Source organism: Xiphophorus couchianus, chromosome 6 (genome assembly GCF_001444195.1).
Source record: "Xiphophorus couchianus chromosome 6, X_couchianus-1.0, whole genome shotgun sequence".
Lineage (NCBI taxonomy): Eukaryota > Metazoa > Chordata > Actinopteri > Cyprinodontiformes > Poeciliidae > Xiphophorus > Xiphophorus couchianus.
Window position 1 is genome coordinate 29,214,237 of NC_040233.1, and position 243,195 is coordinate 29,457,431.

Below are 243,195 nucleotides of genomic sequence, written 5' to 3' on the forward strand. Positions count from 1 at the left end.
GGAAAACAACAAACATCCGTCCATTATCTTTCACTTGTCTGAGATCGGGTCACTGGGGTACGCAGGACCAGGGGGCAAAAGCAGTCAGCCCTCCAACCAGACACACTCAGGGCGACCCTGAGGCATTCCCAGACTCCAACGTTCTGGACTCTGGGGCTCAATATGACCAGAAAACCAGCAAACCGAGAAGACCAGGAGGCAACCTGGTCAAATATCAGAACCACACCGACTGACGCAGCGGCTCATCCCGTGTCTGAGGCCAGCGACGCTACACAGGAAGAAGTCGATTTCAGCCGCTCCCAATCCGGGATCTCGTTCTTTCCGCTATTAAAAACAGGTCAAGTTTAACACGAGGAATTTAACACAATTTGCTCTTGAAACGCCTCCGCTTGAGGCCAAAACAGACCTCGACCCGGAGCGAGCGGTCCACAACGGCAACAAACTGCCTCGTGGAATTTTAATATCTTCTTACCCACAAAGTGTCAAAAATAATATATGCAAACGTAAGATATTTGCATAAACCACCGCTTATATTTAGAGAAATGTTATTTTAGAGAGTTGCAGCTTGAGCACATGCTTTGCGGCGACCTTCAGCTGATTCCTGGTGTATTTGCAATCATTAATGACCTGGGAACATTCAAACTGCCTGGGATTAATAACACTCATTCAAAAGAATAGACTATTTCACACTTTCTTTACAACTTTTAACCATCTAGATGAATTAAAAAGTTGAGTTGTTTTGGGACTTTTTTAAACTTTGCTGTTGCTGTTCTTTAGTCTTCTTTTGAAATATCATCAGCTTTATCGCCACCTTCTGACCCGGCGTGGGATTGCAGCATATTTTCGGAAAGGAATCTCAGAGTTGGTTTCAATTTTTTAATAATATAATAATATTACAATATCTATTTAAAAACTCTACTCCCAGTAGGTCTAAACCAGAAGTTGTTGCAAAGAGCCAAAAATAACAAAAACCCTCTGACTTATTATTTGTGTCCATACACAACATGTCCAAAATATACTGGACAAATACGCATCTAATACTTAAAAGGACTGTCAGTTCTGTTCAGAAATGTGGACTTTATTAATAGTCTCGCCTGTTTTTGCAAGCCACACAAAGATTTTTAATAAAGAGTAACTACATTTGAAGGAGTGATTATTCTGAAAAACTCGCTCAACAGCTCTGAATAGCTCCTCAAATTAAGTCTGAGTTTATCTTTATCATGTTTTGTTCAAATAATAATCATTTAAAAAAAATCTCACTGACGGGAAACACGCAAGGAATTTGAAATCTTTCACAGACGTATTTTAAAGAATACTGGGGGGGGGGAAGAGAAAACTGCAGAGGTTTTTATTATTTTTTTTATTTGTCAAATATTTTACTCTACAAAAGAGATGAAAATGTTTCAGCTCCCTAATTTCCTCTCCTCCGTTCTTTACCACAGCCCTCGTTTCATCTCCAACTTAAGTGGATTGCAAAAAAAAAAAGAGAAAAGTCTCTTTTTCTCTCTCACTCTGTTACATCTTGCTGATGAATGTTGAAATCCCCACCAATCTTCATAACCACCACCTCCGTGAAAAGCGGCAGTTAAGCCGTCCCTCTAAAATTCAAATGAAGATTAAGCAGAGCCGCTAACAGGACGGCTCCAGAGAGCGAAAGGAAGAGAAATAAATGAAGGGGAAATACTAAGATTAAGAATGTCATGTCATGTCATGTCATGTCATGTCATGTCCTTGTGTTTGGATCCGTTCGGTGGCTGAAATATGCAGCTGTAAACCGATAATATCCATCTAGGTTTATGTGACTCGTAGATTTTGTTTGGAGGCATTTGGATCAAATCCTTAGAGAAATCCTGCTGGGAGCCGCAAGACAGTTGGGAATAGAAGAAATGACGAACAGAAAGCCAGACTCTGGCGTTAAATAGAGGAGTCATTTTTATGTCCATCAATCAAAAGTAAACAATTACTGGAAAGCATTCAAAAATGATCTAAGACTGAGGTTAAGGGGGGGAAGTCACAGTTTGAAAATTATGCAAAATCAGAACTAGTGGGGAAAAAAAACTAGTGGAGTCAAATTGTGGAATTGTTTGAATATTGAACTTAGAAAATATCCAAACATAAAACTGTTCAAATGATCATATAGATATTTGATTATTGCTGCATTTTTTTAGTCAATTAATGTACGTAAGTGTTTTTGCTAGTTTTGTTTTTTTGTGAAACTTTAAGAAAATAATGATTGTTCATCCACTGCAGTTACAATTAAATACATATTGATTGGTTACCTATTTAATATAAAATGAACTATACATGTAATAAATGTGGGTAAGAAGTCTAAATTTTGATCAATTCTGACTTCTACCCACTTCCTTCAATATATAAAAACAGACGTTTTGACATTTTACCTCATGATGTATTTTTTTTGTACATATTCAAAAAAAATACAAACAAACAAGCAAATCCGACTCATCGTCTCTTACTGAACTACAAGGGTACGGTGCAGTTGTGTTTCTTGACTTTTTGGAATTTTTACGCAGAAGTTAAAAAAAAATTAAACAAATATTTGTGAAGGTTCATCCAGAAAACGCAGATCATAACTCAAATTCAGCCCGACCCGCGGTGACCCGAACGGTGGTTTTAGCTCATTCTGGGAGCTTCACACTGAACCAGTCCGCGGTCAAGGTTTACCAACGTTAGCTGGGACTTTGATAGATAAGCAACAGACTTTGTAAGGGCAGAGAACGCCAAATATGAGCTCTTTAGGGATAAATTATGAATAGTGGAGGTGTCCACCCTTGTGGTGCTCCTTTGGTCCTTTTTTGTTGCAGACGCAATAAGTGGAAGGAAATGATTAACATTCTCGGACAGTTTTTGGTGAATAACACGTCGCAGGCAAAAACTGGGTTAGTTCAGGGGTTCTCTGGAGCTCGTCGACCCAAAAGGTGAAACTGCTGTTTTTAACTAAGAGGAAGAAGGGAAAACAACAACAACTTTGACCTCAAGCTTGTTGAAAATCCTTAACAAGAGTCAAAGTTAAACAAACTGGAACAATGAAAAGACAAACAGATGCAGTTTGGAGGAAAAACGCTAAAGTTAATCTCATGCAGCTACACTGGTCTCTAAAGTCTACAAAGGCTGTTTTGAATTTCTAAACTATTTATTCTCCCTGTTTCTTTTCTTTGTATTTTCTTAGACCAAAAGAAAAATAGTACAAAGCTGTGACCAGACTAAAAACTAGAAATTGTTTAAGTTGTTTTTACTGTTGCAGGCCTTTTATGTCATATTTGGACCAGAACTGCACACCTAGACACAGAATCTTTTGACCTTCTCCTTTAGCTAAAGTTTCGTCTGAGTGAAGAGGATCGTTTAGCCATTTTAAATCAGTGAAAGGGATTTTTCAAGTGATTTAGTTCTAAACTTTGACTGGGCCATCCTAACAAACTGATGTACTTTGATTCAAATATCCCTTAGTGGCTCTGCTTGTATGTTTAAGTCCACTGTGACTAGTTTCCCCCACAGTAAGGTGCCGTCACCACCATGTTTTACATTTGGAATGGCCACAGGAAATCTTTGTTTCTGCGTTTATTTTTTCATTTGATCAAAGCCTTTCCTTCCACACGTTTATCTTTTCTTAGGTAATCATCTATTCTATTTAGGGTTATCTGTAGGAAAATGGAGGCAGAATACTAATAAAAATGGCATTTATCAGAATTTACATGAGAAAACCTTCAAAAACAACGCATTATTTTCCTTTTGCTTCACATTTATGTACTACTATAGACATTCCTGTCGCATAAAGCCCAAATCAAACACACTGCCATATGCAAACACCCCGCTGTTTGACGAAACCGTCCTGTAACGGGTCTGACAGGAAAGCCGGCTCACTGTTAAAACAACCAGAATCGAACACAAACATAAGAGATGACCCGCCAAACGGATTCTGTAGCATGTCGGCGTCCAACAGCTGCTGGACTCATTTCTGTTCTGCTCGTTGCTCTGCACACAACCCTGGAATCCATGCAGCGCCGTTTAAATCAACAGCACATGCCTGGCTGCACACTGCTTTGTAGCTCCTCCCAAACCTGCTCGGTTAGCTCCTCCCAAACCTGCTCGGTTAGCTCCTCCCAAACCCCTTAGAAACGCCGGCTGACCTACATGGTGATGGGAAGCAAGGCACTACTCTGTTTTTTGAGCCAGAATTAGTGTTGGAAACATCCAATCCTAACGACTAATGGTTATTATTAGACTAAAAGAGAATTGTGAAGCCTTTCCAAGATGTAACGCACAAAGAGACGCAGATAATCTTTAGAAACAGACCTAAATACTTCTACTTTGCACACCTTAAGCTCCGACGCACACTCTGGCATCTTTCCAGGTGGCGTCTCGTCACAGTGGGACGTTTTTGGCGACGCAAACCCAGCAGTCTGTAAACTGTCATTTGTCCCGGCAGAAACGACGGGCCCCGATCAAACCGGTGACGATCCAAGACTCCCTGAAGTACACAGCCGCCGTCACATAAGCGCACTGCGACTCCCACAAAGAAGCATGCCGCATTTACACGCAGAGAGCATAAAGAACCGGGACCCTAAGAGGCTTAACGCCGCAGTAAAATAAAGAAAAATCAATTGTGCCACCATGGTTTAACCTCGTGCTAATTCAAAAGAGGCCAACGAGAGTGTTTCCCTTTAATGTGTGAATGCATTTACTGCCCATTTGGCAGGACTGCGCGGGACGGGCGGCCAAATGAAAAGCGGAGGAACGACATTAGGACACAGATGAGTAGATTGCGTACCATGAGAGGGTCACAGCTAACTGTTCTGTCTTTATCTCTGCAGAGTCACTGAACCTTCAGCCGGATCGGGGTCGGCTGCCAAACATGCTAACTCAGCAGCTTTGGTCGGCTGACTGTAAAGGGGGAAGCACACATCCTCACACAGGAGAACGGACAGACGCTCAATATACTAACAAGCAACAGCACTGTTTTCAGAGAACGGGGGGGATTTTAGAGGTTTTGCCACACTTTGATAATCAAACAACTTCTAATGAACAGGTAACAGGTTACAGTTACTTGATTGAGCCACAAAATGATACTGTGTGTCTGGAAAACACACAAGGCTTAAAAGTGAGCCATTATCAGAAAAAGTAGAACGTATGCAACACTGGTGAACGTTTCCCAGAACTAACCAACATATCAAAACGTAAGCCCATGTTACAAAACAACATTTGAAGACCTACAGGCTTCACTTGCCTCAGTTAAGGTCAAAGTTCATGATTCAACAATAAGAAAGAAAACGGGGCTGGGCAAGAATAGTATGAGTGGGAGAGCTCCAGTCGGCAAACGTACTGCTTACTTAAAAAACAATAAACACGCAGCAACATTTTGATGATCCAGACTGATGGACTCATTCAGTATTTTTTTCGTCATACTTTATTGTTGAAGATCATCAAACAACTTTGTTCAACAGACTGCTCTGTCCTTCAGGACCTTGACAACTTCTAATTGATGGGATCCTTAATTCTGTCCTCCAGCAGAAAACCCTTAAGGAGAATTCCTGGTCATCACTTTGCGACCTTAATCTCTCTGAAAGTCTAGTAAAACCTAGTCTAGTCAAAGTCTGGACTTAAATCTAACAGGGATGCAGTGGCAGGGCACCAAGTGGACCATTTGTGATCAAAAACTCATCCATTGTGGCTGCAACAAAACAACTCTGCCAATAAGAAGTGAGCCAGAATGTCAACAGCAAATGCTCAATGGTGGTAGTTCCAGCCAGGGGGGTCCAAAGCAGTTAATTACTCTAACCACACTAAGCCAGCTTGGTTTACATAACTCGTCTTCCCTGGAATTGTTGCCGTTTTAATCACAATTAATTATAAGCTACAACTAACAGGATTTCCTTTCTGCTTTTCTGCACCTATGCGTCGCCATCATTTCTCTTATTGCTTCACACTTCCCACGGGCTGATGCAGCGCTATCCACGAAGGGTCGCAACTAAATATTCTGACACAGCCAATCTGCTCCGTCAGTGTCAGAATTACAAAAGTGCCCCCTTGTGTACAAAGAACCATTGTATATATACATAATAAAATAAAATAAAAAAACAGTGCCTTGAAACACAGAGGCTCTTTAATGAAAAGCACAAGTGATGCAACACTGTACAATGTCGGTTTTCCCCCCGACTGTGGCAGATGGTGTTCGGTTTAATCACATTTAATGCACAAAGCCTGTCAATGTCCGTCACTGTCAGTCTGCTGAGTGAGATACATCGGCAGCCGGTTAAAAGCACATCAGAGCGGGGGACTTACTGCGAGACGCCATGGCAACAGAGTTTAAGCGCTGCGCTGAATGGCCTGAGACCCATTTCTTAAGAGCTTCCGAGGGTATCAAGGTGTGACGCATCAAGCTTTACAAGTTGAGCACTTGCTGAGTTTTTAGGGAAAACATGCATTATTGGCATGCCGGCTGCTCAGAAAACAGCCATATCAGCAATGTGCCAGACTCGTAATCCGTGCCGGTGCATCCCGCGTTCGTTAAAGAGGATAAAACTGTCAAGTTTGAGGTGCTGGTATCAAAAGGTCTGAGTCAACTTTAACTGGGCCCCGAACAAAAGAAACTTAAAAGTAAAGTGCTTTGGGGAGGCCCAACGCCGAGAGTCCTCACAGATCTCATTTCAGCATGAGCCAGAGATGTTGCCCCGATTTCGATTTTTAAGTTTTGTTTAAAGCAAAGGTGTTTGGACTAAACCAGACGTTTAGCTATCGTAAAAGGCACGTATTCATTTTTATTCCCTCGCTGTCTGTTTCAACTTCCTGTTTTCGATCAGTTACCAAAGTTATTTCTACTTGCTGAATGCTGGGATATTTTCAGAGAGGTCAAAGTCAGAAGTTTGCATTTCTTTAGTTGGTAGAATTATCTTTTCAATATGTACGACTTGGGTCGAGCGTTTTGGGTTTCCTTCCACAAACTTTTCACAGTAGTTCACTGGAGTTTTGACCCATTCCTCCACACAAATTCTCCAAAGGATTGGGATCAGAATTTTGTTATGGTCACTCCAGAACATTGACTTTGTTCTCCTGAAGCCACTTTGTAACCACTTAGAGTCAGTGTTCGATTGGAAAACCCATGTGAGCCACAGTCTTTAACTTCCTGGCAGACGTCTTTAGATGTTGCTTCAACATTTCGATTTAACATTCTTTCCTCACGATGAGATCTACTTTAGGAAGAGTCCCAGTTCCTCCTGTGGTAAAAGAGCCACACAACATGCTTGCCCAGAAGCATCCCTCTCTTTCCTCCTGATGTAGCAAAGGCCATTATTTCCAAACAGTTCCACTTTAGCTTCATTAGACCACAGGACATGTCTCTAAAAATGAAAGTCTTTGGCTCTGCATGTATTTGCAAACCACAATCCGACTTTTTACGATTCTTTTGGAATAATGGCTTCCTCCTCTCAGCCCATGTCGAAACATTTCGTACCAACAAGCGTACATTTTGTTCGCTCACTGCGGATAATGACGTCTTACCAGCTTCACAAGGTTTTTTAGCTTTTGTTCTGGTCTCAATTTGCACATTTCGGACAAAAACACATTCACCTCTGGGACACAGAGCCTGTCTCCTTCCTGCACGGTATGATGGTTGGACATTTCCATCACGTATATGCTCAGGTATAACTGCTCGAACAGATGAACGCGGCACCTTCATCCGTTCATTTAGCAAATAGAAATCATTTGAGTAACTAACTGAGCAGGAACAAGGAACGTTTGAGGGGAAAAAAGTGTTTTGTGTGCGCAAAACTTTTGGTTTCAACTGTAGGGGTTTTACCATTTAAACATTGTTTTCAACTGAACTGGAAAAGTATACTTTCCATGTTCATAGCAAGTAAATGAATCATCAAGTCTGTGACTTTCCATGCAGAGCTAATGCCTGTCTGAAGACAAGACGAATTCAGAGCGACACGCATCTACAGGCCTGTCGATTCGGTCACCGTGATGCTGTCAGCGGCGATGAGGAGACGCGTAGCGGATTTGATAGCAGCTCAACCCCAATCAGGGTTACGTGATGAGTAAGCAGTCATAGAAAAAGAAAGTCTCAGAAGTTTTTTAATCACGCTCTGATTGTGTGAAGCGGGGTATAAATATTTCCTTTGCTGAAAGCGAAAAGCTCCTACCTGGTCAGAGGTTAAATAGGTAGCATGTCAAAGATGGCGCGTTAAAAGTCTGCGCCGCTTTTGATTCCGGTGGAATGACAAAGGTTTAAAAATATCCTAAGAAATTTCAGAGGACAGATGAGATCTTTGTAAGGAAGAGTTCAATCAAAGGGCAATCTTTAAAAAGACATCAAATGTAATCAGGGAAATAACATTGTTCTGAGAAATCTGCTTTTTTTAATATATTATTATTCCCCAATAATTCCAAGTCAGTTTTGGTTTCCACATTTGCACCGAATGTTCAACGGTTGTTTTGTGCGACATTTAAATCAAACATAAGCCTCACAGGCAGCTTTCAGCAGCGGGTCTACAGAAACCACAATGCCTCCACAGTGACCATGACAATCTTCTCAGGCGCCATTAGCCGTGCCTGCAGCGTTCCATCACAGGGAGCGTGCAGGTGTTTGATTAACCTTCTTAGCTGCATGAGAAATCAAGATAAAAAATAAAGGAGGAGGGGGGGAAAAAAAGTTTATGCCTGTCAGCATACATGTAGATTCAGACAGGAGTGTGAAATTAATGACTCAAAGTGGGAGTAATTCAAAAGCAAATGGGGAAAAAGCTCAGTTTGAGATCAGGTGATGGAAAACCTTTTCATTAAACCATATGCCAATGTAGCCGTTGTTGATAATTTTTGCTAAAACATTATTATATTGAGATTATTGGATAAGCAGCCTGTCAATTTGCAACATAAAAATATGTTGCAACAGCTTTTCAGTCTGTTCGTTTCACTGTTTTCCTGCCTTTAAACAACGGGATGAGGCTAAGCTATCAGAGCTAACGAAAAGGATACGAATGTCCTGGGTCTCAGCAGTGAGACGTCCTGATATCACGTCCTCCAACATCCCAAGATATCTACAAGTTTGCTCCAGACATGTCCATTCTGATGAGTGTCTAAATTCGCTTTGTTGGTGTTGTGTCATAATGTTTTGCTGTGATTTTGTTCAGGTGACTCAGGTTCAGTTACATTGAGTTCATTTAAGTGGGTCAACCTTGTTCAGGTCGGGCAACTATTTTATATGTAGCATAGTCCAAGTTTTGTCAGCGGATATTTGGGTTATTACATTATTGCAAAGTAAACTATTTTACTAGTGTTATAAAATTTACAGTATTAATACCGATATGTGTTCTGATTTGTCCTCTTCAAGGCAAACCGACGTATGAAATGGATCTGCTCAATCCAGACCGAGTTCCAGCGCTAAATCTGGGTCACTGCGAGATAAACGCCACAACATCGGACCGACATGCACGTAAATTAAAGAGGCGATACAGCAAGACCGTGGTGGATCAACAAGCTACAGAGACTGTGTTTTCATGATTTACCCCAGAAGAGGAGCAAGTCGGAGACGCTGAGGAGGAAACCCCAGGAGAGAAGCTCAGCAAGGCTGCTCACTCTGAAGAGGAACATGAACCATTTGTGTTGAAATATGTGTTCAGTTGGAAGTGGCTGTTTTCTCTCATTTCATAATTTAATGTGGTAAACATTCATGAAACGTTTAATTGAAGCACTTCATGTTGCATGAAATTAATCACATTTCAAGTAAAAATGTGATATCTAAAATGTTTCAAGTAATAAATATATACAGTACAGACCAAACGTTTGGACACACCTTCTAATTCAATGGGTTTTCTTTATTTTCATGACTATTTATAAGGCAAGAAATCCCACTTATTAACCTGACAGGGCAGGTTGACCTATGAAGTGAAAACCATTTCAGGTGACGACCTGTTGAAGCTCATCAAGAAAATGCAGAGTGTGTGCAAAGCAGTAATCGCAGCAAAAGGTTGCTACTTTGAAGAAACTAGAATATAAGGGGTATTTTCACTTTTTTGTTTAGTGCATATTTCCACATGTGTTATTCATAGTTTTGATGCCTTCAGTGTGAATCTACAATGTCAATAGTCATGAAAATAAAGGAAACTCATTGAATTAAAAGGTGTGTCCAAACTTTTGGTCTGTACTGTATGTAATGAAAGATTATATTTTAAATAAACATTTTATGTGATTTAAGTAAACAATTATATTCAATTTTGCAGTAAATATTTAATATAACAAGCAAACCAGACGAAAGAGCCCATCTTTAAACAATTAATGTGTAATTAATTAGTTCAGAGTAAGCAATAAGGGGGACAAGTAAATCTTATGAACTAGATCACACTTTAAGGAAATATTTGTTGTATTTAACATATTTCAGGTAAGAAGTGAACAGGTAATGAAATAGATCCTGTCCTAGAATTGTATGTAATTGAACATTGCAGGTAACAAATGTGATGATCATCTGACGTAACACTTTTTTTGAACATTTTTAAAAATATTTTTTAAATGTAAAATTAGTTAAAAAATAAAAAAGGGGTCAAAATGGAATAAAAATATGCGCCCCATCTATTTCACATGGATTTTGAGTTAATAGGTCACATGACCTAGAAGCTATTGAAGAAAAATACAAAATTTTGACTACAGCAATAGCTAAAAAAATATAAAAAGTGTTGAAATGTAATAAAGATGAGTGTGCTTCATCTTTACAGTCTAGTAGAACAACTTCACTCTGATTTTGAGTTAATGGGGCACACGATTTGGAAGCTATTGAAGAAAACATATTATTTAATATTAAAATTATTTAAAATATTGAACATGACTTTTAATTTTAATAGAGGATAGTGTGCCTCGTGTAATAGCATGAATTACCACTTCTTTTGCATCAGCTGGTCACAAGGCAAGGCATTTATTTACAGGAGTGTGTGGTTGGAAATTGAACCTCCGAGCGCTAGAGAACAGCTGGCCAGAATTAGCGTTCATAAATCGGATCAACCTTGAGCTAAACACCCCTTACTCCGCAGAGCGCAGATATCCAATATCCAACTTGAAAACAACTTCGCTACACTCGGTAACACAATGACAACGCCGGAATAAAGTTTGTTTCAGTATGTGGCCTTTAAAGATGGCGCCAAGCGACCGCGCGAGACGTAAACGTCGTACGCAGTGACGTCGGTTCCAAAGCTCTATAGGTGGCTACAGGCTACCGACACGCCATCTGCTACTACGCTGGCGCACTGCTGGGTATTTCATCAAGCAGTTTAGGAAAAACCAGACAGAAGACAAAGATTTCAAATGTTTGAGGCGAAGCCAAAGGGAATCGTTTTAGTGACGAGCTTTGGACCCTGTCTCTTCCTTCATGTTGGATCATGAAGGCTGACCTCAACTTAGGCAAATGACTGTCACAAAGTCTCAGTAAAAGTTTTATACTGGTAAGCAGTGACGGGGATTATTCGCTTTTCTCACCTGTTCTTGAATTTCTACACGTCTTTTCGAGGTCCTTTCAGCCTACTTCATGTTGTAAGATGAAATATCTAACAGTCCAAATTTAGCTAAACTGCGGGTTTTCATTGGCAGTTGGAAAATGAAGAGAAAAAAAAAACTGGATTGAATTAGCGTCAGCTCGGCTAAATAGGGCAAAACCCTGTAATAGATGCACAGACACCCAGAATATTCAAACTGAAAAAAGCTTTAAGCCATAATATAAAATAAGATTAGAGGTTGATTATATTTGAAAATACATTATATATAACCAGTTTCTACATAGGTCATTTCTAATGAGTTTTTAATAATATTAAGCTACCTTAATATCTCAATTTCAGCCAATCAAACTGCTGTTTTATCAGTGGAGTAACTAAACCATTATCACCTAATAATAAGTTTTGAGAAATTGCAACCTCAGAGAAAAAAAATCCCCTTTTCAAACACAGTAATTATAGCCACATAATAACATAGGCTGACCTCCCTTTTTAACTGTTATTTACCGGTAGTATGTGTAGCGTTAGTATTTAATCATTATTATAACATAATAATGTTATAATTATTATAGCATAATTATAATAATTATGTAATTATAGGCATGCAGTCTATAATTTTGAATAACCACAAAAAAATTAGAACAAGAAAAAAAAATAAGAGAGAAATCCATCAATAAATCTAATTTTACATTTTTGTGAGTATCACAAAAAAAACCTGATGGTTTTTCTGGGGGTCATTCCTGAACCAGATCTTATTAAAAAAAAAATAAAGATTTTATATGAAGAGAAAACTTTTTTAACAAAGTAAATGCCAATAAATTGTTGCCAAGGCATAAATCAAACTGCTTCGTGTTATTTTGACGACACGCTACATGTGACTAAAGTGTTATTTTGTATTCATTTTATTCTGGAATCACCGGGAAATTGTAAAATTATGAAGCTCACCCAGATAATGTCGGATATCAAAAAGCATGCACGCAACTTACTGAAGGGAAATGTATTTTCATCCTTGATAAAAGATGGAAAAATGTATATATATATATATATATATATATATTTTAAAAAAATCAACAAAGTGTTCCACGTGAGCAGTCGGAAATGACTTCTCACCAGATTCCCAACATGTGTAAAGCACTTTGTTGATTTTTTTGTTTGTTTTGCTTGTGTATAGCATTGTATAGTTCATAGCAACAAAAAAAAAAGTATGTCTTTTGAAATGTTCGCATTTTGTTGCGTTGCAATCGCATATGTTGATGGATTTTGTTAGGATTGAAATATTTAGAAAGGGGAAGGACACATAAAATAAAGTCTGAAAATTATGACGTCCTGTTTTAAAATTTGTGTGCAAATTTAGAGACCAATGTGCTTCACTGTGGCCCAGTTAAGATAAAAAGTTACGTTTTGGACTCATGTGTCCTGCAAAACTGCAGCGATATCTCTTATTTAGCTTTTCTCTACAAACTCTATTCCTTGTAATATGTAAAATTTTCCACGATTTGAGTCTGAAAACTTCCTAAACCTAGCTTTAGTGTGTCTCCAGATTTCTGCCTTAGGGAAAGTGAAAAGCAGTAAAACGACTCACTGGGAGAGGTTGATTACAGCCGGAACATGTTGGCTTATAAACCTCTAAATCAGGGATTTAAATGCAGTACGCAAACTGTTTAAACAGTGAATGAAAACAAACGTATCAAATATGTAAAGGGGAAAAAAAAGAAGAAAGAAAGAAACCTAGAAGCCACTTCAGCCGTCGTCGAATCCGTCCGTGCTCGTGTGTGTGTGTGCGTTTTGGGAACTCACACGAACAAGCAGATACCTTCCTGCGACCATTGTTGGTTTTAATGTGTTTTTAATTTCCCATGAAGTGACTGGTGTCCTCGGTGACCGCCGCTCCATAATTGGTTGCCGGTGTGAACATCAGTCAGCTTAACGAGAGCAGGGGGCTGGGAGGAGGGGAGCCTTGGCTGCAACCTGCCACACACACACACTTTCTCACAGATGGGTAAGCAGTCACTGTCTTTGGAAAAAGGAAAAAAAAAAAAAAAAAACACTCCGCTGCACGTCTTCCACAAAAAATAAGCAACTGGTTTACCTGTTAGACGCCATGTCAACCGCCTTACCTGCTCATGTTTGCGCAAAGGCAAGCAAGCGGTTGTGGAGAAGTCCTGAACAAAAACAATTCAATGTTCTGCCATCGTCATCATCGTCATCGTCATCACCAAACAGAACCTACAGGAAAAGTTTTAACACCACACGAGCAAATAGTTCGTCTTATTGCAACCACAGCTTGCTGTATTGTTGGGATTTTACGCAACAGACAAACGCAAAGCAGTGCATCACGTCGGGCGTCTGCATTTCACTCACTTTATGAAAATACAGCAAACTAAAATCCAGTGTTCTTTGTATTTTACTGAGAAGAAATAAATAAATTGTTGACCTCTGACTTTTCATTGTGGTGAGAGAATATTTTCCGCCATTTTTTCATGGAAAAATTCTAATCAGAATTTTCCCATGCCAAGTTATTTCAAGAGTATCAAACTCGTTTTCATTTCGGGTCACATCGACATCATGAGTGTCGTCAAAGAGTCTGAATGTATTGATGAAACCCATTAAAAAAACTGCTAAAATATCAATAAGAAGCTACCAACGCATTCGATGAGCATTCCGTCATGTTAAATATGATCCAACATCTTTTCACATCGATGTACTTTGCCACTATGCAGACAAAAACTGCCTTGATTTGATAGATGAAATAATATTTAAGCAAGAGGGCCACATAAAAAAGTTACGGCGGGCTGGATTTGGCCCCAGGGAGTCGAGTTTGACACACGTTTTAAATAATTTAAGATTCAAAAGAAGTGGAGAACAGATGCTTACCATTAAAAGGTAAGAAATACAAAGAAGGATTACAAAATTATGTTTAAAATCCTGATATAAAATGGTTTAGAGGCCACAGAAGATGGAAAATTGTCTCTTTTTTTTAACTTAGAAAACATTTGCAAACTAAAGGAGAAAAGAAAAACTTAGGCTGCAAATCTAAGACATAAGTACAGTCTTAAGATGAATCAATATGAAAAACCTGTTTTGTGTTTCCCAACAAGAAGAAACTCATTTGCTCGCGCTTTTCCAGACTGCGTACAAAAAGTTGGAATACAAATGAACCCGAATAAAATAATCCCGATATAATACATTAAAGTTTGTGGCTGCAACGTGAAACTTCGAACCGGTACGAGAAGAGCGCACTTGCAGATCGCTTTAAATCAGGACAGCTGTGCGTGTTTCCTGGAGGCGAAGCGCCCTGAAGCGTCGTCCGACGAACCTGCAGCAGGACGCCACATATTCAGACAAATCATGCATTTCAACACAAGAGAAAAAAAATGCTTTTTTTTTTTTTTTGGTATTCCATATATAGGATTTATTTACACTTTCTATTTACAGATATTTGTTTCTGTACATGTATTGAAATTCAATTCAATAGACAGTACTGTCACTCACACGATCTGGCAAATATTAGCTTTCTTTCTCAGCTCTGTGGAGCAAAAGACACAGAAGAGAGGAGGCTTGTTTCTTCATTTTGGTTTTCACAAGTTTAGACTACCGGAAGAAAAGAAAAAAAAAACCAAGAAAGAAGGAAAGAAAGAAAAGCAGAAGTGTTGCTATTTTTCCCGAAAGCTGCCTGATGATGCTTGAAGTCTTCTCTGTGTGGGCTAATAGAAAGAGAGTCGGCCCCCAGCCAGATGCCACCGATCGCCATGGAGACGAGGGGCGACGCGCAAAGGAACCGGTGGCGGGCTAATTTGAGATTAGCAGCAAGTGATTTTGTTTGAGTTTGTTTATTAAATTGTCGCGCGTGCGTGGAGACGTCTGATTCGTGTCGAAAGGAAACGGCTGTGCCTTAAAAAAAAAAAAAAAAACTGACTGAGGGAAGGAGGGAAAAAAAACAAAAAAACAGAGAAGGGGAAGCTGTAATTCGCCCGCGGCTCGCAGACACGCACTGAAGACGACCAACTCCCCTCGACGCTTTTCATATCAACACAAATCTGTGCATTAAGGCAACTTAAGATGAATAAAAGCAGAACTTTGTGGAGAAAAACGTACAGTTTGCAAATCCCTGCCCCGCCTGTTAGTTAATGCCGCTTCGCCTGTCGAGCTAAAAGCAGCGGCGACTCCAACGTGTGCGACAAATCTTACAGGGAGCCGAGATGACCTGCGGGTTTTACCAGCTTTAATGTATTATTTCCATCAGTAGAAATAATACGCCTCTAGAAGAGGGTTTTTACATGAAATGAGTCTGTAATTCTGACACATCTATTGCTACCTCAGGTAAAAGTGTAAAAAGACCTTTTTGAGTCTGGGGAAGCTATTTTTCTTTTTAAGTGTCAGGGTATTTTTTTTAATTTTTTTTGAAGAATTAAATTAAAATAGAATCGAGGAGTTCATGATGCCGCGCTCTCTGACAGGATTTCCAGGGACTCTGGAAGAGAAACGGATGATTCACCAAATTCATTACATTTTTTTATGCTCCACATTCACTAAACCATAGTTTACATTTGTGATGGTGGGACAAAAGTATATCTGGATTAGTGTGTTTTGTTTTTGCTGTTGTTTCTGGACTTATAAATATCAAAACCTTATTCTTTACTCAAACGGAATGTGTTCCTGCCTTTTCTATTTTGAAGAATTGATGAAAAATGAATGGCCTTTTCTGTCAAATGAGGAAAAACATTTTTGTTTTGGGGTATTTCTGAAACGCTTCTTAACATTAAAGAGTTATTTTATAATGATTCTTATTAACTGTGTTGACTTTGTATGCTGCATTTCAAAGGCCTTTCACGCATCTTTACCACAGGTAACAACAACATATGGAGGAAGGTGTTAAAGCTCTCAAACTCCACCAATAGGAGTTTATGAAAACTTTACGAAAAGAAAAACGCTTTGACTTTTCAGCAGAGTAATAAAGTCTCCTAAAAAGATATTAAACACAGATATTCTCAAAGAATCGAGGAAAATACTCTCACTGATTTGTGTACCTTGGTGGGGTTTTTTGGGAGATGGCAACACTGCTGCGCCTTTTTAGCTCCTCAAATGCCGAGTGAAAGCCTCGGCCCTGCTCATGCGCACAAGTTCCAGCATCAGGGCTTGACGGGCCTGCAGAGGAACAGGGGCAGGTTCAGTAAACAAATGCCACACTTGTAGTAATAGTGCGTCAATAAGTGCCCAGGGAAGAATGAAGCAGCTCAGGTTGATGGTTTTACGACCAAACAATGTATAGACAAAGAAAAACAGGAAACTGTAAACCTCCAGGGTACATTTGCGTTAATCCGGATGGCTTAGAGTCAGGCACAACTTAACGTAAACATTAGTAGCTATAAAAAAAGAAAAAGAAAGAAAGAAAATAAAAAATTAACTGTCGTGGATGATTTTTGTTTTTTTTTCTTTAAATGCTGATTGAAAGAAGTGGATATACATCACAAAGAGAGAAAGCAGAAGGAGAGAGGAAGGAGCTGTGGACTTTTTAAATTAAGTGCAGTTTTTCTTGTCACACAGCACAGGAGATAAGGGGCTTGTGAAAAGAAAAAAAAAAAAAAGTCCCAGTGTGTGATCAAAGACTGACAGCTCTCAGAGAAAAAGCGCTGAAACTTCCAAAGGAACACAACACCCTCCCTCTCTCTCTCCCTCTCGCCCCGTCTCCCCTTCACACACACCTACGCTCGCCGTCTCTGCCGGCGCACGGTGACAATAATGGATCCTGGCGGAGGCGCTGCAGGAGGCTGCGGATGTTAACCGCTTTTTGAGTTATGTCATCCAGTGTCTTGATTATCAGACCGCCGCCGCCGCATCCCTGCGAAGAATTACGACGACGAGCCCCGCGACGTGACAACGGGAAATTAGCAGGAAAGAAATATTCTCTTCTTGATTTAGGCATTCTGCTGGACTGGAAAGGGATTATCTCATAAGTGTGTATGTCTACATGTGAAAGATGGAGCGGAAAGGTGTGTTAGTTTTGTTATCACACCAACTGCCAGGAAGCTCATCCGTTTATCCGTCCGTCGCACCAATTCCAGCATCCAACCAGCTCACAAACCGTTTTTTTTTCCCCTATCCAAAGAATATATCTACTAGATCATCAGCCATGTTAGTTTTGTCCTTTCCTTCTTGCCATATTTATTTATTTATTTACTTCCTGCCATGTTTAGATTTGAAGTCTGATCTATGGAAGAAGATCAGGGTCACTGAATTTAAAAAAAAAAAAAAAAAATCTGATATTTTTGCTCCAAATTCTGAGTTTAAACAAAAACTCTGAATTTAAGCTTAGAATCCTGATTTTGATCTTCTGATACAAGTCAGAATTCTGAGGAGAGAATTGAATTATTATATTAATATTTTCTATTATTTTGAGAAAAAAGTGAAATTTTTGAGAAAAATGTCAGAATTCTGAGTGTAAGGAAAATAAATTCTGATTTAAAAAAAAGTATATATATATTTTTTCTCCAGTGGCCATAATCTCCTCCCGTACTGACCTACATCGACATTTCTGCCATAAGTTTATAGCAAACAACTCTATCGATATTTTTAAAACTTGGATTAGAAGAACTGAAAACTCTGCACATTTCCATCTTGAGGACTGTGTATATTTTACATGATATGAACAGACAGACTGCAAATGACAGATCTGAACTCAGGACTCGACTATTTTCAATTACATTCCATCATAGCAAATATTCCTGATTTGATCCAAAAATATTTACACTCCAGCTCCAGTGCAAAATAGGAGCAATTATCTAACATTTCTTCTGCTTTAAAAAGTAAAAGACATGGCTAAAGACGGAGGCCTGGGCTCCCATTTTTAACTACATCACAGATTCTGAGGCGTTTAGATGGATAAACTGTTTATGCTAACCTCAGTTCAGACGCTTTATTCTAGAATTAGCAGGATTTCACTCTAGTAAATTAGAAAGACATCTTAGTGGAACTGAAAAACGAGAAAAATCCAAAACATCTTTTGTCCCCCCGTCGCTCTGAAATGACAAATTTAGTGAGATCTGAGGTAGCGAGCTGATGGCGAGACGTAGCCCTTTGTGAACAGGCGACCTAAGACAAAGTCGGCCCCTCTCCATCCTGACGGTGTTATCATTTTAAACGTGGGGTGAGCTTCTCCGGACGCCGTTTTTACCTTCCACTCTAATGTACGGGGAGTGTGAGAGGATGAGCGGGAGGAAGTGAGGAGGGGAGGATAAAAGGGAGAGCAATTTGCTGAGTGTTGGATTCTCGGAACCCGATCTGTGCCGTCGGAACCTGGGAAACCGACTGAATCAGTTTCCCCCTCATGTCGCAAAAAAAAAACTGCAGACGCCTTCAAGATTTGTAAATCCTCTATTAATAAAAAGAAGAAAAAAAAGTGTCCTTCTGCTGTCTTTCTTCATATTTATACACTAAATAAAGGGTTTTATTTTGCCAAGGGGAGCAAAATAAACTAAGTATTGCTATGGTAGTGTAAAATGATGCAGATTTTAACCCCAGGCGGTGTGGGGGAACTGTTCATGATCCTGCATCAAGCTGTGTGGTTGTTCGACGACAAAAAGGAAAACAACAAACTTGCAATCATCAGTATTAATGATCTGTTTCTGCATCAGACTGAGGATGAACGCACGTTTCAGTGCCGGTCATAGAGATAATTTAAAAAGAAAAGGCTCCGGATCATCGTGTCAAAATGCTACACCATCAAGTCACTGTTTGATTCGAATCTCTTAGTAGCGGAAAGGCCCACTGGAAATATGGGCAAAAAAAATAAAAAATAAAATAAAAAGAGGGGGGAGTGGTTAGGAAAATGGGAGGAGCCTGTGAGTCCAGCAGGCGGCGAAGGATGAGGAAGAGGACGAGGAGGTGGAGACGCTCTCATCATCTCTTGTAATGGTTGGGCGCGTCGGCGAAGGCGAACTTCAACCTGTAGGCTTCAGCCAGCAGCACGCTCACTTCCTCGTTGCCCCAGTGCATCGTGGGGAGGTTCTGCAGCAGGATCATCAGGCCCTGGTGAGACGGACGCAGCAGAAACAGAAACGATTTTTATTTGTTTATTGATTTAAATGGTAAAGAAACTACTGCGACAGACTGGCGACCTGTCCAGGGTGTACCCCGCCTCTCGCCCGGAACGTAGCTGGAGATGGGCACCAGCAACCCTCCCGACCCCATTAGGGACAAGGGTGAACAGAAAATGGATGGATGGATGGATGAAGAAACTACTGAAACAAAGACGCTGGCTGGCAAAGACAAATCCGCAGCTGATCGAGTTTAAATTAGGAAGGAAATGAATAACACTTCTCAGACTGTCGGGGCAGAAAATTAAAATGGGGCTTTGTTTACAAAAATTCACTATTAAAAAGCTTTGTAGATGAAAGTATTGTGGATGTGTTTGACCTGCCTAAACTTAGAAAGAAAACCTGTAAAGACACCGTGCAGCAACCCGAATGAAAAATCAAATTAGCTTTAACTCAATGCTAAAGGAGCTAATGCTAACTTGACTTCATGCCATCTGTTTTGAATTCATCCATTACAGTTCTTTTCATCTTAATCTTGCCCAACTGGAGCCTAATTGACATCCCAACAACTCTAGATCAGCTACTTTCATTCTTCCAGTCGTTCGCTAATAACAAGCGGTGACAGACGACACGTGATTTTTAAACTCTTGACAGTCCTGGTGTTTGTCTTGGACAGACAGCTGGAAAAAGCTGGCCTAGTTATTCCTCCTGCTCGGTCAAGCAAGCAAAAAAAGACGCTCTGATGACTCTTTCCATCTAAAAAAAAAAAAGAGAGAAAAAGAACAAAAGAAGGAAAGTCTGTGCAGCTGCATCACTTTTCCTGACCTGGTTCGTGGTAGAGTTGTTGAATGGAGCTGATTAGGGCCTATTTTGAGCAGTTTGAGCAAAAGTCAGATACTGTGATGTTTTATTCATTCTAAGGCTTGTTTACCGTGGAGGTCTACTCTGACCTCTGGACTGGATTTGGTCAAATTAAATTACATTTCAGTTTCGTGGTGGACTGAGAAAAAAACCCAAACTTTTTTCAACTGTTTACTAGGATGAACAACAACAAAAACCAACAAGATTCAAGTTGAGTGCATTTTAGGTGGATTCAACATTTGATTATCTGCCAAATTACTACCTTTTGAGGAAGACGATTGCTGATTTTGACAAACCTTCACTAACACGAAGGCCTTACAATGTGATTAGAATAGATCAGATTGGATGTATGAAAGTAATTTTAACTCTAAATCTGTCAGGGTCAAATATTTAGAGCTTAGCTATGGTTAAATTCTTTTTACCCCCTATTTGTGATTTAAAATATGGTAAAACATGCCGTAAAACACGTCCTAAAACTAGTTTTTAAATCAAATTCCTCCTTTGTTGTTTGGCTTATGACTTCTTCTAAGGTTTTTGTGTTGCTTCCTTCAGTAGATCTAGGCGCAGCGCCACCACAGGTGAGAGAGGGAACAGGTTTTTCAAAGGGGTTGACGGAATAGTGAACGGCACCGGCTGAAAATGGAACAAATGTTGCAATTTTGGTTCCCAATCGAACAGAGTCTGCCGGACTGCCAGAAAACAACCAGAAAATTTTCAACAGCATTACTGTCCATGGATAAGGTCATTGTTCTCGTCACCAAAGGGAAAGTGAAACACAGACAGTGTTGGTAACAGATGTGGTAAGGGCAGCGCTGAATTATTTTACACGCCATTTAGCTTGAGCAAGACTCATTCCAAAAACTTTGACGCTCAGAAAATCTTGGTGTTTTTGGACTAGTAACAATTAAAAACCTTTGTAGTCTCGATATCTGCAGCCTGTAAGGAGAGTAGAGCTCTTCCATGACGCATTTAAGCCTTTTAATACAATCGAAAGCTACTCTTTTAAAGACTAGACTCGATTAGATGCAACTCTGTGTAAGGCTGTCACATAGGTTTTTACTCAAAGTCTACAGCTGAGCTACTAACCTAAAAATAGAAAAAATGAAGGAAACAAAAAAAACAGAAAAGTGCCAGGTAAAATTCAGTGACACTTGACAATTTCCTGAGGTTTCAGCTCTGTACATTACTTGGTAAGTTAGGAGATAGACAACAACAACAACCCACATCGTCTCTCTCTCTCACACACACACACACACACACCCCAGCGAGAGTTCAATCTAGCCAACTAATGCCTCTCTCTCAAAGGGGAATGAGGCTGGTTAGCGGTAAGACAGAGTGAAAATGCGTGCGTGTGTGCAGGCATGCTGCGGATTGGTGTCCCAGAAGCTTTCATCATCAAGGCTGAAATCATTGCCGTGACAACAGGGTTTACAACCAATCACGGTGTTGATAATCACACGAAAAGACAAATCACGGTGGGGCTTCGGTGTCTGCACTCATCTGACTCCACACAGTTCGCGGCTTTCTGAAAGGATGAGACCCCGTTCCAAACGGCTTTTTTTCTTTTCTCCTTCCTCCCCTCCAACACAGGTTAAAATATTTAAACTCCTCTTTTCTGAGCACGTCAGAGGAACTCGAAGTTTCCACGCGCCTCTTACCAAAACTGCAGAGAAAGTCAAGCAAATCTTTAAGCAGATCAATTTTGGCTTTTCGCATTAGTTTACCTTTCTAAACCAAAAGGTGTTGAGCTCCTACTAATTCTTCTCCTCCGCGCTCGCTTTTAATGAGACGACCCGGTGACACCAACAGGAAGAATTTGTATTCTGCTTGAGGGTGAAAAAGAAACAAAAAAAAACCCCTACATGTCTTCTTTGACTAATTAATCTCAAAACTGCGATTGAAGCCAGAATTCACATGTCACACTTTGCTTCACTCTTTCTCCTCTGAATACATTAAAATTGAACCCAGCAAGAAAAGCTTTTCAATCCCCAAACTTAGCTCTGCTTTTCTTAACTAAGCAAGGAGAGTAGCTGGTAAGTAGCTTATTGAATGATTTCTTTATATGCCTCAGGCCTTTAAGATGTGCTAACACCATGTTGGAGTGCTTAAAATAATCTGGCTGCAAGACAGCGCTGATAAAATGAAGAAAACCCAGCAGATTTCAGCCTCTCAAGGTATTAAACATGAAACAGGATTTTTTTATTTATCCTACAGAAGACCCAACACCTCATTAAAAATTATTTGAAAAGAATGTTTATTTTAGACTAAAGCACTCATGGTTTGAGAGGCTTGAGTAAGATGTGCATTGTACTTTCCAAACGGAGAAGCTATTAGTTTTAATACGTTTTTGATTACTTTTGTTTATCTTTTGGATTTTTGATACATACATAGAGAATATACCGATGGAAGATGCTTTACAGACATGCTCGTAGCTAGGCAACTGCAGCTTTAAAACAATGTTACCTTACTAAAAAATGACAGCAGTGCTTGTTTTTTCTCTTCTTTATCAAAGCGCTGTTTGTCACAATCGCAATAATTTCAACATTTGTCTTTCTAGTTAGCTAAGCTAAAGCGGCTAACTAGCCTTGTTGACAAATAGGTGTAGGAGGACTATTGCTGTGTAACTCTATGTTACAAACAGCTGAAGAAACACTGGTAACTAAGGGAATATTCTTTGGCAATATATTGAAAAAACTTTAACTATTGAAAAAAATATGACAGCGCATATTAGGAGTTTGAAAACTTGGTGCTAGTAACCAGATTGTGTATTAATTCTGCACATTCTTCTTTTCTAAATTTCATACCTTTCCAAACTCGATCTAGATTTTGTTGGGATGTTTTAGTAAAAATGTAAACTTTTAAAGTTATTTAACCGTTCTTGGGTGTTATCCCAAAACAACAAAAATAGTTTGGGATTTTCAGAATGGGGTATTGACCAATTCATTCTGTTTTTGGTACATGGACGACATCGACTCACCTCTATTTCAGATTTTAACTCGTCAAAAATGGATGACAGGATTCTTTATATCAACGTTTGCAAACTTTGGTACTTTTATTATAGCTGTAAGGGAAAGAAACTGGCAGCTTTAGTGTTTTGTTTGCCTTTTTAATCAAACTAAGTTTAAGAAACATAGGTCCACAAAAACTTGCATTAAAAGATCAAAAGCATCACAAAAGAATCCTCTGCAAGCATCTTTTTATAAAATGATCATCAAATCTATACCAAAACACAAAAAAATTAAGTTTTAAAAACACGCGTGCCGTGGTAAATCAAGAATAAAGCATAATAAATCATAACCAAACACGGAGAAGCTCCATTCAGCGTCTATGCACCACAGATGTGGAACAAGCTTCCAGAAAACTGCAAAACAGCCGCAACACTGAGTTTCTTTAACTCAATGAGTTGCTCTTTAACCATAATAAATGGGACATATTTGATGTGTATTCATGATCTTTGTGGCATCCATCAAAATGTTTGTCTCTGGTTTCTCAATTGTTGACTTGACTCTGTGTGGCTTTTTCCTGTGTTTTTTTATGATGTAAAGCACTTTGAACTGCCTTGTTGCTGAAATGTGCTGTACAAATAAATGTGATAGATTGGAAAATAAAAGTCAAACTGCAGCGTTGTTCATTATTAGATGTCTGTCCTTTAGAAAAAACTAAAATAAAATACTTTCTAATCATCCAGGCCTTTCAAGACTGAGTTGGAACCTCTGCTAAATAGTATGGTCTTAAAAAAAACAGAGACGACCCCTTGAGTTTAAAAGATTGAACAGGTGAGGTCCCTCTCGGTTTAGAAAGCCAAAGGCCTCTGAAGACTTCTCGCTCTGGAGGGGAAGGAAGACGAAAACCCAGCCTGATCAGAATTCTGCCTCGCTCTCTCTCATCTGTATTCACCGGAGCGGCGGCATCAGCTCCTTGCTTTCATCCCTCGCCCTCTTTGGTACATTTGAAACCCACCGCATTTGCTGTCACAGAACTGTAGGCCGGAGTGGCTTTAGGTGTTTTGAGATTTGTGTTATATTGCATCTGGTACCTAGGGCAAGCAGTTCGATACCTTTAAAGGAATTAAGCATTGTTATTATACCCGAGTTGGAGAGACCATGCCTATTATCGCCCAGGTTTTTGATTGGCATGAATTATTAGTGTTAAGGTCATTCAGACTACTATATAAAGAGGAAAAAACATCTTCCGGACCATAATAATACACTTATAGCAACTTGACATGTTTGTATCATGTATAGTAAGTTTTCCGTACATCACCTCTGTGGTCCTGTTTGCCCGTAGCGAGACATCATGTAACATTACTGCAGTACTTCCCCGCCCCAGGGTCTTCCAGTGAAGAGAAGCTCCCCTGTGGAGAAGCATGACTGTATCCTGGTACAATCTGAGCCCCAGATCAGCGAGCTGCCATTTTCGTTTTCTTTGCATCAACGAAATCGTTTCCTAATAACGTTCGTCGGGCCGGTGAATTGCAACACGGTCTCAAAACGCAGGGCCTCACAATAAAAACCGGGTCGTAGCTCTAATGGGACGAGGAAGTCCATCATTGTGTCAGGGGAAGGTTGAGTGTTTTATTACCGCCGACGGAAATGAATTTATGACGGCTGATAGTAAATCACAGTTTAGCAACATCTTCGCAGCAGAAACAAATGACGGAGAAAGTCTGTCGGATACCTAGGAATTGCGGCTGTCACAAATGACAGGGTGAGGAAAAAAATACGCTTGTCAAACAAAAGGTATTAAAAACACTTCCGAGAGTCAGGCATAGCCTGTTGTTGATGATGTGAAAGAAACCCTTTATATAAAGCTATTTTTGTCTACAGAAAATGTGCGTTTGTCAGTCAGGTTATATTTCTATCACCATAAATGGTTTCACGTTGTGTTTTTTCAAAGAAAGGTAACCAATATCTTCAATAAACCAAAATGAAAAAGATATAAATGCATTTAGATAGAAAGGTAAAATAGAAATGACAACAATTTTAAGCAGAGACAGATTTTATAGGAGGATGTAATTATGATTTTTTTTTTAAAAGTTGTGATATACGTAATTTGGGATGAATACCTACATTTCTAACCGCGATCTTTCTTTTCTGTGCTTCCAACAGTCTGGACCAGATGTGGACAGAATTTAATATTTGGTTTGTTTGACATAATTACTCGATTTCAAACAGTCTCTTGTGATATTTACATGGCTTTAACAGACATTGCAATGAAATTATATTTACAATATTTTAAACATTTGTATTTAAGAAAATTTACTTTTCACAGAGATTTACAACACTGGTTTATTGAGAGTAAGGTAAGACTATCTTTTACCATTTTTATGAAAAATAAGAATTCCCTTTTAAAAAAAAGGGGGCTTCACAAACAAACTTATTAAAAAACAAATAAATTAGAAGTATTTGTTTGTTTGTACAGACCAAAAGTTTGGACACACCTTCTAATTCAATGGGTTTTCTTTATTTTCATGACTATTTATAAGAAATCCCACAAGAAATCCCACTTATTAACCTGACAGGGCAGGTTGACCTATGAAGTGAAAACCATTTCAGGTGACTACCTCTTGAAGCTCATCAAGAAAATGCAGAGTGTGTGCAAAGCAGTAATCGCAGCAAAAGGTTGCTACTTTGAAGAAACTAGAATATAAGGGCTATTTTCAGTTGTTTTACACTTTTTTGTTTAGTGCATATTTCCACATGTGTTATTCATAGTTTTGATGCCTTCAGTGTGAATCTACAATGTCAATAGTCATGAAAATAAAGGAACCTCATTGAATTAAAAGGTGTGTCCAAACTTTTGGTCTGTACTGTACATCTGCATAAAATGTAGTGTCCAGTGTTCATACTGGACCAAAGGTAGAGATTTTATATCAAGATATGTCACTTTTGCAGTAACGAATTGAGGATTTTTAAAATGACTGTAATGATTTCAGAGTTGTGTTAGAAGTTTTTGCCCTCTCCTTGATAGGGAAAAAGTTGAATATTTGACAGAACACATACAAGCGGACGTTTTTCAAACTACAAAACTTGAAACATACATACATACATATAGAAATCCCTGAAACGTGAAAACTTCAGCACTTTTAGCAAGTAACATATTACTGATTTAGCTCTAAAACACGTCATACTGAGTTCATTTCATCTCTGCATTTTTTTTCTTCTTGCTTTCTAAGGACTAATCACAAAGCCACTTAAGAACTGGCCCTCTGTCTTCAAGTGTTACTTTTAGCTTCACAGCCATAAAACAACATACAGCCAACACTCACTCACACACGTTTGCGCAGCCAAATTTGCAGGGACTTTCCATTGACTTCCATTCATTTCTACAGCCTAAACCTTACCCTTACCTTTTTTCTAACCCTATCCATTACATACCTAATCCTAACCCTAACCAAAACTCAATTCACACCTTAGTCCTAAATCTGACCCCTGACCCAAAAACAGTGTTTCCCCTTGTGGGGACCAGGCTTCGGTCCCCACAACGTAGTATATGGTCCCCACAAGGTACTAGAAACAAACACACACACGCACCCAACCAAATGCACTTCTGGGAGGCTCCTCCATACAAGCGCGGCGTGACAGAGGAGCTTCATCAGGAGCAGGTTTCTGCATCGTAACCATCTGCTGGCGCTCACGTCTGTTGGGCTAACGACTCTAATGTGGTTTAATTGCATACATTTCGCTGTCAGTGGGGGGGGGGGGGGGGGGGGGGGGGGTGGTGACTCATTTGCTCCACTTCACACAGGTGGCGCCGGTCGATACAGTGCTGCTGTGAATGACCCTGTGGTTCCACGAGAAAGGAAAAAACTAAACAAAAAAAATTTAAGCTGGTAGACTGCGGGCGTGAACGTGTATTTGTTGTATCCCATTTTAATCAGGAATTGAAAGGGAAAAAAAGTGTAAATTGGAAGCACGGGCGAGACAAAAATGGAGCGATTTGTCTGTTTTTACTGCCTGTGTGGGTGCTTGAAGCTATTCAAGCATTAATATCCATTTATCCTGCAAAACACCAACAAAGACAATGATTCATCGCCGCTGTGTACAGTACTACACAGGAGAAGGAAAAAAAAAGAAAAGGGGGGAGGCAATTAGCGCTCCATCTTACGTGCTTGGCAAGGCTTAAAGTTGTTAATGGCTATTGATATGGAGGGGAAAGCAGATCATCAATAGAGTGAGTGCCGCGGTTCGTTCTTTGATACTAAAATGGAGCAACATAATGGCTGAGCAGAGGGCGAGGCCACGGCGAGGTGAAATTTACTCAACGCGTTGATGGTTACTGTTTTAACCCGAGTCCGACAGAGGGGAGCTCATTCAACTGCGTCCATAACCCATCTGATGGACATAAAGTTGAGTGGGACTACATTATGTATTGGTTTGGTGAGAATTGGTTGGATCTCCATGGACAGTCGGAGAGAAATACAAACTCACACTGCTAAAGCAAAAACATATTACCAAGTATTTTTGGTCTAGTTTCTAGTGCAAATCTCTTAGCACACTTAAAATTGGAAAACTAACTTACGAGTAACTTTTTAGCAAAGTATAACAGCTTGTTTCAAGTCAATAATTCCTTAATATTGATGAAAAAGTACTAGTTTAAGTGAAATATCCTGCCAGTGGAATGAGAAATTTTTCACATATTATAAGTGTATTCATCAACACTAAGAAATTATTGACTGAAAACAAGTTCTTACATCTTGATGAAGATACTTGTAAGTGAGTTTTCTCTGATTTCAAGTGTGCTCAGATATTTACACTAGAAACAAGACTAAAAATACTTTGTCATTTTGAAATATAAAATATAAATGAGGAAAGATAGAGGTAGACCAAAAGAAATGGAGTTCAGACAAAATAAAAGGAGATGGACAAGGAAAGATAGATAATACAAGCATGGAGGAGACAAAAAGGAAGGAAGGCAATGAGAGAGGAATCAAGGACAAAAGGGGGGAAAAAGAAAGAATTAAGAAAAGATATGAAAGAAACAGAGTAAGGAAAGAAAGAGGAGGAGGTTTTGGAACTAAGAAGAATTTTAATCTTGAAATAAAAATATTTTTTCATGCATATTTTCTGACTGTGTAGGAACCTTGAATGAATTATATCAAATACTATTTTTGTAGTTACTGGATCCAAATGAGAGAATAGAAAAGAGGAAGAAAAAAACCCAAACAATTAGAGCGACTTTTTAAATAAACTGAATCCTCTCTTTGCCGTCAGGCCGAGATGATCCTCGGCAAAGTGCCCCAAGTTGTGCCGAGCATCCAGCTATTGTTTCTCCTGCGTCACCATGGCTTCCAGCAGGCGAGCGGCTAGAAACCCAGGAGAAATTAATGGCTGAGAGATGACAGGTGCAAAGCCCACATCAACAGGGCACACATTGGTTTCTAAAAATGGCAACTGTCTGCAGTAGCTGTTGAATTTCGGTGACATGCATCAATCCGGTCGTCGACCTCCTTTACAACCGACACATCTACATGAAAACACACACACACACACAGAGGGGTTCGGAAACACACAAGCTGGCAACCGGTTGTGCACAAACACTCCAGGCTGCCGCCGAGGCAGTTGGTGGTAATGGTGTTGTGCAGCGCCCCGGGCTGTAATGGGCCCAGACACTGCTCTGTTGGGGCCATTAGCTTGCTGTAGTTTATATAATTACACAAAATGGGCACTCTGGCAAAAAAACACTGGGTGCTAATGCGAGAGAGTGTGGCACTGGAGCACACGGAGGTAAAAGCTGACACTGCGTGGCACAGCCAAGTTGCCTTGTAGAAAGGTTGGCGGGTGAAAAAGCTTTGATTATTGCACAGCAGAAGGGACGCGGTCTTGGCGGATGATGTCATTTCGCAGCCGAGTTAATGAAATGAAACCGGGCGATCTTTTGTTACCCCTAATGAGCAAAATAGGTTTATGAGCTTGGAAGTCATGTGGACCGGTTCTCAAGACTCGCTTTTAGATAGGAGTATCTAAAAGGTCTTTTGTGGGCTCTAGTGTCCCTTATATGAAAGTAAAATGACAAGAAAGAAGAGAAGACATGCGGCAAATGTCGCCGGGTCCGGGAATCGAACCCGCGATGGCCGCGTCGAGGACTCAAGGCCTCCAAACGTGGGTCGCGCTATCCCCTACGCCACCACAGCATGCCCAGTATTTTTAAGTTATAATCTCACACAGTATCTATTACCAGTATTGTTGTTAATCTTAGTTCTTTTTTTCATTTTTTTAACACTTTTAAAACTTATTGTGTGAATCTGTACATCTGATGCTGCTGTTATACCTGAAGGTCCCCCGTGTGGGACAACAAAGGCTACTTCTATTCTATTCTATTATGACAGTGCTATGAAAAAGTAAACATTTTCAAATGTCATTAAAAAGTCTAAGTTTTTAATTTCTAAACATATCACTGTTTAAAATGAAAATACATCATAAGCAGAAGCAACCAAATGGCCTTTCTAAGTGTGCAAGAATTATTTAAGTAGCTTTTACAGAAGAAAAAAGCCACAAGAAGTTCAATTATAGGGGACTTTTTATGCAAAATTTAGTTTAGCATTTTTTTTAACTCACATTTGGATCTCAACTGCTTCTAAAAATATTCCAGGCGCTAAAAAAAACAACAACAAAAAAACACACCATCCAGATGACTTTTGGTAATGTTGGAAGTTTTTTGATGTCTGGAAAATCTGCCTTTTCAAAAATGTCTAGGCACTGTGATTTACTTAGCAACCCCAGCCTAGCCTCAGCTCTGTTACCTAGCAACCCAAGTGGAGCTCCAGCATAATTTGTTGGAAGGTTTCAACACTGTATGCACTGTACAATGGCTGTTAGACTTACCATCCAGAAACCACTTCCTGAATTCTTGTAGGTTGTGTATGAGGTGCCACTTGCGCTTTTCTAAGATGTACGGTTGTATAATTGTGTATCTGCTTGTAACCATTTTAATCTGTAAATGTGGAGTTGGGAAGTGTGGCCAGCAGCAGTTTGTTTGGATTTAAAGTGACAGAGCCCTGAAACAGCTCATTCTGAAAGGAGCTCAAACGACAGAACTGAGCAGACTGAAATCTCATTATCCAAGAATGATTTTGCTCAAAAAATGTAATGACCCCTTTTCATATAAACCGTAGACCTATTCTAATCTGTTCAAAGGAGCATGATAGGTCACCTTTAAATGTTTGGCACAAGCCAGGGATAGGACATAAACATGTGGAAGAAGGAGTTCTGGTCAGAAAAAAACAAGTTTAATCTTTCTCGCCAATATACAAAACAGTACATACCAGAAAACTCATTTAAAACATGGTGAAACATGACGGTGGTAGCACCATGGGGTGCTTTTTGTTAGTAGGGTTTATGAGAGATATGATGTGAGATATGTATCTTTGGTGCCGTGTATTTTCAGTGAGTAATTTGACAGTATCGTCAAAGGAATGCAGAATTTTTTTTTTTTTTTAAAAAGCATTCACACGGAAGCAGAGCATGTGGGTGGAGGATTTGGTTATTTAAGTCTTACAGGAGTGAGCATTACATTAATGCATAATACATAATTTAATCCATTAACTAAATGCATAAGAGACTGGTTGTCAAATTAGCTTAAAGGTTTTAGCGTACATTAAACCGAATCTGGGGGTGTAGAATCCCCCTATGGCTTTGCAAAGATTTGCTTTTATGATTTTAATAAGTCAAGTCATATCAAGAAAAAACAAAGCAGATTAGATATGTGTGTTTACTTCACAGTCTCAATCCGTGTTAGCTTGTAGCTTTTCTGCTTCATTCAATGCCAGCCTAATAAAAAAAGCCTAAAGCAGTTTTCTGAGCTTTCTGTTTACTGGAGCATTCGCAGCGGTTTTACACGCTGCTTGACCAGTTTTACTTTTCAGCTCATGCATCTTCAAAGTTCACCAGCAGTCGATATTTGGCCCTTTGCCCTCCCCATTCACCATCAACCATTACCGCCTAAAAAAAATCTGTAGGCTCTGACAACACTGATTGGAGCATGCCGAAATGTATGAACCCATTGACTGCAGAACCCTTCCTGCTACATATCTAAGCTCTCCGAGCATCGTGCTGACAGCCACGGAAGACCGAATATAGAAACTCATTTTAAAAGCACCTTAACATGTAGGAGCCCCTCTGTGTCTTCACTCTTTAACAAATCCAAAAAGAAAACATAAAAAACTAGCAGTTTAAGACTAACCATTGGCAAGTTCAGAAAGGCCAAAGCCCCCTTTAATCACAAGTTCAAGATTACTGAAAACTCCTGGAACACAATTGGGCTCAGTTCTCTTTGACTGCTTGAAAGAGTATTTTTGGGTGTGAAATTCAATATTTATGTCTTTGCTCCTGACCCAGCTCATTTGTTAAAACCAGTTTTTTTTGTTTCTTACTCTGAAAAAAAATTCCATCTCTGTCAGCTCTTGCCGCTACCGAAGTCTCTTAATTCCATACAAGTGAGTAGATATTGCTGTTTATTTGGTATTTTAGTGTCTTAACTGAGTCAGGAGACAAAGAAAGGGCACACAGCTGGCTTATGGGCTGACAGAGGAGCTTCTATTGTTCCATTATGTTAGAATAAAAGAACAGCAATAATACTCACTCTTTCTTTACTTATACCCCTGTCTTGAGCCACAGATAAACACTGGCTGGTTATTGGCCTTAAGGTACATTGATGGTTTTTAGTCGTCACAGTTAAAACAGTTGATCATCAAGCAAGGTTTCTTATCAAAGATAACCCAAGTAAACACAAAAACACTGTTTTCAAGTTATGATTTTCTTTTTTTAAGATGAAAAGAAGCTAAACAAGCTAACCTGGTTTTGTCAGAAACAAATTCAAACTTAAGCCCAATAACGGATTTAGACTCTTGATGGCTACAACTGCTATAGCAACAAGGCCTCCCCACCATCACTACTATCTCTAGCTCTTTGTAAGATACTCTTTTCCTGCTAGATGTAACGCACGCCTTCCAAAGAGTTCCACTTTCGTCTCAGCACTCCACCGAATGTCGGGGGACATCAAGATGCTTTGTAGTAAATAAAGTACGAACCGCTTTGTTATTTATGTCAGCAGTAGTTGTTTTTTTTTGCGGCCTTGGAAATCTCACAGGCCTGCCATATTTGCCCGACCAGTTCCTGAATACTAAACCATAAACTCTGGGTTTATCCTGGGGGAAATGAGGCCTGAAGTGCTTCAGATGTTGTTCTAGTATCTTTTGTGAGCTACTGGATGAGTCGTTGACGCCCCTAGGGTAACTTTAGTAGGCTGGCCAAGTCTTAAGAAGGTTCATCACTGTTCTAGGTTTCCTCTGTGCGTGGATAATGGCTGTCACTGAGGTTCACACCAGTCCAAAAGACGCAGAAATGGCTTTGTAACCCTCTGTAGACGGATAAATATCAATGATATTGTTTTCATTTCTTCATTAATTTCTTTATATTGGGGTTATGTACAGTAGCCACCTACTTCATGTTGTTAGAAAGGTCCTACTTAAGGGTTTTCTTACATTTTTAAAGTAATCAGAACTTGAGTGAAGTTGGACTTTGGTGCTGAATCGCAGGTCATTCATTAATTTACTGAGAGCAAATACTTTTTCACAAAGGGTCTGGTAGCTTGGAAAGATTTTGTCCCTGAATAGTTGATGTCACTAACTGACAGTAAAGTTGGGCAGGAGGAGGACATCATTACTTCCAGAATATGATGTTTTGTTTTATTCTCCGTTATCTCCTTTTATTTGGTCTAACATAATTCAAGTGGCACATTTGGGTGCACAAATCAATCAACCGGGTTATTATTAAGAGTTGTGTACTGAGGGTGGTCTTTGTAAAATTGACTCCAGTATTAATTATCAGAAAAAGTGCTGGAAGCCCCCAAGAGTGTATACTTGATGTGACCCAAGTTTTGGATGGTAAACTTCTGGGAATAAATAAAATGAGGACGTGTTATTGGCAAATTGTTTAAACGAGAACGTAAAAAAGTAGACAATTTTGCTAATACATGTAAAAATATCACAAAACCCCCCCATATATTACTTTGACAATAGAGATGTATTGTTCACAATGTTCTGCAGTCTTTATTTTGGCTGTGAAAAAGCATTTCAAAGGACCAGATGTCCAGATTAACTATGAGTTCCATTTTTTTTCAGAGCATTTGTCCTGGCATCTTGACAGAGCTGCACTTTGTTCTGATAATTACTCTGACAGGGTATTGAGTTCATATTCCAGACATAAATGTTCAGAGGACTGTGTTAACTTGTATAAAGTTAACTAATAACTGAAGGAAATAAAGTATTAGTAAGCTGAGTAAGAGTCGGGAAAAGTGTGCCCATATTTATTAACTCTTGTACAAAGAAAAGTATTAAAACAGGTTTATATTTTTTATTGTTGTTTGCACACTGATAAATAGAATATCCACAATAGAATAAGCAAATCTATTGAGTGAGGACAATATCTTATGTTAAAAAAAACTTTCAATGGCAACACAATGCAATTTCCCAGCAGACGCTGTCTAATGTGTTTTCATTTTTTGTTAGATTTCCAAAAATCAATGTTAGCATAATCAGGAATAAATAAATTCTCAAAATTAAAGTTCTGCTTTTTAACATGTTTTGAAAGCAATGAAAATAAAATGTGTATTTTAAGGCAGGCTTTATATCAGGCAGCATCAACAAAATAAACTCTTTGCCTACAGTGATATCAGATGCTACAACAACGAAATTAGGTTTAGCCATTCCTCTTTTAATAAACTTTCCCTTCACTTATCTAAAGCATTTAACCCTGTTGATAATATCTTCATAAATCAACTCTCAAATATTGAGCACCATGTCTCCAACTTCTGGGTCATTTTGTTTCCCCTTCCTGTTTTAAAGGGAGCATCTCAAGGCTCTTTACATAGATTTTCTTTCTTATAGGGGTTGGAACTGAAGTATTTGGATGCTACAAATATTTAGGTCTGACTCTCTGATCAGAATCCATCTTAAATCTCAAATTGACAAATTGGCTTCGAAGCTAAAACGTTAATTGGGTTTATTTTTCATAAACAAAAAACTGCTTCCCACACCAAATCGTAAGGCATCTGATCACTTCAATCATTCCCACTCTGATGGACGATGCAGATGTGCTATTCAAAAAAAAAAGAATTGGATGATATATATATATATATATATACATATATATCACTCTACTCTGCATTTTATGACTAATTGTAGCTATGGAGTACATTGTTGCATCTTGTAAGCTACAGCAAAATGTCTGTTTTTAACTGATTGCAGACTCTCTCAACGGCTGGTTTTTAATCTATAAATGCATTCTTGGGCTTGGCTTCTGCGGAGAAACTACAGCCATTATGAACTGTGGTTTTAGGATATTATTTTAATGAAGGTCCCAAAACTTCTAATTGAACTGGTTAAAAGGGCCTTTAAAAGTCTCCGCCCCAGCCAGATTGAGTAATGTGCAGATGGATTTTAAATTGTCGTCTCGTATACCTTTGGGGCAATTCAAGTCAACTTTAATGGACAGAGAAATCGGTTTACTTGGCTCCTGAAAGTGCCATGTGACGTCTCCGGTTTATGCGTTTGAGTATTTGGTCGTATTGTGGTCTTGGAATACAGCTTTTAATCTCAAGGAGTTTCCAGTGACGCTGAATTTCAAATGATCAGAATTAAAGGTATTATTTTCACGAGAGAATAAGAAGAGTGCATCTCTCTGCTCTGGCGGTATCCTGAAAACGACAAGCATTTCTTAAAACGTCTACCTTTTGTGTTCTTCTTCTTCTTTTTATGAATGTTCCTCCTTAATGCCCCATTTTCTCACTAATTGGACATTTTTGCTTTCCTTCGGTAAAACCCATTTCACTAACACAAAGGTGTGTAAAAACAAAGCCGTGTTCTAAATCTGTGATGAAAATTTTATAAATTTCTTTTTCTGAACTACTCTTCTTCTGTTCCCTGCCAAGGCTGCCTAACCCAAGGCATTCTGCACACGCAACTGATCCGAGGACACCCGCTGACATTTACAGAGGTCCACGGTTTTTCCACACGCCACTAATTGAAGTGCAAGCAGATCTTTTTTTTTTCTCTTCTGACTTTCACTCTTCCACTTCTGATTTTTCTTCCCTCAACGTCTCTGTCGAGCCTTTAGTCATTTATATAGGACTAATAGCCATGTAGTCACATAAATGCTTGGCCTCACATTGAGAGCATAATAGGTGCCTTTAAAAGCAGTCCTGAGGAGTCTTAAGTGATATAAAAGGCTGTAGTTACACACGGCTAAACTGTGATTTATCTCCATCATCGATGTATGGGCTTTAAAAAATGGAACCTTATCACTGGTAAAATGCTCTACGCTGTATATGTTTCAGGATGAATTGATGAGCACATGCATGCATTTAAACCGTTAACACCATCTACTGTAACCAGGTCAATGATGGGTCCTTTACTGCCAGAGTGTGTACAGTTGGAAAGCATAAAAAGCTACTCATCAATGTTTTTCTTCTCTGCCGTAGCGTTAGAGATTGGAAGATTAAGCTAAATCCCTCGCCACATTTAAGCTAAATAACCATTACTGTTCCATCTGATTCCCTGAAAACATTACAGATCTCTGGCTCAGTAGTTACAATGTCAGATCTATAAATAAGTGTTTCCAGACTGAGAAGATTATAAGACTTTTGTTTTGATAAAAGGTCATAATTCAGGAACAAGTTTAGTGGCTGTAATCAGAAGGGTTGTCTCTATCATATGGTAACTTTATCAATATACAAGATACTTGGAGAATTGAACAATTAAGTATAAAACTAAAGGAGGCCTGATGTTTTTTAAACAGGATTAGTTTGTTATAATCAGGAAGAAGCAAGTTATTGTGTATAACATTAGAAGTGGATAACCAGTCCCATTTGCGGTTCAGCATTTGCAAATTCACCTATTCGCAGCTTTTTCCTGTGGAACGCAACTCCAAATTATTTGCGGAAAATTTGCCAACTTGCAGATTTATTCATAGACCATTTATGGGGCATATATTCAAATGAAAATGCAGTGTGGGAAGTTAAAACACTTAGAAACAATGTTTTTGGCTGGCTTCGCAAAGCAGCCAATCCAGGAGCATCATTGAGTTTCATTGGCACTGACTGGCTGTATCCCAAATGTAGATGTTTGCTTCGGCTGTAGGACTATAATCTTTTCCAATGTGAGTATTAAGATATATTTGGTGTAAAAACTATTAAAATGGAGAGTTATAAAAGTTTTTAGACAATGGATGTGGTCAACAACCCCACCAAACGCAGGGGTCCTACTGTAATCATCAGTTGCTATGATAATTTGTAACTTTTTGGGCAACAATATATAGAAGCGTGACTTACTTAACACCTATTTTTGGATTTTATATTGGGGGCATCAAATAAAGGAAGCTGAGTGTATATTAAACAGTATTTGTTGACTATAACCTGAGGATTAATATTTACTGTGCGGAACACAATTAATAGAACATTTTACTGAATGGACAGTTTTGATGATTTTGTTTGGTAGTCAGTTTTAGTTCACTAAATTCAGAGAAGTTACATTCATTGGCTTCAAAGCAATCAATATAAACAGTATTTTTGACCATATTTAAAGGGGTCATATTTTTCAAAGGGCCTTATTTAATGTGTGCAGTAAAATAAGTTGGACTCACTGAATGCATGTGAATAAAAGACATGGAGTGCACCAGAATCTGTTTTTTGATAAGTCGGCATCTACTCCAAACGAATAATTATTAGTTTGGAGTACCATTTTTTGGCTTCTGACTAGTCATAGATGTGTGTAAACATGGCTTTTTCATGGAACCTGAAGAATAGGGGGAGTTGTTTAGTGGCATGCGGGCATCTGAAGGTTGTGCAGACTAATGGGGATGTTTCTGACTGTGCTGGTTCTACCTAAACCTCAGGGGAAAAAAAAGTTACATAAATCCATGCATGCTTACTGCTGTGTGTGGGGTTGAAAGTATGTCCTGTGGAGAGAGAACTGTTTACGTCCGTGTTTATGATGTTGTGTCTTTACAAATCTGGCAGAGTGGCGGGGAAAATGCATGAGCGTGCGCTTGCGGATATGCTAACTTATCCGCGCGGCGCAGGCCACAAAGTTACCGACGGTGTGCTAGCCGAGGTGTGACGGAGTAATGCAGATTGCTTTGGGGAGCGGCATACCCCGCGCCCGCCGCCGCCCCGTCCCCCTTCTTTTTCATTCTGCAGCTTAACAAATCCAATCCCACAACCAGGAGGGGAGATTCACAGTTACTTCCCTTACTGTGTTTGATAACAATGCATGAATTATCCCTTTCAAATTGCTTTCTGGATGCATTTTTTTAATTAAAACTGTTAAAGTGAATCAATCATTCGTGCACCCTCTTAGGACCCACAGAATGTAACTCACCACTAGTTTATCATACACCACTGCTCCCAACTCCCTACATTTTTTATTTATTTATACTAAAGTCAATTAACTTCTTTTTTTTTGTGACTGAGGGAAAACACTACACTGACTTAGCAGGTTTAGAACAGTCTGTGTATTAAACTTGTCCTAAACTGTCACATCTGGATTTAGAGACACCAAAAAGTACCACAAAGCAGAAAAGTTTTTTCTCAATATATGTCAAGAACATAAAAGTTCCACCCCACCAAGGCTCAACTAAACCACAACAATGATTCTCTGCTACAAAAGGAAACAAGCTGTTAATGTGGCACGGCGCTAACTAGCTACTACAAGTTTCCCTCAAGGCCCAGGCAAATTGGAGTTCGGCGTAATAATGAGCAGATTGATGGAGCTGGTTGAAAGCTTTTATTATGCAGCCAGGAGCGGCTGTGGCTTGTGTGCATGCATGCTCTTGAGTGAAACGGTTGAAGAAGTGCGTCGTCTGGCCAAATTTTCACTCGCGGCCCGATTGCTTTGGGATTTCCTTTCAGTGGGTTGTCTGGAGACGTAAACACGCGAGTGAAGAGACAGGAGAAGAACAACAAAAGGTCAAGAATTAAGGGAACGGCAACAGTCGAAGGAGGAGACGCAAAGAAAGAAAAGTATCGATTGCTAACGGAGCGGAATACAGACAGGAGAAGCAAGGCGGGTTTGAGATGACTAAGCAAAACGTGACGATGAGCTCCATCCAACAGGCCCTTAAGAAACTGGCAACAAAACATTCAAACCTTCCTTACTTGAAATTTGATTGATGAATGCGTGAAAATCATGAGCTGGGCGCTTTAAAGAAGCACACAGAAACACTGTCATGCAACAGGCTCACCCATGAAGACAGAAACGGACAATGAGAACTCATTTGCAGGATACCAGGCAAGAGAAAATGTCAGGAAGACATTCGGCTGCGTCTCTGAGTGTGCTGTCATGGTGTTTCACCGTGAGTGACTGGGGATTTCGAATAGGGAGGAAGAAGAATCATAACATGGTTTTGGTTTCTAGAATCTCGCCTAAATAATGTCACTAAACGGCGGCTAAAGTGGCCACCTTACTGGAGGAGAACTATGGAGGTAAAATATCTCCAAAGCTTTTACTTATTTATTCTTTTTAAAGAACTGAAGCCAAGAGCGGCATCTTGAAATCACCAAGTCTCCATAGCAACCAGAGAGCATTTACATCTCAACCAGTTGTGTGGGAAAGCACATCAAGAAGAGGATTTTTATTTTTTTATTTTTTTTTGGAGTTGTTAAGCTCTTTTACTGGAACTGTGTTTAGTTCGAATGAGGTAAAAACTCAACAAGTAATCAAGATCAGTTGGTGATTAAAGTAAAGGGTAAACTTTTGAATTTCAACAATAAAAACAACCAAAAACCAACAATGAAATCTTAGAAGTGGAGTCTGAAACGTAAGAAATTTTTACATTAAAATTGTGCAAACACCAATAGAAACGTTACCTCAACAAAAGATTAAAATGAGCATTTCAGATCGTGAAAAGCTAAAAACAAATTGCATCAGTCCCTTAAGGCGTTTAACTTGTGCATTAAAGTGAAAAAAAGTCTAAAATATTCAGAATATCCTACAAATAAAAACACATCTTCACCCTCTCAAAGTCTCCAGAGTTTCACACAGTGAGTAAATTATGTTTAATCAACCAAAGCCCAGGTTTTTAGATAGAAGCCAGTTCTACCCAGCTTGACTAGATTGTTTTTCAATAAGCCTCCCTCCTGTTTCCAATGAAAGGAGCTACAGTAATTCTCTGATGTGTAGTGCTAAGAGCAATTTCTTAATCAAGCAAGAAATACCAGAATTCTGCTGTGATTTCAATAAATAAAAGCCAGCATGAAACATTGGTGGGATCCAATTTCCATTCTGAAAGTATTTCAGTGGAAAACTGCGGTTTTCAGATTTGTTATGACATGCTTTAACATTTCAGGGTCCATTTTAAGCGGGGCTTTATTAACACGAGGTAGAGTGGGAGACAGTAATTTATGCATTATGTACTTTAGTGATTCTAAACTGTCGCTTGATGAAAGCTGAATCTGACTCGCCTATTTAAAAACATACTTGTAACACGCGCTCTCTGGGGACTTTTTTTTAATTTTATTTTTATTCACTGACAAACATTTCAAAGGGCTCCAAGTAAGTTTAAATGTTGAGATTACATGGGTTATTTTCCCCCCCGCAAACTCAAATTTACAGAGTTCTCTGTGCTTTTTAAAGTCAGCTTTTGAAGCGAAAACAAGAAACTTTAGGAAGGATTCTCAACAGGAGTCAGACTTTAAATATGGAATCTACAAAAACTGAATGGACATGGAAAGAAGGACGAGTAGACATGAAATCATGAATGACAGATGTGGACTTGGATTGAAGGATGGATGGATGAGCATGTAAACCACATTAGAAAGTTTGTAGTAAAAACTGATTGTGTTAAATAAATTTTAAAAAATCATTACTTTCATAACAGTGTGATTAAATTTAGTGTTTAAATTTGGATTAAAAGCTAACTTACTGCAACAAATACATGTTAAGACAGGATAAAAATGTCTGACAGTGTATCTTACACATTCACCCATTAGAATAAGTGGTGTCAGGTTACCTCAGCCAATCAGATTTGTTGTCCCGCATTTAGATTGCATTTTGGATGCGGTAGTTGGCACGGTGCACAGTAGCAGCTTCGCTGTGATGAGAGAGCAGCTTGCTAAATTTGTCCCTGAGGTAAGTCTTGTGCGTAGACTGAATACTGACGATGGTTTTTCAAACACTGTTACTTATCCTGAAGGCTCCAGACGTTCCCAAGATCTTCTGAAAATGGCCTAAATCGAAGGGAATATGTCCAATAGTTAAACACTACATTTAATTTTTGCTACCCGTATCGAAGTGATGCATTGCCGGGTTACAAGCATGTGGAATAATCGATGGAAAGTTGAGCAGACAACATCCGATGGACGGATTAAACTTTCATACAACAGGGCAACCCCTACTTTTCCAGACTGGGATATGGAATATTACGTGAACAGAACCTAAACTACAGAGTTCTGCTTTTATTCATTCATTTGAAATGTACTCTATATACATTACTTCCAAATCCCAACTGTATCAAAACTGTAGTTCAAAGCAATCGGTCTTAAACCGATCTGAATATCAGTAATTGTGTCTATTTGATAAAACATAACCAGTACTTACGGCAAGAGAAGCAAGTGCCCGTTAATCAAAGTTTGCCGTACATAAAAGTATTCTTTTGCTTATTCCGCTGCTACAAAGTTTAATCTGTTCTTGCTTTCATTGCCAAGCTGATCCTCTCCTCCCTCCACGCCTCATCTATATCAGGATGGATTATTTGCCCTTGGCACACCACTTGGTAGTCTGCATGGCAAGGCAGCCGGTAAGTGGATCTATAGGAAGCTGAAGGAGAAACGTATTCCTAAACTTATCCCTACTTGTATGTTTGTGTGCTTGCAAGGTAACCAAGTTATTAAAATGTTAGCAGGTACTATAAATAAAAGAAACAAAGGCCTCGGCTTATGCAGAAGGTAAAGAGTGCAGAGAGGTAAGGGGGGGAAAAACACAGGGCAATCGTAGAGTGAGCACTATCTGAGGGAGCTCAAAGGGGCCTTTATATCGCAGCAAAAATGGCATTTAGGCAACGAGGAGAACAAGAAGCTCGGCCCTAAACAGAAACTACAGCTGCATATAAACAAAACAACGTCTCATGTTTAATAAAGGAAGGAAGAAAAAAAGTGTTTAGTGAAGCAAGTTTTCTCATCGGCCTTCAGGAGCTGCACTGGCTGCCACGCATGAAATATACTGCTATATATTATTTGGATCACAACATTCTTCAAATGATGGAGGCAGAGAACGCTGCGCATATTACTCCATCTTCTCATTCGATTTCTATTTAAACAATATACAGACTTCCTTTCCAAGGGGTTTGTAATTACTGGATTATTCCAGTTGCGAAGGCTTCAAGGGGGTTTGTTAGGAGACATTAGTGGAGAAACGACTTGATGAAGACCAAGGAAACGATAATATTGTTGTTTGAGACTGTTTTTAAGGAATCTAAATGGCAATAATGGCGTCATAATAATGCAAGAACACATTCTCCAAGATCAATTAGCTTTAAATTCTAACATTTAACACTGGAAGTGGAAGGCATTTTAAATATCCATGATAAATAAACAAAACAACAGAAATAACAAATAAAATGAATAATGAAGTCTATAAAGAAAACTGTCCTTCAAAAAATAGGATAGTTGAGACCAAAGCACCAGACTGAAGATGTTTGTCATCCAGTTTTTGGTGGAAAAAGTGAAAAACGATAAATCATTCAAATAGAAATGATTGAGTTTGTTTAAATTTATCATGTGATTAATTGATTTATTGCTTATTGCGACAGGCCTACATCAGACCTGAGGCAATACCGTCCTGCTTAAAAAGTCAACCTGTTGAAAACGGCATTATTTTCCTCCTCCTTCGCAATTTCATTTTATTCTCTGTTGGTGCATAAAAGGAAAAAAGAACAGAGAAGTCTGTTTGCCAAACACTACCACTGAGCTGAAATGCTGGGGGAAAAAAGATGGAAGACAAATGAGGGAAAAGGTCAAAAAGTCAAATGAAGAAGTGGGTATGTTTGCAGGTGATATTAGATTTTTGTTTTAGATTTAGTGGTTGCTACGGTTAAGAATGCAGGTCTCCTACACAGAGCCGGCAACCAAAGTCACCTTCTGGCAGCTGGCTACTGTCATCTCCTAATGCACTCAGAACTTCTGACCAGCACGGGTAATGACCAAGGAGGTAATGAAGAAGGATGTAGGCCATGATCATTCACAGTCTGCCCCGACGTTATTAAAACATACGTGGACGATTCGCTTTCATTTGCTAGGAAGGACGTGTTCGCCATCTACATTTTCCATATGTTGCGGATTTATAACGCGCAAAGATGGTCGACTCCGACACAGAGTTTGACAGTGAGGGCGGATTACCTGAAAATCCCGCTCCTCCAGAATCTCTTTCCTCCACCTCACCAGGAAGGCAGCACACACGTACAGGTGGAAGTGAGAGAAGCCTTCAGGTTCAGCCTGTAAACACGAGGAAATAATAGAGCATAAGCAAAAAAGCTAGAATATTACCGCACAAATGACAAAAACAACAGGAAAGAGGGATTTAGAAGTTATTCTGCATATTTGTATGCAATATCTGCATACATTATCTACAACAGAATGACACCAGCAGCCCAAGGCTTTTTGAAGTCATATGTTATTTAGCTGCAAAACATGTTTTTTAGTTTTTAATGAGCAACCCTTACTTCTACATATTCCAATAATTATGTAAAAGACTCTTAGGATTTTCTTCCTTTGCAAAGGTTAGATGTTTTATTTTGTCCTTAAATCAACAAACTATTTTAAAAGTAACTTTCATGACATCCTGAAGCACCTAGTGTAGATCTTTATTTTCATAATACATTATTCGTAAATGCTCAGATTTGATCAAAACCACAAAAAAAACCGTATAGGTATGTGTGAGTAAATTTATATATGCGTTCTGATGAGGCAGATAAAAACAAAATAAGCAGGTAATAAGCATGCTTTACGGTAAGCCCACATTTCTGCTTTTATTAGCTACAGACAGAAAATCATAATTAACATAAACATCAGTATGTATGTAATTAACCTCTATAACGTGTTTCACTTTGTGAATTGAGTTAGTGAAATAATGAACTTTTCAATAATATTCCACCATCATCGAGATTCACCTTTGGTAGCTGTTTTTTTTCTCTATGCTTATCAGTTAGGAAAAAAAGGCCTGAAAGTGTATTTATTAAACTGAAAATATTTTCCCTAAGTGATTAAACTTTAATTTGCCATTATGGTAATCAATTATGGAGAACACCATTATCAAAATCCTAGAAATTAATGAATGAATTAACTAGATGCAACTAGGTGTCAAAACTAGATGAATGAATTAACATTTGTGGAAGGTTAGCTGGTCTACATTTATTTACAAGCGAATGAAAAATGCTCACGTGTACTTTGAGGTAGGGATACTTTCAACTGGTGCATTAAATAGAGCAGCTGTACTGCTAAATAATAACTTAAAAAAGGCATAATCAGACATATTTTGAAAGGTTAAAAGCTTTTATAGTTGTTATAACGAGATGAGTAATTCTTAATATGATAAAGAAGAATGATACAATTGCCCCAAATTACCTTCAAGCGTCATCTAATGTGTTCAATGGATGAACGTTAAGTTGGACGTATGCTATTGCTAAAGTCTACCCTGATTCTTGCATGTAAAAATGATCTAATGCTGTTAAAAGATTTCTGCAGGTTTCGCCAATTCAAATTTCACAATTTTTAAGATCTTTTTAAGACCACGGTGAATGGAATTTAAGACCTACGAACTTTGTCTAGTCAACTGGCAATAACTTTGCAAAAAGAAAAAAAAAAGCTAGCCCGCTAACCAGCTTCTTTTTTCGCTAGCTAGTTTCTTTGTATCTAGCTAGCAGGCTAGTAAGAGTAAGTTAGCAGTGAGTTAGCGGTAGCCTCAACCGTCATGATTCACAAAACGAAATAGAGATGTTTGAGTGCAACTCAAACTCTTGTCTGACAGAAAAGTCAAACAAAAAATACATACATTACACAGTCCTTCCAAGACTAAATTTAAGACTTGTAATTAACATCTTAGAGCCAACATTTTTATGAATTCAGGACATTTTGAGACTTTTTAAAGATGCGCAGACACCAAAGGCCTGAAAATCAGCCACTGTCCCTTTCTGCTGTGCCATGAGAGTGGACATACTGACAGCGCCGCCCACCAGGTTACATCTGCACCTGCATGGTTAACAATAGCAACTTTCTTGCTACGTTAAGTGACTCTTCAAACAAAAAAAAAAAAAAGTCGGTGTTGGTCAAAATCAGGTCAGGGTTTTTAAACAGACGAGAAAACTGCAATCGGTGCATCCCCAGAGGGCACCCTCAGTTTTTGTGTTTTAAATATAATAAACCTTTCAAACATTTGCAGATTTGCGATAGAAATCGAAGCAATACACAAATCCAGAATGTTTTCTTTTATTTTGCTGTGAAATGTGTATCAGTTAATGTAAATGTCATGACAGAAACATAGCTGGAGTAAAGAGCAGCATTCCAAAAAAGGAAATCCAGGCACTGTTGGACCAAAACTGAAACGGCACACAAAGGGGGGGGGGATAAATTATGGTAATAATTTGATGCAAAACTTTATATAACAATTCATTTTAGGCAGCACTGAGAGCCATTCTGGCATCTGTGCGTCGCTGAAACAGTGCGAGCCTTTCATCACATTTCCTGCTTACGTACACAAGGTATTTAGAGCTGAAAATAAAAAGGCAGACAAAGAGAAAACGTGAAATGGAGCCCATTTCTTTTTTCTGTCAGCAACCCAAAAATGTACATTTGCAGGGTGACAGAGACAAAGGAAGACACAAATCCCTCTTTCCACAGCGCCGCCTTTTATTTCAGGCCCTTGTTACGTTCGCCCGCTTACTTTTTTTTCCTTCCCTCTTTCTGACGCTGCAATGAGCAGGGGGAATTAAAGAGGAAGGAAGACAAAGGATGAGATGTTCCCTGTTCTATTCATTCCACTCCAGAGCCCCATCAGAGAGAGAATAATTACAGCCCTGTTGAATGGAAGTCACTTAGGAGCGTGCTCATCTAAAGGAAGAAGATCCCAGCATGGGAGTGTTTCTGGATGCAATCACTAAAGGTGTTTTAGTTGCATTTAAACAAACTAAAAGTATATTGTTGGTTACTTTACTTTCCGACTGGCTGAGCTGGGAGTGAATTAAATGTATGGGGAGAAAAGGTCAAATAAAAGAGTGACTTATCCCCTTTGGATAGACAGTTTCAGTAATATTTGCAGCCGAAACACAGTTTCCTCTGTTCCCGAGACTGACAGCAATCTGAGAAACGTCCATCTCCGTTTTTACAACATGTCAGGACTTTTTTCTTTTTCCTTTTCTTATTTTTAACGCCGTCCTTCCAGCTGTTTCACGGTGAAATTGCCTTGCAAGACGAGCAGAACGAGACTATTATATTTCCAGGAGATCAGAAGAACCCAGAAGCAAGATCAAAATCAGACTTTTTTTTTTCCTCCAGAGCGACGTTGGCTTAGTCACATTGAGAAAAAAACAAAAAAAACACAAGCTGACATGTTGTTTGCTTCATCAAATTTAATTTGGGTAATTGCGCCAGTGAATCCCATGGTGTTGTACCTCACATGCACCCAAAAAGTGGCGCGGAGGATAAAGTCGTACTCTTATTAAACACATCTCTTCATAAATTATTCTTCCGCTGTGCTCTCTGGAGTGTTGACGTTGATGGGATTTTAAAAAGTTCTGCTGCTGGAAAAGAGAGAAGAAGAAAAAAACCCGGTGAAAATCTGACTACCTTTGCATTATTTAGTTGAATAAAGTGACTCGCTCAAAGATTGTTATTGGATATTGTGACGTCTCTTCGATGCGAGACAGATGTCGGAAACTTGACACAGCGTGACAAAATAATGCAGCTCATACTTTAAAGGCATTTCCTTCAACAAAAGGATGTAGAACTTTTATCAATTTAGGGTTTTGTGTATAAGGACAAAAGGACCTGGTCTTAACTAGGTTCTAACACTAACGTAGAAATCAAAGTGTTCAACACACAGGGATTACACACTAGGACTAAGCCAAAACGGAAAAGTTGGATGTGAAATCTGAGCTGTGACATTCAGCAGAGCTTTTCAGTGGAGCTTTATCAATGTCTTGTATCTCTGGGGAGGAATTTACCACCGTATATTTTTATTTTCCATAAAGTTTCTTTAGTTCATTGAGGTTTTGTTGACATACGACCATCTGAAGGTCCCATTACTGTGTTTCAACCCCAGCAGCGTACAAGACTTTGATTGTACCATCATCGCCACAACTTGATTCTTTATCTTTTGTACAGACAGATATACTGAAAAGATCATGGTCAACTTGATTACTCCAAAGTTCCCAAAGTCCTGAGGAATGATGGTGCAGATACCTTGAGAAAGTCACTTAATTACTGATTACTCCCTGAAAATGTGACGGTTACTTTTCTGGTTATTTGATTTTAAAAATTGGATTAAAAAATTGTTTCAGCCCCCACCATCTCAACATATAAACCACGACTTGAGCAAGTCAACTATAACTGAGCCATTACCATATAACTGCACGAATTTGACATTTTGAAAATAGATGTGCTTGATGAAAACGCCAATTTCAGGAAGAAAAAAAAAAACACTTGCTTTTTTGATAAAGTTTTGGTGCTAAGTTATGGTGTTTTTTATGGCCATATCAAAATTTGTTTATTTCGCAAAACTTCAACGGAAACACTACCATGCTTTTCTTTACAGTTGCCATGAAATTTGTGCATTAATACATTGTTTTGTTGTTCAAACATCACTATTTATGTCAGACATATTGTGTTTTACCAGTTCTTTCCTGCCAGAGTTACGCTGTCATGTTCCATTCAGAAAGAAAAAGAGGTTTCTCCTTCAACCCCATCAACTTAGTCGTACTTTGAATTTCTTTTTCAACAAACACTAAAGAATTAAAGATGAAAAGTAATGAAAGACGGCAATGAAAGCGTGGATTTCCAAAGGTCCTTTAATGTGATGCAATATACCAAGCCATCAAAGAATGACCAGACTAACTTACAGCTGTGCTAATTGAAGAACGCCCCCTTCGGAAACCAAAGACAAAACCCTCCATTCGCAAATATGAGCAGGGACAGGTTATAAAAACAAGAGCTCTTGTTTTTATCGAATTACCTTTTTCCTTCCCCTCGCTTCCGAACGCATCTCCTGTTATTTCAGCTCGGCCTTCTGCGAGGTTGGACCAATTCTTTTTAATTTCAAGACAACAAAGAGCATTTGTGCGAGTCGGGGAGAAGTAGAGAATACAAATAAAAGGCTAAAAAAGAAAAAGAGGAGTTTGCAAAGCGTGATGTGAGCGGCTGGCCGGTAGGCGATTGGCCCACCGCCCTACCTTTGCGGCCTCAGTTCAAACAAGTGTATCAACGCGAACTGGCACATGCAAACACAGATGGACGAGAGCATTAGTGCTAATCAACCGCCTAAAGTGGAGCAAAGTTTAAATTTTTAGGGGGTTATTTAAGCGGCTGTGTGACTCGGTGGTTGAGAACTTTGAATTCTTCTCCAGTTCTCTCTCTCCATCCATCACACTGGCTGTCACCCCATCCTCTGTCTCTCTCTCTCTCTCCTTTATTAATATAACAGAACTACGTACTTCACAGATCAGGGATGAATTACTCCTCATCTAAAGCAAGTTCTGCTGGCCGCTAATCTTCAAATCTTGATTTGTTAGCCAATGATGAGGAATATTTCACAGCCACGGGCTGCGGCAGAAAAATGTTCGCTTTAGATTAGTACGGGGCCATCAGTCGTGCTGCGAGAGTTTAAATATGGAGGGTTTGATGAGTCCACATTACAACAGCGGAGCTGCTGGGATGTGATGGGACTCTTAAAAGAGGCCCCAATTAATCAGTCAATATGCATAATTGCATGTTTGTATCAAAGGGGGTATTTATTATGAAAATACTCAGATTATTCAAAACTCCATGGTTGACATCTGATTTGCTACACCACAGAATATTAATAGGATTTATTTTATTTAATGACTAAAAGAAAGAAAAACATGTTTTAGTTATTAGCATGAATACAAATTAGCAGAACAGTCTAAAATTAACACAGAATGCTAAAAAGATTAATACAGGAAGTATATAAGTAAATATATATGATAAGTTCCATTTTTAGCTAGCATTATTGGTCTGTGCTTGTTAGTTTGAGCTGAATGAAATCATGTACATAGATGTAGATTTTGTGAAACAGAAAACTACTACACAAACCTAAAAAGAAAAGTGCTGTATGCCTGTTGCAAAATGCAAAACACTGGGAAAAAATGATGAAGAAATCTAAAAAAGGTTGTGATTTTATACAAGTAGAAAATACCTTTAATAAGGACATGCAAACAAAGATTTCTATTGATTCAAGGAGGAGCTACGGAGGCTGTTACAGGAAATTAAAAACAAAAAAACAACGTTATTAACAGAACCAACTAAAACGTCTTGATTCCAACGATTCTTCTGAACTGCTGGCGTGGGACATTTTTAGTACATGTTATAATAATTCAATTATAGGGCTAAATGAACATAGCAGGCAGAAATGTTGAAATACGTTTGTAGTTTTTAACTAGGTGGCAGAGAAATTTAGAAAAAAAACACCACAAACTTTGGAAAATTAAATATTTTCTTCGTAAATGTGCATCCCTAAAAACTATGAATCAAAAATACAGATTTTTTTCACACCAAGCTGTGAAAAAACATCAGATTCAGGATACCTAACAAAACAAAATGAAACTTTTAGTCTATTTTAGTTTCTAATCGAGCACAAAACAGGGGAAAAAAATAATAGGAAAAGTGTCCTAAACAAGTACGGTATGTTTTTAATTTGTTTTCGAGTTTAAACCTCAATTTTCTTGTGCTTCGCAAGTTTAGTGGGGGGAGGGAAAAACCTGTGGAGAAAAAAAACATTCAAAGCTTTTGAATAAACCCACACAACTGATAGTATTTGGGAATGTTTACATACTGACTTCACATTTTGCCAAACTTCCATCAGTTGAATTTTGAACTCGTATTTGCACATTTTTATGATCAGAGGCGCGGTAACTGAGCGTTTGAGCCTGAAACATCAACATTCTACCTGCGGCTAGCCCAACTCCCCGTCCGCACTTTCTCCCGCCACGCACTGCTTCACCTTCTCCAGCTCGTGACGTTCCCATCATTATGATTTTCAAAATAAAGTTTGTCAGGCGAGTCAAGGTGACTCCGTCAAACTCGTCTCTCGCTGTCTTGCGTCGCTGTGCTCGGGGTCCTCATCCCTCCTCGTGTCAGGACGGCTATGCTGGCTAACACGCGGGGAAACTAGCTGGCAAGCTCGGCTGATTAAAGATGCGCGGGAGTTTGCGGCGAGACAGCGGGACGGGAGAGTTGATAGGGATAACGTAGGAGTGCGTGGAAGAAGGGTGAGCGGAGGAGCAGAGGAGAAGGAGGCGCCACAATGTCACAGCGTCTTTAAACTGCTGCGTTGGCTGTCTGACTGGTTTGATCCCTCCAAAACAAAACTGGCTTCATGTGGGACCGGCGCGATGCGCTGACGAACCGACTGAAGACAAGGTGAGAAGGTGGATGATAAACGAGCTGTGTAACAATCAAACTGAGATTATGTGGTTGGTAGATTTTTTATTTTTAACTTTTCCAGCTTTTATGTTTTATATTTTCACTTTGCCGTGACAAAATAATTACATCTTTTAGATTTACTCAGATACAGAGAAGTTCAGTAAACGAAAAAACCTTTAAAATTATGATTCCATTGTAAATAAAGTGGGGGGGAAAAGAGGCCAGACCACAGTATTTCAAAATCCAGACTTTAACTATGCCACAGGACAACCTTCAGAAAATTTAATTTTAATTGGACTTGCTGGTGTAGATCATACAGGTTCACACAGGACGAATTGCAAATTTAAGACTTTTAAAGACCTGTTTAAGACAAGTATGAATAAAATTGAAGGCTTGTATCACAACAGAGATGTACAAAAGAAATGCAGGAGACCAAAAATGTCAAATTTCTGGAGTCTTTCTGTGGCTGGTGGCATTATTTTTATGCTTCTCACATGGTGTATGGCTCTCTAGCTAACTAGCTAGCTAGCAATTATTAGCAGCAAGTTACTGTTAGCCTTAACCACCTTGAGTCACAGAACTCTGAGTGAAGATGTCTGCACAAAACTCAAACTTTAGCCTCAGAAAAATCCAGTGAGAAAAAAACCTAAATAGAATATATGAAATGAAATATTCTTGCCACGACAAAATGGAAGACCTGTAATTAACATATTTATAGCCAAAATACATTTTTTAAAGATTTTAAGTCATTTCAAGGCCTTCATTTTAGACATACCAATATAAGACTTTCTAAGGTTGCGCCGACACCCAGTTGATCATATAAATACATGGCAGTAATCAGGTCCGGGAGTGACTTTAAAAATGTAATTTTAGAGCTTTTTCACAATTGATTCATAATTTAACAAGGGGCCCAATTACTTTTTCACAAGGCCAAATTAATTTGGTTACATTTTCCCCTACAGCAAAAGAATAATGTGATTGAAAACTGCACTTTCTATTTACTCGAGTTATTTTTGTCTGATGATACATTTATTTTTGTCTGATGATACATTTGGCTACAAAGAGATAAAATAAAAAGCTAAAATAGGGAGAAAATACTTTTTCAATTAACATTGGTGCAATTCACTGACTCAGGCTTGGTGGCCAGCAAGAGGGTTTTGTTATAATAAAAGACAGTGTGATATCTAAAAGGGAATATAATGAAAAAGGAATAGAAGGAGTGTAGTCTTTCTAAATGATTTGTTTTCAACAAATTTTATGATAATTTAGAAGCGTTCCACTTCTGCGCACAGTACCCTCCTCCAATGTGTTGTCTTGCTTCAGGCCATATTTTACACCTCTGTGAACAGGAATTAATGAGAGGAGGGAAACAGGCAAATATTAGTCAACTACAATTCCCACACTGCCACAGATTTAATCCATTACAGCTGTTCGCTTTGTTATTACTCTGTATTAAAGCAAATAGTGAATCAGAAGAAGCTGAACTGGGATAAAACCAGAGTTGTTCTTAGTTGTTGCAGTAAACGATCGAGTAATAAAATATTCCCCTTCTGCAGTAGCTAAAGTTAGTAAAGGAAATCTAAGAGAAATTGCTAGTAAGTAAAAACTTTTCATTTTTATTAGAACATTTTATTCTTTACAAATATGATTCAAACATCACTTTTAGTCTCAAGTTTGAAGTATGTAAAAAAAAATGCTTTTAAAGAGTGAAGACATTTCACATTAACTTTTAAAAAGTAAAATCAAACTTAAATTGAGGCATTAAATTACAGTTTCAAGTTTGAATATTGAATAAGCTTTTTAATACTTATTTTCACATCATTACTCTTGATGAACAAGTACAACAAGCAAAACATAGAGCAGGAAGATATTTTTAAAAAGTAAAAAATAAATGGGGGAGGGGAGAGTTCAGCCTGCAGAGAGCTGCTAATAGCAATTAGCATTTGTCAACAGCTCATTGGCGGAACGCAGTGCGCTAAATAGTAGAACACAAACTAGCGAAGTTTCAAGGCAGATAATTTGCCTCAAGGAATTTAAATAATCGAGGCCCTGCAGTCATTCAATGACTTGTTACATGCTGAGCTGTTTTTAATGAAACTGAGGGCGAAAAAGACAATCTTCTGATGTTGAAGGCAAACCAGAAGTATTCCAATGCAACCTCAGGGAAAACACAGAATGTCCATTTCCTTGAGGTTGTGTCAAGGAGAGAAAGGATGAACAAACTGTTTACAGTCCTGTCAGTGTATAGGACCAGAACATGATGTGCTAGTGTGTGCTGTGAAAAAATTCAGACAGACTCTGTGTGTGCGCGTCTGTGTTTGTGTGAGACCAAGTGTCTGGTCTTTAGAGGCCACTCGCACTGCTGGCGGTGGCAATGTGACCAGCCATTACTACAGACTGGAGACAAGGAGGTAGAGAAAAAGGTAGGAGGGCCACGTCCCACTGGGATGTCTCCCCCTGTCCTCCTCACTGAAGTGGTACGGTAAACTTACATTCAAGAAGGGGTCACTTACAAAACTTCAAACTCTAGATGGTACTCTGAGATCCACAAATAAGTAAACGTAAAAACATTCAGCAAAAAAGGGCAACCTGAACGGTGACATGCCATTATTCATTCCCTTTCAACTTTCTTGTCACTGTATCCTACAATATACAGGGGTTGGACAATGAAACTGAAACACCTCTCATTTTAGTGTGGGAGGTTTCATGGCTAAATTGGACCAGCCTGGTGGCCAATCTTCATTAATTGCACATTGAACCAATAAGAGCAGAGTGTGAAGGTCCAATTAGCAGGGTAAGAGCCCAGTTTTGCTCAAAATATTGCATTGCACACAACATTATGGGTGACATACCAGAGTTCAAAAGAGGACAAATTGTTGGTGCAGGTCTTGCTGACGCATTTGTGACCAAGACAGCAAGTCTTTGTGATGTGTCCAGGGTAATGTCAGCATACCACCAAGAAGGACGAACCACATCCAACAGGATTAACTGTGGACGCAAGAGGAAGCTGTCTGAAAGGGATGTTCGGGTGCTAACCCGGATTGTATCCAAAAAACATAAAACCACGGCTGCCCAAATCACGGCAGAATTAAATGTGCACCTCAACTCTCCTGTTTCCACCAAAACTGTCCGTCGGGAGCTCCACAGGGTCAATATACACAGCCGGGCTGCTATAGCCAAACCTTTGGTCACTCGTGCCAATGCCAAACGTCGGTTTCAATGGTGCAAGGAGCGCAAATCTTGGACTGTGGACAATGTGAAACATGTATTGTTCTCTGATGAGTCCACCTTTACTGTTTTCCCCACATCCGGGAGAGTTACGGAGTGGAGAAGCTCCAAAGAAGCGTACCACCCAGACTGTTCCATGCCCAGAGTGAAGCATGGGGGTGGATCAGTGATGGTTTGGGCTGCCATATCATGGCATTCCCTTGGCCCCATACTTGTGCTAGATGGGCGCGTCACTGCCGAGGACTACCGAACCATTCTGGAGGACAAGGTGCATCCAATGGTTCAAACATTGTATCAGGATGACAATGCACCAATACACACAGCAAGACTGGTGAAAAACTGGTTTGATGAACATGAAAGTGAAGTTGAACATCTCCCATGGCCTGCACAGTCACCAGATCTAAATATTATTGAGCCACTTTGGGGTGTTTCGGAGGAGCCAGTCAGGAAACATTTTCCTCCACCAGCATCACGTCGTGACCTGCCACTATCCTGCAAGAAGAATGGCTTAAAATCCCTCTGACCACTGTGCAGGACTTGTACATGTCATTCCCAAGACGAATTGACGCTGTATTGGCCGCAAAAGGAGGCCCTACACCATACTAATAAGTTATTGTGGTCTAAAACCAGGTGTTTCAGTTTCATTGTCCAACCCCTGTACATTTGTATTCAGTTCTGTCAATACAAAAAACTACAGAAACGCTCACAGCTGATGTATTCATGAGAACTATAGTAAATATGCTCGTTATGTTATGAGATACAACTATGTCCTCAATTCATCCAAAGCACATACAGCTACACACAAGGCATAAACAGAGTAGCTATTAAAACTAGTCGAGCTTTGATTAAAAGACAGCATATAATTACGATTAACTGTCTAAAAGCACATAAGACGCAAGTCTTGAGGGTTTTTTTTGCTATATATGGAATTAAATAATCTAGTACTCCACAAGCTCGCTCCACAGTATAAAACATATGGTGTGATTCAGTCCAACCTTAATCCAAACTAATTTTCCAGGCCTATGTTTCAGTAAATTACTCCATTATTCCACCAGCAATCCAGGCATTTAATCACATTTAACCACCTGAATTTAAACATGGCCACTAACAATGCTACACAGCTTCCTGCTTGGTAAATTTCACTGTCCGCATAAAAGAAACCCATGCTTCAGAACCTGAAAATGTCACGGTATCCCCTTTAACAGCCATGCTAATGCTGTCACACTGAGCTACTTGCTAATTTCATGCTCCACGCAACAGGGATAATTTAGTCCCAGTCTGTCTGTCTTTCTGTCTGTGTTTCTGCTAAGGGAAGAGTGGCCAGTGTGTTTGTTTCGGTCTGAATCCTCCCTCCATGCATCTTCCTCTCTGCTCGTCCCCCTCAAACCCCCCGACTCTAAAAATCAATTGACGGGAGAGTTGAAAACAGCGCATGCAAGAAAGGAAAACAGAATGAGGGCAAAATCAGATAAAAATGAAAGGAGAGGATGTGGAGAGGAATCAGTAGGCAGAAAGTGAGAGAGATGACTGATAGAGAGAGGAATAGCTGTCTTGTGCTGGATCACACTCCTGAACAGATGGCCACACTACAGAGAGAAAACCACAGAGGAGACATTACAGTGCTCAGGTTAAAATCTCCCCTGAAAGATACAAACAGTTCAGCAAGGAAGGACAAGGTCTTTTTTATTTATCATCAGGATGATTCAAAGCTAAAAATTCTAGCTCTTTCTGTCCAAACAAGGCCGTCATCCTTGCACTGTATCCATGTTCTTTGCAAGAACACCCAGTGTGAAGACATGCAAAAAGTCCTAAAATTGAAGAAGCACAATCATATCTAAAATTAGAGAAATATAAGCTATAACAATTCAGTTTATAACTGGAATACTGTAAATAAAAAAGTGTAGAAACTTTGTTTGATTTGATCAGATCTGTACAGGAGAGTTGGAGTGAACCAAAGAATGAATATGCAGCAAGGGAAGCATGCTAACTCTTGGTGTATGGCAGGGGTCTCAAACTCCAGTCCTCGAGGGTCGCTGTCCTACAGTCTTTAGATGTGCCACAGGCACAAAACACTGGAATGAAATGGCTTAATTACCTCCTCCTTGTGTAGATCAGTTCTCCCAGCCTTGCTAATGACCTAATTATTCTATTCAGGTGTGGTGCAGCAGAGGAACATCTAAAAGTTGCAGGACTGCGGCCCTCGAGGACTGGAGTTTGAGACCCCTGGTGTATGGTAAAGGATCCGTCATGTTGTTGTTCTGCTTCTCTTCAAAAAGACATGGAAAACTTATTTGAGGAAACAGACATCATGAACTCTTAGAAAAATTACCCAAAACACATGTGGTCAAGATCCCTGGCCAAAAGCCTCAAAAGGCTTGTGGGATTTGCTGGAGGTAAGAGAGCGTAAGACGACCCAAAGCTCTGAATGATGTAGACAGACTGCGCAATGAGAAAGTCAAACATTTTCCTCTCTGTAAGCTCCAAGGCAATGAATGTTGAAGAGAAATAAGTGCTGTCCTAATAAAGCAAGTCTTTTTGCCTCTAATCCCTATTTTGCACCATATTGTACCTTTCTAGGAGTTGCCTACAATGGTGTGTTTTGCACCAACTATCCATCAATTTGTACTCTCCATGAAAACCCTTTGTACCTCCTATGGTACGTGATAATTTAATGTCATTTTGTAGATTCTACTCTCAAGCCCCTTTCACAAAACACTTCAAAGCAGCGTTGAGGTGCCTTTTTGCGACCTCTGTGTTTTGTGAAAGAGCAGTCTCCTACTCTTACAATGCGTCGGCTGCCAAGCTAAACATGACAGTTACAGGGCTGCATCGGGAGAGTTGTACAAGGCCAGGTGGTCTTTGTGGATTGAGGGAGTGATGTGTCGATTTAAGGTTTGTGCGACCACCCAGAAGCAGCATTTACAAGTGTAACAAGACTCAATCATTTCCGATGACAGGAGTAAGAAGGTGGCATATACAATTTAAATGTGATGCATTTGCTCTGCCAAAAACAACATCGCTACACTGAGCGTCTCTGTCAATATTGTTTTGAAGAGAAGGAAAGAAATCTGTCTAAGATTTTTTTAAAGTTATCGGAACCAAACGCAATGGAAATAGGACGCAATATAACATACTTAGAAAATTATGTATCGGTTTATAAGATTATTCAAGAAATTTAAGTATTTGAAAATCCAAAAACCACTAAAATATATAGCTACTAAGAAAAGTATAATTTTGTGTAATTTGTGAAATGTTCTATTTACAAGTGTAAAATGCAACTGGGAAAGGATGAAATGTGGGTACAAACTGGGACAGGAGTAAACTCAACAAAAAGCAAAGCAAAGGATGATCTGAACACATAAGCAAAGGCAACTCTGCTGGGAAAAGGGAAATGGTCAAATTTCCTCAGAAGGTTGAGAAAGGAGGTGAGGGTCTGTGACACAGCCTGCCAAAAATGTCTTTGAGGACAAGTGCAGGGGTGTGTGTGTGTGTGTGTGTGTGTGGGTGTGGGTGTGTGTGTGTGTGAAAGCTACAGTCTAAGCAACATTGTTAGACATCAAATATTTAGCGTTATGGATTACAAGTACAAAGTGAGTGTGTGTTGTTGTCAAGTCACGACAAAGAAACTACACTGTTTAATGATTCATTCCTGCACCCTTATTTTAGACTTGAGGTGAACTCGAGTCCACCTTACGTCTGCAGGTAAGAGAGCAGTCTCAGATTATGACTCAAACCACTGAAGAATGAAAGCAAAAATGAAAGACAATCCTCTCTCTTTGCATTTTACAGCCAGCTCATCCTCTTCTGCTAATCTAATGAGGTTTTATAAGGGAATTCTAGAACACATGACAGCATGCAAAGCAAATCTTGTCACACACTTCAAACCTGCGATATGGGGTTCCTCAGGGTTGTGACTTTGAGTCACTTTTACTTCGACAATATACTGTATATGCTTTCAATAACCGATTCCTAAACAGTCTAACATTTTATCATGTGTTTTATATGCAGATAATTCCAAACTAGTGACTTTCACTTGCAAGTGATGCCATATTAATAATATTAATAATAATATTAATAATAATAATAATAATAATAATAATAATGACTTTCCGTTAACTTCTTACACGAGAAGATCCGATCAATGCCGTGTCATATTTCCAAAAATTGTGCAATTAATTGGCAACTGTGAAAAAGTAATCCTTTGACAGATATGCATGAATAGTCACAATCTACTGTTTTTGTTTGTGTTTTTGTAAATTAACATATTGAAAAAAACATGGCCCGGTTACAGCAGTTACCTTCTTCCCAATGGAAATTTAGGCCTTCCAGAAAGTAAAAAAAAAAAAAAAAACTGTTTATCTCTGATTCCTTCCTTCATCAATTTATTCATTGATGGTGAATAAAATAAAACTGAAAGGAGGTTGGGGGTCTGCTACACTCTACTAAGAATCCATCTGAGACAAAAACAATGCATCACCTGATATGATGTTGTGAAACTTCTACCAACTTCTACTTCGATGGCAACTTTGACCGTTTCACAAACAACTCAAATGGCCCGCTCCAAATATGCAGAGACAAGTCCGGTCTAAACTCACCACCGAGCTAAAGGTGTTTTAAGCTAGGCTGGTGAAGAATATAGCTTCTGTCAGGTACCATCTGTCATGCCGCCCACAGTTGAGCTAGAGTTCATAAGCAGTTAGACATGATTCATTTGCTCTTTATTAATTCAAGATAAGGTTTGATGGGACTCAACTAAGCACTTCAGCTGTAAACCACAACATATCCATGATTAATTTATCAACATTTAATAGCTCCTTTGCATTTCAAGCTACAGCCTTTCCGTTGTAGGCTCTTATTGCTTCACCATTCCTTCTGGATCTAAAAAGCTCCCTCAGCAGCAATAAAATAGCTTCTAACACAGCACTTTCTGTTTTGATCAAAGTTCATGTATTTCTTTGAAAAGGAGGAAGCCTCAGTAAGCTTCGAATCTGATGCTGCAGCTTCGCAAGTTGTGAAGATGTTACAAGTGCCTCGCGCGGGCTAAATGGTGTGTAAGACAAGGAACATCTGTATTTTAATGGCAAGCAGGAATAAAATGTGAAGCGTGTGACAGTAGAGCAGTAGAGAGGAGCTACAGAGATGACAGCAGAAGAGGTTCAAGCATATGTTCAAGTATACACTTTGTACAGCTGGGTGTATCACCAAGGGAGAAGATCCACTTCAAACCCTAAAACAGCTCTTCATTCCTCTTCTGTCGATGCATCTCACCTGATCAATCACTCTGATGTGGTCAAATGCCTCACACTCAGCTTCTGGGTCAAATGGAGAGCTACATCATATGTACTCAACTCGAGTCCAAAATGCATTCCGGCAAATACACACCTACATACCTAAAAATCAATAGCAGGCAGTTGGTTGTATTGACAATGCCAAGCAAGGTTAACTATATGGACTTCCTGTTAAGCTTTCGGTAAGGTAAATATGAAAAAGCACTGGGGTCATAGAGGTCAGATTTGTTTGAATATCATAAAGATTCAGCTCCCCCTCTCTCATGCTTGCCTCTAAACATCTGGAGAATGTTTTTAAAAATGGCTTCCTATGAATAGCTTCTACAGAAAACCTCCAATCTTGAACTCAGCAGTCTGGTGAACTATATAATATATACACAAGACTTTTAGAAGTTAAAACAATTCTAGCTATCATACAGAATCTTGAGTTTTTGCAAGAATGAAAAAGCTCTACGATATTTCAACCAGTGTAATAATGTGACATTTGAAATTCGGAGCACGTTTAAAGGGCTCTTATTGTGAAAGGTTTGTTGTGTGCGCGCACCATTTGTCATCCAAAAAGGAAATCATTGTGCCTGCTAGCCGTGGTTTGCACAACATTTCAAAGGCTGCATTAGCTGAGTCATCCCCCGGCTGGCTGCTAAGGAGCGCACCCCGAGCTCAGCTCATCTGAAGAAGAGACACGTCTGACAAGACATAAATGTTTGCTGGACTGACCAAGGGCATTTTTGTTATTATTCTCGGCAAACCCGGTAACAAGGTAAACAAGCCAGAAAGTTTTGAAGATCAACATTTTACTGTTCCGTCTTGCAGCTTTTACACCCAGTGCAATAAAATGTCTTTGAATTGTTTGCTTTATTCATTAATGTTTGCTGGAATCATTACACTATCTGGCCAATATTAGATACTTTCACACCCTTAACAGAAAATATTTCTCATGTTTTTTTATATTTCAGGTTTTACTATCGACCTATTGCACAAATTCTGAAAGAATCCAAAGCTAAAGATGGTTTCTGATTCAAGTGTGGAAAATGTCACCACCTTTTCTGCCATCTATACCAATTCAGATCAGAATTCTAAATTATGATTAACGTCCTGTTTTATGCGTATTGTGAGGTTTTTTTTTGTAATATCGAGTTTTATGTATTATGTGTTTTTTTCCTTTTATGGTTTTGTCTGATATAAGTGTAAGTGTTCTGTAAGCTTGATTCCTGTAAAAAAGTTTGAGTTTTTGGAAATGCGCTACATGAATAAAATATATTATTACTACTACTACTTTAGGCAAATCTACAATAATTTGACTTGGCAAATTATTGTAGATAATTGTAGAACCAAATACTCTTGGCACAGTGTTTTTTAAAAAGGTTTTGTTGGCTCTAGAGGCCTTTATTTGAAAGTAGTTTGACAGGAAAGAGGGTAATGAGAGAGGGGGAAGACATGTGGCAAATGTCACCAGGCCGGGAATCGAACCTGCGACCGCCGCCACGAGGACTAAGTCCTCAATACGTGGGCCGTGCTTTGCCCCTGTGCCACCACAGCACCCCGAACTAGCTGATCCTTTAATATATAAAGATTCTTTTACACAATTTATGAGTTGTAATATCTTCACTCTGTAAAATTTTTAAACAGGAATGTCAGTGATTTGTTTCGCATCTTCCAAAATGCTGGTTTCAGAGGGTCAACAGAAAAGACAGATGTGAAAGTTATTTTTTTTAAATGAAAATAAATAAATAAATAAAAAATCCAATATATTTCTTTTGTACAAGAACCATCATCAACACAAAATACGTGTGTGTGAATGAGTCCGAGAGAAGTGGCAGAAAAGTGTAGCTGCAGGAAGTAAAAGCAGTGAAAATGGAGTGTAAGCACCTCGGGGTCAACTATCCAAAGCAACAGGAAGTGAATCAAAGAAGAGCAGAGAGCGCAGGCAGAATGGAGTCGAGAGCATATTAGGAAGGTTTACAAGTAGTGATGAGCGGCTTAGAAGCAGTGGCACTGATAAAGGGACGGGGCGTCCAGCTGAAAATGTGAGCATTTTCATTGGCGGTGACGAAAACGGACGGAATCAGAAATGAGTGCATAAGAGTTAAAGTCATGGAGGCCAGACTGTGGTGTTTAATGCGTTCGGAGGGGATGGAGGAAATATGGGACAAAGGATGCTGAATGTGAGTCTCCCAGGGAGGCAGAGAGCCTGCAGAGAGGGTGATAGGAGATACTAAGGGCAGAAAGAGAAGCAGATGACTTGCTGTGGCAACCTGCAGAGGATGCAGCCGGAAGAATAAAAAAGGGATTTGTACACGTCTTTTTTAAAAAAATTATTTTTTGTTGTGCTAAGCAGGTCTAAAAATGAGGGTTTGTACACTTTTCAAAATAGTGAAATTCAAGCATTTTTTCAAGGTAAGTCTTCAAACTCTCATTGAACAGTACTTTGGAGACAAAAACAATATAAATGACAATTCAATATTATAGAATTTATTACTGTAATTAATAATCTATTGTGCTAGCATTCTACATTCTACAGCATGGTGAAGGTAAACTAAAGTATAACAATTTTACTTTTATTATTTTGAAATGTCTCTCCAGAACTTAACTGTTTGTTTTCAGGTGTACAAGGTAACAAAAAAATCTCCCAATTTAAATAGCGTTAAACGCATAAAATATAAGCAAATATTTATTCCAACTACACAGATCAACAAGTCATTGAGACATTAGGAATAATAACTTTTTTAAAAGAGTTTGAGCAAAGGTTTGTGGCATTTAGCTAATAGAAATAATTTTGGATATTCTAAATGAGCTACAAGTGTAGTCCGATTTTTCTTCAGACAAAGTGTAAAAAATGTGTATGTATCTTTATTTGGGGTATGAAAATATCTGGTTTCAACTATAAATAGCGTTTTCCAAATTTAGGCTCAAACGTCCGATTGAACTTTATTACAAAAATCTGCAGTTTGAATATAAAGAAATTAGGAGAACTTTACATAGAAATCAAGCACTTTCCAAACCTTGACATCCTTGAAGAGGCTTAAATTTCACTTAGGTGTTTTTCAGCACCCACATGAATAATGTAAAAAATGCAGAACGATAAATGAAAACATAGTTGTTTTAATTGTAAGATGCAGAGAAATACCGCATTATTTCTTTCCTCTCCCTCCTCCCCTTCTTAAACTTTTCTCTGATGAAGGAAATGACAGAGGAAAAAAAGCCTCACACTCTGACGTGAAACTCCAAAGTTTTTGTCATCTCATCTGCATAAAACTGAAAACTCAGAACTACATGCCGCATCATATTGCCGTTTCGTCTTTGGGGGGGAAGAAAAAGAAAACGGATGTCGTCGTCAGGGAATAATTCCTAAACCCTAAAAATCTCCTGCAGAGCCAAAAAGAGGAAGGAAAAAAAAAAAAAAAAACACCGCGATAACGGCGGGCCCTGTGTGTGATCGCACCTGATACGTGTCCCACAGTCTGATTGTGCACCGCAGCGGCAGCTCCCTCATCAGGAGGTTGTTCATCCAGCGGAAGGCGAACTGCAGGTACTCCACCTCGTACTGCTGCATGTGGCGGTGCACAGACTCTGGCAGAAATTAGAACAAAATATCAACACAAAAACCCAAAAAACATGATATAAAAACCTCAAAAACAGCAACAAAAGAGAACAGATGCAAAACGCTTTTGTGGCAGAGGGTTGGGGGGGGGGAGAGAAACCTCAAAGCGACACTGTGGTGTGAGACTGTCTTCCTGAACTCCCTCTTCTCTATTACAAAACTGCTGTCATCGGTGTCACGCGCGCGACTGTTTCCTCATAATTGAAATGTAATTACAGAGCCATCCAAATTGTCTGGGAACGGCCTCAAACCGGGCGCGGGATGAGAAATGGAAGCGGAATTGTATTGTTAACCAACACTCCAGAGAAATTGCATGTCGCTCCGATGGAGACTGAAGTGCATATAAATTAGGTCAATGGCGTCCAGAGGTGAAGGCTGAATGACGGCTTACATGTAACGTATAGAGAGCATGTTAATTACTTCTTTGACATCGGCGCCCTCGGCAGAAGCTGATAAAAATTGTGTTGCGCCGACTTCTGACCCATCGCGGAAAGTCAAGAGTGTCGGAAACCAAAGATCGGGACCCTGTCACTTAAAGAAAGGAAAAAAAAAAAGGGAGAAAAAAGGATGGGGGGTGAAAACTCCAGAGTGAATATTAATGAGGCATCCCTCCTTTTCTCACATTCAGGTTCAACATTTCAGCTCTGTGGAAAAAAATGGTAATTATTTCTCTGCAGAAAAAGAATTCATTACAAAGGAGTTCACTTAATAGTATTTGCAGAGAAATTTTCCACTTTTGTCAAATTATAACCTCAAACATCAATGCTTTTATTATGGCTTTCATAAGACATACAAACAATAAAACACACAAATTAGTGCAGAATTGTGAACGGGAAGGAATAATTTGATGCAGCTGCAAATCTGTTGAGTCACATCTCTGCGTGATTTATGCCCTACCACAGATCCTCAATTGGATTTGTGTCTGGACTTTGACTAGCCCATTCTAAACTAAGGGCATGCATCTCCAATCCTCAAATCATGTGGTTCAACATATTTATATCTATTTAATTGGCTTTTTTCTCCAGGATTGATCTGTATTTAGCTCCTTCCATCTTTCCCATCAACTGAGCTTCTCTTTCCATTGTAAAAAAAGTAACGTCCCAACAGCATGATGCTGCCAGCACCATGTACTATAGTGGGGATTGTGAAAATTGTCTTCTCACAGTATTTTTCATCCCACTCCCCCATGAAGGCTATAAAATAATGGTAGCTTTGGAGTTGTGTCATTCTTGTGGGAAGATTAGAGTTTTGACTGTTTAATAACCAGGGTCATTAAATTTGTGTTGGTCTATCATTTAAATAAACCCTTTAATCCAACGAAACAGATTAAAGGTTATGGCTGTGTTGTGACATAAAATTAAAGGGAATGTATTACATTTGCAAGAAACTATACAATTTGGCAATTGAAATGGCAATTTCCAACAAATGGCACCGTAAGCCACTTTACAAGGCAGAAAGTTTCATTTTAAATCCAATTATAAAGAGATTTAGATCTACTTAATCTAATAACTTATAATTAAGGTTGCACTGATAAATGCAACAGTTGCCAACTTAACTACTTGTCAGACAGGAAAAAAAAAAAGGCCAAAATGGGAATCAGCAGGTCAGGCTTTTCAAAAGATTGAAGTTTTCAATCCAATCCCTAATCAGTGCACCGCCAATACAATTAGAGTGATAATTATTTGCTTTCAAACTTCATTTATGAATTTTGACATGCACTTTGACATGTCAGGCTCAACAGACACAAGTAGCAAATGAAACAAATAACAATCAGCCCAATTCAATTAGCCAAGGTCCGACCCAAACAGAAATATGACAAATTAAATAAAAACAGAAAAAAAAAATATGAAAAAACCATGATACTTATATTTAGTATGGTGCAACTGTCTTCAAGAAATTAAAGCAGTTAATAAATGGAAACTTGTATGTATTCCCTAGAGTGGTAATTTAAATGTTTTCTGAATTCACTGCAAGGTGAAATTATACAAAGACCTTAGTATAAGTAAACAGTTTTTGAACATTTTCATGATTGCTGAATTTATTGTGGAGCAGAAGAAAACAAAAATGTCTCCAAGATGCCAACATAAGTAAAGAAACCACGGATCTCCTTTTCACCATATTACAGAATGGATTGCTCTTTTCCGCCTGATCCACTGAACGCACAGAGAGAGGACCACATGTTACACGGCGAGCTTTCAATATGGCCCCGGTGCGGGGCTCAAACTTCAGTGTCAATGTCACGGCGTGCTGGCAGAACACTCGCGGAGAAGAATGGATGAGAGGCAAATACGTCGCCCGCGTACGGCGGCGCGACGCCGAGAGTGACTGCCTTTGTTCCCCGTCTTCGTTCTTGATAAATGTTTGTTTGACGCCGTCTCCGCCTAACAAAAGATTAAAAATACCACCCAGTATTCTGTGACTCCTCGTTTCATAGTCATCAAGCCCATGACACTCATTCTTCCTCACACACATACACACGCACGAACACGCACACACACACAACTCATAACAGAGCTGTAATCATGGAGCTGTCAGGGAATCTATAAGAAAAGCTAGTTAAAGGAGGAACTATCGCATCCTCTTCTCTCACACTCGCTTGCTCTTAATCAGAGCTGACTGACAGCATACACACACACACTGCTTCAACAACCCTTTTATTGGTAAAACATTACGCAGATACCTCTAACCAGGGCCACATGCGTTATTATTACCGTCGAACACACACCTGAACCACACCTATCTGCTCTCGAAGACACAGGCGGGGACGCGGGGGTAAACACAAAGCTATTATTTCGCACTCCTCTCCACAGTTTAATTATCACATGCTGCTGCAAAAGCATAAACAAGGAAAGCTCATTAACGGCGCATGCATCACGGTGACAGATCTGAGCTAGCTGCCAAGCAGAGGCGAAAGGGAGCGGAACTACTTTAGACAATGTTAAATTACACTAATGAACTTGCTCCTCCTAATATTAGCAACTTCTGCAAACAGCGAGGAGGGGGAAGGGAAGAGGGTGTGGCGGTGGCAGCGGCCGAGGGCAGGGTTATTCGTTATATCGCGACAGAGAGGGAGAAATATTGAACGTTATTAAATTTAAAAAGAAAAAAAAAGGAAAAGTTGAAAACGTATGAGGGGAAAGTTGTAGAAGTTGAACGTTATTACTCATTGGGCCGCTGGAACAGTGCTGAGCATGCTGAGTGGGGTTGTTATCAGGGCTGAGGATGACACGTCTCATAGGCTGATTGACTGATGAGTCTGGTCCTCCAGCCTGGTGTTGGGTATAGTGTTGGCTCTCCTTGTCCTCAACCTCCCCCAGCCCCCACCGCAGCCCCTCGGTGAGACTGCAGCCCTCGGCTGGTTGGACAGCAGGAGGTCAGAGGTTCTACAGTGAGCAGCTCTCAGGTTTCTGCTGATGAGGCCGATTCTGCCCGACTTGACACTCTCCTTGGTAAAACATGTAATTACAGTTTGAGTTTTCTCTCTCTTTTTTTCCCCTCTTTCTCATTTTATCTTTTTCTCTGGCCCATCATCCGGCACTCCTAGTATGTTGACACTTTATCTCACTGCAACCTTCGTCTGGTGTGCTTTTTTTTTAGCGACATTAAATATAAAAACCAGTGGACACATCCCTCCTTGTTGAGCGGTTTCCACCAATTGCTTACAATACCTTGGCCTGTCACAATAACAATAACTTTGCTGGATGATAAATTGTTCCGGAAGTTATCGCGATAAACAATAATATTGTCATTTATTGCGATAACTTCTGGATCAATTTATCATGATCAATAAACTTTAAATTCTAATGACTGGAAGACATTTTAAATATCCAAGATAAATAAACAACAGAAACAACAAATAAAATGAATTATGAAATCTCTAAATAAAATTGTTGCACAAGAAAAGGGCTAGATGGGAGCAAAGCACCAGACTGAACACTTTTTTCCATCCAGTTTTTGGTAGGAAATGGAAATTATTAAGCTAGTTAATGAGAGCTAGTCTCTCTACCATCATCACAGCTGCAGTTTGCAAACATATAATGAAAAATCCTATTTATCATCAGGACCATGACATGTCATTAAAGTGTCTGGAGAGCTGGTTTATTTTCGCGGGGCCAGTATTCTTCTGAATCTCATCTAAAGAACAGAAACTTCTTTGTGTCAATAGTTAACTTCTCATCGGTTCTGGTACAAGTCATGTGTGGGCATTTATCGGATGGTTTATTTGTTGGGAAAAAATTCTTATGGCAATTTTGATTTATTGTTGTGATAGATTTCTGGTTTTTTATATAAAAAAAAAAAAAACAAAACTGACAAAATGATCTGAGATGGGTTTTTTTTTTTTTTTTTACCATTTTCTTCCCTGTCTGAATCAGAATCAAACAAGGAGGAGCAGCATTCACTTTCTATGCACCACAAATCTGCAACAAACTTCCAGAAAACTGCAAAATTCTGAAACACTGAGGTTGAGGCTAAAACACCCATCTGTTTGGAGTTCTCTTTGATTGGAAGTGACTGGAACACCGATCAATATATTTGCTGGGTGATCAAAACACAATGCTTATTGCTAGTTAAATTGGTCACTATATTATGTTTAATGATGTAGAGCTCTTTGAACCTTTTTGGTGGGGAAATGGGCTTTACAAATAAGTTACAAATAAGATTCAATTGGACCGGTAAGATGATGCATGGCAAAAATGTTCCAAAACGTCTGAAAACTGGATCTAACCCAAGAAAATACTCATCTACTGTAGTTAGGAAGTGACTGACATGTTTGGTTGACATGTTTGACTGACGCTGATAAGAAGTTACCAGGTTTTATGACAAACGTATAAAAAGCCACAGTTGTTAACCAAAGCGTTCAGGGTAGACAAAGTAAACTTGCAACCCTCTACCTCTGAGCTTTTTCATTTCCATGGCAGCACCGTGTAATATTTATGGACATAAACTGGAAGAGTAAGACTTTATTTCAAAACCTTTGGTGTTCTGACAAGGCACCTACGGGAAAAGCACAGTGGGGCCTTCGTTTTCTATTACATATATCTTGAAAATAACCCCCTTTGTGGCATTTTGCAGTGACGGGCCCTGAAAAAAGGCTCAAAAACTAAAAGTTTTGTCTTATTATCAAGCTGAAACCAAACAAAACACGCAGCAAGTCAAGTTAAAGAACTTGGAAAAAGCTCCAGACTGAAAAGACTACCGATAAGAAGTCTTTAAATCTCTTGAAATACATCAGAGAACACGTACAACTCAGTGTGGTGAGCAGAGGGTGATCTCTGAAGACTGTGTGGGAAGAGAAGGAAAAATTGTGTAACTGACCTCAGGTCAGGTTACAAGCCACTGAAGCAGACCTCACTGTGAAGCTTTGAAAAGCAAGGGCCTGATTTCAAAAGAAAACCTTCTGCTGAAGCTACAAATAGAATATACACAGATTAAAAGTCAGGTACATAAACCACAAGGCCAATACTATCATCTCCTAATGCTACAGAAAGGGTAATTATCTCTTTCAAATTCATACACATATGGAAGGATTCCTTCTTTGCTACAGTCACTACAATCTCACAGCAGACCCAGGATCAGCGAGTATGCCGCAGATGCACGCTTTCATCAGCATGGACAGATTCACCTTGGGGCAATTTGCATGTAGATGAACTTGTACTAATGCACTAGCATGCTGCAAATACAGAGATAAAAGAGATAAAGAGATCAGAGGAACGTTACATGCCGACAAAGTGGTTGTTGTCTTTTGAGGCGGTACATTCGCCGGCGTCAAGCAAGGCTAATGGGAGTTAGAGTTATTAGCGCAAGACGATAATTACACAGAGGGGTAGTCTGACGGATGAGCGTGGAGACACACACAAATTTCAAATGTAAGATTTAAAGCGAAGAGGAAGCAATGATCAGACGTAGTGGTGCAATGATACCTCAAAAAACTATGGGTTCAAAGAAAAGAAGTGCTTTAAGTTTAGTTTGGCTACTAGGCATTGACCTTTTCCAGTATCCTTGGCAATTAAAATTTGTATTTCAACAATGCTAACTAGCATTAGCAGTGTAAAGGGTAAAGAGACATTGTCTTGAATGGCTCTTTTCCCTGAACTTCGTTAGAGGCGTTCTCTGTTTTTTAACTTGTTTATATTGACTTGCTTATAATGGTCTGCTCATGACAACAGCTATTATTCCTACACATTTTAAATTGTATTTATTTACTCTGCAGATAAATACAAGGGGTGAAAAGGTGTCATATTTAATGGTACATTAGAGGTTTTTTGTTTCTGCCAAAGCAACTCAAATCTTTTACTTTCCTCTTTTATCATGTTTCTATATTACAACTAGCCCTTAATATTTAAGAATCTTATATTTTATGAAAAATAAACATGTCTTTCTGCAAGAATATGTACAACTTTGTGAATGCATTTTTTACTAAATGAAGGTGATTCTACTTTCTTCTGTGAATTTCACTCATAAAAACAGGTTTCTCTAAATTAATATAAAAGTACACTAGGAATACAATGGCTTTATTTTCAAAAGTAATTTAAAAAAACCTGTTTTATGTGCCACACATTTTCCTGTCATTCAAAAAAAAAGGAAAAAACTATTTCTAGAAGAGGCATATGGAAAACACAAAGCTGAGGGAACGCCAAACATTACAACGTTGATTGAAAACTGATTAAATAGTAGGAATAATTGTTTTCAATAAAGAATATGTTAGAGATTTTTAAATTTTTGTTTTTAAAAAATCCTGATATTTTTTGTTAAGGGTATCAGAATGTGAGAATTTCATTCCAGTTAGTTATCTTGCTTTCTAGCTATTTATTTGCATATTTTTCACTGTTCAAAATGTTTCTTTTTAGGTTTTCTGTGAGCATACGGTTTACAGACGGATGTTTTTCACAGATAAGGAAACTCCTTCATGTTCATGAAGCAGCACCTGTCCAAGGAAGGTGTGTAATAAGCATAAAAAGTAGCCTTCTTTCATTTGTACAAGATCTAGTAACATTAAGGTAATAAAAACAGAAAACACCTGAAGTTCTTCATTTCTGTCAGCTGTATCTCCTCTGTAATTGACCTATAAATGTCCTACAGTTTTATCCATTAAATATCACCAGCCAGAGCGGTAAATTAACACATCTCAAAGATAAATCAATTTGTTACTCATGGATCAGCAAGACTGAGAAAAAAGACTCTTGATTATGGGAGAATTCAATTGTCAGAACTGCAGACAAAACCCGAGTAAACAATAAAGAAAATACAGTGAATTTGGAATTTGTATTAGCTGTAAGAAATGTACGGCTCCAGCAAATCATCCTCCCGCTGTTAGAAGACAGAACCCCACATTTTATCAAAAAAACAACAACAGCCTGGATAACCCCACATCTGATAAGTGCTGATAGGTAATTTTGGAGCAGATGAGAGGCTATTGTTCCCAGAACAGATGCTATGTCAACAGCGGGGCGAAAAACAATCCTGTAACACAAGATAAGAGGTATCTGTGATCTCATTAGAGCTGGTAATGTCAAGCTAGCGGGGTATAAAATGTCTCTGCCGCAGCTATGATGACAGGGCACTTATGGAAGAAATACAGTGAATGTGTTGTCATTTTTTAATGTTGATCTCTGCAAAGATGGAAGGACGACCATTAACTAAACAATAAGGCTGGTTTTGTGTTAATAGCGTCAGCAGTGCTTGGTGTTTGGTCACATTTGGTCATATTAAGGTTAAAGGTTTAAAAATAAAATTGATTTTTTTCATTCCCGCTTTGATTTTTATCGATTTTTAATTGATTCTGGCTTTGTATTCTAAAAAGAAATAAAAAAAGAATATTGAAAAGTGGCCTTTATTTCAATCATTCCTTCGATCAGTTGTACGGCCGAGAAGTTTTGCTCAGTTATGAGAATGTTGTCATGATCTAAGCAGAATAAGATTTAATTTTAATCTTAAAATTACAAGAAAATGTTGTTAGAAAAAAGCTTCAATAGTGCTATTAATTTGATGAGAACAGTTCAGCATGTTTCTTCAAAATGGTGATTTGCACGATCAGTTCTTTATCTGTAAAACTTGTACGAAATACAACTTCACAATATAATCAATATTCCTCATTTAACTTCTTTTTATGTTTTATGTCGGAGTTCACATAAAATTACAACGTCACCCGACGAATATTATGGTACGACTTTATTCTTGAAATATTATGTCCTGTTGCATATATTATATTCTTGTTGTAGAGTCGACCGGGATTCAAAGTACAAATAAATAGAAGCTAGAAAACGAGCTGGTCAAACAAGATGGCAGCCTTGTACGTGCCAACATCACTCTGAACTCAAAAAGTATACTGGTGCAAAAAATAAAATTAAATAAAATTTAAAAATTTTAAAAATTCCAGATTTTGCATAAAATCTCCAAGAACAAAAAAACGGATTAATCAATCTTCTGGGTTTCCTACATGGCCTTTGGCAGAGTGAAAGTCTTGCATCGTTCTTTAAACAGTGACGCCTTTCTTAAAATTTCCTAAAGTGAAAAATTAAATCACAGCACTGTAATTCCGACTATGATCAATAATAAGTAGATAAATGATGCCCTTGTTATAACAATACAAAGAAAATATTCTCAACTGCTTCTAAGTGACTGATATATACTAGAAGTTAATGACATTCTGGTATTTAAATCACAGAATTACTCATTGTGTTCATGCTTGCTCATCAAGGGAACAACTGGAGAGTAAAAGAATATATTATGTCATGTTTAACTGGAAAAATTCTCAGAAAAGAAATATACAAAGATAAATAAGCAGTAAAGCTCACAAACTCCCTGACTGACTCTCTGGAGGAAAACCTGCTCTGTTCTTGACGTCGACTCTGACTGATCTGATCATCCTGCTCCTGCAGGGGGGCCAGGGGGGGAGAATAATGGAAAAAAAAAATTTCCAGGGTTCCTTTTGCAAAAAAAAAAAAAGAAGAAAAAAAGTACCAACCTTTACCGACATTCACGCACCATTTAAATGCAGCGGGTGAGTCGTGCTCGCCCTCTGGCTGACGGTGCGAGCGACGGCAGAGCGGGACGGCGCCTCAAGTTTGCCAAGAACGTGAGAACTCAGCAGAAGCTTGCTGTGATAAGAGCGTGTTTCGCACAATGCATCATGTACGCCCATGCATGCCTCATGAGTGTTAGGTTGACTAAGTTATAAAGGGAAGCTTTTCTTTCCCCCCTGGGAGTAAAAGGGGGAAAAAAATGATAAGACGGAGAGGAAAAGGGCAACTTTGGTAATTAACACATAATTTTAACCATGTGTGGGGAAATGTCATTAAACTGTGGATGAGTCCACTCGGTTTGCATATATTATCTTCCTGAGCCCCCAGCCGGCCTCGTATTTCCCCCTGTACTGTATTCACGAGCATGCACGCGTTTCCACGCAGCCGAGCGGAATGCTAAGCAGCCGGACGCCATATTAGAGACGTGTAATTAAAAAGAGCTTAAAGTTATAAAACGTTCAAGCAAAAAAAAAAAAAAAAAAAAAATCGTTTACATGCACAATAAACTTAAAAAACACACAGCATTAGTTAAACCACAATATTTTTTTGATAAAACAAAAAAGATAAATTTTTAAAAACATTCTTACACTGATATATGTGGAAATGGAAGGCGATATGACTGAATAGGTGTGCATTAACTCAGTTTCAGCATTCTGCCTGCTTCGCTTCACAACAAGCAATAATTATAGTGACTCTGCTCAAGCTGAAATAAGCTTCTGCTACTGAGGTATAATTTTCCTGTGTTTGTTCTTGGCAGTTGCTTATTTGGGCCATATATAGAAGATGGGTTAGAAAAGATCGAAATGATCTTGCACAAAGGTATCAGTCAGGAGAGGGAGGGAAAACTGTGGGGAGAATGTGTCATGGTTCTTTGAAACTTAACACAGGCTACGGTGTATTTTGGACCCAGCTACAATGATGAGCATCACCAAAGGAACACCACATCAACAGTGAAATATGTAAAATATGGGGTTGTCACTATCAATTTTTATTTATTTATTTTATGTTTTGGGGTGGGGGTCAAGGTGGATAAGATTATGATAAAATTGCAAATACCCCACAGCAAAATAAGTCTCAGTTATGACTTAAGTCTAATAAAATAAATTAAAGAGGCACTTCAATCAAGCATTGTATTTTTTTATTTATTTTTTGGGGGGTAGGAGGAGCATTTATGTGGATGGCTTAGTGAACGTGTTTATATTTTGACCCTGAAAAGATTTTTTTGTCTTTTTACCCACTGAATTCCTCTCATATTGTGGTTTTTATATAGATTTGTGATTAAACCTTTTTGTTACCTCAGGTGATAAAAAAAAAAAACAAAGAAAAAAAATGGGCATTTACTGGAGTATAAATCCACTACAAATTTAACAATGAAATACAGTATAGTCAAGACTTACAATCAAATTTACCTAAGTTATTTTTTCAAAATTAAATTTTTTCTGTTCCTCTGTTTCAGCTTCTCTATGTGACATGGTTATAATTATATTCAAGAAAACCAAATTTAGTTGGAAACTACGTTAAAAAATAAAAGTGTAATTTCAATCGTGAATGTGAAATCGAACTCTGATGCGAACAAAAAAATTCACTCTCCTCTAAATATGTAGGTTTCTAATGGATGACAAGGTGATTGGAGACCGCTCTAAAAGCAGGAAGTGGACTACAGCACAGGGCATTCTGGGTAAATACAACCAAGAAATTGCTTGTGGTCTTTTCCCCAAAAGACAATAAAAAAAACCCACTAGAACTCTGACACCAATCCATTTTTGTTCACATTTCATAAAGACGGACGTTGCGCTCAGTGTCTTCTTCAGAAGTCTTTATGTTGCTCCCCTTTGCGGTTCTTGGTGCAGCGCCACCACAGGCAAGGGAGTGGACAGGTTTTTCAAAGTTTGGGTTCATCTGACAACGTAGTTTGAAAATGTAACAAATGTTGCAATTTTAGTCCCCAATGGAACAAAGTTTGCCCGGATACCCAAAAGCAGTTTGTGATCAAGTTAAATTTAAGGAATACACAGCAAGATTTAGCTGATCTCGAGCCATTGAGGGCATTTATGTCTTTTCTGTAAAAGACAGGAAAGAGGCGGGTGATAAAGCACCCAGGCAAAACAGAGGCATAAAGCAGCAAGTGGAAATCAAGTCAAAATGGATGCATTGTTAGCAAAAAGAACTTTATGGACGGGCGGAGAGAGGAAGGGAGGGCGGGATGGATGAAAGGAAGCAAAGCAGATGACTCACCATCAATCCTGCTGACCAGCTCCTCAAGGGCCTTGACTTTCCTCTGAATGCCTGGCTGAGCAAATGTATAGTTGTCCTGAGGAGAAGACAGAAATCAGACAGAGTCAACGTGGACCCGGGCGCCGTCTAGAACAGAGATATGACTTCACATAGCAGAGTTGTTTTATGTTCTTAGTGTTTAAGCCGTCTGCAAACTCTCCTGAGCGACCTCCATCTTCAATGAAAAAACGATGATCAAGAACCAGGTGGGAAACAAGATTGGGTTAAATGGATAAGAACAACAACAGCTAAAGCAAAACAAAAACAGTTTTTATTATATTATGAAATCATGTGTTTGGAATTTTGTCCGACCCGCTGTAAAAAACAAACAAAACAAACCTGCTGTTAGGAAAAAAGCAAACATGATTCGTTTTCAGAGTGATGTTCTGCAGACACGGGGCCCGAGGGGTCAGCGTTTCGCGGCGCACAACAAAAACAAATGCAGAATTTCACAATTTTCACTTTGACAACACATTCTCGCCAGAGTTCAGAGGCTATTACAGATATCAGACATGCTTTAAGGAGGCAATTTCTTCCGAGGCATCTTCTGAAACGGCAAATGAAGAATAAAGGCCAGCTAACTGAAATTGGCACGGCAACAGAAAAGAAAAAAAAACAATCAATCTGGCCTTCGATGATTATGAAGCTATGAGAAAGCAGGAGAAATTGTGTTTTTGTTTCGAGCAGCGGGGAGGCTCATTCCCGATCCACTTAGATCCCATCCAGCAGTCCGCCCCGAGGACCTACTTATGTCCAAAGAGAACTTGAGCGATTTATGGCAGTAGTTTAGATTTTGCTGCTCGTCACATAAAAAATGGAGAGAAAAGATACACACTCTTAAATGTCTAAACTCCATTTTGACACTCCTCTTTCTTTTAAAAAGAAAAAAATATATATGGGGGTAATAAGCCAGATCATAATCACAGGAGTCCGCAGAGTCAGACGGTCGAGCTTGCAGAATACAATCCGTGTGGGATCAGCGCGTAGGCATTTAAGTGTGTGAGTGTGCGCCCGAACACACGGACGCGGCGAGGATTACGTTTCCTTGAGGGGTCATTTCGGCGTGGCTGGAGAACAGCTGATGAGGCAAACGACCCCACAGATGGAGAATGGAGAGAGAGAGGTGGAGAGGGGAGACGAAGAGTAGGAGGAGGAAGACCATTTCAGCAGGAGCCATTTGCCAAAAATATAAAGGAAAAAAAAAGAAAAAAACTTGCATCTCTAGCCGTTTTTCAGGCCTACAAGATGCTAACAGATACTACATATTCGGTCGTGTTCTGGTTACACAGATAAGAACCTCGTTAGATGATGTCCGCTTGCCAAATAAGGCAGGTATCTCAGAATCAGGAAGTAACAAGGGCAATTTCAGTGATGATGCCGTTAGCAAAACGTTGCTTTGTTTAAGGAGAAACTATTTAAATAGGTTGTGATCAACCCAAACCACTCCATCCAGCAAGATGGAGTTGTTAAATTCACCTTTAAGTGAATGTGAATTTAACAACTTCAACAGTCCCTGTGATTTAGAGCAAAGTTGTTGCAACTGGAAACTGGAGCAACTGGAGTAAAAACAGGCTACAGCAGCAAGCAGCCCAACTAATTAAGCAGCTAATGTCAGCAAAATAAAATGTTTAGTGTTAGGATGTCTCCAATGTTCTCATGCATCTGTTGACTTGCATGTAAGTGTTTTGAGGGTGACAGGTAAAGAGTTTTAAAAAAAAGTAACTAGTTGTTTGTAGGGGGGGGGGTATTAGTTTTTAATTACATTACCACATTCAGAGAAAGTCAGTTAAATAAAGGAAAGCATTTCTCTTCGTAAAATCTCTGGTGTGTTTCTGAGCTCTCTTCTCACGTGTGTGATGTGGGTTTTCATGTCTTCCCATCTATTCCGAAGCAGGGCTGCTCATCTTGAACCGCAGAAAGGCGAGTAGCCATGACAACAGCAACTTCAGCTCTCACATTTACAATTAACCTGGAGCTGCTTTAATTGATCTTTTTCTTAAAATTCTCACAAAACAATAGTCTCACTCCGCATTTAACCACTAGCTTGATTTCTTGATTTGCCGTTTTTCCCGCCTCCTCCCTCATCATCTTTCCATAATCCCGCCTGAAAGTGATTGACTTTCACTATTCCTCGCTTTCCACCATCTGAAATACCTTTTAACTTCACTTTGTTTCTTGTTCATTTACTTTTGTTCGCCAGCCTCCATATTCTGCCCCTAAGCCTCCTTGCCTTTCTCTTTTTCCTAACACTCCACAGTAATGCAGTTAGGAGCTAAGCAAGTGAGAGGGCCAGAGCAAGTAATTACATTTGCATTATTGAAGCTGCTGCCTTTAATCAACTGCCTTTCTCTGCCTCTTACCACCTCTTCCTCTTCCTGCAGGCTTTTTCTCCCACTGCCTCTTGAACCGGGCCTGATACGCCTCCTTCGTGCATCAATGTAATAACACGGGAGAGCACGGAGGCAGAATAGGGCTTTGACATTGAGCTGTCTCTAAACAAGTGAATAAGGCACGACTATTTGGCTTTTTAAAAAAAGTGCCTAAACTCCTAAATCGTCAAAACTAAACTCTTTTGTTCATTTGGAGACATTTGGCAATTATCTATCCTTATGTTCCCAAAACGTTCCACTGCTATTGTTGCCTTCAAGGGACAGTTCAGCTTTTTGAAATAGGCTTGTGTGAATTTGTCATTAAGTTGTATTACTTGTGCTAGAAAGATGTCATATTGCAGTGAGATTTGTGGGAAAGTGAAGAAGAAAATGAAAACAGTCAGATGAGTATGCTTAAAGGTCATTTTATTCAAGTCAAACTGAAACTTTTTGTATCTATGGGACACAAAGGGCACCAGCAGATATTAAACATCTGGATTCTCACAAGAGAGCATTAAGTTTGCTATTTTATCAATGTTCACATTACTACAAGAAATTTTACTTCCTAAAAACTCCAACATATTAGGGCGTACTTCACTCCACTTGATGCAAACGTAAATCGGACTCTTAAGCACAAAGGTCAATGTTTGCGACCGCACACACAGTGCCGCACGTTAAATAGCTTGGCAGGGAACAATGTTCACATCACGCTATTTAGTATGCGACATCATGAGGAAGAAATCTGGTGACGATTTTTTATAAGTGTCTGACGAAAGAGATTGAAAAACATAGAAAATTGCACGATACATCAATGAAGGAATACATGGACTTTCAGGTACTTAAAAAAACGTGGGAGAGAAAGTTTAGATCTTGGGTAAGGATGAGGCACTGTGTCAAGACAAGTGGAAATACCGGAAACGTGTATGAATGACCATGAAATGCCAAACTTCTGTGAACAATACGCACAGTATGCTTCAGAATGTGGCCAACAGCTTTAGGACTTCACCTTATCAGCTCACCTTCAGCCTAGAGGGATCATTTTCCTACAACTTCAAGACCTGGAAGAGCATCGGAATGGACCACCTTCAATGTCTCGGATGACAGAAAAATCCCTCCAGTGCCTGTTTGAATATATTTTATATCTTTAAATAAAAACCAAACCGTTCCTCTTAAATCTGTGCCGAATCAGGCCCCTTTCTCAAAACTTGCTTTGAGAAATCTGAATATATTTCACATCTTTTAAGGCCTGAAATTGAAATGATTAAACTTTAACCTAGCAGAAATATAAAGCCTATCCGTTTTCCTCCTTATTTCTCCAGCTTTGCCATCTTTAAACTGACTGATCGTCATTCACGATTTTTTGCCAAGTAGAAACAGCCTGCTGCTGGCACAAACTTTAAGTGCTTTTAAATTTGACTCCTCATTTACCCAGACAAAAACCTTAAATAGTGACATTAAACTCGATTCTTTCAAGCTGAGAGGGTAAAACAAATGTTTCTCTACTTGCACCAGGCATCCTGATGGCCCTTGTGTCAGGCCCATCTGTGCCTCCCTCCCCACGGTGAGAGACAATGTGGTTCAGCCCATTCTCACCCCAAAGCACCACTCTCCCCTAACTCCCTACAGATGGATTAGTGTCTTCCTTCCTATTTAGAAAAGAGACTGATGAAAATCTCAATTTCAGCTTGAGCTGTCAAAGTTGTCACAACTGAACAGAAAAATCTTCAGTAAGGAATATTGTATCGTCAACAGGGTCAAGCTCCGTTGGTACACATGGGAAACAAAGGCTAGGCTTGACTGGTCGGACCCAACAGACAAGCTACTGAAGCTCAAATTGCTGAAGGAGAATATGTGGGTTCTGACAGAAAGTTGTTGCTTCAGCACCAGAAATGGACTGCAAAGCAAAAGAAGAAGGTTGAAGGTCCTGAACTGTGGAACTGGACACTGTGCTGACAATCCATAGGAGGAAGTACTTTGGGCAACAATTTGTTGTAAAACCATGGATTCTGCCACCCATGTAAAAGTTAACTTTGAAAAGTACCACCTACTTAAGTACAGAACCTCTCATGGGAACTGTCTTATCTAACGGTTATGACCTATTTTGCCACAAAGCAAAAACGGTTCAAGAATACTTTTAAGTTTCACCCAAAATGTTTGAGATGCTCCAAATACACCAGACCTCAATCCAACAGAGCATCTGTGGGATATAACAGACAAAGACGTCAGATCAGAGGAGTCACTACTGATCAAACATGCAGGGCTGAAAGAATCTGCTGCTAGCAACTCGGGGCCAGATACCATTGCAAACCTTTAGAAGTCTAGTGGAGAGTATGACTCAACGGGTCAGAGCAGTTTTGGCATTTAATGTAAGACTAGCACACTATTAGCAGGCGGTCATAATGCCAATTCTTCTTTGTGTCTCAACAGAGTCCAATGAACACACTGATCTGCTCACCTTTTATATGTAGACCTGCCATATTTTCTTCTTCTTTGTAGCCCTCTCCGTTTTCAAGTTCAACTTAAAGAATCCTGACAAAAAAATTTGATTGATGCATTTTCTCTTGTCTATATAGCTGACTACTGCCCACTGATATATTGCTGCAATGAGAATAAAATACCTTTTTCATATTGTCATATTTTTACCATTCACCATTACTTTGCAATTTCCTTTTTTCTCAGATTTCCACTAGATTTTATGTCCTGCCTACCTGTCTGTTACTCTTTCTTGCTTTCTCCTTTTTTGTCATGTTTTTTCATTTGCCTCCACTTTTACTCCCCATCTTCTTGTTCTCACTTCCTCTCCTTGTCATCTCCAACAAGTCCGATCTTTGATCAGCTGAGGCAACACAAGGAAATCGACACCAGCTCGTTTATTATTCATACATTTTCCCCTCTTCTCCCGCCATCTGTCCGTCAATTCACAAAAAGCGTAAGCGAAACTGCTTTGTGGACACGCGTCACATAAACAAGAACGCCTGTGTCTCTTTCAGAACAAGGTGTCAACAGCTTCCCGTTCTCTCCTCCTTTGTTCGTTCCCTTTTTTCATCCTCTCTTCTCTCCCAGTCAGCTGAATCAATAGCCGCTCTTCACCTCTAAGTCTATTCTATTAGGGACAACAATGGCGCCACATTGGACTGAGATTGCCTCCTTTTGTGGAACCGGATGTCTATCAGCAAGTTGGACAGAACCAACACAACAGAGCCGGAGGAGGGACGTCTACGTGTTTGAGAGAGGAAAAAGTGTGATAAGTCAAGGGAAGAACGGAAAAAGAAAGAGATGACAGGTCACGATAAAGACTAGACAATAATGACACGGCCGACTGAAGGACAGGGCAATCATCTGTCATTCACTACTACTGTAGGTGCTGGAGAGCAGAACAAGGAAGCAGAGTGATTACATGAGCGGGTTTGGATGTACAGACAAAGATGAAGTTAATTACACATGCAGAGGTGTAGCAAACTCTAAACATTTTGATCTTAGTCAAATTTATCTTCATTTGGTATTATAATGGACATGAAACGGATTCTTTCCTTAGTCACTCCTCAAAACGTAAAAGACAAGAGAACTTGCCACTCAAGTAAAGTCCAGAAATAGCTACTTTAAAACTCACCAAAATTTGCCAATATTCAAACTGCAGGAAATTATGCAAATTTTTCAATAGCTTGAACTATCCCAACAGCTGATGGAAGCAGTTTTAGCTGCTTGCTTCAGCTAAAACAATCAGTAACAATGCCAAAAAACAAAACACTTTTTCTTTAAAAACAATTTAAATTTAAATTTCAAACAAGCAAGGATGTGTATTTTGTACAACCTTGTATTTTGGCAAGGTTGTGCCACAATACATCAATCAATGGCTAATTATGATGGTAATATCAGTCAGAAAAATACATCACAGTAGTTTATTATTCGTAAATATTTCTGTGTAACATAAAGCCACATTATTACGGGAAACCTTTTGTGGGATTCTTTTCTTAGTGAATATTTAAAATATTCAAAAGAAAATGCAGATTGGGAAGCTAAGAATACCTAGGCACTAAACTACTTGATATGCTATTGGCTGGCATTTGCAGAGCAGCCAATCCAAGAGCGCCATAATTTTTCCTTAGCATTGATTGGCTGTGTTAGACTGTAGATATTAGCGTCTGCAGTTGCGCTAAGACGGTTTCCAGTGTTTATATTAATGCACATTAAGGTGTATCTGGTGTTAAAACTACTAAAATAGGAAGTTATAACAATTTTTAGAGGGGGTCTCAACTATTTGCGGATTGTGATTATCTAAAGAGGCTAGAACAAACTGAAATAGACTTCAGCTAGTTTAAGCTTATTTTTTTTATGTGATGTGTCTCATTGGCAGACCAACAAGATTACTCATTGGGCTGAAGTCAACGCAGTAAAAAAGAATACTGCTTTGGGTGTTACTATGTGAGTGTTACTTTGGATGCTCAGCTTGCACAAAACTAAAGTGCCAACGGCAAGCACACAGGGTTAAGCATTAGCTTAGCAATTTAAGCTAGCCATGCCACCTTGGAGATTGTAATACATACATGTGTATTACTTGGCTTGAAGGTGCTTCATTGTGCTTGATAAAGATGAAACCATTACCAGTTTTAAAGGTCACAATGCTAATGTATCACTAGCAACCACAAAGGGTTAGCGATAGCTTAGTAATTTAAGCTAGCCATGCCACCTTGTTTATTGATTATTATCATCAAGTTGATTGTTATATTTGTGTATTTCTTGACTTGATGCTCCTCAATACTGCTAGGCAAAAATAAAGCCATTACCAGTTTTAAAGGTGACGGTGGTACAATTTTCAACTGTGAATGTACCAGTTTTAATAAGAAAATTGTGAAAGAGACTCAAACAAAAGCAAAAGAGCACTGGCGATTCCTCAGTTTTCAAAGAACACTTTCAGTACAAAGATGAACATCTTCTGTTATCCAGCTATTACAGCTATGCTTTTCAATTATGAGTAAGTTGTACTAGCTAAGGTAGCCCAATCTAAAGTGTTTGACCAAGAAAATTTGCTCAGCCTCGCAGGACAAACTAGGACTCTCTAATTATGTAAACTGTGCTTCTAATATATTGGATATTAAAAAAAAAAAATCAGGTCACTGCTTTACTGCTGAGAATAGACAGTAACTTGGTGCCTTAACTGAATCAAAATGCATGACCCGTCTTCTACATCCTTTGCATCATTAAAGCAGGAGAAGCCTGAGCAAGACGTTTTAAACTTAAGAGGGAACCTAACGTGTTTTTTTTAGCCTCACTTGATTCTCATCACATCCTTCAAGCAGCTGTTGCCACTTCCATCTCGGATGACCTCTAGTTTAGCAGGTGAGCAAACATGCTGCAGATTGTGAAAGATGAGGGGGGTGAAGAAGGTAAAACTGTGAGCTAAATTTTTATCAGAAGGAAATCTAAGGGGTCCAATTAACTACTTTCTCATCATTCAAAATACAAAGATAAAGAAGACAAACGTACACAAACAGAGGCAAGCATACACATCAGACAGCTGATCGGTTGGTTCGTCTGTCTGTGTAGGTTAGCGTTTGGGAGGGGCGGATGAGTGACAGACCAAGGTGATGCTGCGGTACCCTTGGGAAAACAAGAACAAGACATGGCGTCTGGTTTGGTCCGGCTACCGTCTGCTAGATGTTGTCCCTCAGACCCCGGTTTCACTCCAGGGAAGCTCCATCTCTAGCCGCCACCCCAGGAACAGATGGTCACCTTGACAATGAGTGAGCATACTCAGAGTGGCTTGCGGCCCGAAACGAAAGTGATAAATGTTGTGCATAATGTCAGATTTGTGTATTTTGTATGTATTGAAGCATTTAGCATGGCTACAGACTGTCAATCAAAGTTAACTGAAGCAAGCATTTGAAAGATGGGAGATCAGGATCATATCATGCATGGACTTCAGAACATTTTTGGAAAGGAAGGAAAAACCTGAACATAAATTTTTAGGGCAAATCTAAAAAAAAAAAAAAAATTCAGAAAAAATAATATTAATTTCAATTGGGTAGAACAGACCTCCCAATGTACTTAATGTTTTATTTCATATCAAGGAAAATATAGGACAACTTTAAATTGTGTATCTTCAATCTGGAGGACATTGATGAAGTAACGTTTATTTTCATAATCAGGAGAAGAACAGAGATCAGGTGGGGAACTTGCCTGAGAATACGATATCTTGTTCAGCTATATATATATCTACTTGTCTGCATCTAAAGTCTCCATGGTAACCAGCTTCACCAGAAAGCAATGGGTGGTATTACTTTCCACAACTTCTACAGGTTTTAATTTAGATGTTCATCAGGATATTTGATGTTTGCAGCTGTATTTAATTCATGATGTAGTCTTTGGTTGCAGATTAACTCAAAACAGCCAAAATTAGTCATAACCCGAGCAAACTACGGTTAAAAGTTCTCTTCAACACGTTTCTTCCAACTAGAAGTAATTTTAACCCGTTTGAGTCAGCCTACCGGACAACAAAGCTTATGCTAATTTCCATTGCAAAACGACACGATGGCTGACTTTCAAACCTTTGCGTAGTTAGATAAGATAAGTTGGACATGTACATGTAAGTGTTGGCTAATTACCGATCTCCCAAAATTAAGGAAATTGGGGTGGATTCATTGGTGCATCCCTAATTTTCATGTGTTTAAAAAGTTCCAGTTAAAGTGCGTAAGTAAATTCAATTTAGAGTCTGTGGCAGGACTTCAATTTGAAAAAGCTGTAACAGGTAACAGGATGATAAAAAGGCTCAATTTCCCTGTAGCACGAGTAGTTGCTGTGGATGTCATTCTCAAGGTTATAGGTTAAAAAAAAAATGAACAAGTGGCTGAATGAAGCAATTGCTCATTTCTCTCTTCTCTCTAATAAACTTTTATATGTTATTGTACTTTATAGACTTGAGAGAGGGAATATAAAATGTATGCCATTCCCAAATTACAGCCTGATAGGAAAGCTTCCTTGTACTTTCAGAGCAATAACAGCATACTGAGAAGTAGTATCCCCAAACCGCTAGGGCTGTGACAAGAAAAAAAAAAGAAAATTAAGGTTCCACTTCCATTTGTCAGGATTACTGTTGAAATATAATAACTTTAGATCCCAGGGCGAGATTACGTTTCTCAAAGTTAGGGTCCAGGACTGCAAAAAATACATTTAAGAGCCCCCGTTGTAAAGGGCACATCTGCAGAATTAGCATAAAAGACAGGTTTTGCTGGCTTTTAAAAACAGAGATCCCCTTAGGGTACTCTGGGAGGAGGAAAAATGGACTTCTCAAAAGTTTTTGACTTCGTTTTCTAGTCCGAGAGAGGGACTAAAGCTCATTGGCTGCGTGTGAAAAGAACACATCAAGTGGATTAGTCAAAAAATTAGTCTAAAATGTGATATGAGGTGACTCTTTTCCTTTTTGCAAACGCATACAAAATTTAAATCTCCGATTAACTAAAGCAGATTTTAATCAACAACACACATTTATGACAGCTTCATTGAAATTTAATGGAACAATTTACGCGGAACCGCTTTGACAAGCTAAATTAGCGAAGTTAGCCGGAGGCGCCGTCCACGCTACCAGACTAATTGGCTGAAGAAAAGCCCGGGCCAGCGTGAGGGTCAGCTTAAAGATTCATTTGAAACAGGCAAATGCATTAAACAAAGAAAACTCATCTTCATGTCTCACTGCAGCATTTGAAGGCGGCTTACGACAGCTCCCGCCTTCCTTAAAAGCACTTTAACGGGTCACATGACTGGATGACATTAATAAACAATGCTCCATTTGAATGTTTGTAGTCAAAGCGCTGAGACTGTAGCGCAATACTTTACCGTAATGTTGCAAATGGTCTGTGCGCCATTTTTGTGCTGATGCACTCCCTTCGCTTGTCCGTTTAAAGGAGAAAAGTCCCGCAGTGTCAGAAAAACGTTCATCTTACCCATAAAACCCTCTCCCACTGTCCACTAGGCGGCGTGTGTGTGGAAGATCCAAGATAAACTCATCAATAACCTCACATTTAGAATCATTTTGCATCTCTATGAAAGCCGGCACATTTATCTCTTTATAAAGTCTCCAGTTAGTCTAATTTGTCAACACAGAAAACAGAACTGCTTGAATCTTTCAGTCTAGCATGCTCTTTAGACGAAATGGTGTTGGAGGGTGAGGTGAGGGAGAGGGGGTCGATGCTGCCAATTAAAGCGGCAGCTCATTAAAGAGGCTGCTTAAGTGAATTGACAGCCAAAACGCTCCCTTTTAGGTAAAAGACAAGCTTAGCAGCGAGGCACTAAAGCCAGTACTAATGGATAATTTACTGTAATGAAGAAAGGAGGAAAAAACTAAAGGCTAGCAAGTCGAGCCACTCGCACACTGTGGCTGGTGTGGAGACGTTTTAACCAGCTTTGTTCTGCAAGTAAATTCATTTTGGTAATGAGAACATTTAACTGCCTTGAAAAGCCCACACTATTTTTAAGCTGTTTTTTTCCCCGCAACGTTTTGTTACTGGGCAACCACAAATTGAACTGAGCTTTGTTGGGATTTTATGTGACAAATAGCAGCGCATTGGATGCAGTGGAAGGAGAACGATATGTGGTTTTCAAACATTTTAACATATCTGAAAAGTGTGGCGTGCACCCTGTTTTACTCTGATGACCCTAAATGTTAAAAAAATGGCAAAAACAAAACCATAAAAATGTATTCTTGGAAAGTTTTAAATCAGACATTTTTTAATTGTAATGTTTTATCAAAAACAAATCTAACCTGTTTTTCAATCATTATTATGAAATATGAGTAAGAATAAAATTGAAATGTTATTCGCTGTGCTCATTTAGGCAAGTAAAAACAGAAGGTATGAGGCAGCATTTATGCTAAACTAATGAACTAATTATTGAATAGTGAATAAAAGTAAATAAAATTAAAGGTCTGGGTGGAACTGACCTAACAATGATGTATTTCTTGGTCCCTACATTATCATTTGTTCACAAATATTTGGCAACAACCCTCTGAAGATTATTCAGCACACAACAATTTACTCATTTCATTTATGGATGTCACAAAAAAAAGGGGTCTGAATATAAATGCACACCACACATTTCAGATTTTGAATTTGTGAAAAACATTTTATGACCATGTGTCCCCTCTGCTTTCTATCAAGGCGCCGACCCAGCCGCCCTCGCCGCCTCAGTTTACTGCAACAGCATAAAGTGGATGTGGGAGGGGCTGCAGTCGAGGTCGGAGCAAGCATCACCAACTAATTACAGCGCTCAGGCACCAACCCTCGGTCAGATTGTTTAGAAAGCATTAGGGGGGAAACACGGGGCCTCCCTGGTGCATTGCACATAATTAGTCCGAAGCCAAGGTCACACACAGACATAAGCACAGGGACGCGCCGCCGCCACACGCATGCGAAAGCACACACTGCATCCTCCTTCTCTCTTCCTTCCACTACAGCTCTCCTTTTGCTGCATCTTGCTCTCTCAGGGGGCAACAAGGCACAGCGTCTATTAATTTCCTGAATGAATAGCCTAGCAACTGGTTAATGGTTATTTAAGGATGCTCACATTTTATGCAGAACACAAGGTCTGGACTATTAATTACCTTTAGCGCGGGGCCGGGGCGAAAATTTTTCAGTCGCGCAAATACAATACATCCATTACGGCCGACATAAACAAAGAGAAACGATCAAGAAAGGCAGAGTTCTTAACCTCTGATTTATGGAAGCTCTGCTAAAACGTCGTCACTTCCCAACACCGTTAGTAAAATTCACAAATCTGAAACAAAATTAAGGAGAGGAAGCCAAAGACGTGTGAGAAATAAAGCCAGAACGGAGGGTGCTAAGTAGCAGCGGTGCAGCTGACTCCACCATCAGCTCAGTCGGGCCCCGTTTGGAATTGACAGATGGCTGGACCGTGACCGCTGAGAGCCGGGGTCGATGGAGAGGAGCTGGTGGCCAAAAAGCTTCAGGATGAAAACATGAAACCAAATCAAGTTTGCAATCAAAGGCTTTCGAGACGCTTCGGACCGCTTTCGGCGAATCCGAGCCAAGCGCGTTTCTGAAACGCACACGGCGTGCGCAGGGTGTACACAAAGAGGTTCGTGTGGGTTTCTACCAGTCTAGACTGTGTTAAGTTGCTGCAAACAAGCAACTTTCACATGGACACAAAATCAAAGTGGAGACAAACTTGTTGGTTTAAGGACTTAGCAGCCAAAGCTGCAGCTCAGATGGTCACTACAACAGATACCAAACTGTTTGCAAGCTTCTTTTTTTCTTTTACTGAGCTTTGATACGATTCAGGGCAAGATATTCCTACAACTTAAGTTTATGACATTTTGCAAGTAGCAGCACATAATGAAAACATCAGACGCGGCAATAAATGTTTTCACAAATAATCTGAAAATTGTAGAAGAAAAAGTTATTCGGTCACTTTAGGTCCAATCCTCCTAAATAAAATCCATTGTTACCCATTTGATTGTTAAAAATTAAGCGATGGTTCAAAATTTAATGGCGACTAAAAACATGGTGGCCCTAGCTGCTTCAACGCAGTATATGTAGAACATTTCCACCAAGAATGACACCAACAGTAAAAGGATATATATTTTTTTTGTTGTCTGATTGCAAACTTGCGCACTTTTTTTGACCTTGTTTTTGTTAAATATTCTGTTGAAGAAAATGTATTAGTTCACTTTATGTCAACGTTTGATATTGAAGCAGCATTCAGGTTTTAAGCTCCCGCTGATCTAAAAGAAACTTCCAGAAAACTGCAAAACTGCTGAAACACTGAGTTCCTTTAAATCAAGGCTAAAAACCCACCTGCTTAAAGTTGCATTTGATTACTAAAACTGGAGCACAGACCAACATATTTAATGTATTTGTGCTTGATAATTTTGATTATGGCATTTGACAAAATGTAATGTTTATTGCCTGTTTCATAACTGGTTACTGTATTATGTTTTTAGGATGTAAAGCTCTGTGAACTCCCTTTTTGGTGAAATGTGTTATACAAATAAACGTGACTGACCTAAAGCCTAAAGAAAATTGTTTAATTCAAAAATCTAAAATTTCCTATTAACAGATATTGAAAATAGAAAGCCAATTTTATTCATGTAGCTTTAGAGGATCTAAACAAATTTCGCTTTGCTGAACCAAGGGCAAAAATGGCTCTTAGGGATGGAAAGGTTGCCGATCAATATCTCAACCTCTGAATATCTCATAGAGCACTGTTATTACTAATACAAGAGGAGGAAGTAAATGCAAACTGCTGAAAAAAAAAACTATATTTTTTTTGTTTTTTGTATGGGACAAATAAGAAGTCCTATTTGTGATTTGCCAAAAGCAATGTAACGGCAGAAAACCAAAACTTCATATTACTCTAGGACTAAGAAGCATGGTGGTGGATGAATCATGCTGTGGAGATGCTTTTCTACAGCAAAGACATGAAAAATAACTCAATCACTTTATAAAGAAACTTCATAAAAGAAAGATAGTGCCTCTAAACATACAACCTGCAATGAGGTTGCAGAGGAGCTGCAATGGAATGTTTTAGAATGGCCCAGTCAAAGCCCAGGCACAAATTAATTGGAAATCTAAAGAAGAAAAATGAGTGGAAATTTCTGAATTTGGAAGTGTGACCACATTTTAATCTGAGCTTTAAAGTCAAGTCAAACAAAAGGGATTTTTTTTATATGTACACATACATACTGCTTTCACCGTTTAATCACACACACACGCCTACACGCTTTTTTACCTGGATGCCGTCGAGCAGTTTGCTCATGCACCAGAAGCTGTCAGCCTCAATGTTCCTCAGAGCCTCTTCCTGGAGACTGGACACGTCAAAGTTTTCCACTTCCTCCTCTGGAGAAGAGAAAATGAGAGCAGCAACAGAAGATGAGGAAGGAGCTCTGCGAGGAGCAAAACAGACGGGCTCTAACAGAGAAAAGCCAGCAAAAGGGGAAAGTGAAGAGAAAGGCAGTAAATGACAGAAAAAGGTACAAAGAAAAATGTGTTCTGCTTACAGTTTTGGAGAAAAGCTGAGCTGTAGCTACCTGTTAAAAGCAAAAGTTCATCCTTTTCCGGTTGCTTATGTGAACATTTAGAAAATGTCAGAATAAGGTGTACATTTCCCTTTCGAGTGAGGGATTCTACTTAACATTTCACAGGGTAAACAATCGAGATGTTCCAAGTTTTGTACATTATTCACAGCTCTCGTAATCCCCCCCTTTCTGCTACTTATAATCCCACAGTTATAACTTTGCGCTTTAATGTTTAATTTGGATCTCGGGGTCGAGTCAGGTAGAGCTGGGAGTCTAAAGGCGACGCGAAGCCGGGCTTCAAACGCCGTCACCGCCGCCGGAACAAAAGAAAAGCGTTTGAAAGCGGCGAGGAAGCCGAGTCATCTCCGGTGGGTGACTTCGACGACGGGTGTCATCAGATGTCATTAACGGCAGCAGTGTGTGACGGACTGCAGGGGCTCTGACGGGCTTCTGACAAGCCACTGACAGCCAGTGGAGAGAAGATGGGACGAGACTGATTAACAGTGATCCGGAGAGGGGAGGAACCGGAAGGGGCGTGGGAAGGGGAGCAAAGTGCTTCATGCGTTATTTTTGTGTGTGTGTGGTTGTACAGTATAGGCAAAAAAAACCCCATTTTGAATGGGGGGGGGCTGTTATGTAGTTAGGTGAGCTTATGTATTTTCCAACAGACACTTGAGTACAATTGGAAGACCCGGCAGCTCTGCTTGGTATCCTTGGCAACCCTTGTGGTACGCTGTCAAGGTTGTAATGAGCATGCTCAATCAGACAGACGGATGGAGGGTCAAAAAGCTGGCAGAGCGCCAAAGCTACAAACCAACAGCTCCAACCTTTTAGAAGTGTGTGTTGTGACTGTGTGGGTGTGAACTTTCTCACATTTCAATCACTTGCTTGAAATCCCACCGATTTACATTCGGTGGGATTTCATGCGATTGACCAACACAAAGTAGCGAAAATATATGAAGTGGAAGGAAAATCATACATGGTATTTGGTTTGAAAAAAGTTTAACACCACAAGCCCTTTGCAATCCACTGTAAACATGAACCACAACCTGTCTCATACACGGCATTAAACAATACAATTGCGATGTGATTCATGCAGAAATGGGTACAAGAAAACAAAATGTGCACAGAGAGGCCAGTTTCTGCTTCTCCTCATTTCCCTTTTCATTCCATCAAAGTGGTAAGGATCAGAAAAACTAGATGGAGGGGAAAAAAAATCTAATTTTGCTCACCTATCACGCTGATCTTTAATACAGCACACGGATGTGGTCAGAGGCTGCATTGTGATTAGATGTCAGTATTGTTCGCAGGAATTGAAGGAAATAAAAGCCAGAAGATGTGATTTGTCAGCAGGCGACGATGTTTTTTGAAGACACTGCTGTTTTTTGCTTCTTTTTTGCAGAGGTTTAATCTCAAAACAACCTTACTTTCAAAATGAGATCTAAAAAGTAAAAGGTGTGAATTAAAACTAAGCCAGAAAAAAAAAGTCAAAGACAATCAATGAGATCTAAACCTGGAGCTGAAGCCACTGTCCGAACAGCACAGGAACAAAAAGCCTCCGTCTGACCAATCTGGGCTCAATCCTCAATTTAAAAGCCCGTCTTTAGTGATCCAAAAGACAATGACGCTACATTAATATGGGACTCTCTGTGGTACGCAGCAACACCCTGAGCTCCATTGACGGCATTAAATCTGCAGTTGAAAAGATTAATTGCGAACAGACTGACTGGCAATTCGAGTGGTGTCATTGCTGATTAACAGGGCGGTGAGAGAGAGCCACTGCTCCGGTGTTTTGGGAGACCCTGAGAGTCCCCGAGTCTCAAATCTGTCTTTGTCGCGCCTACGGCCTCGCTGTCGGGCAGATTCCCAAACCCGGGCCTTGACTCAGGAGCAGATTAGAAGGGACGGCTTCCAAGTGTCCGGCGGTTGCTCTGGAATTAGGCGCAGCTCATCACAATAACAAGGACACACAAGAGGAAGGACTTTAGAGGAAGAGAGGCGGTGGAACGAGAGCGGCTCCGGTTGGCCTGGGTTGGATCACAGGGCAACACTGCCCCCTGTGACTGTGGAGGGAACTGAAACCCGGCGGCAGCATCCAGATGAAAATAGATCATTGCTTCAAAGCTGGGGTGTTGAGTCATTTTCAATGCTTGATAGCTCTCTTTGAACACTACTTTATGGTGAAACCATGGGTAATTTTCACACTACCACAAGGCTGTTATCATGAATAAAAAAAAACTAAAAGGAAATAAAGAAAGTAACATTTAGTGAACTTTGATGCTCTGCAACACGAGGGTTCCTACAGTTTTCAGGAAGAAAATACAGACTTCTTTAAATTGAATCTGGAATGTGTGAAAACAAGAACAACAAGGAAAGTAAACTGACGCAGGAAAGGAAAGAAAGGCAATTTGTAAAAAAAAGGGAAAAAGGGGAGAAAATAGGCCAGTACATGCAAAACAAGGAAGAAGTGGGAGGAGTAACATGAAAAGAAAGGACACAAGGAAAAATGGTAGAAAGAATTTGAGTGCACAAGGGAGGAAGTAAAAACGTAAAAAACAGAAGGAACCACACAAGGAACGAAAGACAGGAAAAGATAGAACTCAAGTAAAGAAAAGGAATGAAAACAGAAGATTGAAAGCACAAAAAAGATAAAAGTTAAGGAAGAAAAGAGTACAATAGTACAGTACAATTAGATACTGGGAAAAGGAATGAAAACTTGATTTTTTCCATGCTTAACCAGACCTGTAAAATTGTGAAATCTCATTCCACCCAATTCCAGACAACATAGAAAACCCTGATAACAACCAACTGCTGACCTTCCATCAAGAGAAGAAACTAATTAATTCCAAGGGACCCTGGCCCCCAGCAGAAACTCCAACAAGATATTCTCTAGCTGATTATTTCTGGTGGTCTGCCCTAAAAGAACCAGCTGACAATACATGTCTGGGATGCCATCTCTCAGGGAATGCTTAGCAAATGAGCCGGGAGGGATTTTTTTTTTTTTTTTTTTTTGGCAGTTCAAGCCCGAATGAGCTTCACATCACGAGGACGGGAATTTCGGCAGCTTGAGTTGCGTGTGAGATGAGGCTCCTTAATTGTCCCCGGCCAAATAATGAACTGCCGATCCTCTGAGGCAGACTGCGACGTCTTGAGAGAGCAGACACCAGCGTTCGTCTTGGTAGAGGGGATAAGAACTTGTTTGGCACGACTTCTGAGTCGAGCCAAGAAGCATTCACTGCTCACGATGAAAGCTGGGGAGTGAAACGCTTTCGTTTGTTTTGAAAAGCCTTAAAGTGAAACGGTTGTTATGGAAATGTGGTTACCGGAAGATGCCACTCTTTGGGATTTGGGCTTTCTTTTCTTTTACTTCCCTTCCACCTTCCCCATGGTGCACGGTCCATAAACTTTGACTCTCATCCAGCTTCGCTTGTCAGAGTTCCAATTGTTTTAAACTTTAATTATTGCTCTGTCTGTGGAAAAGGCACGGGTTGGTTACTAAGTATTTAAAAAGTTACAGTTTTTAAACCACAAAGAAAATAAACATTATAGCCTTCCTATGGTTTAAACTTCATTTAATGAGATGCCAGCTAAAGTGCTGAAGCGTTCAGACTTTTTTTTTTTTTTTGAGAAGATCTCAGACACGCATTGGGTTGAAAAAGAAAACCTCAGTACTGTGGTCGGATTATTTAAAATGAAAACAGATACCTGAAATACTTTTTTTGGATGTTGTAGTCACCCTGTACTGTGGTTATGTGTTAATTTACCTATGAAGCCGGTAACAGAGATCTGATAAGTCGGGATGGCTTTAATGCCAGGCGTGAACAATCCTTGTGAGGAAAGTCCACTTGTGGGATCTTCAAATCAGGTTCTTGAGGACCAGCATCTTGCAACTTTTAGAGGCGTCCCTGATTCACCACACCTGAGGAAAAAGACTAATTCACTTCCTCAGTATGCACTCAAGTTCTCCAGAGTCCTGCTACTAACTACATTATTTGATCTTGGTGTGTTGAAGCAGAGATGCACCTAAAGATTGCGGGAAACTGAATCTTGAGGCCTGGGTATGAAGACCTCTGATCGACATAGACCTAACTAAGCAAGAAGCATGTGATTACCAGGTTTCAACTGGACCCACGTAAGAGCTGGCCATCACTCACACAGTCTGATCAAACAAATGTACCAAAATAACTACAATAAACAACTGCTTTGAATTGAGGTTATCATACTGTCAGAATCTTACATCAACTCTTCTTTGAAGGTTTTAGAAACACAGTTTTTGTTTTCTTACTGCCATTTCCTGACTTTTTATTTTGTTCTCACAACTAAATAAGTGCACTTATGGCTTGAATTTTTCAAGTTAACTTTTGCAACTGCAAAAATGTTTGTATTTAAAACTTTTGAACTACTTGATGGTAATAATTGTAAAAGTTACACTTATATCTTCAAACATTGGTGTGCAATCCTTCAAATCTTCATTATTTCTCTCTTTTTTCCCTACTAATCCCCCCTCCCCAATTCTCCGTTCTTGTTCTCTCCACCTCTCGGCCATTTGACATCTCCTCTATCTGCCCTGCCAAGCTGTTCTCCACATTCTCTTCCTCACCTCTCTTCCTACTGGCCACAGAGCCAGCTTCCTGCCAGGCCCCAGGGCTCATTTCCTGTTTGTCCTGGCGCAGGGGGCAACTTGTCCAAAGGGACCAACTGCTTGGTCGCAGCCAGCTGTGAGTACTTGGCACAGCTTGGCTTGCAGAGCTGAGTTGCACCTCCCGAGACCCACAGACAGACACACGTGCGTGGATACACACGGCGCACACACCCGTGCCAAGCGCTGCCATCTGCCCTTTTACAACTACAGGGGCCACAAGGTAACGTGATGCAAGATGATGAACGAGCTAGTTTGGTGTGATGTAATCATAAAGTGCGCGTGGCGAGCGTGTGACAGCTCGACAGCACGCAAAGTCAACAACCGGCGCTAAAAATAAATAAATAAAAGAAACACCCTGGGTCTGACAACCGTCTGCTGGTTCGGATTAATCGGGAGCAAACCTGAGCTGCCAACTTCCGAGGAGAGATGGTAGCCGATCAGCTCTAATGCGCAATAATGCAGTCATCAGTTTGAATTATGGCACCGATTCTGGTTAAATCTAATGATTCTAATGGCTTACAGTTCAGGTGCTAAATCCAAACATGACACAATCTGGCAGAATGACACCCAACTGACACAGCCGAGGGCACGACACTTTAAAAGAAAAATAAATAAATAAATTTTAAAAAATGACGACGACACACGTTAGCTCCCGGGGAAATCTGTAATACTTCAAACGTCTGTGAGTTCAGGCGGCGGCGACAAAATGTGATTTCCTCTCGCTGGCACAATTAGCCTGATAACACCGTTACCTCGTTAATGAGAAGTGAACATTTTCCAGAGAGGTGCCACTTATACTGTTGGATAATTAAGAAAAGAGTCAACATGGCAAAGCTGATGACACAGACACAGCGAGGGAACACACGCGTACACACGTTCAGAAAATCACAAGAGATGGGAACCAATTTATAGTAGCGTGTGACACAAGGTGCAAAGATATGAAAATAGACACCTGGAGGTGAGAGAAAACATAATTGTTTTCTTTCCCCAGCCCTAGTAGATCATTTGACAGAGCAATCTTCATTCGTGATTGAAACTCATGTTCCGTCAATGCTGGTGGCAATCGTGTTGTACATGTTACAAGGCGATAGGCATCTTTCGGCAATCTTTAAGGGAAACCTAAAAGGCTAAAAGTAGTAAAGAGGGTTGACCCCAACCTGCTACACACACCTCTTAGATACCAAGGCAGCTCCCTGACAGTTGATTTATGACGTCTTAAAATCGATTTAGAGACGAAAAAGAATCAAATGGCTGAAGACGTCCAACACCAATCTAGTGTTAATTTCCCTTCAAACGTGAAGTTCTTTCCGATTGGGGCATGCACTCAGGAAAACTGGCCCAACTACATATAGGATAGCAAAGCAACATACAGTTTAATGCATCATCAATGCAATGAGTTGTGGATAGAATTGGAGAAATGGGTCTTGGTTTGGTTTAGCTCTTAGAAGCAGGTATAGACATTGGGATTACAAGGTAAACTTTGAGGAACCATGAAAGGACAGAATTGTAGTGCTTGAGAATTACAATTGGAGCTGCATACAAAGCAGCCAATCCAGGAGCTCCATTCGCTTTCCTTGGCTGTGATTGGCTGTACCCCAAGAGTGGAAATAAAGACGACCACAGATGTTAATTAGATTAGATATTATAATTATTATTTGGCGTTTGATGTGAAAAAAGGCAGTTGTAAGCATTTTTAGAGGAGATTTAATGTATGAGTACTGTATTTCTGGAATGTGCAGGTGAATACCTCTGTAATAGAGGTTACTTTAAATGAATGTTCATTGATGAGGGGTCAAATTCATGTATTTCATAAGAACTAAATGGCTGAAATAAAGTGAAATAAGGTGCTACAAAAGGTTTTTAGAGTGTAATACATCACTTAAATTCTTTTTATGAAGAAAAAGTACTTCTGACTATCCCTGTTTATCCAAACACTTTACTAGACATGTAAAAATTGAAGGTAGAAGGGATAAAGTGGCAATGGAGGGATGAACCAGGGTTGGGAATTTATCGTATTGTGTATCATTTATTGTGATAAATTTAGTTTTTTAAGAATTGTTGTGGCAATAAATTCCAACTAAAATTGTTTAAAACCAGACAGGACTGCCCTTTTTGTCAGGATTGATAGTTTTACTTTTTTATGCACTGTTAGTTCAATAAAAGCATGAATAAATAATACATTCGACAATAAAATGACCAAGAGCAGATTTGTGATACAAATCACACTTCTTCATGCAACCCGCGTCCTAATGAAGCACACTGCAAACAGGAACATTTCTCAAGAGCATTATTTGTGTTTGTGGGGCTACTGTTGCTGTGACACACAGTCACAACCATACAGTTGCCTAAAAAAAAGTAGTAATAAATAGTCCTCATCACTTTTATTGTTACCACAGTAGTACTGCAAAATACTCGGATAAAACCAAGTCCATATCGTCCACCACTAGTACGAACTGACTGAACAGGTGAGAGCTGACACACATCGTACAGGCAGCGCTCTGAATCAACGCTGCCGAGTTCAGCATCGCCGTCAATTATTAAAGGTCTAATGTGAACTGGACGTAGCGGTCTCTGTTGAGGATGTATGAACATCCTCAGGGCAGTTTAGAGAGAAGCTTATCTCCGCGTAGGTAATGTGAGAGCAGGGAAAGCGGAATGGAGTCCAAAAGAACAGCTGCCTCACACACCTCAGTGGTCCTCCGTAGGAAATTTAGAATGCACCAGAGTGAGCTTGAAAAGACAAAAGGGATGTTTAACGTGACATAATCGCCCAGAGCACCGCAGTGGCTGTGAAAAACTAAAGCCCTTAACCGGCCATCTGAAGGCAGCCTACTTCATTCAAACTGCAAGTACACCCACACACGCACACACACACAAAAAGAAAGAAAAATGATCAAATGTCTTTATTTGATAGAGCTTTGAAAAAACCTGTCCACTTAAGAGCCATGCTTTCAGCGTTGAATGAAAACGTCGACCTTCAGCCTCTGCAATGATAAGAAGCACTTCAGGCCACTAAAAGAAAAAAATAATAATAGTAATAATAATGCCAGCAAGGTTCCAATCCCCTACTATCTACTCTATAAGCAGTGTGTCCATACATCATCCCCCGTGTCCCGAAGCTGTTTGTTAGATAACGTAACTCCTTGACATCGAATGGAATGCAGCTATTAATACCGTATCAGCCCGTGAGCAGACACGAAACGAACCCACGAGCCTCGAGGTAAGATGAGAAAGCTCAACGTCCCTAATTTCTACCGAGTCTGCGAAACAATGTTTCGTCCTTTGACGTCGTACAAAGTGTCCCATCACAAGCTCATTTGTAAAACACAGACGACTATGAAAGAATGAGTCGACGCGAGCACAGCTAGTGACATAATCTACTTTTGTGCAACCATGGCGATGGCAGAGAGTCACACAAACTGCTGGGGCGCTTTTTGGTTGTTTTTTTGTTTTTTTTAAAAGACAAGTGTTTTCTCCCTCGCAGCAGCCAAATTCCAGAGCGGTAACACAGGAAGAAGAAAGAGAGCGATCGATATTACAAATCATAGCTGGAGCAACAGATTTGTTCCTGGTGGGTCTTGTAATTGATAACCACTGAAAGAGCTCGCAAACATGACAGCAATCCCAAAGCTATTTTTCACCAAGAGGGAGGGAGGTAAAAGTCAAGTTTGCTGAAAAGCTTAAGTCCCTGGGTTTTCTAAATGGAGGAATAAGGGGCTCCAGCGTGTCATTTATAATATGGATATTTGGGCTGTTGGGCGTTCGTATATGAAATTGTAATTAATCTGGAAGACAGTGCTTGTTAGTTGCTGAAAAGGAAAGAGAAAACTCTAGGATAAAGCATTCCTGAGGTTAGATTTTACAAGTCCAGAGGCAATGAGATTGTAATTTGACCCCCTATCCTAAGAAACCCCAAATTTTGCACCAGATTTTTGCTGATTATGGAAATTTATGGAAGAGTCTTGGAAGGTAAGGACAAAACTGTTCTGTTTTTCTTGATCAGTTGTTGAGATCGTAATGCTGGTGCATATACGGTGCAAAACATAAGACCATAAGAGTCCAAGTATCGACAACTTCAATGTTCAGAGCAGCCGAGCATTCAAATAATTGTTCTTCCCCCTCTAAGTGTTTCTTTTCTGCTTTTCTTTTCTTAGAAATCCTCTGTGAACTGCACAGGAACTCTGGCCGAAGTCCAGACGCACTCAGTGAAGAAGTGAGTCACCCACTGTTCTGATTTTGTGATCAGGTGCTTCCATCGGCAACTGGAATTTAATCAAAGCTTTAATTTTAGCTCATGGACATAATGCCATCATCACAATGACGAGCAAACATACGCAGGTGACTGTGTCAGATGAAATTTCCTGCATTTTCAAGGTGGAAAAAATAATTAAAGTTCAAAATGTAGAAAATTCTTTCTGATTTAGAAGGTGAGCGAGTTCTAAGGTGCAAGCGCGTTAAACTGTTAGTGTACATAATCGCCAAGCTTAGTTAAGGAGATAAAGCATTAGGGGAACGGTAATAAGGAGGCATTATTAGCGCCACCAGACACATTAACACACAGGCAGCAGACGTGAAGAGAGAACACCGTTTGTTTTTAGGAATGTCTGCGTCGCTGCACATTAAAACGTAATTATGTTTTCCTACGCAAAAGCGTGTCCGCGCACACGGTCCTGACGCAATCCAAAAAAAAAGAAAGAAAAAAAGCCACACGCACCAACTGGGAGGCGGCGAGGTGAAACCGGCGTTTCAATTGCCTCCAATTGCATCAGGTCAAGCGGAACACGTCTCGCTGGTGATAGAATGATAAAACTATTTTTTCCCCTGCGATCACGCGCCTGACACGACAAAAAAACAAAAACATGAAGGGATCTGAGGCCTCTCGCTGCAGAGAGCTTCAATTCATGGCTTTTTATAGTCAAGTAATTAAGTTAATCTAAAAATATTCAATAACCTCTGCGATTATTCATAGAGGATAAATCACTTTTTGACAGAACTATTTCTCGGGATCATTTAGGGGCTTCATTGCTTTTTATCTTGAGCGATGAGAGAATCTTTGGAAATACTAAGATATTAAGATTAGGCCGGATGTGGATGAAAGCACGGCCACTGTTGATTTTAAGCCACTGTGGAGCATTGACAACCATGTGTCATTGCACAGACGCCACCACATTGTCGCACATCTTTTTAAACAAATAAATAAATCTCTCAGATACTAAACCTATAACAGTATAAGCTGATGAGGAATTCAGCATTTTCTTCATTTTAATTTTTTTTTAGCCAATTCTTCAAAAAATCTCAAAGAAATCCATGCCCATGGTAAATTGTCTTTGGCGTTGTGCTGTCCTCTTCATCACGCAACAGCCCCGCCTTTCAAAACCCGCTGGTGAAAATCCACCATTGTCTTCGACTCAGTGTTCAAAGTGTGGGAAAAAAGTAGCGGCTCACATTCCAAAAATTACGGTAATTACTTGAGGATTCAAATGTTTGTTTGTGGCACATTTCCAACAACAGAGGTCGATGCAAAGCTTTTAGAAAAAGAGTAGCAACAAACTAGTGTTATAGTTTTGTGCTCCAGAACTTGATGCAAGTATTATTGCGTCCAAATTAACATTCTATGGTTACACTTTATTTGAAGGGGTGTACAAAAGACTGATATTTCAGTGTCATAAATATGGTACAACACCTATTATGAACATGAAGGAGTCTTCATGAATGTCTATGACTATTGTTATGATGTGTCATTTGGTAAATAATGACACTATTACTGCAAACTTATAGTAAAGGTTACATCAAAAGTCTATTAAAATCCAAAACTTTGCATTATTCGGTAAATAATGACGTTTTTAATGCAAAGTTGACACTTTTAATGCAACTTTTAGTACAACTTTGCATTAAAATGTCATTATTTACCAAGTGGCACTTCATGACAGCAGTCATAACCATTTATAAGGTGCGCTTCATGTTCATTACAGACGTTATGTCCTGTTTATGACAGTGTCATGTTAGTCTTATGCACACTCCTTCAAATAAAGTGTGACCCATTCTACCTATCATCACCTTCCTAAAACAATGGTCCAAGTCATTTTTTGTCAAAAATAATTTTGACAAAAAAAAATCACGTTTGGCAAAAAAGGTACCAACATTCAAAATTCATCATGAGGCAAAGTTATGTTATATTCAGCTACTTGTTCAAGCCAATTGGAGCTAAATAAGTCAGAAAAAATATGCAATAAACAAAAAAGCATTTCATTTTACTCTATTGTCATTCATTGATGAATCATATTATTCATAGATGGGGGAAAAAAAGCAAAGTTCAAAAAGAATCAACTCATCCATGAAATGTAATGTCCAAGACAGACGCAGAGCGGAGAGCTATTTCTCCCAGGGAGATGAGAACAATCTTCTTTGAACTAAACAAATAAAAATGAAATATTTCTATTGTGTCTTATGACTTCTACCACTGTTCGAATTTACAGATAAGACGCTGCGCGTTACCTCTTTAAGGTGACGGAGGCAGAGAGTAAACGCAAAGTGGCAGCCATCATAATGTCAAAGAACATATTTCGAGGGAGTGAAAAGTTTATCCAGTAAAAAGCTGGAGGGAGATAGACACAGAGGGTCGCAACCACAGCGTTGATTTAATTTCTGCCAGTCGAATGCTATTACTTACCCCAGAAACATGGCGACTGTGTTTGAAACCGAATTGAGGAGTGGGGCATTTCTCGAGCCAAGAAAGGAGACAAAGAGAGACACGGTCAGAGAAAACTGAAGAACAAATCTCTTACCGTCTTTGGGAAAATAATGCTCACATCACGTCGATAATCTAGCCCAATGATTAAAGCAGTAGTACTGGAATTAGAGAAAGCAAAAGTGGATGGGGAACAAAGCAGAAAGGACAGAGTTCCTGCTGGATATCAGCAGCTGAGCACGGGCAATCGCTAAGCAGCTCATTACAGCTAATAACAGACGCTAATCAGAAGGAGATTCAGAACAGAGGACTTGACCAACAGAGGCCAAAGCATAGGGACGGGGGGGGGGAGCCAATCTGAGTAAACCACCAACTGGCAAAAATCCATTTAGACAAAAACTATTGATCTATAGACTATCAAGCACAGAGGGACACAAAATAAAGCAGGGAGGAGAATTAAACGGAAGACCGGGTGGAGAATTGGAAGGAATTACTTCAACTGCATATTTCATGAAAGCAGACTTCTTAGTATTCTGCACAAACCATCTGATAACATACCTGAATCCTTTCTCTTATGGATGCAGAAAAGGCCTTTTGAAAATAGAATAGAACAATTTCTTTTGCCGCGTTCGAAAAATTTGATTTTGGCTTGAATGTTATTTCATCAATCAAGTACTAATCGCTAGCTCTGTTGTCTCAGCGTGCGCTACAATTTGAAAATCAAAACGCTTCCATCTCTAAGCACACCTCAAGGCAGTCCCGTTAGCATGTCGCTAATCGACCAACTTATCAAACTTCACACACAATTAATGTGTTCGGCAAGGTCAAACAGAGCAACACGTTTGCCGTTATGCTGATGACTTTGTATTTTTTTTTATTACAAATATCCATATTTCTCAACAATGGATTGTTTTACTTACCCAGCTGGGTTACTTTTCAGGTTTTATTCTGCTTTTATTCCCCTTTTCCTTCTGAATGAAGAACTTACTTGGAATCGCAATAACAGGAAAATATAAATATTAGCTTTAAGTTTTTATGTTATTTACATAAAATATGTGAGACAGAGACTATGACAACGGTCTCCTCTAATCACCTCTTTGGCGAGCATGAGTGGGCATTTATCATATTTATCATTTATTGTGATCAGAGATTTGATTTCTTGTCGTCACGATACATTTCAATTCACAGCGTTTAAAAAAAAAAAAAAAATGTCCATATTGTCGCAATTGTTATTTTTACTATTTTTCTCCACTCTTCGTTCAATGATGGTATCAAAACATATCATTACAATTGAAAATAAGTTTAAATGCAGTCACTGTGTGCAGTTTAGTGCTAAAGAATTGTATTGCAAATGATTTTCAAGAGCAGTCTTTGTGTTTATATTATAATAATTGCTACGTCATGCAGCGACAGCTTCACAGTTACCTTAAAGAAAAAAGTAAATAGTTCTGATTGTCACTTTTGTGATAATGTCGTGATAAAACATTTGGCTCATACTGCCCACCCCTATTAGCGAAGCACATTTGTTCAGTCAAAACGAATCCTTTCCCCATCGCTTTTATATTTACTTCGATCATTATCATTTGTTATTGAAACAACGCCTCAAAGCGTCTAAAATAAAATCAAATGAAGGTTGAACTAAGCTTTTGTTACAGGACACAAGTCTCCATACATAAGCTGCTCCTGCAACTTCACATGTAAAAATCAATGTAAACATCAAAATGCACTTCATTCCACCTGACAAAAAAACACAAAACAAAGAAGTCTTCTTTCAACCAAATCATCGAGACAAGGCAGACGTCTGTAGATAAGACATCGCCATCTGTCCATCTCCTGTATGTTTGCACTCATGGCGGCTCGCCTCGTGAGACCGTGCCCTGTGTTTGTGTGTGGTGTTACAACCCTGCAGGCATTTCATCACAGCTGACTGACAGCATGTTTCCATCTCCCTTGCTTTTGTCCCTGGGTGCTCCACCTTCCTAGCCAGTCTGTCTGCAACACCGCACACACACACACACACACACACACACACACACACACACACACACACCCGAGCAAATGCCGCAAAGACTCAAAAAGAACCAGCTCTTTGTGTACGTGTATTTGTGTAATCAGCAACATATTACCATTTAAAAGAGATTTCCTGCTGAGCTCTCCCGGTTCTGAAGGATTGTGCATCGTGTGGTCCTCTATAATAATGTTCCTTGTTCGAATGCCCTACATGAACAGTCTGTTTATCTTACTTAGATTATTTATACCAACCTATTTTCTGCCAATAACGCCATGCACAGCCCCAACAAAAGGGAGCGCGCTGATTGATTTCGGTAATCTGGCGAATACTGCAGCCTGTTGGCGCAACAGCGTGATGCACAATAATGTTCGAACATTCAGGATGTTCTGCCATCAGATTTCTGGCATCTCCTACATTTCAACCAACTGTTTTAGATGGATTTTATGCAAACTGCAAAACCTATTTAGTGGCTGTGCAGAGGGTACTAACTTTTTCCTTTTAATTTTTATTTTTTTTTGTCAAAGGAAAACAAAATGCTCGCCACATAAAGCTGACTGAAACGTCGCTTGCATAAATCTCAGAGATGCATTTGGCAGACACCAGTTGCTGCGCTTAAGTAAGCGATAAAAAGAACATATTGTGGAGGAACGCAACAGTTTGTGGCATTTTTTTGAAAGCTTCAAGTATCTTCTTGAGTTACAAAAACAAAGAGCTTCCATCTAGCAATAAAAAAAAAAAAACACCTGGATTGAAAGCCCCAGAAAAGCAGGCTGTTTTCTACCACTGCCCTACCTGCAGTTCCCCAACAATCACAACTCCAAATTATTTCTAATTATTTGGGTGAGTCAGGCTGCTTCGACATCTTACCCGACGCATTTTCTGCCTTTGACTTGCTGTCTCTTCATTGCCCTTACTTTAGTAATCCCAAATGCCATTTAGAGGTTAGCGTCTTATTCAGCAGCAGTAGAAAACACATATATATATATATATATATATATATATATATCGAGAACACGCCGCATAAGCTCGTCTTTTCACAGAGAATGGCTGCTTTTGCAAAACACCGCATGGAAAAGGCAAGTCTGGTGCAAAAACAACTGATATCCAGTTTTAAAACATATCATTTCAAAATGAATCACAAATTGTCCATGAAATTCATAAAATAGACGAGTGCCTTAATATTAAACGTTGCTTTGATGATTTGAAAACAAAAAGCATCCTTCCTTTATCTTCTTAAGATAATGGTGGACTATAGTGCAACCAAATTTTGCATTATGTCAAATTTGTTGTACCTAACAATTATTTTGGTAATTGATTAATCAATAATTCTGATGATTAATCAATTAATCCAATAAATATAAATATGGCAGATTGTACATATTTACAGAAAAGGGTGGGCTTTATTCCTCTTAAATGCAGAATGTATACTTTTCTTGTATAGTTTTTTTTTTTTTCCTCAGCAAATGTTCTTCTTTTGAGTCTGAATACTCCAGATAACGATTAATCGATTACTAAATTAGTTGACGATTATCTCAACAACCGATTAATCGCTATTAATCGTCCCAGGCCTACTGTTAATCTCCGTTTGGCCCAGAGCTAAATGCAGAAACCCTAATGAAACCCCAGCAACTGAAAAGCCGTAGCTCTCTCTCTCTCTCTGTTTCTCTGCTGTGACACGATAATCTTAAACGCAGAAGATTGTGAAGGAAGCACAAGCTGTTTCTCTCTCCACTGATGGGAGAACACTGATGTTTCCTGACAGCATGGGAGCACCATCTGAATCTCTCTTTCTGTAAAAGTCTTGCTTCGAGCTCCGTCCCTCTCTGTCATTCTCCAAACCCCCGACTCTTTCTTCCTCTTAAGGAACTCCGGCTGCTGCTATTATCTCCTACTTTGTCTTCACTCCGGTCTTGCTTCTCCTTCCACTGTTTTCACATTCGCCACTGTCTCCTCCGAGCTGCTTGCTTGTTCTCATCACTCTTCAGAGTAGATCCATACTAAGATCCTGCCATGCAGGTTACATTACCGATCCTCTGGTCAATCAATACCTTCAGCAAATTAAAAGGGGGACTGGATCTACCTCTTGCCACAGTCATGGACCACCCTGGCCTTAATAAGATACATTTTCTTGTTGGCTAATGGCTCGGAACAGATGAAACAAAAGACTCTTTTGATCAATTTGTTGTTTAACAATGTTGCGAGCTTCCCTTCTGTAGTGAGCTCAAAAACTAACTATTCTTAATGCTAATCTGCCAATCAGACATTTTGATTTAGATGTATTTTGGGATGAATCTGGATGGATAAGAGCAGAACAACTTGAAATGTTTAAAAAGGAGAGAACAGAGTAAAAATAACAAAAAGATTTGTTCCCAACAGGCCAATAAACTAACCATCTTCATCATGATGCTAAAAACTAACCAGCTCTACTGATACTGGCTTCTTTTAATCCAATTCAACCATTTTAATGGATTATTTGCTTTTGATGAAGAGCTTAAATAAGGAATTGTGTTCGACTGAGAGTGGAGAGGATGAGTAAGCTGCTGCCATCTCAATTTCTAAGAACATTTTGGCTCGGTGCTTGCTTAGCAGGTTTGCAGCTCAATCTCTCCTCAGCAAGATGAAAATCTATGTGACCTTTTACTAATAATCACTGACTGCGTCCCTCGCTTTGTTTTATTGCTTGCAGGGGAACAGAGGAAGGCGCCGTAGAACAATCAGAGTTGTTCAAACTAAACAATCATTCTTTTGTGCCCGGAAATGAATTATGCCGAGCTAAATTAAGTCTCAAGTCCTTAATCTCGTTATACATTTTGCTTAAGAGGAGCAGTGTTATGTATTTTCCAGGCACATAGTGCAATTTTATAGCACAATTAAGTAACTATTGTGGAAATACTGTAAAGTGATTTTTGTTTAATGTTACATTGATGTATAATCATGAATTTACTTTGATGAGTTACAAGGAAACTACAAGTGGAGCCTTGCTTTGTTCTGCGTTCTGCGGGGAGTATGGGTCTACCAAAGGCCTTTGGTAGGATGGATTTGCATAGGGAAGTGATAACGACATCCTGCAAGCAGTAATCAAGCTAGAAGACAGGATCCAAAATGTGGAGTAAAGAGCAGATGAACCAAATGGTTGTTAATTTTCTAACTTTGTCCTGGGACAGGAACTGGGGTTACAGATTAAAGCTGTTTGTTTCAAAACAGTCATCTTTCCTCTGTAACGTCAATAAAACTTTTTATGACTACCGGCCTTAAAACAAAAGGCTGACCCTGTTCTCAGCAGCGTGGGGGTTGGACCGCAGAGCACAATCAGACAGTCATTGGGGGGCTATATAGTAGGAGAAAGAGACTTCAGATCTCACTGAGATTGCCTTTGGGTAACTCTGTATGCATGTTTGATGCTTTAAGTGGATCTCCAAGATACATCTTGTACTTTTTAATAAACTGACTGATTTTGATTTTAACTCACTGACTTTTCTGGAGTCTCCTGCATCAGCGAATCTTAACTGGAGACGTCAAAGTCTTCAACAGTATGTTGCCTTCAGTTGTTATAAAAATGCTGAATATATATCAAATATGACTCCATATAGATTTCACTTCACAATTTAATTCTTTAAAATTGTGTCTATCTTTAAAACACTTGCTTTCTCAGAAACTCCACCTTCAGGAAGTCATCACAGCATGGCTCCGCTATTAACCCTTTAACAACATTTTCACCAACGCTTCACTGACAACTAGCTCCAACAATGAGCTCAGCAGATGTGCAGTTCCACCAGGTGTTTGCTGATTGCTGCTGGCTAGTCTGAAGGAGCCGAGTGGGGTGAGAAGAGCTATGTGGTGCAGAAGCTCGGAAAATGCAGATCGGAGGAGGAGCTTCATCTCAAAGGCGGAGCTAGGTCCACCCAGGTGTTTTGCACAGCTGAATGGTTGCCATGGGACATTAAAGGATTTCTTACACATGAATGAAAGAATACATGCAACACTCCATGTTTGTTTTTGATGAGGAGAAAAACATAACATGACGTAAAGCTAACAAAAAGTTAATTTTACATAATAATGCCCCTTTAAACAAGCCACAACTCTGAACTCTGCATGTTAGCTAAAAGGCTTTTCCGCATGTTTGCTGTAACCTATACATAGTTATGCAGCAAACCGCATTAGTCCTTCTATAGTCCGAGGCAACTTTAAAAGATTATGAAAAAAAAGTCAATTTCTATGGAAGCTGAGAATAAAGAAATTCAGAGTGGTTTAAAGGTTTTCTGTTGTTAGCAAGTGAGTAAGCTTTAAATTACCAGTCACAAAAACACCAAAACTTATTCCACGGAAACTGTCAAAGAGCTTTTCTCTGACATTTCATGTTTCTCAACATGCCGCTGTTTTCTTGTTGCTTTGACAGGTCAGGTGTATGACTCAGTGGAAAAATAAATAAAAAATATCTGAAGAAGTGGGACAGATCTTCAAATCTGGCCAAAAAGCACCTTTAGTGACAAGCTCGGGTGAAGCCTCGTGTTCAGAGTCATGAAAGACTGAGTGCATCCCACACACCGAGTGTGTGATGTGGAACTCATGCTGATCTGGGCTCATTCCCAGGCTGGCTGTAATCCTTTCTTACCACTGCCATGTCTGCTGTGTTTCACTTTGCTGCCCCTTTTCCACTCTTTCTTTACCATCTCAATGTGGGATCTTAAGTGCATCTCAGTTTGTTAGCAGGTACCACTAGGGACTGCAGACACAAAGCAAATATACTCCTCTTCGTCTTAAAATGTAGATTTAAATTGGTGTGTATCTGAAGCAAAAGTAAAGTATCATTGTATGAAGACAAAAATCACTTAAAGAAGTTAAAGACTATCAACTGGAAATGTAAATTTATTTACATATTTACATTTATTCTTATTAAAATATCAAACATCAACTGTACAAACTATTTGCTTTGTAGGTTTATCATGCTAAATTTATCGAGAAATTTGAGACTTTTAGTAGAAAAGGACTTTGGGGATTATTAGTAGTATTTCAATGACTAAAACCGATTTTTTTGTAGTGAACTATACCAACTAAAATGTTTCTTTGAAAGTAGAAAAAGCAGATATATAAAATATATATTTTTTTACATTAAGATAGATTTGTCTGGTCCAGATTGTAAGTGTACTCCTTATTTCAATGTTTTACCCCTTGGACAGAGCACAGAGGTAGTGGGTGTTGATTTTTAAATAATACATAAAATTTAAAGGTAGATTGAAACTGTGTATTAAAGCCTAAAATACTTTATTAATCAAAGAGGGAGATCAAATTTCATAACTTATTTTATACAGGTTTCTTCAACAGGTTTACGTCAATGTTGATGGCTGTAGGCAGGAAGGCTCTCGTGTAGCAGTCGGTTTTGCAACAACTGAAGAAGCTTCTGACTGAAGACACTTTTTCCCCGCTGATTATTTCAAACATACAAGCTGAAAGTTTAGTCAAAAATCTAATAATTTGAATCTTATGTATGGATAAAATGAATATATGAATGAATATATCTATGTAGAGAAATTACAAGAATGCTGGAAGATGTGAATAAGTGAAATAAAGGCAAACACCTGAGAAGTGAACAGCAGGAGAGAACACATGTCGAAACTTCTAACCTCTCCACAAAAGGAGCAGAATTACACTCATCTCCAAAGAAGCAAAAAATAAAAAATAAATAAAAAAACCTTTGTGTTTTGGTTCGCTCTCTCTGTCAGAAGACAGAAACACCAAATAACAGCAGAGCAGCACATCAACCCATCATGTAAGATGCCAGCCAGGCACGTTTGAAGGTTTGTTGGCTGCGTTTGTTAGTCAAGGCTCATCAGCGCATGGAGGTACATGGCACGCAGGAGCGAGGGATGACGCTTTGAAGATCTGACAAGAGTCAAAGGAAGGCAAAGAGGGGAGGGGAAAAACAAACGCAGGAAGAGAGAAAAGCAGAAGTGAAGCGGGGAGGGGTAAAAAGAGCTGAGGAGGGACGACGGGAACATTTCAATAAAGGAGAGGGGAATGGAAAAGCCTTCATTTGAAATACGTTATTTCAAACAGGCAAAGCATGTAACACACAGGTGTCAAACTCCAGTCCTGGAGGGCCAGTGCCCTGCAACGTTTAGATGTGCCTCTGCTGCACCACACCTGAATAGAATAATTAGGTCATTAGCAGGACTCTGGAGAACTGATCTATACAAGGAGGAGGTAATTAAGCCATTTCACTCCAGCGTTTTGTACCTGTGGCACATCTAAAAACTGCAGGACAGCGGCCCTCAAGGACTGGAGTTTGAGACCCCTAATGTAACATTTAAGATTTCAGTAAATTGCTAGACGTTTTTTATTTTAGGAAATTGATCCAAAGGAGAGTTAGTTTCTCTCTTTTTGTGTGTATGTGCCCAGCCATTTATTCCACTGACTAATTTGTAGATTCTACTTAAAACCTTCACTGAAGAGTAACTGTTATTCTTAAACCCCTTTTAAATTACTTTATAAAGTCTTAATTTTATTTTATTTAAATGATTTATGATGTTTTAATTGTATGGACCTTTATATGGGCTCACATGGAACAGAGATTAATGATTAAATGAAAAATTAAAGTCACAGTTTGTATACCGGCTCATACCATAGCAGATTTTTAATTGGAAGACAAAAACACACAAAAAAAAAACTTAATAGTCTATAATTTATTTTTCGTAGTTCAAACAGAATTACAGAAATTACATCCTCATCCCTGATTATATTGACCACAAGTGCATGCTGTCTGTCTGTGCTTTGAAGCTGTGCGTTTGGACTGTTAAAAGGAATTAAGTGTGACAGTAAAATAAAACATTCATTTGCCTAAATGTGGCGAAATATAAACATCAACAGCAGGGGGGCTACGGAGAGAACAGTGGGATGCGCAAACAATCACACACACACGCTCGCCAACACGCGTTACGCGTCACGCACCGCAAAGAGTGGAATCAGGAGTGTTAACCAGAAAATGACTTGATGAATAGAATTTCAAAGCATATTTTCGCACAAAGAGGGAGCAGAATGGATGAAGGGTAGACAGGTGTAAAATGAGACGGTACAGAGGGTCCCACGAGAGATTTTCTACAACCTGCGCAGGTGAAACAGAAAGTAACCCGTCTTTGTACCGTCTACAGAAGGCGTCACTCAGCTTTAAAAGCGTTTAACATGAAGGATCGGGGTTAGTTTTAAAGTGGGAAATAAAGAGTGGAGAGAGTGAGAGAAGGTAGGGAGGGCGCCGTCACTCACCGATGTACTCGAAGACGAAGACGACGAAGAACGGCGTGACCAGGTCGTTGATGCCCTGCACGTAGCCGCTGGCCGGATGCCGGATGGCCCAGATGAACAGAATCCGCTCAAATATCTTCAACAGACGGACATAAGCAGTCAGTCAAAAACAATGGCTTATGGAAGGGAAGCAACTACATCAGACATTCTCACCAGTGAATAAAAAGCTACTTTTTGAAGCAATTAGTTCGCAGTGTTTCACCTACAATCGTGAGGAAACGTGGGGCCAAAAATCTGGAGGTCGTGGCGCTCTGAAACGCGCCTTTGCCCAAACGGCCAGAGAAGCCTCTAATTAATGTGGAACCGGTAATTATAGAGCAAGCGGAGCAGAAAATAAATGTTGTTTACGAAATACACATTTCAGAGCTCCTGCTGCGCCAGACAGGCATCGTATTTGCTTAGTTTTTGTTTCGTTTCAATTTTAGATGAAACACTGCGGCGTTGATTAATGGCAAATGAGTTGGGTGTGGAAAAGGCAAGAAAATTTCAAACAATAAGCTGGTTAAGTGTAAAAAAAAAAAACAACTTAGACACGGCTAATGATTTTGAGGTGTGTAACACTGTGTTAGTTTTGACATGGTTACTGATATTAATTATTCCTTTCTAAACCTTACGATTATTTTCCCTCCAACCTAAAAGTCGCAGTCTGGGAAAGGTAAACTTTATGCTTCACCATGTTTTTTTTGTTCCCCCTGGCAGTGAACGCACCATACCAAGCACTACCATGTCGCCTTAATGACAACGCTGTTCAGTGTGGAAGTTGATGCTCAGTTAGCTACTTTCTGTTCCAACAAGGAACAACAAAAATCTTTGATGGGTTCCTCTCCAGTTCAGAAAGGATTGGGTTCAATTAATGAAAACAGGATCCTCCAAGAGCTAAATAGTAATTCAAAATGAATCGATTTGGCTTCAACACTGTTGAGCACCATCTGATTGCTTTTTCTCAGCTGAACATTTGGTTCACAAACAAACAAAGAAAAAAAAGAAAGGCCCATTTTGAACCTCATTTTAATGCTACTGTATTCAATATATTGCTCTTCTTCTCTGTGACTCCGCCTGTCCTTCTCCCTCTTTCCTCTCATTTTGAATATTTTAGTTGTTTTTTGTTTTTTTTGCAGGGTGAACACCTCCATCTTTGTTATGAGGGACTGTTTAATGCTGTCATTGAGAAGAGAATTGAAGAGGGCTTGATGCTCAGCTTGTTTTTCTGGTGTCCAAATGTCTTTACCTCTCCTTCATCAAAAAGAGCTCTCACATCTTGGCATAGCCCCCCAACCTATCAAGTTTTTTCTTTCTCTCCCTCCCTTGTTTTTTGGGAATATGCCATGTGTATAACAAGCGTATTACTCATTTTATTTCTGACTTGATGTAAACGCGGTGATGTCAGACAGTAGCAGATCTCTCGCAGACTCTCCTCCACCTGCCCGCTCTTTCTTATCAAAGTCGCATCAATCAAACGGGAAGAGGTGCCGGCGATAGAAGGCCGAGTGGGTAATGGGACTTTCTTTTCATGCAGCTTCCAAAGCTGACATGCATATTTCACACTGGCAGCTACCCAGAGAGCTATGCTGGGTGAACCAACACCCTTTTATTTATTAAATTTTTTTTTCTTGCTGCGGGTGAAAAGAGACATCTTCTGTTTGTGTGCTTAAAAATAAAAATCAAAGAGAGACATCAAAGTTTAGAGCACGTTCTGCTAATCTCACATTAACCTCAGATTCTTCCAACGAAGCATTTACAGGACAGGAAATCAGCTTTGCCAGTGCCTCCTGTGTCAAACGGTTATGGCTTCATCCCATTAGCGCGGGACCCCAAGGACCAAGATAAGGCTAATCTCAAAAAAGTGGAGAGGAAATTGTCCCTTCCACAGAAAAAGAAAGGAGTCAAGGATGAAAGGACAAATAGGGTTTCCCCCGGAAAACCTGCTAAGCCTGGTAGTAGGGGTGCTAAGGCAATCCACCAGCAGCCCACCGTGTTTTTATGTTAAAAAAAAGTGAAAAGGTACAAAACTTTGGAGATGCACGAGTAGGCATCACAATTTGGCAATATGTCAACTATAAACCTAGCTTAATCTGTCTTTAGTGTCACTGTTAAACCATATTTAAAATAAATTATGCTTAGCCTGGAGGGGTGGCAATGAAAGTCTGTAGGCCCGCCAGTCTTACACTGGGGGAAACCCTGGATAAATGTTCTTCGTAATAGCCTTTTTTAAAATGCTTTTTGCATTAACTTAAATTATTATTGAAAGAAACATTAATCTAATTTCTATGAATATATGTATGCTACACCTTTATTTTAGAAAAAGAGCAGAACTCCTGGGTGGAGAAAACCGTCCCCAAAAAACTGACATTAACAGTAAGCAGCTTGCAGTGCAGAAAAGACATCAGCGATCACGTTTCCCTTCTTACCTCTGATTACAGAGCAGCGTTTTAACCTGTACAAAACAGCGACAGTGGGAGGTGGTGCTGCCTGAGGCGCTGCATCGACTAAAGAGCCTGAGCTCAATGCTGGAATTTCTACTCCGCTTTACACACAAACATTTTTTGGCAGCCTGTTTGTGTGTGTGGTTGCCAGGCTTGTTCACACCTGTGTAGAGGTGGACGTAACAGAGAGGCCTCAAGTGCTGGCCTCCTCATTAGCCTCCACCTCATTATTGGGAACTTTTCTTTGTGTTTACCGTTCTCGGGCTCATGTCTGTGACAGGCCTCGGCGGAAACGGTGAGGTAATAAGCTCTGGAAAGGAATAAAATCCAGCTTGTTTCCGCAGGAAGCCGGATTTCGATACTTTATCCTCAGTGCTAAAAATGCTTGTTTTCAGTATTTTAAAAGGCTTTACAAGTAACAAAATCGTATAAAGAAAGACATAAAATTATATATTCATCTTTTGTTGCAGCAGAATAATCTCACACTGATTTTTATTTAAATCCAACCCTTATGAGGATATTTTCTCCAGAGAGGAAAGTTTAAACAATAATAATGAAATTAATAGTAGCATGATTACTAGTGCCCCTAAAATGATTTTAAAGGGTCTAAATATTAATCATGTAGAGTGATTGATGCTGTAAATATATGAAGTATGACTTTACGTTGTTTTTTTAAAAAAAACAGGAAGTGAGTTCTGTATATTGATAACACTTTTCTCAGGGGAGCAAATGTGATGTTCTAGATGTTGATTATTACGGCTGCCTGAAAAATGTACCTACAGAGTGAGTATCAGCATTCGAGCAAAGTAGAAACGGTTATTTATAGTTTTTATTTCTCATCATCTCACATTTAATTATAGGTTACGCAACACAAACGCCTGTAATGTGAAAGCAAAGGTTTTGTCACATTTTGCTCAGCCAGAGATTGTGTTCACCATTTGTTGGCTGCCTGCCTTGTTTATTTGGCTTGCTACATGTTTAGATTATTTTTTTTGTTGTTGTTGGGTTTGTTTTTTAAACATATTTCTCATCGTCGGCCAAGGAAATAAATGCAACTATCATGAGACGCCAGGCTGACCAGAATCGAAAAAGGAACGTAGAACCCCTTTCCACAGCCAACTCAGTGTCTGAACCTAGATAGTGGCAGGGTTTGCAGTAACTGCTGTATTTCCCCACTCTGAACGCAACATAAGATTATGCTGCAACAATGAATGATCTTATTTCAAAGCTTTTTACATGTCGTTTTGATAAAAGTGATTGGCTCTGGAAGTACCCACAAGCCAGACTGTTCAAACTGCTGCTCACTTTACAGTCTTACATCAATGCCAGAAAACAACCTAGATATAAAAGTACATTTTCTTTTCAGAAGCACAAACAAAGCACAACAAAAAGATACGAGTGGCAGCCATGCAGAGTGAAAAAAGTTCAGGGTTGTCTGATTCCATGCATGCCTGAAGAAATTATGTTTATGCTTTTAATTTAGGCTTTTTTCCACATCATGCAGTGTTCTACAGTGAGGGTTTTCCTGTCATTACCTCAGTTTTTTGGAGTTGCACATAGGAATTTTCTTATTGTGTTTATAAAAGGGCAGCATTATGCATTTTCCAGACACAGTTACTTGATGGTGTTATAAAATGGTTACCTTCACTTGTTAGAAACGCTATATAAACCAAATTTAACGTTGAAATTTAAAGCCTTGATATTGGGCCTGTGTCTCTTTAAGAAACTCCGCCTTCAGAAAGTGATCATTATTAACCCTTTAGGAACATTTTTACCAGTGCTGCACTGAGAGGTGGAAGCTTGGAAACTGCAGCTTCGAGGAGGAGCTGCGCCTCGAAGGCGGAGCTAAGTCCAATCAGGCGTTGAATTGATTCATGAAGGCATCAAGGCAACACTCCAGGTGTTTTTACTGAGGAAATAACATTACAATAAGATGTAGAGCTCAAAATCATGGATTTTACATAATACTGCCCCCTCTAAAGAAATCTATAAGAAAACTAACCAAGCCGATTCTTTCGATTTTTCATGAACATGGACTCCGCCACTGATAGGCTGAGTGAGTCAGTCTGAAGGCAAAAGGGAAAACCCTCCTAATGTGAGGTGGCGTGTGTGCTCCTGCAGGTGGGGTCTCACCTCTTGGACAGAAGCTTGTTGGAAAAGAGGAATAAGAGGATTAGTTCTCGGTATGTCAATGTGAATCTGCGGGGAGAGAAAGAAAGAGAAAGACAAACAGGAAGCAACGGGCAGATTAGCACGGATCTGGCCATTACAGACAGTGATGGAGAACGGAGCGAGAGCAAAAGTTAGTGGATTGGTGTTCTTGATTGGAGTCAGACTGGGGTTTCTGGTGCTCTGAAATGGAAAGCAGCCGTGGTCTTGGGGGTGTGTAGATGGGCGCCTTTAGCATGGCCCCCCTTTGATGTTTCTGTGAGGAGCGTTGTAAGACCACGTTTTTCTGCCATTTCAGACCGTCTACCCCCGCAGACGAACAATACAGCAGGCGGACAGATTCGTCAGAAGGGAGCCAGACGGATGCAGGGCGGCAGGTTGAGACGGGCCGGCTGACACAGTCTGGAAGAGTGTGTGCGTGTGCGCACTAGTCGCTCAGAGGACCAGCACGCGCAGCTGTAGCCACAGTCCTGGACGCCTTACCTCTGTCACCTTTGGCTGCAGCACCAAATTTTCAGGATTCATCCTAGGAATGTCTATATGGATCTGACAGCAACACGGAAAGGAAATGTGTTAGAGACTCAAACTAACACAAACACACTCAGCGTTCATAAGGGAGTCATGTCATCAACTTTTTTATATATATTTTGTCACCCTATCACCACAATCAATGTAAGTTAGGATTTGAATAATTAAATCTTTGTGCATTGCCAAAGATTCTCAATTAACTAAAGATGCTTGCCACAACAAAATCTGGAGATTATAAACAAAGCATTTTAAGTGAGTATTGCAACTTAATCTCTACACCAGAAATGACTATTGTATTCAGGAGTTCAGCAACTAGATGCTATACATCGTTGAAACTGGAAAAGGAAGCTTTAACAGCTAATGCTAGCTGACATGAGATAAACGTATCAAACAAGATCTTATGTCAGTTCTTCAAAATGTCTTTGGTGGCTTAAGAAATGTCGATGTGGAGGCATTTAAGGGTCAAAAGTCATTCCAGCACAAAGTCATACTCTGGGTGTAGCAAATTCCGAGCGATGTTTTTACATTTTTAATCTTGGATTTTGTCTGACGAGGGATTTGAAACCTCATCTCTACCAAGCAGCTCCTCCTTCATAACAAGCCGTCTGTTCTCATCCACATATCAAAAGGTTGTCCTTATGTTCATTGCATACCAACAAAAAAAAATAGAAAAAGTGAAAGAATGAAAGAGTGAAAGGAAGAAAAATAGTGAAAGAATGAGTGGCAAAAAGGAAGAAAGAGAAAAAGTGAAAGAAAGGAAGAAAGACAGAAAGGAAGACAAAAAATTAAGCAAAGAGAGTAAAAGAAACTAAGAGGCAGAAAGAAATGGTGAAAAAACTAAGAGTTAAAGAAAGAATGAAAAAAAAACAGAGAAAGAAAGACAGAGATGGATATTCAGAGGTTGATGAACTAACCAGGAAAAAGATCTAGAAACATCCAGACATTTTTAGGAAATCCATCCTTAAAATGATCAAAACCAAGATCATGCACACTGAGGAAAAAAAAATAAAGTTGCAAACACAATAAGGCACGCAGCAAAAGCAAAATCAGAAATTACTACACAATCCAAAACTGTTATAATGTGGCTACAGGACGCGATTCAAACAATCATCACAACAAAGTGTGCCAGCTTCGTGGCAGCTGTGACGAGGAGATCAATGGGAAATTGGGCCAAATATGAAAAATGTGTGGAGCTCCGAGACTGACAGCCCACTTTGAAGTTTCTTATCGGCTTCAAATGAACAGGAAGTAGTCCAATGTTAAAAAGAAGAAGTGTGCAAAGGGTGAAAGACTGACAGATAAACAGAGAGGGAGGGGAGGAGGGAGTAGATTTTCAAAGCCACAGAAAAGTGTTCATTTAAGCAGCTCTTTGAAGCTGGCTGTCCCTGCTCTGAACAGAGCTCGACCACGCTCCCGTCATGTTGATACGAGCGACAGTCCAGTCCAGAGAGGACAGGGCGAATGAAAACAAAGAACACAATACAACGGGAACATCTGGATGCTTCCTGCAATTGTGACTGTGGATGTAAGTCTGTGAAAACATGTGTGGCGGTGCTAGGATTGGGCTTTCAGAACCAGGAAAATCACACTGGTGACCAGTAAATCCCAACTTTGTTAGATATTTATTTAGGGTTTCCTCCAGAGAATATGCTGAACCCGGCAGTGTGCTAAGGCAGTCCACCAGTGTGCTTTTGTGTTAAACGACATCAAAAGTTACAAATATTTGGAGGTGCACGAGCAGGCAACGTCAATTGAAAATGATAGCGTGTGAGGCCAATGTGCGGGTGCAGGAACAGAGCTAGATGAATCAGTCTTTACTGTCACCGGTGTAAAAATGAAAAACCCTGTTACAAAAAAACAGATGACGCTTAGCCTGGCGGGGGAGCAAATAAAGCCTGGTGGGCCACCAGGCTTATAACACACAGAGGCAAAAACTGTTTGTTTGAAACTGTACAGACGCCAACAGAGTTATCTTTGTCTTCTTCAGTAGAATCAACACACAAAGCTAAGATATCAGTCAGTAGAATAAACCTGACTTAACATGAATGGATGTGATCTGAGCTTAAATGATCAAATCTTGGCTTCCTGGTTTAGACAAAGGCCCTACAGCGTCGTCATCCACATCCTGACCAATAGGGAAAGGTTCGGCAGCCCAAAGGTAAGTTACTCAGTGTCAGACAAGTGTGTTATGTTTTGGCTCCCACTGTGTGTGTGGGCGTGTGACGGCATTTCAGCATATACCTGTCTGTATGTGTCTTGATGGTGCTCATCATTGCGCGAGTCGTAGTATTGCTGGATGAAGCCGAAATATTCTTGTCTCTTCCTCTGTAGAACGCTTTCTCGCCTCTCTGCGTTGGCAGGCAGATAACCCTGAAAGGCAAAGTCAAAGAGAGGATTAAAAAAACAACAACTTTTGTTTGAATTTTTTAATTTAACCATATTTGACATGTTCTGAATTTCAATACATTTATGATTTTATTGATTTATTTATTTTTCTTATTGAGCAGCACCCCTCATTGTAAGTTTTGGATCCTAATTGAAGCAGCAGGAGGCTTGTTATAAAGTGATGTTGTGGCTGGGAAAAAGCAAAATGCTTGGGTAGTTTTCACTGCCAGTTGCCTGGCAACTCATCTTTGGAGAGAAACAGACGGGTTTCCAGTTTATATGCTAAGCTAATCAACTGTGAGCTCTGGGTTTTTTTTCTCCCCCCCCCCCCACCAACAGAGATGACACAGGCAGTGATGCTGTCAATTCAGACTGTATACATAAATCACTTAAATGAAGTCGAAGACAAGAAGTATTTAACTTTCGCGTGTCGTAAGAACAAGTTTCAAATTACTTGTTTTGTGATAAACCAAGAAAACACCTCATCGCTGAACAGATCATCTTCAATGTGGTGGAGCATTCAAACACCTTCCTATTGCCAGTTTTGTGTTGCATTATGGGAAAACATTGTATTTATTTCTATCAGGTTTTCCAAATTTCCTAACCTTTTCATTCTACTCTACAGTTAAGCACTGCTGCACTGCAAAAACAATATACTTTTGGTTTAGTTTCTAATGCAACACTTGACGTAAAGCTAACTAACAAGTAACTTTTCAGCAGGAAACAGTTTGTTTTAAATAAATAATTTCTAATACTGATGAAAAAGTACTAATTGCAAATGAAATCTGCAATTTTTCCCATTTTTTTAGTTCTGAGAAAAAATGAGAAAATGTCCCTTGGATATCAATAGTTTTTCAGCTCACTATAAATCTGTCACTAATAGATTTATATTGTCTTATTAGGATAACTGTTAGGATTGTGTTCAAAACATGCTAGAGTAACGCTTCAATATGCTTACTTCAGCACCGCAAATGTTCTTTTAGATTGATTTTCTTGTGAATTTTCAGTGGTTTCTGCCATCTTTCATTAAGTAGTGATGCTTTGTAAGTTGTAGTTTAAATTTGCTAGAAAACTTCTGCAAAGCAAACGCCAACACCCGGGATTAGAAGGAAAACTTTGGGCTGTGCTGCGGAACGTCTGCTGCTCCTTAGGCCTACCTGGCTGTGTGTGTTTATGTGGGGATTGGGTATATCTGACAGAATTTGCGAGCGTTGGTGTGCGTGAGTGAGCGTTCATCTCAGCGCAGTGCGGCTTACGCAACGGGCAGAAAGTCGAGTCCAACCAAGTCCAGACGTGACTTAAAACCGTGGGGTTATAAAAGAATCACGGCATCAGAGTTTTCGAAAGTGTGCTGAAACATACATTTAGGCCTTGGAAAACATGTCAGTGATGGCAAAAACAGGCCGCTCTGGCTGGGGAGCTCAGAGGAAAGGCTTAGAAAATTTGAAGAATTTCGTCAACTTTTATTTAGAACTCGATTCTAAGAACTAACTATTTTTTATTAGCTCAGTTTAGGTCAAGTCCTGAAGATATCTTCCAATTCAATAAATAAATAATTTCCTTCACATTTTTAACATTACATTACAGTTTTGTTGTTCTTTGCACTTAAATCTCCAGGGTTGTCGATCTTTTTGAGTCAACTTATAGTACAATGGTCTTCCATGATATTTCTCACATACAGTATATAGCTGGGATAAATGATGAATATATATACACTGATCAATGTAGTAATGCTTGCTTTTCTAGCACTAATTATATCTTTTTGTTTCAATTTATTTTAATCAGTCTTTTTTTAGGATAAAATACATTGAAATATGGAGTTAGTTTTTTTCCTTGGCATCTTGATGTAATTAACCGTTTCTCTGGAAGCAAGCTTCCATTTCTTTGGCCACGAGAGACAAACACACCATCAACTTCTGGCAAGCGTCTAGAGAGGAGTATATAACAGTAGTAAAGTTTCTTCTCTGCTGTTTTATTTGTTGTTTCCCCAGACTCGGGCCCTTGAGATGTTCGAGGAGCACAGGGGATTGTTTGTCTCACCCGAGCGTTTTGCTTGCAGACGCGTCAACAGACTGATATACACTCCGGCCAACACCCTGGGAATGGTTAAAAGCAAACTTAGCTGTAGGAGGGAAAAAAATAAACAGATTGTTGTTTCCCCCCCTCGCTCTCACTAGTGTGTTTGTCAGGACAAATAATTCCACACATGAATATGTCGTTCAGATGTTTGCCTGTTTGTTTCCGTACATTAAAAAAATAGAAAAAGAATTTACTGTGAAGGAGGTCAGCTCTGAACTCATTTACAGCCCGTCTCAGTGCTGCCATGCATCCAGACAGCCATGTTTGTGCCAGCACAAATCAGGCTGAACATTGGCTATGTTTGTTGCCCCCCCCCCACCCATCACCACCACCGACTTTTCTACCCGACGGTCTCTCTGCCAAAACGTCCAACCGTCCCATGTTGAAACGGCTCCATATGCAAACACGCGCAAGGCCTGCGTACACACACAAACACAGGACGCTACAGGCCAGCTACAAAGCACTGGGCTCCAGTGTAAAGGGGGGCCGGCTGCCAAATGAGGCAGAGTGTGGGCGTGTGTGTGTCGGTTGAAGGTTAATGGACAGCTTAAAGGAGGTCAGTAGCACTGGAGCTGCCTTACTGCTCAATGAAACAGCACGAAGATATGCACACAGATTTTTAAAAGACTTTCATGGATTTGTTTGGTTACCAAGGATCATGCCCACTATTATTGTGACATTCACTGTTAATGATCTTTATTAATGATGCTCATTTTCTAAGTGTTATCATTCATTTTTACCACAACCATCAATATTATTATCGTTATCATCGGTCTTTATTAAGATTATTGTCCTCATCATCGTTTTATTATTACCATTACTCTTATCAACACCGTCTTTGTCATTCACAATATTACAAATATCATAATCACTGACTTTAACTATTAGTACTACTTATTGTATTATCTTTTTTAATTGTAAGGAATATTTTCATTAAATCCATGGGTCATTGTTACAATCATGAAAATGATTCTCTCACATTACATTTTTTAATAATTTATTTTCTTATTACTTATTATTTTCAACTTTATTCTGGTTTATTATTTATTTTTACTAATTGGGATTTTTATTATTTGATTTATTTCTAATTTTTATTACTACTACAATTTCTTTTTACCTCATTTTTATTATTTATTGTTATTTTGTATTATTCTTTACTATTGTCATTCTTTGCTATTTTACAATTATTTAAACTATTTTTTAATCAACAGCACTACTGTCACTGTAATCATTTTAAAATGATTACTACTACTATTATTATTCTATCTTTATAATTACCTCCTGTTTTTATTATGTTTTAATTACTAAAGATAAGAACCAGACCCTCTGTGTCCCTGAAAGGACCAGCAGGATTAGACAATAGATGGATGGATTCTCATTTTTCTACCATCACTCATTCTTTTTCTGTCATCATCATCGTCATCATGCATAGTCTTATTTTAATTATTAGTATAAATGACGATTACCATTTATCGTCATTAGCATTGTTGTCATATTAAATCCAATGCTGGCCTCAGAACATATTCATTGAAGATTATTTCTGGTTGAGGACTGGCTTTTGTTTCCTTTTATTAAAAGGAGCTCTTTCATATTTTTTTTTTATTCAGATGTTGATTATTGAATATCACTGTAGTATGACCTGATAAGATTGGTGTAAAATATAGCAGTTCTTGCATTTCCTCCTTTGAACCGTTGGTCTACACGCCTGATCTCTTCATTCTTCCCTGAAATATTGCCTGTTCTCCTCCTAAAGGAAGATCCACCTCTATAAACTAACAGAAAAAAAAAATAGACAAATAAATAGAAAGCGCATAGAAGATATCCCTGGGAGAAAACGTTTGGGGGGGGGGGGATTTAAATGAAACAGTTCTTTTTACTTAGTCTCCTCTCTAAATTGATTTCTACTTTGCAGGAAAACATTATCCTGGAAGCAGATTGGAATCTGTCCCAGAGCGAGCACAAGAGAAGATGGATTAAAATTAAACTTCTCATTCCTTGAGTGTCTGCCCACCTGTATTTTTAAAGAAACATCTCGCAGGTTCTGAAGCCTGGTTCGTGTTATCTTGGAGCATTCATATTCGATCCAGTTTTTAAAGCGACTTTTTCCCCCTCCAAATCAGAAATGTTCTTTAATAATATAATCCTTTCTAGTAGAAAGTTGGAATGTCAGCAAAGAGTGACAAGTTCCCTCTGTGTGTTCAAGCACAAGCATACTGATTTGATTTTTTGGGTAAGTTTAAGAATTAAATGTCCACAAAAGAAAAATACTGCATCAAATGAACACAACATCCCTATGGCGAAACATGGTGGCTGGTGGCAGCATCATGCTCTTAGAGGCTTGAGACGAGGGTGTGAGTCAGCAACCTTTTCCGTTCAAGGAGCCGCTGCTGCCCCCGTTGCAACAAAATAAAACTCGCCAAGCGACGCAAAAAACACATTTCTAAATATGTGCATGAAATATTTTTTTATGAAAGCTAGCAGAAGTACAAAAAAACATTTTTTTCAGATTTTAGATAAAAACAATCATCTATTGCAAGAGGAAAAATAAAACAATTTTCTAGAATGAGGTTAGTCTTATCTATAAATGTAGACAATGAAGAAAGATAAGTATATTTTCATGCTAGCTGCTTTTAAAAGGACTTTGCTAGACACTACAAGCAGTGTCTAGCAAAATAATATAATCTATATGCAGATTACCCTTTGTTATTGCGTCCATAATCAAAAACTTTTTTTTTTTCTATTTTTTTGGTTTTGTAAGAGTCACAGTTGGAGAGGCAAAGAGCTACAGGCTGCATGTTAGCCCCCTGGCTTAGATGACATATTTTTGCCATACACTGGTCCAGTCAAAGTTCAGGATTAAATCCAATCCTTGAAATATATAAATCAGATGACCTCCATCAATATGGAGAAGTAGTGACATCCCCCCCGCCCCCAAAAAATAGCAGCTGTAGTTGAAGCGAAAGGTAGCAGTTTTGACTCGAGATGGAGGAACATAAATTTATGCCACACTTTTCAGATTTTTTTGTCTTTTTCTTTTTTTTAGGGGCGTGCCATAGCAATACATAGGAGAGCAGGCCAATGCATTGCTGTGTGTAAGTCAACAGGCTGGTGATAACCCACATGCTACTGACAGCATTTACGCTCACCTTAGCATTTAGTCTAATTTTAGCATATGCACAAATGTTGACATATTGGGTGAAGTAAGTCACTGCTAGTCAACATGCTAGCGATAGCCCTCATGCTAACATTAGCCATAAGCAAACATAAGCATTTTAGCTCATTGTTGATGCATTAGCTACTTTAGCATACTAAATGGAGTAAGTCCACATCTTAATGGTTCCCCACATGCTACGGACATTTACTTTTATATATTTACTTACCATTTACTTTTTTAAACTTACTGTTGTTTTTTTTAATTAATCTAAAGCCACACAAATATTTTGGGTAGAAGTGGGGAAAAAGGAAAAAAAAAAAACATGCTAGAACAGCGAATAAATTAGTAAATTTATTAAAGATACAACTTCCTCTAAGAGCTATCACTTCCTTCCAAAAGGTCAAAGGGTGGGGGAAACCTGAAGATTAAAGAACACAAAGGGTGGACATCAGTAAGTCAGATGAAAAATGCATTGCTCTTTTCTCCCAGGCAACGTAATTACAGCATGTGAGCTGTCGCACGGTAACTATTTAGCATAATCTCGGAATCAGCTGCTGCCGCTCTCTGGTGTATTTCATAAAGCCCTTTAGCCTTATCAATATTTCCACAGCCAGTTTGTTTTTTCTTCTCTTTCCCCCCCCTCACTCTCCCACCATTTTACATTTAACAGCCACACTCCATTAGCAAATGTACATTTTGCTACAGGGCAAGGTTTTTCTTTTCCTTTTTTTTATTATTATTTCGCAAAGCCATTAAATTTTTTCCTTCCGCCTTCAGGCTTGGACACCGAGTGCTCCTTAAACAAATTAAATAAAACAGTATTATTGTTGAAATAGTAGGAGGTTTAAGCACGCCTGTTTGTGAGGCTGCAGGCAGACTTGTGGAGTCTGGTGAAGATGATGAAAAAGGAAAAAAAAGGCTATCAGAGAGATTATTACTGTTCTCTTAGGTTCTCCTTTACAGAATACTGTTCCAGGATTTTTTTTTTATGTCCACATATGCTTAAAACGGTAAAAGGAAGGAGTAAATCACAACATGCGGAAGCAACAGGAATTATCAAACCGTCGAGTGAAAAACACGGCGTTGCTCAAGCAGTTTTTGTTGGATGAGAAAAAATAAAAATGAAACGAGGTGATCAAGTGAGGGAGAAAACTTTCTTTAAGTGCAGATAAGATCATGAGATCAGGCGTTACGACCTCAGAGGGGATTTCAACACCATCCTCTCCAACTTTAGAAGCAGCAGATTCGACCCCGTTTAAGCCAAAAGAGGCGCGGAGATATTAAAAATTAAAAGATGATTTGAATTTCGGATGGAGACCATGTTCCCTTCATAAACACTTTTTTTTTTTGACAATGAGCCGAATAAACCTACAACCCAGCCTGAGGCAGGATACAACAATAATACTATTAATAATCTTTATTATACACAGATGTCTAGAGTTCTCATTTGACTTTGCATGGTGGTAATAAAAAAAAAAAGATCACAAAAAAGTCACAAACTAACAACATTACATCGGAGTAACAACAGTTGAGAAACATTATTGCACTTGCGATAAATAATTTTACATAAATGCTCTTGGAAGCTTAAATTCCCCAAATAGGGGGCGACTTTAGCGACCTGCAATTTGTTGGATCTTTTGTTTTGTTTGTGTTGGATAAATTGTATTTTTAGTAATTATCAAATATTCGTTGTATCATGTAGCCTTGTAGTTACATTTAGATAATGTTAAATTATATGCTTTTACTCTTTTCCTTCTATTTTAAGTGATGTTTCTGTGTGTTAAATAAGTTTGATTCTTTCCTAAAGGCCTCCTTTGTGAGAGAGAGGTGTCAGCTATTCTTAGCATTTGTTACCCTGCAGGAATCTCTGGGAGATAGAGGTGTTAGTAGTTCCCAGCTGAGTTTTATAGTCCTGCAAAGAACTCTGCTTTGTTCTTCGTTGCTTTGAAGCTATACAACGTGTCCCATTCGACGCCGTGCCTGGAGCAAGAAGGATTTAGATTGTAGATAACATGTGTTTAGTTAGTGATTATCATTTAGCGCTGCAACTATGTGAATTGTTTTCCCCTCCACCATTTTAGAGTTGCAGCGCCCCGTGTGGCAGGGTTCCTAAAATCAATAAAACAGAGGAGCGGGAGATGTGTTTTTCAGAGCGGTAGGAGATTTGTAACTGAAAGCACATCTCTGTCCGTTCTCCTCGCGAGAAACAAAGAATCTAACTCTCTTGTCTTTCCTGTGTTTGTTTAAATTGTCTCTAATAGGTATTTAGACCTGACAGTTTGCTTTTTGTATAAATCTCCCAGCATCCTTTGTTCTGTGCCAGTGATTGTGTTGGACATACTGCTGATTCTGGACAGTCTATTTTGTCCTTCACAAATAAATGACACCCCATCAGTTCCTGAGTATTCAAAGGAGATCTGCAGAGTAATCTCCGAAAAATATTTTAACTACTTGGATTAAAAAGAACAGAACCTGACATTATGATTGTCTTCTTTGCTTAAAAGTCAGTTGTGAAAAAAACGGTGGTTGGTCGAGTTTTCAGCGGAAACAACTTTTCAGCTTACACTGATCCTGACTGGCAAAGTTAGACCTTCTTCTTCAAAATTCAAAATCACAAAAAGTCCTTGTTTTTGAAATCTTTGTAAAAAATAAATATCTTGTACAGCAATTGCGCTCTCAATTTACCTCTACAAGTCTTTGGCCAGACTTCAGGATTATGTCTTCACCTTACAGTGGTCTACGAAGTATCAAGAGGTACAAAATAAAAACTCCAGAGAGTTTCAAAACTCGTCTTTAGCCAGAAATTGTTTGCTGACATCTTGGTGAGTTCTGCAATATCACAACCAACCATCCATACTCTATTTGCTTCTCTCATAGGGTGGAAATAACCACAAAAAACACCTCAATTACTAGTAATAGTATCTTAATTGACTGAAATCTATCTAAACCTGCCTGATTTAGGTTGCTGAATAGGTGTGTTTTTTTCAAAAATCATGGCTTGTTTGTTGTTAAGGCAGTAAGTTCATTTGCATATAGAGCGGGTAACTGGGACCCAATCTCAAGGAGTCTCCCAAGATTTACAGATGACTGTAATTCCAAAACCTGTTAAAGATTGTATAAGCACAAGGCCTTAGCTCAAGATTCGTCAGTCCACTGGCATCTCAAAGAATATCAGTGCCTTTCGTTATCAGCTCTGAATATAGAGAAAGTGGACTGTATCACATGGCATCCATTCATCCATCCATTTTCTAACACCCTTCTCCCTTGAGGGGTTCTCATTGGACAAGGGTGGAGAGGCTAGACAAGGCTGCTGGTGCCTATCTCCAGCTAACGTCCCGGGCGAGAGGCCGGGTACACCCTGGACAGGTACACCCTGTCTCTGTGTCTCAGGGCAACACAGAGACAGACAGAACAGACAGCCATGCACACACACACACACTCACCTAGGGAGAATTTAGAGAGAATTTGGACTAAGAAGCCGGAGTACCCGGAGAGAACCCACGCATGCACAGGGAGAACATGCAAACTCTGTGCAGAAAGACGCCGGGCTGGGAATCGAACCCAAGGCAACAGTGCTACCAACTGCGCCACTGTGCAGCCCTTATCACAGGGCATTCTTGGTAAATACAGAGAAATACCTCGTGATCTATTGCCAAAAACAAAAGAGAAATCCTACAAATGCTACAATCTGATGTTGCTCCATTTTTGTTCACATTTTGTGAAGAAGGAAGTTATGCCTCGTGTCGTCTTCAGAGGTTTCTGTGTCAGTGGTTCTTGGTGTAGTGCCACCACAGGCGAGAGGAGGAACAGATTTTTCAAAGGGTTTAGTTTGTTTGACAAAGTGCTGTGTGAAAGAGAACCGCACCATCTGAAAATGTAACAAATGTTGCAATTTTTGTCATCAGGTGTGGAAACACCCTAAATTTTACAGAATAGGGAATCGACTGATCAAAGGGTCTGTTTAATAGATACATAGGTAAATCCAGACATATTTTAAATAGATGTTTGCTTGTAATTTTAAAAAGGGTTTTAATAATGGAGCTAGTTTTTAAATAGCCCTTTGAGTGGCCAAAACCATAAAATAAACACAAGAGTGCAGTCAATTTATTATTGAACCATAGAAGCTATTCCCCAAACACATTCACACACCCACTCCACACGCACACACACACACACACACACACACCAAGATGCACAAATGAATACCAACACCAACAAACCTTTAATGAGGTATTATGTACGGTACATTAGCTTTACTGCCAGGAGCACACATATAAATACATACACTATACATACACAAACAATCATCTGAGTTTTTGTGACTGAATATGGTGTTACAAGCCTCTATCTGAGACGAGCACCACACAAATAGCTTAAGAGCCGGTCGGTAACCTCCAACCACAGGAAAAAGCGGCACAAACAGGCACACATACATCCACGCACCTTTAATGACATCTATTCTGCGGCACATTAGCTATTGTGCTGTAATTAATGGGAGAGTCATGGCGTTCAAAAAGCTAGACTTTCCTCAGCAGACAAAGAGCTGTACACCACAACAATGGCTTAATGAGTAAACACACCGTGCCTCTCATGAATAAATTATTTGTGTCTCACAATTAATTTTCCCTATTGAAGTTTGGAAGGGGGAAAAAAAATAAAAATAAATAAATAAAAAGACGACTCTTGGTCTTCATAAATCAAAACAGGAAGGGAAAGGGGCCGGGGGGAAGAAAAAAGACACGACAGCAACTTTATATTGGGGTGTGTGAGGGTGTGTGTGTGTCGGAGATCAACACCGTGCGGTTCTTATGTGTAACGGTTTATCTGGGATTTTATGTGCAACTGTGCTGCTCAGTTTTTATGAATCTGTATAAATTCCACGTTTATGGTGCTATGTGAGGTTTGTTTTAGAGCGCGCTTGTGTACAATCGTTTTTTGCGAGTATTTTATGTTTTATGCTGTGTGGAAATGTGTGGCTAAAAACTCACAGAAAGAAGCTTCCAGGCTATCGGTCGAACTTGTCGCGGGATTCCAGACCAGCTGAGCTTCCGCAGCTCCTCTGCAAGACAACAAAAACACGATGACGTCCGTTATTATCCAAACTACAACACCTTTACACAAGAGACGCTCTCTGAAATGAAATTGATCACACAGTAAATGTTGTTCGCTGTGTTTACGTTCTAGACCTTGAATCTACTGTAGGAGAGTTAATGAATGGAGGCACAAAAGACAAAAATTGACAAGAAGTAAAAGTTAATTGCATTCGAGGTGACTGCATAATCAGGTTAAGTGGTGATAAAGTGAGAGAAATAAAAGAAGCAAACAGAAGAGGAAATGTGTAATCAAGGAGTCAGGAATCTTAAAAACGATACAAAACTGTTATTTTTCTGACTTCCTGCTTTCGTTTTCATCATTACAATTTCCCAATCCCCTCTATGAGAGCTTTGATGTCTTCTGCACTGAAAACATACATCAAATGTGAGCATCAACAGTTAGTAAAACCCGTCCAAATGTCAAGTACATCACTGGCTTGTTCTACAAGCAAATGGACAATAATGTCGTTGAACACTCTTTAGTGTAGCGGCTATAATTGAGGGAAGACTAATCAGTTAGCTACTGTAAGCCCACGTACACACTGAGACGAGCACTTAATTTAAGTAGTTCGGTCAAAGCTTTACAAATACCGGACATCAGAATTTAGCAGATATTGTACTTACCAACAGACAGTAAGACTAGCTTGCAACAAAACAAAATTAAATTACTCATTACACATGTTCACACCGTGCTGAAAAAAAAGGTAAGAAAAAAAGACAAACACCCTTTGTCCAAAGTAGGACCATATTTGTCTTATTCTGCTAGCAAGTTGGCAACTCACCCTATCCTCAATTTCCAAACTTCTGTTCCCATCTGTCTTTTTGGCACTAAAAATATGATGGGTTAGAAGTGGACTATTAACTACTTTTTCCCCAGGCTGGGGCAGGGGAACCTGCAGGCTATAATGTAAAATGAATCTGATGGAGAGGTGCAAATTGAACTTTTAAATTGGTGGAGAGTAATCCCCTTTGGGCTCATGAGGACCCAGAAAATATGGCTTAATGCAAGGTTTCAGCCAGCCGGTACTATTTCTCTCTAACACACACACACACACACACACACCCACACACACACACACACCTACAGTGACAGTATAGGATATGGGAGTATGGGGATCAGCAATGATTGAAGGGAAAAGTAATTTTCCCTGTGTGTTTTAAAGCTTTTGTCTGTGGGACTGATTTTGGATATATTTTTTTGGCTAATCTTGACAAATGAGGTTCCCTCTCACAATAAAGTTGTAGTAGAAAATAAATCTAAATAACTTCTTTCCTCCATCTGGATTCATTTTTATTTGATGTCAAAACTGATTCTCAACAAAACAACTGCGGTGCAAAGTTAAAAATGTTACAGGACTGTAACGTCCACTGCAATGTGGGGAAGTTTAAAGCTGGGGAAAGTTTTAAAAAGTTTTAAACTAATATCCCGAGCTTTGAACATTTCATGGAGGATGGCAAACTTGCTGTGACACTGATGGAAGCAGAGGAAATTAGGAGAAATTATGAATGTCTCTTAACAATTTTGCTAAAACAATGCAGAAATATATATATTTAAAAGTAGATATAACAAAATGCAAATTTTAGTAGGATTTTTTTCCATCTTTTTTTTTACCTGAGGGGCCAAAACAGCTCTTTGGTTTGCGAAGGTTGCAAAATCCCAATGAAAACACAAAGATGTTTGTGGTTGCAACGTGAAAGGTTTGGGAGGTGTTAACACTTCTGCAAAGTGCTATGAATTATCCCCATTATGGAAATCTACGGGAACGCGGAAGTAGAAAAACAAAAGTGGTCAATCTGAGCAATGTTTTAATTTAGTCCAGAGTGACCTCTCCTACCACCGTCAGAGTGTTCAGGATATTGAACGTTCCGGCAGTCTATCACGGGAGCAGGAAGTTCCTAGATGACCTTGTGTTAACACCGACTCATTTATTATTCACAAACGGGTCTTTTCTCTGCCCCCCCGCCCCGCGAAGTATACAAACCTGTATTATTCAACAAGACAAGTCGCCACAGCAAAACTGAGACAAACATAAAAAAACAAGACAAAAAAAAACAAACTAATGAAATCTCTTCGCTTGTAATTGAACGGCTTTACCTGCATTCAGGGAGCGAAGGCAGAGGGGAAACTGATTTACTTGCAAATTAATCGCTCGTGCCCGAACACACCTTTCAGAGTTGTAATAAAAAAGAAGAAAACAAAAAACAAAACTGAAATGTACGTAATGAATCAGCCAAATTCCTCCTCAACTCTTATTCAAGGCACTACCTGGAAATTGATAAGGCATTCGCGCGGAGTGAACGGTATTGATTAGCGCTGCCAAACGACTCTACCTTGCCTGTTCTTCAAGGCAAATGCAATGTAGGGCCAGTGACAGATAACATAATAGGAAATAGCAACGGACTAAGTCCATTGGCTAAATTGAGTGAAACGCATTAGAGCTTGTTCAGCTGATGAGAGCGGCTATTTATTCACTATAGTTCCTGCACATCTTCCACTTAAAATTTCTGCCTTACCTTGTCCCCCCGCTGGCTTTAATTATACAGAAATCCAATACAGTGATCTACTGCGCGGCATGGCTGTGTTAGTTCAGAGGAGTCAGTGCTCCACAGTGTGGGAAGGTTTTGATTACCTCAAGGCTACCTTTGCAGCAGCGTCATTTAAAATAAAAATACCCCCCCCAAAAAAAAGAAAAAAGAAATTACACTAAATATACCCTCACTGCTTTAAGACAGCATTTTTTGTTCTCTTTTTGCTTTTGAAATCTGAAAAACAAAAGCAGAGAAAGTTGGTTATTTGAAAAAACGTTGATTATAAGAGAACTGCTAGAAGTATGCAATTCTCTCTGAAGTTATAGCTATGTGGATATACATTTTTGAAATCTAATCTCTTCTGACCTCAGTTTAAGGTTTTTAGTCTACATCCACAACAATGTATGTGGTGATATATGGTGAAGGGGATGTTTTATTAACAGATAAATTGAAGATGGTATGGGTTGAATGAGCCTGAGGACGTTTTAGGGATGTGCAATAAATTGTTTTTATTGATTGACGGAGTCAGGATTTTTGGGGGGTTATTTAGCCAATGCATTACTTTGGTTTCCATAGAGTGATGTAATCACGTCCAAGGCCACCATATTGTTTGACAAGCGCGTCTTTAAGCTTCTTATTAATTTATTTATTTGGACATCGAATTCAGATCAACCCTATAACAAAAAAAAAAAAAACAAGGTTCAAGCAATTTTTTTCTCTTTTTTAAATACAAGAATTAAGTCATAACATTATGAGAATACAATCGTAATATTAGGAGAATGAAGTAGTATTTTTCCCCCCCACACAAAAAATACAAAAAATTAATTATCCAAGCCTTTTCCCCATTAAAACTCCTTTTTTTTCATTTTGAGAAATTGTTCTGGTAAAAGTGCGTCTTCGTATTTGCTAAAGTTATGACTATATTCTCGTAATTAACAAAATGTTATTGTAGCCTGGCCCTGATTCTCCGCCATACAACTCACAGGCGGAAAGATTGAAATAAAAGTCGCTTCTCGTTTTCTATCATTTGAAACGTCTGTTTTAGAAAAGAAGGCGAGAAAACAATTAATTAAAATCGGATCTAAAATGTGATACTCTCTTTATAAAAAGAGAGCATCACTCTGTATAAAGAGCGATGCTCTAAATTCGCTCTGGCCCGTCACATAAAGTCCAGATAAAACACATTAAATTAAATGGCTGCAGTTCAAGGCATTGTGTGCCCTAAAACTCTCACTTTTTCTGATTTGTATGTTATCGTAGAGGGAAAAAGAATGATGCTGAGGTGGTGTGGAGTAGCAGTAAAGCTGGTCCCTATAATCATAACTATTCTTCCTAAAAGCAGTCTGGGTGTCGGTTCCAGATCCTTTTGGTGTCTTCCCCGCTTCTCCGTTCCAGTTTCCTGTCTAAATACTGTGAATAAAGGCCACAAAATCCTTCAAAGAAATGCTAAAGTAGTCCTAAAAGTTCAAGAAACAGATCTCCCATCCTTAACTCACAACCTCATCTACTTTTAAAGCAGTAGAAAAGGGTAAAAAGAAAAAGAAAGCCTATCCTGTACAAACTCTCCTATAGTTATATTTCTTCCAACACCTAATCGAAGATCTCCCCCGCCATTGTACCCTTTGAACCTTCATTTGCACTGTCAGGCAAAGAAATGAGTTCATGAATCTTGGTAGCTTGGGCTTAATTAAACTGCATTATATTTCACCCACCGAACATTAATCTCACCAAAAGAGGCAAAGCGAGGAGGAGGTGTGTGGCGGTGTTAGTCGGCCAAAGCTCGCTGTATCCCCGTCGCACACACGCCGCTCAAACTTGTGCAACTGAACATGGCCGTTACCCTGTCCAAACTCTGACCTGCTGGACAATCGAGTGACTTTTCGAGCACTTGGAAAGAAAATGATTGAACTGTGACAACCCTTTCCAGCTTCAGCTCATTTCTCTACTCCTGGTAAAAACTAAACCCTCTTCCAGTTCCATTTCAATCAGGTTGAGATAAATAGATTTTATCTCAATAGATTGATTAATCAAATTTTCTGGTTTAAACTATTTCATTTCTGAAAAATCTGGATTATTTTTTTTTTACCATTGCAGTCGTTGTTTTTCCAAGGTTCTTAGTGACATCAGCCGACCCCGCAGCCTACCATCTTGTTCTGCAAAAACGATTCACAGCTTGTCCTTCAACTTTGACTGAAATAAAAGCAAGTTTTTGAAAATAGTTTCGGTCATTCGTCATTTCTTTTTACAAATTTTCTCTCTTACGTTTTTAAATCTTATGGTTAATATGTTTAATTAGTTTTTAATCATTTTTACTTTGGTTAATGCTTTTATTGTCATTTTGTAGCACTGAGATTTACATGTAAATTGTATTAAATTAAATCATGGCATTATAAACTCGGTCCCCATATTTCTAGAATTTTCTTAGAAACTTTTCCAAATGAGGCTCTCTTTAAATTATATATGAATTTCAGTAACTTAAACATTTAAGGTACCAATGTTTTACCAGGGAATTTTGTAAATATTATTCCAAATAATTCCCATTTAAGACGAAAAACATTCTATAAATTTTGACATTTTCCACATATATATATAATTTTTTTATTTTTATTTTTTTTAATAAATCAGCATTTGCTTTCATAAGGTCGCACTGTATGTTTTTTCTAAAGTTATAATGCAAACATATGAATAAACTCTCAATCAACAGTAATATAATGTTAGCTAAAATAGCACTAAAACTTTAACATTGTTGTCTTGAGTTTTCATCTCCTGCATTTTGGTTTAGTTTCCTTTAAAGATCACCAAAAAAAACATGAATGAATGAAACCCCTAAAGAAATTGCAGGTGTGAATGGAGTTGGAGATGAACTTTGTTGAAAATTAACTGTTCTGAAAAATATGTTGTACTTTGTAAGTCTTCCACATCTCTGATTTCTGGGGGGGCAGCGGGAGATTAAGGAACAAAACTCTTTTTCCCCTCAGTGGGAAGAAGGAGAGGGCAACATGAACCCAGTCGACATCCAGGCTAAATTGCAGATGTCACTTCATCAGTGCGAGACTTGCTCATCTCTCAAAAAACACATCCGCCTCTCTGGGGCGATCTCTTGTGCATTATGAATGAAACATCCAGCCAAGCCCCTGCTCCAATGGAATGAATTAAAGGCATTTCGTGACATTTTGAAAGTTAATCTATTGTTTTCTTCTTTTTTTTTTGCTTGTCATTACGTGGGCGAAAAAGTTTCGGCGCCCGTCCCAGAGGTGACGGAGGGGACTGGCTGATCTCGTCGCCTTCAGAGAGACCCGCGGTTAACGACGCAAACGAGCCGCTTTCGGCTGACGGATTTGTCACTTCTCTTTATGCGTTGTAATACAAACACAGAGGGGGAAAGAAACAAAAAAAAGTCCTAATTGAAATCATGCCTCTATAAAAACAGTACAAGGGAACTCATTAAAAACTAAAACTCAATTTGGAGTCAATTCGCTCATCAGGCAATTATGTCAAAACACACGGAGTAGTGCGAGCGGGGGCAAGCGACTGCAACGTTTTCCCACGGGGGCCGGCAGAGAGTCATTATTACACGCGCTCTTTGGAAATTAGTATGATCGGTTCTGTGGGTGTTTATCATGCTGGCAGGGGGACAGGCCTCGGGGGAATTAGCCCAGCGAGAAAGCCTCAACCCCGCAGGAAGCTTTCTTCCCCTCGCTGGCCTGAAAAAAAAAAAGAAAAAGAAAAGAAAAACACCTGTAACAGCATTAATGTGCGACTCAAGGGCAGCTGCTGTTAGATCTGCTCTCCACACTGTATTCCATTATGCATGACCATGCAGGAGTGCACTTTGTCTTGGCTGGAGTTAAGCTGGGGACCACAGGGGGGTGATTAGGACACCGTGTACCTTGTATTGAACACTAACAACAGCTGCTCTGAGGCCGGACCGTCTGACCGAACGGACGCTCAATGACACTTCTAAGATTCAGAGGGCAAAGCGTTTGGGTTTGGTTACGACAAAGAAATAAATAAATTCTCATCAGTATGCACACACAAAAAGTCATGAGGTTTACAGAAAGCTCCAAACTCAATCTGTCTTGATTAAAAGAGCAGTGTGTGTTTTAAAAGCAATTTAAAAGTGCCATTTTAAAGCATATTCAAGCAACTATTACTACTTAGTTATAAAATAAACGCTGCATATATCAAATATGATTTAAAAGAAATTTGACTTTGTCATTTAAGGCCTTGATATTGGGCCTGTCTTTTAAGAAAGTCCTGCTCTTTCTGAAACTCCACCTTCAGGAAGTCATCACAACATGGCTGCTCTATCAACCCTTTAACAACATTTTTACCAACGTTTCACTGAGAAGGAGCTCCTACAATGAGCTCAGCAGACGTACAGTTTCACCAGGGTTATGCTAATTGCTGCTGGCTAGTCTTAAGGAGCTGAGTGGAAGAGTCCCGGGGGAGGTGAGCTCTGTGAGGCAGAAGCTCGTAAACTTTGATACTGCAGCTCAGAGGAGAAGCTTCATCCTCCAGGCACTTTGCACATCTCAATGGTTGCCATGGGAGATTAAAGGATTCCTCCAACATGGATGAAAGAATCGTAGCAACACTACAGGCATGTTTTTGATCAGGACATGTTGGAAAGCTCAAAAAATTTATCTCGCATAATACTGTCCCTATTTTAGCAAAATCAGGAATAATTGTTGTATTTTAGAATTAAATTAAAGAAAACACATTATACTTTCCTGAAGTGATGTTACAAATCCATGGTACTACAAGGGTGCATTCACACCAGACCTGTTTGGGCCTCTTTATTTTAACTCTAGCTTGTTTGCCTAGAAAGTTCAGTTTGTTTAGGGAGATGTGAATCTGCACAAAAACCCCTCCAAAAGCAGGAAGTAGATGAAAGGGCAGGGCATTGTGGGTAAATATAACCAAATCAAAGAGGCAAATCTAACCCTAGTGGAAGAAATGGCTCATAGTTTGTTTTCATTTATACCAAAGACAAAAGAGAAATCCTACAACTGCTTAAATATGACGCCACTCCATTTTTGAAGGAAGTTGCACTCATGTCTTCATCAAAGGTTTTTTGTCATTTTCTTCAGTGGTTCTTGATGCAGCGCCACCACAGGTGAGGAAAAGGAATACGTTTTGAAAGGTTTTTTTTTTTTTCATTTAATAGCTCAGTGTGAAAACAAACCACACTAGCTGAAAATGTAACACATGTTGCAATTTTGGTCCCCCAATCAAACCGAAATCTCCCAGACTAACATGTGTGAGAACATCCTTAATCTCAATAATACAATGAGAAAATTTGCCTGGAAACATCTCTCCCCTTTGGTCCAAAGAATTGTCAACACTTTGCCAAAAAGAACAACAACAACTAGGGTGGTGACTGTCTGGTGGGTAAATCAAGAAATAGCTTTATTAAAAACTAATTCGTTAAGGTGTCTAGTTAAAGTCAAGGTTAGTCGGCACCTTTGACGCTCTAAAAGCTTCTCCCAACTGCACTAGAATCCAAACATGAATAAAATTAACTTGCGCTGCTGTGGAACATCTTCTCTTGCCGAGCGACTTTAAGAGCATAGGTCAAAGAGTGTCTCTGCACCTCCTCTATGTCTTCCTGTCAGTCAGTCAACCTGCCTCACCAGTGTGCACGGTCCTGTGAAAGCCAGTAAGAACGGAAGACTGGGAGGAATGGAGGAAGCGCTGTCAGTCAGTGCTGCCTGAGCAGGAAGCTGACAGGAGCACGCGGGAAGACAGTTGGCAGGCCGGAGCCATGCACTATTCAAGCATCATTCATACGGAGCGCGACTACTGGGGCAAAACAGCACACGGTACGCTACAACACACACATTTACGCATGAGGACGCCACACACACTTGGAGTAGAAGCGCGTTGTGCAGCCAGAACTTCCTAAGCCGATCCTAATTCTAGCTTGAACTGAAATGGGTGGATTCATATTGTGTTCCGAGTTTAAAAGTTAAGTTTTAACAGACGAATTAGAGAGAGAAGTAGTCAAGAGTTAGGAAAAGTCCGGTGCGATATATGGTGGTGATGAGCGGCGTCCATAACCCTTAAATGAGTTTTGATTATGAATATTGCTCTTTTTGTTACAAGGCTCCAGCATCATCTGGATACATTTTATTACTGAGGGAAAAAAAGCAAAACACAATACAATCAGGAGGGACACCTTTATCATGCGATGTATTAAAAAAGTCCAGCCTCCGTCCAATGAACCCTGAACGCTTTGTGAGAGTCCTGAATGGTCCGACTCGTCTAAAGGACAAAACCAAAGCATCCGGGAGCAGATGGCTCGTAAACTAATGGGACTCCTGTATATAAAAGAATTTTTAAAAAATAAAATAAAAAGATACTCCCTTCCTGGATACTACCTACTCAGGAGGCCTGATGGATGGCCCAGACGGCTGCAAGGGGACACTGGACACAGATGAGAGTGTGTGTCCGTGTGTGTGAAGAGCCTTTTTTATTATTGGTATGAAATAATGATGTGCACAGTCAATTATCTGAAGCTGGCAAAAGGTCGTCAACCCAGCCATATTACTTAACTGTTTCTAAATTAGGTGGAAGTGCTTCACGTTATATTTGTCTTAAATTTATATATTAAACTGTAAAAAGACCTCATCGCCACAACTATAGTAATAACTATATTATGACTGAAAAAGTAGGAATAATTGTCCCTTTTTTGTTTTAAATAACAAAAAAACTATGTTATTATTATCCTACCTGTAAATGCTGTAAATTCATGTTGTTTTTTTTAATTAAAGACGGTGCTGGTAAGACTCTTCACACAAGTCAGCATACAGACATACAACTAGTGGTGTTAAACAAAATAATTAGGTAATATTAGGTCTACCATATGCCTGAAGAAGAATAAAGTCAACAAAATAAAACTGTACACCACTTAGGTTGTTAAAAAGGTCAAAAAGGTCTTTTTCTCAACGTGCCACCACACAGTCGTTCCTTTAAAGGATGTGAAATTAAGAAACATTTAAGCCTAAATTGACCTTGACTGAAAAATCTCTCCTCCTGCACCAAAACTGGCACTTTGACCACTGAGATTGTGTCCAGTGAAGCTGATTAAAGAGGAAGAGAATGGGAAAAAAAAACCTTTCTCAGAAGACCACACGGTGTAACGTATGAATAAACCGAGCCAGACAGTCTGGGAGGATTCTGACACAGGAGACAGCTGGTGGTCGGACCAACCTTATTATGTCAGGTGTTCCGCCTGGGGATGTGCTCGGAGGCAACGAGTGCGCACACGTAGGCACGGCCATGATGTGCCTTTGTGCGGTTATTACAACCAAGAACACAGAGAGAGCAGTTTAATACAAGAAAGTAAAAAATATATATATAATGAGTCGGTGTTATCTCAGCATTTACTTTAAAGGATTTACCCCATCAGAGAGAACAGAAGCTACAAAGCATTTCATCTTTTTTTTTTTTTTTTTGTTGCACTGATCAAACGGCCCTAAACGATGCCCTCCTGACTCACACAGAGAGAGAGACCCATCGACTTCCTCTAATTCCGCTTTATCGCGTCACGCTCGGGACCCACGACACACACACCGGGGGCACCGTCGCACATGGACGTCGCTTTAAGGCGAGCCATTAGGACGGAGTTAATTGAATTACTTCGGCGCTTCACACTTTGATGGCGTCTAATAACTTTGCGAGCGGCGCTTGGTGGCAAGCCCCGTCATGTGGCGCCGGCTGCTGTGAAAAGGAATTGCGGATGGCGGCGAGCAGCGGGCCTCCTGAGCGGGCGAAGTGAGGGAGCAGCTCGCTGTGCAGCTGCGGCACCAACAAAGAGCTACAGCACCCCCAACAGAGGGTGGAGGCGCACTGACGGGCAGCGAAGGCACCGAGAGGGAAAGTTCTTGTCAGCATGAATAAATGGGAGCGAGTTTTCTGTTGTTGTTTTCTTCAGTTTTTCATCCTCGTTTGTCACAGATGTTCGTGAACATGTGTAGGAGTACGCACGCGTGTGCGAGGCGAGCTCTGCCTCACGCGTGGCGGAAGGGTTTGGGGGGAAGGTGGGACGAGTCAGAGGCCGAGACAATGTACGAAAGGGAGATTAAAACGAGGCAAACTGATCTAAAGGGCAAAGTGTAAGAGAGGGAGGAAATAAATTGCAAGGCGAGAAGAGAGAACAGACCATCACCATGGCAACAGCAGCATCTCTGCCATCCAGTTTTAAAAGCTGGATGTCAGATGTTCTTCGAATCGATCAAAAAAAAAAAATAATAAAAAAGGTACACACATGCATAATCTTTGTAAAAAAAAAAAAATCGCATACAAAAAGGTGAAGACTTTAAAGGACAAATACACACCGAGGTAAAAGCATCTCTGCTTAAAATATGACTCTTTACTTTCTTATATAACTGCATTGGCATTGTTGTTCAATTAAAAAACTGCCTATTTTTTCTGTTCTACCAAAATATGTAATTATATTTGAAGTAGGTTAAGAAACAATATCTCAATATACTACAGGCTGGAGGTTAAATCCAATGCCCAAAAGGCTCAGGGTGATGCTGGAGGAGCTGCATGAATCTCCAGCTCAGGTGGAAAATCTGTTAACAGAACCAATGGATCAAAGGGAAGAGACGTTTCCAAACTTGAAATAAAAACACTCTGGACTTTTCCACATTTTCTCACCTGATAGTCCCGAAGATTGGTTTGATTGGGGACCAAAATTGAAACATCTGCCACATTTTAAGCTGTTGAGGTTTGCTTTCACACACTGCACTGTCAAACAAACATCAAGATTGATGGAGACATCATGAGAAATTCTGCGCAACTTCCCATTACACAAAACAAACAAAAATGGAGTAGTGTCAGATTTTAGCGGTTGTAGCATTTCTCTCGTCTTTACCAATACTATTTTTCCAAATAGTATTGTACTCCCAATTTGTTTTGTTTGTATTTACCTAGAATTTCCTGCGCTATAGTCTGCTGCTTTTGGAGCAGTCTCCCATCCACTTTGAATCCACATATGCATTCAAACCGCACAAGAGTTCACTTCAACTGAACCGAGAGGCCTGTCACAATAAATAATGAATCAATTAATCGCATTATTAACCAAAACAAACTCAATTTTCATTTGCTTGGTTTACCGTTTATTCTTTTCTCTCTCTCTTTCTACCAAAACCGGTCTTAAGGCTGCTGCTTTGGTCTCAACTATCCCTTCTTTGAAAGACAGAGACTTCAGAATTCATTTTATTTGTCGTTTTTGTTGCTTTGTTTATTTATTTTGGATATTTAAAATGTCTTAAAGTTTCAATGTTTAAATGCTGAACAGAATTTAAAGTTTATTGGTCTTTGAGAATGTGTTCTTGCATTATTCTTCTATTATTACTACTATATTACTTGAAAATTCCCTCAAAACAACATTTATTGCAATAAGTTGTTGGACAATTTATCGGCCGGCAAAATTTGTTACTGTGACAGGCCTACCGAGACCTAGGTTGGTAGGTTGGCCAGCATTTGTTTGTTTTGGTCCACATCAGAGTTCGATGGCGCATTCACATCTCCCTAAACAAATCTGACTTTCTATACAAATGGACTAGACTCTAGTCCATTTGTACCTTTAAACAAGTGTGTCTTCACCTCCGCGCCAGAGGCTCCGCCGAACCCTTGGGACCGACTCATCGAACCCCTAGGGTTCGATAGAACCCAGGTTAAGAACCACTGGACTAGAGTTTGCTTAAAGTGGAGTAAACAGGGCTGGTGTGAATCCACCTTAAGACAGGGACAGAAATCCACCTCTCACCAAGGCAACACTCACAAACACAAAAGCAGACAACAATGAAATTGTTTAGGTTGCTATTCTCGTGTTGGAGCAAAAAACACAAATTTCTTTGAAATTAAGAATTTCAACACTTACATTTGTGTTGGTCAATCGCAAAAAAGCCTTGAGCAGAGCATGTTGCAGTCTGTGGGGTTTTTTTTTAAGTGTTTCCGCCAACCCAACAACCTGAAGTCCACATGCCTGCCTCTCCCCACTTAGCGGGCGACCTGTTCGGCTTCGCTCAACAGACACGGTCGCCTCCGGATATCCCGAATAATTAGCAGAGATCAACCTGACATCAATCACCCTCCTCTCACGCGTGCGCTCGGGTCATCACCTTTTTAAATGACCTTACGTGCTAAACAGACTGCTGTCACAACCTGTCGCAAGGCTCAATGGAGAGACAGCATGATGGTGCCAAAGCAAAAGACGGGAAGGAAATCTGACAGGCACTGATTTGGATCTGAATACTTGTACAGCCAATCAGTGTGAGGGCTCTGGTCCACAAACATTGCTCCTCGTGTAATTAATTACACCTCTCCGAGAAAGAAAAGGGCTAACGGATCTTTCCAGCCCTCGTCCTTTGAGCAAGGACATTCCCTGCTGAGAAGGTCTGCGGGTGTGTTTAGAGGAGTGTTCGTGTACCACCAACAGCAATCGGACACTTTGATTTGAAAATGTGATTGTTGCTCTTAAAGCTTTGTGCCTCTTTGATTTTACCACAAAGAAAGCAGCGGTACCATTTACCAAATAAAACGGTGCCCTCGGTGGGTCGCATTATCACTTTTTGGACTGTTTAAATTCCCGTCTGACCCGATCTTTGGTCTTGCCCGTGACCCAATTTCCCCAAAGGGATCATTAAAGTTTCATTCCATCTTATCTCCCCCACATCCTTCTCTCTCGCTCTCCCTCCACCAACCAGATCACATTGCAGCGCCGCCCTCCTCCAATCCTTCACTTAATTATGTCCCCTGAATGAAGTTCATCTTTCATGCTGCCAGCGGCCCGGCTGCCTGGCTCGTCTGTTCTGGGTCATCTAATCATGGCGCAGAGACAAACTAAAATTAGATGGTCAGCATGTGAAGCCTGGCAGACCCTAATGAAGGCTGACGTCTCAAGACGGGCCGCTGATATACCAGATGCACTTTGCTTGAACCGACGATGACCGTTGTTGACTAGCGCTGAGGATGAGCGAACCCCTTTTCGCATTGGTTAGAAAAGTCTCATGCAACGAGGAAGGAAGACTGTCCCATGAATCAAAATTAGGGTTTATGGTTTGGAAGTTTGGCAGCAACTCTTCATGTACGCAAGCTGAGATCAAAGTAGTGAGCTGGATGTAAAATAACAGAGGTTTAGTTCGACTGTACACAGATGAGTTTTTGTAGTGTGCTCACTCATTGTGAAGTAGAGCGACAATGGTGTAGGCGGAAAAAAAATCTGTTGGATTTCAGTCAAATCTTTCCTGCAACAGCAGCATACAATAGTTCCTCTCAGGTTTCCTACAAGATTTTCATTCGGCAATTCAGTATTTGTCCTTTAATTGACTCAAATTAAAGTTCTCAAACTATTTTCGTCCAGTTAAAAACATCCAAAGGCTCACTATAAATTTACTGAAGAGAATTTAACAAAGCTTAGACCGCATACAGAATCTTTAAAAACTTTAAGTGTAAAAGATTAATGAATGGAGGATGAACAAACGGAATGGGAAACTAATTGAAGGATGGTAAAGACAAACCATTGACCCTCTTTGTTTCTACAACAATTCTTAGCTATGTTTTTCACCGCAAATGATTGTGTGTTTAGTTTCTAATATTTTTGTATCAATGTCAAAACCAGTAAGATTTTTTTTACCCCTCCAGGGGGTATTTTTGTGGGCTCTAGTGTCCCTTATATGACAGTGGGCTGACAGGAAACAGGGAAGGAGAGGGGGGAAGACATGCGGCAAATGTCGTCGGGTCCGGGAGTCGAACCCGCGACGGCCGCGTCGAGGACTGAAGGCCTCCAAATACAGGTCGCGCTAACCGCTACGCCACCACGGCACGCCCAAAATCAGTAAGATTAATTTATGAATATTCAATAGGGAAAGAATTCCAGAAAAGTTCATTATCAAGTTATTAAATACAAAATGGCCACAGAGAAAAGAAGAATCGTTTGAACTAATCTGTAGCAAATCTGCTCTTTGCACCTTTTCGGGTGAACCTTTCAGTTCTGACAATTCATCACTGAGTCAGTTTCAAACAAAACACTTGGACTGGGTTGAGTCATATTGTGTTAAATTGGCCAATCCGGGTTTGAAGATAAGTTTTATGAACTTTATGTTTGCTTAATAGCCCTAGCACTTAAAAAATTATACAATTATTGTGTTTTAAGACAGAACAAATGTATTTGCTGAGCCGTTTGTGCTCAGCAAAAATAGCCAGAGAAGACTGACCTATTATCTCTATATAAAATCTAGATTGGAAGAAATTTTTTTTAAGACGTTTACTGTTCCATTCTGATAAACCAAGAGTGATTTAAAATGTCTCACTTACACCAACTTTATACTTGGCATATGTCAGATTTTTAGACAAGCACACAACATAATATTCACCTGCAAAGTCTCGCACCTTTTGCTTTCTGAGCGTTGAGCAAAGAAAGAAACAAATAAGAGATTTGTATGAGCAAAATGAAGCCTCTGTTTTTCAGTACAGTAAAGGTCAGACAGAGGTTATAGAACATATATGATCCATGAAGGGGGAGAATCTTTTCATCCTTTTGAGTTCAGTTGTTCATTTATTCAGTAACCCACATTTTGTTTTCTTCTTTGGTCAGTGTTTGTTATATTTAGTTGCTGAATTTAAATAAATAAATAAATAAAAGGAAAGTCCAAATCTAAATTAAGCAATTCAGAACTCAATGGAAACTGGTATCAATTTGTGAAAAAACTAATTTGTGTGCTTCCAATAACACATTTGCTGATGCTGTACAAATCCAAAAAAAAAAAAAAGTTTTCAATTTTATCTTAAAATGTACAGTTTCCTGATTTGTGTAATCTATAATAAATGTGTTTTGATCAGCTTCAAATTTCAAAACTTCCCTTTTTAATAGAGATACACAGAACTGAAAGGTGGAGGCAAAGTATGGCACAGAAGAGACCATATACCGAGTCAGAAGTCAGAGGAAAAATGTGTAAAATCATTTCCTACAAGAGGTTTTTGAGGTTCATTTGGGCTGCAAGACAGTGAGAGAGAGCAAGACTTTTAGCAGGCAACAGGAAGGCTGGACTTACAAGAGCAACTTTGCTCTGTTGGATATTTCAATCTTTATCATGGAACAAGACAGAATTAGAAATGTTGGTGGCTTTTTGGAAAATCCAAAATTAAAGGGTCACCATTCTCGACATACACATAGAATACACCAGTTTAGCTTAAACAGCGCTAATCGCAAAAACAACATGCTAAAGTCAGCATTAAATGACAATTGGAATCTTTTTGTCAGATTAAAAAATCTGACAAAAAGATGTTTTGTGGAGGGTTCTTAAGAGTGTGGCTCCTCAAAAAAGAAGAGATAAAGCTTAATATTTTGATCTTTAAACTTCAGTAAGGATGGCTACGTCATCATGATGTCGATCATCAATGAAGGACACATGCAACAAGCTACTGTTCTAGTTGTCCAAAGTTTGTTTCAAAGGACACAAAGTGAACTGTAAATAGGAAAAGATCTGGAGGAGTTTCCGGGCCACTGGGGTAGGAAAGTCTCTGGGGCTTGATAAACAATAAAGGCCTGTCGTTTGGGTAGAACAAAGGCCTGTCATTTGCTTTTGTTGTTGCTTGTGTTTCTAATCTGCATGTCCAGATGGCTGGATGACTCCCCCCCCACCAACACGCTACATCGTTAATAGCTCAGCACAGCTGGCGGACAGAGTGAAAAGCAAAGGAGTACAAGGAAATGAAGAAGTGAGAGAGAGAGAAAGAGAGCTTTTAAAAAGGTAAAGACAAGGATAAAAGCCAGACAATTAGTGAGAAATAATGAGATAGTCGGAATGGCTGTGGAGAGCGAAAGGCTTGCGACGCAGACTCTGACAGATAAGTGGAGGCTGCTGGCTTTGACTATCGCTTACCCAGATCTGTGTTGGGCCCCGCCAGCAACTGTTTGAACTTATCCAGGCGGGATGCTTCCCTCTCGGTCATGGCCGGGGTGCCAGATGTGTTCTGGTCAGCCATGCGAGCCACTAATGGGATGACGGGCGGCCGATGGGGCAGAGACCTCTGTCTGTGGAGGCCGGCGCGCTCGCCCGCCGCATCTGGTTGAGGGATGGAGACGAGATAAAGAGACCGGTTATGTAAACCCAGAGCCATTTCAGACAATGCGGACACCTTTTGCCGGCTGTAAATGGAACTTAATTACAGTCGGCAGATCGTTGCACAGCGACTTGTTTTCTTCCTCTATGACGTTTTTCACATTACGACCACAAACCTCAATGGGTTTTTCAGGGATTTTGTAAGATAAACCAACACAAAGAGTGAAAATAATACATATTTCTAAGGCTGGGACAGTTAATCGGATTAATTGTGATTAATCGAATATTGAAATGAGCATCAATTTTCGTATCGGAATCAGAATAACCGGTAAAATATGTTGCAATCCCACATATTCTAAACATTTTTCTTTATTAATAAAAAGATCAAGAGGGCTACGATAACTCTGCTCAGGTGTGACAATGCATCCACATGTTGCACCCTCCAAAAATGTGGCTCCATGTATAAACTTCCATGTCCAGTTTGCCACTAGATGTTTGCTGCACATAAGGGGCGCAGCAAAGAAGGTGCTTTCTACAGCTGTTCAAAATTCCAACTACAGCATGTGGACTGGGTGGCGTGGAGTAGGCCAACACTCCACACCACCCTGTTTTCACTTCCTTTTTGTTAATTCTTTGGCGCTACCGGAACAAAGGTACAATAAATATAATCAACGTTGAAGTGATACTTTCTGATGGTCTATCCAATAAAATCCCAATAAAATAAAGTGATGTTTATAGTTGCAGCGTGATTAAATGTGAAAATCTCCAAGGGATAGGAAAAACTTTTGCAAAGTTTATGGTTTAGATTCAAAATAGTTTATATCCAAGGTGTGACATATGTAGAAGCATCTAGTAAAAAGATGTCATTTCATCTTCTATCATTCATTCATTCTGTTTTCAAGGCGTCGCATGTTCAAACACAGGTCTAACGTACGCAAAAATACAAAAATCAAGCCAGATTGTTCCAAACTTTAACATTAGAGGCCATCTTCCTTCTGTCAGGATACACACTTAATGAAGTTCACACACAGGCAATCTGCCAAGAGCTGGAACAAAACCACAACACTTCTACTGCAGGCAGAGTTACACAAACGCATCATGGCAATTAAGAGGACTGGCGTCTAGCCGATTTTAATATCTTATTTGCTTTTTACAGGAACAAATAAAAGGCCACAAATCTGTTCTCAAGTACTTTATTTGCACTTAGAAAAATTAAAAAAGATCATTAAAGCAGGCAGCAGTTTCTGTGTAACTTAGTGAGCCCATTTAACAATACTTAATACAGTCTTAAACATTCTCTTTAATGAAAAACGGCTGGAGAACGTAGCTAATGCTTACATGTTGTCACAGCGCACTATATTAATCATTTCTATTAGGAGAGGAAGGAAAACAGACAAATTATGGGCAGCACAGTCCATAATAAGCAAATAACACTGCAGCTTATGCAGCCCTTCGTGTCTCCGGCTCTGTCTAAACTGCCGGAAGGTAAAGGGGGCTGCTTGTGCGATCTGTCTCTGAACAGCAGAAAGTCTGAACAGCAGACGCCCAGACAGGCAGGCAAACGGTCTGCCACCATGTTCACCAGGCAGAACATCTGCATCTGCCAACGGTGGACACACCGCCGCGCCAACTGGCTTTATATCCTCCTCTAGACAAATATGGCGTTTGGAAAATGTTCCGTCTGGTGACACAGCAACTCCTGCAGTCACGCTAGAATACGTTTTGAGATTAAATCAAGCTGTTGATTAAAACAGATAACTGATCAAAAGGAGGCAAGAAGATGGGAGTCATTTAGGAGACATTCTACCTTAAACCATGTTTTTTAGATTAATTTAACAGGTTAATTTCTGCAATTAGTAGGAGGAAATACACAGATGGGTTATTAAGGCATATGCTGCCTCCTTTATCTCGCTGGTGAAGCGTAGATATATGAGCAGAATTTTACTTTTTTTTAAAAATGTATTTCCATTAATATATTTTATTATGTTTCTGCACATTGAAATCAGTAAAAGGTTTGGATATCCATTTGCCTCAGGAACAGGATTCATTAAAGTGTTTTTGCAGGTTTCACCAACTCAAATTTAAGACTTTTTTAAGCCCCTTATGAATGGAATTTAAGATCTATTTCTCCACACACATGTACAAACTTCATCCAGCCAAATGTTGATAAATTTACACTTACCCAAGATAGGCACAAAACAGCTAGCTAGCTAGCTAGCAAGGGTATGTTAGCAGTGAGTTAGCTGTAGCCCCAACCAAAGACATCACATATATAAGTAAATGTATATATAATGTCTATGTCTGAGTGTGACTCAATCCCACACAAAAAAATAGAATGTATCAGACAAATTTTGTCTTTACAGGACTATAATTAACTTATTAAAGGCTAACTTACTTTATTAAATGAATTTAAAACATTTTAAATTATCTTAATTTTAGATACATGTATCCAAGGATGCTTTAAATGCTGGAAAAACACACATTTTTACCCCTTTTTAAGTGTGCATTTGTATCATCTATCAGTTCATTTATATATTAGTTTGTTAACAAATATGTATATTTAAGTTCTAACTTTACTGTCCAAATCATTTCAAACAGGTGAGTGTGAAAAAAAGAACCCTTCTGTAGATTGGGTGTGTTGTTCACTCACCTCTAGGTGACCCAATTGGAGCTTCACTGTGGGATTTCACCAGACGGCTATCAGCGTAAGGGCTGCCCTGAGAGGCAAATGATGCATCTGGGCTGATTGCCTCCACTTCCTCCACTCTGAGATACTCATCTTCCTCTTCCTCCTCCACCTCCTCCGCCGCCACCTCCTCCTGTGCGTCTTCCTCTCCCTGACCCGGCTCTGTCGTGTCGTCTTGCCTCCGTCTCTCCTGCTGCTTGCTGTGATTCTCAATCACCTGCGCGGATAACAGAAAAGCAACGACCAACGCTGACGAGCGTCCGGATTTGGAGCGAAAAAAGGCTGGGGAAATAAAAGCACTTTGGAAAGACTTGTAAAATGAACATATTTTAAGATTCTAATGAATGACATTTAAGATCTGTATCACGACGGAAATGTACAAAAGCAAGTACTACTTGTGAGATTGGCAATAGATGTTGAACGACAATTTTGTTTACAAACTTTTAGACTTCATTATTCATAATTATTTTTATTTGACGTTTCTGTTGTGTTTATTTATTTTGGATATTTAAGATGTCTTCCAGTTCCTGATCTATGAGAATTATGCCATTACAATAATGTTACTTGAAACTGGTCTCTAAACAGCTCCATTGTTTATTGCAATAACACAATTTATCGTCCAGAAGAATTTGTTATGGTGACAGGTCTAGGTGTAACAGCAGCTAATTAGAGGTAACTTCAGCCATCTTGAGTACAGAAGTTGTCTGCAGGCGACTCGACCTTTTGCCTGATGGAAAGTCTTCTTTTAGGTTTTATTGGCGCTATTAAATACTGCTGTCAGGTCAAAATTTACAACCTATGATTAATGTATTTAAGGCCATTATTAATTTCATTTACTTCAAGACATTTTAATGCTTTAGGACTTTTTAAGGAGATGCAGACTCCCTATTGGAGCTCAGTGATTGTTTTAAGAATCTGTAAACAGTCAAATCCTCTACACTTAATCAAAACCATCAAACTAAACCAAAGTATTTGGGTCAAACGGGAAAACAACATTATTTGCCTTATTCGCCGTCTCCATGACAACCTCAATGTTAAGGTTCTGTGCAGCCATGGCCAGCAGCTCGTCGTCATCGTCGCCGACATCCCAGGCGTCGCTGGTGATGCTCTCGAACTCCTGGAAGGTGGTGGCTTTCTTCGGCTTGCCTGGCGTGGCCGGAGGGGGTTTGTTTCCTGCTTTGATTAGACTGCAAGACACACAAGAGTGGACGAGTGGGAGATGATGGGACAAGAAGTTGGAGAGAAAAAAACCCAACTAGGATGTTATACGAGGAGGCAATGGAAGGGCTAAATTAGAACTATAGAAGTTTATAAATGCAGAAATGTTTATTTTAGGAACTAATCTGATGTTAATGTTTGCTGTTGAACTTGCTTTAGTAGCTGCGTTTTACCCTGTAAACATTATTACAAACAAATAGCATGGACTTCCAAATAAGTCCAAACCCAGTAGGAAATTAAATGTAGGTCAAGCTTACTTTTTGTCTGTTTTAGTTCCTGATTTTATTACAATTGTGCAACACCGATACCACTCCTACACTCTTTTTTTTTTTAACCAATTTAAAAACAAACAAACAAAACAGCTTTGTGAGACGGCAAGAAAAACAGGTCACTTTGAGAGCTGCGCAACAGCAGCATGAGTGTAAATCCTACACTCACAATGTGCATGATCATTTAATTATACACCACAAATGTCATTAAGTTCTATAAATTAAACTTTATTATGAAGCTGTAATAACAAAACTGCCCAATCTTATTAGTCCTTGCAGTTAATAAACATAAAATCTAGTAAATCCTGCAGATCAGATAATTTCTTTAACAACTATTCACTATTCTGTGATTATTTCAGCCTTGGTGTTTGAACAAAATGTAAGCCGATAAAAACAAATAAGAGATGGCGGCGTCACGAATGTCATTGGAGACTGAACAATGAGCTATGCTATCACAAAGCTAACAAAGATCATGCAATACTGATCAAACATTGCATGCTAATGAATTTATTATGTTTTGATCCTTATTTGCCGAGTGTTCAGTTTGTACAGACAATTGTTTGTAATGTTGGTAAAAATCACATTTATTTATTTGTGGGAAGCCAAAAATGTGTTCAGAAGTGCTACGTTCTTGACGAAAGAATTATTCTTCTACACCCTGCCATTGAAAGTTTTGGTTTCTGATATTTCAGCTGCTTTCTATCCAACGTTGGCGTCAAATTTGTTTTGTAAATTGCATTTTGCATGCATGGGTAATGGGTTGTTTTGATTTTCAGTTAATTAAGGGTAGCATTAATCTATGCATAGTTTGATGATATTTTTAAAAAAAATCACTTCTTCATTCGTAGAGCAGAACGACTGGCTTGAGGCACGAAGGCCAAAACAAAAATGAAACCTGTGTACAGTTCACACTTCCTAGGGGAATTACTTCAGAATATTTCATATTTTTGCTGACCACATTAGTAAGTATATCAAAAAAGTAGAATATCATTAAATAAAACATGCAAATGACAGAAAACGAAGACAATGCAACGTAAACTTACTGATGATTGAAAATGAAAAGCAGGGAATAACAAACTGTGGCTTCAATATAAAACAAAAGTTCACAAGGTGAAGAAATTTATGGGGTTTTTCCCAGTTGGGAGATAAACAAACATGGGAGACATAAGTTTAACTCTACCAGCCTTCAGGCAAGCATCATTTCTCCTCTGGTTCTGACCAGCGTTGTTGCTCTGATCCAAATAAGCGTCTGCACCCGTGTTTCTCTCAAACACAAAAAAGCCAGGCAGCCGTGTAGCATCTGCTGTAAAACAGCAGCAGTGAATGTTGCTGCTTATATTAATATTAGAAAAGTCTTTCATATGAAGATATATTACAATAAATTAATTGAACTCTGCAATTCAACACAACATCATCTATATATGGAGTCGTGCTCCAAAGGCCTTTGTGTTATTAAAGTGTTAAAATATTTATTTTCATTAGAAAAAAAAAACAAGGGGGGGGGGGACTAGAGTGTCCATATTTGATAAGTTTGTGTTTTGAGTTTTCTGGCTCTGAAATATGTTGACAAACATTTTCAAAGTCTGGCCACAGCAACATGGAGTGGGAAATATTCAAAGGCTACGTTCATATTTATGTAGTTAAAATATAACACAGTGGAGCAGCTATCCATACACTGAATATTAATTCTTATGCTCTTAATTCTAACTAAACTTGAAGCATTAAAACTAAAAAATGCATGACCAGCATTGAATGGCAAACGGTAAATATTTTTTACTGCATTCCATACTTTAAGTAGCTGCAAAAAAATAAAAAATAGGTCAAAAGAAAACAATCATCACAAAAGAGATTTAATTAAACTCAACCTCTCTCTTGGGAGGATGGTGTGAAGGGAAGAATCTGCGACAACAATGATCATAATAAAGAACAAAAAGAAATGCACTCGCACTGGCTTGCTTTCACCGTGATTGGAAGAAAGAAAAAGTGTGAACCTACACAATGACATAAAACATAAAAGCAAATTAAATCCAACTCCTCTGTGGAAATCTACATGATTAAGCATCAATGAGAAGAAAGGAGATTATAATTAATTTTTACTTCATCATTGCCAGGGGTTTTGTGTCTGTCGGTCATTGAGAATAAACATTTAATCGCTTCCGTTTTTCCTTTATCGTTTGACTTTTTGCGGTGATTCAATTCGATTCGGTAGCAAAAAGGAGCGATTTCAAAGCCATTCCTAATTTCAGTTTTGAGTTACTCTTCCTGAATTTGTGATGAAACACAAACAAAGCCTCAGTAACAATTCAAAATCCATATCGCACTTAGAGTAAGCTGTGATGTGAACCTGAAGCATCACAACTACATATATTTAAAGGGAACCACTACTGGAGCACTGTGTACTCAAACGCTGGTGAACAAAAACTGTCGTCAAAATTTCACTTATTGTCATTAATTACCCTAAAAATACAACCCGGGAACAAAGCATATTTGTGTGATAAAATTACCTAGTCAAAGTTCAGACCTTAATCTACCTGATTATCTGCAAGAGTGTGTGCAAAGACTTGAAAATTGTTGTTAATGAATGTTCTACAGCCAATCAGTCTGAGCCTGACTTGTTTTGTGAAGAATGAGCAAAAACAGATCAGCAAATGACATTCTTTTTTTTTTTTTCTTCAAATGCTTGTTTACATTTTTCAAACTTGTCTTTTACATATCTTTATGTTATTTCCTTACTACAGCATAATAGAAATTAGAAAAAAAAGAAAAACACAATTTTGTAAAAAAACAAAACAAAAACAATTTCAGGTTGTTACAGTGATATAAGCCACGCAAAAGTAGTACATAATTTTAAATCACAGAATATAATGAATTTAAAGTTTCTAGAAGTGCAAACACAATTCTATTTTTTTTATATAACAGGGGAAAAAAGAAGATTTATCCAGCTGCAGTTGTTGATGTTTCAAAAAATAAAAATCCACATTAGACTGATATTTTATGACTATAAAATGTATAATGTGTTATTTGCAAATATGAGAACAAACATTCAAGGGGTCAGCAGTTTAAAAAGATAAGTTGGTATCAACAATGAAAGCCATCTACAAATCAAAGCTTCAGGAAATGAATATATGACAGCATCTGCTAGAATGTTTTAATATTTACTATGTCCATGTAATAAATATGTCTGTGAAGGTAAGATATATCCATAACACAGTTACACACTCCCACCAGCATCTGTCAGAGATTAAGTAACATCTTGATTTCACTTGACATGAATAAATCCTGTTGTGTGCCAAAAATAAATCGGAAATGTTTTGTTCTTTGGAAACAAGATTTTCTTGTAGAGTTGGTTCCAGTGAGACTTCAGAACAATTTCTAACCAATAGGGCACCAGAGCTATCCTGCAGGACCTGACGTGTGACATTCCTAACATGCATTAAAGTCTTGCCCAGGTCATACCAGTTTTTGTTTATGTCAACTGGCAAAACAAACCGTTTCACATTCTTGACTTGGGCGTGGCTGCCATCCCTTTCAGCGATGTCATCAAGAAGTTGAAGTGGCTTCTTTTAATTGGATCCCAGTAAGTTCCAACACATTTTGGGATGGGAAAACAATCTCAAAACCAAGGAGGTCCATTTGAAGTAATTTGACATTATCTACTTATTGAATACTGAATAGAAATCTGGTTGTGAAACTTCAATAATATCTACCAACAGGAACCCAATCTAAGATTATTTGGTTTATCTGGGCTAAATGAGGATCAGAGCCATAATCAATGAAACTAGGTTGTACAATCTATTGGGGAAAAAAACACAAATAAATTCAAATATACAAGAGATTTACATACTTATTTCTGCAAGATTATTTAATTCAATAATTCATCTAAATACTCAAAGAAATTAACTGATATACAACAATTAATAGGTAAGAAACTGCATCCTTAACGGTATGAAATGGTAGTCCATTAGGAGTAATGAAGCAAAACCTTATAAACACCTCAAACCCATTTATTAATTCAAACATTGGTGAGTTCCCCTGCTGTGCTTTAGTGTACAAAAAAGGAAAAAGCAGAAAAGACTCAACATTTGTATAAAACCTGGAACAAAAATAAATAAATAAACATCTGTAAATAAAACTGTGATGAAGAGCGTAGCAACACAGGTAAATAGCGAGGAGGCAAAAGCTGCCCATTGACCTCAAATACTGTAGTAAACGTGTAAGATTACATCTGAAAATGTTTGAGGAAAAAAAAAAAAAATGAACATGTGAAAGCTTGCATTTGTTTACAATCTCACTTGTATCCAAAAATCTGGAGAATACAGCAAAGCAAAAGGTCTTCACTGGTTTCTGTGTAGATCTAGCTACAAGTGTTTCTGTCAAGACATAGCAGAGGCTCTTGTACTTCCACTTCCTCCTTTTCATGTGGTTTCATTTGGTTATTTATTTTGTGTCGGAGTCGTTGCAACAGAATGGACTCCAGTTTGCTGACTCTACAGAGCCGATCAGTCTCACTCCAACCGTGTACACTTTACAATTAATAACCACGAAATACATCTAAATAATACAGTGTGGAGATGCAAACCAGACAGGTCCCACTCTATTAAAAGAATGTTAAATACCAAAAATGTGTTTGATTTTGTTTAATTTTTACCCACTTCTTAAACTTGGAAGGTAAAGATTTGAAATCTGAAATCAGATTTATTCCAGATGAGGTTTACTTTAATGGAGAATGCTAACGGTCCAAAAATTGTTCTTTGGTGGGATGTTTTACAGTTACAGTGATTCTAATGTCATCCTGCCTTAGAGACAAAGAGCTTTTCTTATTTAAACATTTAAAGAATACGTTTAGTAAAATAAAACCCCTAAAAACTCCCAACACAGTCTGAGTTTGACAAAAGATTACACAAATTATTTGGGAGAAAGAGAAAACAGAATATTGCATGCTTTAAACCTGTTACCACAAACTTAAAGGGTCAAGTATAAACAAAAATATATTTTAGTAATTTCCAGAAACACCTTGACTGTCTAGATAATGTATACACAATCCTACAAGTTCATTGGCTTAAAGAAATAATGGCCACCAGAGCCTAGTTTTTACTTGCAAATGGTTGATGACGAACATTATAAAGTGCCTAAACAACTCCAAAAAGATTGCAACGCATTTTTCTAGCACTGATAAAAGAATCTGAACTCACTTGGCATGAAGAAGCGGGTCAAAAGGTGGATGCTGTGCGCCGTAAACATGCTGAATACTGAGGAAGTAAAGCAGAGAGAGAGAGAAAAGGAAATGAATGGACTCATCCGTTCAGGCTAACTATGCTTGCCTCAATCTGTGCAAAAGGATACATTTTCGATTTCTGGAGACGAAAACTACTATAATAATACTCCTTTTCATAATTCAGTCAGTGACTGCAGCAACAGACACAACTTTGAACCTACTTCGGGGAGATTTAAGAGGCGCTAGCCCCTGTTAGCATCGCAGCTCTTTGACAGCTGTAAGCAGGAAGATGTAAGCGGTACAGAATGCAATAGTGTAACATGAGCAGTGCCACGTCAGTTTAGTCAAAACTGGCCAACTTTGTGCACAACGTCAAGGCCCTCAGTTAAAGTGAAAGCTGCGTGTAAAGCTCCACTAAGAGAAGCTAGCTCTGCTAAGCTAGCCAGCAGAAGGGGGAACACGTCACTTACCTGCCAGGAACCTTGGCTGTGTTTCTTTTCCAGAACTGTTTCTTGTTCCCGTCGCTCGACATTTTCCGCCGACAATCCAATAAGTCTCGAGCTCAGGCTCCCTGACCCTGTCCTCGTCTCAGAAACGCTTAAATTCTCTGTATTTACACCAGCTCTCCTCCTCCAAAACTCAGAAAGCTGCCATGTTGGTACTACCGCATCGGCGAGTAAGCGCGACGGCGATTGGCTGGAGCGACGCTTTCTCTTGGTCAGCCAATCACAAGTGAGTTCGCCTGTTTAATTATTTCAATGGACTGCTGACGTCATGTTTACTAAAACGACAGGCTGGGTCTCGAATAGGAGACCACCCATAAATACATCTGTGGAGAAAACCAGCATGAGGACCAGGGTGTCCTTAAAAAATCACTTGTAAATGTTTAATGTTTAAGAATAGGCTCATTAGTCTGAATGTTGTATAAAAAAATAAAATAAAATAAAAAAAAAAGACTGCGGACCCTTAATAAACAATTTTCTGCTTTGTGTCACCAACCAAACTAAATCCATCCCCTTACTGTCTTTTCTAACTCCTACTAAAGATAATTATCAAATACAAAAATTTCCTAAAGTTTGTTCAAAGCATAGACTAGAGCAGAAATGGCTGATAATTAGTTCTCGCTTATATACATTTCATGTGTTGGTGTTTAAATATAAACCAAAGAAATCCTTTAAGTCACTGTTACAGTCAGTTTCCTAACATTGACAATTTGATAGAGGATGGATATGTGGAAAAAAACAAGAGCACTCACTTTGTCCTACATTACTGTGATGCTTGTGAAAGCTGCAAGTATGCTCTTGCAGGAATACTTTCATTTTTAAACTAAGAGTGAACATGTTGGATTTGTTATCGTTTTACAGTAATTTAATATATTATGCCCTGTTTTGATTTATGTGTCAAACTGTGCAAGAATGGGATGAAATTTCCAAGAATTTTATCCCATGAAAACACATCAGCTTCTTGATCCTGGTAAAAAAAAATAAAATAAAATAAATATGTGTTCAGTGAAATGTGGAGTTAGAATTTTCCCCTACCACTTTGCATTAAGAACTAAAAATTCAACGTGGCTTTCATCTGGGCAGATCACATTGTTCCGCATGTTTCTGTGTCCTCTACATAGCTTATGGAAAATTACAGACTTCACTTCTTATTGCTCCCTCCCCCCCAACAATGGCTGAATTCTTTCTCTTTGCGTGACCTTCAAAGTTGTATTGCCTAATCTGCTTTGAAACTTCTTTAAAACGTTTTTACTTTGCCAGTCTGGCGTGCTTTCTGGACTTAATCACGCTTTTTGTTCAATAACGTTCTGTAAACCTGTCAGGCTTTTACAAAACAGCTGAATTTGTACGCAGAAAAAAATGACTTCTGAAGGCAGTTTTACTCTGGCTTTTATTTGGGGTGTCAGAATAAAATGTTTTTCTCACTAACAAAATCTACTTATGAAGGGTTTGGTACACTTTTAGACAACAATTTGACACAAATTGTGTCAAAACCCAACACAATATTGTGTCTAAATAAGAATGATGTACTGTGTAAAATTCGGACACATTTCCTGCTCTAATAAATCAACAAAAGTTCATGTTAAAATTATTTAATACAAAAACTGTGCTTCTTTAGAAAATGGTGTAAAATAATTTTAATATATCAGCCTCATTGATGAAAAAAGCTAGCTTACACTCAATCTGGTGCAAAGCATGTTTAAGTAACTTTTTTTTAAAAATTGGACATTGTCTCTGTTAAACTAATAAAACAAAGAAAAAACAGTGGTGGACGCTTTAATTTACTGTTTTTCCTATGGAAAGTTCCGGAAATGCAGACATCTAAGGAGTAACGTTATTGGTCAATGGTCTCTAGGGCATAATCTGTGTGTCCAGACCTTGAAATAAGACAACACAAAGACAAGACTAAACCAGATGTGTACTTGATGATAACACAGAAAATTAGTTGTAAATCAACACATTCTTTTAAGAGAGTAGTTGTAACGAGACAAGACATAAATTATTTGCAAGGCAACTTTATATTCATGTCGTGAAAAGCGATCATAATAGAAAGCGGACCATTTTTTGTTGTTGTTGTTGTTACGGCGTAGTGAGTCATCTCTCCGCAACGATCTTTGTTGACGTCTGTCTGATAATAGGCTACTTCGCAACCGGAGTCGCCAAAAAAAAAAAAAACAACACAGCCGCTGGACGCTCTTCGTTACGCGGGTCGTAACAAAGTTGGAATGAGCGTGTTTTTTCATATTTCGTTACTGCGACAACTAATGACACCATGGAGAACAACAACGACAAAATAATTTGCTCGGAGCTTTTTCAGAAGCACAGAAAGGTAGAAGCTGTTCTCTACCCGGCTGTTCTTGCGTGGAAGGAAATTGAGAAAAGCAGTAAACGGAGCTCTGGGACCTGCGAATCAGGTAAGGCAAACACAAGGACACGGCTGGAGAAACAGAATTATGTCAACTTGTATTTGTTCTGTGAAATTAAACCACAGCTTTTCGTCATTCTGAACTGCAAACTGCTATTTGCAAAGCTGCATTTCCTCCACTTGGTTGACCTTCATTACATGCAACTATTGTTCCTCTAACAGAAAAAAAAGTATTTTTGCTTCCTATCTGGTTCACACACATGTATAGTGAGAAAGAGTCAGGTCATATAACTGTTATAACGAGTCACTCCACAGGTCTTTACAAGAAACTTGGACTCTCGCTGTCATTCATTAACTCATTCATAAAATGTTACGTGTTATTTTTTAAGCCCTCCAGTGAGGGCTTAAAAAAAAGCACCAATATGTTAGGTATCATTATTAAGTGTACTAAAAAATACATATATATTTTATAAAGTAGATAATATAAAGATTTCTCATGCACGTTCCAACATCAGCTTCCAGATACTAATTTGGACCAAAAGTGACACAATTCCAATCTGGTTAAATATTTGTGATAATGTGATAAATTAAATCAGAAAAGCTTAGATTTGAAAATATTTACTTTATTTCAGGAAATAAAACAGCATTGCCGTAATAAAGCCTGCGTAATAATTGCATTTTTTTTCTTGTTTCCAGTGTTGTTGTTTTTTTTACATCTACCTTTAGTCCAAGTGTTTGAGTTTGCCATCACCTCCTTGCCATCACCCTAATCTTTAGCTCTCCCTACAGATTCACATCCAATTCAAGTGTTAGTATTACTTCCAGTCAGAAGAAACATGCTGGTAAAACTCAAAGTTCACCTTAAATTTAATATTACCAGTGGTATAAATAATTTTGGGACTAACTGTACAGCACAGAAATAAACAATGTTTAAATAATTTACCAAATACATGATTAAATATGTGTTGATGCATATCTTGAATTTTTTAATGGTCATCCTTTCTCATCAAAGTCAGTAGGCAGGGCTAACAGTGCTAGCCACAAGGTGATTGCTTTGCAGCTAAACTGTTGCTCAGGATGTTCAATCAGATGTTTGTTACCATTTTTGATAGGTCAGGGTGCCTGTATTGGTAATTAAATGATTAATATAAGTGTAGAAAATGTGAAATAGTATTATTATTATTATAAAATAATAATAAAAAGTTACTACAAACCACTTTGAGGAAGAGAAATCTACAAGATACGCTTTATGTTTGTTTGCGTTGATGACATCACCAGAGGGAAAATAATCCAGCCTATCAGATTTGAAGAAATTTGACTCGGTACATGTGAGCAACAAAATTAAAATGTCAAAATAACTAATAAGTTGCCGAGTGCCTTTTGTGATGTTATCAAAGCTTTGTTTTTGAAAGGGTACATTTTTATTTTCAGTAACATTTTCCATCTGAATCAAATAATAAATAGCAAACTAACCATGACGTGTTGTTCTGTAAGTTAATTAAATTGATTTTTCAACAGGAAAAAAAAAAAAAAGGTTGGTAACTTTAAACTTAAAGTAAGCCTAAATATGTACAAAAACACAAGTTTGGGGGGATTTTTTTTGTAGCACATTTTTGGGCAAATAACAAAACATTATTGTTTTAATAGCAAGCTGTTGTTTCCCACTCAGCTAAACTCAGCATGCACAGGTTTAATGGTCTGATCCTTTAGTGTCTCTTTACTTTTAATGGGGATGGGAAACAGCCCCCCAAATGTTTCTGTCATTTCTATCAGGCAACTTCCACTTAATCGGGTCTTCCTATATCCCCCCAAGGCAAATGTTTGTTCACCTAAATGGCTTCCCCACTTGGCAATTACTGTAGCATATCGAGTGGAGTGATTACAGCTGCCGCCGCACGCTTCGGTTCGAACCCAGCCATTGACCTTCCACAAAGTGGTATCAAGTGCCCTATAATAACCTGCCATAAAGACTTCCATTTATTGAGTCAGCGTTCGACAGGACTTCATCAAATCCTGCCAGTGATTGCAGGTACAAGAGCGGGTCAGTTTACACCAGAATTAGGCATCGAACACGGATGTTTCTCGGCCAATTAAAAAGTTGAAACGCCACTGATAAAAAATATTTAAAAAACGGCCTCGTCTTTGCTCAAAGTTAAATAGCAAAATGATTCCCGCATTTGATTGTTTTTTTTTTTACAATCGATTAGCTTTATGTAGAATGAGAGAGTGGCAACAGGTGGATTTTTTTTTATTATCCTGAACTCTTTGCACTTAGCCAAACAAGAGCGGCTCAGTTTTCACATGCAGCAGCTTTGCATATATTAATGAGCTTCACAAATTTTCCACTCTTCCTTCTTCCTGCAGGGCTTTTTCTGTGTTTACTCTGGGACAATGTAGTAAACGTTCACTGCTGTCCTCTGCATAGTAATTCTAAAGGGGATCTCCATAGCATTTAAAAATATATTTAACATTTTATATGTAAAAATATATATATATATATATATATATATATATATATATATATATATATATAATCGTCTAAATTTTTTTGACTGATTTATTATAAACACTGAATGGAATGCATACATACATACACACTTCTTAGGCAGCATTATTGATGTTGCTGCTTGAGATTTGATCTGATCTTGATTGTCGCTCTGTTTAGATATGCTGAGAGAAAGAAGTGTGGAATAGCATCACTGGTTTTTGCTTGAATTGTTCACACACACACACACAAAAACTTTCACCTAGATGCTTTAAATATATCTGAAAAGTGCGGTGTGCATTTTATTCAGCTCCCTTCTACTTTGATACCCTTATACAAAATCCACAAAGCTCGTCTCCATGGCGCCACCAGGATGCTGCCACTATACTGGCCTAAATAGAATCCAGCAGAAAATGTGCTGTATAAAGTATTGAGAGGGAACCTTGAGGCCAGCTAATTTGAAGGGATTTAATTTTACTGGATTTATTTAGGGGGTTGAAATAAAAATGGCATGTATGTTTTAGTTTCTAAAAAAAACCCAAAACTAAATCATGTATTATTTTTACTTCCCTTCAAAGATATGTAGTATATTGTGATGGTCGTTTGGACAAAATTGCAATAAAACACATTGAAATTTAGGTTTGCAGTGCAAAGCACTCCATCTTAGTCCAGCTAAAAATGATCAAATTATTATTCAATAGTTGACTACCTTATACATGTTATGATTAAAATACATGAATTGTGTTAGTTTTTCACATAGACTCATCTGGTATAAAAAAAAATGATAGTTTGGTGTAGATTTAATTTGTGAAACGGTCACCTTTTCATGTTGCTTTGATGCTCTGCTAACTGAATAATATTCTCTATGTTGCATGTATTAGTTTGTGTAAAATACTCTTTCATCCCCACTCCATCCTTATCCCAGTCTATCCTCCTTTCACATGCTCTTAAAAATGATGTAATCAAACTGCAACCAAAATCCAATAAGCCAAGTTTCCCGATTTAAACGCACGCTTTGGTCCAATTACAAAAACACATTTTACAATCAATAGTTTACATCAGACAAACAAACGTTGCCTCATAACTTATCTGCTGCTGTTGGAACAGAACTAATGACCCGTTCGAAATGGTCTGCTATGAAATTACTTTCCAGTGATGGTATTTCACAAACGTTGCTTGTTCCCGTTCTCTGACTGCACTTGTTTATGGCTACAACAGTGGTGTCAAGCCACTCGGCAGGTGAGCAGGAATAACTGGATAGTGTTGCTTTCTTTTCAAACCTGAGCTCGCCGATCAACTAAGCAACACCATCACGCCCTGATTGACGCGCTGCTACACAGAATCAAGCTTTAGTCTCACTTGCGCCTCCTTTTCTTGGAAGCAAAAGCTTCTATTATCCACAACACAGCCAGGTTGACTCTTAAAATGAAAAAGGGCTACACAGAGAGCCAAACATAGCCTGCATGGGTTTTTGTGAATCATTTCTTACGGTGTTTTTTTTTTTTTTGTGCCTTTCTTCTATGTATTTGTGTTTTGATCCTGTGGTATTTAGAAAAAGAAACTGTGGAAAAATAAAAATGGCATAGTATGTAAATCTAAGCGTAGAGTCTGGACTACTTCTCAGGTACAAGTAGTGTTCACTATTAGTCTCTAAATCCCACTTCTTTTTTTTTATAACCTACCCTGCAAGAAATGTGTGCAAAACCATTGTGATTGTTCCAATTGTTTAAAACATATCAATTTTATTTGTGTAACTGACAGCAACGTTTACACAAATAGTCAACTTCTTGCCGTTTCCTAGTATTAACACTTATTTGCTTGTACTGTTTCGTTCAAATTCCAAGAAACAGATATGCACCACGTCATATTTGTACCTCAGTGCAAAAGCAAGTTCCTAGAAATTCTAGTCAACTTTTAAAGTGAATTACTGGAATTGGTATTCCAGGAATTACCAATTCCTGTAATCTACTTTAGGAGTATATTACTCCTCATCTTAACGTGTCAACAAATGACAAGTTAAGATGATCTCCAACGAGTCATCAATACACACTCCGCCAGATTTCTGAGGCATCGTGATAATCGTATCGCTAATCCACATTTTGAAGAAGAATTTGGAATATACTGATATGCTATGACTTGTTCTGACTAGAACTTTCCACAAAGTGAATTTGAAGTTTCATTGCACCACTAGCGACTGTTCTCCTGCTATACCTTCCTCCTTGGTTGTCCTTTCTTCTCCATCTGTTTGCCGAAGCGTTGGCTCAACAAACACCGCTGTGCCTGGGAGAAATCCGCATGTCTTGTTTGACAGCTCACTGCCATGTGTACCCAGGCAGATCTGTGCTTTGTAATCTAAAGCTGGTGCTCAATGCACAGGCCTGTCTGTGTGCCGAGAGATGGCTGCAGAGAGAAGGAGAGCGCGGAAGACAGGGAAATAAACAGTGCCAGGAAATGACAGCTGGGTACCGGGTAAATTGTGACGGTTTATGCCGCATCACTGGCAGCATTAAGGGATCTCCAGTTGCATTGATTGCAATTATTTACCTAAGACTAAGGCTGCAGGGGTTTGACCTCTGAAGCTAATTAAACCGACGCAATCATGTGTTTGTGGTTTGTTGTGTAGTTCTGAAACTTCAATCCGGTTCAAGGACAGGGTTTTTTTTTTCTTCTAACAAAAAGAAGAAGAAGAAAAAAAGGAGAGCGTTTTTCCGAACTACATAAGCAGGTTTATCAGTTTTGCACCCGCGGTTAAATCTTATCTCGTCCATCGCACTCGTGTTACGTGTCATTTGGAGTGCAAGATGCAAAAGCGGCGCAGGAGTGACATCAGCCTATGCAAACACCTACAAAAGCATGGGAGCATTTCCTTAAGCTTGCAGCAGCTTGTCCTCTCACACATTGTCACTGCAAAACCATAGTAACAATAAAGGGATTACAAACTGATCCACTGTGTACTGGGAGGTGTGGCGAGAACAAGAGCAGAATGTGAATACGATGACAGCTTGTTGTTGTGAGAAGGTGAGGCCTGGGGAGCACATTGTCAGAAATATCATTATCATATGCATAAATATAAACACAAAATCACTTGTGCAAACATGGAAATCCTGCAGGTATGGTGTTCTTATCGAAATCAGTGTTGCTGATCTAAGTCTTTGATTTGTGCCTCATAGTTTTTTTTTTTCTGGGCTGATGAGACAACGTCTCTTGTTGGGCCTTTTAAACCCCCAGTTGTATGACAAGCAATTCAGATCTTATGTGAATGTGAAGCAATGTCTGTGGAATCCTGTCAGGTAGGATGGCACCTTGGTTTTTGGGAAAGCAGGATGAGCTGGATAATAAGCAGAATGCTGGCACTCTCGCACAGACACAAGTGCTTGTTAGAGGTACAACGCATTCTCTGATCCCATAGGTTCTCATCAGGTCAGTCCTGACTGAAACTAGTGCTGTTATATTTATCAAATCAGGGGAAATATAATCGCTCATCACACAGTTGTTAGGTTATACTTATGCACGGCATCCTCAAACAAACAAATGTTATTTCTCGTTGGTAATTCTCAGCACAGGAAAAATTACCCTTCAGAGGAACCTCAAGGATATTTCCCAAAAATTGCAATAGAAAGTGCACCATGGTGTGTTGTTCATTTAGGCACCAAAGCCACAGAACAGTCTAAAATGGTTGTGGCTCTTTCAGCAGGATGCTGCGCCGTGCTACATAGCAGAAATAATTCAATATTGCTTTGACCTGCACAAGTTTGTAGGTGATAAATTATTGGATCATGCATTTTTAGGGAACAAGTTAAACCTAAAGATCTTACAGAAATCTACTCCTAACAATGTTAGGGGTAACAACCACAGCATACCTTCAAGAATCTCACAAAGTCTATGCCTAAACTGGTCATATAGGTTTTCACTGTTAAACAATAACTTACAGGCTACTAGAATTATTCAGTGGTCATAATGCCATGATTAATGGAGTTTATTTGGAGATGTAACATTTGGGAGAGGAGAAACATCTGTCATGATGTATTGTTATCTCCAAGAAGCAGGATTGACTTGTCTAAAAAGCCACCGTCTTCTTGATCAGCAATTTTTGTTTTCCAGACTGCATTCAGTCACCATGGTAACTAATTGTTGTTAAGGTTGATGGGTGGCAGTAGTTTCCATCACTTCCATTACTGCTTCCACTTAGTCAAATAGTCTCCATAACGTCAAGATAAAGATTCTCAGCATATCCAGTCCTTTGGTTAGCTAACGAAACAGCTACATTCACAAATATGGAGCCTACATAGAGCATTCTGTGCATCCTCACTCAGTCTCATCAGCTAAACTACCTTCACAGCACTTGGCAATGCATCTCGTCCACCTTAGCAAACTATATTTCCTCTTTCATTCATCATAAAAAGTTATTCTAATCTCATCTGACAACCAAAATGCAACATAGACCATCTCCAGGGATAGATTGGTGTCTCAATGCATCACATTTGAAATGATTCCCACTCTCAAACACTCCGTATGTACATTACTGGCCCAAAAGCAGTGCTTCACTCTGGAATTTTTATTTAAAAGTTTGTACTAAATGAGTTTAATTGTGGCATACTTTGAGATAAAATGTTTACCACTCCCAAACGGTCTTGTCAATCTTGGTCTTGATCCTCGCTTGAGCTGACATACCTCATTTGTTTTGCGCATGGTTGTCCTCAACAATTATTTTCCCCATCGATTAATGTACTCATTATGTTCTTGCTTGAACGTTTTATCTATAAAATGTCAGAGAGAAGTGTTAATTGTCTTGGATAAACAAATGTCCAGTTTTGCCCAGAAAACAGTCCTGCACTACAAAGATCTTCAACATGGTTCGATGTATGATGAATTCAGCTCGTGGAATGTCAAAGCAAATGTAGAACATTTCTGGCATATTGATTGGCAAAATTGGTACAATACTTCACTGCTTGTACACATTTGTTAATTCTTCACTATGCAAAACGACTTTTCCAAAATAAACGACATTTTACATTTACAAGTAGAAGAGATAAGTTAAAATGTAGGAGGTACAGACTTTGACAGACAACAGAAATAGTTCCTAAATGAATAGTTTCAACACCCACTGGCACTTTCTTGTGGACTATTTGAAATGTCACAGGAGAAATAAGAGTGTGCGTTGTCATGCTACTATTGCAGCTTCAGAGAATTTGGGTCAACCTTAATAGGTGCATTAGGCAGTGATGGATTCCCATGCCGCTCTACGCTAAGAGCAACAACTTAGTCCTAAGTTTCTGTTTCTGAACAATAGCCCTCCTCCTGAGCCAAGAACTTGAATTAGAGGACAGATAGTATTTCTACTCAAAGCGCACAAATCTAGGTGACCTCCTAAGCTTCATTACAGTCACACAAAGCTCAGCTCCATTATTCAAGGAAATAATTATTGCCTGTAGGCTAGTGTCTGAAAGTTGAATTCGCAATCTTTTGTAGCAGAAAGGCCTGGTCACCAAAGATTTAACGCTTTATTCTTCTAATAATGACACACATATATTTAAAAATGAGCCCCACTAATTTAGGCTTTCTGCGGCAAACATTCACACCTACTGCCTTATTATTATTATGTGAAGAGATATCCATTTGGAGTGCCACAAAATGAACTGTATTCGGTACTGTGGATGTAGTTTTAAGAATTCTGGATAAAAGTTTGAAGGAGTTTATTGAATAGTTTTTGAAGAACATTATTTCCTATAAAATCTGATTACGGGATCTGTGTCAGAAACCTGTGATGTGAAGCTAATCCAGCACACATGTAATCCAGCTCATGTGCTTCCAGTTCACAGTGCTGGATGGGGAAACTAAATGATCCAGACCAAAGATTGTATTCACTCCCAAACAACACAAAGTTGTTCAAGGACTCTAAAGGTTTAGTGTTGCCGTGACAGACAGAAATTGCTTAGGGCTCTGCCTGTCTTCATTTTACATCATTGTCCGAGTTTGACCTAATATCGGATGGGGTGAAAACGGCAGAAGACCCAGCGTGAAACGTGATACATTCCTCTTATCTGGGAAGCAAAACAGACAAAAAAAATGCAAATCTGATTGTTTTCTTGTTGAATAGTTCCCAAAGGTACACTTTAAAGTTGAGCAGCCAATAGGTGTAGTACATGAAGCCAGCATGAGGCTTCATTTAAAACTGAATCATGGGCAGAATATTTGGGTACTCAGTTAATCTTGACTTCTACTGGGAATCAGTTGCACGACACTTTATTTTGGGCTATCAGAGTACATGGATCGCATTTTTCCGACTTTATTAGTAAAAAAACCCAAAAAACATCAAGTATCATCTACTTTACACTTCATTATGCACTACTTGGTGTTGAACTATAATGAAACATAGCAAAATTTAAATTTAAGCTTGAAAATAAAGCTTATAAAGGATACTTTTCTTTTGACAAAACTCTAAAAAACCATTAAGTACTATGAATGCATTTGCAATACGCTGTAGAAAATTGGACATTAGAGAAGTTATACGGTAAACAGCCTCCTATATAAGGATGTTGCTCTGCTTAAAAGTATGTTTTTGGATCTCTGCATTCAATCTCAATAGAAGTCTTTATCCTAAGAATAGTGCAGATTTGCAGCTGAAATCTGTTTTTCTCAATCAACTGAGAATATTTATCCGGATTTCCCAACATTTTCCTTTCCGCTTTAGAAGGAAAACTCAACTGTGTTTGAATAAACTCACATTTGAGTCTGATTTGGACCTAAGCTTCACAGACATAATAAAAAAAAAAATCTATATTTTTTTAAAAATCTTAATAGAAACTTAATATCAAAACAAACAGTTCGTGGCAGTTTTCTATTTTCGATTCTAGCAACTACAATCCTTGCTAGTTGCAACCCAAAAGTATTGGAGGTAGATGTCTGATAGAAACTATGCCAGTTCCCCCTGTGAGAATCACCATGTGTCATTGGACAGTTGAAGCAACAAAACCACAATTTTTGCTTTTTCCCCACATCTTGAACATGCTCTAGACATTTGAAAATAATGCCTTCCTCCCCGCAACCTGCTGAAAAGCTGACTTACAGAAATGCCCCTCCGGACTCCCTGCTACCAACTCCGAGCCCTGCGGTATGAATAGGCATCCCTCACTGGCTCACTGCCAGTCCTCAGACTCTTTACAGCCACAAAGAAGAGAGTATGTCAGAGCCAAGCAGAGAGGATGTGGCTTGTACAGCCAGGGGCTTAGCATCTAGCTTAGGGACTACACTCTGCTGAAAACTGCAACTTTTGTGTGTGGGTCTGTGTTGTCGTCTAACTGTGTGGACGAGATGATGCCTTTCAGTCTAAATGTTTGTACTGTGGATCATTGGGGCATTCTAAGGATCTAAGGATATTGATTGCTTCCCCAACTCACTTAAGGACAGAGATGTCAACACAGAACCTTAGAAAGAAAGATGCAAGTTTAGATCTTCTACTGAAGTTTTTAGCATTAGTCATCAAAGTTGTAGTATAAACAAAACAATGTAAAAATTGAATCATTTTGACTTCTAAGGATGCAATGTTGTACCAAAGAGAATCGGGGTTTTGTTCTGTGAAAAACCTCTGAGGCTCCATGTTGCCAAAAGTGACCTCTGCTTGCTTTGTGCCTTAGCTTTCACAGATTCTGCTCTGGGATTTTACGTTGCCTACCACTTCACGGACGAGTTGCTATCATTCACAATCGCCTCCACCTTGTTATTAAACCGCTATAATATTCACAGTAGTATTTCTATATAGTATTTCACAGTTGGCTGTGAAATATTTAATTGTGAGGCACCAACCAATGAATTTCTAAGATCGACCCAGTTTTCACAAATGTTTGTAGAAGCGCTAGTTCCTGGATTTTACATACCTGTGGTCATGAAAGTCACCGGAATACCTAAATTTAACGAATCAGAGAGGCTATACTTTTGGGTAGATCAATCTTATTTTTAGCAACAGTCAAAATAAAAAGGCTTTCTGCTGAAAGTAAAGCTTATAAAGGATACTTTTCTTTTGTAAATTATCATACGAGGAGAATATTTTGGTAGCCCGTGCTTACATACATGATGCTGCCGATGAGTTCTATCAGTACTTTTCTTTTCTCATAAAAAAAAACTAGACTTATTGTTCACATCCACATGCTGGACTAAAATCTGCATCCAACTGGTAATGACGTAACACCGGAGCTGGGAGCATTTCAGCTGCAAGTCAGAAAACAAAAGGACTAACCATGTTTTGTCATGGCTGATTGCTATTAACAATACAAACCAGTAATAATATGTTTATTTTAAATGTAGAATTTACTAGGCATAAAGATACAACCAATAAATCTGTTATTTTCACTATGTTTTATTTGTGCACAGCCATTTTGGAGTCTGAGCTCAGTAAAATATGAATTATACATTTTACTGCCTACCATCAGGTGAGGTTTTTGGTGGGTTGTTTGGATGGTTGATATTACATTGTGGTCTCTGCTTTTGCACCTATGGTGAAAGCCCACTGTATGTAATTGGAAATATTTCCCTCCAGCTACACTGATGTATCAGTCATGTATCATCTCTTTTTTTGCATAATAACAGCAAACATTTGGCACTCCCAAGCCATGCAACAAAGATGCACTAAGGCATTTGTTCAGAGCTAAAGGCCATCTGCATAGTTTAGAGCTTGAACATATTTCATATGTTGTTGGAATGAAACTCTCTTTTTTTCTCTCTCTCCTTTTTGCTGAAATAAAGCCATCGAACCCCCCTCCCCCACATGGCCATAAGTCGTCCTCCTATTTGTCAAAATGTGAATATCGATGGCCATAAAGTTATTCATGCCTGCATGGCATATCACCTTTATTTGAGAAAGAAATGAAATCCCATTCTCAGGGACTCCCGGGAGAGGAATAATATGTTCTGCCTCTCTCCCATTCATTTCATCATATCTGCTGAATAAATTTGTACGAGGGGCTGGAAGGCCCTGTATATGAGATGCAGTTGAAGAGGTCAGTAAACCTGAAGTGGGTAAAATGTACTTGCATTAAAGTCCTCTTTGGAATTTGCTCTGTTATAACTGAATTTTCTGGACGTCTCAGTTTAAAAAGAAATTGTTCAAAGGTGGATTTTGCGGTTTTTGAGGCGTCCACCTTTTTCCTTTCGTTGCCGTACTGAAACAAGTTTCCTGTACCTCCATTGCTCTGGAGGACATGCCTTTTCAAATTTCTGCCTGAAAGTGAAAAAGAAGAAAAAAAGCAGATTAAGAATCTGTGATGTTTCATAATAGCCTTTTAATCTCCACCGTTCCATCATCCACCAGGAGGCACCTGGTCCCATTGTGACCTGCAAATTCTGTTACTGACCAAGCCACTCAGACAAAAGCACCTTTTCTTTTCCTCCAACCCCCAAGAGTTTTAAAACAAGCGTCCAACTCCCATTCCTGCGGGAAAAGAAGTACTGCCTGTAAACACTTTGAAGGTCTCTTGGGACTAAGCGGATTTATTTCTATTCAGTTCAGTGTTTGTGAAAAGAACCAAGTGTCTCTCAGAGTGAATCCACGTTAATATACATTGATACACATAGTGAAACTATCTTAGCATGGCCTCAGAAGCTAACATATACAATCTTTCATATCTCCTCTTGGAAGTTCTGCCATCAGCACTGAGGAAAACACATGGTTCTTTTGGATTGGCAGCCAGTAGCAGGTCAAGTAGCATTCTGCCTAGATATTCCAGCTTCCAAAGCTGAATTTTCTTTGAATCTTTTAGCTATGAAAAGTAATATGTCACCAAAAATCTGGGACTAGGCAGTGCTCCACTGTACCCCGAACAATCTTGAGTCTTTAAGAGTCTTTGGATATTTAGCATGCATCCCCACCAAAAAACAGTAATGTTCCCATTCCTAAGAGTTGTGATCATGACCTTTCACTCTTTTGTCACATCAGTTTGTGTCGCTACCGGCTCCAGAAGGCATTTTCTAAGTAGACAGTTACTCCATTCATCATCTGCAGAGCAGAATTTCTTTTCTTTACCACCACAAACTCATGAATCTGTGTACATGTAACTTTTCTGGCTCTTATCAAGCTGCAGTCACCATCAAACTAAACTGTCAATTCAATCTCTCTTCAGAACACCGCCAGACTGTTGAAGTGTGTGAAATCGTGGCAGTTCACAAGACAGAAGACGAAGTTGATGCACAAGCCAGGAGCCATCCGAAGAGGATAAACCAGCCCTCTCAGCAGTATCCCTATGCATTCACAGGTGCAGCAGTTACACTTCTCTACAAGTTCGGGAATAGTTTTAAAGCTTTAAAGGGTCCTTTTGGGGAAAATGAGTAGTAGTACTACTTACACTGACATGGACTAATTTTCACAAAACTGTGATGCCACATTATGCTGAAGCTTATCTTCAAAGACATGTCCCATACCTCAAATTTTGGTTATGTAACAAATACACAAAATACTTTTCAGACTTTCTGACATCCCTGCTGCACATACGAGCCGCGAGAAATGATTTGGACTGTGGTTCCTCCTTGAAAGGGCGACTCTTATCTGATGAGAGAAATATTCAGTGCGATGATTTGACGTTGAAATGCTTAGTGAGTAAATCTGCTGCCTAAAGTGCTTAGTGAGCAAATTCCTGCTCCTTAATGTAAATATTTCAGTAATGTTGGCTTCCTCCTCATTTCCTCCCCACGTCTTCTTATCTCACTCATTCACTAAAATCTGTGGCAGACCAAGTTGATTGGGATACAGCTAAGGTTCATTTACAGGGCAAGGCTGCACTGCAGCAAAGCCTTGGAGTAATGATCAGTGAGAAAATATAAAAACATGAGAAAAAAGTAACACTTAGTAAACTCCAGGTTGTGAGTCATGATGGGTACTTCCATTACAAATGTGCAAAAATTGTTGTTTATATTCTGCTAATGTTGAAAAAACACAATTGCTATGTTTCCAATAAATGAGAAACAAATTAAAATCACATGTGAATAAGTCTGTTCATACGATAAGTCATTAAAATGAGTCATGAGATATATTCACAATTCAACTATCAGTCTTTTGTCTGTGTCTTTTTCAGGCGTCGGAGCAACACGCTTCGTTTGCACGGGAGCAATTACGTCTGCAGCATTTTGCGGAAATTGTAGTTGGCGATTTTAAAGAGCTGTGGATTCAGTACACAACATTTTATGAACTATGCGATGCCAAAATGGCTCTGGTGAAGCCAGCTGCACATTGTCTGAGAAAAACACTACTTCCTGTCGTCTTCTTTGTCATTTTAACCAGTAGTAACATCTGATTGTTCATCACGTGACTCGTGTGATGCGAAAAAAGTGTTTCCATTGCAGTTTTCTGAAACGCTATTTTCGATACGGCTGAGAAGCCTCCTCCTCTTTCGCGAATTTATTTTTGTAATTTCAATTTGCACAACTTTATGTTGAATGGCAGCGCAGCCATTCCTACATTAGAAAGATTCCTACATAAGAAAGCACTTTTAGGATATCGGAGGGGGATTTCGTTAACGTGTTTTTCATATTTTGCTCTCTGTAGAAACTGTTCTTGTTGTCATTTGCAGTTTCTTACGTGAGGAGGACCCGGCAACACCTGTGGCGTTGCGCCGATGTCACCTTCCACTGCGCCGACCAGCAGATCTGCGAGCAGTGGATCCAAGTTACAAACGAGCAGCTGTCAATACTCAGTAGGTGCCACTTAATGCTGCAGATACGGGAAACTCTGAACCGACTGGACGCTCAGTATGCATCTGTGTGTCATAAAGGAATTATGAATCATCCAAACTGACTGTTAAGCTGCTATCAGGACAGATAGGGGCAAATAAACTCAAGCAGAAGCCTGTTAAGTAACAGGTTAAAGTGCAAAGCCCGTTTCACACTCAGACAGCTGTTGATTAACCTGACAGAAACAGAGCAGGACGCCGTTTGGGTTTTTTCCTAAACGTCTTGTGACAGAAATCTGGCAAGGTAACATTTAACTACCAATTAAACACTAATTGACACAGTGAACCACCTAAACTCACATTAGAGGATGGGTGAGCGGCAACTTGATTTAGGTTATGATCAGGAAAACACAACAGAGTCATACAGTAAACAGTAGCACAGTGCATGTTTGGATTGCTGCAACCCAGTATTTCCTTAATGTGCGACTTTGAAGAACAAGTAAAGGTTTGGATTCAGTACACTTTTATACAGTACCTAGGAAAGGTCGTCATACCCTCTCAATATTTTCTCTCAATATTTTTGTAATTTTTCACATTAAAGCCACAAATAAACCCAATGTAAGGGATTTTATGTATCAGCACAAAATAGTGTAGAAGAAAGACTATAGAGATTACAGAGAATATCTAAACTTTGACTTCAATTTTCAAGTCTTAGAATCAGATTCTTAGCTGGAATTAGATCTGAACTTTGACCAGACCAGTCCAAGACACAGACATGCTTTGTTCTAAGCTAGAAGTGTCCAACTCCAGTCGTAAAGGGTAGTATTGCAGGTTTTAGATGCGTCCTTGCTCCAACACAGCTGCTTTAATGCTTAAGTTGTTATCATCTCAGCATGTGTCAAGAAAATCCGAGCTCATCCCACTTCCCCATGCTGGAGATTTTAGTTTAACAGTAATAATAAATAAAGTTATCTTTAAAATGAATCACTCAAGTGACATCAAGGCCCAACAGTAGACTTAAGTGTCAATAAAATAAATCTAGTTGTGTGTGTTGTTTTTGTCTCATGCAAACTTTGCTTTAATTCTACTTTTTTCTATCTAATCATAAGAAATCATAGTCAGTCAGAGAGAGTCATTAAACAGGAAAAGCAGGTTTCCTGGAAAAAGAGGAAGTTTCCAGCCTGCAGATTTATAAAAATAGCTGAGACTATTTTAAAGCATGAAAGTTTTAAAAAATTAAATCTAAACATTTTGAGTAATTTGATAAGATTCAAAGTAAAATACTTATATTAATATTGATTTACTTGTAATAATACTTACACTTATATTTGTGGGAACTACAAGAAAAACAAGTAACTGTAACTTTAGTAGTAAATAATTAGAATCATGTATTATTCTTGGTTTCTTTTCAGAAAAACATCTGTAATAACTCACATTAAGATCATAATAAGAGTAACTAATAAGTTATGGTTATAAAATCATAAATGAATGATAGATCAGAGAAGCTGAAGAAAATAAATGTGATATAAGTTATGGCTATAAAATTATAAATGAATGCTAAATCAGAGAAGCTAAAGAAAATAAATGTGATATAAATGTGATTTTGACATTGAACTTGAAATGGTGTAAAAGGTTGTAAAACTGCAATTAAACATCACTGATATGTTGGAGGTAGATGGTAGGTGAAAGGTGACAGGAAGGGAAAAAGGGGAACTAACAGGAGAGCAGAGATGATCAGCACCTTATTTGGACATAGGAGGTTGAGCAACCCTGAGACATTGGCACAGACATCATGACATGATGTCTCTTAAAACAGTGACGGATATGAGATCGTCTGTCTAAGCAGACAGATGAACCCTATACAAGGTGGGTGCAAAAGAGGAACCGTTCGTTGGATCCTCCGGGCAGCTTCGAGCTAAGATCGAGATGGACAAAGAACTCTGCAGCTGAAGAAGAGCCGGGGCCACGGAGCCGGAGACTGTCCTGCACATGGAGACCAACCCGTCAGGCCCACAATCTGTGGCTTCGAATCGCACTTCTCTCATCGGCTGGGTTCTGACCCCAAAGACAAAGATGAAGACAAAGACAAGGAAGAAGAACTGGTGCCTTTTTTCCTGCCAGCACCAAGTCCTGTGTGACCTCAGCATCCATGCGGAGAGGAGGCTCATCAGACCTACAGAGATCCCTGCCTTCGTCGATCAACTTCCTCCTGCTGCCACACCTTCTTCGTCGTCGTGCCAGGTCTGGGGTTCGAGGCGCCAAACTCCGTCCGTCTCGCTCTAAGGTTCCTTTTTTAGTTCTCAGTGTCAGCAGTAGGGAAAGATAGACTAGATGATTGATTTTACTTATTTGATTATTTCTGCTACTGAATTAAGCTGTACTGACCCTTGCAAAAATGCCTTACTAATAAAATATTTAGCATAAAGAAAATCTAAAGATGTTGTGGACATTCAGTTAATGAGTCACCTTAAAGTTCTTTGATGGTTGTAAAATAGCTGTGATGTTTGATTCTGGAGAGGAAAAAGTGGAAAATGTTTTTAGGTTGCTGGTAGCCCATATTTAAAACATCATCCTTGGGACTCGACCGAGTCACTAAAACCTACCTGGTTCAATAACAAATGCAAGTTGCAAAATAGAGAACGAGCGACCGTTAACAGGTGTGCTCTGTGAAACTAGTTGGCTGTAGGCTGCTCAGTCTGGCTAATTCACAGGGGGAAGAAGGGTGGGACACCTGGATGTAGGCCGTCAGATAACCAGGCGAATCGTTTCTCGAAACCAGCTTAAACAGAGTTTACTTCAGTTCTGGACAGGGTAAATCCCAGCAGATTTAGGAAACTCAACGGACCCGTTAGACGGAGAGCTGGTAGCACATCTCCCCTCTCAGAAGAGGAAGTACGAGAGTGAGAGAGTAGAGACAGAAAGGAGGGGGGGGGTGTTGCGCAACAACAAGTGGCGCCCAACGTGGGGCCCAGTCCAACGGAGTAGGAGGGCCCTATGGCCAAGTTAGTAAAAACAGATGTGAGGATCTGAATAGCTCACTTGGCTTGTTAACTCTTAAGGAATAGAGTTAATGGTGACTGATAAGGCCGTCAGTCACAACCCTTGCAGTAACTGTATGGCATACAGGTGAGGGAAAGCTTCTACTGAGGATAAATGACCGGATCCAGACAGTGAAGCTAGTAGCCAACATAGTCTAGACCCATCCCTGCTCGAAGGCTAAAGAGAGGCTTTGGGGGATAGACAACTCGAACCGACAGAGAGACGGAGTGATGGATGATCACTTCGAGGAGGAAAATCTGGGGAAGAAACCGGAGGAAGCCGGCCGTCCAGATCGTTTGGAAAATGAGGAGACCTCAACAGAACTGCATCAGCTTTCTGCACAGCTACTGTGACTCAGACCTGAAGCAAGTGGGGAAGTTGGTTCCAAGAATGAGGAACTGAAACATCAACCCGAGACAAAGGAAAGTTGGCTCAGTCTTGCTGGAGAGAAAAGTATCATCAGCCGACGATGGATGAGGAAGCACACCGCGTCCTCCACTGCAGCCATCGAGAAGACATCCGGCAACAGAGGAACAAACACCAGCAGCTGACATCATCACACAGACGCAGACATGGTTAAAGACATCCTGCTGGACCTGGAGCTTGAAATTGGGCCAGCACAACCCACCAGTAAGAAACGACCGCAAGAGACATCTGAGAAGCCAGAACAACCGGAATGGACAATCTACACCGATGGATCCAGAAAGGGGTCCGACCAGTCGGCATACTGGGGATTTATTCTGAAGCAGGATGGCAGAGAGAAATGCCGTCAGAAAGGAAAAGCTCCCGGTAGTGCTCAAGCCGGAGAAGTAACGGCAGTACTGGAAGGATTGCTGGAGCTGGTGAAAAGGAAAATCAAGAGTGCCAGGTTAGTAACTGACAGTTACTACTGTGCTCAGGCCCTTAGAGAGGACTTGGCCATTTGGGAAGAAAATGGTTTCGAGACTGCAAAGGGCAAGCCCGTGGCACACAAAGATTTGTGGAAAAAGATTGCTGAGCTAAAAATGCAGTTGGAGATAGAAGTTGAGCATCAAAGAGCACACACGCATGAGGGAGCTCATTGGCGTGGGAATGATGAAGTGGACTGTTATGTCCAACAAAGGAAGATCGTCTTTGTCGGTACCGAGAAGTGGGACAGTACTCCCAGAGGACGGGAGGTCCCAGAAGAGTACGTGGTCGAGGTCGTGCGGAGCGTGCATGAGGCCCTTGGACATGCAGGCGTGCGACCTACCCGTAAGGAGCTGGAGGAGCAAGATCTTTGGATCCCAGTGAAACAAGTCCAACGCGTGCTGAGGGACTGTGAAGTGTGTGGTCAATACAACGCAGGTCGCCGAGGGCAGCGGATGGAAGGTTTGTTCATCAAGAGCACAGTCCCATGGGGTTCAGTCTGCATGGATGTAGCAGAGCCAATGGGGACAACAGGAAAGAGAGGTGAGAAGTACCTCTTGGTGCTGATGGACACAGTGACAACTGCTAGAAGAGCAGGTCTTCCCCTGCAGAGGAACTCCGTTCACGTCACAGAAAGCAGGGAGGCGAAGACACTTCTCCTTTTTGCTTAGAGAAGGAAAAGGGAAGTTGCAGCTTGAAGTGTCACTGAAAACAGGGCAGAGAGTTTGGATTAAAGCTCAAGATCGGCCTGCAACTACGGTGATCAAGCTGAGATTCAACGCCCGAGATTTTGTGAAGTAAGTACTGAACTTCAACACAGTACTACTGATGAAGAAAGGGGTCCATGAGGAAGCAGTGCTTAAGCCAGTTCTTAGCTACAGCGAACCAGAACATTACAAGAAGATGGCCAGAGAATCAAGCACCATGCCATCCTACATTAGACTGGCCACTATTACAGGAAGGTTGCCGTTCAAAGAACAACTTCAAGGCTTTGGACTGGGAGGGCCGTGAAGAAATTGGACTATGCTAAAGAAGAACTCCTGTCACCACCTGATGGATTAAAATGGAAAAGGATCATGCTTACGGATAAAGCGTCATGATGCTTATGCTTTTTGCTTTGCTCTGCTGAACAGCCAGAATTTTTTTTTTTTTTTGAGGCCTTCTGTCTCAGCCCATCTTCCCTAAAGAACCATTCCACATCCTGAAGAACCGACAGTTCATCCAGCGAAGGTTCCTGTAGAAGAATCAGAGCGATCCAAGTTTTCTTCGACATTCATCACCTCATGGGGGAAATCAAAACTCCAAAGAGGGGGTGTCAAGAGAAGTGGAGTTTTGATGACTACACTGAGCCCTCTGTGAAAACTGAGGATGAAGAATCTGCATCTTCACATCCCAGACGAACCTCTTCTCTTTCTAGTGGATGAGGACGGCGAACTGCAGGAGGGTGATGGACTCCCAGCATGTGAAAGGTCTGACCTCGTGGAGGGGGTGTCAAGAAAATCCGAGCTCATCCCACTTCCCCATGCTGGAGATTTTAGTTTAACAGTAATAATAAATAAAGTTATCTTTAAAATGAATCACTCAAGTGACATCAAGGCCCAACAGTAGACTTAAGTGTCAATAAAATAAATCTAGTTGTGTGTGTTGTTTTTGTCTCATGCAAACTTTGCTTTAATTCTACTTTTTTCTATCTAATCATAAGAAATCATAGTCAGTCAGAGAGAGTCATTAAACAGGAAAAGCAGGTTTCCTGGAAAAAGAGAAAGTATGTTTCCAGCCTGCAGATTTATAAAAATAGCTGAGACTATTTTAAAGCATGAAAGTTTTAAAAAATTAAATCTAAACATTTTGAGTAATTTGATAAGATTCAAAGTAAAATACTTATATTAATATTGATTTACTTGTAATAATACTTACACTTATATTTGTGGGAACTACAAGAAAAACAAGTAACTGTAACTTTAGTAGTAAATAATTAGAATCATGTATTATTCTTGGTTTCTTTTCAGAAAAACATCTGTAATAACTCACATTAAGATCATAATAAGAGTAACTAATAAGTTATGGTTATAAAATCATAAATGAATGATAGATCAGAGAAGCTGAAGAAAATAAATGTAATATAAGTTATGGTTATAAAATTATAAATGAATGCTAAATCAGAGAAGCTAAAGAAAATAAATGTGATATAAATGTGATTTTGACATTGAACTTGAAATGGTGTAAAAGGTTGTAAAACTGCAATTAAACATCACTGATATGTTGGAGGTAGATGGTAGGTGAAAGGTGACAGGAAGGGAAAAAGGGGAACTAACAGGAGAGCAGAGATGATCAGCACCTTATTTGGACATAGGAGGTTGAGCAACCCTGAGACATTGGCACAGACATCATGACATGATGTCTCTTAAAACAGTGACGGATATGAGATCGTCTGTCTAAGCAGACAGATGAACCCTATACAAGGTGGGTGCAAAAGAGGAACCGTTCGTTGGATCCTCCGGGCAGCTTCGAGCTAAGATCGAGATGGACAAAGAACTCTGCAGCTGAAGAAGAGCCGGGGCCACGGAGCCGGAGACTGTCCTGCACATGGAGACCAACCCGTCAGGCCCACAATCTGTGGCTTCGAATCGCACTTCTCTCATCGGCTGGGTTCTGACCCCAAAGACAAAGATGAAGACAAAGACAAGGAAGAAGAACTGGTGCCTTTTTTCCTGCCAGCACCAAGTCCTGTGTGACCTCAGCATCCATGCGGAGAGGAGGCTCATCAGACCTACAGAGATCCCTGCCTTCGTCGATCAACTTCCTCCTGCTGCCACACCTTCTTCGTCGTCGTGCCAGGTCTGGGGTTCGAGGCGCCAAACTCCGTCCGTCTCGCTCTAAGGTTCCTTTTTTAGTTCTCAGTGTCAGCAGTAGGGAAAGATAGACTAGATGATTGATTTTACTTATTTGATTATTTCTGCTACTGAATTAAGCTGTACTGACCCTTGCAAAAATGCCTTACTAATAAAATATTTAGCATAAAGAAAATCTAAAGATGTTGTGGACATTCAGTTAATGAGTCACCTTAAAGTTCTTTGATGGTTGTAAAATAGCTGTGATGTTTGATTCTGGAGAGGAAAAAGTGGAAAATGTTTTTAGGTTGCTGGTAGCCCATATTTAAAACATCATCCTTGGGACTCGACCGAGTCACTAAAACCTACCTGGTTCAATAACAAATGCAAGTTGCAAAATAGAGAATGAGCGACCGTTAACAGGTGTGCTCTGTGAAACTAGTTGGCTGTAGGCTGCTCAGTCTGGCTAATTCACAGGGGGAAGAAGGGTGGGACACCTGGATGTAGGCCGTCAGATAACCAGGCGAATCGTTTCTCGAAACCAGCTTAAACAGAGTTTACTTCAGTTCTGGACAGGGTAAATCCCAGCAGATTTAGGAAACTCAACGGACCCGTTAGACGGAGAGCTGGTAGCACATCTCCCCTCTCAGAAGAGGAAGTACGAGAGTGAGAGAGTAGAGACAGAAAGGAGGGGGGGGTGTTGCGCAACAACACATGTCACTCAGCTTTTGCAAATGCCTGAGCATGTAGCATAAATTTGATCTAGGGCATGGTTTAAAAATGCAGGACAATGAACCCTTGAGAGTTTTTTATTTTCCATTGTACATGTAGGCCAACAAATTTAATCTGGACTCATTTGATGAGAACTCGTTCTTCCACCTGCTGGCTGCATTTCTTACAAGATTTGTGACAAACTGAAGAAACTTGGTAAGTTTTATTCAGCAGTTTAGAAGCGTTGCCGTTCCAGCAGATTAAAATTCCAATAAAATGTATCATTAAGGTTTCTTGTAGTGATGTAAGGGGTACGAAGTCTTGCAACACGTCAGTTATGGTAATTCTGGACAACTGATATACTTTCTTTATAACTCTAATCATTTTGTTATGCAACTCTCAGCTGTTCTGCACAAATGATAACAGCAGTAGAAGGTTTTAATGGTCCTCATTTATGAGTTCAAAGGTGACATTATTTTACAGCTGACTAAAGTAGTTGCTGGAGGTTTCAGCAAAATGAAAAATAGCAATGAACAGGTTGTTGTATTTCACAGACTTTTTTGTATAACCTAAATTTAACTGAATTTCAACAATTTCCAGAAGGAACAATAGTTGGAAGAAGTGGTGGGAGGTCATTGCCTTAACCGTACTGATGATTCAATTTGTTTATCTGAAATGTTTAAGTTAAATGTTAAATCACCTTCTTCCATTTATTTGAATTTCAAAAGTAAAACTAGTAATACACTTTATGTTGATATCACACACTGATTTATTTCTTCATCTTATAGCTACTGCAGAAGCTGTTTTTTATGTGCTAAGAGGTTGTAGCAGGTTGTACAGTGAGTCAATATTGAAGGTTTTAAATCATCAGTGTCAACACTTACGTCACATGGCTGGTTTAGTAGCAGGACTCTGTGCAACCTGAGTAAACAAAGAAGCAATTCAGTCTTTCAGCTCAGGTGGGTTGGACTTGTGGCGCATCCAAAAATGTATCTATTTGTACGATAGTCTGACATGTTTTGCGAGAACTTTGAATTCAAGAGTAATTCATTACATTTTGCTGTCCAAGCTTTCTAAAAGATATTTTAAACCCAATCTATACCAGGTAGGTCGAAATAACAGGAAAGTAAAAAGTGGCCAATCTGTCACCGTGGAAGCTTACTTAAGCTGGTTTATTATAAATCGCTCCAAGTGCATTTCTGTAGACAAAGCATATTAACTTGTAGCATAAGAATATATTAAGCAATGTGTGACATTTCATTAAATCTATTAAATGCTAATATGTAATGTATTTTTATGATGTATCACATTACATGTTATAATACTATTAGTAACGTAGTGAGCTATAACACTAATTGAGTATAAAATTATGTGACACACTCCAGGGCCAATACATTTGAAAAATGATACGGCTACGTAGCATTCGGTGTCTCTCAAACATGTAGAATTAAGATCGGAAGGTGGATATAATTCATTTGAAATGCCCTATACCCATAGATGAACCAATTCAATGAAATTAACCACATTCGTTGCGAAGATGAAGTCTGTACGTCTTTAACAGAGTCCGTCTCCTCCGCGGCGCACCTTTACATCATTGCTGACAAGCCATTTATGTAACCTAATGGAATTTTTGTCTTATTGCCAAATGATACGGAGCCGTGCTTTTTTTCCTTTTTTCTTTGTGCTCATTTAACACTTGATCCCATTCAGATCACTTTTAGTTTGAGCCGGCACCTTATTTTTCCAAAGCGCCCCCAAACAAGCCATTTAACATTCCCCAGCGCGCCACTTTGGAACTTCATCACCAGATGATGCAGTGCCTGTAATTTGCTCCACACTCCTTCCACAGTTGGCCGACACCTCATTTGTCTTTCAAACAGCCCATTCTGGTTATCATCTTTAAAAAGAAGAAAAAAAAAAAAAAAGGGTCTCTAGTTGCCTGCGACAGACTGGCGACCTGTCCAGGGTGTACCCCGCCTCTCGCCCGGAACGTAGCTGGAGATGGGCACCAGCAACCCTCCCGACCCCATTAGGGACAAGGGTGAACAGAAAATGGATGGATGGAGGGTCTCTAGTTAATGAAAGACCAATAAAGCGGTTGTCAAAAAAAAAAAAAAAAGTCAGATATTTCCAACCGCTATCCTTCACTTTGCAGCCAACCGACCCAAGAACCTGCTGGTGTACATCAATCCGTACGGAGGGAAGCGGCGCGGGGAGCGCATTTACGAGCAGAAGGTGGTTCCGGTGTTCCGGCGGGCCGGCATCTTTACAGACGTGATTGGTGGGTACCCAACGGTGGAGCGCCGCAACATTTAAATTAAAAATGAGACTCAAAGGCCACCGTATACATCTCCGCTGCCAGCGTAGCCTCTTGCAGGGTGGGGGCCAGGTGGCCTCGCGAGGATATGATTTTTGCCTTATGGTGGCATTAATCCTGCCACCACCCTAATGGAAGCTGTGATACCCGATAAGCTTGGGCATCCAAAGTCATCTATTATTCAATAAGTGTTTGCTACAGTGTATATTCTTGAGTATTGATGGCCCATCAGGGGGAAAACACCATTCACTCTGGGCTTCCTATAGCAGCTATGATTCACATGATCTTTTTTTTTTATGCTGGGATTATATGCCTAGTAAACAGATTTACTGTTGAAGTGATGGGGATTTTTTGTTGTTTTGGTTTTTTTTCCTGCCTTGGGGCTCATTTTGTTAATACATCCCACAATAGATGAATTAGGCTGTTTGTGCCTCTGCGTCTGGCTTTTTTTTTTTCTTTTTCTGAACATTAATCTGCTCAGTGGGTTTTTGCAAAGGCATCCAAAGTGCAGCGTTTTTGTTTTATATTTCTTTTGTTTTTAAACGCCTGCTCCGCCACTTATTTCGTCTGTACATTTCTTTTATTGCACTAACGCCTGCTACTTAATTGGTTTCCACAGTTACAGAGCGCGCTAATCATGCCAGGGACCACTTGAAAACGGAGGCCAATCTAGACGATTATGATGGGTGAGTACTTCAGCGGGGTAGCTGCTGCTGCTGCTGCTGGTTTTGGGCTTTTGCTCATATTTTAATAAAGTCACTGAGAGGCTCATTAAGTCTCTGTTGTTGGGTAATCTGCACTGAGATGAATTGTAATTTTTTTATACACATGCATTGTAATTGTATTGTTATTGTGATTTCTTTTTTTTTTTTTTTTTTAACTAAAAGTGTTCCGTCTTAATGTAATTGTAGAAGAAGAAAAGTCTGATTCAGTATCTGAAAAGCACAGATTCTCTGTTAGAGTTTAATAGCCACATAGGCAATGTTACATTTCAAGCTACTTTTGAAAAACTAACCAATGAGATGGACCCAAATTGAAAAATATTTACACCCCACATCAGTCATGTGAAGCTATGCTGCCGGCTTAGGTAAATAATTCTTTCGTCTCCTTAGATTGCTGGCCAATCAAACACGATGCTACCAGGGTTGTTAAGGCGATTACCTTTGGTGGGGTGTGGAGGTGTGAAGCCCAGCTGTCCATAAAATCCATAAATTTTATCAGCAGAAGGAAGCATGGAGTGCTTTAACGTTTCCTAGAAGAGGCTGTCCTGACTTCATACTTAACTTGATAAGACACAATAAACCTCAGCAGAAAATGACATGGCAGCAAGTAATCACTAAATGTGAAACTCTTGAGTGAGCTTTGGTCCACATACCTCTCAAGACTGTGTTACTTAACGCACCTCTTACCAATAAATTTTTTTCTTCCACTAAACTTTCCATAAGCAGGCTTGGGGACAGCTAACTGTAAAGCTTCTGTTGCAACGATGAAGTCAATCTTTTGTCATTTACAAATATCAAGTCAGCACTTTTAGCAATATTTGTAAAGGCCATAGCCTAGTTTGTTATAATACATTTTTCTGTATGATAAACTGACCCAGAAATTATCGCAATAAACTCAAATATTTTGGTTTTGAGACCATTTTCATGCGATGCACTGATAGTGGCATAATAGTGCAAGTTCCCCTCTCAAAGGCCAATAAATAATTCTATAAAGAAAACAACACAAACTGGGCAATATTTAAAATATCCAAAATAAAAATCATAAATACAATAATTACAAAGTCTCCAAACAGACTAAAATATTAATCAGACAGGAAATTATCTAGCTCATTTTATTTTATTATGCGATTCATTTATTAATTGCTAATTGCGACAGGCACAGTGATAGCATCACATTTGTTTTTATTTTTTAATTTTTTTGTTGATTCATGACATATAGGATTTTGCATGTAAGTTTTTAATAGAGCCTTAATCTGAAAGTCTTGATCAGTCCCTTTTATTTCTCTGGCATTTTTATCGTTTAAAGCTGTATTTGCCAGTATGAAACATTTCCGACCCAAATGTGAGCGCATTCTTCTCCGATTCAAATGTTCCTGAATTGAACTAAAGGGGAAAATAAAAAACGTGTTTTTCCTGTTATATAAACTTTAAAATCTGATCCGTAATAACAAACAGAATGTTTGTTTGCAAGCATTCGAACATTTCCATCGTTTTTGCCTCACTTTATAACTCTCCGTGCCTTCCGGGATTTCCTTTAACTACAACTCGTCAAAATTCGCAATTCACCGACCGACATACATCAAGGTTATGAACTGTAAATTATGCGAGTGAAGCGAGAAGCCAGGGGTAAGAAGTGCACCAAAAGGGCCCTTTTTCCTCCTGCCTGTTCACCTCGTCCTTCCAGCTATTCATCTTACATTCGTAACACCAGAAGCAGAGTTAGACTCCATTATGCTTTTTATTCCACAGCTCATATAGTTTATAGATGCATTTCAGTTGCCTTTGAGTCGGACCCAAGAAGCCGTAATGTCGGGTGGCACAGCGTGATATTCTTATTTATTGTAGGGTTTCACAGCTGCCCTGTTTCGTTATTGTCAAGGTTTTCTGAGCTACTCAGCCGTTTTCCTGCTAAATTCAGAGAACAACGTGTGCATGGAACTCGACTCGTTACACGGCGACCCGCCAAGACGCTGCGTGAGCCGTTCTCAGCGGTGTGTTAGGAAAGCTTGCGTTCAGTTTTGAGCTGCTGGCTCTTTTTGTCTCTCCAGGGTGGTGTGTGTAGGCGGAGACGGGATGTTTAGCGAGATCCTGCACGGCCTGGTGACCAGGATCCAGACGGACCACGGTGTGGACCAGAACCAACCGGATGCTGAGCTGGTGCCGTGCTCTTTGCGTATTGGGATTATTCCTGCAGGTGGGCTTTTGGAATCATTTTACAGCCAAATATTAACAGAGGAAGATTTTTTTGTTTGTTTTTGGTTCCTGGCGATTTAATGGTATAAGTGTGAGAACTTTCACACATTGATGCAGGAACTCCTAAGCTTTTCAGAACGACGCCATACTGTATTTATTTGTCAAACTGCAAATGCATATTAGTTTTCAAAGCTATGCAAACATATTCTTTTAGATTAATGCGCTCATGTTCAGTCGAGCAAATAATTGAATCTATACAGTAAAGATATTTCAAAACAAACTAGAAGTTGGACTTCCTAGGTTGCGTCTTACTACAAAACAAATTAAGCTATCCATTTCCACTGTCTGTTTTAAGTAATAATTTCCAACTTGAAATCAACAGGAATGCCCTCTGAGCTCATATCTCCAAAACAAAACCCCATAACCAATATCATATCTCTCATGCTTTTAAAATACGGTAAAGTTAAGGTCACAAACCGCTAACGTTAGATCCAGGCTTCTGTGTTTTAAGATTGTGACCCAACCAATAGAATGTCTCCACCCAAAATTAAATTCACTGGACCAGGCGAGAGTTTTCTAATCTCCTGCAGATTTCTAAGTTTCTTTGAGGGATTCCTCCTCGAGACGTTTTTCGACAAAGCCGCCGCTTTAAGTTTACCTTCAATCATACAACCGTTACAACCGTCTTCCCTGCAGCCGCCGCCTTTGTAAATCATGTTATCCTTGACTGAGATATTACAGCGTGCCTTAGGGACACAACTTTGACTTATTCTTCCTTTTTTGTCCTTCTTCAAAGTAATGTATATAACTTAATTTTTAAAAAGTGGCTTTTAATAAAACGCTTTAATTAAAATCATTTATGTTGGCAGAGTGAAAGGGCATTCAAAATGCAAATAAGTAGCGACTGTAGGTTTTCTGAAGAAACCATAAAAAATTTATTTACTTTTAATTGTGAGACATTCAAGACCTTATGATCCCAGGTTGCTTAGTTACATAAGAGAGTCTCCATGGCAACAGGACAGGGGGGTGCCGCCATGAGCCTAAAAGAGGGTCAATCAGTCCTAAGTGGCATGATTGGGAACATGCTGGGTGACATTTTGAAATTACAGTAAATTTCACTGGGATGAAGACACAATGTGTGAAGACCAGTGTGAGGCCATCCTGTGCACAGCTTGATGCTGGTGGCTGGCTTGTTTCAAAAAATGAACTGGGGAGACGGCGAACAATTCATTTGGATGAAGATGTTTCGGATGGGGTGGTTTGTTTAGCAAACACAGAGGAAATCAATATGTCAGGTGTTTGTTTTCTTCTGACAAATCCCATGCCGATTCTATGACATTTGAGTATCTCGCCAAAACATGATATGGAAAGATGAAATCTTGAAGTAATTGAGATAAACAGAAGATCGTTTTTCTCCAAATCCGTGGTGTTCTAGTTTATTCATGAGGTTCTTGTAAATCTTGGAAGAAAAGGGTTTTATAATGGATTTTTGGAAGATCTTTAAACCTCAGAGCAAGGATGATGTACAAAAAGAAAAACCGGTACAACTTTACAATAAAGCTCCTGCTTTTTCTAACATTTAATTTTATACTATTTAGAAATTGTGGAGTTACTTCAGACCAACATTTCCCTTTATACTTTTAGTATCGGAGCAAGACCTAGAGAAACTCTTGTTAGTTTATAAATTGTGAACTACTTAGCAACCCAGAGCAAGAATTGAACATGGAGAGCCAACATTTAGGTTTATACTTTACAAATCCAGAGCAAACTTAGATAATACCATCTTGTTGTTTCCTTCTAATTCATTCATTTCAGCACTTTGAATTGCCTTGTTGCTGAAAATGTGCTATATAAACAAAATTACCTTACTTTACATTACATTTTTACTAATTCAGGATTCAGAATCGTTTAAAAAAACATAAAGTCAGTAGCACATATAATTCCATCCCCAAAGTCCAATAAGGTTGCCGTCACAAAACACTGTTTAAGCTACACCAATAAACAACTTCTCTGCTCCTGGAATGGTTTCTATCTCATTAACAAAATACAAAGCACTGCTTTGTATTTTGCATTGTGCTCATGTTTACTGTTTCCAAAAGTAAAATGGAAGTCATATTTTTCAGTATCAGACTCACTCTGCTATTTTCTACTACTACTCTCCATTTCTTCATTATTGCAGTTGTTATAAACTGCGTTTTCTGTTTTTCTGTCTTTTTTCCCCCCAATAGAAAGTAACCTTCTCTCTGCACTTTATTGAAAAAGCCACTGATGGCGTTATTACCATCATTACATTATTTACTACTTTAAAAATTCCTCAAAGTAAATCTGGCTCAGTGCTTACTTGTGTTTCTTTCCATCGACAAATGATGGAGCTGTTGTTGCTTTTAACTCAGGGTTCACTTTTTCTCTGTCATGAAAACTTTTCTAGATTTGCGCTACTTTTTTGTTAGCATTGTTTTTATTTGAGTCAAGGCTGAGTTGTTTTCTATACAGTTTGATCCAAACTGCAACTGTTTGTACTGTAAAATCCTTGGATATGGCATTATGTGAATCATACTGAAAATTAATGTTGCAACACTGAAAATATTGCAGAGAATCCTAGCACATTAAAACTATGTATGTTAAAGAAAAATCTAATATGTGATTTAGGGGGCTGCTGTCTGTTCCAAAGGGTTTCAGTCACAGGTCCAGCCATAAATATATTTATGCTCAGAGGATTCAAACAGCAAAAACATATCCCAGAATTGAGAAATTTAAAGTCCATCGCTGTCAAAGAGAAAGAAATTGACAAGATCCACGAGGCACTTATGGGAGAACCGCAGATAAACACTGAAACTGCTCAGACGAGCACATGCCTTGTGACATTTTTCTTTCTCCGGATATGCAAACAAATGTCTGCACTGGAGAAAATTAAGGGGAATAAAACATAAAGCATCAGAGGGCTGAACATTGTTCAACTTCTGCAAGTTATTCCCTTCCAAAAGGAAGCTGCGTGTACTAACTGACTGTAGAAGATTCAAATTCTGGCACAATGTCACCATCTCTATACAAAAAGAAATAAAAAAGAAAAAAAGCACACGCAGCAGGCCTGTCAGGAGCAATTTCAAAGTGTTCAGATGCGATTATGATGCTCAGAGAAGAGGAAGCAAAGGCCAGACAAGTGATATTCATAGAACGCCTAAGAAGGCGAGAGAGAGAGCTGATCTTCATACTCATCTGTTTGTCCGTCTTCGAGTGACGGGCCCGATCGCCCCGTCACACCTCTGTGAGCCCACTCTAAACATTACCAGCGAGGCTTCTCACTCGCTTCCTCACCCTCTCTGTCTTTTATCAGCAGCTCCACATTACCACTTGAAGATGATCAAAGTTGGCCAGATAGGTCTGAAATTACTCCACTAGGGCGCAGAAAAGAGCGATAGAGCTTTATTACCTCTCAAGTCGAAAGATTTAATATCAAACTCAACATTTCTCACAAGGCGGGGAATGCCTCTTATCCTCCTTCATTTGTTGGCTGAAGAGCGCTGATGATAGCCCAGGGCCCGAAACTATCAGATTAGTTAACTTTATGACTGCCTCGTTTCTTTTGCTCTTGCCTAATGAAATCATTCAGCTACATTTGCCTTTCTTGGTTGTGGACGTGAAAAATATGTTCATTCTGTTGATCCCCAGAGCTTTTTCCTTTGTGACAGATTTCATTTTGGAGATAGAGCTACACATATGTGACTGACATGATGAACAGTTTTTTGTGGATTAAAGGCAACGGGGATAAGAGAAAATCAGAAACCTCAAAGCATACAAAACTCACCTAATGAGAAAACAAACCTACCCGATATTTATGTATGTTGAGATAACCTATAGCCATAAGTTAAACACATTGTATTCTCAAAGACCAACGCTGTTTGCTAAACAGTGATTATATTGTCTTTAGAAAGCTGGAAGGAATGTGGCCAAGTCAAAAAATTATGAGTCTTATTCTCTACTTCACTAATATTTTTACTAATGACTTTGGGAAAAGACTTTGCCAAAATAGTATACATAACATGTTTTATGTATAAATAAAACATTAAAGTTTCCACCAAATAGTGCTACAGCCTGAACACAACCAAAAGCCTAGTCTACATTATCACTGATATTTTGGGAAAACTGATTTTTTTTTCTGCTGCATTTGCGATTTCCAGCCACATCCATAAACTGGTTGGTGACAAAAACTTTCCAAAGTGAAAATCTTCCAAAACTGCCATTGCTTTGTGTGTCAAAATGGCCAAAGTACACGATAGTGCCTACCCTGTACTCCCTTTCTGTTTTCTGTTTCCTTTCTGTTTGAAACCAAGACTACACAGCAGGTCCGTTTCACTTTGTGCTAACTCTACTCCCATTAAACTACAAACGTGAGCTCAAGATGTTGATGTCGATATTCAGGAAGGCCTCAACTCAAAGTACACAATTAGAATTCTTAGCCTAGAACTTCTTTAGCCATACTTTGGGGTCTGTTCGTTTGAATTTTTATAGTCTTACCAGCATAGGAATTATATCAAACCAATGACATTCCCGGAGATTAGGCATAGATGGTTTTCAAAAGCAAAAGAAAAAGTATCTAGAGTTCACAAAGTGGCTAGCACAGGTTTACATGTTTAGAAATAATGTCTAAAACTGTAAAGCGATGCTATCTGAAAATAGACTGGTTTTACTTATTAGGCTAAAATCACAGGTGCAGGAATGTTTTTTCTTTTTGCCAATGCTATATGAGGTGCTACTTGATATGTGAATAAGACGTAGCTTTAGCTCGAGAGATGAACCAAACACAAAATCTTAAAGCCATATTACTTCCTCCACAAAAAGTAGATTGCATATGGAGGTAAAAACAAGCACGGAAATGACAGTATGCTAAATTGGGAAAGGATTTTCATTGGGTTTTTAAGATGAAATAAAGCATGACTAAAACCACTGTAAAGAGAGCTACATCTATGGAAAACACTGGTTGTTTAATTTGTGTGATTCCTCTCTTGTACCAACATAATGTTGTATTTAGAGCTTTCATAAAACAGAGAAAAAAATGACCCCCTTCTTTATTCTTTACATTTTTTGTATATATTCATAAAGAAATTGTCAAACCAAACTTAATGGCTAAAAAAAACAAACAACACAGCTGAAACTGAATTGTGTTGTGGACATGGTTTGACCTGAAAAAGAATAATCTTTGATGATCTTTGTGGAATAATCGCAACAATGAAGATCACAGGAGTACATCATCACATTGCATGGATTTATCTTAACTCACGCTATTCAAAATTGAACACTTGGGCAACATTGCTGTCACTATCAAGGTTTGTCTCACAGATCATCCCCCTTATGTGTCCAACAGGGTCGACTGACTGCATCTGCTTTGCTACGCAGGGAACAAACGATCCAGTTACATCTGCCTTGCACATTGTTGTTGGTGAGTTTAAGTTACTGAAACCATGCCAACACGCGTCCTTTAAACCCATGCTCAGATATTCCTATATCTGATGTTATCAGTGTTGTGTGGACACAAACAGAACATTGTTGTGCGATCATTATGTTACCTTTCTTTGCCGATTGCAACCAAGACTTGGGTCTGTTTTCACAGGCGATTCACAGCCAATGGATGTATGTTCGGTTCACCATAACGGCGTTTTCCTCAAATATTCGGTCTCTTTGCTTGGGTATGGTTTCTATGGCGATGTTTTGGCGGACAGTGAGAGGAATAGGTGGCTTGGTCCTGCAAGATACGACCTGTCAGGTATGTCAGCCATTATGTAAACCTTTGGGGGGTATTTATTATTTGGCTTGGTTTACCATCAGCTCACAGTGTCTTGCAGAAGTATTCACATCTTTTTAATTTGGTCACATTTTACGACATTATGCCTGCAAAGTGGCGATTTTGGTCTCATCTGAGCAGAATACAGATACAGACTAATCCCGATGTTGGGTAGAGGGACTGATTTAGGCAGGCTTGAGAAAACAATGGCATTGTTAGCTCACCTGGACGTCCGTAGACAGCAGCTTCTCCTCTGGTTGCCCCAACAGCTCAATCCAATGCCTCCCTGGGCAGGTAGCCCAGACAAATGTTTCCTGCAAATGTAAAGTTCAGTTTTCTTTAGCGTGACAACTTCTGGTTTTAGTAAAAGGTTTCTTTGTTTTTTTTTAACAAAAACTGTGCATTCTCTCCATGGTCCTGGATGTACATCATACACAGGTGAAATTCATCAGCCTAATTAAGGAAGAGCACCATTACAATGATGATGCATTTGCTGCTGCTGCAGGACATTTGAGCACCAGAAAGAAGACATTGTCTATTAGACATTGCTTTTACACCGTGTTCCAAATTATTATGCAAGTGATATTTTCTCAAATTAAATGGTCAATGCAAATGATGGTCAGAATAATTTTCAAGTCATGAACTATTACAGTACAAGTCAATTTTTACTGAACAAAGCTCCCCATGAGAAAAGTATTTCTTTCAAAAATAAAAAACTCAAAATGCACTGTTCCAAATTATTATGCACAGCAGATTTTCTAATATTTTCCTCAGTGCCTTAGCTGAGAATATTTTTTGTTAGATTAATAACACCGTATAACATATTTTCCCCCTTTCTTTAAAGGGTTTAAAACTTTTTTGTCCCACAACCACTATGGCGGGACGGTTTCTTTCCTACCAGCAGACGACAACGTGGGGCATCCAAGAGACAAGCTGCAGTGTCGATCTGGGTAAATAACATCTGCGGCTTTTCAGCATTATTTTACAATGTCTTAACTTATCTGACGACATTCAGGCGCAGCAATGTGCTTTAATGGGATACTTTATGTTGTCAGGAAGCTAAATTATTGAGGACTGAAAGCCAGCTTACTCTTGTGTAAAAAGCTTTCGAGTTAAGTGCTTTGGTTTTTGATATTCTGGCAGTAGACATTATTTACATTTGTTGTGGGAGGTGAAATCCATTATTCTAACATGACAAGTTATTTCACCATGAAAAGTCATATAAATATGCTCTGGAAGACCTTTTTAGCCGCAGACAAAACAGAAACAGTGTACATAGCTAAAAAAAAGAAAAAAGTTTACAACTCTCTGAATACATAAGGGCTTAATGAATCATAAGAGCCCGTTGTGGTCTTTAATGTCAGTAACAGCCGATGATTTAATGATTGTAAAACAAGGTTGCGCTGGTGTTTCAGGTGCCGCATCTGTCAGCACAAGCCCTCATCAAAAGACGAGCACGATGAGGCGTCGGAGGAGAAGGAAAAGCCGGCTGGCGGTACGAGCTTCGCTTCATTATTTGAAATGTGCTGACTAAATCAGAGGGAAAGGCCTTTTCCTCATTCCTCTGCCTCGTTATCGAGCTCATTTCTCTGTTTTGACACCGCTGCCATTAAAAATGAGTTGTAGTTTGAGAATACAGAAAAGAAAAGAAAAAAAAGAGGAGACAATTCCACACTGGTTGTCTTTCTGCATAAAGCTGATTTCATTCAGCTTGGAGATTTGCATTTTTTCGCTTTGTGTTTTTTGAAGGAGATAAAGTACCTGAGCTTGACAGCGGGTAAATAAGAGTCATGATCTGCTAAAATTTCACTTTGTTGTCATTTCTGAGTCGATGTTTCTTTTTTTTTCCCCTACAGAGCGACACAATTTCTAATGAGGTTCCTGATTAGGTATTGATGAGAGAATATATTCTGATTATAGTGACAGTGAATAACTCCCCATTGTTCCCGGCTGGAGAGCTCTTCTCCCTAATGATTAAGGATGTAACAAGATCTCGTGGCACAAGATGTTGATATTAAAGTGCTACCATATTTCTTGTCAATGTGAAATCTGTCTTGCACGAAGCTATCTATCTGCTGTCAGGATGTCATTTCGTCTTACGAAGTTTAAGCCCAGTCGATGCGGATATGAGCACATGGAGTGTTAGGAATTGAGAAGGAGGACAGTCCTAGGAACAAAATGTCCCCTCTCCTCTGTGTCCTGCAACCTCGGCATCAAAGACAGTGTTCGGGCAAAATAAAGTGAATTTTTTGAGTTTAGGTTGATGGAGTCTCTGATCAGTGAATCTACAGTTGTCTGTTTTTAGGATGAAAAGTAGAGAAGAGAAAGCACACAAACGTGTGGGACGTTTGTCAAGGTGTAAGAGATCTTTGGAAAAATCTGGAAGAAACCCTCACCAGTTTTAAATCAGTTTCAGCATTACGGTAGGAAAAACGGTGACAGGGCGGCAGACAAGATGCTAATGCTAATTATTTTGAAGCAGAATGAGAAAGCAGACTCTGTCTAGCCATTTGACACTAACACACACACATCGTTTAGTTTTATAATAAAGCCAACTTTAGCTTTACAATAACACTAAAGTTAGCTTTATTATAAAAGTAACTCTAGTTATAAAGATATAACTAGCTTTAGCTTTAAAATAAAGCTAAAGCTAATTGTTAGCCACAAACGGCACTAAATCTAGCACTTACATCGTAGCTTCCTACCCTTCCCACAGTGGGTAAAACAGAGGTTTTCTTTAAATATATAAGTTAATACATTCATTTAATTTATGAACACAATAAATCATATCAATGTATAGAAGATATAAAAACCTGTACAGGATGTTTTTTGGCATTTGGATTTCCATAGATTAGACAAGCATTTACCTTTATTAAATTCAATCTGTTTATTCACAACAAATATTGTCTCAAGGGACTTTCCAAAAACTTTGTAGCAATCAGTCATGTTATGACATTGGAAAGAAAAACTCCAGTTTAACAGGAAGAAACCTCCAGGAGAACCTGGCTCACTGTGAGCTGCCATGACTGCCTGGGTCCATTGCAGTTCATAAGCCTGGTCAAACCTGGACTAGAATATTAAACAAAACCAAAGATTTATTGTCTTCTGAAATACATTGCTAAAGTCTTCTCTTGTTTTGTCCTAAGAAGCTTAATATCCTGTATTGTCTTGTTACTCCCCTATTAATGATGTTCCTGCTCACTAGCATCCCGTCTCGTTTGGTCTCATTGTGTGTTCCCTGACAGCTCATGTTCAGGTTAGGTTTGGATATCGCCATTTCTTCTCCCTTCATTCCCCCATCTGTCTATGTGCAAACAAACTTTATTATTATCTGCAATTGTCTCAAGCCACTGACACATCAGAACAAACCTCTGGTGGTGTGTGCACCGCAGCATCATGTGCAGACTTTGTGCTGTCGATTATCTCTCTCTGCGTGTGTGCGTGTGTGTAGTTTCCCTTTCTAATTAGTGTGTTTATGTTGAATTTTAGATTTGTGTTTATCTGAGGCTGCAGCTCCCCATGGCGTGCTGGTGTGTGTTTATATGCCTGGATAAATATGACAGCAAGCATAACCTGTTTGTGTGTGTTTGCGTTTGCTTTGTGACAGACTCCCACTAATCAGGAGAAGAAGAAGAAAAAAAGTTTCTTTGCCAGCTCTGTCAGGGGGGTTTGCCTCATGCCGGAGCCACCCTTTGTTTTCGTGGTGTTGTGTTTATTTATTTATTTAGTTCTCTGCTGAGGGAATCTCAGACAACTGCTAAATCGGTGAGGCGCGACACACTCCCCCTCTGCAAATGAGCTGGCCTCCACATCGAAAGTAAATACTCATTTGGAGACGTCCTCCTAGTGCAGAGCCTGCAGTCCACAGTTGTTCCGTTTGGATTTGTTTTTAAAGTGTGGCTTTAATCACCATTTCCCAATTAGAATATTGTTGGATTTTTTTATGTTGCCTCTGCGGGCTTGTTATCATCGGCTCGCGTTATCACCTCTGTAAGTTTGTTTTGCAAAACGAGGGGGAAAGGTAATGAATCGTTTTGCTGTCTGAGATCACATAATTTCCCCTCTGAGGTGCTCATAAAACAGTCGAATGCTAATTTGGACACCTGTGATCAGTTTTTAGCGGCTTCCCCCGCCGACTATTACGCCGGTGACAGACAGCGCCGTTCCCCCGCGGGGCCGTGGCGCCGCGGCTTTGATTCACCTTTACTCAAGTAAACAGTGGCTAATCTCCGAGGAACAGAGTGATGACTCGTGAAGCGCAACCATCGCATCTGTCATTTAGGATTTTTGTGGCCACATGTGCATTTATTCGTGACAATCTGAATGAAGGTTAGCACAATCAGTGTGCTGTTTATCGAGCTCGCGCTAGTCTTTAGATATTGTGGAATCCTGCTTGGCCCAACTTAATTGCAAACAGAAGGGTGCGCATTTACATTTGCGTTTTCCTCCATCATGAGGTGGAAGTTGCTCTGAGCATTGCTGCGAAGACATCTGGATCTTAATGGACCTCCATCAGCTTCACTGCTGCTGCATTAGAATGTTGGAGCTCAGACCCAGAACTCGTAATGCAAAAATAATTCAAACCGTCAACCTCAAAGCCAGAAGAAATCCAGCTTCTTTTTTTGCTACCTGTAACTTATCCAACCTGTTCAGCTAAAGGATTTTATTCTGACGGAGAGCTGAGAATCTGGTGCAGCATTGGTCGAATCAAACATTTACTTAAAGTGTAGTGTGCAAAAAATGGGGGATTGAAGTTGAAGTTGTGGTGAGCTTTGGTTGATTTAATTTTGAATATGTAGGTAATGGAGCAGTTCCAGTTGGGTTAACTTTTCTGAAAAGATGGTGAAAACTGTAGTTTATGGGGGATAGAGGGAGAAAAAGTGAATGTGTCCAAAGTTTTTAGTCCAAATGGGAAGAAATGAACAAATACAAATCAATATCCATCAGGTTCAGCGGTGACATCTGTGACAACACACACAACTCAAGAACTAAAAGCCTGCCACTAGACATTTAAAAAATCAAAAAACTAGAAATAGACTGAACTGAGATAAGAACAGACAGAAGGGGAACCCAGAACCTTAAGACACTCTGACAGAGCTGGAAAAACCCAGAGAATTTTGCTAAAAAAAAAAGAAAAGTTGGATAGTAGATAACATAGAAATAAGTTGTGTATTTGTGGTCTGCTCACGGTCAAAAATATATTCCGCTACCGATATAGCATGTTAGAGCACTGGTGATGTTTTTAAAGGCCATCCACTCATTGTATAACCAAAGCAAGAGCTGTCTTCTCAGTCGAGCTTTTGCCTATCTGAGTGGTTAGTATGACTAGAAAAGTGTGAAATGAATTCAAAGCTTTTACACAGGAGCTACATTCACTCAATCACACAGAAATACACACAATTTCATACACCGATATGTAGATTGATATGCAAGTTGAGGTCATTGCCCAGAGGCAAATCAATATGTGCTAGGATTAAATTGAAATAGAACCCATAATTTCTGGATTGCTACCCACTGAACCACTGTGGTGTTTCACTACTAGAATAACAAAATCCTGGCTGGAACAAGTCTTCTAAATAAAGTAGAGCCATAGAGATAAGATGAGGAGTTTCATCTTGAAGTAGAGACTTTCTTTACTTTCAAAAGAAGTTAATTGAAATGGGTTGGGTAGCTAGAATTGCCCATGAGACATTTGAGATTTTGCGGGATCATCCAACTCAGAGGAGACTCCCAGAATATATATATATATATACACATCCTGGCCCAGGAACACCTTCAGATCCTCCTTGAGTGAGCTGACAAGTGTCAGAGACGAGAGATGTCTGGGTTTCCCCCGTGACCCAGTTCAGGATGAGCAAAGATGAAAGCAAAACGAGGGAATTTATTAAAACATCCTGGCAAATAAAATATTCTTCTTTATCATGAAGTGCTCATTAAAAGAAAAGCAAACACTCGCCAAAAAGACACAAAAAAACGTCAAAAGGCAATTTCCACAAGACTCAAGGCTTATAGGGATAGAACAGCTCACATGAACAAGCATGTCGTAACAGGAAACTATGCAATTACCAGACTTCACACCTGAATAAGAACGTCTCATTTAGCTTATTTCCAACTAAATGCCACAAAAGGAAAACAAGATACACATGTTGGATTTCAGCTTATGAATGCCAACAGCCTTCAAAGGTTGAATTAGAGGATGTTATCCACAGCCACAAAATGTCAAAGAGATCTGTTTTTCAAATTGATGAATGTCATTTTCTTTGAACCCGTCGTAACGACATGAGTTGTGCTCCTGTGTCTTCAGACAGCGACAGAGGCTGGAGTGTCATCAACGGCAAGTTCATTGCCATCAACTCGGCCAGCATGAGCTGCGCGTGTCCTCGGAGTCCGAAAGGCCTGTCGCCCTCCGCCCACCTCGCCGACGGCACCACAGACCTGATCCTGGTCAGGAAGTGTTCCCGTCTGGACTTCTTCAAACATCTTCTTCGACACACCAACAACAACGACCAGGTACCGAGGGCTAAACATGCCAAGTACTTCAGATTTAATAAACGTGAATTTAGAGGGAGAAAGGAGCAAAAATGTTTTAGGATTTTCCAGGAGAATCTGCCCCATTCCCAAGTCGGAGCCCAGATGAACTGATGAAGTGTTAAAGTCATGAATGGGCAAGCAGAAGGCAGAGTTTTCCCCTCTTGCTGTGCTAGCACCTACCTTTGCTGACTCTGCTCAATTTCCCAAGCATGCTTCTCTTCAGTTCAAGCGCCTTAGCCCTTGTGCATTCCCATGCGTCATAAATGACCTCCACCCCGATCCAGAAAGGCTGTGGTAATCGCTGCATCAGGGATCTGCTGGATGGGAAAATAGGCCGATGTCAGACTAATGCCCCTCTCAGGACAGCATCGCCAGGGGAAGTCTGCTGATTACTAATTATTACCTTAAGATGTTTAATCTATCTGAAAAGAAAAGGAAAAAGTCAAACCTTAAACTGTTTACGTTGCTACTGGTGACATCTTTTATCTGTATTTGACCATAACATCGTGCACTTTAAGTTCAGACGACTAGTTTACCTTAAAAAGGATTCTCTATGACAGCTTAATTCATTTTCTGCTGCCAGACTCAAACTGTCCACAAATTTTCTTCCCACAAACATGCTCACCATAGCAGTAGGTAGTGAGGCTATTGTTGCTTAGAGAAAAGGCTGGTTTGATTTGTTTGACATACAGTATCTCATGAACCTCAGATAACGTTGGCAATCCATGAACCCTAACTGTTGCTACAGCAGCAATCTCCTTTTCAGCCAGCTGTTTGACTACTTGGGAACTGTAAAAAGTTAAATTTAAGGTACCAACCTTATATCAGATTAACAAATAGTTCCTGCGGGGTATGTCCATACACCTCGGTCAATATCCTCCTTCCCAAATGGCAGGCAATGTGTTGAGAAGGGGTTTTTAATGCAATTAAAATCTGTGTGGCAGTGTTCTAGAGCAGGGCTGTGTCATTTGGTGTGGTGGTGTCTGAGTGGTGGTGTTGGTTTGTGCTTCTTTGTGATGGGTTCCTGGCTGCTGACCTAAAGGGATGTGTCTGGCTGACTGTGGGCATTGGGTTCCCTTTTCTCCTGATCGCTACTGCAGGCTTTTGTCCTGGTTTGTTGGCGAGTGCTTGTGGCGTTCTTCCATTTTTTACGTTTTTGGTGTTCTGGCTGAGATGACCTGACTCTGGGCTTACCTGACTGACCAGGCACGAGTGAACCTTTCCTTGTGCCTCTTTTGCCTTGGGGGGGGCGGGGGGGGGGGGGCGGGGCTTCAGCTAATACTTATTCTCTAACTGGCTCTTCAATGGATCCACAAAGGCAATTCCAGTAACCAGCCAATTTGTTTTAGTTGCTGAATTATTTCTGTCTTGGGTTTGATCAGATTACACAGTTACAAAAACGCTCTGTGCTTGTTGTTGTCCTTCTTTGATATTTTTCCCTTCTCAGTTGCTCCTTACAGCAGCACTAATTTGATGTTTTACCTTTTTTGAAAAAAAAAAAATGAAAAAAAAACAACAAACTCTAATGTGATGCAAACAGGAACCCTGGTATCCCGTGTTTTGTGGAAAATCATATACATAATAGTTAGCATATAGATTAGATGCTTTCTTCTACATGCTGGCACGTCTAAGGATAGCCTTGGCTGCTATCCTGGCAATCAGTTTGCAGTCTTATTTTTCATTTTGTCTCATAAATCCAGCTGCCGAAGCTTTTGGGAATAACAATGATATCGCATTAACTCATCTCATTTTCTTAAGGCTGCAGATTGAAGTGCCTTGGCGTTGGTTTTCTTCCTCCTTAGTTTAAGGCCGCCTTTGCTGCATAACTCGCATCACAGAAAGGGAGACATGCAGTCATACAAGTGGGGTGAGTGGGACATTGTATCAAAGCTGAGTTAATATCAGCATCTGAGTCCAACCAAGCAGAAAGAGACTAGACGTGAGCAGCCACTAAGCGTATTCATGGCCTTGTCAGAAAGCTTTTTAGGCAGACCGTCCGGCATGAATGCAAAGCGGCTGCAGTCATAAAGTGGGCTTGATGTGAAATAAATGGCTGTCAGTCTGCCTTGAGGATGAGAGAGGATAAGAAAAGACGAGAAGGGATGGGGGGGACGGAAAAGAAGGATAGAACAGAGAGAAAGTGGCACCCCGTGAAGCCGAAGATAGGGCAGCCGAACCTTTCTGCGACAGAGAGAGATGAAAGCGCTTTCTGACAAAATAATTTCTTTTCATCTCTCGTCCTCCTTTTATTCAATTTCCCAAAGTTCACCTAGTGTCTTAATGGACGGCCGTGTTACTCATCGCCGTTTCTCCTCTGCGTCATCGCTTTTGGCATCAGGTGTTTTTTGCCGTTGGCCTCAAATGTTTTGACGCTTTTATTAGTTTTATTAGTTTATCAGTGTTGTCCTCTCTCTGGTGCTCAGGTCAAGAGCAGATAATTAATGTTGAAACACATCAGCAAGCCAGATGTGTGTGTTAGCATTTTAAGGATTTTGATACAAGCCATTGTTAATGCTTAATAACATTATTAATAATATGTTTACAGCTTAACTGAGTGTTTTTAGCTGTAAGTTGTTAGCAGGAGAGCCTTTTTCAAACATGCGATAAATTGTTCTTTTTTTACTCAGTTTTATTTAAATTTTGCATTTTTAATGCTTTGCTAAGCAGTTTAAAAGAAAATAAATAAATAAAAAAAGACAACAGTGAGTGGAATAACGTATAACTGATGGCCCCAGAGTACTTTAAACAGAACCATTTGTATTTTGAGGTTGTAGAGTTGGAAACAAATGCAAAACAAGTAGTGATGCACGATATCGACTGTAAAATTTAATATTGGACATCGGCCATTTTGCCAAAAGACATTGATTTTATGTGACAAACCAGTGACAATGATGCCTGCAGCACAGCACAACAGCAAATTTGCATTGTTTGAATGTTGTCGTTGTCTTAGAGAGGAAATGTCATGAATAAATGTGACATTAAACATAAAGCAAGCTGAAAGTGTGACAACATTTTCAGTCTCCTTCTTAGCATTTGCATTTGGTAGCAGGCTAAATTGACAAAGATAATGCAGTAGAGAAAGTCATGTAGTTTCAGTAAATAGGTATAGGAAAGAAAAAAAAAGAAAATTGGTATTGGTATCGGTTATCAGCCAAATGAGTTTTAGTATATCTGCATATCGGATATCGACCAAAAATCCCTAAAAACAAAAAAGACATCAGATGTGTAATGGTAAGCAGAATAATAAAATAAGAAAGACTCACATGTTTGGAACTGGAATACAATGAACTCAATGGCAAAAACCTGATGGAGGTGGTGGGATAAGTGCCATGGAAACCAGGACAGTCTAATCGGGTCATGCAGAACAATTGATGGAGTACTGAGGGAAGGAGGCAATAAAACACAGGTTGAACAAACCAAGTGGGGAATGACAAAGACAATCATTTCCTTTGTGGTATGAAGTTTAACAGATGAAAAATCAACCTTTTTCTCCGTTGGGAGTTTATTGAAGATCCACCTTTGCTTGTACAAGGTCTCCTCAGTTCAATTCACTGCAGACAGTAAGACACCATATTCCAGAGAAACATCTTTCAGTGCATACATGTTTGGAAGGACGTGAAACAAAATTACAATGGCTGGTTTTAAAAAAAGAGGAGGGAGCGTTAATCTTGGTACCTGCTGCTACTCAGAATGTGTTTGCATTCAGAACGATCGCTGAGGTTTTGTCCACCTAAAGCCTTCGGCCTTGAGGATGACCACTGAATCAAGCGCCACACAAAGAGGAACCCCTTTCAAGATTAAACTTATCTGTTCAAAACCTTCTCACCCATCTTTACCTTTTTATTTCCTAGTTCGACCACTGGTTCGTGGAGGTCCACAGGGTGAGAAAGTTTCGCTTCCAGCCATGGCACCACAACTTCGTTCCTCTGGAAGACGCGAGCGAACGTCCAGAGAGTCCGGACCTCAGTCCCATCTCCTCTCTCCAAGAAACCTGCGATGACTGCACCGCCGAGAGCAGCTGGAACTGCGACGGGGAAATCCTGCATCACACCGCCATTCAAGTCAGGTGAGACATAGAATGATAGTGATTTTATATCGCAACCTGCGTTATTTTCACATTTTTACACCGTGTGACTGAGAAAACGTGGATGTTCAGAAGCAAATGTTGAAATAAGATCCCTCTTACTGATGAAGGTTTTTTATTTTTGACTTTTTTATTCAAAAATAAAAAAGTCCCGTTGATGTGCATGTTCAGACATTTCTCATTTTCACACAGAAGGGAACTTCTTGTGCGCCAAATTCTTCTCAGCATAGAAAAGAACCAACAAATGGCTTCGAATAAAACTCACATTACATTGCAGACGCAGTATAATGGAAGAAATATTTAAATACTCACAGAGCTTATACTTCTTGCATCACCTTATTCTTATCCACACATTCCTTCTTCGTATTAAGTTGTAAATTTTGCTTAAATTGCCCAAAATGATTCACGTTTCAAAGCCTAAGTAGAAACAGATTACGCTCCGTGCCCGACAGCTCTGCCTTCATGGAGCTCTGAGACAAAAAACTCACAGTTCCAAGTTTTATTTTCCACTTTTAAGTTTTGGTGAAATATCAGAAGAGCTGCTGAGAGCGTTGCCAGGAGACGTGGTTAACACTTTCTATGATCCCAAGTGAGTGACTTGGAAATATCCACAGCACGGGGTAACTGCTTGGGAGTTGTGTTCCCGCTGAGATCTCGGCTCTCTATGAGGATTAATTGCGATGATGCCTGGATTTCTGTTTCGTTTTGTCGCCACATCACATCCCCAGAGTTTTTTTTGGAAAGAAAACATGAAAAAGTAAAGAAATATAACATAAAACAGCAAAAGTAATCCTGTCCTGACAATAGAGCACACCTTTGATCCCGGTACGCTCACACTATACAAAACAGAATTGACATAAAACACAATGCGTGTACAAGTGCATTTCATTTCCACATGTTTACAACTAAATTGTGATTTTTTATTTCCTTTTCTTCTCTAAGCTTCTGTCCTGCTGTTTCTTTAACTACTCAAACACATGAAAGCGGCTTCTATACATCAAAATCAATCCAACAAACCAGCTGGGGTGATCAGAGTAAACTCAAAGCACACATTGCTTTGAGTTTACTTCGACTCACTTCTTCAAAATGATTGCCTCTGCAAAGGGTCTAGCTCCTGTAGAGCAGCATGAAGCGTTTGTTAGATAACAAGCTATAGATAACATCTTCACTTTTTCTTTTTTTTTTACGGTGGATCACTATGGCGTCATCACGTTTTTTCCTAAAGAAAGAAAAAAATCAAAATAATTCAACAATATATTTGCTTTCGGTGACCTCCAATCTTCATCTAGGGTTTCAGTTTTGTTTGTGGGTAAACAAACATAAAATGAAACGTACCTTCTCTGTCTGTTCTTAGCAGTATCGTGTCACCACAGCCTCTTCCCCGTTCCCTTATGCACAGTCATTGGCAACAACATAGAATTAGCTCCCCTCATTATTCAGCTCCTGTCTTCACTTCAGTCCCCACCCCATCTCCCACATAACCCCCAACTATCAGATCTCCTCGCAGCTGGAGTGGGTCCACTCGATGCATCATTTATTTCATGCTCCATTGTACTTGTCCAATGATGCATGGCGCTGTAATGTTGCTAATTTAACGGCCCTCCCCGTGTTAAAAGACTACTCCCCTTTAATTAAAGCCGAAGTCCGTCCATTTATTGCCCCTTCCACGTCGCTAATCGTTGCCGGAGTGAGCCAAGCGGAGTGTATTTCGGATAATTAATGGTAATAGCCAAGGCGAAACGGGGAAGTAGAAGGAGAGGGAAGAAGAAAGAGGTTCACCTGTGGGGTGAGGGGAGGAGAGATGAGTGAAACGTAAAGTCCAACAATGATGAGCCAAACTTTAAATCAAGTCTTGGTGTAATTAAAATACCAGCAAGCAGCTCTCTGACAATTTTGTCTGATTTTTCTTTTTTATGCTTATGATATTCTGGTATCATACTGTGAAATATTGTCTCATCTGCCCAGATATTGAGCATATAATCACAGTTATGAGACAGTCGCACAATGTCTTCAGTTATGAAGCAACGTGCTCTGGTCACGTTTTAGTTTTTGGTCCACATGTAAAACACTAAGAGTGCGTTCACAACAGCCACGCTTAATCCACTTTGATCCAACTCTAGTTCAGTTTAATAGAAAGTCCGATTTCATTTGGGAAGGTTGACGTGAACTCTGGCACAGTTTGAGTGCATTTGTGCAGACGCTGCTCCAAAAGCAGGAAGTGGACTATAGCACAGTCCACTTCCTGTGCTATAGGTTGTATTCTGGATAAATACAACCTAGATATCTACCCAGAATGAACAGGTTTTTTTTGTTTTTCTGTTTCATTTCGCCATGGGGGGGGGTTAGACTCTAGATAGTGTAGCTGGCAGACTAGCTAGAGTCTGGCGCTAGCCAGTCTGTTAGCGTTAGACTCCTTCTGCTAGAGTCTAACGCTAACAGAAGGAGTGGTTTGTAAAACAGAAATCCTACAACCGCCAAAATCTTACACCGCTCCATTTTTGTTTACATTTCTTAAAGAAAGAAGTTCCACTCCTGTCTTCTTCAGAGGCTTTCATGTCATTTCCGTCAGTGGTTCTTGGTGCAGCGCCACCACACGTGAGGGAGGGAATAGGTTTTTCAAAAGGGTTTGGCTTGTTTGACACAGTGCAGTGTGAAAGCAAATCGAAACAGGAGAAAATTTAACAAATGCTGCAGTTTGTCTACCAGACTATCAGATGTGAAAACAACACAAATCTGGCACAGAAACCTCAGACTGCCAGGGTGGTGGAGAAGTTTGGTTTTTTTGGTGTGTGTGTGAGCGCTCGCCTACCACCAAAAACATAAATAAAATCCAATAAAATACATTGAAGATTGTTTCTACAATAAAAAACTGGAAAAAATGTCTACAAGTTGACATTTTATCCAAGTTTATTATAACATTAATAGCATCTGTGCTTATCACACCACAATGACTTCCACTTTTTAAATCTGAGCATTAATCTGCACTGCTTTCACATCTGCCACTCTTACAGTAATGTCGCAGTGAAAGCTCAGCCATTAAGATTATGGTTTGTTATTCAGGCTAACTGATGCAGTGTGTGTGTGTGTGTGTGTGTGCTACCTTTTCTCCACAGTGTCCAGTGCCAGCTGATCAGGCTGTTTGCTCGGGGAATCGAGGAGCAGCAAGATGCAGAGGTGGCCGTGTGACGACATTTGTCCAGTGTTACGTCCTGAAGACAAAGACTGAAAAGGAATAGGAGAAAATAAAATAAGACTTGAAAGTGTTGATTTCCTGGAAAAGCACGTACAATATCTATGTTTCATTTGCACAAGCTGCCTTTCGATGATGATTATAGTGTTTGCTTTAATTGGTTTGCGCAGTGTTGGGTAGAAAATGACGAGACGCGTTGAATTCAAATGGATCACATTGGCCAGCCGGTTACTGGGGGACCTCAAACATCAGGACTATTCATTACTTTTTGGAGTAAGCTGAATGAAATATAGTTTCCTGCACCCTATTAGTTCTGCTTTCACGTACAAAAAAAAAAGTAAATAAAATAAGAACAAAGTTAAAGCTCAGAGCATCCCAAACAGACCGGGAGTTCTTCCAGCAGGATGAAACGGAGCTGGACTCCAAGTAGAACATAAAAAATAAAAATCATCCTGCAACAACGTGGAGACACAGTCAGGGTGGAACAGCTTTGTGCAAAGAATGAAGATGTGTGTGAATTCAAAAACACTCAATCAATCATATCTTTCTTATTTAGGAAAAAAAAAATGCTGTTCTTTTTTTTTTTCCACGTGAAAGCCGATATGAGCCACAGGCACTAATAAAAAGAATTGAATCCCGTGACGTAAACCCTAACAGGACCCTGGTGGCTGCTGGGCGATAAGGAGAAGTGCTTCCTGAATGACTTGGAGTGTCTCGGCGCTGCTGTGCCGCACCTGTGGCTCCGAGCCGGGCTCCTCTCCTTTCCGGCTCAAAGAACCGCTCGCGGTTTAATCATCACCTGGGAGCAGGCGGATTTCTGCGTTGTTAATGTCATTACAGACAATCTACCCCTCTGCTCCCAAATTAGCCTCTCTTAGCTCTGCCAAAGAATGCATCAGCTTTTACTTTGGCCCGCTGTCTTAGTGATGAAACTTTATGTTGGTCTACACACAAGTGTTTGGAAAGGTGAAATGTGTTTTCCCGCATCCCTGCAGGGTTGTGCTGTTATTGATGAGCGGAAAAGTGCAGATGTCATGAGTTAGCTCTTTCCCAATTAAACTCGCTAAAGCCAAGAGCCGTCCAGCACCAGCAGACGCACGCAAACACACTGATATACCATTTTACTTTCTGATATTTATATATAAATATTATATTTTCTTATTTAGACTTTTCTTCTCAAATCTGTCTCCTTTGAATCCTCTGGACCTGTTTCTATTGATTCAGGATGTCTGTCGTTGACCTTCAGCTCGCCGAATGACGTTTTATCACAACATAAATTGGACAGAAAAGTCGAGCTGAAATAAATGGACCCATTCTTTTATTAAACCAAACAGAAATCACATATTTCAGTTCTGTGAAATCTGAAATAGGGGTTTCTTTGCTTTCAAGACCGTGTGTACCTGCCTTCTTCTTTTTAAAGATGCATAGGTTTTATTCTCCCAGATATACATTTTGTGCAACAGAAGAAGTTAGGTCCAAAAAGCTGCAGACAAAAAGGTCTGTTGTGAAGTGAACCAGCAGCAATCATGTCTCCTGAAAATATATTTTTGTATCCGGGTTTTTCCATATTCCCATCATGGGCTGGATACAATTTGGGGGGAAAAGAAATTGCCGATGATTCTGTTGGCCTTGTAGACTACGTGGTTTCTAGGATTTCTTCTCTGTAAAAATAAATCCTGGAGAGGAAATAAATCAAGGCGAAATATGTAACTTTTTATCACTTATGTATACCAAAGACTTTGTGTTCACGATAACAGCAGTCTGACATCACTAATCACATCAATTATTGGTTTTGGCAGAGATGTGAAAGCATCTAGCTGAAAAGACTGAAAGAAGAAAACTGCTCTATTAGCTTGCTTACAAGAAAGATAAACATACTGAGGGACCATTAATTACATTGCCAGGAGTGGGTATTTGCTCAATATTTGATCTTAAATCATGTACCAAAATCAAATAGTACAATGTTTAAGAAAAAAACATTGGTATTCACTCTTCTATCTCCCAATGTCTCTGTTATTTGGCCCCATGCTAGCCATATAAGTCAGAGTAATGTAGCATCATAGAAACTTGGCTTTCTAACATGGATGCCAATTTACTTTTCCCTTCTTTGTGCACTTTCACATACCTGCCATTTTGTTCTATGAAGACATTTGCTAAATGTAGGCCATTCAGTAAAGTAACTTCTCTGCTACTTTTTGTTTCTGTGTGCTAAGCTACCATCAGCAACAGTCTGATGTTACAGCTTAAAATAGCAACATTTTAAAAGTCCTCACTCCAGCTATGAAAAAAAAAAAAAAAAACACTCCAAATTGCAAATGAGGTGAACATGGAAACTGATTTCATTTGATTCAAATCCCGAATAAAGTGCTTATGAAATGGTTCTGCGGTGAGCTTGATTTTTATTGGACTGATGCTTTATTCCCTCAATTTTTCTTTTCTTTGTGAGACACACTCTCCAACGTTTGCATAAAAAGGTCAACCCGACGGTTCTCCGACTTTCCTCTGCCTCCATCTTTCTCTATTTGTCTTTTTCTCTGGCTGAGAGGGGTTTAATAGGGTGCGCTGGTGTGAACGAGATGTTTCATTAAAGAACATCCGACTGAGGTCTGTGGTGATATTTAAAGCTACTCTCAGTCTGTGAAACCACTCCTACTCTGAGAAGTGGTTGGTAAATTCAGTCATTTAAACTTTTTACAGTTACTATATTACTGAGTGACAGTCTGAGATTACATCAACTGTATTAAATGTTACAATATTTAATATTTCTCGAGGATGTCCACAAAAACAATTATTCTTTATTTTACTTATTTTGGTCGAGCTCTAGCCAGATGCAGCACAGTGACAATCTGAAGAGAATAGCGTCAGATGAGGTATTTGCTGATCAAATAATTAAGAATAAGTAGCGTCAGGAAAATCAGAAGCATTCATTGAAATTGTTAAAAGAAATATTTTTCTAACTTTGAGTAGCTTCTCTTCTGAGATTAAAGTGTAATCCGCTGCTGTTTCAAATCACTTACAGGAAGAAAGCTCCATTTCTGTTCATGTTGACTATTGTATTAAAAAAAACAACTAAATAAAACAGAAAATTTACTGCAGCCCACTCGCTGTCTTAGCTCTGGAGGAGAAAGGCTAACGTCACGGTCATGGAAGCATAAAATAAAGTAACATCTCCGCTAGTGTTGGTTTCTGAACGCTAACATTAGCTAACACGAGCAACAGTCTGGGAAAATAGTTTAAAATAGCAACAATTTAAAATTCCTCACTCTAGAGTTTAAAAACACCACAAATTACAAACGAGGTGAACTTGGAAATTTATTTCACTGGATTCAAATCCCGAATAAAGTGCTTATTTGGGATTTGAATCAAATTTTTCATGCTTTTTTCCAAAACCACTAAAAAAAGAACGTCGTAAGAGCGCACGCAGGGTCAGTGCAACCCCACTGCACCGCTCACAAAGTGAAAATCTCCTGGGGTCCAAATGACTCCATCTCTAAAGATGGCAGGAAGGTTAGAAAGTTTAGAAAAGGAAACAGAGACTACAATTCATATGTACTGCAAACCAGGAGATGAAAACAAACCTAGTTCACTGTTTTTCTCTTCTCGCACGACGGATGAAAACATACAACTTCCCTCAAAGTTTCCTGAAGGTTGGCGCTAAGCTACGCCTTGCTAACAGCTCTTGAACGCAGAGTGAATCAGCTCTGTCACTTGGCTGCTTCCTCGGTAGTTGGCCATTTCAGGTTCTCCTCCAAGAGCTTGTCCTCGTCTCCATCGAAACTGGAAGGGAAACGTGGCACGCGGCCATTTTTAAACCGAACTGAAATTCGTGCACTGGAGCATTGGCATTCTTGGCAAAAGAATAAAAACAGAAGCCACTGTTGTCCTTTATATTCCGTTCATCCGTGAAAGATTTAAGATGTATTTCCTGCTTGCCCTTCTCCCCCGCTCTTTTAAACATGTATCAAGAGATCTGTAATCCGAGTGTAAGATTGACAGTCGACAAAGTGTAGCTTTACTTAAAGACAAGAGGGATTTTCTCCTGCAGTAGTAACCAAATTGTTTTCCCTCCTCCTGTCTCCCTCTACCCTCATTTTCTTGCTTTGCTACTTCCTTATTGATTTATTCTCCATCTGCTTGTTGGCAGCTCGCCGTGAGCTTCTATCTCATTCTCACATACCACCTGAGACACAAGGTGAGTCAAAACGGCGGCAAAAAAACAAGCAAAAAAAAAAAAAACCACCCTTTGCCACAAACACACACAGAGCTGTTGGCTGTCCTCAATTTGGTGTATTTACCTGAGAAGGGGCAAGCTGATGGGAGATGACGGTGCTCTGGCGTCCCCAGGACACACTCATTCACACTCTGCCCGACTCTCACCTTCACACACACGCTTGCATCAACATGTCTGTTTTCGTTCCCTACATAAAGATTCACACTTATTCAAAGTCACACAAAGTGTTAAAGAAAAACACCTTTGCCGCTGTGGTCTTCCCATATGACCACACAGCGACTCTACGAGAGGCTCTGACCTGTTTTTAGACTATTCCTGGTATTAAACCAGCTCTTCCGATGAAAAGATAAGCAGCATACCAACATTGTTTTATTATTATTTTATATTCTTTTCAGTTTGTACCGCAAACAAAACAAGACCAATTCCTGGTCCACTGACTTGTATTGTTCCGTCAAGTGTGAGAGGTGAGAGCAAGAAAAATGTGCTCCGGTGGCAGAGTGCTGCCGTACAGATGGTGCTGAGGTATGACACCAATAGCTGTAGGAGACAAATGTGGAAAAATCGCAGTTTCCTTACTGCAGGTCGTCTAACAAATACCAAAGAAAAGCAGGAGTATGTAGAAGTGTGAGAGAAAGAGGCCGTGATCGGTTGGTGGTATGAAAGAGGCGAAAGTGAGAAAAAGAAGTCTTGGGGATTGGAGGGGGATGAAGGAGCAAATATTGGTGGGGCCGTAGTTTAAAAACAGCAGAGTACCACTGCCCTCTTTTCTCTTTATTGATCAGAGTGAGTTCCCTCTGAGAGATTTGGATCAATGAGCTCATAACAGTCAATCTTCTCAGTCAGAAGCCACCGCCTGGCTGCCATCTCTCACTCTGTGTGGCCCAACACAGCTTTCTATACATAGTTTAACTTGTTATGATGCACTTTCATACGCCGAGTGTCAGACATAAAAGCAGATGCTTTCTACTAATGTTCCGTCAGAGTTCTTGAATATTTTCACAGGTAAATCATGACCTTCGTCCTACGTGTGTCTGAGACACACAGGTAAAGTTATTTTGCAGTTTTGTCTTTTTAATTCACCTTATCTCTTATCTCCGCCATGCATGATTTGAGCATAAAGAAAAAATTCCGTAGCGCAGACAGATGTCGTTACAAATGCTTCACAAATAACGGGATGATGTTACTTAATCTCATGCTTTGTGCAGATGCTTTGTCTGCGCCACTGAAAAATCGTTCAGCTTGCTTAATGTTTGGGATTTGTTAGATTTTTTTTCAGAAGTTGAAGCTCAAGTCTGAGGTCACATCTGAGTTGAGAGAGCTAAAGTTGCAAGTCAGAAAGCACCACCAGGACTTGATGTTTTGGTATCTAGTAGTATTAGCAATACATGCTAGTAATAATACATCTCTCTCCATTTTGACTACTGTCGATGCCCACAGCCACAGTGAAAACCAAACTAGGAGTCCTTTGCGTTCAAGTTAAGGAAAAAAAAAATCACAATTAACAATTAGAGTTGGCTAAAAAATTGCATCCATAGAAAGATTACAATTCAGAAAGCCACTGCTTACCCAACAGAGCACAATGCTTCAGACATAGTTTCCATAATTATTTGCTTTCAGTACTGGACCAGATGCTATAACTGATATGATTCTGTTGCAGAGGTGAAGACATCATTAAGCAAAAGCCGCGACAATATTCCGATGCACACCAGGAAGTCCGCCTCTAAATGGCTCCAAATAATATAGGTTTTAGGGCGGCCTAGTCAAAGTCTGGATAAAAATCCTACCCTGATGCTGTGACTTGACTTAAATAGGCCAGTCAAAATTGAAAGCTCTCAAATTTGACTGAATTAAAGTGACACTTTCAGAACTGAAGCAAAGGTTATTTGCTGATGACAGACCCGTAGCTGGGTGTTGCCAACCTACGTTTAGAAGAAAATTTACTTTTACATGTAGGACCAGGTGGGTACAGATTCCCACCTTTTTACTCCTTTAATAAATCAAAGCATATCATACATTTACCCCCTACTTATATTTGGTCTTTGAGGCTTTTTATGGTTTCATTGATCTCCATCGTATCGGTTTAGGTCAGTTTGTGTTCGCTGTCTTTACTAACAACTATCTTCAGATGGAAACTCCAGACAGAGCTCTTCGTTTTGGTGAACCAAATCTATTTCATTCATTCATTAGGTTCCAACAGAAGACAGAGGGTTTTATAAATTAATTCTAATAAAATATGGCTTTGAAACAACTATAGCCTTAAACCTTGAACAAACAGACGCAATCAGCAGACTGATCAGTTTTTTTGGGGAGCGGTTGAATCATCGTCAACATTAATTAAATGAAAAGGAACTCACGTTAGCGGTTTCTATGGCCGTGAACTAAAGCTGACTAATCAAGGCGCCCTTTTTCCACCGTCACAGCAAACCGTTCATCCCAACCCCTCATGCTAATTTTGAGGAAAAGCCAACACCCTCAGCGAGAGGCCCTTGAATCAGCATTAATACAGCAATTAGCGAGGCTACACACCCAGCATCTTCTTAATCTTTCAAACTGTAATAATCCTCTCAAAGCAGCGCTGTGATATATAATTTACCCCGTGATCCTTTCATTTCTGAAGAGGAGGTTTAGCCAAATGTGCCCTCGGGCTGGCCAACCTTTCAAAGCGTGCGGCGCAACGAGTTGAGTTACTGCCGGTTTCCTGGGCATCATCTGAGCTTTATTAAAACCGCCACCGTTCTGTTCTGGATGCGACAGCAAGGCAGATTTAATGTTGTCTTTGGCTTGATGCTAATGCGATTTCATAGCTCGTTCATATCGCCCTCTCCTCTAGAACAACAAAAAAAAAAAAAACATACCGTTGTGTTTACAATCAGAGAGGGCTTTCTTTGATGGTGTCATTTACTGAAATTTGCATTTACAAAAGGAAGCAATTCCCCCAGATCAACCACAATGAAAGCAATTAAACTAATTTGTGTTTAATTGCTTTGAATTTCACAGCTTTACTGACAAGCGGTACAAATGGGACAGAAAAAAAAGAAAAGAAAAAAAGCTGAACATACTGTAAGAAGGTCACCCCTGAGTGATGAATAATTGCTGCTTTCAGCTTGCGCTGTAATGAAGTAATCACCGTTTGGTACATGGGAAGCATGACGCCTTCTAAAAAGACAAATTCAGAAACAAAACAAAGAAAAGTCAAAGAGAAGAAAACTGTCGGCCTCTCAAAAACATTTACACCCATTTTCCATCAAAGGCATGACACGAGAGCTGAAAAAGACCACAACGAGAAGAAAAACTAAACTGGAAGCTGTTGGATATTCCTACTGCTTTGTAGATTACTGTTGTGAATCAGTTGTAATACGCAAAAAAATAAAAAATAAAATGTAAACAGCATGTCTCTTGTTGCGGTTCCATTACAAATGTGCGTAAAACTTTGTCAATATAGTGTCGCAAAAACACAATCGGTGTTTCCATGAAATAAGACAAGCCATTAAAATCACATGTGTTTCACACAGCAAGTCATTATAAAACATGCGACGCCATGATCATCCAACCACTTCCTGTCCTTGTCTTCTTTGTGGTTTCTGCCAGTGGCAACATCTGGTTTGTTGGTCATAAAAGTGTCTCCATTGAAGTTTTGCTAAATAAACCAGTGCCTCATGCCAGCGCAGAAATCCCCAAAAAAGAGACTTTTTTCTAAACTGCCATGTTTCCATTGAGCAAATTTATTTTCAAAATGTCAAACTGCGAAATTATATGGTTAATGGAAACACAGCTAGTAACTACATCCAGAAAAGAGACAGTGGTAACGTTTTTTGGCTTGTTAATGCCAGCAGTAGCTTAACATGCATCTCTATCAGAAAAAAACAAACAAACATACAATGCAGAGCTGGGACGACTTTCGAAAGGAGGTTACGTTTTCCAATAAAGACACGCTAAACTAGAACTGCTTCATTCGGAGAAAAAAAAAAGGAGAAACCTTTCAGAGTTAATGGCAGCAACAGCTAATTTGGTGGATTTGGACAAGTAAAAGCCGGTGTATACTCTACAGGAAGAAATGGTCTCAGAGTCGCAAGAACAAAATGACATCCTTCTGTTCCTGCAGCTTGTCCTCGACATCCTCTGGCTAAAAGTTATATGTTGTAGAAATACTTCAGTAGGAGGGAACAGAGAGTTCTTGTACAGTATGAAACGTCCTGGCCAGAAATAACTTTATTTTTTCTTTTTTTTTTGTTGTTCTTGCCAACTCAAATAAACTCACTGATTTCTGTGTTCTGGCAAAGTATTGGAATATTGTCCTCTGAAGAAGCAGTGAGACAGGGTGATCTTTGCTTGGAAAGAAAACGGCCAACAGCAGCAAAGACGGTGACCAACAAAAGAGACGTTATTTAACACAGAAGCACCAGCGGTACTTTCCATAGGAAAGAAAAGCAAGAAGAGAACGCCAATACCTAACAAGAATCAAGTGTAAGGAAGAGAGACGAACATCCAAGCAGCTTCTGATGAAGAAAAGGTGGAGAGAGAAATAAATCTTGTATAACCTAAAATCACTGTGGAAATTTAAGATGTTCCAGGGGAAGATTTGTTTTGGGCAGCTAGAAAGAAGCAAAAATGAAAAAACAAATGTTTAGCTCTCTTTCCTCAGAGTGATTTTCTAACTATTACAGACACAGATTCCCTACAAAAACACAAAATCCCACCAAGTATTTTTGGTCTACTTTCTAGTGCAAATGTATTCGTTCACTTTAAATAGGACAAAAATAATAAGTAACTTTTCAGCAAAATATAGGAGCTTCTGTAGTGTAAAAAAAACCTTTAATATTGATGAAAAGGTACCACTTCTACTGGCAGATTATTGAAGACAAAAAAATGTCTAGAACTAGAATGTTTTCATCGAAATTAAGAAGCTATTGACTTAAAATAAGCTCCTATTTCTACTTGTAAGTTCATTTCGGCTTACTTAACGTGTACTAAGGTATTTTAACAAAAAACAAGAGCAAAACAAAACTGGTTTTTACTTTAAACATAAGCTGTCATTACATAAGATTTTTTTAAAAAATGAAATCACGTTGTGCTGACGGAAGGAAAACCTTCACAGTCACCTATTTTCTAAAAAAAAAAAAAAAAAAAACCAAAGAAAATGTTACCAACAATTTTCGTCGAGCAACATCTTACGCTGCAATTTTTCAACTGCTTTAAAGAACATGGCGTTCTCTGAAGCTGACAGCGAGATGAAAAGTAACACCTCTGCCCCCCGCGGCGCCCTCTGCCAGCAGGTCACAGCAGAGCACTTTAAAGTTCCAAGTCATTTCCTCTGCTGGCGCATTGTTAGCAAACAGGGAATCTGTTGTTGGCACAATCTCCTCATTATTGGCTAATCACTTGAATAGGAGCGGTTTGCAAAGGCAAACAAACACAAAGCAAGCCGCATAAAAACACACACACACAGAAAGAGAGAGAGAGAGCGAGTATGTTGGCCTGGGCTGTTGTGCACGGCGCAGGACGTTATTGCGTTCCTAATGGTGCTTGAAGTAATTACACCCTATAATGTTAGTTGTCCTCTCCAGCACTCCTCAGCATGCTAGCTCAGAAGTGCCACACTCAATGCATCCCTCTCACCTAAATGGTTCCATTAGCCAGAAGGCCTTTGCAAACATTTTTCCTGCCCTGAGAATATGAGGCGAGCGCCGACACAAACCTAATTGACCGTACACAAGGAGCGGCCGGTCACTGTAAGGAGGAGGCGGGGGGGCGGGGGGGAATGTAATAAAATAAATGGTTGTATATTTGACAAAGCTGTTTCGTGACATTCTCACTCGTGTGTGGAAATGACAACAGGAAGAATTTGAAAAACAAGCTTACCGTGCTCATCGTTACAGAAAAACTGTTTATTCTCAGGATTTTATGGTGCTTGGTGCAAATCATGCCAAACTTTTCAGATTTATGAAAGTTTTTGAAAACTATGCATTATTTTTCTTTCACTCCACAACCATAGGAAAAAAAGAATATTACACTGAAAACCTCCGTCTGTTTAATACATGCAGCATTAGTAAATTTTAACAGCCGCAACTAAAGCATATTTCATATCAACAGGCGTAGGCTTCGCTGAGAATTAAGCGTGAAAGTTTGCAGGGAGCTCAAGAAAAGTCGAAGATGAGTTCCGGGTCTCCATTAACGCCCTCGTTTTCATCTGACCCGCCAGGCTGCCGTGAACAGGGAAACCGTTTGTATGCGCTGCCCTTCTTGCAGGTCAGGATCAACGCACTCTTCCCCTCTAGACGCCTCGGTCCGTGCCAAGAAAGGACCCAGCGCAATCCAATATTAATGCGCAGAGTCGGTGTGACTGAAACAGCTGCCGCTATAAAGAAGTTAGCCCTCCAGAAATTTCTTCACGATCCCTGATTCCTTCTCACTGACCCAAGCGTCCGAGACCCTGAGGGGCATTTTGCTGAAGTTATTTTCTCCAGTCTCTATGGTTCTCCTTCCTGTCCTCCTTCTCCATCCATTTGATGCAGCAGACTTATTTTCTACTTATGACTGGGGCACTTTGCATCAGTGTTGGCTCTGCTGTGGGAGGGGAGCACAGCAGGACATGGAAAAAACCAACAAAACAAAAAACGATCATCCTCTAAGAGGGGTTCAGCTGAAAACTGGTGTTTAGAGTGTGTGTTTCTGGGTGTGAGTATGCGTGAAGCCAAATCCCCTGGGGTAGGCATCTTATCTCAGCGGCGACTGGGAGGAAAAACAGGCCAATATGTCGGGTGCAAAGATGTGCTGTGGGTGAGAGCAGATAGTGAGACCTCCGGATTTACCCGCCGTGACAGGGCCAGAGGGCTACCTACTTTACAGCGCAAGCAGACGTGACAACCGGGTGGATGGCCTCAAAGGCAGGGAACGCATTCTGCTGCACGATTATGACAACTCAGACGTTTGGCGACAACGTAGAAAAGTGGGTACCGCAGACACCAAGAACCACAAAGGTGATCAAATGAAGATGGAAGGGAACAGATTCTTCAAGAGTTGAACTCGGAACTCTTCAGACAGACAGAAGTCATGAATGAATAAAGAGCAGCTGATCTTTGTGTCGCCCCTCTGTCTAGGTTTGAGCGTCTTTTTACTCACGTCTGAGTGCATTTACAGAGCATAGTCGGGGTTGCAAGTCTTTGAATAGTCTTTTTTTTGTTGTTCAGACGCTAAAAACCTGTGAACCACTGCCTAAAATGTTTACAGATGGATTTTGCAATGAGTATTTGTGCCACTCAGATGCAAGAGCTCTAACTTTGAGAAACGATGCCAGACAATGGCCCACGTTTATTTTGCTTTAAGACGAAGCAAAAAGGATAGAAAACTGGGTTAAAAAAAACTCCAAAACTCACCTGTAGAGAGCTACAGCAAAAGGTGGCACCTTGATTTAACCATGTTTCCACGGCAACCTGCTGTTGTGTATATATATTTTTTGTCCTACGATCACAAATTTAAATGTAGACTTCGCCATCTGAAACTGAGTGCTCTTTGTCAGACGAAACCAAGGTTAAATGCGATTCATCTGTGTTAGTTGTGAAAGCAACAATATGATGATATAAACTTCTAATAATATAGGCAAAGAGTTTTGGTGAGGAACAACCATCCTCCAACCAAAAATGTGTGTAATGGAGGCTAACTGACATAACATGACTAACTAACATGGCTAACTGCTAATTGGAGCTAAACTGGTGACCAAATTAGCCAAATGAAGATCCATGTAATGCGGTGGGTGGAAAGGTTTAAAACTTACTTGCAGGAGATAACAACACCTCTACTCTGTTCATCTCCGTTATGTAGCTGCAACATGTACATCCACAATTAGACTGCCGTGTTTTTGTTTTTGACCGTCTCCTTAGCAACCAATCCAGTGTGAGAAGTCAATATCTTTGACTCCAGGCAACAAAGCTGCGGGTTCGCTCGGAGATATCCCGATACTGTGTGGTCAGTAATTGAATTGGTCGAGGGTATAATCCACCCCAAAGCCCAGGACAACAGTTGGTTGCCTTGGAGATTGGGCGCAAGCTAGCACAGAAGCCTTGTTGATCCTGTTGCTTGTGTTTCTACGTCCCAACACACGAAGGGAGATTACTTCATCAACATCTTCTGTGCAGGCTAGAGAAATACAACCTAGGTTTTATTCAGGAGCCACTTAATGAAAGTTGTTAGTTGTTATTACCGAGGTCATGAGAACTCAAGCTATGAAAAAATAACTCACTCAACAGAACAAAAAGATGTTGACTCAGATCAATCCATTACAAGCATGCCTGCAGCAAACAAGGGTACGCTTTGTGTAACCTATCATAAAGCATAAAAGAGGCTTTGTAGGTGTTCATGGAGGTCAAGCTCAAAGGAGAAGGTGGAAATCATCTTACTTGGATGTTGCGGAAAAGCTACACTTGATCAGGTATACATAAAGCAATGGAAGCAGTCGGAAAGCAGGACAAGGAGAAAAAAGAAGAGAGAGAAAAAGGCATGCTTAGTTCCTTGCCTTTGCACAGCTGGAGGCCCGCCTTGTGAAGCGTGTGCTCATTGGGGCGTCATTCAGCGAGAGCAGTGTTTGAGGCTCCCTGACAACTTCATGAGCGCAATAACAGGTTGACGTGTTCAGTGTCTCGATCTGTTTTCCTGGAACAGCGGCTGCAATATTGCAGGGCCTCGCCCCCCCTAACAGTATTATGTTGGCTTAGTGTGTGACCTGCCACCGCAACAGTCTATCCTGTTAAGAACGGGGGTGAGGAGGGGAGAAATGAGAAGTGTACACCGGTGTTGACAGAGGTGGAGAAGTGAGTGGTTGCGGCTGCTTTTTAAAGTATTCTCATCCCCTCGAAATGGATGTATTTTACCTGTGGTGTTTTGGGTGATCTGGAGTGTTAATTTGCTCCCACTGCATATTTTCATCAGTAGTATTCACTTTGCGACAGAGTTCGTCCTGTAATCGGTGGGTTGACGGTTCAAGCCTCTACTCCGTCGGTCTGTGTCGTGTCCTTGGGCGAGACACGTCCACCGCCTTTCCCTGCTAGTCTCGGTCAGAAGACCCGGTAACCCCGTAGCTTTCCATCGTCCGCATGTAAAAGTGTGTGTGAATGATAAATGGCTTGCACTTGTATAGCACTTTATCCAGAGTACCCCGAAGCGCTTCACACTACTTTCAGTCACCCACTCATGAACACATTGACACACTGATGGGAGCAAGCTACTGGATGGTAACCACAGCTACAAGGCAAGGCGGGTAAAATGTCTTGCCCAACGACAAAGGTTGATGGAGCAGGGATTGAACCGATAACCTACGGATTGAAGGACAAACTCCTACCACCGTCATCCCAGTGGGTGAATGACTAAACAGTGTGAAGAATCCTCTGGACTTGATAAAGCACTATATAAATACATTTACAGCTCTTTTATAAAAGACATTTGTAGAGTTCATGACTAAAAGTTGCCTTGCCACCTGAGCAGTTTTCTTTGTAGCTCCTCCAAAGTAAAAAAAAAAAAAAAAAAAAAAGGGCAACAGTTGAGACGTGCTTTCCATCGTCAAAGAAAGGGTTTAGCAGTGCAAGAGACTGGCTTCAATAGATTTCATTTGGAGGCATCAAAGTAAAGTTGATCACCACTTTTCAGATTTTCATTCTCAAAAATATTTGAAAATCATTCAATTTTAACTTCAGTCTTAAGCTACTCCGTGTTGGTATATCACAGAAACCACCAATAAAAGCATATCAAACGTGATCCTTGAAAGCATATGCAAACTTTAATCAGCTGCGTCTCATTTTTAATCGAGAATCGTTGTCCTGCAAGTGCTCATTAGGTTTAGGGTTATCCGACAGCAAAGCAGCACATCTCATCAGAGCCATTTTAGCTGAGAACCACTCTTCCTCTCCAAGTCTCATTGAAGTGCTCCCCGGGTATTCATAAAAGAGCAACCTGCTGCCACACACCGGCGTAAGGAAACGCGCTTCAGATTTGACTTTGGTTTTTCCTGTGAATTCACTCATCCAAAGAGACTCGCAAAGAGAATCCTTCGAGCATTAAGTCAGTGCCATATGTCCTCTTCCTCCTGCAGGCGAGAGCTCAGAGGAGAGTTGAAACATAGCTAGGCCTCTAGTGCCCCCGTCAGGACGTCTGCCGCACCGCCGCTCCTCGTCTCTTTCATTTTTAAACTTCTCATGGTTTTTTAATCCATGTCTTCCTCCTTCAACACAGCAAGAGCTTTTTTTCCCCTCATCTCCCCACCTCCTCGCAGTGAATTGCCGAGGGGCAAAGCCATTACAAACGGCAAACAAACATGTTGTGTCGGCAAACGCCGGTGCGCGTACAGGTGGCGCAGAGCTAACAGACAGGAATCATTACCCCACATGACTCAAATCGCTGCTGATCCTCTGGGACCGAGTCTGCACGTGCTGCACACAAACACAGACAGGCACCTAAGAGGTAAGGGGCCGAGCGCGCACGCAAGAGTCGAGACAAACAAACATGGCGGCGCACGCTTACAGGTACAAGCAGGAAGTGAGTATCTGTCAGAGGGTATTACTGTTGCTTTGTTCATTCCAGGCGAAAACGGGGAAGCGGGGTGGGGGTAGGACACGGAGACGGAGGAAAAAGCAGCCGTGAGAGCGAGAGGAACTAAAACCTCCAGTTGTTTTCGTACCTGAGGCCAGAGAGTCGGCTCGCTCCGCCGCCTGGCTAATGGTGCGACATCCTCCGGCATATTTCACCAGACACATTTACATTTGCCTCCGCTCTGACCGAGTCATAGCACATCTCTCCCTCATTTGTCCCCCCCACCCTCACCACCACGTCTCGTGTGAGTGTGCACGGCAAAGATAATGACTGCATTGATCAGAGATGTCCCCGGTGGGTGGTCTCGCTCCGTCAAGGCCGAGAGAGAAAACGAGATAGGGGGCAGGGGGGAGAGAACGGGACCAGAACGGGATGGCCTTTTGTTGCTGCCCGCCTCAACGCATTAGCCAATCAAATATCCATCTTGGATGTCGCCTTCCTGCTCCGCACACACCATCAAAAACTCATCTGCTACTCTTTTTTTTTTCTTTTATTGTTTGACTCGCCTGTGTTCTTTTTTTTATCATCCCTCTGTTCACTCTCAAAAATACCCTTACATGAGGAATAAAGAAGAGAAGGGTGCTCAGAGGACGGTATAATGATGTGGAAATTACTGGAATTAAATCCAGTGTCCTTCACACCGCCTGCACTTTTCAAGCCAGGAAGAACGTCAAAGTAATGCGTTTGATTTCACTTTTGGCCCGATTAAAGATGGATATGGGAGCCTCTTTCGTTTATATGGCTTGTAAGTGATTATCATACGCTTACTATGACTACGTACCCTCAAGCATCAGTTTCATTTATCTGCCTAAGGCTCTACATGGTGAAACGACAGTCAACGTGACGCTCAAGAACACATGCAACGTGGTGTGCTTGGAGATGCATAGGCTTGTGAGGTCTGGCCAAGATGGAATATTTACACCTGCAAACACATAGGTTGCAGGTACACATGCAGGTAAAACAAGGCTACTGTTTTATGACTTTTCAATTATTCTTTTATGCCAACGAGAAAACTTGTTTTTCTGCTTGTCCATCTTGGTAGAAATGTGAAAACAAAATAAAAATCTGAGCTCCACTGCACCCAAACACATTAATCTGCTAGTTGTGCTTATCGCAACCCCCTACATTAGATCACTTTTCAGATACAGTAGGAGCAAATGCTTTTGAAATCCCAGCTGAGGGAGCAAACTTTCTGAAAACAGCAGGGGACCTCATATACTACCTTGGGGCACTCCAAAACTATCAGGGTATGTGTAAAAACAATTCTCCGTGATTAATGGAGAAGCTGCTGTTTGAAAAGAAGAGTGAAACCATATCCAAGCTAAATGAATCAACTGTATCAAAGCCACCAGTCAAGTTTAACCAAAACTAACCTAAACTGTTCTTTATACTAATAAAAGTTAAATCCTCCTGCCATCTTCCTTTCCACTTCTCTGTCTAGATCCCCCCTGTTTAATCTCTGCTACAGCTTATTGTATCTGTTTGCTGTACACCAAACCACAGGGACAGTCATTGTTTGCAAGCATAACCGTGCTGTTCATTCACACAGCTTCAATCAGGTCAGGAGACACAGCAGGCACTCCTTGCACTACCGCGATGGAACGGGGAGAAAGAATCATAACAAAAATAGCTCAGAAATCACAGTGCAGTCTGAAGTTTTGACTACGGTTGAAATCTGCAACGTTAACGGTACCGAGCGGCTGTCAGATCAGCAGCAAGTTTAACATTTTAGAGCACAGCACTTTGGGAGGAGCGATACACATCAGTGGACTTAATTTGCCTAATCAGCCTAATACCTTAAATCCTAGTGAAGACGCAACGGACCAGGTGCTAAAAGGATCGTTTAGCTGTTCGAAACAAGCCGGGACATTTTAAGCGCTGCGGATTGGCTGCAGCAGAGCATCTAGATATACAGGTATATATATATATATAAAATTGAATAGCAGTTGTTTCAAATACTTTACTAGACATTTTGTCTGATCTTAATGCCAGCAAAAAAGTTGTGAAATTTGACTTAATGCAACTCTTGTAAGTTCTTACGTCACTCTAAAACATCTGCCTTCTCAAACACAGGGTCCCTACATGTTTTTCATGTCCTAATGCCATAGCTCAATAGATGGGTGGATGAAAGGCAAAAATAGATGTACAGATGAATGATGACAGATGGAAAATTTACAGAAGAATGGATGATAAATGTATAGACGGATGGAAGGTCAAAATTTAACATTTAAACAACGGGAGACACTATTTTTGTTTTCTACACTTTTTCCTACTTGGAAAATACTTTCTTGTGTCTTTTGGTAATAAAAAAAAAGGCAGTTCAGTGAAACTTGACTCCATACACTCATTAACTGAACCACAAATATATACTATTAGGAAAATGACATTTGATTCAAAGGACAAATTTCTGTTTCGAGTTTCTCTTTGTCAGCTATCGACACTAAGTTGAACAGTCAGGCTGCAGTCGTCTCCTTCTCAACTCGTACCTAATCTCAATGTCACTCTACACAGATATAATGTCTTAAAATATAGCCACATCCTGTTTAACACATCCATCTCACATTGCTGTGGTGCTATCAGCTGTCACAAGAGGCTCAGCACTATAAATCAAACCAACTCTATTGGCGTCTTTGCTGCCGCTCTTCATGCCGACTGTAAATCGGTCTTAAATCAGCATCCTGCTCTTTTTGACTTTGCTTTTTTTTTTCTCTTTTGTTCTATTACTTTGAGTAGTAAAATGGGCAAATGTTTACTTTACACAATTCAAAAATACTTTATCCTGTAGGGAACTTTAAAGTGACTCGTATCATTCATGTATCTTCAAAGAATCATTGTGGATAAAATTACTCAACTAAAACTAAAAAGTATTGCGTAAATAGAAATACTCCTATAAGACATTCTTTTTCAAAAAAGTCCCTCAAGTAAATGTAACCGAGTAAATGTAGCTAATTGCAACCCAAATCTGAACATGTCACCAATTAGTCACCCCAACTACCCAACTAATGTACCTGTAATAGACCACAACTCATGTTTCTAACCCATTGTCAGAACCGAAGTTCTAAAGATAAGAGATTAAACGACTTCGAGAAACAACAGAGATAGTCTAGCCGCCTCGTATTTCAGCACCTGGTGTCGTCATGAACAGGCTGACAGAGAATCTACGCCATTCCATCACCTGAGTGAAGTTGGCCCCCCCACCTTCTTCAAATCAGACGAAATGGGTGTCAATCAACTCGGCTACATTTGTGCTGGATTGTGCAGCAAAGATTTTCATTTGTGCAGCTATCATTTTAAAGATATTAAGAGGGCTGGTTGACCTTTGATGACCTCTAAAACATTTCTTAATCTTTAAAATGATAGCAGCACAAACAAAAATCTTTGCTGCACAAACCAGCACAAACGTAGCCGAGTTGATTGACACCCATTTCGTCTGATTTGAAGAAGGTGGGGGGCTGGTTGACCTTTGATGATGTTAAGGAAATATGGATATTGTTGAGTGTTTAATATGGCTAATCTCATGACATGTGCGTTTAAGAGATAAACATTCCTATTTGGACAAATGTTAAGCAGAGATAAACATTCTCCTGGCAAGGCTGTAACTTAGAGCAGCCATAAAATACTATGCTCTTGAAAGGCTTTAAATTAGTAGGCCATAAAGAACATCTTCCCCTGCCTAGAGGTCGGAGGTTGGGGGTTCCCCAGGGGCTCTGAGCTGCATCTGGAGTTGATCACAGATTTCGAATCTTGGAAACATCTATGTTTAATTTCGGATACACCTTTTAAATATTGTTCGTGATAAGGCAAAGATTCAAATCTTGGGAGATGCGGAGTCCAAAGGAGTAAAATAGGTTTTGTGAAATTAACTTATAACTTTAACAACTAAAATGACTCTTGAGTTTTGTCATTAAAACTTAGGGGAAGGTTTACGTTTTTCCAAGGTGGCTCTCTGATTGGTTGAACAACGGAACGCCTTCGTTGCATAAATTAAAATACGGAAACACCTCTTTGTATAAGATGACGTGTAAAGAGAAAGAGAGAGAGTTTTTTTCCATCTTTTCTCCACGTGGGCGCCTTTGTCTGTCTGTGTGTTTCGTGTTTGTCTTTGTCTGTTGTCATTTTGTGATAAAATGCATATCTCTGTATCTCTGCAGCTTTGTTAACCGATTCATGTGTGGTTTTGTATGAATTAAACTCTGTGATCTGTGACGTCAACACGCCTTGTTTAGTTTCGTTTTACAGCTGGCCGCTGCTCGCCGAGAAGAACCCGGCTGTGTTAAGGAAGAGACGAGCCAAACGTTTTGTTCAAAGTTTTAATAAATAATTCTTCCTTAATAATGACCTCTAAAACATTTCTTTATATCTTTAAAATGATAGCGGCACAAACGAAAATTTTTGCTGCACAAACGTAGCCGAGTTGATTGGCACCAATTTTGTCTAATTTGAAGAAGGTGGGGGGGCCAACTTCACTCAGGTCATTCCATCGAAGAGATTACCACTCTGGTGCAAGACTCAAGCAACACCTTTGACACACAAACACCAACAAACCCACTCACAGGATGAGAAAAGTGGTTGTAAACACACAAAGAAGACGCCATTTCTCCCCCCTCCAGCCATCCTCCATCCACATCTCGCATCCGCCGATGTTGATATGTGCTCCTTTTGGGGGCTTTTCAAGGACTTTGTTATGTAGAGCTGTTGACATTCAGAGATATTGGTTGTTCTCGGGGTTCCTAATCTCTTCCTCTGCTTTTCCCCTACGGGCACGGGCGGATCATTAAAAGTCGGCGCAACGTCTGCAGGAGGTGCTTATCGGCAACGGCGTACTGTATCTGCTACTGCCAAAGTGCCGAAATCCACACAGAAAGAGGAAACAACAGCCAAACGACAGATTGAGCAATGGACGACAACACCGAGTCAGGCGACACGGGTTCACGTTTTCTTCGTCCAATCGCCCACCAAGGTGTCAGAACCAGAAGGAGCGCATAAAGCTAATAAATGTCCAGCTTTCTCCTGAGAGTTTGTCTGATGTCTCCCGGGCACGAATGAATATTAAATGGCCTCTTGTAAATCAAACAGTTGTGTGTTAGCAAGCGATGAAACAGAATTAGCTGGGAAAGGGTAGATAATAAATTGGCTAAACAGTTTAAGCTCCAAACAAAGAAAGAAGTCAAGAAATGTTGAAAGGGCTTAACAGCTTAAACTCTTTTCTAGTTTCCTCTGTCTTCCTTCCCTTTATTCATATATAGTTTCAAAAAGAGACAAAGATGGCAAGATTTACTTCTACTATTAAGTGGAGAAACAGTACAAATTTAAGCACTTTTTCAAAGTAAGCTTTCAAACTTTTCCATCACCACATTTTGGAAGTAAAAACTATACAAATTGTCTCAAGAAGACTATTGTATGATGTAATTTTTTACTATTAATAATATCTTGTGACAGCATGCTACATTCTATAGTAAGCTAAAGTTTAACAAAAAAATTTCCTTTGAAATATCTCTCTTAAACACACCCACTATAATTTACTGGTCTGAGAAAGTTACAAAAAACAAACAAACAAAAGAAGTTTGGTCTGATTTGACTTCAGACAGAGAAAAAGACATTTGTATGTACCCATTTTATTGTATTTACATATCTGGTTTCAACTGCAAGTAACGCTTTCCAAATTTAAGCTTTTAATCAAATTTTAGATTGCGCTTTACTGCAAAGTTGCGCAATTTCAATACGGAAATCGAGCACTTTCCAAACCTTTAAAACATCTCAATTCGAGCAGTTAAGGATTTCAAGCATCTGCTGGTCGAATAAGTAACACCTGCTCACAAACTTTGCATCTGTGCGTCCAAAATTACTCAAAAATGTTTCTATCCCCCCCCTCAAAATAAATTGGGCTGACAGATATATTCTGAGCCTTTGTTCTTCACCTTGGATCAAAATGCAGCAGAGAGACAGAGGAGAGAATGCCGCCGACATGAAGAGCAGAGGCAGCAGAGAGGGGTGATGCAGGTGAGAGAGAAAAATCAACCAGCTCTCACACAGAGACAATCAATAAGCTCTCTTCTCAGTCTATTTCCTATGGGCTGGCCTCAGTAATAGCATTGTGCCAAAGCAGTCTGTGTGCAGCCTGGGAATAGGTTTCAGGGGTGGTGCGATAGCAGAAGTATGAAGCCGGCGCTGCTGCCCAGGGATTCACACTAATTGTTGCTTTTGTCGTAAAGAGAGCAGAGAAATCACTGGGAGGAGTGCTGCGCAGTAACATCTTCAATGTCAGAGGATGAAAAGTGCAGGAAGATGAGAAGAAAGGTGATTTTTTTATGTTTTTTTCCCTTCTTCCAGGGTCTGAATAATACAAAAAATAAATAAATAAATTTTGTTGTGACTCTACTTCATTAAAAACTAACTTTTTTTAATGCTGTGTTTTCATGAATGTGAATGAATTGCCCCATAAACCTAATAACTGGTTGTGTCACCCTTGGCGACAGCGACTGTCGTCCTGGTAATGAGACTTTCACATGGGAGAAATTCTGCCATATTTGAAGGTGTTCGAGTGTGAACGACCTGTTTAAGGTCATCCTACAGAATGCAAATCTGATTTCTTACTTTGACTAGGCCACGTTAATGGCTCAATTATTATTTTTCTGTCAATTCAGTGGCAGACCTAATGGTGTGCCTTGGTTTTTGTCATAAACATGATTTTCCTCATCTGAAATACTATTCGTTTTATCAGGCAAGATGCACGCCTTCCAGAATTTTTTTTTTTAAATTCCACTTTTGAATATTCTGCCCTCAAAATGATTATTTTCCCAAAATACTTTGAGATCCAACTTTTTTTTTTTTGGTCTGATGGGAGTTGGGTCTTTGTGTTCTCTGGTCACCAGTGGTTTTGTCCTTGGAACTCTTCCATCCATGCCATTTCTGTCCATTGTCTCTCATACTGGTAAATGATTAACATTGACCTTAACTGATGGAAGTGAGGCTTGCAGTACTTTAAATGTTGCACGTTCCTTTGTGACCTTCCAGATGAGTTGTTAATGTGCTCCTGGGGTCGTTTTCGTAGGCTGGCCACTCATTCTCATCCGTCATCCGCTGCACAATGCGTTTCGGAGGATTTCTTAGATCTACTACTCTTCATTAAGTAGAGAAAAATCATGCGTGGGTTTGGTTAGGTCTGATTTAGTGGTTTGTGAGATCCTCTCCTTCTCAGGGTTATTATATCGGCTACTAGCTGCAAATAAAGCAATGTCATTAGCAACATTAAAGACGCAGAACAAATAACTATAGTTGTAGGTAGGCAAGACAAACAGAAAGACTGTTTTTGTTGCTATGCCTCATGGGACATTTAAACTCATACTTTTCTAACTACTTGTCGCACCTAGATGTGCTGCAGTGCTAATGCTAGCTTGTAGGTAAGCAGAAACCAAAAGGGAGAAATCACCAGCTGTACCTTTTAGCTCTTTCTTTAAATAATCACAGTTGGAATAAAAAAGAAGAAGGTTTTGTTGCTGCTGCTACCGTTAAGACTAAGTTAATGTGAAAGCATTACAATAATTGTTGACAAAAATCTTACAAAGTATTTTTGGTCTAGTTTCTAGTGAATATGTTCATGGTCTTATTTTAAGTGTAATAACTTACAAGTAACTTCTCAGCAAAATATAGGAGCTTGTTTAAAGTAACTCATTCCTTAATATTGGTGAAAAATTACTAGTTTCACTGGCAGATTATTTCACTTATAACATGGCGAAAATGTCTTGTTATAAGTGAGATAATCTGCCAACCATCCATCCATCCACTTTCTTCCGCTTATCTGGGGTCGGGACGCACGGGGAGCAGCCTAAATAGGGAGGTCCAGACTTCCCTCTCCCCAGCCACTTGTTTCAGCTCCCCCAGGAGAATCCCGAGGCGTTCCCAGGCCAGCCAAAAAACATAGTCCCTCCAGCGTGTCCTGGGTCTTCCGGTGGGACCGGAACACCTCACCAGGGAGGCGTCCAGGAGGCACCCTGACCAGATGCCCGAGCCACCTCAACTGGCCCCTCTCGATGTGAAGGAGCAGCGGCTCTACTCTGAGTCCTTCCCAGATGACTGAGCTTCTCACCCTACCAGACACCCTACGAAGAAAACCCATTTCGGCTGCTTGTATCCGCGATCTCGTTCTTTCGGTCATGACCCAAAGCTCATGACCATAGATGAGGGTGGAAACGTAGATTGACCGGTAAATCGAGAGCTTCGCTTTTTGGCCCGCATCACGGCAGACGCTGCACCAATCCGCCTCTTGGTCTCCCGCTCCCTTCTTCCCCGATTCGTGAACAAGATCCCGAGATACTTGAACTTCTTCACTTGGGGCAGGGCACCCCCCCTGACCCGGAGAAGGCACTCTACCCTTTTCCGGCTCAAGACCATGGCCTCGGATTTGGAGGCACCGATCCGCTTCACACTCGGCTGTGAGCTGCTCCAGCGAGAGCTGCAGATCACGACCTGATGAAGCCAACAGGACCACATCATCCGCACAAAGCAGAGATGCAATCCTAAGACCACCACAACGGATCCCCTCAACACCTTGGTTGCGCCTAGAAATTCTGTTCATAAAAATAATTAACAGAATCGGTGACAAAGGGCAGCCCTGGCGAAGTCCAACTCTCACCGGAAACGAGCCCGACTTACTGTCGGCAATGCAGACCAGACTCTGACACCGGTCATACAGGGACCTGACAGCCCGTATCAAAGGGCCCGGTACCCCATACTCCCGGAGAATCCCCCACAGGGCTCCCCGAGGGACACGGTCGAACGCCTTCTCCAAGTCCACAAAACACATGTAGACTGGATGGGCGAACTAGTACCTTTTTAATCAATATTCATGAATTATTGAATTAAAACAATGTGATATATCTTGCTGAAAAGTTTCTTGTAAGTTAGCTTTGTCTTATTTAAAGTGGACTGAGATATTTGCACTGAAAGCTACACCAAAAATACCTGGTAATATTTTCCGTTTTTGCAGTGCATGTATTCTTCTAAGAAAGCCAAAACCTCACTTTTAGCTTTTCATGTTAGAGATGTATTAATATTTTTGGATTAACCCAAAGTATTGTGGTTGGTGATTAATAAAAATAATCCTCAAAAATAAGACTTGCCTAATAATTTTGCACACTATCGCATGAAAGGCAGTGACTGGGTTTATTGCACTTCAAAGCCAGTCAGATTAAGCATCCAGATGGAGTTGGAATACCCACAAACTGGTCCTCATTATCTGCAAACACTCAACATGACTGACTGAAAAATAGAAGAAATAATCCAGTTTAGGACATTCCTATTGCAAAGCAGTTATTGGCACACCTGCCACTGATTTCCTGATGCCATTTCTGCTGGTTTGCCAAAATGTCCTCCAACAATCACACAGAAAACCCAGAACCAAACACTGTCTTCTTATGACACAATGTCCCGGTATCAGAGTGTGCCGTGTTGAAAATGTGAAGGAATAAAAGAAACAAGCAAGCACAGACTCGGCCCACAGCTCCCAGTGACTTCAGCCATTTTTCTTTCAGTCTGTGTCGCAGTGATCTCTTTGCAAACCATTTTCAGTTTCACCGATTTCACTTAGTTATGGCAGCAGTGGGAACATATGGCATAAAAAAAACTACATGTTGATCTTACCTCATCAGCTTCAATCACTTCCTCCCAATTCAATAGAATATATTCTGTAGAGCTCTACAGAACTGTTAATAGAACGATTGTACATTAACTCTCTGGGAACGAATCATCTACAAGCTTTGAGACGTAGAAAGCTATGAGCGCCAGAGAAGACACTCGAGCGATTTTAAATCCACCAAATACCGACTTGACGTCTCTGCACATTAAGAAACATCATCCCCAACAGCCATACATAAGAAGTGAGGCTGTTGAGAACAACCGGAGCAGAAAAAAAAAAATCTCCCTCATGTACAAAATTGTGAGAGTCGGACATTTTGAAAGAGCATTATTCATGCCGCCTTTATAATTTTAGCTTCCATTAAACCCGTTATACATTTCACACTGTGCATTGCAGACAGTTGTTGGGTTCTGCCATGCTGTGTGGATATTATAAATATTTTTTACATCCTAAGAAGGCAGAGCAGATTGAAAAATCTGACTGTTTTTGCTGCTCTCACTTAAAAACACACAAAAATCCATCTTTGTTTTTTCTAAAGAGAACTGCTTATTTATAGTTGCTGTAAGAGAGCGTTAGGGGCAGCCTCTGTCAAACTACCTAACAGCTTTTGAAAACGCCTTAAACTCAATTTTCTCCCTAAATTAGCCATTGTCAATGCAACGGCCACGTTCAGGCGAGGGAGTGATTAAAATCTCATCTCATAATTTCCATGCACCATAGTCCTGCCTGTCCCTCCAAATCTTCGACCAGGAGCAGGGTATAAAGCGCAGCGTGACACATGGGGGATGACGAGGGTGGAATTTCCACTCCGGTGCCAGCGAACCCAGCGATTCATTAAAAAGAAGGAGCGAGTCAGCAGGAGCACTACGGCAAGGAGGGGTCCTGGGGGGTAGGAGGCGGGTGGGAGAGGATGGAGGAGAGCTGAGGTGAGAGTGAAGCTGCAGCTTTCATATTTAAGTTCAGACAGTCGGTTTGAAAGCTAGCCGTCAGTTCCTAGTGAACCTGATCAAACAAATCTTAAACAAGCTCTCTCTGGTGGTGGTATTGGGTTAAAAAAGATGGGTATTGAAGTGTGACATCTACTTCACAAGTGCGGAGATTGACAACGAAAACACCTCGTATTAGCAGCACGGCTTCCTACGACGGAGGAGCAACGGCCAAACAGGAGTCAAAGATGAATCCTCCCCTAACCCCTGTTCTTTCCAGTTCTAGCCCATGAATTTCTATGTTATTTGTCTATTTGTTGTAAAACCGTCCAGGGAAACATTTTTTTTAATATATATTTTATATTTATAGGCTTCTATTTAAACTGATTTACTAAAACACTAGATCCCCGGCTTTTCAGTCAGGGTTTCTTCTGATTTCACCAACTTCACTATAAGACTTTTCTAAACCTTTTTAAGAGCGTTTATCAATGGTATTGAAGACTACATCTCCATAGAAACGTATGAACTTTGTTCAGCCGACTGCTGGTAAATGTGCACTTACCTACAATCGAAGCAAAAATGTTGGCTAACCAGCTAGCAAGGGTATGTTAGCAGTGAGTTAGCGGTAGCCTCAATCGTCTCGAGTCACAGAGTAGAATAAAGATTTCTGCATGCGACTCAAACTTTTACTTGACACAAATGTCCTGTGAAAACAACATAATACACAATATTAAATAGTCCTGCCACAACAAAGACTTGGCTATACTCCAATGGGGGAAATCAGCTGAACTGTAGATATTAGTGCCTGTGAGGGTTAGGAAACCATTGTACTACAATGGTTTCCAATGTTTGTATTAATGCAAACTGAGGCATATTCAGAGTATGAACTACTGGAACAGGAAGGTATAGGGAGGATTTTTAGGGGGAAGTCTCAAGCATTCACAGATTTGAGTTATTTACCATCCCTACATCCCTTGTATTTTTCTTTGGAGTGTAACATTCTTAGCATTCATTTTCTTCAAGAAGGTACAACAGTATTTTAAAAAAAATATAAGAGTTTGTTTCTAGCACAAAATGTGCATGCCCTACCTCCCTGATTGGGACTGGGTTGTATTTTGACACAGCACACAGATGGATCTGCTCAACTTGAGCCTGACCTCTTCGAGGGAAGCCGACATACAAACAGACATGGCCTTGGGAGGCCGCCAAGCCCATGCAGGGCGTCAGCGGGAGTGTCCCAACAGCTCTCTAACACGCTGTAATCATCTGAATTTTCTAATTATGAGACACTTTGACGGTTCTGTCTGAGCTGCTTGTAAACTTAATCCCCTTCATGAGGTAAAGAGCTGGCGGCAACATCTGCTGATGAAAGAAAAAGGAACTACGACGGCGTTTTAGCCATTGAGGGAAGAAGAAACAGCTGTCCCTCAAGTGTATTCTACACAGCAGGGCTGTCCACTGAGAAAAGTGCAACCCAGCCACCTGTAAAGCAAAATCATTAAACCATTAACCTCCAATCCGTCTTCATTTGGGCACGCTAGAAGAAACTATACCAGCAGAACAGCTGTGGAGACTCAAGAAGTTGACTGTAGAAATGGGATGGAGCAAGGACTGGCACCACTAAACATCCCTCCCCACCCCCCGTTCCAACACACATCCCGCAGCCTGACCATGGTTAAGGCTAACGATAGCTGCCCACCCCTCCCTTCTCCATCCCTTTGTGGATCCCCACTTGGGCGCAGCAATGAGAGGTGACTGGTGGCCGATTGTGATTTATGTGCTGCAGGGTTCTCCTGTGCGGATGTGGGCCGGTGGAGGCGGGAAAGATGGATCCCAGGTGCGACCGAAGGAGACAACCTGATTACAGCCTTCTACCTCTTTTCATCTTCATCTTCAACACGCGCCGCTTCGCTCATTCTTTGACTCACCATGTCGCCATTGGTGAAATGAAACGACGGGGAGTCCGGAGTGACGAGCCGATGGTCAAAGCGCAGGCAGGGAGACGGGGTGTCCGTCTTGACAAGGGAAAAATTAAAAACAGATTGAGGGGGATGATGAGACCTAGACAGAAGGAAATTACTCTCTGTGGAGGCATGTCACAGATTTGATCCGTGATCCGTTTCTAACAGACAAGCAGGTGTCCGTCTGAACAAATAGTTGTCTCACTTTGTAGACGAGTCGGCACACTGAAAGCCGTCAAATGCAGACAGTTTTACTCCTTGTATGTGTATGTTTGACTTTTCTCAACTTTTCCAGGCTAAAAACCAGGAACCAAGGTTCCACTGACACCTCAAACCATTTGGCATTGTCCAATTGCTAAAGCAACAATAAAACATTTAGACTTTTTCTGAGAGCGCTTCACTGTTAATCCACTAATTGCTTAAAACCGTTTTTTCCAACTCTTCTACATCAATTTTTTTTTTACCTGAACGATGAGCTGACTTGCCTTTCCAGCGTGGCTTAGAATATCCCACACCGATAACGGATTCTTTGAAACACAGCTGATGAGTAGCGAGACATTTCCTAATGTCCTCCAAAGATATTGTGAGAATATTGTCTTGACAAACAGCAGAAATGACTGAAATTTGTAGCATTAATTTGCCAATTTGTCCAGATCTCAAAGAAAGAAAAAAAATTCATTTGAAAAAATAAATTTTTCAAAATTTGGAAACGGCTCAAAGAAAACTTTTCAAAAGTACATGTTCTCCGGGGGATGTGAAAGGTGGTTTAATTTGCATGTGTCTCGGGCGGGCTTTGTTTTCTTCATTATTCCAATTCTGCTATTAATATTTCACATATGCACTGTTGTGGCTGTTTGCACAGCATGCATGAATGCTTTTCTACTTTACATTATTCTCTCGCCTAAACATACCTCACAATAGCAACAGCCATGGAGAAATCAGTTCCAATCTTTTCATGTTTTCATTTTGTCTAAATTCTTATAGCCCAACCCCTAAAAAAAAAGAAAACTCTCTTGCCAACGTGCAAATATAGTAGCGTGGATGACTAATTCATCCTCCCTTTAGTTCTTAAAATTCCCTCAGCATTCCGACATAAATTGGCACCACGTCTGTCAGTATTTTAGTATTTCACAGGCATGTTCTCAGAAAAATATCAATTTGTGGATACGTACAATTTTCAGAGCAAGGTCAGACCAAGGATGAAATCCTTTTATGTCCCACACCTTTACTTTAGTTTGCTGCTGGGTGAAGAAGAAAAAAAATTAAGATTTCAATTTAAACATGTTAGCAAATTCAAAGGAACGTGCATGACGATTGAGACACAAAACTGACTTATCTACAGATCTGACCTATTTATACACAAACCAGAGGATAGATCTGCAGGTTTACCGTTGGGATCATCACTTGTTAGAAGCAGTGCACCTTTACAGTGCAGCAAATGTAATGTACACTGCCAACCAAGCCATGCTGCATTGAAAGACTGCCATCAAGTGGAAGAGAGAGGGAACTACATGTCTTATCTTGACTGCAGTGATTTTAAATCATTTCTATATAGGGTTTGGTAACACTTTATTTGACGGGTTTTGAATAAGAGTGTCATGACACCGTCATAAACATGACATAACACCTGTGATGAACAGGAGTAAGTCTTCAGGAATATTTATGACTGTTGTCATAAAGTGTCATTCAGTAAATCATGACACTTACTACAAAGTTGACATTATTCAAAATGTCTTTGTTATGACAACTTGTCATTAACCAAGAAATCATGATCTGACATAAATTTGTTATAAAAGTTCTACTGATTAAACTTTAGCTTTAATAACATAAAGCTACATAATAATTTTAAAGTTTAATTGGTAATACTTTTATAACAAATCTATGTCAGATCATGATGTCTTGGAGGAACGTCGTTGTGATGACTTCCTGAAAGCAGAGTGTCAGAAAGAGCAGGTGCTTCTTAAAGAGACAGAGGCCCAATTCCGAGGCGTTCACTTGCAAAATCAAATTTCTTTTAAGTCATGCGAGATCTCTACAGCACTTTTATAAAGGCTGAAGAAAACAGTTGCTTGTTTGTGCTATAAAATGACACTGTATGCCAGGAAAAAACATTTTTACAAGGCAGTGCATGAACTGCACACTTTCTTTCGAAAATTTCCACCGTTCTCTGCTCTCGCGCAGCCATCAAAATGACGTGTGACAGAGGAACGATGCCTCAGTTCAGGCTCTGGATTCATTCGCTGTTGGTTTAAGGGAGGCCACAGAGATGCCAGAGCTAAGGACTGAAAGTTGATTCTCAACTAACTTTAGGGGACAAGGATCCTCGGGTCATTTCAAAATGGGAATGCGCTTTTAAAAAGAAAAGAATCAATACCCATTTCTCTTTTGCTGAGAGGCTTGGAGATGGTTTTAAAACATCTGGGGACAGCAAGCAAAGAGAGCAGCTGAAGTAAGTTTGAAATAAAAAGTGTTGGTGTGACGTGAAGGGCTTCAACTCATGAGATCTTTTTAAATCTTAATTAGGAAGGTTTCTACAAACTGTTGGTGCAAAACGTGACTATTTACCCCGAAAGATATGTTGAAAATTGTTTTTAAAGTCGTACACAAACTTGGTTTAAATAAAGATGTTCAGCTTACAAAAGTGTTGGCTACGTGTCTTTATCATAGGCGCCGGATTGTAGGTCCCTCTTTTGCTTCCAAAAGCCAATCAGCCATCAGTAGCCATCGATACTGGTGGTTCTCAAGTCTCTGTTGAAATTCATTTTTGTCGGCTAAATAACAAGCACGTTAAAGTTTATTCATGGTGTTTTTGGACAACCGTTTCACCCACTACTGGTGCGTTCACACCAATGATGTAATGATGACAAAACCTTCATATAAACATGGTGTTTTAATACCGTCGATCTCTGTATTCAGCTGTTCTTAGGTCGGCTACAGGCATTTATCCGTCTTTTACTTTTTTCCAGACTCCATTTTTGAAAATGGAATAAAGTCCATCCCTCCATCTAAATGCTCTGTGTAAAGCTGCCTTCTGCATGTTCCCCACTGACAACTTAACATCTGGCGTCGCTGGTCTTTTTTTACCTTTAATTTTTGATTCATGTTCATTTGTTGAGTCTGAAGGCAATGCTGCATTTTTCCATAACATACTATTAAAATATAAACATGTCACAAAAATTAGTTTATTGCCCCACTGTGAATCTACATATAAAAGCATTTTATCATAAGTTAATGAAGGCTCCCAAAGAGAATCAGTGTTAAAAAAATATCAAGTAATAATCTAAGCCCTGTTATTTTCAGGTGCCACCATTAATTGGATTACCACCTAAGCCTACTCCTCACCTTAAACACAAACTAAATCTAGTGGAGATAAAATTATATATATTTTTAACCTATTACAGTCAAATTATTTTATTTGTGCAGCTGTTGTAATACTGACTTTTGAATCGTTAGCACTGCTGGTCACACAGAGTTTAAACTTCGCTAATGTGGATCTTCAGGGCACCTAGTGGCACAGAATAGGCATTGCAGCCATTTTGATTGGATATTAAAGAAACCTCCACACACACAAAAAAATCTATAAGTGTGGCAGAATAGTGTGCAGATTGGTGACGCATCACATTGTTTTAGGATTGCAGTAAGAACAGATAGCAGTAGGAGCCTGCCCAACATCCACAATGAATAAAAACACACCATTGCATCTCTAGGTCACCTTGGACTTTTTCAGCATCTTTGCCGTCTAACAGAAAATCTGTGCCAAATCAGCCATGTCCATCCTCTTCCCAGGTAGGCAACTAAACTCCACTTCCCCTTGTTAACACAAGCTAGCTTAGCAAAACTGTCAAGTAGTGACAGCAACATCAACTTAACATGGAGGTATTTCCAGAGCCAGACAGTTTGTTGCTGCAGTGTTACACCATTCTGCTGTTACTATAGACGCACAGTCCTGCAGGAGAAATGGGTCAGTTGGCTTTAAACATTTACAACAGAGTTTTAAAATGTCTGAGAGAAGTGTTTCCTTGCCGTGGTTGTTCGGGACCACTGTCCTATTAATTTTTGATATTGCTCAGATACTTAACAAGCTGTTGTAATCCATTTATTTAACACAACTGCTGTGGAGTCCTACTCTACATTTTATTTTACCACTAAAGAACCATTTAGACTTCAAATCTAATTTACAAGTGTTACATAACCAAGATGAAGTGTGTGTGGTGCACTTCATCTTGTACTATACACACACACACACACACATACAAAAGATCACAAATAATATTTGATGGTTCAGTTCCCCAACTCAGCAGGAATTATTGATTAGTAAATCAACACTGGAAGCTTGTTTGCTTTTTTTTTTTTTAGGAGGATCAAGGAATTCAAAAGCGAAGAAAGATGGCAGTGAATGGCCAAACTTTAACCAGTCACATGTCAGGACATGTGAATGGTTAGTCAGATTTTTAGTTTGCGATGAACGGTAAAGCTTCGTTGCAAAAGACTTCAAGAAGACTGAAGCATAATAAAGAAGCATTTGTGTAAATTACATCTCTAAGATCAAGATATGATGGAGTTTTTTTTTTGTTTTAGCCTCTACGAAACACAAGACCCATCGCTGAATGAATCATAGGAATCTGTATTCTGAAACAAACGCAATCTTCAAATCATGCGGATAGGTAAAAAACGGGAAGAAAAAACCCTTTATTTCAAGTTCTGTGTTGTACAAAGTGCACTGAACCATAAAAAAAAAAAGTTTCTGGGAGCTTATAAAGCATCAAACTCGTTGTGGATAGAGTGAAGTTACCGGACACAAACCAACAAGAATTGGAAGAATAATAAAATATGGTATTCAGAAACCAAATTTTACTTGAAATCTGAAAACACTGTGCCGCTTTCTGTGAGTAGAGCTCCAGGTTGCATGCTTTGCACATTTAGAAACTGAACATTTTGCCTGTTCTTTGCAAAATAGCTTCAGGTCAGTCAGATTGGACAGGACGCCTCAGCCGAATTTTTCATGTTTCGCCACAGATACGCTCTCATTTCCATCTGAACTTTGACTAGGCAGTAACGCATTGTGCTTTGATACAAACCATTTCATCTTCGCCCAGGCTGCATGTGTAGGATTGTTTCTCTATCCATTATCTACCACTCTTAGTGTAGATTCTCAAGATGTTCTGCCTGAACAGCATGACGGTAACACCACCATACTTCACCGTAGGAATTATTAACTACCGTACTTTGGATTGGTCTATTACATAAAAAATCCCAATAAAATACATTACAGTTCGGTTAAAGAGCCATAACAAGTGGTGTGTTAAGGAGACAGGACATATGGCCTGTTAATTGTTCACTTAGATCATTCCTCAGCAGAAACAGTTGCATGTTTTGTCGATATTTTGTTGAACATTCCTCTTTGAGAGCATCACAAGCACTTCAAAAACTTCTTTACCCACCACTGTTGTTTCTCCAGTTGCACTGTCAGGCAAGTCAACACAGAAGCATATGGATTGACAGACTTATAAACATCCAAAAAAAAAAAAGACACTCCAGAGCACAGCTCATTACCCCCTGGCAGGAGCAGGAACAGAGGAGTCGGCTCCGGACTCAATTACCTCCACCTTCCTTCTATCTTCCGCTGGATGTGACATGAATAACGGCCTTATGATTACCTCTAGCTCTGCACCAAAACCCTGCTGCTTGGAAGACTTGTGTAATTAAAGGAAGACAGCTGAAAGTTCAGGAAATTGCTCAGGGCTAGGATAGAAGATAGAAAGTTGGAAAGAAGAGGACAAAACAGGAACAGGAGACAAAAAAAAGGTTGATGACAGGAAATGCAGCCTTGTTTCTGTAGCCCGTTCAAGTTGGCTGGTGGCATCACGTACATGGATGTTCTCAATGGAATTTAGAAGGAAACTGACAGAGAAACAAGAAATATCATAAAATTTTCTTCTGTAAGGCAATTAAAAACTTTCAAATTTGCTCTAAAGGCACTCTTAGGAGTCGCTTGAGCCACACTGAAACAAACTATTTCAAAGCTTTTCAAGAAAATAGAAGGAAACTGATCAGGATGTCCATGAACAATCCAAATATCGCCAGGACTAAAGCCTGCCCTAAACAGCTTGAACACCACAGTTGCTACTCTGTCTTGCATTTAGAGGGTGCCAATCAAAAAGCCAAAACCCAACAATGACACAATCCAGTCTCAGAGATCTAGAGATAATCCCTTGATTTAATTGGATGGTTTTGGCTTTGAAATGCACGGCCAACAATGGAACCTTATGTAAACATGCGCATCCATTACAGATCATGTTCAGTCTGCTGAATTTACTGACAAGTCATTCAAGACTCGTCATTTTGAGCAGAAACAAAATGCAACTGACTTAAATTCAGTGTCACAGCAAAATGTGTGAAGACTCGCGCACAGGAAAACGTGACAGAAAATGTTAAAACAAGTTTCTTCAACATTATGTGTAGATTTTGTAAATTGAAACTTTACGCAACGGTTGCCATCAGCAGCCAGTTAATATGACAAGAAAGGATTAACCATTCGACGAAACAACAGATGATGCGATTCATCGGGACATTGCTGACATTCGTAGTCTCGTACTTTGTGCCAGAGCAGGGCGTCCTTGTCCATGGAATTCCCACTTTCACATGCATTTGGACTTCGAGGACACAATAAAGACGAGTTTTCCACTGGGGTTTGATCACCGTTACTGTCGTCGCCTATGTCATTACATGCAAGACCAAGCATGGTGCAAAAGGAACTGCAAAGTTCTTTGTAATAAATCATGCAACCTTGTCAACACTGAAGAATGTTTTGGATAATAGAATGATAATTTTGTAAGATCAGATTGTAGCATATCTATCATTCTGCTGTTATAGTTCAGCTCTCTCAACTTTGTACATTTGGAGACAAATTACTTTGTTTTTCTTTTCTCTGCTTTTTGCAAACTAGCCTAAGCTCAGTCAAATTAGATGGACACTATCCAGAATCTCAATTGGGTTTAGGTCTAGACTTTGACAAGGACTACCTCTACCACCATGTTTCACGATGGGTCTGGTAGGTTGAGGTCATTTTTTTTTTAGAAATTGTGACTCATGTTACATCGGACATGCAACTTTCTGCAACTTGTAAAATAAGTTGTGGTGGTAATTACTTCCGAAATCAGCTTTCTTTTCTCTGCTCTCTCCACAGCCTGCCCTCTTGGAGACCCGTGTTCGTTCAACAACGCATCCCTGCTTGAAGAGTCAGGAAAATACGAGACACACAATTAGAACGTGCCTCGCAGAGACTCAAACAACACAAACACAAAGGATCGGGCTTCTTCATTCCTACATCGGGTCGTGACACTCTCAGCTGTCGGCATGTGCTACCCGCTTGATGAGTTCCCTCCCTCATCTTAAACATCTGCCAGTCTAGTCATAAAACACACACAGATCCCTCATCCCTCCGTTCACTCCTCACGTAAACATCATTAAAAGCTCGCAGGGTTGCAGCTAGGCGACACCCGCCAGGCGTGTCGGGTAAACTCCATACGAGCTCATCAGCTTCCAAAGTCATCAAATTGCCACGCGAGGGTGTGCGTACCTATGGCAGAGGCAGAAAAGTAGCGTTTGCCTGTTGTATTTTCCTCTTGGCCTCATGCGTGAGTGAGCGTGTGTGGCTCCAAGCAGTGGGTGGTGGTGGGGAGGACACAGTTCACTCTGCAATAAGCAAACTCCTGTTAAAATATTCATGAGCGAGCTTCTCGGCGGGGTGCAGCAGGTTGAGCCGGGTCAAGCTCATTTAAACAGCGGAGTGAGTTAAAATGGGAGCAGCGGCTCTGGAGAGTGCCGGTTAGCTGAGGTCAGTGGAGGGGAGGGAGTGGAAATAATTGATGAATTTAATACATTCAAAACATTTGGCCAAGTTGGAAAATAGTCTATGTAATGTATATGATGATAGTTGGACTAAAATGCAGAAGTCATGAATAAAGATATTGGTTTTCATGTTTATCTTTTAAAAGTTAAGATTTGATATATGGTTATCTGGAGTTGTTAACTCTTTTCAAAGCCACATTTGGCTCATAGGCTTTGGTATATTGATGGCAACATCAAGTGTACCAAAGTATTACAGGGCAAATTACAGTTTTTCCACTGCCATGCCTAACAGTTGGTTTAAGATGTCTGCTATGTTTTTGGGGGGGATTGAGGAGCATCTGGAACTACAATACCAGAACTTCGGTTTGTTCAAATGTAGCTTTGCTAATATCAGGCTTAATTAAATATTAGTAAGAAAAACAACATCCCTTTTAAAAATGGACGACGTTCCATGTTGGAGACATAGCAAATGTGGAAAATGGTGGTCTGGTTCAACAAGAACAAGTTGGACGTTTTCGTCCTACATTGGAAAACTAGTTGATGGGAAGATGGATGGAGATAAAAATAAAAAAAAACAGGTCATACCTGATTGAAGGCCTGTTTGAGGATGAAAAACACATGAGACTGTAGTAAAGTGGTAGCATGAAGCGAGCTACAACACCTGAGTGTGTTCAGTCTGCTGACCAAATGAAACACTTTACCAGAGAGACATTCTACAAACAATGTCTTCATAAATAAAACATAAAGAAAAGCCTTAATAACTGCTCCATTTGTGGTTTGTGGCAGGTTGGCTGGTGCAGTCTTATTTGCGAAACAAAGCTATAGAAGAAAAAAAACACAAATAAACAAACTAGCATAGCTGAGTACTTGAGAGGAGTTCATTAAAAACTAATTCAGAGAGAGGTGGCAGCCAGAGTACCAAAGTACACGCAAATTTTAGCGCAACCGTTGCAAATATTTATTGTGTTCTTTGGAGACCATCTGCTTGGGAAAAAAGGACAATTTCCTCCTTTAGTCTCAGTGTTTATCACGCAGCAAACAACTGGAGGCCTCGGGGAAGGTCGCCAGCGTGACCTAATTGGCAACATCTTGTCAAATGTTAACGTGAACCAAGTTGGTGCACCTGTTCTTCAAAAACCGTTGCCTACTTCCACCATAAAAGACCGAGCAGTTAGTGAGTGTGGTTAAATCCGCTTACCTTTTAGGGACTTTTAGTATCGCACTTCTGCAGGCGACGAGGCTCAAAGATGACCACCGGAAGTGGGAGTTTGATTATTTTCTGGTTGGGGCGGTTAACACGCCACATAAATAACTCCACACATACTTCAAGCAACCTGGATTCTGTAGCTTTCTTCTCTTGCTCCAGTCTCTAGGACTAAGGAATAGTTTAAATTTCCTCCTTCTCTGTGCTCCCTTTCAAATTATCTGAGAATTCAAGGTTTAAAGGTTTTTCCAAATTTTGTGATTTTAATCAGCCAAAAATCTTCCCAGCTCCCACCATCCAAAGGCAGAGGGAATGATTTTCCAAAAACCCGGTGAGTCTGAGGGACGTGGATCAGCTGGGTGGGACTACTGAGCCTAAAATCTGAGAAACACAGAGAGAAAAACACAGAATAGAACTAAACCCAAAAGAATCCAGGAAATGGTTGCCCTGTTTGAATGTTGCCTAGCAACAGGTTTAAGGTGATTCATATTGCTTATAAAAACCAGATGGCAGAAAAACATACAAAAAATGTAAAAAAGACTAAAGCTTGATTTTTGTTGTTGTTTATTTAAAATAATTTGACCTTAACCCTAACGAATTATCAACTTCAAGCTTTATGGACCCTTTTAGCTCTTTTAAAGTCAAGATATTGTTTTCTCTTGAGATGTACAGTTTCTAAAAAGTGCTATTGTGAATAGACAATCAGCTTGTCTATTCCTTCCTTTTTTGAGGAAGGAAGCTAAACCTGCTGCAGTTGTTCTATAAGTCTGTCGTTGAGAGCGTCGTCTCTTCAACCATCATCTGTTGGGGCAGCAGCACCAGAGCCAGGGACCTAAAAAGGCTCAGCAGCCTGATAAAGAAGGCTGGTTCTGTTCTGGTTCTGTTCTGGGGACAACTTTGGAACCTCTGGAGGTGATTATGCAAAGAAGGACTCTTCATAAAACCAAGAAAATCATGGACAACCCTGATCATCCTGTTCATAAGATTGTCTTGGGAAAACATCGTCTTCAGTCAGAAGACCAGAAATCTCCCCCCTGGATGTAGAGATTTCGGACTTCAACACCGAAAACCAAGATGCTTCAAAGGTGACCGATTCCACCGCTATACCTCAGGACACAGGAAAGAAACAGCGATCAAAGAGCAAGCGCAAGAAGACGAGCAATATGGAAGGATGAGCATGAATATCTAACTTATGGAAATTGGGTATATGACCTGGGCCCAGCGAGTCCAAAGATTTATCCGGAATTCACGGCAATGATCAAAAAACAATCCACCATTGAAACACTGGAGAATGTGCCAGAAATGATCCAACCTACTCAGTGCCAGGATGTCAAGACCCCAAAAGAAAATTTCGGAGCAACATCAGTTTTCACACCTACAAAATCTTATGCTAAAATGGTTGAAGAGTCTGTGTCAGGAAAACATGATGTTGCGGGAGCGTTCTTAGACAAGGGGTCTTGTACGATCTCTTCTCCACAGCTGACCACATACAAGGAATTAGGCCTGTCGCGATAAACGATAAATCGATTAATCGTACGATAAATTAAAACTATCGACGTCATTTCAATTATCGGCATTATCGTCTCTTCCGGACTTTTTCCTCTTTCTGTTGATGACACCGAATGAAAAAAAGGCTCAACTCCGGTGCTCTCCACTGATCCTCCCTTCCTCATTTCCTCAGTGTAAAGCCCAGCGCACACACACGGTCGGCCGATTGTCAGCCCATTTTTAAAACCTGACAGACCACACATTAGCCGACAGAAATCCTAGGTATAACGGTTCGATCCGTTCCTGCCGTGTGGTGTCCAACAATGGGCGCAAAATAATGGCTGCAAGTCCAGTGAACTAATTTTAAAACCAGGCATTAATCAATGCTTTACTACAGTCTACCTGCAATGCATGTGGCTAGTGTCAGCGTAAAGTCCTGACTGAATGAAAATCATTAGAACCTATTTACGTCAAGTTAACGAAGAACAGCTGAAAAGTTACCGGGTTTATCATCTGCGGTAGCAATTTCGCTCCAACTCCTCCTCTTGTCATTTCTATATTCTTTGCATGTTGAATCAACATTAATGTTGTTTCCACGTCCGCTGGACTTCCGGTTGCTCCGTGTCAGCTGTTTGGGATTTCCCGATGTAATTTCCCCTCAGAAAACACAGAGGAGAATCCGCGCTTTCTGATTGGCTACCTGTCACATTCAACAGACTGCATTAAGATCCCAGTCGGGGAAAAAACCCTGATTTAGATCGGAGCGGCAACGATGATCTACCATAACACACCACACAATCTTAGAAAGACCAACGTTTTAAGATTGTCATAAGGGGAAAAATAGGAGCAAAAAATCATGTAGTGTGAACTATTGCATCAGGTAGTCGATGTGCCCATCTTCTCTATTTAAATCTAATTATTACTGAAGGGCAACATAGTATACAAACTTCATAATCTGCACTCTTTTGGTTGAATGCAGTATTTATTTCCACTTTGGCTTTATGTTGTTTAGTTTTTATCAAGTACATTTTTTGTTAATAGAGACTGAGAATCCATTTTGTTTTTGGTTGTTTTGTTTATTTTGTTTATCAGCTCCAGTGTTAAATATTCTTTTGAAAATAAAGTGCATCTATCTTTGGCAGGAAATCACATGCATTATTACGTCATTTCCATTAAATCAGTGTAAAAAGGTCTTCAGACAATATTATCGTTTATCGCAATAATTTTTTGAGACAATTAATCGCTCAGCAAAATTTGCTATCGTGACAGGCCTACAAGGAATCCACATCTAAAACACAGGAGACAGGAAAGAAACCAGGGAGGAAACGGCAATTTAAGAACAAGGCTGTAAAGAAGTCACCATTGCTGTGGAAAAGCTTCCCTGAGTCAGGCGTTGAGGTGGATTGTAATTTTCTCATAAACAATCTGGAAAATGATGAAAGTTCTCAGCCAGAACAACTGGGTCATCAGGCACCTTCACACAAATACACGTTCTGGAAAACATCTCCTGAATCAGAGCCTGGATTGTTTATAAATTTTTTTGCTGATATTGAAATGCAATCAAGAGAAGGTGACCAGCTAGCTCCCTTAAAAGATGATAAATTTCCCAAGGACGCTGTGACCTCTGTCACTGAAAAAGAGTCAGTCACTTTGCCCAAACAAGACGACATCCAGGTTCTGCTCCAAGAATTATGGAAAACCCAGGCATCTCTATTGGAGGAAATTGAAAAAAGAATTCTGGCAGAGAAAAACTACGAACGCTGCTTTGCACAGCTCCAGCTGTATGAAAAGCTAAATGCTGAACTCAAGCAAAGCATGCTGGACACAGAGATCGCAGAGCTGAAACAAAACAGTGAAAAAATGGTCTCAACAAGAGAAATAGCTGAGGATCAAACAGCCACTGTCAAAAATGAGATTTATCTGAATGAAGAGTTGCTCCCTAAACTACAAGTTACTGAAGCAGAGAAGGTCTTTGAAACACAACAAAACGCAGAGCAGCAAGTGGAGAAAAAGCTGTCTAGGAAAACTAGATATAAGAAAAGGAGAAAGGCAGCAAAGAAAGCTGCGATTGAGCTGGAAACCTGTGAAACTCAAGATTCTGGCAAAAATGCCAAGACTCTGGCACCACAAACTGTTGTAGAAACAAAAACAGAGAACCCCCAGACAGTGTTTCAGCAACAGGAGACACAACTTGCAGCTTCCTCCGAAATGCTGAACGATCAAGAGGTAAAAACTGTGAAAGAAGATGTTGTCCTGGCTGACAACATCTCTGAAGAGAATAACCCAGAGGAACCGATTTCACTGTGGAGGCGTTTTAAAAAGGCCATCAGTCCCTCTTGTCTGCGCCAATATAAAAACAGGAGAGGAAAGCAGCTACAGTAGATCTACTACAACATGGGTCTGTGGTATCTTAGATTTATCGGAGAGTTGGGGGCGAGGTGAGAGAACTCTGGGCCTGAATAATCAGTTTTGGTTTTCATTATAGTCTAGTTTTATTTAGTGGTGACTTTTTTGTCTCATTTAGGTGGTTTTCATTAGTTCCCTCCGGTTGCTCTGGCTTCCCCCATTCAGTCCAACATCCATGTTCATCCTGTACAATCTGTATCTCTGATTCTAAAATTGCAACTATACATTATATATATGCACCATATATATATATATATATATATATATATACACACAGTATATATATCCTGTAGGTATGTACTGTCAGTGTCTCTTCTCATGCTCCAGTCTCTGGGACTTTGATTTTTAAATGAAATGCAAACTTTCATTTAAAAGAAGATTTGGGACCACTGAGTAATGGCTGCAGGTAAGAAATATCCCTGATGTTGGTGTTCGGGATATGAACTAAAAATCTCCTTGTACTGCTTATGTGTAACGAAAGGAATAGTTTACATTTCCTCCTTCTCTGTGCTCCCTTTCAACTTATCTGACAATTCAAGGTTTAAAGGTATTTGAAATTTTGTGATTTTAATCAGCCAAAACTCTTTCCAGCTCCCCACCATCCAAAAGCAGAGGGAATGATTTTCCAAAAACCCGGTGAGTCTGAGGGACGCGGATCAGCTGGGTGGGACTACTGAGCCTAAAATCTGAGAAACACAGAGCGAACTTACAGAAGAGAACTAAACCCAAAATTCAGAAAATGGTTGCCCTGTTTGAATGTTGCCTCGTAGTTCTCCCAGTGACTCCTCGTTGCCTCGTAGTTCTCCCAGTGACTCCTCGTTGCCTCGTAGTTCTCCCAGTGACTCCTCGTTGCCTCGTAGTTCTCCCAGTGACTCCTCGTTGCCTCGTAGTTCTCCCCAGTGACTCCTCGTTGCCTCGCAGTTCTCCCCAGTGACTCCTCATCGCTCCTCCCGTCCCGTAAAATACGGAATTGTCCCATTGTTAAATGTTGCGTCCCGTATTGAACTGATACGGAATGCGTTTTGTTCCGTATTTCTATAAATGTCCGATAGATACGCCCGTCACACACATATCAACACTAAGTGTAACAATAATGACAAAAAATAAAACACAGGAAATATTAAGGTCAGCTAAATTGTCGTGGCGGGAGCTACACAGGACCCCCAGAACGTTACCGACCCACGCTGTTGTCACGGTTGCCTAGAGACAGGCACTACGCAGCCGCGGTGAGCTGCTGTCAACCCGCGTCTTTTTAAAACATCCTCGACCCGATACCATTATGTCCTCAGAAGTAAAACCTGTCGTAAAGATACATACCCAAGAAGGAAAATGCAAATCC

General features: G+C 39.7%; 2 protein-coding genes and 4 long non-coding RNA genes across 7 annotated transcripts; 2 read left to right on the plus strand and 4 right to left on the minus strand.

The window, feature by feature from the left end:
* Positions 1–14,864: 14,864 nt before the first annotated feature.
* Positions 14,865–152,983, minus strand: tbc1d22a (TBC1 domain family, member 22a). 2 transcript variants are annotated; one of them, XM_028021139.1, is made up of 14 exons: positions 152,759–152,983; positions 152,266–152,322; positions 146,590–146,773; positions 145,551–145,803; positions 142,721–142,903; positions 126,189–126,259; positions 115,824–115,952; positions 113,019–113,084; positions 108,424–108,538; positions 87,540–87,646; positions 73,393–73,468; positions 61,976–62,103; positions 42,767–42,862; positions 14,865–19,511 (listed from the first exon to the last, which is right to left on the minus strand). In XM_028021139.1, the coding sequence occupies exons 1-14, from the start codon at positions 152,818–152,820 to the stop codon at positions 19,383–19,385; spliced, it is 1,656 nt and encodes a 551-aa protein (XP_027876940.1). In that variant the 5' UTR covers positions 152,821–152,983; the 3' UTR covers positions 14,865–19,382. The 2 variants fall into 2 exon arrangements, with proteins under 2 accessions (XP_027876940.1, XP_027876941.1); XM_028021140.1 differs by lacking the exon at positions 113,019–113,084 and adding an exon at positions 113,538–113,600.
* On the plus strand, positions 95,931–96,752 carry LOC114146787 (uncharacterized). Its single transcript, XR_003595964.1, has 2 exons — positions 95,931–96,038; positions 96,622–96,752. It is a non-coding gene; the product is annotated as an uncharacterized LOC114146787 (long non-coding RNA).
* A 1,956-nt stretch (positions 152,984–154,939) lies between the features above and the next one.
* On the plus strand, positions 154,940–203,960 carry cerk (ceramide kinase). Its single transcript, XM_028021390.1, has 13 exons — positions 154,940–155,205; positions 167,754–167,885; positions 169,197–169,319; positions 178,920–179,045; positions 179,701–179,767; positions 181,852–181,997; positions 187,359–187,433; positions 187,605–187,757; positions 188,620–188,725; positions 189,191–189,270; positions 194,080–194,285; positions 198,158–198,372; positions 201,504–203,960. The coding sequence occupies exons 1-13, from the start codon at positions 155,064–155,066 to the stop codon at positions 201,574–201,576; spliced, it is 1,644 nt and encodes a 547-aa protein (XP_027877191.1). The 5' UTR covers positions 154,940–155,063; the 3' UTR covers positions 201,577–203,960.
* Positions 165,979–187,693, minus strand: LOC114146930 (uncharacterized). The gene is made up of 2 exons (XR_003595986.1): positions 187,561–187,693; positions 165,979–166,855 (listed from the first exon to the last, which is right to left on the minus strand). It is a non-coding gene; the product is annotated as an uncharacterized LOC114146930 (long non-coding RNA).
* On the minus strand, positions 187,996–198,271 carry LOC114146929 (uncharacterized). The gene is made up of 3 exons (XR_003595985.1): positions 198,143–198,271; positions 197,570–197,685; positions 187,996–188,089 (listed from the first exon to the last, which is right to left on the minus strand). It is a non-coding gene; the product is annotated as an uncharacterized LOC114146929 (long non-coding RNA).
* Positions 198,714–201,589, minus strand: LOC114146931 (uncharacterized). Its single transcript, XR_003595987.1, has 2 exons — positions 201,491–201,589; positions 198,714–199,085 (listed from the first exon to the last, which is right to left on the minus strand). It is a non-coding gene; the product is annotated as an uncharacterized LOC114146931 (long non-coding RNA).
* Positions 203,961–243,195: the final 39,235 nt, after the last annotated feature.

Bases quoted from the DNA above. Each gene is read 5' to 3' on its own strand.
- cerk (XM_028021390.1), top strand. From the start codon at position 155,064: ATGGAGAACAACAACGACAAAATAATTTGCTCGGAGCTTTTTCAGAAG. The intron at 169,320-178,919 runs GTAGGTGCCACT...TTCACTTTGCAG, and splicing joins CGAGCAGCTGTCAATACTCA to CCAACCGACCCAAGAACCTG. The intron at 187,434-187,604 runs GTGAGTTTAAGT...CTGTTTTCACAG, and splicing joins TGCCTTGCACATTGTTGTTG to GCGATTCACAGCCAATGGAT.
- tbc1d22a (XM_028021139.1), bottom strand. From the start codon at position 152,820: ATGTCGAGCGACGGGAACAAGAAACAGTTCTGGAAAAGAAACACAGCC. The intron at 152,323-152,758 runs GTAAGTGACGTG...TTACTTCCTCAG, and splicing joins ACAGCCAAGGTTCCTGGCAG to TATTCAGCATGTTTACGGCG. The intron at 108,539-113,018 runs GTGAGACCCCAC...CGTCTGTTGAAG, and splicing joins AACAAGCTTCTGTCCAAGAG to ATATTTGAGCGGATTCTGTT.